At 40.5% G+C, this 221,921-nt stretch overlaps 1 protein-coding gene across 9 annotated transcripts; it reads right to left on the bottom strand.

The window, feature by feature from the left end:
* Positions 1 to 14,421: 14,421 nt before the first annotated feature.
* On the bottom strand, positions 14,422 to 221,497 carry AFF1 (AF4/FMR2 family member 1). 9 transcript variants are annotated; one of them, XM_036852590.1, is made up of 21 exons: positions 221,279 to 221,497; positions 208,977 to 209,050; positions 107,247 to 107,367; positions 105,553 to 106,473; positions 69,605 to 69,649; positions 64,571 to 64,657; positions 63,598 to 63,634; positions 60,125 to 60,176; positions 48,663 to 48,741; positions 48,499 to 48,536; positions 46,285 to 46,441; positions 40,074 to 41,000; positions 31,171 to 31,274; positions 30,269 to 30,515; positions 29,477 to 29,568; positions 29,242 to 29,302; positions 26,141 to 26,277; positions 25,464 to 25,535; positions 24,899 to 25,039; positions 22,777 to 23,000; positions 14,422 to 19,771 (listed from the first exon to the last, which is right to left on the bottom strand). In XM_036852590.1, the coding sequence occupies exons 2-21, from the start codon at positions 209,012 to 209,014 to the stop codon at positions 19,650 to 19,652; spliced, it is 3,702 nt and encodes a 1,233-aa protein (XP_036708485.1). In that variant the 5' UTR covers positions 209,015 to 209,050; positions 221,279 to 221,497; the 3' UTR covers positions 14,422 to 19,649. The 9 variants fall into 9 exon arrangements, with proteins under 9 accessions (XP_036708485.1, XP_036708487.1, XP_036708484.1 ...); XM_036852592.1 differs by having other exon boundaries at positions 48,663 to 48,717; positions 107,247 to 107,370; XM_036852589.1 differs by having other exon boundaries at positions 107,247 to 107,370.
* Between the last annotated feature and the right edge of the window lie 424 nt (positions 221,498 to 221,921).

The raw sequence follows: 221,921 nt of genomic DNA on the forward strand, positions 1-221,921 counted from the left end.
TGTGGGATCTTAGTTCCCTGACTAGGGTTTGAACCTGTGTCCCCTGCAGTGGAAGCGTGGAGTCCTGACCACTGGACCACCAGAGAGTTAAAGATTAGATTCAAATACAATAAATTGTCCAAGATCCACAACTAATCACTGGTTGACCAATATTCCTTGTGACTGAAAAATTCCACTGTTCCACCTAACCAGCTATGCCTCTGCTTTCTCAAATATCTGTAGATATATATTTAAAGAAAGATGATTTTCTTTTTCATAGTTTCTTCGTAGCAGTATGAAAGTATTTATGGTCACCATTTCTCTTTTTGGGTCACATTTCCATTTATTGAGATAATTGACATAAGTTTTAGGTGTGCAACAATGATTCAATAATATGTATGTATTGTGAAATGGTCATCATAAGAATCCGTCATCACACATAGTTACATTTTTTTTCTTGTGATGAGAAGTTTTAAGATCTACTCTCTTAGCACTTTCAGATATGCAATACAGTTCTATTAACTATAGTCACAATGGTGTATGTTACATCCCCAGGACTTATTTATTTTATAACTGGAAATTTGTACCTTTTGACCCCCTTTACCCATTTCTCCCACCTGCTACATTGCCTCTGGTAACCACTGATCACTATATTTCTGTATGTAATATTTGATACATATACAAAAATATATGTAACATTGAAGTTATTAACCATAGTAATAAAACACCTATGTATTCACTCCCTAATTAAGAACTAGAACATTTCTGGTAGTATTGACTCTGCTCTTGTGTTCCTTCTCTATTCCAATCCCCAGCCTCCCCTTCTCCCCAGAGGTGAGTACTGTCCTGAACCAATCATTCATTCCTTAGCTTTTTTTCTTTTGTTTTTATACAAATATACCAAAGCCACATATTGTTTACTTTTGTTGGTGAGCTTTATAAAAAATAGTATTCTGTATGTAGTCTTAGTAATTTGATCTTTTCATTCAACAGGTTCATTTTTATAATTTATGTTGGGTATAGTTTTCCATATTTTTGCTTTTACAGTGGTAAAATGAACACTTGTATACAGTTTCTTGGTACACATGTGCAAGTTTCTTTAGAGTATAAACCTAAAAGAGTTGGTTGTAAGACATGTTTGATCAGCTTCATAACAGTTTTATAAGGTAATGTGAAATTATTTACCAAAATGGTTGTGTGAGTTTACATTATGGTTTATTATTTACTTTCTATTGTAAGACCTGATTCTTGCCAATCTGTTAGGTGTTAAGATGATATTTTATTGTGGCTTTAATTTGCATTTTCTTGATTGTTGAGCTGAACATGTTTCCATGATTATTAGTCTTTCCAGTTTCTCCTGTGAAATGCTTCTTGATGTCCTTTTTCCATTTTTTCTATTTTTTTTCTCATTTACATGAGTTCTTCATAATAGGATACTAATATTTCCATTTATTTTTATTGCACGTATCTTCTAGTTTGTGGCTTTTCACTTTGTTTTTTGATAAAGAAAACTTCTTAACTTTAATGTACTCACATGTTCTTTTTTGTGTCTTAAGAAATTTATTGTCTCTTCTGTAAGTCAGAAAGTCTCTCATATATAGTCTTTAGTCCACCTGGAATTGGTTTGTGTATGTGTGAGAGAGAAAAAATTTATTTTTTTACTGTGTGGATAGCCAGTTTTCTTCACACTGTTTAGTGACTAATCCATGCTTACCTCTGAACTTTATCTACATGGCCAATTTCCATGTAAGTAAAACATCTGGGACTTTCTATTCTATTCCATTGGTCAGTCTGTCTAACCGAGAGCTGAGTGACACATAGGATGAATTACAAAGTATTCTCTCTTTTCTATTCTCTGAATTATTTAATATTGAAATAATCCATTTCTCAAACATTTAATAGAACTTACTTGTAAAACCACCTGAACCTACCACCTTTTGAGGAAAAATTAACTACCAATTCAATATCTTACTGGTTATATGACCTTTTAGGATTTTTGTTTTAAGTCCATTTTGGTAAGTTTACTTTTTAAAATATCATTTGCTGGATCCCACAAGTTTTATTTGTACTGTTTTCATTAATGTTCACTTCTAAACATTTTGTAAATGTTCATTCCATGTTTTCTTTTGATCTGTGAGTTTAGAAGTATATTTTAAAATTACCAAGTATGTTTTTTCTTTACTTTGGTCTGACCATGATCTATTTGACTCCACTTCATGGAAATGTATTGAGACTTGTTTTATTGCCTGTTATGTTAAAATTTGTTGTTATTTGTGTATTCTTGAAAAGCCTGACTAATGTTGTATGCAGTTTCTGTATTTGTACATCATATCAAACTAGCTAATTGTGTTCTCAGTCTTCTATATATTGCTGTTTTTTTCTTTTGGCTGTTTGACCTATCAATAGACGGAAGTGTGTTGCCATTCCATATTGTGATTAGTTTTCTGTGTGTGTGTGTGTATATGTTGAGGTTTTCTGATGTACATTTATGCTAATTTTAAAAAATTGAACGTTTTATTTTTAAGTAGTGTATTCTCAGATATGTATTTGATTGTGTCTGTTCGTAGGGGCTTTATCCTGGACTGGAACTTGTATAGATTAGTTTTGCAGAGTTCATGAGGCCCAGCCCTTTCAGACCTGCCTCAGACCCTTTGTTCTCTCTTGCTACTGGAGCAGGCAAAAACACCTTCCAGTTTCAGTGCTGTTCTGGAGTTGGTCCTCCAAATATCTCAGTGAGTGCCTTTGGCTCTCTTGTGATTCACATACTGCTTGCTTTCCCCCTGCTCAGTTATTAATATTGCGCAGGTCTTATGTCTGCTCAAATTGTGGGGTTCCTGAAACACCTAGTTTGATTAGGATATTGTTTTAAAATTTTTGTTATCCTACTTGTCCTGGCTGGTTTATGTTTTTGGAGGGGTGAGGATTAACTGTTCAGAAATTTTACCACTGTTGTCCAGGAACTTTTTTTTTTTTTAATTAATTAATTAATTTATTTATTTATGGCTGTGTTGGGTCTTCGTTTCTGTGCGAGGGCTTTCTCTAGTTGCAGCAAGCGGGGGCCACTCTTCATCGCGGTGCGCGGGCCTCTCACTATCGTGGCCTCTCTTGTTGCGGAGCACAGGCTCCAGACGCGCAGGCTCAGCAATTGTGGCTCGCAGGCCTAGTTGCTCCGCGGCATGTGGGATCTTCCCAGACCAGGGCTCGAACCCGTGTCCCCTGCATTGGCAGGCAGACTCTCAACCACTGCGCCACCAGGGAAGCCCCAGGAACTTTTTTTTAAATGAAGGTTTTTTGTGTTTCCCCTCCACCTCCTTCTTTTAGTGGTTAACCTTGGAATTTTTATGGCGTAGTTAACAATCTAAAGTTAATCAATGTGTTTAATGCCTTTCTGAACAATGAGGACCTTAGAACACTAAAATTCATCACCTTTCTTTCCAACCTTTGTTCAGTATTTCCGTTATTTCCCAACCCACATTTAAACATTATTAAATATTTATTTGGGTTTACTTTGATCGTATTTCTTTTGTGTATCTCAGACATTCCTTCTGAACTAAGTTTTTTCTAAAGGATGTATTTCTAGAAGTTATATGAGGGAAATTCTGTTCAAGTAATCTCAGTTTTGGTTCATCTGAAAAATGTCCTTACTTTACTGTCATTTTTAATTTTTTCAGCTTTATGGAAGTGTAATTGACAAAATTGTATATATTTTGATGATTTGACATATGCATATTGTTATGCAGGTTAATTAACACATGCATTACCTCACAGTTACCTACCTTTGTGTGTGTGGTGAGAACACTTAAGGTTTACACTCAGTAAATACATGTACTGTTATTCCTGATAGTTGTACTAGATACAATTCTAGTTGGTTTTCTCTTGGTGTTTTGAAGTTGTTATTCCACTGTCATCTGGTTTCCTTTGTACTTCAGTACAGCGGCAGTCTTTCCTTCCTACAGGATCTCCTTTTTCTCTTCTGCTTTTAAGATCTCATCTGTTCTGTAGTTTCACTATAATGTATCTAGATGTGTCTTTGTATTTGTCCTGCTAGTATACATTGTGACTCTTATATTTGTGATGTGTATCTTTCTGATCTGAAAATTTATTTCATGGACTCTTTGAATATTACTTCTGTCCTCTTTTTCTGGGATTTGAAACTCTCTTCCTATTTACTAATTTTCACTTCAGCTCTGTGTAATCTTTTGTAAAAACCATTGAGTTTTTAATTTTAATTACTATGTTTTTCATTTCCAAAAGTCCTACTTCGTTCTTTTTTAGATATGCTTGGTAATTTTGATGGATTCTTCTTCTTAATTCTTTTCCTTTTGTTTGTATCTTTTTCTTTGGGCAATTCATACATATTTAATTCTATATCCTATGGCTGATAAATCCAGTATCTGAAGTCTTTTGGGGGTCTAAATCTGTTTATCATCTCTGAATTTTTCCTTATGGTGCTATTCTTTCCTGTTTGGTGATTTTATTTTGTAAACGTACTCTTAACTGAACCTGTGGAAATCCAGAGGTTCCAAATTGGGCATGTTCTGAGAGGTTTTACATTTGCTCCTCTAGGCCAGGAACTAACTGCCCCGGGATTTTTTTTTTTTTTGTTAACATCTTTATTGGAGTATAATTGCTTTACAATGGTGTGTTAGTTTCTGCTTTATAACAAAGTGAATCAGTTATACATATACATATGTTCCCATATCTCTTCCCTCTTGCATCTCCCTCCCTCCCACCCTCCCTATCCCACCCCTCTAGGTGGTCACAAAGCACCGAGCTGATCTCCCTGTGCTATGCGGCTGCTTCCCACTAGCTATCTGTTTTACATTTGGTAGTATATATAAGTCCATGCCACTCTCTCACTTCGTCCCATCTTACCCTTCCCCCTCCCCGGGTCCTCAAGTCCACCCTGGGACATTTTTGCTCTCTTCTTGGCTCTTGGCCTAATGTGAGGTGCTCAGGTTCGGCTCCTCCCCTTACTGTGGGTTCCGTGGTCTCCCAATCCCAGTGCTGATACTGGCATTTGTCCTTGGGGCAACTGTGACTTTTCTGTTTACTTTACACTCCTGCTCAGGTTCCCACTTATATATTGGCCTCGGAGGTTTCCCTGCTTTCCTGAGAATCCAGTAAAGCATTTAAAATTATGTTTATGATTTAAGAACTAACAGTGATGGGAGAGCCCTTCAGACTATGTAGTCTTTCATAACCCCCACAGGCAGAAAGTTGCCACTACCATCTACAGAGCCCCCAAACGGGCATAGTTTTGTCTTAGTTGATATTTACTTACCTTTCTCTTATATACTACTAGACCTCTCTAGTAAAACTTATCTGTTGAATATCTTTGTAGACCTTAACAGAAGAAGCTTTTTGGTCCCATATATTTGTCATGCCTGAAGTTTTTTCTTAAATTTAAACTGGGAGTTCATAATTCATAAAATGTAAGGTTCCTTGGCATAGCTGTGTCTATCACTTGGTGCCTCTTTGCTCTGAATGTCTCAAGTATCAGTTATTATTTTATATATACCACTCCCTTAGCACATTGATGTTATAAATAAATTCCTTCATAAAGATGACTCTAAAGTACTGATGTAGATTCAGGAAATAGCATTCTGCCTGAAACTTTGCAACCTTTCTTTTGTTTAAAAAAAAATGTTTCTGTTTTGGCCTTTGGCCAAAAGTTATAAAGTTCTTACCTGACCATAATTTCCCTGATTTCCCCCTATTCGTCTGCAAACAAGTATCTTTTTTCCTGTCTGGAGATCAGCGTTCAGGACTGAATGACACAGTGGCTATTTGTACTACATTCTAACACAGTTCTCTGGTTTTCCTTCTTCTACTTGTTTCATTTCTCAATACCTGTTTTAATGCAGTACCAAATCAGTGTGTTTTCTTGGGAGTCAGCTTTATTGAATTATAATTCATATGATACAAAATTGAGCCACTGGGTTTATAATCCATGATTTAGTAAACTTTTAGAGTTGTGCCAACATCACCGTAATCCAGATTTAGTTCATTTTCATCATGTTCCCAAAATTTTCATGAGCCCTTCTTGGAGTTTATCTCCACTCTTCCCCTCCTTTCCTCCCTGCCTCTTGCTCAAGGTAATCATTGGTATGGTTTCTGCCCATAAATTTGCTTTTTCTGGGTATACCATGTAAGTGAAATCAAACTCTATATAGTGTTTTGCACCTGCCTGTTTCACTTAGCATAATGTTTTTGAGGTTCACTTCATCCATACTGTAACATTTTTAATACTGAATAGTAGTTCATTTTAGGCATATACCACGTTTTGTTTATCCATTTACCAGTTGATCATTTGAATTGCTTCCAGTTTAGGGCTATTATGCAAAATGCTGCCATGAATATCCATAAACATGTCTTAATGTGAACATGTTTTCATTTATCTTGGGTGAGTTCATACAAGTGGAATTGCTGTTTCTTTTAAGAAACTACCAAAATGTTATCCACAGGGGCTGTACTATGTTATATTCCTATCATCAGTACTGTATGAGGTTTCTGCTTTCTCATCATCTTCTCCAGCACTTCGTGTTGTCTTTCTCTTTGATTATAGCCATTCTCTGGGATGTGAAGTGGTATCTCATAGTATTTAAACCAATGTGTTTGGTTTTTTTTGGTGGTGTTTTGTTTTTTTTAAATAGCATTTTCTCCCTAAAGGAAATGGCTGCTCTCTAGTGGTGCATTCCTCACATTACACTTGGGAAAAGGGCATTTATAGCAAGGCTGAAGCGTGTTCAAATTTACATTCATTCATGTTGTGCCTACACTGTTTAGCACGCTGAGTGCAATTTGAGGACCAGGTTCAAAATGTTTTTCTAATTACCCCTATTAATAAGCCTCAGGACCTGGTTGGTTGGCTGTGGCTTTTACTTAATCCCTGGAGGTGCATTATAGTCACACCAAGTTTTTGTGCTTCAGATCTCATCCACTTTATATACTCACAACTTTTGGCGTAAAGGTTGACACCTGTGGAGTGGCTAATGCCTATGAAGATAGATAGGGAGAAAAAGGCCAGAAACAGTTTTGTTGACTCAAACTTACCACATCCTTTCAAACCAGAGCCAGAAGAGTAAATAATTCTTACTAGTGGAATGAATATAAATTCCTTTTAATGAATTGCACACAAATGGAATGTCTGGTGGCTCCTTGGTATTTTCAGGTAACACTTTGTAAATATGCCTGTAGAGAGTTGTAAAATTTTAGAAGAACGGGTCTCAGCTGCCCCTAGGCTCCTGGGGCTCTGCTGAAATGAGAGCACCATGCACATTAAAAGCAGTGAAGAAATTGAGCTTAAGGAAGGAAACTAGCCAGGGACTAACTTAAGGGATGGTAAGTAAATAAAGATGTGGCTTCAGGAAATTAGGGTAGTAGAACTAAACATTTAATGGTTTAAAGTAAGAACTTACAAGTTTTGCTTTAATGCAACAGGATATCATGTTTTTTTAAGTGGAGAGAATGTACGTATGTGAAATTTCCCTAACCTCTTATGCCTTAGCACAATGCATTTACCTAACAATGCATTTTGCTCTCCTGACAGGTCTGTAAAATGATCATATATATGTGTATACATACATAGCACACACACACACAGATGCCTGAATACAAAATAGTAGAAAGCATGATGGATGGGCCTGCTCATGGCTGATGTGCTGCTTCAGTCAAATGGAGGCAAGAGTAGAGGCCAGACTATGCATCCGTGAGTGACATTTTGGTACGCAGTAATTGTACTCTATAGTAAATGGAATTATGTTATCAATTGGGGTGGCTAAAGGGGTATAAGATATAGGATAGGAGAGACATAGTTTATTCAATTTCATGATAAGCACTGGATAGGAGGGAAATTGATATATTGGGGGGATTAAAATAATTTTAAACATGCATTAGAACTTTAAAAATGTTGCTATAACGAATATTGTTTTTCGAAGGATTAATATGTGGAGATTTTGATTAATCCAATGTCATCATTGCCAAAACAAAATGACTTACAGAGATACTGTTTGTTATTTAACAAATTTTTATCCTCAGTCTTTGTGTTTTGGAACCAAGTCTGGTGATTTATATGAACAGAATTGTTTAACTCTCCCCAGAAAAACTATCATCATAAAGTAAGTAGGGTGTGTGTATCCTTGCCCATCCAGTTCTGCAAAGCATGATAATGACTAATTTGAAAGGTGATTTTAAAAATACAAACTATGGAAAGTACACAGCACATGTAGCTTAACACACGTTCCTCTCCACTTCATATTTTCACTTTCTAGGTCTGTTGTGCTAAAGGGATGGGAATGTATCATGAAACATAAGAGGAGTGTTGTCCTCTAACGGATAAGCTGGCTTATGCCATGCTGTCAAGCTTGAAATAACTCAGTCTGAACAGTATAGCCACAATGGTGGCTTTAGAATAGCATCTAGGTTAGAGAGGGCCACTGAAGGCAGGGACAGTGGCTGTTTGAATGGGAAAATACCAGATCTGAAGTCACCTGTCACTTGCATGGAGAAGAGACATGCAGTTCAGAAGCTGGGCACCCTTACTTACGCTTTATGCCAACATACCTCCTGAAGCATGTCACTTTGCACAGAGCAGTCAAACTATTGAATGGATGGAGTGACTCTCACAGGGATGAAAAGTCAGTCTTCCCTTGCTTTTTTTAAAAAAATAATTTAATTAATTAATTAATTTATTTTTGGCTGCGTTGGGTCTTCGTTGCTGCGCGCGGGCTTTCTCTAGTTGCGGCGAGCGGGGGCTACTCTTCGTTGCAGTGCGGTGGCTTCTCTTGTTGCGGAGCACAGGCTCTAGGCGCGCAGGCTTCAGTAGTTGCGGCTTGTGGGCTCAGTAGTTGTGGCTCACGGGCTCTAGAGCGCAGGCTAAGTAGTTGTGGCGCACGGGCTTAGTTGCTCTGTGGTATGTGGGATCTTCCCGGACCAGGGCTCGAACCCGTGTCCCCTGCATTGGCAGGCGGATTAACCACTGTGCCACCAGGGAAGCCTTGTCTTCCCTTGCTTTTTACCTTCATTTAAAATAAGCAAATAGAAAATTAATAGGACTAGTCAAGTAAGGCTCAGGACTGTACAATCAAAGTTTAGATTAGATCCATGGGCCAGAGAGAAACCTATGGTGAAATTCATTCTGTACATCCAGTGGGTTTTCAAAACTTTCCAATATTTTACAGCTTCTAATTTATCCAGGATGTCATTTGCTTGGACCAAGAAGTAAGTTTTAAGGATTAATGGAGCTTCAAATCCTGAGGACCCATGTCAGTGATGTGAATGGAGTTTCACTCAGGGATTGAGCATGGCCTCCCTCCAACGTTGGAAAAAATGGGAAATGCTCTAAGCAGCTCGTGATGCTTGTTCTCAACGGAACGAACTTGGGAAGGGTCGTGCGATCATCAACCTAGTCCAAGTTTCTTAATTTACAAATTAGAAGCAAAAGATAATCTCACAGAAATGAGCTAAGTCTAGGAAAAGGCATTCTACAGAATCAAATGCCAAGTGGCCAAATAAATCTGTGGCAAAATGGTTAACTTCAGTTGTCAGAGAAATGCAAATTGAGGTAGTATAAGACTTTTTGCAGGAATTCCCTGGCGGTCCAGTGGTTAGGACTCCACACTTTCACTGCCGAGGGCAAGGGTTCAATCCCTGGTCAGGGAACTAAGATCCCGCAAGCTGCGAGGTGCGGGCAAAAAAAAAAAACAAAAAAACTTTTTCATTTTGCAAGCAAAGCTGGCAAGAATGTTAAGCTCATCCACAGTTGGTATAAGAGCTTTTTTGGGAGAAGTGGTTTGGTGACAAAAAAATTGTTTAAATTGGTTTATTGTTTGACCCAGAAATCCCCCTTCCAGAAATTTTTCCTGTAATAACACTTGTAGGAATGCAAGACAATGTGTGTACCAAGAATCCTCAGCACAGCATTGTTTGCAAGAGCAGAATAATTGGGCCAGGGGCAGCTTGCGTGCATAATGGGAGAATGTTTAAATAAATGGTGATATGTCTTTAGTTACACAATATTTTACAGCCAAAATGATTAACATAGAAGACATATAGGGACTTCCCTGGTGACGCAGTGGTTAAGAATCCGCCTGCCAATGCAGGGGACACAGGTTTGATCCCTGGTCCGGGAAGATCCCGCATGCCGCGGAGCAACTAAGCCTGTGCGCCACAGCTACTGAGCCTGCACTCTAGAGCCTGCGAGCCCCAACTACTGAGCCCAAGTGCTGTAACTACTGAAACCCACGCACCTAGAGCCCGTGCTCCGCCACAAGAGAAGCCACCACAATGAGAAGCCCACGCAACCCAACAAAGAGCAGCCCCAGCTCGCCGCAACTAGAGAAAGCCCACACGCAGCAATGAAGACCCAACGCAGCCAAAAATAAATTAAAAAAAAAAAGAAATATAAAGTGGGGAGAAAGTCAGAATATAATACATCCAAATTTATGTTTAAAAATAATGTGTAAGTGCACAAAAGTTCTGGAAAGATGCACCAAACTTAATGGTTGTTTACTCTGGGGAGGAAGGGATGAAGCAGACTTGCTCTTACACTTTTTGCTCTATATGTTTTTGTGTCATTTGATTTTTTTAAAACTAGACTATTTGTAAATCAGTTTGAAAAAAATTTTTTTTAATTCCAAAATGATACTTATGTAGATGTAGGCTTGGGGACCTCTGCGAAACCACTCTACCAGATCACTTACTCCCTTGAGATGCTTGTAAAGTCCTCGGTTACGATCTTGTATACCAAGTCCTACCTGCAGGAGGAGGAGTTTCTTCAAAGACTGCAGAACAAAGATGGGAAAGCAGGGAGTTGAATAGTTAACTGAAGACATTTTTCTAAAGCCCATGCAATTGAGTTCAATTGGTTTTCCAATAATAGTGTGTATATATGTAGAAATGTATGTGTGTGTTGTTTAGATGATAATTTAGCAGGGGAGAGATGCAAACCCATAATTGTTTCTGCCCTCCTACATGTGAAATAAGGTAAATGAGATGTTAGGACTGGGCCCCAGTAATAGAGAAGAATGATGTAAAGCACTTATCCAGAGCAGGCACATGGTCTTTTCAAGCTAAAATAGAATTGTCTGTTTAGAAAGTATTTCAAGGCCCGCCCTCCAGTCTGCTGGAAGGGCACAGGTCTTTATTACCAGAGCCTTGCTGTCTCACTACAGTCTTGGCTTTCAGCTGAGTGTGGTCTGTGGAGAAACCACAAACACTGAAAGAATCCTGCTCTAAGACAAAACAGGCTAGACGGGTACAGTTATCTAATCACAACCAAGTAACAGCAGATAAACCTCCGATTATATTCTGGTAAAGACCCACTGGACTTCAAAGCTGTTTGGAATGGATTGAAGGGTTTTGAACACCTCCTAGGTGTCCTAATTTAAAGCGGCCTGGATTGTGACAATTTATATTATTCCCAAGAACTATGGCAAATAGTAAACAAATATCCCTTTAAATAATTAAGGCGTCAAAAGTGCCTAAATACTTAGGGGACAGACGCACAGAGAAAAGTTTGTGTCTTACCTTAGAGGTGCTGCGGTAATCCAGCAGTAGTAAAATTGTCTCCCAGTGTCTGGGAGACAGCTCTTACATACCTTGAGATACCGGAATGCAATGACATTGGTAGAAGTCAGCCTACTTAAAAAACTAAACAAACTTTGTTAAAATGTGTCATAATAAAAACTGAAAAGCAAAAGATAATTTGGAGAGAAATATTTACAACATAATAAGAGGTTAATATCCTGAATATATAAATCAAAAGGGAAAGATGAATAGCCTGCAGGGATAATTTGTTATTTTTTTTCACTGCTCAGCATCCTCTTCCTTCATTAACAGAACTCTTCCTAGTGGAGAACTCATTCCATATGATTTAAGTGAAAACTTTCCCCACATCTACCCAGTTAGGCTCTTGAATTGGGTCTAGAGTATTGGTCCTGTAACCTATGCACTACAAATGGCAACTTCAGATGTAACAAAAAACATAGTACCATAAGAATGAAAATGTAAATGAAAACATCAGAAGACAGTCTCCCACCTATCAAATTGGGTGATTTTTTTTCCTTTTTGTGTTTTCCAGACATAATACCCATGATTGGTAAAGGACCGGATTATTAATGCATGCTAAAAATCACTAAGTGAAACGTGGTTGCCACAGGGCAAAGCCCATATTTGTAAGAGTTTTGGTGATCATATCCTCACCAAAGACTCAAAGTAAGCATCACTAGTGTCTCCTGATGTAATGCAACATGAAATACACAGCACCACCTGTGAAAGATTCTTGCCAAATACAATCAAGCTTCTACACCTAACCCAGGGACTTCCCTGGCGGTCCAGTGGTTAAGACTTCGCCTTCCAATGCAGGGGGTGCGGGTTCGATCCCTGGTTGGGGAGCTAAGATCCCACATGCCTCGCAGCCAAAAACCCAAAACATACAACAGAAGCAATATTGTAACAAATTCAATAAAGACTTTAAAAATGGTCCACATCAAAAAAATATTTAAAATAAAATAAACCTCACTCAGTTTATAGGAAATCTATATAGGAGATACAGATATGAATTAACGGACTCTTAGGGAAAAACAGTGCCAAGATGTAGGACCTTGTATTAAAAAGGTGTGTTTTTTTTTGTTCTGGATTAACAGAGAGACATGACAACCAAATGCAATGCCTGAAACTTGAGTCCTGGCTCAAAAAAAAAAAAAGGAAAAAAAAAAAAAAGCTGTAAGACCTCTGGGGGACAATTACAGAAATTTGAATATGAACTGAATATCAGATGTTGAGAAATTTTCTTAGCTGATATAATTGTATTGTGATCCTGCTGGAAAATGTCCTAGGAAATGCATGCTGAAGTCTTTAGGGGTGAAGCATAAATATACACACACATACATTTACATAAAGAAAATATGGTGAAATACTGTTGAATCTGCCGAACTAGTTTGCTTCAGGGATGGCCATGGGAGCATTCTTCATACTATCCCCAAATTAGAGACAGTCTCAATGTTTAACAAGGGGGTTGGTTAAGTAAACTGGTACAACCATGCAGTGGACAACTACTACTGAAAATGTATGAGACAAGATGTGACAATGGGAAGTTTTTGTGAAAAAAATGAAAACCCAGAAGAGGTTTTATGACCCATGTTTTAAGGCCTAGTTCAAGTGAGAGCTCTTCCCTCAGTCTTCCCTTTAGTCTGAAGCGGGACTAAAACTTTCCCTTTCCCGCACTTGCCATTGCATGCTCACCACAGTTATTGCTGGCTTGTCAACTCTACTGTGAGCTTGCCAAAGGTGGGTCCCTGTTTGTTCATTAGGACTGACATAAGTAGAGGTCAACCTAACGTAAGGAAGAAAAAAAGAATCAAAGAGGAAGAGGTGGGTAGCAAGATCTTTATCAGTGTTCAGTCAAAGACTGAAGGGTCACCTGTTGGGATATTGCGGTGCAGTGAGGGGAGGGAGGAAGTCTAAAAAGGCCACCAGTCTTGAGTGTTTATGGCAGAGGCACCATGCTAAGCACACTCTGTACACCATCTAATGTGATCCTCAGCCCCTTACTAGGTAGACACCAAAGCCGTAACTAAGTTTATGAGAAAAGAAACCCAGAGAGGTTAAGTAACTTGCCCATGGTCACACAGCAAACCAGAGAGCCAGGATTCAAATTTAGGAAGTCATCTTTCAGCACCTAGAGTATCATTTCTTTTGGAGTGGCAAAGGGAAGAGAAACCAGATGGACTTTAGATTTCTTCCCATACCAACCTTCTACAAATATGTCTCCCCATACCCAGCAAACAAATTGAAAATAGGCAAATTTGGTCACTGTTGCACCTGGCAGTTGATGTTAAGATAAGCAACACTGGTGGTATTAGGCTAATTTGTGATTGAGGTCTTTTCTTTTTTTTTAATTATTTATTTATGGCTGCATTGGGTCTTCGTTGCTGCGTGCCGGCTTTTAGTTGCAGAGAGCGGGGGCTACTCTCCATTGCAGTGCACGGGCTTCTCATTGCGGTGGCTTCTCTCACTGCGGAGCACAGGCTCCAGGCACGTGGGCTTCCATAGTCGTGGCTCACGGGCTCTAGAGCACAGGCTCAGCAGTTGTGCCGCACGGGCTTAGTTGCTCGGTGGCATGTGAGATCTCTCCGGACCAGGGCTCGAACCCGTGTCCCCTGCATTGGCAAGCGGATTCTTAACCACTGCACCACCAGTGCAGTGATTGAGATCTTGAAAATAAAGTGAACACAAAGATGAGCTACCCTCTGCCTGCCCCTTTCCCACTTCAACAATAAATACATACTGTGAATAAGGGCAAATTATTCCATGTGAGACTCTCCTTGGCTGTACGTGGTAACTACATATAGCAATTTTAGGAATTACTTTATTCAAGCAAAGTGAAAGCATGGATTCAACGCCAATGATTTCTCTAAATTTTTATTAATTTTTTTTTTTTTTTTACAGCTCCATCCTCTTGTGAAAAGTAAAGAATCTGAAGACGAACAAGTCAATTACATGGTTTTTTTAAACAGCAATTAATCCTTATTACAGAGAACAATAAACAAAAGATCTGTGGCACGGTATCTTTGGAAAGATCTTTTGCAAATTTTTCTTCTAAAAAAAGAAAACTATAATTCTCACAGATCACGTATGTCTCTTTCAAAGGACTGTACAAGGCAGCTAAATTTTATTCACAAAAGCCCCAAGTTTCAGTTCCATTGCTGAAGTAGATAAAACACATGGAGTCCCCCTTGTCTGTGCTGCACATCTTCCCACTGAGCGCATCACTGCTTCCCTATCCTACCTACAAAACCATTGTGTGGACTAGATAGCTGGCACGTTATTACACAGTAATTAAAGAAAAATTCATATTATTTTAGAGACAGACCAGTGATCTTCATTTATCAACTGGACGATTTATTCTTTTTTAAACAATTTTAATAATACCAAGATTTGACTTTCCTCTAAAGTTATAAGAAAGCAAAAAATATATAATATAATATAATATATAATGGTAATAAATAAAAAAAAGGCAACCCTGCTCAGGTATCATCCAAAACATGATCACATTCAGGAGAAGAAAAAAAAAAAAAAAAAACCAACACAAGATTTGGGACACACGTGTATAAACACACACACCAACATGAACAGTGTATACTTGGTATCTGAGGAGGGGATGTGCAGTAATTTTAACAATACATGTTGATGGCCTGAACAAAAGGCGAGTACTGCCTTTTGTTCTTAAACAAAAGTTAATTAACAAAAGTTAATACTGCCTGTATTCAGCATCACTTAAACATCTACTTGTAAGCAAAGCAAGTTATCTTCCTTAGGTCAGCCACTGCCTGGTCTGACCAGTGCAGCTCGGCCAGCCTCGCTGTCAGTGGTCTTATTTCTCTGTCCTTCCAGGTCGATACAGTAATATCTAGGCTCCCAGGGAGCTGTAAGTTTCCTTCCTGCTGTCTTGGATAGAGAAATACAGGCACTTCTCTACCCAGCACGGTACCTGTTGATATCCAACACACCGCGAACAGAATAGAGTGGCTTTCCCCAGGACAACAGGAAATTTACAGCTACCTTAAGAGAAGTGGTAGATGGGTGCTTGTCAACGCCTCGTAAATACGAACTAAAGAGCATGGCCAGTGGTCACAATTCGTTCTCGGATTTTCGGTGACTGACACAACTGGATTGGATATTTGAGGTGTATATGGTAGAAATACCACTTGCAATGTTTGAAGGAAAATCCCCAACACCATGTTTGTTATTCTGCCACTCCGCCTCCCACAAACAAAATGACAAAAGTATAGGAAAAAAATCTGCATCCACAAATTCTAAGTAGGACCAAAAACAAGAGGCAACCACTAGAGCAAGAGAGAAAGGGACCAAGTACCGCTATAATCCTGACACCCCACCACAACCACAATGAGGAAATCTCTACATCTGTGTTTCTAAAAGAAGGCCAAATATTCTCGCAAGATTTAAATACTGCTCATCAGTGGTAAAGAGTGTAGGAGATGAGGTGGCAAAGTTTTTCACAGATTTTGCGTAGTGTCTGGGCAAACAAATCCTTAAGAAAAAGTAGAATCTGTGTGGGAGGTAGGGAATCAAGCCTTATTTGATTCATTTACCTAAAGATGCACAAATACACCTCAAACTTCATGAAGCAGAAGAGAAAAAGGTGCAAGACCCACCTAACATCTCTGAAAGCCATGACAAAATGAATACAGCATTATTCCAAAATTAGGTGTGGTCAACAAAGGCACAATAAATATATCCAATTCAGCCAGCCTCTTTGTGTGTGTGTGTGTGTGTCTATGTACACACACATTTCCTTTCATATATCAGAGATAAGAGTTTTATTCATTTTGGAGGGCACAATGGTTTGTTTTTGCTTCTAAAAATTACTGAACAGGAATCATAAAAAAAAAATAGTAAGCTCCTGATCCTACTAACGTTAATATTTAAGGTACCAATTAAGGCAAGTTTTCAGCCAGAAAGGGGTAGTTTGTTAGCTTCTAAACATCCTGAAATCGGGAATTAAAGGATATAGAACAAGGGAGATAAGTGTGGTCCAATTTGTCTAGGGGAAATAGCTAAACATTTTGGTCAAAACAGATTATAAAATAAAGGTCCTTTTGTTCAAAAAAAAAAAAATCAGATGCTTTTCCCATTCAGTATTGTGATTAAATCATAGCATCAGCTAAGTCATTCTCCTGTTGTAGTTCTGGTCCTGATAATATGCCAGCTGGACCCTCCCGCTCTTCTACCACAGCTGGCATATGGCGGACGTTTTCACATTCTTAACCCAGTGTAATTTGGTAAATTTCAGTGAAGTGTTTTATCATTGTTTATCAGGGCCCTTAGTCTAGCTAAAATCTTAAATTCAGTGATTCACATTTTAATTACCTCCAGGAAGGACAGAAACATTCAATATTTTTTAAAGTAAAACAGTGTTCTTCCATTTCCTAGTAGAGATAGACACACACACACACATGAAACTGTAGTGCCAAAGGCAAGTTTTTTACACTCCATTTTTACTCAAGATGTTTTATATTTGTGAAGTGTGTACTATTACGGTTGTTGTAAGAACTTCACATATTCAAAGGCTTGATTTTATAATCTAGTCCTTTCAATTATCTACCTCAGTACAAATTTTGCCTTTGGGAATTTAAGCATGCAGTGGAAAAGTGCAAATGATTTTAAAATCCTTTAGATTTCTATATACAACTGTAACAGTGAAAAGACCTTATGAACATTAAGGATTCATCAGCCACTACCCTTTTACATACTCTACTTTAAAAGTAGCCATTAAGAATTCTTTTAGGTAAAATGCATTTTGCAGTAAGAATCACAAATATTCCATGATCAAAATAGTACAAACTGATCTCTGCAAACGCATTAGTTTTTTAAGGGACAAATAAAATCTTAATATAAAGGTCAGGGAAAAAACACACACACACACACAAAGAATAAGGCCACTGAAAAAGCAATTACCTCTTTTAGAAATGGCTGAGAAACTGACTTGGAAATGTCTTCAGTCAGGGGGACACTGTGGCTCCTGAGAAGACACACGCACTCAGCACGGTGTGCATGGATCAGAACCTGTCCTGAAGAACACACTCTGGTGTCCTGTCTCCTACACAGAAGAGATGGACACACAATGCCACAAGCAGACAACCTACCAGGCAATTACTGTTCATTTAACAACAGGCTGCTTTTTAAACAAGTAGTTTAAAAAGGACCATGGCTCTGCTTTAGAACATCAGTAAATGAAATCAGTCCATCAAGATCGCACATCAAGTTCTTATGCTCAGGTATTACACTACTGTTGTAATGCTCTCGCTTTAACCTAAACATGAAGTAACAGACCTCTGTCCTAGCTAGTGATAACCAAAGAACAGGCTAGATACTGTAAGACAGTGAGGAACAGCTTCACACAAACAATTCATACTGTGAAAAATAAGCATCACTCCCATCCGCTACACATCCCTTTTATATAGTTACCAATTACCAAGAAAGTTCTTACATTCATCATATGGACCTTAGACCTCTTCATCACAAATAAAGATGGTACTCCCTTCTTCACTAATAAACATGACAATGTCAAACATGCTTGGTAGGAAACAACACGTAGGGGGCGGAATGGGATGAAGGCAGAAAAATAAACCAGTTGTAGCGTTAACACTCACTCCTCAATTGTAAGAGATGTGCAAATTCTACTTCTAAAAGGGATAAAAAGAATTGGCTTCTAAAAACACTGCACTCAAAATAATGCTTCCAATAATAACCCTCAAAGTTTCAATGAAAAAAATCTGTGCTTATGGATATGTGGGAATTCTGTTTGTTTGGGTTTTTTCCCCCCCACTTTAAGTCATTCAAAATAAACTTGGTTTAATGTATAGAATCTGGCAATAACAACTTATGGGTAGGCCACAGTTCCTCTTCAATCTAATCACATCTAGTTGATTGAGAACACTCTGGACTGAAGGCATGTGGTGACTTTTTTTTTTTGAAAGTCTAATAAACCACCCCAAATCTCCACAGCCTCTCAGGGAGTTAATTTCCCCTAGACAATCAAGGGCTCTCAAAGTCTAGTTTTGCTATAAATATAAAGTAATTTGTAGCAGAAAAATATAGCCTCTCTAAGAAGTAGATTTCATTTTTCTTTGTTCGCTGACAAAACTCTGAGTTGGTAGACAACGTTACCACATAACTGTAGACCACAGATCAGCACCTCAAATTCCAGCTCTACTTAAACAAAAATTAAAAAGCACTTCAACCATCTGGTCATGGATAAATGTTGGTTTCCTTCTTCCCCAAAGTAGAAAATGCAGAGTACAGTCAATGTGACTGCCTTTCTCTGGAGCAGGGGGTGGGAACGGCAGCGCCCAGTCCTCCGTGGTACATGGAGATGGGGATGCGGATGGGGATGGAGACGGCTCCCCTGTGCGCTGTAGCTCCTCTCTCCCCCAGCCCGACGGGGCCGCCTTCCAGCACAGTAACGGAGAAATCAGAGCTGGGTTGAACGTGCAGTATCCAGGCAATGGGGGGGTCGGGGGGTGGGTTGCCTTCAATTTTATAAATTAGGACAATACCTGGTATTATCAAAGCCACTGTTCAATGGCAGAAAGTGGGGTACAGTGGAGTCCTTCACAACTTATGTTTTATAGATGACCATTAGAATTTATTAAACAAATATTTCCCCCAAAACTTAAAAGAAAAAAAAAAATCACCCACAAAACCCTACACCACAATTCACTGTTTAAAAAAAAAAAATTCCTTCTAGGAATGAACTAATGTGGCTACTGAGATGATGTGAATTTGCTTTCAGAGTTGAAATTGCTCCTCCTCATTTCATTTGCATCCTGCTGGTTAAAAAAAGACGGAAATGTTTCTAGACCATTCATACGCCCACTCAGGCTACATTGCACTTCTGTCCTTTAGGAAGGAAAGGCAAGATCATCTCTGAGGCCAGCCTCCTCATTTCTGCTTCTACAAAAACATCCTGTCCAACCAATGATTCCATAGTTCTTGAGTTTCAGTGAACAAATGTCCTGGCCATCTCATGGTGCTTCTCTTCTCAAGTTTGGTATCCTGATCAGACAAATGTCTGGACTGTTTTGAGGCTTCCAACGTGCAAAAAAGTTCCCAAGGCCTGGAAAAAGTTCAACCTGGGCCTCCATTTAAGGTGTTTTGGTTACTTGTTTCAGCCGCTGAAAGCCCTGTCTTGTATAGCGCACCAGGTCCATCAGACTGCTGTCAAGGGCCAGGGCGCACACACCTGTGCCAAGCTGAGCAAAGAATTCTGCAAACAAAGCAAGCCCAACATGTAAACACATGTGCACACACAAAATAAACGTGAAAACATAAAAAGGCAAGGCTCCAGAAACTACATCCCCACAGTATTCTGTACGTCATCTAGCAGAGCAAAAAAAGAAAAAAAACTTCACAATCTACTGTAATGGTTTGCTAACTCTCCACATCCCTCCACTAGTCTAAAAAGGGAGGAACTAAGTTTGTTTCAGAGTTGACTCCATAATGCCTGACACAGTGGCTGACAGTGGAAAATACTCAATTTATACTTTTGGATCAATGGACACATGAATGAAAATAAACAAATAAAAATACTCAACATGTTTAAAAAAAAAAAGCATCATTAGTTTGCTAAGAAAGAAAACAAGGTTTGAAGAGGCTGTGAGGAAAGTAAGTGGCCACAGCCAGCTGGCCGACTTCTTCCCTATAGCCAGGAAAGAGCATGTCAAGGCTTTAATCTGGTATTTACATATAAGCATTTGCTCAGTGGTCACTAGCACCGACACCAAGCAGTTCCTCTAATAGGTGCTTGACCATCTCCTAAACCTTGGATTTCTCCAAGGGTCTTCTTCACAAACAAGACCCAAGAATATTTACTAAGCCATATTTCCTATACTGTTGCTAACCATCTTTCTTAACATATACTGAAAACAAGCAATAAACGCAATATTTTTTTAAGGATTATGAAAGTTGTATTTATTCACGATGCTACACTTATTGCATTCCCTTAGAAAAATAGAGACTATTTATGTACCCAATTTGCACATATAAAACTTTATATAAATTATGTGTTGCACATAAAGGCCTCTGGTACAGCTAAAATCCTGACACTACAATTTGGGTAATCCTGCTTCAGGGTCTCCAGTTTATCAAGTCTGTCCACAGAAAATAAAAACTGAAACTACAGTCAGTCTTGCTGCTCACACTTAGAAATTATTTTAAATATAATAAAATAAAATTTTCAATTACTCTAAAACCCAAAAAAGTAAACTGGAAGGGGATACATTTTGTTACCAATTTCAATTTAACAGTATGACAAATTCACACCTTATTTTGGCTGGGTCTTTTTTTAAAAAAAAAAATCACCTTAGTTTTGACATTATCCTTCTAAGTTGTGGCTGCTTCAGAAGGTAATTTGTCAAAAATATTTACCAAACAATTTTAATAAGTAATAATAATATTCCTTTTACAACATGGTACAATAACATCTTAAGGCACCAGAAAATACTAAATGTCTTTGGCTATATAACTAAAAGGCCATTCTTCCAAACAGAACAGGGCATATTCACCTCAGAACCAACTACAGAAACAGAAAGCATAACAGAAATATACCCAGAATTTAATGAGAATTTGTGTTCCTTTTTTTCCCATTCTACCCATATAATAAGCAAGGAGAATGCAATTTACATAATCTTCCCAGATGAGACTCAACAGCACTTCAAAGATACCCAAACTAATGTTATTTGCAATTTTCTTTTTCTTTTAACTTGTTTGCTTCCTTTTAAGCCTTACAAGTGTAGAAATTATAGCTGATAAACAAAAGTCACAAGCCTCACAAATGGAACTATAATATAAAAATAAATCAAATGAAACATTTATTAATAAATGAAGCCTATTTTATTACTTCAAGTGTTAATGATAAAAAAACTTCTGCACAGATGTTGCATTTAAAAAAGTGAAACTACATACTATGTTTCTAGCTTGGTAAACAGATGAACCTGATGTCTTTGAATGACATAACAATTGAGCATTGAACAGTACATCTTATGAAGACCTGTAAATTAGAGAACTACTAGCTTAAAGTTAGTGATTATGAAACAAATGTGTGTTCGTAGTTTCAGCTGCTTTTTTCTTCCTCAGCCATCAGGTGCTCCATCCATTTTACATTTCTGGGTTGAAGAATAAATGCAGTATTTTAGGTTATGCTACTTCCCATCTCAAATGTGGTGTGCCTGGGGACAGCCAATGACTTTCCATCTGCATTTGCTTAGCCCTTTTGCTAGCACTTCAGTTCAGGGTGAAATAACGATACCAAAACTTCTGAAGGGGCAAGGTGCTAAAGCCACTTCTGATTTAATTTTGCTAAGATCTAGTCACAGAAATCTATCTCCATGCCACAGAGCTCAAGAAAGAACTGTGACAGCATGGAGAAAATGTGAGAAGAGTAAACAGCTGCACACTTCCTTTTCTTCAAAACACTGAACAGACGGTGGGAATGTGAGTTGGTGCAGCCACTATGGAAAACAGTATGGAGGTTCCTCAGAAAGCTAAAAATAGAACTACCATATGATCCAGCAATCCCACTCCTGGGGACATATCTGGAAAAAACTTTAACTCAAAAAGATACATGCACCCCTATGTTCACAGCAGCACTATTCACAATAGCCACGACATGGAAACAACCTAAATGTCCATTGACAGGTGAATGGATAAAGATGTGGTACATATATATAATGGAATACTATTCAGCCATGAAAAAGAATGAAATAATGCCATTTGCAGCAACATGGATGGACTTAGAAATTATCATACTAAGTGAAGTAAGGTCAGACAGAGAAAGACAAGCACTGTATGATATCACTTATACGTGGAATCTAAAATGTGGAACAAATGAACCTATCTACAAAACCAAAACAGACTTGTGGTTGCCAAGGGGTAGGGGAGGTGGGAGAGGGATGGACTGGGAGTTTGGGGTTAGTAGATGCAAACTATTACATATAGAATGGATACACAACAGGGTCCTACTGTACAGCACAGGGAACTATATTCAATATCCTGTGATAAACCATCATGGAAAAGAATATGAAAAAGAATGTATTTATGTGTGTAACTGAATCACTTTGCTGTACAGCAGAAATTAACACAACATTGTAAATCAACTATATTTTAATTTTAAAAAAGAAAAAAAAAAAAAGGCCAAAACACTGAACAGAAAATACAATGTTATTCCCCTCCCAATCCCCATGGCCCAGTAATAAACACGACAGAACCATTTACCTTTATTCTTCCTGGTAAGGACCTCAGCCTGTTCCCAAAGATCAAAGGCAGTAAGGACATGGGAAGTAATGGTGACATAGGAAGATGTCATGTTCTGGATGGTGACTGGGGTGCTGATGGTGGCGGGCACGCCCCCGCTCCCCACACCGCCAGCGCCTGACTGGGATCCTATGGAGCTGGCTGGAGACGGCATTGGAGAGAGGGGGGATGGTGTGCCTGTGCTTCTGGAAGGTGGAAGAAAAGAGAACTGGTTAATCACCTGAACTCCCAGATCACAGATCTCCTGTTTCTGGAACTGCAGTCCAAGTCACAAGGCTTCAGTGTGTACTTGCCAAAATGACAATCACTTCTAAAATCACTTCTACAAGGTCAGAGAGGCACCCTTCACCTTCAGTATCCTGGAAATTTATTTCATAAAACACAGTGGGATGGGGCCCTCCAAATGGAAAAAGTAACTGGAGAGACGTAAGGTGTTCTTCACTGGACATAGAATCAGGTAGGCAAATCTGTATTCCAAGTGTATCTCCCAGGCCCTTTACACATTTTACTCCCTTGCCTGGAATCCCTTCTCTCCCCAACCCCTATTCCAACTTCTCCTAGGAAGACAGTACTTCCCCTGAGAAGATGGTCCTCATCTCCGATATATTCATTCTCTCATCCACTCAATAAACATCACTGAGCTCCTACTCTGCAGGTAGCACTCCTCCAGACACTGGGGATACATCACAGCTTCCTTTCTGTCACCACTTGAACTTGTCTCTTTGCATTTATCATACCTCATTATACTTTTCTGTCTATTCCTTTTCCTGCCTCACAAGCACCTCGAAGGCAGGGACCATCTCTTCCTAATCTCTGCACTTCTAGCCCTTAGCACAGGAGGTGCTCTGGATAAACACCTGCTGAGCCCATCACTGACTGAACAGAGGGCAGCCCACGAGGAGACTGGGCGTCAGGGGGACTCACACCGTGCTCTGTGTTCTCCTAGTGACTGCCCACCTGCACCTGCACGCTCACAAGTGCCTTGATGCGGATCAAATGAGAAACACACGTGAAGTCACTCAGACGTTAAGAAGTGATGGATATGAAATGGAAAGATGGGCCAGCAGCAGTGGCCTCGTCACATAGTTACATCTGCCCTTGGGCTTCATGAACTCTAATGGATCCTAAGCGTCCCCAGCAAAAAGTTCACTTTGAAGAACTAGAGCAGAAGCTCCCCGAGGGCGGCAATTCCTGTCTGCTTTGTTTACTGCTGCTTCCCTGAGCCTAAAACAAGGTTTGGTACAAGGAAGGTGGCTAGCCAGATGGTGAAGGAGTGATCTAAAATCACGTGACTGACAACCTGTTAACTTAGAATAATATCTCAGAGGTAGGAGTCATGAAAATTTTCAGAGGTAAAGAAGTTGCTTCTCAATCAGGACTTTCTTTTTTTAAGAGAGGCCATATGGGAATCTCTTCTTTTGAATGTGCTGGAAATGGGGCAATCTTCTAGGTGATGTTCTTAAAATAGCAAAACTCGTCAGAACTGGGAGCTTTTCAAGGAATACGACCAAATTAAAAAAAAAAAAAAAATACTAGGCAAGTACCAAAGGGAAGAAAATTCTATCTTCATCTTAAAAACACCCGCACAAGGACTCTGTTTTTCGACAGCTTATGGAACAGATGAGCAATTTCAGTTCACAAAATGGGGGGGAAAATTTAGCTAGAGATAGCTGTTTTCATTCTTAATATCACTGTTACAGACCCTGGAGAAGGTAGGAGGGAATTGGTTTTGGAAAGTTCTTGTTTACTGAAACGCTAAGACAACGTGCTGCATAGAAGGAGAAAGGACCTTGGCTCTGGTTCTGCTGGCTCTGCCTGTTTTGCATCGTTGGGCATATCTAAATATCCTCAAAGCTCTAAAATCTGGACCCTAGATTCTATGTAGTTATCTTTTTATGTTGCCCAACCAGCAAACACCTTGATTTCTAACTATTCCTCAAAAAGGTATAAATGTGCTAATGATTTCAGTTGAACAAGCAAATAAGCACATGGATGTAAACAATTTTTGAAACAAAGTCACAGCAAGAGGTAAAGAAAGAACGAACTTAATTTTGGAAGTTACTTAAATTAGACTGATCATTACCTTGCGATGCATGGAGAAGGTGCCTGGGCAACTTTGGAAGAAGTCTTGAAGAAGTGTTCGTTAAGAGTACGGGAATACTTTATTGCTATATCTTTTTTACAACGAAACATAGCCATGTTCAAAATGGACTGGCAACGCATGCTGTGAACATAAACATAAGTTGAAGTGAAGCATTAGCTCCGATTCATGAGTATCACTACTACAGAGAGCAAGCCACCTAACCTTTTCCCTAATGTTCACCCTAATGAACATACTGGGTTTTCCTCATCGACGCGAGAAAGAATATCGAGAATCTCACTGCACTGTTCACACTAGCGTCAGAAGTAAATACTGGTGAAACAACACAAATATACAAGGATATAACTTAAGTCACAAGACCAAAGTCATCAGTAAAATGGCAGTAGATGCCATTTCAATAATAATTAACCATCAGTGGGATTAACCCCTTGACCACACATCCTACCCTTTCTGGTAGTGATTTGCTTTTCATGATCATTTTCACTTTAAGAAAACAGATATGCAAAAGCAAATGTAATACTATTTAGACAAAGAAAAAAATACACACCATAAAACAGCAAATATTTTCTCCTGTGTTGGTGTTGTGGCATCCGAGAAGGATTTTAATGACATTATGAATCTATAGGAAAATACAAGTGTACATCAGGTTAAAAAAAGGCAGTCAGAAAATCCCAGACACAAAGATATCTTATTATGTTTGTTTTGGTTTTATATTGATTTTTCCTGAAGATGTGAAGACATGACAGCAACGCAGAAGAAAAATGAGGCTTTAGAGCAACAATTCAGGCCATTCAGAAAATCAGGCGAGGACATGCCTTTTCTCTGACCTGTCCACCTGCTTGAAACCAAGTAGACTTGTATCCTTACTGAGTCCCCTCCTGAAATGCAGGTAATAAACAAAGACGAGAGCTTCAGCTGAGATGAGAGGGCATCTGATAAGAAAGTAAAACTGGAAAAACCAACCCTCCCCCTGAAGGGTTTGGCATTTCACCGTGCACTTGGCAAAATGATGCAGCCCAACCCAGTTGTTCTGCTCTAGCACTTCGTCTGGAATACATTTTTAGTTCATGACCAAAAAAAAAAAAAAAAAGTTTCTGGATCACTAACTTTTTTAAAGACTCCCCTTTGTTAAGCTGTCTTCAGACCAAAGTTCAAATGGATTAAGGCAATAAAGGTAAGGACAGAGAAGTACTTAAAAGGAAGGCAAAATGAGTCTGCACTTACTTGATGAGGTCTAGGGTTTCTGCATAGATGGAGCAAGCCGACTTGGACGCTGGGCTTTCCAATTCCATGGCAATGCCACACTCAATAAAGGACAAGGCAGCTTCCAGGTACTTAAAAGCCTTCCCAACCTTGTCCGTCTGTGGGCGAAGAACAGGGTCACTGTTAAGCCTAACACGAACTTTTACTTAGTTTCTCACACACATTCTTTACAGAAACTTCCCTCCACTGTCTTAATTTAACTATGGCTAGAGAGAAGTGTGAGAACAAACAAACTCAACATAATAACCAAAGCCCGTCAGCTCTGACCTACTGAGAATTTTCTTTTACTAAAAATTCAGTAGGAAAGAGACAACAATCTTGTAATAAGACTCTACTCTCAAAACCTTATTAAAGTACATATTCAAACTAAGGCACTCAGTACATGGTCCCCTTATTACTAGTGTGCAATTACCCATCATATGATTTTCCTGGCAAATAGGTTATTCCACACAACTAGAATAATGCAGACACAGTTTCTTTGTACGTGTTGAAGTTTATCTTATAATAAGTAAAAAATGTTATGGTTTACAAGCATCTTAGATTTCATGTTGAACAATAATCTTTTTATGTATTTTAGAGCCCAAAAGGTCATCTCCTCTGGGAGTCTGGGTTAAGGGCACAAGGCTATCCCCTGGGCCAACAGGGATAAAATTTCATAGTCCCTTAACAGGAATGTAGAAATATGAATGCAATCAGATATTGGTGGTCATCTAACCCCAAATACATATTTTGTCACTTACGCTCTTCTCACTTGGTGGAATTCAGCCAACTCGACTGAGACTGTGCCGAGTCTCACTACATATGAGACGTCATATGCAGCACACATTGTAAGAGCAACTGATCAACATGACATTTGCAAGGTTGTAGTTTCTGCTAATGTCTCTACTTTGATATGTTCAAAAAGAATGAATGAAAACCATAAAGGTGCAAGTGGAGTGTAAGGAGATGGTGACACATCAGCAAAGAAAGAAGGTTTGGCAAATAAAGATGGCTACTAATTTTAATTTTTAAAAATAACTCGAGGGACTTCCCTGGCAGTCCAGTGTTTAAGACTCCGTGCTCCCAATGCAGGGGGCATGGGTTTGATCCCTGGTCGGGGAACTAAGATCCCATACGCCATGCGGCATGGCCAAAACAAAAAAAAAAACTTGCTTTAAAAATATTTTTTCTAGAGAACCCAGGCTCAGAAAATTAGTGACAGAAAGAATAAAAATCAAATCAGCATGTCCCAAATAATCAACAGTATAGGGCCTTATTGGTTTGCTTCACTGGTGCAAATTTAACTCTTCAAGTTTACTTATTCAATACCATCTCCTTCATGGGATTTCCAAAATTTATATTGGCCTTAGGGTAGAAACAAAAGAAACTATATTAAAGCAATTTGCCAGTATCCACTTCCTTAAGTATTTTGTAAAGTTAATAATGAAAATATTCCTGTGATAACTCTATGTATCTCCTGAGACAGGGTTAAACTAGTAGAGTTCTAATTTCCTTAACAGTAAGTAAAGTAAGAAAAGAGGTGAAATACACTACTCTATATTCAGTTGTGCACTTCACTATCTGGAACGCAAGATGGTCATCTTTGAGACATTGTGCAAGTAAAGGAGAATATTGTGAAGAGGCTGGCCATTCAGGTTTCTGTCCAAACTGGCATATTTTGAGAGTGGAATGAGCTAACATTACTTATTAAAATGGGATGCAATAGCCATAGGAAGGTAGAAAGAAGATGTACATATGCATAGATTAAAAGCAACACAAAAACAAAGTTCCCTGGAGTATTAATCTTGTCTGAATAATGAAGGAATCTAGTGCCCAGTGTCAAGATAAGTTTTTGATAACTGGCTGACAAAGTACTGAATATTTACTCTTTCTCAAAAATCAAAAGATTCATACAGTTCTAGCAATAGCCTTGGAGAACTGAAAGGAAGAGGTTAGAAAGATACCGCTGTTTGGTGCTATCTGAGGCATCTTAATCTGACTCAGGTCATGCTGGTACGGGGTCACTTGAGAGACAGTGTCTAATTTGTCTTTGACTCTCCTACAGCATCCAGCATGGTAAGGACTCAATCAACATTTTACTCCAATGAATGGGGACCTGATAAAAGGGTCTCGGCCCAGCCCTTCCCAGCCTGACAACAGATGCCAGGCTACAGACTGGGGTTGAAGAACACTGGGCTAGGGTTTTGAGGCCACCATGGACTGATCTGATTCAATCCCCGTGAACCTCCAGAGTTTGTGGTTAGGTTTGCCTGTGGCAGAATCAAGGCAACCGATGCTGTTCTCTTGTGGTACAAAGTTCAACATACGGTATCTGCAGGGGTTTAGGTGTGGGGAATACACCAAGCAAATAAAGGCCCCAGAGTCTTAGATGCTTAAATATGACAAAGGGCAAGCATTATATAACTATACTGCAGCACAGAAATAAAAGCATTATTTATGTATGCAATTAACAAAACTACCACCTTCCAGAAAGTCCGACAGCCACCAGGCAAAGAGAGTTCGTTTCTTTAAGGCATGTTTACCAACAGTGCAATCATCACCTTCACCTTAAAATTTCACCTGATGGTATAGGTCCACTGTTCGCTGTCAGCCTCTAACAGTGAACAGGGCGTTAAGATAATTTTGGAACGCAAACAGGCTACCTCACTTTTTGAAATGTTTTGGGGTGACCACAAATTGACCAGCTTTCAATAAGCCAGAGTTGTTTTTCACATCCAAAGAACTGATTCAGTGGGACAAGGAAGCCCTCAGGTATATTAAATAAAACACTACCAGGTAGATCAACTTTCATTCATTTAGATATAAAACGTGCAACTAGTACTTTGTCTATCTGCCCATGATCAGATGGAATCAGCGAAGTCAAAACAGTGTCGCTTCCCTAGGAACCCCTCAGCCCTCGCTCATTCCGACCCTGCCGACCCTGCTGACACTGCAGCCAATGTCAGGCCCCCGCAGCCCTTCCCCCCCATCCCGCCCCCAAGCCACAGTCAGTGATTTGGAACGAGACGGCAAGTGTTTGATCAGAAAACATTCCACCAAAGGGAGAAAGAGCCAAGACTGACCACTAATTCTGCTTTGTCCTTCAACCTTTTGGCCTCCTTCATGTGAAAATCTGCTTGTTGTCTGAAAGAGAAGAAAAGACCAGGGGTGGGTCACAGGAACCTAAAAGTACTGGACTGGGGCAAGAAGACTTAAGACGACTGGGTGGGGGGACAAGGATGGGAGGAGAGGCAGGGCAAAGAGGAGGCAGGAGGAGGGGGAGGGAGAAGAGAGAAGCAGCAACATCCAGAGTCTTACTTGTCCAACTTCATGTGAGGCTTCCCTGGCTTGGAGTTACCATTTGGCAAAGAAGGCACTGGAAAACGATTTGCAGTATCTCCAGAAGATCCCTTAAAAAAGATCATCATACCGATCACCCTGTAACATTTAAGACCATTGGCCTAACTGCACCGTCTCTCTAAATTAGCCCAAAATAGTTCAAAAGCAAGGAACTCAAAACGCTGCACACTCTAGCTTGGTCAAGCACCTTCTCAGCTAGATTCAACTGAAACTATAGATTTGCATTGTATCGGGGACACAGAAAAGCCATAAGACAAGAATGCCCAAGAGAACAGATTATCAACAAAGCCAAATTTAACATTTTCTCTTAAGCAATACATACACACACACACTCACCTACCCCAGGTTAACAGGAAGGAAGGAATCTGTATTCGAGAAAGTGGATACTTTTTTCCCCATTATCACTAATAATGAAAGTATTTGAGATCAAACATCCAAACCAAGAAACAGGGTAATCATGTTTTACTGCAAAACACCTGATAGAAAATTAACACAAAAATCTATTCTTATTTTTCACCTCTGAACCACTTTAAGAAGAATAAACTACCACCTAAATTTTCAGGTAATATGAACTATCTTTTACTCTCCCTCTGAAAAGTAGAGCTTTAAGCACAAATAACTCATTACTGCTTTATTAAAAGTGATGAATAGCTCTGAAATATCATCATAGAAAACTTATCTTATTTGGGCATTTAAAGTAAAGACACACCAACATATTCCCTTTTATACATTACTGCCTCCCCTCCTTACTTTGTGTTCTGTAGAGCTTCCAGAGCCCTTCCCCTCTACTTTTCTGTGCTTGGAAACAGAAGACTCTCTGTGGTTGCCCTTGGTACTACTGGCACTTTTGGGAGGGTCCTGGCCACTGGGGTCTGCTTCCTGCCTTGACCTCTTTTGTGCAGGCTTGGCTGGCTTCTGGGAGGATGAGGACGAGGATGACACAAGTGAAGGGGGAAGCATTTCCTTCTTTGAGGGCTCAGAGGAGGGCCTGGGAGTTCTGGAATGAAACATCATGCAAAACTAAGTTAAGGCAAGACATGAACCGTATATCTTAGCTGTTGAGTTATAAGGACAAAATGGCTGTTGACACAAAAGATAAAGATATCACAGAGCCATGAAATCCATTTTTGTAGAAAGGCCAAATTTCAGAGCCCTTTTTTTGATGCCTTTGAAAACTATAGTCCTACCTGTGAGTAGTACACGAAGTTGTATAATTTGTCACTAAGCTTGCGGAGTCTGCCAATGGTCTTACCTTTACCCAAGCAAGTCACTCTGCAGTAGCTGCTGCCCAACCTGCACCCTGTCTCTGACAAGCAGGCAGGCCCAGCTGCCACCTCCTCTCTGCCCCCTTCACATCTGACCCTTTCTCTCTCTCTCTTTCAAATCTCTGTTGGTTCCTACGCAGTGACACGACTCACTTGTTTTTGCCAAGTCTTTTTGTGCTTTTGATAAATCTAAGTTTGCTGCCAAATGAACCGTTAATTCCTCTAAGGTCCTCGTGGAGGAAAACAAACAGAACTTAGCATATCGTCAAAATGAGCCCGACAAGTTCACTATTCTCTCGTTCTACTGCAGAAGAAAAACGTTTTGCCGTGTTGCCAACCAGGAAGATTCGATCACCTTCGCGGCCTGTTCCCAATCTCTATACTCACTTTGATTTAGAAGATTCTTTGTGGGAGGATGAGGGTGATGACTGAGATTTGACTTCTTTCTCCAGCCTGATTTTCTTGCTATCGTGGTCTCTTTCTGCTTCACCCTGTTATTGCAGTGTAACAGCAAATTATTACAAACATAACTGTACAGACAAAATAGAAAGAAATATGCAGCAAGGTCAATGAGAGCAATCAGACTTTTGGAAACTTCTAAACACACACAGAAACCTTATAAGTATCTACACTGTGTGTTTGGGGGGGTGGTGGTGGTGAGGGCAGCAGACCATCTAGATTTGATGTGATTTGTACTGAGACGGATTTGTACATGAGGAAGGACTAAGGAAGGAGCCAGGTTCTTCTCTACCCAGGAAGAAAACAGTTGGGTTTTCTCATGACAACATGTATATCAAGTTTACAGAAAGTCCAAAACGCAGGCTCCTTCCCCCTGGTCTGTGCTCACGTACTGGCCCTGTGGGAAGGAAGCTTTCCAGCAAGGACAGTGAAGCGATGGGTGGGAGTCCTTCCATCGACTCAGGTGCTTTAGAATTAAACTCCTCAACTGTCAGCTCACCGGGAGAGAAATCTGGGACACCACCAGCCAATCTAGGACAATTCCCTAAAAAACCCGAAATCCTCTCTGAGAGCCTTAAAGGGAAAAACAACATTCTTCAAATGATCTCACTGTGGGAGGCGCCGGTTTTCACCACAGTCTCTCCCTCGTTCTCTGAAGTTCTCCAAGAAAAATGAATAAACTAAGATGTGTAGGCTCAAGCTCTGCCCAGGCGCTGGTCAGCGGTCCGGCCCCGCTCAAAAGGAGGGAAATAGCAAAGACATGCCCCTCCCTCCCCCGGCATTCTGCAAGCAAGCGTGCCTGGCTGTGCGCCTCCATCCAGCCTTTCATAAATTCTGCGGAAAACATCTATCTCTTGTTTCAAAATGGACCATTCGAGATGGCTTATAAGGATACTTGGCTTTCATCTCTCGGTGTCTGCACAGGTGAGAACATTAAGAAGAAGGGAAAATATGGGTGGAGAAAAGAAATCCAAGGGAAGGCTGGTACTATGGTACCACTGGAAGCCGATTCCGCTCTGGCCCGCACACTCCATCCCAGAGCTGCACAGCACTTGGACACGGCTAGTCCACAGCGACAAGTGAAGTCAGGGACTTTGTCCAAAAAAGGAGAATGTAATCATTTTTCTACTGATGAAATGCTGAAGTGGTAATTTTAGACACATTGGATTAAATTATTTTTCACTGTTTTTTTTTCCTTTTTGTATTCTTAACGTGGCTACTAGAAAATTTTAAGTTATGTATGTGAGTCACATTATATTTCTACTGGACAGAACTGTTTTACACACTTTTCTAGAGGTGATCTGCAAAATGGACCTTGAACTTCCAATGAGCTGATGCAAAGAAAGAATTATTAAACGTACAGGTTAGGTAAGATAAAAACAAATCAGTTGCTCAGAAATATAACCATTCATTACAGAAGACCGGGGAAAAAGGGTCTTGAGGGACTTAATAAGGAGAGAACACGTGATGTGAATAAGCACATCCCACAGGCACGGCTGAAACAGTAAATTTCACATGGCTGTTTCTCACGTGGCAGGCAGTGCAGGCCAACAGCACAAGCCTGGAGCACAGTTCAGGACAGATGAAAGGTCCTGGCACAGGCCAGGAGAGGCCTGTTGCAGCTCTGCCCAGCATGTAACTCACCTTCCATTCAACAATTCATAATGAACTCAATGTTGGCAGAGAAGAAAGAATAAACCAGAAGTGACTGGTTAAAATAGAACCCTACTAGTAAGGGGTATCCCCTCATCACTACACCCACTGTGGCCAAGAGGCTCTGCTACCAATGGCCCCAGTGAATTCTCTTGAGTTTTAGATTAAAGGCCACACAGCTGGCCCAGCAAGCATTACAAGAGGGTGGGAAATTTATCTTTGGGAAAAGTCACAGAATTTGCTAAAATACCCAGGCAGATAATTAACTTGCACACGAAGTAGTTAGTAATACATATTTTTTTAAATGGAAGGCATTTCCAAGCAGTTAACAACATGTGGGATAAGTCCCCAAGACAAAGCTAAGCATAAACGGTCCACAAGGTTACTTTCTAAAGAAAACACCAAACTCCAGAGGTGGAATGAGGGTTAATTTTTGTTTGTATATCTTCATGCTGCTTAGGACATGCTAGTTATAACTAGAAACCAAAGTGTCAGGCCTTATAAACCACACATGAAAATAAGATTCATAGTGAGTCAATCCTCACAAACTGGTTTTAACTCTGGCTTGTGCCTATCGGTGACTCAAGAGAACAGCCCAAAAACAAGAATCACCAAAGACTAACTTCAATGTTAGCTTTAACAACTATGTTGGCACTTACTGGAATAATACACTTTATGTTGACATGTAGCAACTTAGAAGCTGGTAATATTCTGTCAGCTGGTAGAATGTAAGCCGTTAAGCCAATTAAGCAAAATCCCCTTCTGTCGACTGTGCTTGCTTTGACCCGAATTCTCGCCTGTGGGCCGGGGTCAGTATTTTTGTAGTTGGAACCCTCTTGTCTTCTGTAGGAAGAGTCCCGGGGGCATCCCCAGAGCAGGCACTCTGTGAGCATTTGCCAGCTGGCCCAGGAGCAGACCTGCCCTACAACCCTAAGTGGATGGATTTAGCAAGGCGCCATTAGAGAGGGAGTCATCGGATCCTGGGTGGCAGGAAACGCAGACTTGAATTCCAAGACTGGAAAACAGAAGGCAAGGAGTTCTTCAGCTGTTTCTGGGTCAAGAAGCCATTTGAAAGTGAGGTGAGAGTGACGTACTCTCTTCAGAAGGAAAAAGGAGTCTCCTTTGCTCAGTGGCTTATCCACAGATCAACTCCCACTTCAGGGACCCCTGCCTAAGGTCTGGGTCTTGGACACTCCCTTCTTCCAGAAGGACAATGTGTCCACGGTGCCCGCACCTCCAACAGGAGGAGCCTGCTGGCCGATGACTGTTCCCGACTGACTTGTTTACTCTTCCTAACCTGCTGGGTCAGGCAGCCTCAGATCACCTGCCAAACGCTGCCCCACCTACAGAGTGGAGCAAAAGGGCAAGAATGAACACCGTAAACGGAAGATGCGGGGCTGTGCTAGGCCGAGCCGGTTTCTGAAGACGAGCCTCCAGGGCAGCCTGCTGCCTGCCCCAGCACCTGACTCACCAGCTAGGTGCCGCGGATAACAGGGGGCAGTGAAGGCGGCTTTTTTAGAACTAACACTCATTTGGGGCCATAGTTTCTAACAGGCAGAAAGATAGCCTACTCAGAGCTTAGCCATGATGGGGAGAGATGACGGGCATCTGGAAGGGAAACCAAAGTGTGGCAGGCACTAGGGTGGCAGGAGTGGGGACAATGGAGGGGTTGAGCCAGGGATGATATTGTAACAGCCCGTCGGTACACTGATCTGGAAGTACGACCTCAGGCCTTGCTCCAAGAATGCCACCAACAGCCCCCAACCTGCACCCACCCCCTAACAGGCACTTGCACACACACCCCGCTCCTCCCGCCCCACCCCACTAAAAGCAAAAAAGGTGTGAAAGAGGGACTTCCCTGGTGGTCGAGTGGTAAAGAATCTGCCTTCCAATGCAGAGGATACGGGTTCAATCCCTGGTCAGGGAACAAAGATTCCACATGCTGCAGGGCAACTAAGCCCGCACGCCACAACTACTGAGCTCACGCGCCTCAACAAGAGAAACTTCGTGCTGCAAACAACAGAGCCCATGCGCCCTGGAGCTTGCGCACCACAACTAGAGAAGAGAAAACCCGCACGCCACAACTAGAGAGAAGCCCGCACACCACAACGACAGATCCTGCACTCCTCAATGAAGATCCCGTGTGCCACAACTAAGACCCAATGCAGCCAAAAATAAATAGAATAAATAAATACATAAATAATAAATATTTAAAAAAAAAAAAAGATGTGAAAGAGAGCAAAGGAGCCAAGATCCACTAGACTGGGAGGGGTCAGCATACTGAGCTCCAGACCTGCTTTTGCTAAGCAGCCAAGTGATGTGAAGACCTTTCTGGATCCCATCTATAAAAGGTAGCAGCTGAACAAGAGGCACATGCGGTCTCAGCACTCCAATTCTAAATTCTATCCTCCTCTCCCACAGGGAAGCAAATACGCTTGGTAGCACATGGAGCATAGCAAAAGTGGAGAAGCAGCCTTTGGGGAAGTTCAGGTACTTTTCTGGGATTTGCCTCTGCAGGAGGTTCAATAAGACAACGCCACAGCAGGTAAGTCCAAGCTGACCCCATGAATGAGGCAGGTTATATTCACTGGGGAAAGTACCACAGAAAAGCAAAGGGAATCCACTCTTTTCCTTCTTTTTGGTGAGGGAATACACAGGCATGAGACTGGCCCTAAAACAGTTCTTCCTATGATGCTTTTAGGGTAACTAACAGGCATGAAGAAATTAGATGTAAGTGGCTTTAGGAAATTATAGGGATGACTTTTCAAACCCTTTATTTTGAAGGATAATAACTGGGAATGTTGATCTGGAGAAACAACCCAAGAGAAGACAGTCAGATCTTGGGAAGGTCTGAACTAACCATCAAGCAATAAAAATGCACATTTTCCCACCAGATCCCATAACTTCCCTCCCCACTCCTCAAAACACACATAAACGATGGCACTGAAATGTTTTTCCAAAAGTGTCCAAGCTTCTTGGTCCATAAAGCAGTTATTTAGAAAAAGGGAAAGACCTGAATGAACGTAACCTCCCAGTTCTGTTATTTGTCTAAACGACTGTTGAGACAGTCTAGCATTTTATTTGAAAGACATCTATAAGGTGACTGAATGAAATGAGGTTATCTTATGAAAGCACTGAGAGCAATGCTTAGCTCTATGCATGTTTGGTGTGCTTTTAGAATCCTCTCATTTGCACTGCCCTGATTGTATATTATCTTGTGCTTCTCAACTTCAACTCTTCTTCCAAGTCTGGAAAACATAAAGCTTAAAAATTATATAAAAGAAAATATAAGTTCTATTTTAAATTCTAAACTGTAATCAGGTTGAAGAAATTCTGTAGTTCATGTAAGGAGCACCATGTGAGTTAATGTCTATTTACCCTCACAATTTTCTCTTTTTTCTCATGAACTGTCCCCAACCCACTCCTTTAAAGTAGAAGAAAAAAGAGAAAAAAGGAAAAAAAAACTATAGGTCCATTTCTATAGGTGCCACATTTGATGGCTTCATCACAGCTATTAACCACCATAAACTCTTTTTTTTTTTTCAGGCTTACAAAATATGTTTTTTAGTATATAAGGGGAGACTTGGGGGGGAATATTTAATCTTCATAATGGAATCCTTTTTTTTTTTTAACATCTTTATTGGAGTATAATTGCTTTACAATGGTGTGTTAGTTTCTGCTTTATAACAGAGTGAATCAGCTATACATATACACACATCCCCATATCTCCTCCCTCTTGCGTCTCCCTCCCACCCTCCCTATCCCGCCCCCCTAGGTGGTCACAAAGCACCGAGCTGAGAGCTGATCTCCCTGTGCGATGCAGCTGCTTCCCACTAGCTATCTATTTTACATTGGGTAGTGTATATATGTCCATGCCACTCTCTCACTTCGTCCCAGCTTACCCTTCCCCCTCCCCGTGTCCTCAAGTCCATTCTCTCTTTATGATCATTTTCTCACACTTTTGAGTCTAAAATGGCTTTAAGGGTTTGTTAACCCTCTGAAAATATTTGTTAAATTTTGTGCCAAGAGAGGGATGAACCTTTAAATAAATCCCACTAATGCAAAGGAGCAGGTACATTATTCAACAGCTCTCACTATATTCTCGTGGAGTTTTTTCTAGTGTTCACACTTAATATGAAGAAATGAACAAGTCTTCACTATCCAAATTTGGGGGAAAGCACCTAAGCTTAAAAAGAGACCTGGGCTGCCCACAGAGCTGCCCCGCTCGTCCAAGGGTGGTGGCCAAAGGTACCCTGAGCAAGTGGAGTCAGGGTCCTGACAGGAAAGGGGGAGCCTGCCCCTCGCAGAGAGAACCTGAGGTTATGATGTTCAGTATTAATACCACCACCTGGAGTCCAGCAGGAAGCAAAACCAATGACACACAGTTCTCTGATCATGAAATAGCTATATTGTTGGCTGATGTTTATATTTATCTGAAAGCTCCTAAGAAATGTTTCTAACTAGTGACATACTTCAGGCCAGGAATTCCTGGTTGTCTAGATCCATGATGTCTAAATGCACCACACTGGAGAGATTTCTTGGTCCAAAACACTAGCTTTATACAGTCCTGGCCTGGTAATAAGGTTCTGCTCCAGAGCCTTAGGCATTAGGATCACCTGAGGAGTTAGAAAATAACAGTGGGAGTGTGGGGCTGGGGGGTGGCACACATCCTGCCACCAGTACTGAGGGTTCCCCAGGGGACTGGAATGTGCAGCCAGGGTTTGGAACCACTGGTTCAGTCCCTGATCCTGTCAGTCCCACAGCAGGGAGGCAGGCCGTTCCCAGAGCCAGATCTCTCAGCTGCTCGCCAGAGCTTTAAGGCAAGCATGGACTTGCCTAAGATGAGGCAGTCATTATTTCTCCATCCTTTGAACAGAAAGATAAATGAGCTGCCCTAGGAGAGCTCAGCCAAGGGCTGGAAATGGCTCTCAGAGGGCACAGTTCATCTACTCAACAGGGACAGCTGAATTTCCCTTTCTGGAGCTGCAAGCAGAGCTTCTAGATTTGCACTGGAGGATGGACTGGTCTGACAACTGTCTGGGGAGCCTCCAATTTCCAACATTTACCCTTGGTTAGTAAGCGCTTTAGAAGCTAATACTTCTCCCCACTCCAGCTGATGCAGAAGGTCAGCAGTGGAGACTAGATAGTATTAGGGTAGCTGGGGGACAGGTGATAAAAGACTTCCCAGGAGGAGGTAAAAGAGTGTATTTTTGCTATTGATTCTATGTATAAAATAGGTAACTAATGAGAACCTACTGTATAGCTCAGGAGACTCTACTCAGTGCTCTGTGGTGACCTAAATGGGAAGGAAATCCAAAAAAGAGGGGATATTTGTATACATAGAGCTGATTCACTTTGCTGTACAGTAGAAATTAACACAACATTGTAAAGCAACTAAACTCCAATAAAAATTAATTTAAAAAAAGATGATGTGATATATACATATGTACAAAATAAAATAAAATAAAACATACATCATGAAAAAAAAGTGTATTTTTGAAGATTTCTCGGGTATAGTAGATGCAGGCACCTTTTCCTAGCCTGGCCCATCACAATTTTCTCCATAAAGTTTTACACCTCTTACAGGCACACATCGTTTTAAAAGTTACGGAGGACTTCCCTGGTGGCGCAGTGGTTAAGAATCCGCCTGCCAATGCAGGAGACACGGGTTCAATCCCTGGTCCGGGAAGATCCCACATGCCGCGGAGCAACTAAGCCCGTGCACCACAACTACTGAGCCTGCGAGCCACAACTACTGAAGCCTGCGTGCTTAGAGCCTGTGCTCCGCAACAAAGAGAAGCCACCGCAATGAGAAGCCCGCACACCGCAACGCAGAGTAGACCCCGCTCGCCGTAACTAGAGAAAACCCACGCGCAGCAATGAAGACCCAATGCAGCCAAAAATAAATTAAATTAAAAAAAAAAAAAAACTAAACTAAAAGTTATCAGGAACGAGAATACACCCTCTTCTAGCTGAAACATCACTGTCAATTGGCACTTGATCCCACCCCACTGGACTTGCCCGCTGCAATTATGGTGGCAATACACACCCTCACGTCTCATTCGACAAGGTGCTCGAGAAACTGTCGCCCTTTACTATTTGGTAAAGTCACAATATATTTTTAACCTAGTGGAGTAATCAGTCAAATCAGACATGACAGCAGTCTTCATGATCTTTTTGTCCTTGTTATCCTTAGCTCAACCTCCACAACTGAGTAAGAGATTTTTATGCATTTATAAGAGTGTTAAAGTTTAGATTCCTTCTCAGCAGGAAGGAGTTGCCCCTTCTTGTGCCTTTCACTCTGAATCCTGGGTAGGTTGGCTTGGGAATGCCACTGGGGGGAAAACTCATTAATCTTTCACCATCGAGAAGCAGCAAAAAAAATATATCAAGAGCTCAATAATTCAGAATAAAGATCGAAAGGAGATTGTTCAAAATAGTGTATATGTCCAAGTAACAAGGGTCTTAAATAATGCAGGGATTATTATTATTATTTTACTATGTTCATTCCTTAAGTGAAGCTTCCAAATACTATGATAAATGACAGATTTCAATACTTCACAATGCATCATAACAGCCTATATTACCCAAAATGATGCCCTAACCATCTCTATAATAGCTCTAAAACTTTTTTTTCATAATGCTCTGCTCATTAGTAAAAGTCATTAACGGGAGTCACAAATTCTAAATCTGGTGGTTTCAAATTAATGAGGTGCTAGGTGGCCATGAGTTAAAACATGGATATAATATCAGTATCAAAATGATCAAACTACAGGAGTAACATTTAGTATATAGCACTCCTGTCAGTAATTCAGAATTAACATTTCAGTTCATGTAAGGTTTTAATTTCCAGGGCAAAACCTAATGAGCCAGGTGGTAAATACCAATATTATCACAATAGATAAAAACATACCCTTAATGCTATATTATTCTAAAGCAAGATATCCTTTTCAATGACTGCCTCATCTTTTTTTCAAACTAGCAAGACTTAAAGCAATCTGGCATTTATCAACACTTATCTGCAGTGAAAGACTGACTCTGGTATAGTCGCAAAGGCAACATGGAATCCAAAGATTTCCAGCCTCTTCTAAGATGATTCAGGGTTAAAATCAAGGGCCAAAGACAGCCCCAAGTCCACAGCAGGGACTGCTGTAGGGGAAGGTCAGCCCCCCACTCACCTTTCTCTTTTTGGCCAACTTGCTTGAGTTTTCTGAGCTTCTCTTCTCAGAATCTGGCTTCTTCCCTGCCGATGGCTGTTTGTCTTCCGGTTTCTTGGGGCGGCTGCCCTTCCCAGGAGGCTGGGGTATCCGAGAGAGGAGGTCCAGGGTGATCTTCACCATCAAGCTTTGCGGGAGCGGAGTGTCCCTGAGCGGGGAGAGCAGCTTGGTGTCTCTCAAAGGCACCAGGGGTTTGTCCTTGCGGCGGTCCTCCTGGACGACCACTGCCAGTCGGCAGCCACTAGTCCTGGCGCCGCCGCTGCGGGCAGGGCCCTGGCTCTGGGTCAGGGGGACGAGGGCAAAGTGCTCGGGGCTCCTGTCCTCCGCCGCGTCCTTCGGAGGTGCCTTCGGGGGGGCCGGGGGGCCGCTCCTGTGCTTCTTCCGTTCGCTGGGGGTGGGCGCCACCGGCTTGGGCTCACGGCTCTCTGCGGCACGGGGCCGCCCTTTCGTCTTCACCTTGGGCTTGTCTTTGGAAGGCTGGTCTTTGGAGGCCTGGGGAGGAAGACCGGGCTCGCTCTCCACCAGCAGACTGGCGCGCGCATCCGCATGCCCCGGGGCGGAGGCCTTGACGGGCTTCTTGGGTTGTTTGGATCCCACGGTTTGCCTCTGTGGGGGCTCCTGTTGGGCAGGGGACTTCTGACAGCTTCTCTTGCCCGCATGGGGGCCTTCGGAAGGCACCCGGGGGGCTTTGCTGGAGCTTTTGGGGGGAGGCTCTTTGGACTCCGAGCGCTCGTGACCTCCGGTGGCGCCGTCGCCACCCTTGCCCTTACTGTCCGGGTGCCGGGCCGGGGGCTCAGCGCTGCCCGGGGCCTCGGCGGGCGGCGCGGGCTGGCTGACTTTGGTCAGCCAGTTGTCCAGCTGCCATTTGTTTGTTGTCGGAGGTTCTGGCTACAAACAAGGAAAAAGAAGATAGGGTTAACTGACCAATAACGATACTCTTCTGCGTTAGTCACCCAATCCTACAGGACTGGCCGGGAGATGCAATCACTACAAGCCTAAGAATTCAGGTTCTTTTGACCCCCTCTAATTATAGGTCAAATTCTATAACAATTAACTCTTAAAACAATCTTCCAATTTTTTCATGCTACAGGAATTTGCTGTGGCGGACACTAATAATAGACCATTACATACTGACCAATGTAGACCACTGGCGACTGCAGAGAAATCTGTGTAATAAATATTTTGTTCCACTGGTAATTACCATATCATTTAAGCAGAATTTTCACATTTTGGCTTGTGAACTATTCTGTCAGAAAATGATAGGGAAAAATGAAGGCTAAAAAGAATCTTTTTATCAAGGATTTTCAGAAGAAGGTCAATGAATAAGTCTTAGTGATTATGGATGGGTTTCACGCTTTATCCCTTTTTTTGATGTACTTGTCAATTGAAAATGACTTTCTTCAAGACAATTTCATTTCCCTTATTCACTTAAAAATATTAATACATGACACAGCTTTCAGTTTATCACAGATACACTGTCTTCTGATTTTCAGATTTTATAACTGGGTAAAAAGAACCAAGTGAGGTCACATTAGCCAGTCATTAGTCCCACTTGAATTCTTTAAAAATCAAACATGAAGTCTCCTGTTACAGGCAGTCTCTGAAATAGCACCTATTTTTCTAAGAAACACAGGGAGGCTCCAGAGCACACAATTAAGAGCAGTGAGATTATACTGATTATCTGTTCAACTCACTTGGCAAATAAACAGAAGTCCCTGACTTCTCCTGTTATCTTAACAGGAGATATCTTGTTAAAATCTTTGTTGCTAACTGACTATTGATGCATCGCACTCTCTCTCTCCAACTGGGATATTAGATCTTACTAAAACAATGATGAGGACATCTTTATCTCCAAATTCTACTATTATGTCTTGCACACAGTGGTGTACATGAGATATTTATTTGGGCTTTTTCATGGGTGTATTATTGTACCTATAAATTTTATGCAATTTGGGAAAATATTCATGTCTTAATAAAGTAAGTAATGATTACTTTTTTTTTTTTTAAAGGGCAGTATGTCACTGGCATGCTTCATGCTTTTAAGATCCATTCTGACAGGTGGTTTGTATAAATGACTAAATCATTTCCACAACACAACAGGAAGTTAATTCAAAGATATCTCACATGGGATTAACTGATTAGATTATGGAGTAAGGCGCTCGCTCCAGTAAGTGGATGATATTTTATAGGGAAGACTGTTAACAATTTTCCCAAGTGGAATATCCCAAACAATTCAATTCCATAAAAACACGCAAACGTAATACATTTAAGATATGTGGATATAACGTAAAGGCTTTGGGGCCAGGAAAAGGTTAGGTAATAAAATGATCGGGTAGCTAGACTGGGCTTTGTGTGATTGTAACAAAATAGAACTAAGAGGAACTCTAAGGAACTAGGTAGGATCATACTTCGGCCAGAAAGAGGGCTACAGAATTGTGGGTTTTTTGTTGTTGTTGTTGTTTTTCCCTTCTTAAGACAACATATCTTCTTTGTAGCTCCCTCCACTTATATCAACTCTATCTCCATGCTCTCATTTGAATTTCAGGGCAGGGAGAGAGGGAAGAAGGAAACTACTTTGACAAAGTCCCACATAATCTAAAACTGCATTCAATATTCTAACAAAATAGGATGGTTGTTTAGGGTAGAGAAAAAATTAGCACACCATACCTACTTGTCAGACATTATTTCTTGCAAAGACTTGAGGGCGTGGTAGTTCTAATGGTTAAATGATTGGGAACAAGGCATTAAGATATATCATTTATATATTGGGAGACTGGGAGATTGGGATTGACATATATACACTACTGATACTATGTATAAAATAGATAACTAATGAGAACCTACTGTATAGCACAGGGAACTCTACTCAATGCTCTGTGGTGACCTAAATGGGAAGGAAATCCAAAAAAAAAGGGATATATGTATACATATGGCTGATTCACTTTGCTGTACAGTAGAAACTAACACAACACTGTAAAGCAACTATACCCCAATAAAAATTAAAAAAAAAAGATGTATCACCTCAGGAACCAAATCCTTCAAACCCTTTCTCGGGAAAGGTAGAGAGATCTTTCACCAGGGCTACGCTGACAACTGCACTGCAATCAGCGACACTCTTGCTCTACAGAAGAGTACTTACACATTAACCAAAAGGGAAGGTCATTCCTGGTATAAATAACATCCGCTTCCCCCCGACACACCCCAAAACAGGGCAGTTTAAGATACATTTAGTAGTCCCTAAAGGAATGTCCTGGTTACAGAAATAAAACATATTTTCCTCTACTGCGGTACTGAAAATGTCCAGAAGGGAGGCCTATGGCCCAATTGCAGGGTAAAACTGAGTTGGTTTGCCCAGACAAGAGGAAAGGGTAGGGGTGATCCTTTTTGTGTACCTACTACAAAGATGTAAAATGGATAGAATTCCTTTAAGGTTACGTATTATTTGGGTGCTGGGATGGGGGAAAGTTTTACATAAGGGACTGATTAAAAACAGATTTTAAGATGAATTTTAAGAGTGTAAGTGCTGGATAGGATCAAGGTTTGGACTTTCATTTCTTCCTCAGCCTTTCCCCATGCCCCACCCCCAGCCTCCCAGTGCTGGATCAACCCAAACACTGCACAGAGGAGGTGCAACAATATATGAGCATTTTAATAAATGTCTGACTGTATGTCTCTTTACTTCTCCTAGATTCTCGAATTGGCAAAAGTTCGTGTATTTTAGAATGAATTATGATTTTGAAAAAAAAGTTTTGAGCTATGCACAACATATGTCTGGTTTTTGTTTTTGTTTTTGTTTTTTTGTAAAACATCATAGTTGTTGTGAGGGAGTACAACTCCAACACTTAAGAGAAAAGAAAAAAAAGAAAGAGAGAAGTAGCATGATGTAGTAGGGAAAAAAAATGGCTTCCGAGTCAAACGGCTATGGGTTTCAATCTTAGTGCTGCTACTTCCTTACAGGTGAAAAAAAAGCTCCTGACCTTCTAGGGTTGATGGTTACATTACGTAATTTATGAAGAAAGTGCCAAGAGCTTAGTAGATAATCGACCACAGTTGTTTACTACCAAAGAATTAGACAATGAATAGATTAGAAAACTAAGCAGATCCCTGAATAACTGAGAATAGAATCTTTTTTCCCTGAACTTTACTTAAGCAGTAAAAGGGCGATACGCCCCATATATTCTGAAAAGCTGAGATTTACATGTTGACTCACTATAAAGAAGAGACTGAAAGTCGTTTTTCCCCAAGTTCACCACCAGCCCATTGGCACACATATAACATTTCAGATCTCATAAGGTCACTGGACAACTTCGTCAAATGAATTTAAAATGGAGACTTAAGGAGCAAATTCCTCAGCATTAAAAATAGAATAAAGAAAAGGGTGAGAAAGTTAAAACTAGTAACTATGACCTATTATGGAATTCATGTAATGCTCAACTAACACAGATTTACAATAATGCAGGTATTTATTTTAAAAGGAAAGAAAGGTTGTTAAATAACTGGGAAAAATTAAAGGTTTAAAATCTAGACAAAGACAAAAATATGTCTGAGGAAGTCAAGCATTGGTACATAACCAACAAAACCATACTCAAGTCTAGATTTACACATTTACACAAATATGAGCCTATTTAGGAAAGTGGTTTTAAAAAGTAAAGTATGATGGGAACATCATTTTTCATCTAAGAGTCTCTAAATCTATTCTATTCAATAACCTCGTGAGCAACAAGATATAACTGCTTCATTAAAACAAACACCAGGTTAAATATTTCTTTCAAGTTTTAATTATTCAGCCAAATCTGTGCCATTTCCATTTTATTTGAATTGAATTTTGATTTAATTGGATTCTCTTGCTTATATCAGTAACCAAACAAGCATGCAGATTTTTCTTAGTGAATAAGGTGAGATATAAAGCAAAGATCTTAGGAACAGTAACATGAACAAGCACACAATTTCTCTGTAGAGCATATTCAGTACCGTTTTCCCTGGGGCATAGAAAAATTACTTCAACAGCAATTAGTATCTCAGGAGAAAACAGAGAGCCCCCAGAAATACACAGAGTAGCTTCTAAAATCTGAAAGGCACTTCAAGTGCAGCTAATGCTGATCTATGTTTATTCACTCAAAAAATATTTACTGAGCACTTACTCTGTGCCAGACATAAACTCATATCTAACAACAACAACCAAAAAATGATACTCAGTTATTTTCCTCATCCTCTCTTGCCCTCAGATATGGCTCCTCAGTCTCACTATATCATCTCCAGATGTATTTGGTTAATGCTCTAGTGCAGTGGCCTTGCTTTCTAAACAGCAGAGACAAATACTGAAAACTTTAACGCTTTCTTAATCAGAAAATCTCATTTCCTGGGATTCCTACCTAAATACAGAGAATAGTTTTCTCTATACAAGCTAGTCTAGTTCACTAAAAATGTCTTCCCCAGCAAACATTTTACCCTGCTACTCTAAGTTTTGAAGACATTTGGCAACCTTGTTAGTTGTTACTACGTTTCTTTTGCTCAACAATCCAGTAAATAGCATAAATTCTCCAGATAAATTTAGTGCTTGAGATTTTCAGTCTCAACTGTTTATCTTTACAATATCTCCCAAGGGTGGGTGACAGGCAAGCACTATTCCTATTTTACATGGGACAGTGGGATCAAGAAACACGGCCCTGGCGAAATTACATCGCCATCAATTTAATGCATGGCTTTTAGTGATTCAAAAATAGAACCTCTTATGGCTTATTTCTAGTTCACGTTCCTGCCCTTTGCTAAATCAGGCTGTCTCCTTTTGATTTAATTCATGCGTTCCTAAAATTTCAAAAAGCTTTCTCATTAATATTAAAATGGCAGCCTACTGAAAACGATTTTTGGGGTTTTTTTTTTTTTTTCTCGAAATAAGGGAAAAGAAAATGGGGTGTACATATTCTCAATGAGTTGCTCTTCAAAACAGCTCTGGCAGCAACAGGGAAGAACCTATCATTTTCAACAGGAGAGAGATGACATCTCTCCCAAAGTTCCACAGCCCAACGCCAAGAAACAAGTAAACACGAATAGCCAGCAGCGCGCACGGCGGCCGGAAAGCGCCGCCCCCAGGACGGAGGCCCTCAGGCAGCCCGGGCCACCGGGGTTCGACCGCGCTCCCGAGCTCCCGAGACGGCCGGGAGCGGCCCAGTACCTCGGGAGCCGCGGCTTCTCGAGGCTCGTTCTCCTCGCTGTCACTGGAGCTGCTCTCGCTCTCCGAGTCCGAGGAGCTGTCAGAGTCGCTGGTGCTCTCCGACTCAGCGCTGCTGGAATGTGCTGAGGCCGCGGCTGCGGGCAGCGCCTGCGGAGCGCTGCGGAGCAAGCGAGAGAGTCAAAGACCCACGAGAGGTGGATTCCTTCCCTTCTGACTCCCTTCCTTCTTTGCCCGTTTTTCTGCTTCTCGAAAGAAGGGGCCTCAAAGATCACCCAACAGTACTAAATGACCATGGCGGCCAGTTGGGCGCAAGCAAGGCCCATGGTGGCTCAAAGCTCAGTGAAAAGCCTTGCAACAGATCACCAGGTAACTGCATAAAAGAACCTGGGGAACTTTCCTGAAGAACACTGCGAACTATGTGAAATGTAAGTGAGATGCGGGGTGCTTCAAATCAGGCGCGGACAAACCACGGCCTGAGCTGGCTGCCTGCTTTTACAAATAAAGTTTTGTTGGAACACATTCGCACCCAGTATTTTATGTATTGTCTGTCTGCTTCTATACTACAAAAGCAGAGTTGAATAGCTGCAACACAGACTTTATGGCCCACAAAGCCTAAAACCTTGACTTTCGGACCCTTTAACTTTGCTGACACCTGCAATATAAAACCCAAAGGAGTTAATTTATAAAAGAACAGCCAATCCATTAAAGTCTTCCTCTATTCTCCATATGAGAACCAACTGTAGAGTAGTCAGAGACTGCTGAACACAAATGGGGTTCCTTTGGAAAGTGACCCCACAGACAATCCACTCACACTTCTTGGGCAGAATGATAAAATGGGCCGTTCTTTATGAGTGGCTTAGGATCACTCCCAAATATCAGCTGAAGTAGAGAATAACTACTTCAAGTTTTCAGGATAGGGCAATAACTCTAGGCCTGTGAGAAAACACACAAGTGATCACACTGCTGGACACACACAGAATTTCAAAGCATATCTTAAAACCTTGCCCTAGATGGAATTAGCCACAGCAGTAAATCAATAACTATAATCGTGAAAGCCTCCAAATCTACCCAAAACATTTTCAAGATAATAAATTTATTAAATAACTATATTAGAATAACAAAAATTTATTAGATAATAATAAGGTCACTAGTTGAGACCATTTTAAAACAAACACTATACAAAAACAGAATTTTCTCATGTCAAATTTGTGGTAGCTGAAGAGCTTAAGCCAAGTGATGGTCAAAAAGAGATATACTTTCAGTATTATTCCTGCCTCTATCCCCCCCACCTTGTTTTTTCCTGTTATTCCCTCCTCCACTTTTCAGTTAGGTTACTTTGACATATTTTGTAAGTCGTTACAAGCCACCAGAAATTACTGAACAAAATGGGATGTAAATAAGCAGAGCTTATGAATCCTTAAGACCTCACATAATTATGCATGATCTTCCTCCACATTAACTACAACCTCAGCTATATGAGAGCAAGGTTTTTAGTGCTGAGCTTGTCTCAAAATGGATGACCACATCTCAAGGGAGTGAAACAGCTACAGGGTAATTTAACTCTTTGTCCATGGAGGACAGGTATTGGCATATTAAATCATTAAATTCAGTGCCAGAGGAAATGGTAAATAAAGGTAGTTCAGATAGTCTCCATTTCTAAAAACGAAAGCATTACATTTTCTAAAATATGGCTAAGCTGTTTACAAAGTGAAAACAGTGCCATTTTCCATCATACCAAAATGTACTGCAGGTCATCTTTTAAAGCAACTGAAACAATTAGAAAATTCATATAACTATGAAGACAGGCACTATGGAAAACAATTTCTAGAAATAATTCAGCTTTAATTTTTGAAAACAGAGCAAATCTGTCACTTTCATAAAAACACTGAGCTCTTCAGTATAACTTTTCAAATACTGGTTACATAATACTGACGAAAGTGACTTAAGCTTATTTTAAACGCTCAAATTTTACACATACAAAACTGACTAAAGATTTAGGTGGACGCAGGGACTCTCTCTTTCATAGCGTTAACAACCTCTCTAGGGCTGATTTAAGCTTCCAAAATATGAAACAGGTACTTTCTTTTAACTGTGATCATCCATCTCCTTCTCCCATGAAGAAGCTATGAAAATACTAAATAAGGCTGTAATTTCCCCATTTGGTAGAAAAAAGCAAACATTTTGTACAGATGGGGAGAAACCCAAACACAGTACCTTGGAGGTGCAGATGCAGAAGGAGGCTTCTCTGGGGTCTAGGCATTCACAATAAGGGGAAGAAGGACCAGGAAAAAGAACAAAAAACAGGTTAGGACAAGCAGCTCAGAAATGTTAGATGGATTTAAATGAATTCCTGGTATTGTGGGGTGTACAGAACTTACCTGACCACTGTCACTGTCCTCACTGTCACTGAGCTGAAGGTCATCTTTGAGCATGCTAGAACAGGCAGGGATAGAGACACTGCAGAATTTAAAATAATGTCTAACAACTTCTTTTAGCATATAAACATAAAATATGCTTAATGAAACAAAAGGGGTGAGACAGGTATAACTTTATTTATTCATCAAATGCTTTATTTTCTTGGAAATGTTAAGTTTTACAATTTTAACACAGAAACTAGTTCAGTCCAAACTCCTTATCATTTCAAAACTGAGTCTTTCACACGTTCTGAGCATTAAAAGCAGAACTACAAGTTCTGCAAGTGATTTGTTGCCAGCCCTGAGACTAAGGCTCCCAGGTCCACACAAACAGAAGAAACAATAACAACAAAAATACATAAAATAGAAAAATATACAGTACCCTCAAATCATTTTCTTCTATGGTCTCTAACAACTAGAATAAATGATTAACCATTAAATGAGTTAATATTGGATGAATATCTGTAAAGTACTTAGAACAGTGCCAGGCACTTAAAAAGTGCTATACATGAATTAAATAAATACATAAAAATACAACTGTCACCAAACAGTGCAGTTATGTTACGTTTTTGTCCAAAGACATTATTAATATTGAACTTTTTCACACACACAAATATCTTCTTCTGGGTGCCTGAACACTAATCCGTGAAAAGAGTAGTAATACAAATAATACTGTTGTCTAAAAAATATGTTTAACCTTCCTGCTATCATTCAGGTAAAAATAAAAACTCAGTTCATGTCCTCAAAGTTATATTAATACTTATCTCTAGGCATTCAAGTTTATGATGAACCTAAATATTAAAAGCAAACATTTTCCAATCTGTACTTGTTTACTCAAATCTTAGCCCCTTCCCTACCCCATCCCCTTTACCTTTTTTTCATGGAGATACCCAACATCAAAGGAATGAATCAGTAATTGCTCCCCCCGACATCCCCCAAGATTTACAAGCATGACTCTTTGAGGAAATGTTATAAGTGAAATTGGAAAAAAAAAAAAAAAAATCTGCTTGAGTATTACTGATGTTCCAAAAAGCAAATTATATTAAGAAGTTACAATCCTTCATTATTTCTAAAAATACCTCTTCAATATTCTGACCAACGATTTTTATTGCAAACTCACTACCTGCCACTAAAGTAAGCAGGCATTATTATTTTGGGAATCCATGGTAAAAATCACTATATTTTCTAATGAAAATAAATGATAAAAACTTGGCTCTTTCAAAATGACCGCCTACATGCAATGTTGTAATTCTGCCAAGGACTTATTTTCACCAACAAATGCACTAAAAACATCTTGTGATAAGTTTCTTTTAAAAAATAAAAACTGTTAGCTACTTGTAAATGTAGATCTTGCTCAACATGTATCTAGTAGAAGCTAAACTCCTATTTTAGCAAGGCTAGAAGACACAGCCTTTGGATGTACAACTTGGCAGCAGCAATCTTAATGGTGTACAAGAAGAAGTCACTCAACAGGTTTACGGCTAAAAATGGCTTGGCTGGGATACACACGAGCAAAAGATATATCTTTGGAATAAATGTTAGGTATAATACAACCAGAAAAAACAAATCTGGCAAAGTATATTCAATGTTAACCACCAACAACAAAACCACAGTAAATGGACCTCTTTATTTCTTAGTCATTGGGTTTGTTTTGTATAAAGCTGATTTGCCTTCATTTCCTGAAACAGCAGTGATCGTATAATTCAACCACACTTCCTGTTGCAAGCAGCGGACTACTAAATACCTTGTAAGTTGTTTGCTTAGCTACTGAATGCCCAGTTTCCGTGCATATACTCTCCTCAAGTGAGAAAGTATATGAGATATGTTCAGTAAGTCAGAAAGTATATGTTCTGACTTTTAGCTCCACTTGCTCTTAGGGAATAGAAGGGACCATAAACATGCTGTCCCAGGGCTTCCCTGGTGGCACAGTGGTTAAGAATCTGCCTGTCAATGCAGGGGACATGGGTTCGAGCCCTGGTCCGGGAAGATCCCACATGCCGCGAGCACCTAAGCTCATGTGCCATAACTACTGAGCCTGCGCTCTAGAGCCCGTGAGCCACAACTACTGAACCCATGTGCTGCAACTACTGAAGCCCGCACACTCTAGGGCCCACGTGCCGCAACTACTGAGCCCACATGCTGCAACTACTGAAGCCCACGTGCCTAGAGCCCGTGCTTCGCAAGAAGAGAAGCCACTGCAATGAGAAGCCCATGCACTGCAACGAAGAGTAGCCCCTGCTTGCTGCAACTAGAGAAAGGCTGCGTGCAGCAATGAAGACCCAACACAGCCAAAAAATAAAGAAAAAATAAAGAAAAAGAAACCCCTTATTCTGAACATCAAAAAATGGGGCAATTCATTTAAAAAAAAACAACAACAAAAAAACCTTAACCAAGTTTTGTTAATACAGAAAATTAATCACAATTGCCATCATGATTTTTTTTTTTTAAAAGGATCTATATAGTTGGGAAATTTGTAACCTGATGACAGGTAAAGGTTTTATGTTTAAATGGATCAGTTGCTAAAAACCCCCCATACTGTGCCACAAATAATTATATTTGAAGCCAAGCATATCACTAAATTACTACACTATACTTCATATATTATATTCTATATATAATGGACCGGTCCTTCAATGTCAAGATGACAAATTACAGCACATCTGGGTGAGCACCTTTGCACCCACTAAAAGAGAAGCAAATCTCTTAGATCTAGTCTCATTTATACCAATAAAACCTAGGTCAAGAAACATAAGACCCAAGGGACATACTCAACTGTAAGCTTTTCTGAAGCAGGATCCAGTCATGTTTGTCTTCATATTTTCTTTATCTAGAACTTGGCAGGTACCCTAAGAAGGTGGCTGAATGAACAGCATCCCTTTTGCTGAATAAGTAACAGTACCACATAGCTGTGCCCTTTATGTAATCTGAACTTGACAGGCATTGCTTTTACTCATAACCCCACGGGCTGACTCTGATCAACCCCTCACATTCTAAGGATGAGGAAACAGCTCAGAACAGCCACCTAACTGGCCTAAGATCATGAAGCTGGTATATGCTACAGCCTGCATGCAAAAGCCATTCCATCGGATACCACCTCCTTGCTCTGGCCAATATAGGACCAGTGGTTAGAAAACCTAACTGAGGGAATGAAATCTAAGTTCCAGAACCCACTGAGAGAAAGACTCTGGTTTAAAAGAAAACAGGAACTATACTGCTGGAGTAAAATGAATACACTATTTTTCTCCTATGAAAGTAAATGAACTTTAAGCTTTATATACTGTTTAAACTGGTTAAATAACTAATTTCATTTCCAAACTCCAAGCAAACCAGTTATTTCGAAGCATATGGCACTATATGGCTTAGCTTGGCACTGTTCAAAAGAAGACAAATGCTCAGGTAAAGCAACTCTTTGAACTACCGTGTAGGTTTCACATTTTACATTATCAGCTAGGTAAACTTCTTACTTAAAGGTTACAAACAATCCTCAAACCCCTTTGTACAGATGCATTCTTCAGACAGCTGTTCTGCAAAGCTGAAAGAGCTGCACACAGGTTCCGGCAGGCACGCTTCAGCGACTCAGAGCCCAGTTGTTACTGTGTGAAGACACACCAGACAAGCCTTTATTGCTCTTCCATTCCTCCTTCGTACTGGGCTTACCCAAAGCTTCAACTGCCAATATTCTGTAACATCTCAATTCAGAACTCCAAAACTATTTCAATACACTGATTTCTTGGCTTAACATTTCCTATGATCGGGCCATACCTTTTATTTGGAAAAGAGCAAGTGAAGGCAAGCTCACAGTAGTTAACTTGCAATTAATAGTCACAACCCTGGTGTTAGATGTGCTCAAAATGGCAAATAAACTCATACCTACTTTTCAGAAACCACTAATGAGCATGTGAGAACATACTTTCCTTTTTTTAAAAATTTATTTATTTATTTATTTATTTATTTATTTATTTTTGGCTGTGTTGGGTCTTCGTTTCTGTGCACAGGCTTTCTCTAGTTGCGGCAAGCGGGGGCTACTCTTCATCGCGGTGTGCGGGCTTCTCATTGTCATGGCCTCTCTTGTTGTGGAGCACGGGCTCTAGAGTGCAGGCTCAGTAGTTGTGGCTCACGGGCTTAGTTGTTCCACGGCATGTGGGATCTTCCCAGACCAGGGCTCGAACCCATGTCCCCTGCTTTGGCATGCAGACTCTTAACCACTGCGCCACCAGGGAAGCCCTGTACTTTCCTTTTTTGATACAGGGCAGAAATAAGGACTGCAAATGCTTTTTGTAGGAGATGATGGGAGGTGACGAGTTAGGAAGAGGGCTCCGCATACAATAAATTTTTAAAAATGAAAAAGCAGACCTTAATCCCTGATGACACAACACACAAGGGGGACTCTCCAAATGGTGACAGCAGTTGGCAGAATTCAAATTCATGGAGAGACTGTCTACGGGAGATGGTAGACTAGCAGGGCAGAGGGAAAAGTGACTTGGTACATGATTCACTATAGTTAATGACCTAACGGTTGATAAGGCAAAAATTGCAGCCAAAGGTGTAAAAGATTATTTAAACTCCATGGATGAAGTGAAGATTAGAAAAATCACAAGAGTATAAATGAGGGAAAAGTTGAAGTTAATAAATAAGATTAAATCATTAAGTACGATAAATAAGGTACTAGTATAAGATGACACACTAGACAACTAGAAAGAAAATCTAGAAAAATTATTGCTGAAAATTATATTTCTATTAAACATTGCTTATAGGTATTTAATCAAGCTTATGTGTAATGTTTTTCCTTCTACATTTATCCTGAGTACTTACTATATGCCAGGCCCTGCTCTAGACTTTACTGATACAACTCTAAGCAGACAGAAACTCCTGCTCTTGTGCACTCAGAGTCTAGGGGAGGGAGATAAATAACCAAACTATATTCTTTCTCAATGGGTAAGAAGCCTAGGGAGGGGGAAGTAAGCATAAAAGAGAAAGGATGGGTGTGGGTGGTTCTTCTACGTTAGGGTAGTTAGGGAAGACTGTACTGATAAGGGGATGACATCCAAGGAAGGACCTGAAAGGAGGAGGCAACACAATGCAGGAAATGGGGAGGGTGATTAAGGCATAGAAAACAGCAAAGAGGCCAATGTGGCGCGTGTGTGTGTGTGTGTGTGTGTGTGTGTGTGTGTGTGTGTGTGTGTGTGTGTGTGTGTGTGTGTGTGTGGTGGGAGTATAGGAGAGGAGGTGGAGAGGTAGGTTATAGAGGGCCTTGGAGGCCTCTGCAGGGTGGATGAAAGGGGTGGGGATGGAAGGGGAGAATATGAATTCTTGTGCAAGTAGACCACACCTTGCTGCTTTAGAAACCCAGCAACCCAGAGTGGGCAGAATGTACCAACTGCTTTAGGGCTAATAAAAACCTATCTTACTAAATTTTTCAATCTATGCTTAAGTTAATCTAGGGTCACTTACTGTAGTAAATTAGCAGCATGATTAAAAATGAGACTTAAACAGACTCTTAAGGACACCCTTAAAACCATGTTTTCCAAATGCAAATGAATACTTCAAAGAAGTCACTTCCAATAAGAATTACTCCCTAGCCGTTTTCAAATGCCTTCAGAGCCTGTAGCCCATCAAGCCCCTTTAAAGGTGGCAAGTATTATCTGCCTCCCTCTCATCATTCAGGCTCCAGATCAAATGTCACCTTCTCTGAGGGACCTTTCCTGAGCCTCCCAGAAGTATCAACACCAGCCAAAAAAAAAAAAAAAAACTCTGCTTCCTCAAGCCTGTCTCTGTCACATCACCTAGTTTGTATTACATGCCACCGCATTGAGTTACAAGGCATGGAAGACAAGGACTTTGTCTCACTGGCTACTATTTCCCCAAGTACCTAAACCAGCACCGGGCATACAGCATGTATTTAATAATTATGTACTGAATGGATGAGTGGAAGCAATTTTTGGAAGTATCTCCAAATAGCCTGGCATCCAGCCCAGAGGCCAATATTTATATAACTGGGGTCAAAGCATGTTAAAGAACGATGAGAATGACTTTTCTTATGTAGAACATAAACAAACCCATTTACGTAACACTTACCTATTATATACCAGGCACTTGAAAAATTTATTCTTCTTGTCCATTTTATTTGACCTTTGGTCTAAGACCAAGTACGGAAGTATATGTTATCCTAAAGGGGTGCTCCCAGAGTAGTTCAAGCCATCATTTGAGAAATATATATAGCTCCAAGAGGAATACTTTGAAGAAGATGATCTTCCAGCACCTTAGCAGTATTTTTATAATTATTTAAAATATGCTTCATTTCATAGCCTCACCAAAATATCCCTTCAATATTATGCAAGTTTCCGGCATAAATTTGTATACAGTGTCAAGTTAAATATTGCCCTGCAAGGGATCCTAGAATATTGTCTACTAAAGCCAGAACCCCAAGAATTAAACTGACTATTCCAAAAGACTATAATTCTACCATGAAAGGAGGTGATTCTGCATTTGGGAGTTTCAGCATTTTCTAAATATTGATTTAATGTGTCCTAGTAACTGTAATTCTGAAATAAGCAGATTAAACATTGCACATAATGACCATTTGTTTGCTTTCACCTAAGCATGAAATTTTCTTCAATACCCAATATTACAAATTCTCATTTCTCCATAGCATGGCTAATAGTAACTCACTAAAAAAAAAAAAAAAAAAGTTATATTCCTTATTCTTTCATATTTTACACCTCTACTTTTTCTCTTGAAAACAAACAGAACATTTCCTTCTATATCTAGATTAATAAAATAATTATGAATACCAATAACTTTGGATTCACAATCACTTGTTAAGTTTGGAGTAAAAATAAAGTGCATCTTTTTCCAGCAATGCCAGATATTTGAGAACTGAGAATTATTATTAACAACAAGATCTCCATTTACATTCTGAGAAGCTGAAGGTTTAATGTAGACCTACAAATGTATTACTGACCAGCACAAATGTTTGTTACTTGTTTTCAGAAGAGCTGAAGAACTGTGAATAAAGGATAGGGGTATAATCTCAAGGACAAATAATTTATAAGTTTTGCCCATTAGGGTGAGCTCTGCTACTTCAACCATACATTTATCAGCAAACAGCTCTTTAAGTCAGAGCTGTCAACTGAAATAAAGATCCCAGGTAAGACACCTTCATATAGCACTTTTTTAAAAAAATTATAGTTGATTTATAATGTTGTGTTAATTTCTGCTGTAGAGCAAAATGATTCAGTTATACATACACATACATATACACACACACACACACACACATACAATACACATTCTTTTTTATACTCTTTTCCATTATGGTTTATCACAGGATATTGAATATAGTGCCCTGTGCTATACAGTAGGACCTTGTTATTTATCCTTTCTATATATACTAGTTTGCATCTAGCACAACTTTTAAAAATAAGACAAAAAGAACTACCTAGAAAAGTATAAAACTTTTTTCCTTAGGTCAAATATGATTTAAACGAACTGATACAAGTAAGGCATTTCTTCAGACTTAATTCTCGGACATTTCAGCTGACACATGTCCTGATGTGATGATTTTATATTGCAGTAAACTGATAGACTGGGTCTTCCTTAGTTCTTTAGCAAGATATTTAAAATAATGTTTTGAGTAAAAGTTGAAAACTCAGGCTCATTTAAAAAGGTATCAGACTCTTCCCAGACTTTATTAACTTTGCACCATTCCTTCTCGTCACACTTCCAGGACAATCCCAATCTTCACATCCAAATACTTCCCTCATCTCAAAAGAAACTTCCCAAGTAAGTAATAAAAATTCCAAATTGCTATAACTGCTAATTTCTGTCTCTTAGTCTAAATAGGTAGTGACGATTTCTGAAGCAAAAATAAGAAACATAAAGGAGGGCACCAGCTAGTAAGGACTTGGCAATTTGGGGGGAGGGTAGGGGATGGGAGGGAGAAGGAAGTTAGCTACAATAATGCCTATCAACTGCTCTATAGCTTCTAAAACATTAACACGTTATCCCTTTTGAGAGGTTGGCAAAAGCACTGACATTAACAAACTGTGTTTGACTGTACAGAAAGGGAACTATCCACAATCATGTGAAGGACGTAATAGCTGTACAGAAAAAGGAAATACTTTGGTACTTTGCCCTGAGAACTCAACAGACCCAAGTCGTGGAAAGGAAGAGGATTCCAAAGCTAGGAGCCGTTAAACCAACATTCCCCCCACCTCAAACTTAGGGGCAAATAGCACTGGATCCCTAGCTAATCACTTCCCTGAGGTACCTGGTAGAAAGAATTGATCATTTGATAATTAACTAGAGCTTCAACTACAGAGATTAAAAGTAACAGATTTAGCACATTTCTTTTACACCTACATCCTCTACCAGCTGGCTAACCGCCCCCTGCCCCCAAGTCTGGACAGATGTGAGAGTTAATACAGACTCTCCACAGTTTATTCTCTAGTGCCAGGCCCCTCTTTTTCCCTTTTATATGTACTACTCTGCTTCTGTAAGGAGGCCCAAGTACTAATAACTCTGAAAGAAAAAGCAGTAAGACCTATATGGGTTTTTAAAACCAAAGTACAAATGACCCTGTAATTAACATTTTCTTTCCTGACATTCAAAGTGCATTAGACCATCTCCCTGCCACTCTATGTGACATTCAAACAGTTTAACTGCTTGTCAAAGAACCCTAATGCTGACACTAGATCAAATTAACCTTCGAGCACTAAGAGATGTGCCATACTAACTCTGAAACGACTGTACTCTACAGATTAATTGGAACACTGTTTTCATCCAAGCTCCATAAAAGTGATTTCTTTTTCCCATAGGTACATTTCATTTCGGCACTTATCCATACCACCAGCCCCACCACACACAACCCTTCGTATCCACCCAGTCTCAGTATTACCTTCTTTTCTCTATCACTCTTGTCCTCTTCACCTGTACTAGGCCCTACTTTCATTCCTTCTCCAAGTTTATTAGGATCAAAACAAATATTCTTTCCTAGGTAATGTTTTTTTTAAATTTGGTCACACTGCACAGCCATGCAGGATCTTATTTTCCCAACCAGGGATCGAACCCTGGCCCCAGCAGTGACAGCGCAGAATCCTAACCACTGGACCACCAGGGAATTCCCTCTAGATAATTTTTTTGAGATAATTTTTTTTTTGATTAATTTATTTTATTTTTGGCTGCATTGGGTTTTCGTTGTTGCGCGCGGGCTTTCTCTAGTTGAGGCGAGCGGGGGCTACTCTTCATTGCGGTGCGTGGGCTTCTCATTGCGGTGGCTTCTCTTGTTGCGGAGCACGGGCTCTAGGCGCACGGGCTCTAGGCACACGGGTTTCAGTAGTTGTGGCACGTGGGCTCAGTAGTTGTGGCTCACTGGCTCTAGAACGCAGGCTCAGTAGTTGTGGTGCACGGGCTTAGTTGCTCCGCGGCATGTGGGATCTTCCCAGACCAGGGCTCGAACCCGTGTCCCCTGCATTGGCAGGCGGATTCTTAACCACTGCACCACCAGGGAAGTCCCCCCTCTAGTTAATTTTATATAGGGTAAACCAATTGTTTTTATCTAGAAAACACTACATATGTCACAATATATGAGCACATAAACTTGCAGGCACCTCTGACTTCAGTGGTTTAACTCAATCAGGAGAACAACCCATTTCTCTGAGTAGCAAAATTGTCACAGAATATGGTCCGAGTCCCTATCAACTACCTCGTCGGAAAGCTGATGAAAGTTGGTGTGGGAGGCTGCAGCTTTGGCCTGCCCGGGCCCAGATCAGACCCAGCTGCCTTTCTTCCTCTACACACACTTCCCAGGGACACAGCCACTTCCTCCCTTTGGTGCCACTGCTTCCACCAGCTCATTCCTCAGGGAGCTCCTCCTTTCTGTTCTTATTGCCAAGTGGGATGCTCTCAGCTCCCCTTTCCTTGCTGCCCCCACCAAAGACCATCAGCCGGGGCCTCTTATGGTCTAAACAGCTTTACTATCAACCATCACAAACAGCACAAGGTGTAAACCCTTGGGGAAGTCACAGAGAGTCCACACAATTATTGTAAGTGTGGTCCTTGGCACCGTCCTGTCTATTCTCCACCAGCCATCAGATAGATTCTATTTAGAGGAGGAGGTAGTTGGTTAAGCTAAGTCGGTGATTCTAGACTTTCAGAACTCAAGAGTAAAATAATTTTTTTAAACAAAAATAAAGAGGAAAAAAGAAACGGTCAAAAAAGAAACAGGCAAAGAATAACTAACATAGGGTTAATTTTTTTTTTCTAGTAAAGGACAATAAAAATAAGCAAAACCTCACCATCAGCCAGAACCACAAATGAAACAGATTTTTATTACACATACAAAATAATCCATCCATCCTATAATAAACTTATCTTTTTAAAAATTTTTTATTTTTCTGTTTTTGGCCGTGCCACACAGCTTGCGGGATCTTAGTTCCCCGACCAGCGATCAAACCCGCACCCTCCACAGTGAAAGCGCACTGTCCTAACTACTGGACCGCCAGGGAACTCCCAATAAATTTATCTTTTTAACAACAACAAAAAAAAATCGTTATTCTTTTTTTCTTACTTTGCTGTAGAGATGTGAAAACAATTGCATCAAGGACCTGGCACTTAGGAATAGTGATTTTAACCCTGTTCCATATTCAGTCACGGTGAGGAGATAAAAGAAGCTCTTTGCCTCAACTATACAGTTTTTAAAATATTCAGTCCACAGCAACACCCCCTCCCAAAATACACAGAACAAATACTATGCCTCGAAAATAGAAGAAAGCTGGAGCTTGAACCTGAAGTCCTCAGAGACTAGCAACTCCGTGTTAGGAACTGATCAAATACTGAGGAGAGAAAGGCCTCCTCACTCAGTCCCTGAACCACTGCTAGTCATGAAAAGAAAGAAATACTAGTTCAATACCACCAAGAAATGACAAATTGGGTCAAAATGCTGGTTTAAAAATCTTTACTATGTAGTTTCAACTGTTCCCAAAACCCAAAATATATCTGGACTTACTTGGCCTTAATAAAGCACAGCTGGGCAGTAAGACTCATTCTTTATTAGTTAAAACTAGGCCAAAAAAGTGGCAGAAAGTCTGAAATTGTGCACATCCCCCAAAATTTGTTTCCACAGGCTAAAACTATTTAAGACTGAAATTTATAAAGCTAAAACCTTCTATTTTCCACAGTTAATATGTAAATAATGGCTCAAATGGCTTTCTTTTAAAACCCCTTAGCAAACTCTTAAGGTACCTAAACCTTCAACAGGAGAATTTAATCCAAATAGAAATGTTGGTCATTTCTTCCCTTTACACTGCAGCAGTATTTTATGAGTCATTACTTGAAAGCAAGGAGGAAAAAAAACTAAGCAACAGATTTACATGGGAAATTACAATGTTATATTATAAACTTTTAATAAACAAAAGCATTTTACTTACGACGTTCCCTGCTGAGAATTACTGTGGGTTTTTGAAGATGTATCATATTGTTCTGTGGGCAAGGGAAAAATGATCAGAGGAACACAATGACAAATTCATGAGACCGTTAGTTATAAATTCCCTCTTTTTTTGCTGTCCCCCCACTTTAATCTAAACACTTAGTATACTTAAATTATGCCAACCAGAGTGTTATACACTGCTTATAAAATAACATTTATGTTACCTCTAGAGAGAGGGCTTGCTCAGAATTGGAAAGCCCTAAACAGAGCGAACACACTTTGAAAGCGCCACCCGGCATGCCAACCACACTGCCATGGGCAGGAGACTCTCCTTGCTGTCAGCTGGCGGGGCTCCCTTGTGGAAGCACTAGGATGGGGCTGCAGTCACCCTCACCTGGTTTGACGTCACATATCTATCCGTGATTTGCTAGCACTCTCTTTTATAGACTCTGTCCTTGGCCCACTGTGCTCCCACCCATCCCCCCACTATTCAACAGCCCCCATTCATTCATTCAACTGCTATTTACAAACTGCCTATTAGACACCAAGATGTTCAAGGCATTTGACCCCGTCCTCAATGAGCGTACAGCTGACTGAGGGACATCAAACAGGCACGTGTTATCTACAACCCTAGGCAATGCAAAATCAGCGCGAAAACCAATCATCTAAATGAACTGTCCCGGGAATCTACAGATTGGTCACTCTGCTGGTCATGACGAAAGAAGGCAAATTAGAAAAGAAACAAAATTAATTGTGTCACAAAGGATGGGTGAGATTTTGACAGAATGACTGCTGGCAAGAGGGAGATGAGGGTGGGGAAGGCCTTCAGGTAGAAGAGACAGTGAGCGAAGGCTCGAACATGGGAGGAGTTGAAATGGTGCAGATTACGACAGGGGAAGGCTGGGGTGCAGAGTGTGTGGTGGGCAGCATGGGGGGACCAGGGAAGTCAGATTTTAGAGGGCTCTGAGTGCCACAACAGGATGTTAAAACTTCAGTTGTCAGGCAATGAGACATCTCCAAAGCACGATGCAGCTATTCCTCAGAAAGATTAACCTGCTGGTGCTACCTGATGTAACCTAGAAAGGAATGGGAAATGTTAAGTGTGGAGGCTGCAGACCAGCTGAGAGGCTGTGCTTGTCTAGGCCTGAGGTAATACGGACCTGAAGCAGAAGGGGAATGGAAATACGGTTGCCTTTCAGACAGGGGTGAGAAGAGTGAGCACAAATGTCATGTGGAGGCCCTTGAACATTTGCAATTAAACGCTTTATCCTCATGGTGGCAGCAGCTCTTATATGATATTTTTAAATTGCTTGCCCTTCTGGCTAGCAAGCTAGGGCTGGCACTACAAATTAGAGGGGCTAAAGTACAGGCACATGTACTCCTACACAGTCACCTTGACCCGGTCCTAAGCTCAACGAGGCTCTGGTAATCCTTAGGCAGCCGCGTTTTTTTGCACATGTGAACATAAATACTGGGACATACAAGTAAAATCCCTATACTTCATTCTCTACAGACTCCAAAACCACAATTTTTCAAGAAATTTGAATTATCTTGCTGGGCATACTTTGAGAAATATATGTCACACTCCACTTTTCTGAAAGCTATATCTGCACACACTCCATTCCTTCTTCATCCAACATAAAACCAGACCCCTCCAGGGTCCAACTAGGCCCCCCAAAGGCCACATTCTCACAGAGGTAAAAAGGGTTTCCAGCAGCAGCATAAAAGACCCCAAGGTAAGCATTTGCTGAGCCAAGACCTACAGGAGACCTGCCAGTGTCTGAAAACTTCTCATCAGGGCAACGAGGAATCAGCCTACACTATTCCACAGGCCTGGAGGGCCACCACCCCTGGCGAAGAAAGTGCTTACCAGTTCATGTTCAACTATATTTTGCTAAAAGGAGAAATCAGACAGTTTAAAGGATTACAGGGTCTTTCTAAACCAGGAGGTAGCAATCATGCAGGCTGTAAGTAATTCAGTGGAAGGCATATAATCTGCATGACTGGCAGCCCTAGCAAATTTGGGGGTGGGGTGAGGAGCAAGAGGTAAAGGAACGCACAGCAATCCCGCCCACAGCTGAGCTGGTGACACACCTGCAGACTTATGCCACTTCACCCGTTATCTATCTTTGGATAGGCTGCCAAGATGTTGAGAAAAAAAGATTTCCCAGTCTCCCCAATACTGTGCAAGATGATCAGGTTTCTCTCTCTGCATTTGGGGGAAATTTATTTATTTTTATTATTATTATTTATTTTTGGCCACACCACACAGCATACGGGATCTTCATTCCCCGACCAGGGATCGAACCCATGCCCCCTGCAGTGGAAGCACCGAGTGTTAACCATTGGACCGCCAGGGAAGTCTCTGGGGGGAAATTTAGTTAGGAGTTATTTGCAAAGTCTTATTCAGTACTTCTAGAGCAGGGGGCAGCAAACTTTTTCTGTAAAGGTCTGATAGTAAATATTTTAGACTTTGCATGCCATACCTTGTGGCATAATAATAAATGAATGAGCACGGCTGTGTCCTAATAAAACCTTCTTTACAAAAACTAGCTGTACAACAGATCGACTCTCAGGCTACAGTGTGCCTATCCCTGTTCTAGAGGAAGATTATTTCATTTCTTGTTTTTCTCATCTTTTTTACTCTCCTCATATCCTTGCAATTTAAACAACAGGACAATCAAGGGAAAAACACAAGCGAGGAAAAAGAATAAGGTGGAGATATTTCAAGAAGAGTCACCTCTATGGAATATCTATGAGCAATCTTCTCCCAACACATACATGCACACCACGCACCCTACTTTCGTCTCCCTATCCTCTGAAGACTAACACTTCATAACTTGGGCACTCACCATATGTTGATGAACTACATGACTGCAAATACACCAGTCATTTTTGTAAGGCTTGAAATGCCTTGCATGTAGTTGGGACACAAAGAATTTAGTGAACCGAGAGGTTACTGATATAGAGAAAGGCTGGATCCAGTTAGCTTTCTTCTGTTTCCCCCTGAATTCTCAAGTATTTACAATCCATTAAAAGAAACCAAAAAAAGAATTACATGACAAATACATATAGAAGGTCTAGAGAAGCTATGTGCTCTCTTCCTTATAAAAATTTCTTGGTTTTGTTTAAAATAAATACAAGAAACACACAAAATACCCCAATCTATTCTTATACACAATTCCTGGGTAACAATGCATTTAGAGTCACTCTCAAGATATTTATCATATGTGAGGTAATACCAAATTATATTTTATTTGTTAGGTACTTTACTAAGACATCTTCATTAACTCTTTGCAATAATCTGAAACTCCACCTAAAGAACAGCTTTATGTTTGCCCTTCCTTCCTATTCTTTAACCGTAGGAAGCCTTCATCTCTACTGGAGCATTTTTCATTAATGTTTTCTACATTAAAACAGTAAAAACCATGCTTTGTTCTCCAATGCAATAATCAGTTCCACATATTTACTTACTTTGGTTTAGGGTTGCAGAACTGATATGCTGAGAATCCTAGAAAGAAAAATAAAAATCTCTAGTTAATAAAATATTAAGGTTTATAAATCCAAGGTTGTGTCACTGTTAAATCTGATAAATATTGATAAATCTAATTTTTACACAAAATAGGTTGTATTGCTTCTGTTGTTTCCTAAAGTTTATTCTTCCTTTGGTGTCAAGGATTTTCAACACAAAGTATAATGTTTTACCTTAAAGTCAATAATAAATTACATTTTTTGAAGAAAAAAAAACTATCATTAGAAAATATGTAAAGTATCTAACATGGTAAATTCTGGTTTGGGTAGATAAAACCTCAATGACATCATGGAAAGAAAGACTGATAATATATTAACAATGTTCATGTATACCAGGCTGGACTGAACACAGATCTGAAGGTGATATTTCTATATTCTGAATGTTATCCAAAAGTAGAAAAGGCGAGGGGACAGTGTTGTTAATATACTGTTCACAAATACTTTAACAGAAATGTGCAAGTAGGCAGTTCACCTTGCTATTAAAACCATCACGAATGCAGCTGATTGCACTAAACTTTAAGAAAATGTAGGAGGTATGACAAGTGTAAATGTATATCTGTAACGTACCTAAGTCCTGAACTAGGAAGCAGACACCCTACCTCACTTAATTCTCCTGTACCTCCGTGTCCCTCTTCTAAGGTAAAGAACCTCAAAAATGAAAGAATTGTAAATGTAAAGTCCTGAATACTTTCATAAGCTACAAAACCCTATACAAATGTAAGATGTTCTTACTGACATAATTGGAGAGTGAAGTATTTGAAAGCATTAGGAAGCACTTTAGTAGCTAAATTAATTGCAATATTAACCTAATCTCCAAAGAGTTCAACAAATAATACTTGATTAATCTGGCACACAGCAATACTTCAGACTTGTCACTGGTGTGGACGCAGTGCCTGCTAGACTTGTGAGGAATTACCTTTGCGGGAAAAGGAAATTTGGAGGGCTCAGCTGTACTAGGCGTGTGTATTGCTGTCAAAGGAGGAGGCCATGAATGGGTCATTTCCTGGAAAGAGATTTGGAACGGGAAGAAAAAGTAAATTATAAATAGAACATTTACTGCTATTTAAGTTAACTTTTTAAACTGAATGTAGAGTGGAGTGATGGTAAATGAAAAGTGAAATCTTAAAAGTTATTTCATTTACTTTTTAAAAAAGCTCCTACTTGGTGGGCTATGTTCAAAAGCTGAAGCTCTCCAACAAACAAAACTGAAAAGAAATCAGTTCGAAGAAGAAAAACAAGAGCATAGAACAGGAATGGTCTTAACACTCTGAACAGCATGAAGCATAAAAACGGTAGTAGGTATTACCAGAGCTTGTGTAACTATGAAAACTCAGGCCTGTCTCAATGCTTTCTTTCTCTCTCAGCTTCTTTATTGCATTTCCTGGAATTATTTAAGTTCAAAGGAAGAAGAACTTTCCTGTTTGACTTAAGCAAACAAGTAATTCAGGTCACTTGTTCCACTTGGGAGAGTTTTAATGGATTTGACCCTTCCCTGATACACATTATTAGTACGTAAGAACTTTTGCAGAGAAGGCCTTAAAAAGTGACCGTCCCTTTTCATTAACAGAAGTTTCATTTCTATTCACTGTTTTCATGGAAGCAAGATTTCTATATCTTCCAAATTAATATATCTATCTTGACATGAGTTCTTTTTTCTAAGCACATTCACTTGCTGGAAAACAAAATGTCATATTAAAGGTGTCTAATCGCAAATATGCACACACACTTTGTTGAAGAGCTAAAATGGCACTGGAGATTAACGCCAGCCCCTTCTTTTTACAGCTGAGAAAAATGAGGTCTAAAATGACAGGATCAGGTCCCCCAGGAAGCCAATGGCTGAGAGCACAGGGAATGGCCCCTTTGCGTTGGAGTCTGAGAGAAAGAAGTCCATCCCCACGTGTGTCAGACCTGCCAGGCAAACTGGCTTAAGATTGACAAGCAACCCTCCACCAGCACACTGGGGACCCCAGATCACGCTATGTTACCTCACCTGTACAACACACTGTTGTTTTTTTTAACATCTTTATTGGAGTATAATTGCTTTACAATGGTGTGTTAGTTTCTGCGTTGTAACAAAGTCAATCAGCTATACATATACATATATCCCCATATCTCTTCCCTCTTGCGTCTCCCTCCCACCCTCCCTATCCCACCCCTCTAGGTGGTCACAAAGCACCGAGCTGATCTCCCTGTGCTATGCGGCTGCTTCCCACTAGCTATCTATTTTACATTACACACTGTGCTTTTTTCCAAGTGCTCACCAACCTCTCCATCACCACAGAAATGCCATCTGATCCTTGCAACAACTGGAGGTGGAGCTGGGTAAGCATCCGCATTCCCCACCTCTGCACACATCTTCCCCGCCCTTCCCCACAGCCGCCCTCCGGGTTGCTAGAACCTCAGAACAGACAGAAATGACCCGGCACAGTGACAAGCAAAGTAACCGACGCTGGCTGGAGTAATTTTTGTTAAAGGTGATATCACGCCCTTGCTCACTTGACTAACCATCTTTTGTTCAGTACAAAAGAGGAATTCTATACTGAAGTAAAATGGAAAGAGTAGCAGCTCTGGAGCCAGAGACCCAGATTGGATCTTAACTCTGACCCTGCTGGTCAGGTCAGCCTGAGGAGTTTGAGCTCTCTGAGCCTTAGTTCTCAGGAAGAGGTGGACGAAGACCACTTATTTTTCAGAGCATAAAGTGCTGGAATACGTGGTAAGAGAAAGCACTTAATAAATTAAAAGCCTAGTTTTAAAAGAATTTTAATACTGCACCAAAGAGTTTCCTGTTGTTTTATTTATTTGACTATACTCTAAGGTATGGGACCATGAGAACGTTACAATGTAAAAACTTGTAATAATTGCAAAGGTGTCTGAAAGTATCATCCTTCTGTCTTCCAAGAATTTCTTTAGAATCCCAATGGTGTCTATGACTTTTAGTCACCAATGATTCCCAGGAAATATCTATTGTACTCTCAATGCCTAAGGCTGCCCCGGCTATTAAATTAGGCAGTTGGAAAGTGCATAAACTCTTTCAGGCCTTAAGTGGTTTGCTGATAGTGTGAAAGAATTTATACACTTCCCTAAATGCTTAGTTTACTAGGGGAAGTTAGGCCTTAGGAGAATTGGGGCCATAAGGAGAGGAGGCTGCCCAGAATTGCAGGGCCCTGAATTCACTCCCTACTTTAACAATGACTTATCACATGAATGGGGGTAAATCACTTAGCACCTGATTCACTCCTGGCCTTCCAGGTGCCACAGCTGCTATCTCCTCCCCACTCTCCACCTTGCTCATTTTGCTCTAGACACTCTGTCTAGTTATCGCCGTTTTTCTAATACACCAACCTGTTCCCACCTCGAGGCTTCTGCGCTCTTTCCTCTGCCTTTTCCTCCAATCACCTGCCTGCTATATGACTCATAGCGCTTATCAACAACTGACATTTTATTATATATTTATCTTCCCCACTATGGTCTCCACAAGAGCAAGGACTCTTATTCACACGGCATCCCAGTGCCTAGAAAAGTATGTGCATCTTCAGGGATATTTGCTGAATAAATGAACATTCCAGTGACACTGGTACAACGAGTGGTACAAAGCTACCACTCGTTGTACCAGTGTCACTGGAATGTTGCACTGAGATAATGTCTACAAGCACTGCATTAACTGCCCCAAAAGGCTGTCCAGGCTGTAGAAAACCTGAGCCGTTTCCATACACCCAATGAGGACACCATCCCCGTCTGGACCCTTGTGCATGACCAATTCCTGGTTGCTGGTAGTGTCTGCCTGCTACCTTCTTACCCTGCCGGTCTGCACAAGTCACAGGCCACCAATGCCCCTTCAGTAAAACATTGCGACTCCTAACATTTCCACCAGAGAACCAAACACTATCGTCTATAACTGATTTTCTCCTTTAGGGAACTATTTACTGCTTCTATTGCCCATCAGAAAGATCTGTGTTAGGATTCCTGGCAATCTTCATAAATTACTGGTAGGAGATAAGAACAGGAACCACGAGGCAGAGGGAAGTATCTGGATCGACATCAGAGAGTGAGAGCTGGATTTGACCCTAGAGTCATCTACTATCTACCAGCCCAGGGCCTTCATTTTACCCGTGAGGAAACTGAAGTCCAGGGAGTACACGTGACTTAACTGAGGCCCCAAAAGAGGAGAAGAGAAGGGGACAGATTCTAAGTCTGCACAAAGCAGAGACCCAAGCCCCTCTTCAGTCCGGGACATCCTGCGATTTACTCTCTCTCTTTAAGACTTCCAAATGAAAACACTCACCTGTGGCTCGCATTAACCATCTACTTTCAAGCATATCCAGGTAAGCAAGAACTCATTAAAGTGATGTTGGCTGAGAGGGGAGGGAGGATGGATGAGTTTATTAAATTAAAAATGCTTGCCTGATGTTCTAATACTACCACCTTACATAAAGGACTCAACAAGTCGTATATTAACATACATCAAAACGTTAACAGAAGCATTTGACACATGCAGGAGACAACTAATCTATATTGTTGCATTTACTTTTGAAATAACCAGGGAACAAATCACACACAATTTCAGGGAAAATGCTAAGGCTATTATTTCATAACTAAGTCGTTTGTTACTTTTATGACTCATCTTACCAAAGAATTTCAGAAATACCAGAGGGAGAGGATAAAACAAAAGCTTGATCAAGATATCTTATTATTAATCTTACTTGCTGGTTGGCAAAAATTTCTCATTTTCAGCAATCCAAAGTATGTTTCCTTAGAGGTATTTCTTTCTTAGAAAACTCTAACTACAAAAGTAGGATACCGAAGATAGTAAAACAAAAATAATGGAACTGTTTTCCAAACATCTGGCTAGACACCACCTTTGTCAAAAATTGCACAAATGAGAAGGTAACCAATATACTTAATTACTGGTTTCAGCACCACCTCACTTAATACTTTGCAATGAAAACTTAAAGGAAAAAATTGGGTAAGCATATTTTGAGGAAAAAAGTGTGCAGTTGGGATAAAAATTAATAGGTACATGTGTCATACCTCTCCTACTTCCAAAAAAACCAGAAAACAAAAATCAGAAACCTTATAGCAAAAGATAAAGTAAGAGTATCATTAAAAGTGACATGGAAGAAAATTAAGAGCCACAGAGGAGGAATGAGAAATAAACAAACAAAACTCTCAGCCATTACAATTACTGTATTTGAGCATTAAATTTAGCTCTAGATTCCTGGAAGTTAAAGCCAAAATGGGACACATAACAGTTTATATAATTCTTCTCTGATAAAAAGAAAGCATGCCGGTTCATCAGGAGAATTTATTTATTTTCCTGGAACTGAATTCTAAAAGGAATTTGTCATCCTCGTGCAAGGAAAACTGAACAAATGGATAATGGATTCAATGATGTATTTGTAGAAGCAGCACAAATGTTCCTGGCATGGTCTCAAACAAGAGCAAAAAATAACCCTTTCAAGGTAGGTGTAAAGATGTCCATTTACTTTCTACTATTTTTCTTTTTATCCCTTTAAAAATTCATGGTCTCACTGACGATAAGGCCAAACATATAAAGTGTCACCTATAAAACACCGAGAGGTGAAAACCAAGCACTACTTAACCCCTGGTGCCCCCTGCTGCAGCAACACAGGGCATCTCCTCTCTGGGAGGTGAGCAATTCTCCAGGGTCTCTACAGACAACCAGAAAAGCTTAAGGGAGATGTCTTAAGACTCTGGTCCAAATGCCTCGCAGTTTGTAGACTTCATTTCAATTAAAATCTGTCAGATAGTTCAATAATGTCCTAAGACTCCCTTTGTTATTATTCTGGTTTATTTTGCTTTGGGAGGTATGAGGGGAGAAACTGTTTAAAGGAGTTTAGAACGGCAACTGTTTATTGAAGTCAAAGAAAATGAATATATGTCTGCCTACTTAAGTATTTCTTCAAGCAAGAAATAATAACAATAAGCTCACCTTCAGAATCTCTTCAACACAATGGACTTCACTGGAGTAGGTCTGCTGAACGGGAAAAGCAAGAAAAAGATTAGCACACAAACAAAAAACAACTAGAGTGCTGGTACTAATTAATACAGCAACACTCTTGTAAGTAGAATCACCTCAGGGCCCACCTCTTACGAGCTAAATAGGAGAAACTTCACATTCTGGATGAAATAAAACCAAAGAGATTAACCTGACCTAATCGTGCAGGAAAGGTTTCTGCTGGACACAATGATAGACGAATTACGACCCTTAGGTCAAAAGCTTCTGATGGAAAATATGTATATTAAAGAAAATTAGTACATTAGTAAATCTAGGGGAATAACAGATATAACAAAAGTGGAGGTGGTGTTAGTTTGCTGCTTTATAGCAACATCTGTCCAGTGAGCCAAGTTACGTGAACATGAAGATGGCATTCATTCTGAACATCTTACTGAGCCCACAGGAAGGAGGCCAGCATCCAATCAAGGATAGATTTTATGGTAATATCATGGTAATATTCTAAAATATTAGAAACTTTACCTGCCAAAAATTCATTTTAAATTCTAGCCCTACTTGAAGTCAGCATTTCCATCTTATACACACACACACACGTGCACACATACATGTACACATACACACACACACACACACAAACAAGTACACACAAAATAGTTCTCCAGAGACAGACCCTAGGGAGAGAGGAGATTACCTAGGGTCTTAAAGGAAAGATCACCTTGCTTATCCCCAGCTAAACAAATGACAGCTGCTGTTGCTAGTATCACAACCATAGTTTCTAGAAAATGTCATTTTACAGTCTTTACATTTTTAAGTACAAAGAAAATGGAAAAGTAAAATCTTTTTTATATGGAGGTTCCTTAAAAAACTAAAAATAGAATTACCATATGACCCAGCAATCCCACTACTGGGCATATACCCAGAGAAAACCGTAATTCAAAAAGACACATGCACCCGAATGTTCATTGCAGCACTATTTACAATAGCCAGGTCATGGAAGCAACCTAAATGCCCATCAACAGACGAATGGATAAAGAAGTTGTGGTACATATATACAATGGAATATTACTCAGCCATAAAAAGGAACGAAATTGAGTCATTTGTTGAGACATGGATGGATCTAGAGACTGTCATACAGAGTGAAGTAAGTCAGAAAGAGAAAAACAAATATCGTATATTAATGCATGTATGCGGAACCTAGAAAAATGGTACAGATGAGCCAGTTTGCAGGGCAGAAGTTGAGACACAAATGTAGAGAATGGTCACATGGACACCAAGGGGGGAAAACTGCGGTGAGGTGGGGATGGTGGTGTGCTGAATTGGGCAATTGGGATTGACATGTATACACTGATGTGTATAAAACTGATGCCTAATAAGAACCTGCAGTATAAAAAAACAAACAAAACAACTAATACTAAACTTTCATTGGGTTATTTGTATGGAAATATGTTAATATAAATGTTTCAGACATTACATGAAATTTCTAAAAATCTTATATTTGTATTTGTATGGAAATATGTATGGAAATATGTTAATATAAATGTTTCAGACATTACATGAAATTTCTAAAAATCTTATATTTGTATTTGTATGGAAATATGTATGGAAATATGTTAATATAAATGTTTCAGACATTACATGAAATTTCTAAAAATCTTATATTTGTATTTGTATGGAAATATGTATGGAAATACGTTAATATAAATGTTTCAGACATTACATGAAATTTCTAAAAATCTTATATTTGTATTTGTATGGAAATATGTATGGAAATACGTTAATATAAATGTTTCAGACATTACATGAAATTTCTAAAAATCTTATATGTTCTGGTATAATGTTATAAGTAATAATACTAGTTATTACTTTAACATGTATATCTCAGAAATAACTAATTTTCTTGTCAACTGCATTATTATGAACTTTCATCAAATCTTTAACCGTGGTCATTTTTAAGTCTTTTGTCATTTACAGACAGTTCTGGGTGTACTCTGATGATTTTGCAAATATGTTCCTATAAAAGGGTTTCATCTTCAAGAAATTCATGGAAAAGACTCTGACAAGTACAGGTTTCTGGTAACTGACTGTACTGCTGAACTGAATGAATAAGCATTTTCAGAACTCTAATGAAAAACTGATGAACTCATAAAAGTGCTAACAAAAGATCAAGATGAAAAAAAAAATTAATTACATGGGACTGAGTGAACTGATGAGGATGAGTATAATTTTTGTGACTTTCTGTCTGAATTTAAAAAAAAAAAAAAAAATCCCACAAGGACTCAGAGGCAAAGAATATACAAATCAATTTTCACTGCAAAGTAAAGGAGCTGTTACAGTGGAGGATTACTGGACTGAATGTCAATATTATGACATAGTATGAGTGTGTTTCATGTTTGGTAATTGCAATCATTGTTGCTTTTGTTGTGGTCATCCATGTACAATGCTTGGTGTCAGTCTATTTATCTCTTATAAAAATAAAATACAGTGTGTGTGTGTGAAAAAAAAAAAAAAATCACTTTTCCTTAACTAGAGATATGGAACAAATCCCCTGACTTCACAGTTTTTAATAGAATATCAGCTTTTGCTGTGTGTCAGTTCATGAGCCAAGTGCCCTGGGCAACTCCTGTACAACACACACCCCTCCCATTACTGCCCCTGCTGTGAAGAAAGCACTGCTCTTCCCAGTCAGTTGGTCCAATGCTTGCCTCACAGCCAGAGTGTAGATGGAAAAGGGTTCTTTTCAGGGCTCTCGTCTCTAATTTGAGTGTAATTTAATACAGCATTGGTTGTTAATTCCTGATCTAGGGTTTATTAATCCACCATTTCCCTCATTCCAGTTTCTTTAAGGAAAAAGGAAAAGAGCATACAGCATTCACACTCTCCTGGAATTGAATCTAATGGACACGTCAAAATTCAGATGCAGTTTGACCTGCCTAGGTCTGGTTTTAAAACATGTAAATTTCATGGAGATGATTTTATTGAAATGTTTGCAGTTTGCTATTTTTGAGGTAGGGTCTGGAAGTTAGGAGGTATAACCAAAGAATCAAGGGTATCCCCTTTCTCTGCTGGCCCTACTGGACCTGCCTTTATGCATTATGCATGTCAACAACAGGACCTGCTTACCCAATTTTTGTTTTTCAAGACTATTAAGGAATGCCTAAAAACTGGACCAAATATTATAGCACAAATGTCAGAAACAATGAATGCTGTTTTGACCTGCGGGTAAAATGTAATTATATCCTACAGTTTTAATCTTTCACATGCGTCATTAGGAACAACAATTAGGAGTTGAAAGTTAATCAACAGAACAGAGCATATGACTCCCGACTCTGGTTAAATAGTCCCCTCATCCTATCTGCTGCTGGAATGAGAATGAGAATCCAATTAAAATATCTGGCAGTCATGGGGGACGGGGTTAGGGGAGGGATGGAGTGGGATGCTGGGGTTGGAAGATGTAATAAGCTTTTATATACAGAATGGATAAACAACAAGGTCCTACTGTATAGCACAGAGACCTATATTCAATATCCTATAATAAACCATAAGGGAAAAGAATATTAAAAAAGAATGTATATGTATGTACAACTGAATCACTTTGCTGTACAGCAGAATTAACACAACACTGTAAAACAGCTATGCTTCAATTAAAAAAACTTTTGAGGGGCTTCCCTGGTGGCGCAGTGGTTAAGAATCCGCCCGCCAATGCAGGGGACATAGGTACAATCCCTGGTCCAGGAGGATCCCACATGCTGCGGAGCAACTGAGCCTGCGAGCCACAACTACTGAGGCTGCGTGCCACAACTACTGAAGCCCGCACGCCTAGAGCCTGTACTCCGCAATGGGAGAGGCCACCGCAATGAGAAGCCTGTGCACCGCAAAGAAGAGTAGCCCCCGCTCGCTGCAACTAGAGAAAGCCTGCGCACAGCAACAAAGACCCAACACAGCAAAAAAAAAATTTTTTTTTTTTTTGATTAAAAAAAATACAGCAATCAACGTAACAGTGAAGCACAGTTGGAATGAGGGCAAAAAAGATTTGCCCACTGCTTCCAACAGAATGGGGTCAGGAAGCTACAACTTCAGGACATTCAAAGACTTTTTGATCTTCATTACTACTCAAGCCGTCAACCCTTAGCCAAGACGTTTCATGTCACTAAAAGATTCATTTTTTTCCCTAAAATTTTATTACATGAGATGAACCAGGACTGAAGAAATTTTTTCCACAGATTATTGTTTATTGGTATCAGGGTAAGATAAATATTGCTCAACAGTCACCATTTAACCCATTTAAAATTCTAACTAAAGTCTAAGGCTCAAGCATTAATTGGTTAATTGTGAATTTTCTTATCAGGTCCATTATGAAAATGGGGGTATTTCAAAGGGGTGCCAGAATTCCATCCCAAATACATGAGGATACATCATATGTAAAGATCTCCATGCAGCACTGTTTACAATGGCAAATAACTGGAAATGATCATAAAATAATGTAAATACATGTACTTGCATGGAAAGACGCTCAAGGTATTTTCAACTTTTCCTCTGGAAAGAATTTCATACTTACGGAAAAATAACAAAAACAGTAAAAGAAATTCCTACAAACCCTTCACTCAGATTCCCCAAATGCTGGCATTCTACCACAGTTTGCTTTCTATTTTTCTCTCCCTGCCCTCCACCCACACATCTACACTGAGCCATTCAAGAGTAAGTTAGACAGAGTTAATGCCCTTTTACCTCTAGATACTTCTGTGTGTACCAAGGTATGCTTTACAGCTTTATTTAAAAGGGGGGGGGGGTGGTGGTTACCAGATCATCTGTATAGTATGAGCCCATTTTATGTTCCATCTACCCAAGATTCATATCCCCACTCTTCCCTAACCCAAATTAGAGACTCACACTAGAGTACAGTAGGTATCTCAGCAGAGGAAGATCCATAAGGACCGGCTGCCTCGTTTTAAAAAGTACAACTTGGCACCTCCAAGTCTGCCACTGGAAGGAGACTTTCCAAAAAGGGAGGGGCAGTTCAACAAACCATTATGGCTTAATCCCCTTCCTTAAAATCCACTTTCCCCACAGGGTCCCCAGCTGAGTAATGCCACCCCTACTCAGAGAAGCCAGGCTCTCCCTTCAACACTGTGGCCAAGGAGTAAATAATCAGCCTCTCTGAAGCTCAGCCAAGTTAAGGCTGAAGATCTTTAGGTAAGACTTCTTCAAAGAACAAGGGATGATTAAAAAGCAGCAACAACAACAATCTGTGCTAACTGCGTGAATGCAGAAGCTCTATCTAGTTTGCAGGTCCTTCCCTGTCTAGCGCACCTTCAGGGGCAGAGGCACTGACTTTAGACACTCACAACCACAAATCACACTGTTGTCTCCCACCTTCAACATCTAGGTTCCTAGAGGAGACCAGCTCGGCTACCTCACACATACGGTGTCCTGTATATACACGGACCTCCCAGCGGAGCCCTCACTTCCCCATGGGGTATGGCCTTAACACAGGAACCATAATCCTATTCAAAAAAAAAAAAAAAAAAGTAGCTACTTATTGAACACATATTGTACTTGATACTGCATTAAATTCTCACACATTTCCTCCATTTGATACCATCTATTGTAAAATGCACCATCATTAACTTGGCAGGGGAAAACCTACGGCACTAAACGTACGCATCAACTGTAGATACATCCCTTATTACAGACACTGAAAAATGAAATAAAAATTTGAGGGAATCCTGCGTAATGCTCCATTTCATTCTCACATCAATCTTTGCGGTATAACCCCCAGTTTTTAAAATGAAGACTGAATTCTAAAGAAATTAAGTTACATGTCCAAGGTCACACAACGCTCTCAAGTGACTGAGCCTGACTTCCGAATGTTGCTACACTACTTTTTCAAAAACCTCAACTTCAGGCAAGAGACAAATAGATTAGTATTTAAGGAGGGGATATGATCCCAGTTGTCGTATGCATGACCACAACGATTTTCAAGGAGTACTGTTTTCCCTGTGTTTGTGCAAAGAAGTTGGTATTGAGACTTAACTGCCTCTTACTACTGCGGGTACTTCAGACCAGAAAAGGCAGCGATGCTGGCCTCGGTCTGATTTCTCACTCCTCTTGGAATGACACTGTGTGATCCTAAGGAAATGCACTGATACCAAAATAAAATATGTCAGTAAATGTCTTTTAAGCATGACACAGTTTGTTTTAATAAGCTAAAAAGAGCTGGACGGAAGAAATAGACCTCACCGTTAAGACCAGGAGGCTCTGGCAATACTGTGTTTTAAGCCTCTCAAGTTTCAACAGAGCAGCACTTTTTTAACAATGCTGTTCTCAAAAAGGCTTAGTTATCACTAACCAGAACTGCAGGGAGCACACAGGCAGAGTGCTGACGAAGGAGGTCAAAAGATCTTGGATTCTAGTTCTGGCTCTGCTGAGGACTGGTTCTTGCAATGCTGGCTCAGATTCAACTTCCCTGGGACTATCTCCTCATGGCAATAAAGGGATAATATTACCAATCCTAACTGCTTCACAGGGTTGGTATGAAGGTCAAATGTGAACCTTTAAAAACTAACAGGAGGGACTTCTCTTGTGGCGCAGTTGTTAAGAATCTGCCTGCCAATTCAGGGGACACAGGTTTGAGCCCTGGTCTGGGAACATTCTCACTGCCAAGTAGCAACTAAGGCCATGCGCCACAACTACTGAGCCCACATGCCACAACTACTGAAGCCCGTGCGCCTAGAGCCCGTGCTCCTCCTCAACGAGAAGCTACTGCAGTGAGAGGCCCATGCACCACAATGAAGAGTAGCCCCCACTCACCACAACTAGAGAAACCCCGCGCACAGCAGTGAAGACCCAACGCAGCCATAAATAAATAAATAAACTTATAAAAACTATCAGGAGGCACTGATATGTGAAATAAATACATGGGGCCAACATTACCAAGGCAGTCTTCACTGGTGTGACAGCTTTTAAAGAAACCCCAATAGGTTCTCTCTCATTTTATGTTTTAAAAGATTAAACAAATTCTCGTGCTATTTTTCTTCAGATATATGTCAACTTTTGGACTATGGTTCAGTCTATAGTATCTACTTGCTGCTCACCTATCCCAAACTAACTAGATAAGCCACACTCTTCTTGCCCCTGCCTGGAACCCGTTTCCCTCTCCCACCTGTGTCGGGAAAACTCCTACTCAGACTCTGAGTGGCAGATTAAAGACCATCTTCTGGAAAATATTCCTTGATTCCCTCACTCCCAAAACTGTGCATGTGCTCCCATGGCTGTCAAACCGCCTCATGTCCCACCATCTCTGCTTCTCCTAGATTACTAGTTCCATGACTGCAGGGGCCAGCTCTGCCTTGCTAAATCACCAATTACACGCTGCCTGCCACAGAGAGGCAACCAATCAACATTTGCTGGTACAGTTTTCAGCCTCCGAACTCAGAATACGAAAACAAATTCCCAATTTTTAGAGCATTAGAGACTTTCTAAATACTGTAGTTTCTTTGAATTATAAGCCAACATCTTAATTAGCAAACTACACAGAAATAAACGTACGAGGGACAAAAAGGAAATTGTTTTGCATTGTTTTCTCCTTCAAAACATTAAGATTACTCTTAGAAACTATTTTTCACATATCAGATTGGCAAAACAAAAGAAGAAAGACGGACAATTCTGTGTCTATGAGATAGATGTGGGGAAATAGGCGCTCAAATACCGTGGTTGGTGGGAGGGTAAAACAGCACAATCTCTGAAGATAGCAATTTGGCAAGAGCCACCAAATTCTATTTTCTCATGCTCTGACCCAGCAATTTTAGCTCTAGCACCAGCTCCTACGTGTACAAAAAGATGTATGCACAAAGTTATTCACTTCAGCCTAGTCTCCAAATAGTAAGGTACTGGAAAAAATCTAAACTCCCATCTAGAGGTAATTGGCTAAGAAAACCGTGTTACATGCCCCTTAGGCAGAAATATTACGCAGCCATGACAAAGAATGAGGGCACTCTTCGTGCACTGATTTGGGTAATCTCCAAGCTATACTGTTAAGGGGGAGGGAAAAAACCAGGTGCAATACATGCCAGGATTTGAAATGAAAAGGTGACGTCAGAAGAGAATATATATGTTGAGTTACTTATTATGCATAAAATACCATTGGGAATAACACAAGAAATCTATAACATTAATTACTTCTAGAAACGAAAACTAAGTGGCTGGAGGGCTAGAGTAATGGGAAGAGTTTCACTGTATATCTTTTAAAATTCTGCATTATGAAGTATATTATGTATTTATAAAGGAAAACACAAACATTAGATTGAGATTTTAAAAGTTAAGGATAAAAATTTTTACTCAAAAGTACAGCCAAAGGTCTCTGCCACATTTGTGTTTACTCTCTATTAGCATTCTTCTACGTAACTTTCCTTCTCCCAAACACATGTCTATATGAATCTGTCCACAGCTTCCTCCTCGGAGCTCTGGGCTTGCCTCATGTAACACTCAGCACACTGAACTGTTCCTAGATTTACAGTCAGTCTTCCTGTGAGGTGCTCCTGGGAAAACCTAGGACTTGGTGTCTGGCCCAGTATGTGCTGGCTAGTTCACTCTTGTATCCCAAACTAGAATGCTACAAAGCCCTTGAAAGAGATGTATTTGGGGTGGGGGTGGGCTCTCTCTCTTTTTTTTTTAATCAGTCATGCTTAAATACTGGGCAGATATATTTGAAATAGACAGAGCCTCATAGGATTGTTGTGAGGAAGAAATAAGACAACTCACGTTAAAGCTAATGCCGCACAAATAAACTTAAGCACTTATCATGAAGATGCAATAATCAGCACTTCCCAGAGACAGATTAGAGGAGGAAACCAAAAGGCCTGCCTGAGCAAGGTTCTGGCATAAAATCAATTTTATTCTGTGAATACAAAGTAAATTACCTAAATAGCTAGGCCTATTCCAAGAACTCGCTCATACTGCTTGGGTATGCCTACTCGGGCTGAAAAAAGGCACAAGGTTCTAACAGTATTACTTCTTCAGAAGTGTCATGCCCTTTGGGCAACTATCTAAACGTCTACTTCCACACCCAGTATTTTAGATAAGAATTTTTTAAATCCCTGGGCAGATTTATGGACACACTTATAGTACAAAAAGAAAAAAAGGAAAGCTATAGATTGTTAATATGGAAGGAAGGATAATGGGTCAGAAAACAGAGACTAAGATACCCTTAACAGTTTTCCTAAAGATGAATAGTATTATAATGCAAACCAATTTTAACTGTCAAACTCTCCCTTCAAAAAATTAAACACCCTGAATCTCTACTCAAATATTTTCAAATAATGGCAGGGTTTGGGGTAGTTTTTTTTTGTTTTTTTTTTGTTTTTTTTTAGGTGATAAGCTTCAATATGTAGCAAAGAGTTACGTGTTCCCTGGAAGCCTCTTTTTAATGTCAAACTGGTCTGCCAGGCATGGAGGCTACCACAATTAATGTTATGCTAACTGCAGAAATCTCTATAGTTCTCCAAGTAAATGTTTCAAGGAGAAGAGGAAAGAGATTGATGAAGGACAAAATTATTTTAAATGATGAGGAATCTACAGGTCACCTACAGCTATCGTCCAACAAAAATTTACTGTGGAAAGACCAAGCAATTCTACTCATGTTGGAGGAACTAGAAAAGGGGCAGCAGTCTGGAAACATGGGTGTCACAAACACTGGCTGTCCTTTCCTGGAAGTCTTCCTTCACCTTGACTCTGTACCCACCACCTTCAACTCTGAATGGTAACTCATGGTGCTCTAATCTGTCTCCCCCGGAACGGTTTCCTACAGGCAGGGATTGGCTTTATTCATCCCAGTATCTCCCAGGGCCTTAGCATAATTCTGGACTAACACAGATATGCAAGTAATATCTGTCAAATGAATGAACCTGATCTTGCCATCTCATGGCATCTCCGACAGAATTCACAAACATGAGCTAGCCAAAAAGTAATTATGGAATATTTTATAGTGAATTCTCCATTTTTTCCTGTATACTGGAAGCAATGTGTGTTTGCTCAAATCCGCAAAACTCTAGGCAACTTCACAGAACAAGGCTGTTTTGTTTTTTAAGATACAGAAATCCTCAACTGAAAAAAAAAAAAATAATGAAATTCTATCACCACCATCAACTCAGTGAGATGCTTTTCACCCAAGGAGTAAGTTGCCTAAGTGCAATTTGAGGATGGGAGTTTCTCAGAGAGCAGTTTCTGATGTGACAGTAACATCAGATCATGATTGTTGGGGGAGAGGTACATTGGGCATGCTTGGGTGAGGTAAAGGAAGGGTGTATCTCCTTGAGACTGGAGATCAAGAAATATTCCAGGATAAATGCAGAAACAGAATGCTGGAAGCTTGGAAGATGTGCTAGCACCCCAATTCACTTATTAAATGAGAGCTAACACACACAAATGCTTATAAAGTTCACCTTTAGGTAAACTCCTCTATAAGCGAACTCTGTTATCTCCCTGCCTTTCACCAGCTAGAGCAAAAAGAGGCTAAAAAATGAAAAGAAAAAAAAGACCCTAAATATCATTACTGAAACTTATAAACCCTTACAGGAAGAAGTATTTTGAACTATATGTACTTTAAAGATTAATGTAACTAGAGAGTTTATTGTTCCTTTCCAGTTACTTTGATTTTACCAGTGAAGCAATTTGCTTTAGTGTCATAAAGAATTTATTTTTCTAAAGTATATAAAATTTACAAAAGCTCATAACTTGTATTAACTGAACTACTTAAAATATTCTGGAAATTCTGTTTTGATCTCTATTAAAAGAGGGCATCTTTTAATCACGAAACCTAGGATCTGGTTCTTAAGATCTGGTTTAAATAAATAAAAATAGGAGCCATGAGTAGCTGTTCCCCACATATATAATTATAACACTTACTTTATATAAATATACAAATGAATATTAGGGGAGTAATGAAAGTGCTGGTTTCATTTATTGTATTACTATACTTCCTGAGATCACATGAGTATATAAATTTTAATATATCTGTAAGGCTTCTACAGAGTCACGTGAAATAGTTTTTATTTTAAAATATACTATTTAGGGACTTCCCTGGTGGCACAGTGGTTAAGAATCCGCCTGCCAATGCAGTGGACACGGGTTCGAGTCCTGGTCCAGGAAGATCCCACATGCAGCGGAGCAACTGAGCCCGTGCGCCACAACTACTGAGCCTGTGCTAAAGAGCCGCGAGCCACAACTACTGAAGCCCGTGTGCCACAACTACTGAAGCCCACGCGCCTAGAGCCCGTGCTCCGCAACAAGAGAAGCCACCCCAGTGAGAAGACCGTGCACTGCAATGAAGAGTAGCCCCCGCTCGCCGCAACTAGAGAAAGCCCGCGCGCAGCAACGAAGACCCAACACAGACAATAAATAAATAAATAAATAAATTTACAGGTGGGGAGAAAGCAGAAACACTAAAAAAAAAAAAAAAAATACTATTTATGTTGCTGCATTATACGCAGAAATGTTTTCAGTAAATATCCTTTATGACAATATGTCAAATAACTTCTTGGTGTAAAAGTGAAAAGGGAAAAAAAAAAAAGTGAAAAGGGGTGGGGTGTAACTGAGATAGGTTTAAACAGACTTAAAAACAAAGTACCTGGATGAAAAACAAATGCAGAAAACTTACCACTGTTTGAGAGTAAATATATCTAATCTCAGTTATTCACCAACTTTCTAACTTTTGACTGTGAACTATTACCATTCACAGTGTAATAAGGAATCAGAAATCCCCAGTGTTTTAAGACTTGAAAACACTGTGCCTTTGACGGAAGATCACATGAGACCCCACGAAGCCCATTGTGGGCATAGCAACCATGAATGATTTAGTAAGACTGGCTAAAAAGCACTGCTTTAAAAAAAGAAAAAGACATCACAAAGAACAAGTCTAGACAGTGGTTCCATTCCAGTGATAATAAACTGACAAGTTCTTTCAAATGGTCCAAACTACATGACCTAACCCCCCTTCCCTAACCAATTCTACTCACTAAAACAACTTTTAAGGTTTTTTTTTTTTTTTAAGAGGAACTAAATTTGGATTTTTGAGTGGGTACATTGATTTGCAAAGCACAAGCAGTCTTTCAATTAAAATATACCACTGCAGGGAGGGTGTTAAACTGAAGTGTGATGGTGTTTTGTGACCATGCTTACTCCGTTCCCATCCTACTCTGTTCTCTCCCCACCTCACACACACCAGACGCACACAAACACACACAACACGCACACACAAGTACTCTCTCACAAATCATATTAAGGGATGGTTCTGAGTCTAAAACAACACCACTAAATTACTTTGTCAACCATGACAGGATTTATAGGTGCATAAACCTGTATTACTGCTCCTTTTTGAGTGTATGTGTCTATCAAATTTAAGTGGCAAACAATGTTCGGGAACCATGTCTAATTCTGTGTTTCATAGGGTGCCTGGACATTTTTTTTTTTAATAGCTAGGCATAAGTGAAGACTACAGAGACACCAGGGGGAAGAAAAAAAAAACTTTCCATCGGTTTCTGGATGAGGTTGAAAGAAACTGAAGTCATATGAATAAGATAAGCCATTTAATCCACGCTTTGTCTGAAAGGACATAAAGATTTTTATCCTGGACTTATTCCAGTGGTAATCTCAACAGTTCCTCTGGGCTAGGTGTTGGTTGTCTGTCTCCTGGCATCATGATTTTTAAAAACAAAAAACAGAACCCAGAGGGAAAAAAAGTAAAGAAAATTACTGAAGCAGTAGGCAAGAGGCAATATATACTCTGAGGAAACAATCTGAGCTTCAAACTGCCCTGGGGATTACTGATACTATAATAAACACAGAGGAGAGAAGGCAAATAAAGATGGCCTTGCCCTTTATATCTTAATTCTGAATAAGTAAATTCCTTTTTTGTTTTTTTTTGGTCTTTAATATTGGGTAACAAACAGATTACTTGCCAGGATCTAGAAAAAGGGCCAAAGATCATTCGAGAAAGTGTAATTATTTAATATAACATTATGGTGGTTATAAATCACTTATTTAATATCAAAGAGCACCTAAATTTAAGAGACTATTTTGCTTTTCTATAATTTATTAAAAACCAGATTCTTTACAATGAAAAAGAAACCTTACTAATGCCACCGAACCGCAAGTAGATTTAATAATCTTTTCTTTTTCCTGCATTATCTTTGTATGTAAGTTTGGTCTGAAAGTATAAACAAATTGCCTGAGACTTCTAGGAAAGCTCATCTCATAAAGTGATTTACTGAACTGGCAAAAGTGAAAATATGTTTAATAACAACGTTTTAAATAAACAGTCACTCAACAAGTGCCAGTATTTTTTAAAAATAAATACAAGGGACAGGCCAGATAAGTACATAAAAGAATTATTCTTGTATTTATTTTAAATAGGTATTTAATCTGTGCCAAGGAGAAAATTTCCTTTGCTTCCAAAATAAATGTGCTCTAATACCTGCTGAATTTAAAAGCATTAAGCATTCGTAGTACATCTACCATAATTCTATCACATCTTACACAGACCACCATTCTAAAAGTTACAGTAGGAAACAATACGTTTATACTCATTTTGAAAACATGTAGCAGTCAGTGACTCTCCGCCCATCTTTCTCCATCTCAATATACTTCTCTCGAAGTCCTTCTGACTCTCTCTCATCCCCTCACACACACACATGCAATGAAGTTTTAAAAGTACTCTTTTGACTTTAATCCGGAGCCCTTAAACCAAGACTCCAACTTTTTGAGTGTTTTAAGGCACAGTATAACTCAACCACATTTGTCCTAACTCCCAATATTCTTGCATTTACTGTCATTCCTATGTTCTCCTTTTCCTTCTACACTTTCTAGAATGCAGAATCTAGGTGCCAGAGAAGAGAGAATACGAAAAATAGGCCATCATTCTGATAGGAACAACAAAAGCAACTCCTCTTGAAAATTGCCTTTAAGGGACAGGAGGACCAATCCAGCAGAGGTAAATTATATCTCAGTTATACATCAATTCAACTGTGGCCCTCCTGACTATTCCACACACCTGGCCCATGCCCCACCAGGGAAAAGGCTCCCGGAACCTACTTAACTTTTTCCCTGACATTATCATAATCACATTGCTAGTTTGGGGAAAGGGGAGGGGCACGGGCCAATTACAAAAATCCTTTGAACAAGTTCTTTAATTGGTATACAGCCAGCCAAATACTCTGTTAAAATAAGTAGTATTATTAATATCGTCACGATAATGCTGTCTACCAAGTAGCATTAAATGAACCTGAAAAGTTTTAGATTGGCCTCTGAGCAGGTAAGTCTTAATCTGTTTTTCTCTCTCTTTTAGGTAAAACTTCTAAGAAGCATCTCAATGTCAGAAAATCATCTCCTTAGTAAGATTCTCTCAAAAGCTTTTTGTAGGACAAATAAAACAGTTTCTTCTAACTAGAACACGGTCTTTAAAAACAAAAACAAGAACTTGTGAGGAACATAAATCACTGGAAAACTCTCTTGCTTCCTAAGTCTGAGTGTAACAGATCTCCAACTCGTTTTATGACATAGTTCCTACTTTGAAAAGCCAAAAGGCATAACCTAAATTTAAATCAATCAATGAAGAGTTTGCGCTATAACAACCTGAGGGTTCTCCCTGCTTTCTCATTACTTCTGCCCAATTTCTGAGCTCTCTTGCCGATGGAAGATACACTACTGCTTAACCTTAAACAAATTCTATTTTTTGAGGGGGGAAAAATATGTAAACACTGTCATGTTCTCTAATTAGCCTTTCATCACATAAATTTACACCCCAGATAGATACGGACTATGTGACCACAAACTATGCTGAATAAATTAATGAGACCCATAAAGCTACAAGAACATTAAACATTAAAATTTATCTACTACACCTGCTTGCACTGAAATAAGAACACTTCTAAATATTCCTATACTAGTAGAAATCAATACATGGGTTAAAACTTGGGTAGGTGCTCCACAATCTTTTATATTTGAGGTAAATTCTATTTGTCTGCCAAAAAACAAAAACAAAGCAATAAAAGCCAAAAGGGATTGGGGGGGCGGGGGGGGGGGGAGAGAGAGGGAGAGAGAGAGAGAGAAGGGGAGGGGGGAATGCACACCTGTATACAAACATATTTAAGCTTTTATGCTGCCAATATCTTCGACCTGTACCTTTACTTTGGGAAGACAAAAGAAACCATCAATGTTTGCCAAGTGATCCAGAAGTTCAAGACCAGAGTTTGAAAGAGGGACAAAATATCTGACTGGTAAGGAATTGCTTATTTTAAAATGTTTTTAATTTCTTTAAAATGCACTGCCAAAAATGTGCTGTGATTTGCGATAGATAGAAAACTAGATTATACTTTCTCTGCTCTTACTCCATTATTTCATTATAAAGAGACAGAGAGGGAGAGAAAGGAAAATCCATAATCCAAACCAACAACCAGTGCAAATCTCAAGAGATATTCCAAGTCTCTAGGGGCAGCCAAAAGGAAAAAAAAGCCTCTCCACACCACCTGTCTGTTACCTATCAAGTGTACATGAAGGGAGGGGACATGGGACGGCTGAATGCCTGTGGCTAGAAAGCTTATTTACCTTGTTTGTAAGGTCAGGCACACAGCAGCACTCAACTAGAGTTTATTCAGATCCTTCCCTTCTTTGATGTTAGCCCCTAACAGAGGAGGCAAAAGAGAAAACAAGGAGGGAAGGAGGGAGAGAGGAAAGAAGGGAAGTGGGGAAGGGAGGAAACAGAAGGGTCGGGGGGGGGGGGGGGGGCAGAGAGAAGGAGGGGGAGAAAGAGAGGTTTTCCTTTGAGGCCTCAGTCTTCCCCACCTGAACCTCAGGCTTGCACTCGCTGGTACTTACTGTGGGGCAGCTGTGCACTGGGGCACTTACCTCCGTGAACATGTCTTACTGCCTTCCTACATGGCAAAAAGGCTTTCCTGTTTCCATACATCCCCTTGCCAGCCCTAACCGGTGCCACTAGGTCACTGTATTTTGTGCTGGCAGCTGCAATGGCGGCCCTGACAGGAAAGAACTTTTCATCTCTTCCCTTGTACTGAGCCATAAGCAGCAGCGAGTGCTCCCAGACACAACTCCCCTGGCTCTGCTCCTAAAAATGCTCTCTCAAGTACACCGTTGCTTAGCAATATTTGCCTTCCCCCTGTACATTTGAAATTGGCAACATCTGTCCCTTTGGCAGTTTTGATTTGTGCAAAGCACCATGCTCATAGTTTAAAAACACACACGGCTTTATGAAATGGGCAATCCTCCACTCTTCCCATCTCCCCGAAAAACCAAGGATGTGGAAACCCCCCCAAATGGCTTAACCTTCACTTAGCTTTAAAGGTCGATATAACCATCTACAGGATTCAGAATACTGAAGCCAATAGGAGTTCCTATTAAACCCCACCTGGTAAGTAATGTTGTCTGTACGATTACACGTGAGGATGTGTCTGAACTAAAAATCCCATTTAGTTTAAAATTTTCTATGTAACATTTTCTATCACAAAGTATTATGTGTAAATATTTATTAGTAAAATAAGATATAAAGGCAATTTATTCACAGAGTAGGTAGGGTAACTTTCATGCTCACATTATAGCCCAACCTCATAAACAAAAATACAGACACACACACACAGACATGGATCAATGGCAAAGGAACCTAAGAAGTCTAGAGAACAAAAATTCGTTTAAGTAATTCCAACATCATGAATTTCAAAACAAATGATCTTAAGTTTCCTAAGTTTTTTATGCATCCCTCAACATAGCCATCTCGGTAATTTACTGAGGTTACTCATTAACACTAAAAGTAGTTCATAATACAGTAATTTTATACATAGGAAAAAAACCTAATAAAAATAAAACTTTTATAGGTAGTATATATGTTCTGCATGTAATTTTACTTTATATCTAGTGCACTGACAGGAAATAAAAGTCAAAATATTAAAAGGCATAAAAGTCAACTAAGAACTGAACCATGTTCTGTGCATTCAAACTTGGGCATGTAGATATTTTTGTTCCTTTAAACAAATCAGGCTACAATTTTCTTTTTGGCCAAACCAATCTTGACATATTAGAAACACATGTTTTAAAAAACCTTTTATAGGAACCGAGTTCCAGCTACAAAGGGCAAGCTGACCTACTGCTCTCATCAAGTCTCTACCCGGAGCTGACAGAAGCAGAAAAGCCTGGGTGATACCAATGGCCACTAGAAATACATCCAAAAGGTCCTTGACTAGAGTTAACAATAGCCCTAAAATTCCACAACATGTGTGGATTCATAATCCTGCTTTAGCCGCAAACATGAACTCAACACCCTGGAACACACTTCTCACCATAGCTCATCACTAGCTACTTGCCCAGTTACGTACAATAATTCCTGTGAAGTCAAGCTTTTTATTGCAGCTTATTGGAGAACTCCGTGCAGTCTTTGCAAATTGGGGAATTCTCAAAAACCTCAGCTATTCCTCCAAGTCATCCTCAGTGGTTCTGGCCTTGCAGGGTAGTACTTATGAGCAAGGTTCTGAGCTGGACACACCAGCTTCCAGACTTGGCTCTGCCAGGGACCAACTATGAAGCTCACTGCATGGAAACAGCTTAAGCACAGTGCCTGATATACAGTACATTCTCAATAAAATACAGACATCATTTTTATTCAAATATTAATCTTACCATGACACAAACGCCTCAGTCTTTTTTTCCTTTCTTTCATTCTACTAAACTTCCCCACTTCTCCAACCCATCACACAAACACAACTATTATTTAATGAACATCTAAGAAAACTTCCACTGGAAAGAGGAAGAGAATGCTAAAGGAATGAATGACAACAAATTTTATATCTTTTGGTAACTATATAGTACAATCCTTGCTTGCACCTCTCTCTGATTTATCTTTTTTGTTTGTCTGTTTTTTGTTGTTTTTTTGATTTACCTTTAAACAGCGAAAGAAGCCATCACCTACTGGACACCTGTGTCTGCAATACGTATTTAATAAATTCTGAGTTAATGTGGGGAAAACATGATGATTTGTAGAGACTGGACCCTGGGCCCGGGGACTAGGGGATGGTGGGAGCCAGGGCAGGGGCTGTGGTGCTGTCCAACAGACAAGTGCTGATAAGCCTTGAGGGCTTGCTTGAGACTGCCCTCACGTCGAGCCACCTGTGGAACAAGGAGAAAGTGCAAAAAAGCTTCCCATGAGACGAGTTCCAGGCCCAAGAGGAGAAAGCAAGAACTGGCCATTTAGCACTGCCCTTCTACATGACTGTCCCTTTATGGGGCAATGATGGGCCATTAGAAAGCCAAACCCTGGGGTTTGTTTAACCAACTACTAGAGCATTATTGAGAATGTCTCCATTCTGAGGCTTCTGGCATGAGACCTGCTCTTAAGGATGAATGCCACGATCTATCCCACAGTGCCAATCAATAAATAATTATTAGGTCTGAAAGCAAGGGAAGTAAAACACAGGCTGTAATGCTCTTATAAAAATCAGCTATATCTTCATTACCATGCAGTGATGGTTCTACCCTATTCTGATATTCTGAAGAAAATCTATGGCCCCTGTACTATTTTTACTCCTGAAAATGTTCAAACAGAGTTGAGCCCATTCTCCTTCAAATCCTACATACCTAAGAACTTGCAGGACAACCTGCTGGCATAGTCAGCAATACATGTCACACAGTATTATCATAAAAGCCTTCTAAAGGATACTCCTCACTCAAAAATGTCTACAGTATGGCATTTGCAGCAGGAGTAGCAGTAACAGCTGTCGGTAGTAGAAACATTTATTAAGCACCAGTTGGATGGAGGGGGTGGAGGAAGGGGGCAAGAAAATAATGAACAAAACTCAGTTCTGAACGGAGGAAAGTTTTTCAAGCATGAAAAGCCCCTTCATTGGCGAAGGCAAAGAAATGTTTTAAGTCACGTCGAGGCATCAAGCTTATTTTTCTTCTGTGACATTGCCCCATCTCTAACTGAACTTCCTAATTCTCTCCTCCATGACTCAAAGTCTAGTCTAAAACAGTTTTACCCAAACTTCAGTCAATTCCACACTATCCTGACAGTGATACCATATTGCAATACTACCTGTACTGTTTTCTTTAAATCAACTTACTATCAACTCACTTTTTTACTTGGCCTGATCCTAAGTAACAATATTTATGAAATCCTGGGTTTGATATGCTGGTGTATATATGTTTTCTAACTCGCATTAAGATACATAAAGATTGGTGCCCATATACTCTTTTGGAAGTTCATGTACTAATCAATGCTATTTAAGCCAAACGCTGAATGGAGCGTCTTGGGACATCTTGTTGATGTTTTTTAGTAAAGCTGTAGTGATTCCCCTACCTTGTAAAATCATCCTACTTTATTCGCTTACACAAGTGTTGTCCATCCTTCACAAATTACATGAGAATACGCCTACTCATGCCTTTCCTTACTGGATCTGTCACCCAGAACACAAAATTAAGATGTGCAATTCAGTACAATAATCTTTTTTCCATATGTTTCCTGATGCCCAAATACAACTGAAAGCCCCCTATAGTTCTCACAACAACTAGTACAATTCTGTAATCCTGAAAATGCAGCAGGTACTCAATACTTTATTAGTGGCACAAAATATTTATTCAAGTCTCTTATTTTAAAAAGTGTTATATTTTTAAACATGAATAAAATTAAACCCATGATATAGAATTTCATTACTTCACCAAAACAGCTGAGAGAAACACCATCAAACCAACCCAAACCATTAGGATACTTCTTAAGACCCTGGTGACTTCTAAACATAGTTGTAAAGTCAATAAAGATAACCTGAAGATGGGTAATATACACTTTTCCCACAGTGTGAAATTTGCTTTTACTGTCAAGGGAAGGTGGGATATCTCAGTCTACTATATGCTAGGCAAATATATCCCATTTCATTTTCACAACAGCCCGGTGGTTCAGGCAGAAATGTCCCGCTTAATGGTGGAAGAAAATGAGCCCAAGTATTCTGACTCCAGTTATTCATTAGAAACATTACCTCCCACTTAATATTTCCTTAAAGCCTTAATATTCAAAACTTTTCAGCTACCTAAACTTCAGATCCTAAGCCAAGGCAAAGAAATAAATCCACTACATTTACTCAGACATTTAGTGTTAAAATAACTATAATGATGTGATACAGAATCTGTTTATTAAATATTTACTATATGCCAATCACTGATCTAAGGGTTTCACAAACATTTTCTTATTTAAGCCTGACAACTACTTTAAGAAAAGGTTCTATTATTGTTTCTATTTTAAAGATAAGAAACTGAGGCTCAAGCAGTAATTTTTAATAGTTAAATAATTTGCCTGTGGTCTAACAGCTAATTCAAGGTAAAGACAAGATTCAAACCCAAATCTTCCTTAATCCAAAATCCACGCTCTTGGGACCTCCCTGGTGGTCCAGTGGCTAACACTCTGCGCTCCCAATGCAGGGGGCCCGCGCTCGATCTCTGGTCAGGAAACTAAATCCCACAAGCCACAGCTAAAAGATCCCACCAGCCTCAACTAAAAGATCCCGCGTGCCGCAATGAAGATCCAATGCAGCCAGATAAATATCAAAACAACAACAACAACAAAATCCGTGCTCTTAACTACTACCTATAATGCCTAAAAGTCCCATCTAATCAGTGCTCCACCCCACCTCCCCAAAATCTTCAAGTATATCTTCCTACCCTCCAACAACATCCAGAGCTTTTAGCATTCTGTGGATTACATGTTCTATTATATACTTATTATTCATCCCTAGTTATAAAATTATTAAGACATCAAAATTCTCAGCAATGGTATTGCTAGGAGTAAAAATGACATCCAACAAAAAAGAATAGTTTGGAAATTCTCCAAAAACAGTCACACCCCAGTTCTTAACAGTACCTTACACTAATTAAGTATACTTGTACAAGTATAGAAAATTACACCCTATAGAACCTGTACACTATAGAAACTTAAACATGAGTTGTCTATGTAACTACAGGATCCCTATTGCTAAGACCAGCTCCTTGGCGGCGAGGGGGGCGGGGGGTGGTGGTGAGGGGGTCTCTGGAGTCCCCACAGGAGCCAGAGCTGTTGTGTCCACCCTCCCTGTTGCAACCAATAAAAGCCGTTCACAGTATAAAAACAAAAAGCATATATATGTTGCTAAGATCAAAGGAAGGAAAGCAGCTCTTGTTTGCTGAATGGGTGTTGAAAACCAACTTCCTATTAGTCACTATAAAAACAAGAAAAGTCATTTAGAATAAAAGGTACTAAAGGATATGCTAATAGACTTGGTATAGGAAACAGCATCACAGTTCAATTGCTAGAATTCAAACTCTTTTTTAAAAAAGAACCATAATATTTTAGAGTAGAAAAGAGCATAATGACTATCCACTCCCTTGTCACACACAGAAAAAAAAACTAACCGAGCGCATTTCTACTTGGTGACAAGGACGATAAGATCCATGTTCCACTGTTTCTGGTAGCGGCAAAAACCTTTAAAAAAAAAAAAATGTTAAAAAGGTGGGGGGAGTTGTCAAGTAGGCCAACGTTGTGGGGTTTTTTCTTTAACTAAAATATGAACAAGTGTCTAAATCACACATTTAAAGGTTTATAGGAAAACGTCTTCACATTTGGAAACAAGAGCAAAAAAGATAAAGAAACCAAGTAGGACCTACTTTATATAATTTCATTCAAAGTTTGAAAATCAACCCCTTTTTAGTTTAACTAGATACCATTAAACATGCTGCAGTATAAACCTTTCTGAAAAGATATGTCTTTTGCACGTCTGGGTTCTCATCTCTTGGATTTGCCCAGAGCGAGGCATAATCACAAGGACAGAGAGATTCTGTACTTCTCAGGGAGAGAGCACCAACACTCACAGGGCTCAGGCAGGTGACAGGAGGGGCGCAGGAGGGCTGGGGCAAGCCAGCTGCTGTTCTTCGGGAATACAAGTCCTATGTTGCCAATGCTTCCGGCATTTTAAGAAAAAAAAGAATCAAAATCCAGATTTCAGTGTGAAATCTACTAATTTTCAGATGTTGCAACTAAACGCACCGTACAAGACACCTCCGCGTGAGCGCCCTCCAGCACTGACTTTAAAGCTTCCTTCTCTGCCAAAGGAGGGAACAAGAGATTGGAAAACACACCCATTTTGAAGAGAAGGGTCTCTTTTTATGCTGAACATAGCCCCACATACAGAATGAACATCTTCAGTTCCTTCCAAGAGATGGTGAAAAGTATGCCTGCCTGAGGGAACAAAGCATGAGGCAGCCTCACTGCCGACCTGGGATGGTCTCCTCTTTGCTGCACGGGCTCCTGCCAAAGCCTGGGATTGGCAGCAGCGGCCTGACAGATCGCGAGAAACATGAACCAAAGAAGCAAAACAAACCACAGTGTAGTTATTTTATATGACTTGCACGGAATAAATCTGTGAACTATAGGTGAGTCATAACATAATAAAGGACTCAATTAGGTTCAGAACAACACCACCAGTGTTTTCCCTCGTCTTAGCAACTAATTCACTGGAATCTTGAGAGAACATAAGGGCCATAAAGGACCCTGGTGTCTCTGTTTTACACTTTACTGCAAGATAATTAATCTTACCAGAAAATTAAACCCAGGCTGCCAGTTGGGCATTTTCAGGGTCAATAATTCTTAAGTTACTAGGATACCAATTAATGATACCCAAGTGGTCTAGAGGAGTTAATGCCTCTACCCAAAATGGCTGGCTCATTCCCAAAAATGTGAATCACTCAATGGCAAAATATTTAAAATTGAGAATCCTTTGAGACTAACAGCAATTTTAATGTAAGTACCACTTTCATATTTCTTTTATTTTTTTTTTCACATCTTTATTGGAGTATAAATGCTTTACAATGTTGTGTTAGTTTCTGCCGTGCAACAAAGTGAATCAGCTATATGTATACATATATCCCCATATCCCCTCTCTCTTGAGCCTCCCTCCCACCCTCCCTATCCCACCCCTCTAGGTGGTCACAAAGCGTCGAACTGATCTCCCTGTGCTATGCAGCAGCTTCCCACTAGCCATCCGTTTTACATTTGGTAGTGTATATATGTCAATGCTACTCTCTCACTTCATCCCATATACTAAAGGAAATCTGGTGTTTTATTTAGTACAGAGGAAAGCACCTATATACACGACAGATACATAAAAAATCATTACTTTCCAACTCTTATAGTACATAAAACCACCTGATTAATCTCTAAACTCAGTACTGAAAAGCACAGCAATTTAAGGCTGGAACTCTACTAAGAACACCTCGTAATCAGATTATGTTGCTTATTTTCAAATCCACACATAACAATACCTAAAATTACCTGGCAAATAAATAGGCTGAAAATGGTAAGTCAAACAATTCCTCTAAAAAATTATTGAACTTAGTGGCTTCTTCCCATCTAAGTGTCCTAAAATAGAAAATTCAGTCTCACATCAAATAGTTTTTCCCCTCTGCTCCAACATTTATTAGAGGTTATCTTTCAGACTCCAGATCAAAGTGAACAGGGTAAGAACTCTCAAGCTGAGCACAGTGCAGGAAATAGCCCTGTTTTCCCCAGTCCTCACCTGTGCTAAACACAAAGGACAAACAAGCGTGTGAGACAAATGACCCCAACCTCAAAGTGTTTCCCACCTGGAGAAACACACAGAGGACGACGCCAAGGAGAAGTGCTGATACTGGAGGTGTGGGCACCAGGAGCACAGGGGAAAATCCTCGCTAAAGGGCCTGGGTGACAGCAGGGGGGCTGGGAGGCACAGGCAGGATGGTCACAACCCAAGCCTGCAGAGACAAGTAAGAAAGCAACTGGAGATTCCTATCCTGAAGGCAAAGAAGAGGTACTGAAGGATCTTCAGCTAGGATAACTTGATCCGGTTTTCATATAATAACTCTTGTGGAACCGTGTGGCAGACAGTTTGAAGAAAAAAAGGCAGGAAGACAGGTTAGAAGGAAGTTGTAAGAGTTCAAGAAAGTGACAAAAAGCTCAACCATAAAGGGGCAGTGAGGAATGGAGAAAAGGAGACACTTTCAATATTTACAAAGTAATCCCCACCCACAGGACTGGGTTGCCAAATGGATAAAGCAGAGAGCAGAGAGGAATTGAGACTCATGACCAGGAAGGAGGAGAATGTCTTGTGTGTGCGAAGAGGTCCAGGGGAGGCAGATATCATGAAATCCACTGCACACACGTTCAATCTGAGATGCCTCTGCAACATCAACAAGAAAAGCCCAGTGGACAACTGGATAAAAGGATGTAGAGCTCAGAAAACTTTCTGGAATTTCAGGCTAGAAAAATCAATTTGGCGGTCATCAGTATTTCAACAGTTGAAGCCTTAAGTGCAGATGAGATCACCAGGGATAGGCTGTAGAAGGAGAAAAGATGGTTGAGGGCAGACCCTGGGGAAGGGCGGGAGAGGCAGCCTCTGGAGGAGATTAAAGCATGTCCAAAGACATAGAAGAAAGAGCAGAGGACAGAGAAGGGCAGTGTTTGCGGGGCTGGTGGTCAACGGTGTCAGATGCCATGAAGAGGTCAAGCAGGCTACGCTCAAGAGCACTCCTTGACCTGGGCATCAGGAGGAGTCCACCGGGGGTTGCGTGGTGCAGGGTGGAGGTGCAGGCTGGCCTGCAGCGGTTCAGAGTGGATGGGAGGAGAGGAAGCAGGCACAGAATGTTTACCTCTTAGGTCTCCAGACTTTTGGCTGTAAAGGGAACAAGAAAGAAGCAATTAGAGTAAGACACAGGAGTGAGGAAAGCTTTGTTTTGCCCTTTCAGCTAGGAAAGGCCTGGATGTAACTACAGATTGTTAGGAAAGAGCCAAGTGATGGGGGAAAGGTTTAAGGCAACCAAAAAGGGTGTGCAGGTGGATGGGAGAGAGGAAGAACACCTCCCTCTCAGAGATCAAAGGAAAGAGAGAACTGGTGGGCGCGGATATGGAATTTTCCTTTTTGAATCATCGTAGGTGGAAAGAACTGAGATTTCATACCTGGTGGCCACCGCCACTAAACGGTAGAAGCAAAGTTAAAGGCCTCAGAGCAAGCCACATGGCTGTCACCACCAAAAATGAGTTGGAATCATCTTCTCATTTGAATCATCTGTGCCACCCAACATTTGTATGATTTATCAGGTGCCGACACGAAGGCAAGGCCAGGAAGAAAAACGGCGCTCTTAACGCTTTAAATAAAAGTGTTACTCAAAGGGTCATGACTCCACAGAAAACACGCTGTGTGGCAGAAAGACTACTGGAACTAGAAGTTAAGGGTCCTGGTTTCGTGCCCCCAGCTCTGCCACTTATGAGTTTAAATCATTAAACTTCTTAGAGACTCAGTTCCATGGCATGTAAAGTGGTGATTCGTGCCAACTGCCCTGCCTAACTCACGAGGTTGCTGTGACAATCAAAAGGAAACAAATAAGCAAGTGCTTTGGGAATTAAAAGGGGGGGTGGGGGGGGGGGGGGGGCAGTAAAGTATTTCCGAGAGCATAAGCTTTTGTAAAATGAAATATTTACACCAGGGGTTGCCAAACTATGGGAAGGCTGCTCTTCAGGGGTGAGCTGGAAGCCCCTGTGGCATCAGGCAGGGATGGGAAGCGCGGTCAGTGGTCCCTCACCTTGGCAAACCAGTTTTTAAAAGCTCAACAACCCCCAAGCAAATGCTTTCTTTCCCTAGGCTCTTCATCTGTCTAACACTTGAAAATCAAATGTTTAGGGCTTTATTCACCTAGAACATCTTAACTGGGCATTCGTGATCCCTTTGATCTGATCCCACCCACATGCTCAAGGATACTCCAATACACAGGAGCCTGTTCCGGGTCTTCCTGTCTCCTCAGCAACTCTACCTGCTCATTTTGATAGCCCTACCTTGTTCCTTAAAGCCCAGCTCAAATTTTAACTCTAATCACTCCTACCACCACCTACTGAGCTCTTCCTATGTACCCAGTACTGTTTTAAGCACTTCCTATGGATGACCCTGCATCCAGTAGCCCCACTGTACAGAAGGATAAACTGACAACACAGTGAGGTCAAGTTCCTTTGCCTCTACCAGATCTCCTTGAACCAAAGGCCCAGCTACCCCTACTAAATTTTGCACCGTTTCTTGCCTCTATGTCTTTTCTCTCAATCCTTTAGCCTGGAATGCACTTTTGTCAATACCCAAGGTGCTTCAAAAGTCAACTCTAAAAAAAATGAAAGGCAATATAATGTAGGTGTCATAGTTAAGGGCATGGACTGGAGCCAAACTACTTGGATATGGATTCCAGATCCAGCACTTAAGGCCTGGGTAAACTTGAACAAATGAATCTTTCTGCACCTCTGTAAATCTCTCAGTAAAACAGCCACAGTAACAGTGCTTACCACATGGGATGGCTATGAGGATTAAGTTGATTCACATAAAGCATTTGGAACAGTTCCTATCACAAAGTGCACTAGAGAACAGTGTGAGCATTGTATGACTATAATTAGTAGTTCCATATTACCTCTTCATACTGATTATACTTTGTATTTTTTACGCTATGTAATAAATGTACTGTCAAGTGTCTTTCTCTCCTATCAGCTCCCCTTTGTATCTAGTGGGTGTTCAAATATTGTTGACCAAAATGGCAGAAACCTAGAATGTAAAAAGTGAATCCTTCTATGACTAAATTTTTCCTGACAGGAAAGATTTTTTTTAACATTTTGTAAGAATGTCCAGATTATTTGGTAAAAGGAAAAAAAAAATTTTTTTCCCCAAATTAACATGTTCTCAGACATGAAGAGAAAAAAATGTTGGCAGTAACATAAACTCTAATTATAGCATGAAATTCTATTAAAAATTTCTTCTCTAAAATGCAATAGCAAACATTTGCTTTGGGGTAGAATATTTAAAAAATTGAGCTGCAAGGAAAAGAATCCATAAAGCCTGAGCTGGTAAGAATGAGTGCGGGGACTCTGAATAGCACAGAATACTTCCTTCCTTTCTTAATTCATGCAGTGCAGTTCAAAGCTTCGCTCTTGCCCAATATGAATTTTTGGAGTTCTATTTTTTTGTAAATTGGAACAAAAAAACCCTAAGGTAATTTATCTAAGGGACAGAGCTAGAAATAGGACCTCTAATTACTTAAATACTAAGGCCCCTAGATTAAAACATTAAATCTCAAAACCTTTCAGCCAAAGGGATTAAGGAGATTAGAATGGGCTTGACAAATTACCACAGGGCTAGGAGGATGGAAAAAAGCAGAGAAAAAGTAGGCCAAGCTTAAATAGGGAATAAAATGAAGTTCAAGAGAAATCTAATGGTGTGTGTGGACCCTGAACATCTGGCGGGGGGGGGAAATGGTCGACCTAGGGATTTCAACAATTAAAAAAGGAACAATATCAATGTAAAACTAACTGCTTAGGAAGTTCTTAGAAAATGTGAACATGCCGCAGAGTTAACCTTGGAAAATGATTTTCAAATAGACCTTGGCAAATGGAGAGGAGAAATCCATGGCCAAAAAAAAAAAAACAAAACAAACTTGTTATGATAACATGAACCAGAATCCTCTCTTAAAAAGAATTCAGCTGAAATATCTCATGCATATTGGCCACCCCCACCAAAACAGCCCAAATCAAAACCACTAACTCAGTCGTCAGCAGGACTCCCCTCGGAATATCTGGTTTTCTGTCCCTGAAGATTATCAGTTGGCTGAGAATAAAACACAATTAATCTAGAGAGGAGCTAAAATGACTCGGGTGGCACATGAGAGCCTGGGAGAGCACACAGCCTGGAAAGATTCTGAAGCGGTGAATGTCTCCATTCTGGCAGAGGCACAGCATGAGGGACCCAGGGGGGATCCAATAACCCTCCACAAACATCTCAAGTGTGAAAACAACAAGGAGGAACAGGAATTTCTTATCCTGGTACCAAATGTACTTCTGGCGTTTTGAGAAGGAATGGAAAGTAAAACGTACAAGGAAAACAACTCCAATTAATACCACCCAAAAAGATGTTCCAGGTTCGATCGCAGGCTTTCTTTCTTCTTGCTTCTATAAACAATTCTGTTCTCTGCAGTAACTCATTTCCAGCAATTTTTGGAGCTTTTCCAAAAATATTTTGCCTATATTACTTAAAATGTTTCCTTCAGAGTTTAAAGTGTTTCTTCAAACTCAAAATAAATCGCCAGGATCAGGAAATTAAAGGTGGCAGCATCTACTCAGCTCTAGCTGGTGAAACTGAAAATCTGATTTTTCACCAGAATTCTCCAGTTTGTAAATATTGGCTCAGAGGGAGGAAAAAAGAAAGAAAGAAAGAAAAAGAAAAAGGAAAAACACATTATACAGGCAAAACAAAATAGTCTGCAGGTCCAGTCTAGCCCTCAGGCTGCCTGCAACTTCTGCTCTAAAACTTCTGTCAGCAATTTGCCACTATTTTTAAGCTTCTATATTTAGATATTTTGGGGTCTAAAATTTAGCCATCCTCCAAGCAGATACAGGTTATTACTATTCATTATTTCTTGTAGATATGACGTATTCTGCTCCAGACACTCAACATCATCAGGGAACTGTGCACACAGAAAACCTTGCTATCATCTTCCTAACAAACATTTAAGTCACGTAGATCTGCCCAAGTTACCTGAGCTCTAGCTCATGGAATCTAACTTAAATTTCCAATAAAGAACTACTGTAATAAAAACATTTTTAGAAAACTGAGTGAAGCTAGATAAGGTTGTATCAGAATCTTACTTTCCCCATGAGCTTGAAAATGTTGGGGACCCAAAGAAAAAAACAAAACAAAACATGAGCTGTAGAGGAAGAGTGTATGTAGTTCTGGGGGCCCTACTCCCTTATTTCTTCCCTGAGGCTTCTCTCATGTCCTGCTCAGGACAAGCAGTCCCATCAATTCAGGTGCTCATTTTGTCTGAGGGCCCACAAGGGAGACTCCAGAACCAGCAGGAAGGGAGCCCTTCTCTAACTCCTTGTGGCCTGTTATCAGCTCTTCTGGAACAGTTTCATTTCCAGGCTCTGGAAGAAACCTCATGAGAATCAGCTACAGGTGCTTGAGCCCACCTGTATACTTGCTGAATCAATCTCCTACGATGGGACCTGGGAAGTTTTATTTTTAATCATTTGTATTTTTAACAGGCTTCCCCCAGGTGATTCAGACTTGCCACCAAGTTTCAGAATGAATGCACAAATTCCATTTGATCTACAGTACTGGGTTTAGAACCCAAGAAAACTTATAATGGTCTCTGTATATCATGTGGCATAAACCATTGGCATACACTTTCCCTCTGCTTGGAATACTGATGCTGTTTAACTTCTAACACACCTACTGTAGTCTGAATATTTATGTCCCCAAAATTCAGGCCGAAAACCTAACCCAAAGGTGATGATAGTAAGAGGTGGGGGCCTTTGGGAGATGCTTAAGTCATGAGGGTAGAGCACTCATGAATGGGATTAATGCTTTATAAAAGAAGTTCCAGAGAGAAAGTCCTAGCCCCTCCCACCATGTAAGGACACAGCAGGAAGGCACCGGCTGGGAACCCGGAAGAGAGCCCTCACAAGAACATGACCATACTGGTGCCTTGATCTTGGACGCCCAGCCTCCAGAACTGTGAGAAATAAATTTCTGTTTACAAGCTACGCAGTCTGTGATACTTTGTTATAGCAGCCCGAATGGACTCAGACAACCCCTCACATTTTTCACTTCTACTCACCATTCAGGTCTCACTCAATACTTCCCCAGAGAATTCTTCCCTAAGCTCCTACATTCTAAGCCACAACACCCCTTTATCAATCTTATAATAGTTTATAGATTCCTTTACAGAACTTGCCAAAGTTCTTACACATTGATCTGAGTGGTTATTTAAATAGAGTCAGTTTCTAACTAGATAGTTAAGGTCCAAGAGAACTGGAATCATCTGGGATTTCCCCGCCATTGTAACCGCATCCCCAGCATTAGGCCTGCCATACGGTAGGTACTCTAAAAATTTTAGTTAAAAGTTACTGAACTGATGATATACACGGGAGACAGGGAGCTTAACTATATTTTGAGTGACTCATCAGCAGGATATACACCATCGACACACCGAAAGTGCACCTCTTGAAGGGTTAGATTATTTCATAATGGGGAAGTTCCTCGTTTCAGGATTTAAGATAAGAAAGCTAAATAAGAAAGTAGGAAAGATTGTTTGCATACATGAATGCAAAGTGAATCACTATCACAGTTTTCCACTGTGGATTACTTCACTCTATTAGGCTGGCAGTTTATTGAAAATGGAAGGCATAATTTAAGAGTTGTCATGAGTCAAAGTAGTCCAACAATGAATTCACAGCTGCAGGTGACACTTGAGTCTTGGAAATTAGGTGGAAGGATTTGGTATCAGAAAATGTTCCCAAATGATGTCATGAGAGGCCACAAGGAAAAGAGCAATTGCTCTGCAGAAATCAGAAACCATCAGGACTCAAAGCCAGATTTCTCTGGAGGGGAATGAAGTAGGGCCATATAAGGAGGTAGAAGCAGTAGCAAATTTAAATTGATGGTAAATTCTGCTACGTTCCAGTGACTTATTTGCTTATATTAAGTTAATTGTATTATTTACACGTACACTTCAAACCCTAAGTGAAAAAACAGAAACCTATAATTTCCCCTAATCTATAAGCAGATTCTCAAGTTTTCAAGATGATCTTCAATTCCTGCTTCTGAAGACCCAGCAGGACCCCATTTCTTCCCGCTCCTGCCCTTGCCACAGGTAAAGCTAAGCCAGGGAGGGCCTGGTTTAGGGCCTTCTCAGCTACACCTGTCTGGTCCCAAAGCTTTAAATACCCACCATAGGCAAACACAGCCCAAATTTATTATTCCCAGTATTAAGATGAGATTTCTTTTGTGTTATGATTTCTACTCATCTTGTGTGAAACTTACAGGATTTAAGCTATGTTAAGTAGTTCAAAATGGAGTCCCAGTGGCCAATGTGAACTTCTGTATTAGTTGTTTTGAAAAGTCTACCATAGGACTGTGAATGTCTTAGAGTAAGACCATTACACCCACTGATAAACTCCTTAAAATGAGCCCACTGAGCCGAGCAACTGAAGGCTCTTCCCTGGAGGACCCAATTTCCCCCTGCTGAGAGCTGTTCCACGTGGGCACTGCTGGAGGCTCTGTCCAAGCAGACCGCTACTTCCCACTCATGCTTGTCCCGAGACCGCTGCTAGACCGAGACCATTGCTAGACCGAGACTGCTGCTTGTGCTGAGACACCCCCTTCCCGGACTTCTCCTTGGAGTGGTTTGTTACTCTCTTGACTATTTTCCTGACTTGACTAACCTATGCTGTGTGCTAACTGAATGCTGGCTCCATTTCGTATCTCCACTCCTGTGATTCTCACCCTGCCACAAACATCCAAACTTATCATTTTCCCTGGGCTGATCTACTACCGATGACTGCCAACTTGTCATGTCTATCTGGATATATAACGGCATCTCAAACTTAATATGTGATCCATCCAGAGCATCCTGGTTTTCCCTCCAAACCTGTTCCACCCAGGTCAACTCCATCTCAAGAGCAGGTATCATCCCACCATCCACACCTTTCCAGTAGGACCTTCCTTAATGCCTCACTTTCCCTCACGCCTCAGGCCCACTCCCATCGCCAGTCAATCACAAAGCCCTATTACTCCCCTGCCCAATATATTTGGAATCTATCCACTTCTCACCATGTCCACTGCTATTATCCTACGCCAAGCCATCGTCATTTCCCACCCCCTAGCTGGTCTCCCTACTTCTGCCACCCTTGCCCCTCCAAGCCATTCTCCACCCAGGAACCAGAATGATCTTTTTCAAAATGAGAAAGTAGATATATCGCTCCCCTGCTCAAGATCCTCCTATGGTCTCCATGCATACTTAACAAGCAGAGGTAGAAAGATCATAGAACTGAGAATTCTAACTCTGGCTCTGCTACTAACTAAACTGTAGCAAAATTAAGTGACCTCACCTTCTTAGGCTTTATTTGCAAAATGAAAGGGCTGTAGGTTTAGCCTTAAAATTCTAATATTCTAAATCCAGTATACAATTTAATATGCCCACCTCAACTTAATTCATTTCTCCCTTTCAGTAAAATGCCTATCTGCCTCTAAGCACATCCACTCCAGTCCAGGGTCCACACTCAGGAACGCTCACACAGAGATGCCTTGGTTTTCCTCTCACTCTCATTTGTTAACTTCCGGTAGAAAGAGCTAGAAAGGAATCTCAGCCTTCCATTTGGGCAGTTCGGTCTCTGATGTGGCAACTCTACAGCTGGAAGGCATCCATGTGAGATCGTGGAGTCCTGGCTATATCCTCAGATGGGTCATTTCAAGATGCTATACATCTTCCAGTTGACACAAAACTAAAACCAACATGCCCAGAGAAAAATCCAGTGCACACTGTGTGCTCTAGCCTCTATTTAGTCAGAATGTTGACCTTTTGATAATTTTTTTCCTGTAGGATTTTAGGAAAGACTAAGTGTTAACAGTGAGCATGACTTATCACAGAAAGGAATACCATTATTTAGGAGAACCAACTAAAATACACAAACCAAGTGTTTCCCATGAAGTGAAAGGACAGAAAATAGCAAGGAACTCATACGTATGTGGCTTGAGAATAAAGGAGTGCCAGACAGACAAGATGACTTTCCTATCTTGGTCCATTTTTTAAAAATACTGTTTGATGGAAGCAGTGGGGGAGGGGAGCAATGAAACAAACCACAGAACCCACACACTCAGAAAGCCAGGAAAGAAAACCTCCTCCGACTTGCCTTAGGACAAATTCGGCAAATAAAGGAAAACCACTTAGCTATCCCCAAGTCCCTTCCCATGGCTCTACCAACAGCCAACTTCCCCTTGCACCCTGGCATTCTCTATCCTTCTGCCCCAATGCCACAAGCAGCCCAAGATATTGCTACTATTCCGGTTCAATATTCAGAATTTACCTGCTCTGGGGTTAATTCCCCGCTTTTGCTGTCCCCCACCTCTACGCTGTCCTTTGATTCACCAGAATATTAAAATCTGACAACTAAAAAAGAGCCCGCATGCCACAACTAAAGATCCCGCGTGCTGCAACTAAGACCCGACACAGCCAAAAAAATAATTTTTTTTAAATTTGAGATTTTTAAAATCCAATCTACATGGTTTTTTTAAAATGCTTTTTTAAAAAAATTTATTTATTTTATTTATTTTTGGCTGCATTGGGTCTTCGTTGCTGTGCGCAGGCTTCTCGTTGCGGTGGCTTCTCTTGTTGCGGAGCACGGGCTCTAGAGCGCAGGCTCAGTAGTTGTGGCACATGGGCTCAGTAGTTGTGGCTCACGGGCTCTAGAGCGCAGGCTCAGTAGTTGTGGCACATGGGCTTAGTTGCTCCGTGGCAATGTGGGATCTTCCCGGACGAGGGCTCGAACCCATGTCCCCTGCCATTGGCAGGCAGATTCTTAACCACTGAGCCACCAGGTAAGCCCCTACGTGTTTTTAAAACCTTAAAAAAATAACCATTTTATTGGGTCTACAAACAGAAATTAATGGTAAGTCTGTGAAACGTGAGATCTTACTAAACCAAATCTAAACGCTCACCAGAGAGCACCAATATCCCTGTTTCCCAGACTTACTCCCCCTTCATTACAAGTTCTTTGCCCAGAGCCCTCCAACTGCCTGACCCCTCAGCTCCATCCTCCCATGACACTAACACCACCCAGGGTCTCCAAGGCAGTTAGCACCACAGCTGCCACTGGCCTGAGAACCCTGATTAGAGAGGCCAGAGGGAGACATCATGTTAAAATGAAGGCTGACTGCAAACACAGGCTGAAGAGGAAACATTTACATCTACTCAATTGTTGACAGCAGATCAAGAAAAGCCAAGAAAACCCCATTCTCTTACCACATCTATGGATGATTTTGTTCAACTGTCCACTCAGAAAATATGCAAGGACCGTCTAATGCGGTCCTATGTTTGAAGTATGTATTAAATCTGAGGAGCTGTAAGACCCTGGAGAAATCTCAACTCACCTTATCTTTTTTTCACCAGGAAAGCAAAAGGTTAACCGGGATCCTCTAACCTAAAAGGTCTACCAGAAAACCTGTTGGCTGAATTTACATGGGTTCACTGTCTTAAGGCTGATGTTTGAAACTTTCTCTATGCACCTGGTAGCAAACAGTTCTCTAACTGTTTCACATGTGTAGGCTGATCTCCAGGCTAGACTGTCACCTCTCTGAGGCAGGGACCAGTACTTCTTTGGCATCCCACCCTGTGCTTATACATATGGTTGGGTATTTGGTAGACAATGCAAATATTTGTCAATTGGTCTTAGAATTGTTTTAAAGCAATTTTTAGTTGCTTAGTTTTCTTTTTAAAGAAAACATGTTAAATTGTCCCTTTACCTTTTTTTTTTTTTAAACTAGGAAAATAGAACAGACCTTATTTGATAAATAAAGAAAATTCCATTAAGTTCTTTCTGAATTATAAGGTAGGCTGACTGACCATAGGAGGTGGGAAGACCTCACTTTATTCTTCTCCACCTTCATTCTGTTCCCTACCCCTACCGCCCATCAGAGCACAAAATGTTCAGTAAATGGCTCATTGCAGTGAATCTGCATAGCTTATGGGATTGTTCTGCCATCTTGGTCATTTCTACCACGTGCTTTACTCCCCTTTCTAATTTTTCCTCAGCCCCCTTTCTAATTTTTCCTCAGCCTCCAAACCAGTCACATTCTGAAGACATCCGGAGACACTCCAGCTCAACAGCTGGCTATGGACAGAACCCTAACCTCTTCTAAACCAAAAGCTGACACCACAAAGGAACAGATTTTCCTCCTTCAAGATAAGGGTTATCTTTCCAGCTATGGATCCTGGAATTTTTTTTTTTTCTTTTTTTAAACCTTAAGGAATTTTGCCTTCTAGCACTATGTAAAACTGATGTAAAGCTGGTATCTGGGTGCACATACAAGTCTTTGAGGACGGGATATGCAAATTAGAATGTTTATACAATGGATGTAACTCAACCACAGACTTTACCTTAACAGATAAGCGCTAAAATAAATTCACTTCAAACATTTCACTTTGCACTACAAATCTAAATTTGAGTAACCGGTGTTAATTTAGAATTTCAGTGATAGAATGTGTGCTCTGATTCTCCTCATTCAAACACCACGTTGCCATTTGTCAAAGGAGCAGAAAAAGGAATTTTTCCTTTGTTTAAAAAGATAAAGTATTTTGTTTACTTGAAAAAGCCATAGTTGAATAACGTTCTATATTATATTTGTGACTCACTCTCAAATGACATGTCACACCTCCACTCTTTTTTTGTAGGTGGTAAATAAAATATATTAGAACAGAAATTTAGTTTCACAGTTTCTTATAATTTATAGGGAACAAATCTTCAAAAATTAATACTTCGCCTCCAACATTTTGACCTCTTGTTTTCACTTTTTTATGGTTTGGATCTCAGGAAAAACTAACTGGGGCAGAGGAAGTATTAACCAAAAATATTTTTTTTCTTTCCAATGTCTTTAAAGAAGCCAGTGTTCCCCAAAGCCCCCAAAAATCAAAGACAGCTCAAAACCTTCCTGAAACTCTCATGATAGAAATGTCCTCTGCCTCAATTGGGTTGTGGGTTGTATAGGTGTATCCATTTTTCAGGTGTATACATTTTTCAAAACAGAGCAAACTACCCTCTTCCCATTTCTATATTTTACTGTATGTAAATCATGGCTCAATAAAAAGATTTTTTTTTTTAACTTTCTACGAATCACATTTCAGTATCTGTCGTCAGTAATCCACCTCAGACCTGAGTTTCTTGTGGGTCAGTGAGATCCTAAAGCCAGAAAGGAATCTCCCTGAACAAAGGCCACTGACACCCCTGTTCCTAAACCTCTAGAAACTTCCACCTCAAATCTTTCTTCACACTGGAATTGCCTCAGATGTGAACTTCCACTCACCTCGACTGACTGAGAAGGCATTTTCAGCTTAGTGAGCTTGGCTTTGGCAGGCACTTTTAAGTCTGTTTTTTCAAAACTCTGTTGCCGGTAGTCCTCCGGCAGTGGTTTCAGTTCAGGAGACTCACTAGGAGCCTGATCTTGACCATCCATGGGCCGGACATAAGCCGTGGGCTTCTGCTGCATTGCAAGGCTTTTTGAGGGGAGGGGGGGTGGGGGGAAAGTCTGAGAAGGTGGCTGGGGAGGGGCTACCCCAAGGCTGGCAACTGCTACTGAACTGTCTTGAAGGGTCTCTTTATCATGGACCTTTATCGGTAGGTCCTTGGGAGACTTGGCCAGACAGTAGCCTTTATTGTTACTGTTACTGCTGTGAACCTTGTTGTTTCCTTGCGTCCTGGGAAGAGTCTGCTGGTTGGAATGTACAGGTGACAAAGGGGGGACTGGGGAAGGCAAAGAGAACAAAGGAGAAAGCTCCCTCTCTGGAGCTGAGTCTGTCATTGAAGCACAGTGGTCTCCATCAGCCCTGCGGTCACCCTTTTTGTGATGACTAGAGCTGTACCCCTCCTGACCAAGGCGATCTTGGGTCATGTGCTGGCTGTCCGGTGGGCCATAGCTTTTGACATGGAGACTTGGCATTGGTTCCATTCTTGGCTGCGCCATCTTTGGGTTGTGGCTAATGGTACCAATAGGAAGTGGTCCAGAGGCAGGAGTATTAATAGGCTGGTGGTGGACACTAGTGTGGAAGGAGTGAGATGGAATGCTGCTCCCCTTCTCAGGAAATGAGGGGTATCTCGGCTTTCCCAACCTATTTTCAGAAGCATCCAAGCGTTGAGGGTGGGACTTGGTACTAAGGAACTCCTTCACCTCTTCATAGTTTCCCAGCATGTTCTGTATTCGACTGGAGAGCTCATCACCTTTTTCTGTCTAAAAAAAGAAAAGACAGCAGAGTTAGATACTGAGGGGGAAAAAGAGGGGGAGGAAAACCATTGTTTACTAAACCATGTTACATAATGCCATTAGAAAAGAAACACCTCAATTTAATGTGTAACACAGAATTTAACATGCAATGTCGACTCAATTCCCCTGCTGAGAAGCCTGCCATGGACAAATATTACTAAATACAGGAGACGAACATTACAAAAGAAAACCACAAACTTTAGTAATTTTGACTACCGAGGTTCAGAAGATTTTCATATTTTGTTTTCAAAAACGATCTCTAGGATAAGTTGTCTTATTTTCACAAGTGTGACCCTTGTTCAAACTCACTTTCATCATGAAGTCAAATATGGTGATAAATCAGACTTTCTCATATTCAAGAAATTACCTTGTAGGACTTCCCTGGTGGTGCTGTGGTTAAGAATCCACCTCCCAATGCAGGGGACATGGGTTCCAGCCATGGTCCGGGAAGATCCCACATGCTGCGGAAGCAACTAAGCCCGTGCGCTACAACTACTGAGCCTGCGCTCTAGAGCCCGCATGCCACAACTACTGAGCCCGCGTGCCGCAACTACTGAAGTCTGCGTGCCTAGAGCCCATGCTCCGCAACAAGACAAGCCACCGCAATGAGAAGCCCGCGCACCGCAATGAAGAGTAGCCCCCGCTCGCAGCAACTAGAGAAAGCCCGCGCAGCAACGAAGACCCAATGTAGCCAAAAATAAATAAAATAAATAAATTTTTTAAAAAAAGAAAAAAATTACCTTGTAGGGCTCTCCAAAAAGGGGAATCTTTTCAGAAAATGCCTCTTTCTCTTGGTGAGCTTCCTGGTTGCGTCTTTCCTTCTCTCTAATTCGAAGCAGGTTTCTGTCTTCATTGTACAAGCTGCTTCAGATGCCACAAAAGAACAAAAACAAAGTTTATCAGTATCCAAGCTTTGCTGTGCATACGTACATGTGTGAGGGAGGCAAGGACAGCTCAAGAAGCCTCGACAACAAGGGAGCTGGTTTAAAGAAAGCCCAAGTCCCTCATCCCACTCCTAGAATAAGGCCTCAGTCAGCTGGCCGTGACCCTCCAGCTTCGGGTCCTGGTTCTGGAAAACTAAGAGTTCACTCTGGGCTACTGGCTTCATGGCTCAGGACTGACTCCAAATGGAAGATCTTTTATAGTCAGTGGTGGGACTGAGACAAGATTAATGATATTTTTACTTTCGCCTTGCAAAATACAGGGTAGAGGTGGACGCTTTTCATCTGAAGGAGTCAGCAGGATGTGAACTTTAAAAAGGCTGTTTTCCTGGATCAGTATTTTATATTTTGGAAGATTAAAATCCAAAGGCTTATTTCATAATTAAAAGATTACCAGGCACCCAAAACAGCATTTACTTTATTCTCAGCCTACTCTACTGGAAGAGTCTTGGCATGTAAACCTGAAAAGATAACTTTTATTTCTCATTTCAAATGTCAAGGATGGGAAAATCCAATTTTAGGTGTCAGCTCTACCTACTGAAAAACTATAATCTGATTGCACTGTTTAAACCACATAAAAATGTATCCTAAATCATCAGCCCCGGCACCAAAGGGGTTAAAAATGCATCTACTGGCAAACAAATCACGAAGCTGGAAACCCAAAAGAGTGCAGTTTTAGAATGCAAACCAAAAGTGGGCTTACCTTAGGTCAGCAACTCGGGCCACGCCCTCCCAACCCCGACATGTGATATGTAAGAACAATGAAAATAAGAACTATTAAGACTTTTGTCCTCATAGACTTGCTTTAGAGTATCTACTGAATCTTTCCCCCCAACATTATTTGAATAAATCGGAAAATATTCAACTGTTTCTCCAAGGCTCTATGTACCTTAGAAATTCTAGCCCTGATGTCAGACACCCTCCCCCACCCCTTTCCCGGCACCTAGGCCCTCTCAGGACTTCTCTGACTTCCTCTGACAAGAGCCTACTTACTGGTCTCCCTGCCTCCACATCTTGTCCCTCTAATTTAGCCTTCTCAAGGAGAGAAATCCGATCTAAGGCTCTGGTTCTCATGTCACCATCCATATTTTAAAATAACCAGCGTTCGATGGCTCTTTGCTACTGCAGAATAAACTCTGAACCCTTGCTTTGGCATTAAAATTCCCCCATAATCTAGCACAGACCTACCCTAGAAATTACCTTGCTGTCTCCCCTGCAGGCCTACCATATGCATTCTACCTAACAGTCATGTCCATTCCCCAAACACACCCGGTAAAGGGCAGCCTCTTGCTCTAATCCACCCCCACCCCAGAACCCCCTTTTACTGAAAGATAACCGTTCTTCCAGGACCAGTTTACCTACAAAATTCCCTCAAACCACCTCTGTATTTCAGTCACTCCAGACCACTCCCTGCTCCTCAGTGATATCCTGGACTTCGATGCTTTCACTCTAATGACACGAATTTCCTCTCCGTCTCTCTCAACCACATACTCCTATACCCAATTTTCAGCTACCAGCGAAAATCGGGAGTGATTCCAATTTCACCCACTCTAAAGGCTTTCTCAAATCCACCTGACTTAATATACTGATTGGTTCTCTCCCCTTCTCTCCTTTCATCTTGAATGTCAAGCCCATCATAATAGAACCTCTCATATTTTTCTGCCTCCTGGTGCTCAAGCATGGTACTTTGCATAGAAGCTAAACATTAAATGTTTTTTAATTTAAAAATAGCCACTATGCTTACAGTATATTACTTGTAATTTTTAAATTTAACTGAAAGACACGGCGTGCAAAAACAGCTTTTAAAAAATTATAATCATCTAAAAAATGAGTGTCTGCTATTTCCATAGCCCTTCAATCTACAGGTTGGGGGAAGCGGGAGGGCACAGGCAGGGGTGGGGGGGGGTGTGCAGGAGGCTAAGCTACCCTGTTGAATTCACCGGGATGTAGTAAAGAATTATCTGCTTAGATCACCGTAGCAAAAACTTTTCCTAGATGATGGGTATCTTGATATCAGATTTTAAGAGAACAGCAAAGTGAACATTTATGTTAGCCAACATACTAAAAACACTGAGGAAAAACTAAAACAGAAACTGGCTTATGGAGTCTTCTTTAAGAAGTCTGAATCTCACACATTTCAGACAGACTTATTTCTGGTTGACAGTAGCACAATGGACCTGTTGATCTCTCAAGAATTCCTTTCAATTGTTTTATGATTTTGGTAATTTTTTTAAAAAATTTATTTATTTTTGGCTGCCTTGGGTCTTCGTTCTGCGCGCGGGCTTTCTCTAGTTGCGGGGAGCGGGGGCTACTCTTTGTTGCTGTGTGCGGGCTTCTCATCGCGGTGGCTTCTCTTGTTGTGGAGTACGGGCTCTAGGTGCACGGGCTTCAGTAGTTGTCGCTCACAGGCTCTAGAGCGCAGGCTCAGTAGTTGTGGCGCACGGGCTTAGTTGCTCCGCGGCATGTCTGATCTTCGTGGACCAGGGCTCGAACACGCGTCCCCTGCATTGGCAGGTGGACTCTTAACCACTGCGCCACCAGGGAAGCCCCAATTTTGGTAATTCTTGTTGGCTCAAAACACACACACACACAATGTGTACCATTAACATCCGACCATGGGAGCCAAAAAAGAGGGTTGACCAGGAAATAATTTTTTTCCTTCAAACTTGCTTCACAGCCACTTTGTTTGCAGGGCGGGGTAGGGCATGCAACTGTCCTCTAAGCAACTTGAACTCCCAAGCTTCTCTTTTCCAAAGCTACCTGGTACAGACAGCCCACACAGGGTGCACACAGAAGGGGAAGCTGCTTTGCAAGGGTGTCTGCTCTGCTAGTCTCACCACAAAGGGAGTTCTCCCTTGTCTGTTTCTGCTGGTTATGTCAGTGGACTTTCTATAGCTTGACTGCTTGTTGAATGTTCCTGGCCTATGGCTCTGCTTTTAAGAGACAGAGCTCTGCCCACTTCTAAGTAATCGCTACCTTTGCCTCAGAAAGGGCACCCCAAATGGCAAAATTCTCAGTCCCAGACTGAAAAGCGAGCGTGTGTAACAGAGCACCTCAACTATCAGGCTGCTCGGGGTCCTTGCTTAATTTTCCTGTCAACTGCACATACATTTAAGAAAAGCTACAGTGGTTTTAAAATTACTAAAGTATTTCTAAATCGATCAGCTCAGCCTTATCTCAGCATCAGTTAGGCTTTAGCACACTTCTAGATTTTTATTCCAAAATAATCAAAGCTGCTACAAAAATAATGAGAAGAACCCAATTTTACAAAACTCCAAACACTGGCTTACTGCTTTGGGATTCAAAAATTGAGGCACAGGCCTCCTACCGGGAGGGAATTCTACTAAAGTAAGGATTCTGCTTAATTAAAGGTCTGACTTCATTAGTTTAAAAAAAAAAAAAAAGTTTAAAAGCCACAGCCAGATTTCACTGGCAGACATATGTAATATTATACCAATTCTGAGATGAGCTTTGAGTGTATTTTTTTTCTTATTCACCATCACCCTTCAACTGAGAAACCCAAAAATAGTGAGGTGAGGAAAAGATATCACAAGTGTCACTGGTAGGATGAGTTTTATGAGGCCTAAACTTGGTGAGAGAAACTCACTCTCACCCACACTGTCTGCTGGGCAACTCCCTCCTGGGTCTCACTCACCAAGGCCCCTGGGCAGGGCAGAAGGCGGCAGAAGAAACAGGAAGTGACCAGTCCAAGCCCCAGGATGATGACATAGGGTAAGCTGTGAGCCCTCATTCTTCTAGGCTGTCTACCTTCTCCTTGCAACTAACAGGGTTTTGCCAGTCATACTGGGCAGCTTTCTGGTTTATTTGGCTTTTACTTATTACTAAGTTTACAATGGCTTAAGGAATGGTTTGTTAAAGTATCAGGCAAATTTTTTCATGAGCATTTTCTTTTTCTTGGTTCCATTTTGAAATCAGGGGAAGTTTACATTTTAAAAACATTAACACAATTAGTAGCATGAGTAAACCATTGTTCAGCCTCTTACACACCACTGTTGTTTTTAAACCAAGGTGCAAGCAAGGAGGGGGCGGATGGAAGAATTTTAAATGAGGGGACTTTAGGAAGCAGTAAGTGTCCTACGTGATTTGTAAACTCTGTAATTACCTTTGAATAATTACAAGTTGACAACCACTTCTCTTAATTAAAGGTGGCAGTTTTTCCTCTGGTATGAAGGAAAAAAAGCATTCCTGCTCTCGCAGGATAACCTCACCCCAACATCAGGCTTGTCAGACTTTGTCACTGTTCACAGAGAGTGAGTTACAGTTGACCCTCCATGTCTGGAGATGTGGAACTCACAGACTTGGAAAGACCATACTAGGCCATTTCATATGAGGGACTTGAACATCCATGGATTTTGATGTCAGCAGCAGTCCTGGAACCAGTCCCCTGCAGGTACCAAGGGACTACTGTACAAGTTCTCCTTCACTGATTTCTACATGGCTCTTTGCATTAGATAAGAGGTTCTCAAACTTCAGTGAGCATCGAAGCACCTGGAGGACTTGTTCAAACACAGATCATAGAGACCTGCCCCCAGGGTTTCTGATTCAATCTGATGTGGCACCTGATATTTGCATGTCAAACAAGTTTCTAGGTGGTTCTGAAGAGTAGAGAGAGCACAGTCTTTGGGGGCTGTATGGATTGCTTTAGGCTTACCAAGAAACAATAGCAATTATGAGAGCACCAGAGCCAAGGACGGCTCCCACTTAGCACCTGCGAATCAGTGAGGACAGCTTTAGGCAAATCACATCAGTCTCCTATTTAATATTCACAACTACCCTGTGAGAAGGAGATGATTAATCCCGTTTCCCAGGTGAAAAAAAATAAGGCTCAGTGATTAACTTGCTATTAAATGGTAGACCTGAAAATTCAAGTGCAAGCCGCCTGACACCAAAGCTTCCGTTCTGAGTCACAGTTCGGTGGCTAGTAAAGCTTTCAGGCTATATTAAATAGAGCAAACAAAGAAAGCATGCTAAAATGTGGTAATTTACAGTCACTCATAACTGCTCATAATCCCTTAGTCTCAAAGAGGTACACATCGACAATTCAGGTATTATCCCTGCCAGTGGAGCATCTCAGAGCCATAAAACACATGTTCCCTTAAATGTATCCATACAGGTCTGTCCCTGCCCATGGACCCAACAGAGGGCCCTCTTAACTTGGGGGGGGGGGGGCCATGATGGGGGGGAGGGGCATGACAGCATGAAGTTGCTCTTCAAATTATAAAAACTGTGCTACAATTCTTATGTTAGAGCCTTTTTTAAGTTTACAGATTTAAGGTCACTGACCCCAAAATAACCTCTGGATTCACAAGTCATCTCTAATGTGCTAAGGGGCTTCTTCACGTTAATTTCTTTCAAGAACAGGCTATAAATAAACTTGCACTAAAGTAGCCATTATATGCCCGATACTGGGCTCCACTCCCATTAACTTCTGGCTGGCTGACCTAGGCCATGTTCCTAGGGCCTCAGTGCCAGCTTTCTGGTCAGCCCAGGAGTCCCCACCTGGGGGGGGGGAGGGGTAAACAAGTCACATGGTGATGTGAAGCAGCTGGCTGCATTCAAAAACAAGTCCACGCGCTGACGTGCCCCCGCCCCGGGGTGGGGGGGGGCAGGTGCAAAGTCGGACCACCCAGCAGACATCCACGAGTTCCACCAAAAGTGTGCAAAAATATTTTTAGATAGGGAATAACTTTACTTTGCAGTAGGCAGGTTCTTGCTTTTGGATCATATACTACTGTCCACCATCTGCAAGTTTCAACACCGATGCCTCAGAAAGATTTCTGCAAAATACATCAAACCACCTCCTCTACCACATTTTTTTTTTTTTTTTAATTAAGTGAACTAGAAAGACCGATGGGGGAAACCACAGGCTTCAATTTCCAGTGCCTGGTGAGAGAGAGCGGTGACATGTGAGACTCACGAGCCATTACTAAGGTGGGCTGTGCCACAGATGTTTTCACTGACAGAATTCCACCACTCTCCATCAGCAGCACGGGAGCCTGAACAAAGCTTGGAAAGCTAAAACCTGCCAGGGTGTGCTCGCTTTCAGAGAGGTGGTGAAACTCCTGAGGAATTCAGAGCTGCCCAGTCAGCCCCTGAATGCAGTCGTCTGGTCAACCCCATGCTGGGGCCTGTCAGGGCACATTTACTCCCACTTTTCAAATGCTTCTCCTTGGCGGTATGGGTCCATGCATTAGAACATTGAGATAAAATGAAGAAATCACAGCTCTGTAAGGATTAGTGAGAGTGATCCCCCCTTTTCTCTTTCCCCTGCACCAAAAAAGGAAAGAGCCTATGTGGAAGGACGGGAAGGAAGGCCCAAGTTGGGCTTGGGATGCGGGGGGCGTGCTGGCTCTGCTATCATCTGGCTATAAGCACCTTCCCCAGGCTGAGCCCAAGGGCCCTGCTGCTAATCTAGGTTAGTCATGCAGGATCCCCGAATGCCACCAGGCGCTTCCATGGCAACTCGGCCCACAGGGCAGGCTGTGCACAGCTGACTACCCATTTATCACCCTTGACCGGTCACTTCGCACAGACCTTCCTCTGATGGATGTGACCGACTCAAGTTTAAAAGTTAAATTCTCTCTCGGAGGATAGAGTGCAATTTCTCCTGTGTATTTATTTTCATGGGCATGGAAGAGACATTTGGCGGGAAGGACAGGGTAAATCCTGAAATCGACAGGGTGCATTAATTCTCGAAAAGAACGAGTCTTTTCACTGTTTTAGCAGCACTATGCCATTCTGGTTTGAACGTACAAAGGATAGAGCAAAACATAAAACTCACAAGTCTGTTCACAAAAGATAGGCAACTCTGGATTAGAGAGTAGAGATACACGTCACAAAGTGACAGAGGCAAAAGGAGAGCAGGCTTGGGTGATTACTCGTCGTGCAAGTGACTTTTTTAGTTTGGAAGCCACCCCTGTTGACTTTTTAAGTCCATCTTCTGGCCTTTGTTTCTATGTCCCCTACTCCTACAATCCGGGGATCAGAGAACATTTTGCACATTGGCTTTATGAAAAAATGTCCAACTTTTTTTTGTCATTAAACCGTATCACTTGTAAATGCATTTTAAAATGAGAAATCAAAGTGGCTCCATGTTTGAAGGCAGAAGAAATGCTGCTTCAAAGAATGGAAAATGTTTTCGTCTCCCACCCTGTGCACATGAAAGAATTCACAACCGGCTTTCTCATGATAAAAATCACTCAGCTAAATCTTTCAAGGATATCACCTTCATTACCTGCCCCACCACTTAACACACACAATAAATATAAAGAAAACATCAGAGACTTAATCCTAAAACAAAATCTGATAGGATATAAAAAATAAATACCAGCCAAAGCGAAATGACAAAACAGCAGTATGTCACAGTTGTTTTCCTGGAGGAGCTCCTAAAGGATCATCTCTAACAGCTCTCTCTGCTACTCACTTCTGCTTGCCACAAAATGCTCAGCCTCATTAAAATACCAGAAGAGTTGTGACTCCATTTTGCAAAATTCAATCAACCTTTAAGATACTTCATATACCTTAAAGGCATGCTATGAGTTTTAAATTGAAACAGCCTCTACCTGGGCAAGGTTGGGGGGAAAAAAGTGAGTCACTTCACTTTTAACGAGAGACATGCTAATTTACTTTTCAAAATGAATCTGCCAGGTCCTCTGCAGGCATGTTAATGTGGAGCAAAGGTCTGAAAGGATATACTTTACAAAAATCTATCAAGAAGGAGCACCAGATCAGGGTGGAGGGAGTAGGTGGTAGTTTGGTGGTTTAGGGAGTTTCTTGCTTTAAAATTCTGTTTTAATGTGCTTTTCACAAGGAAGTATTCATTCATTTGTGTAGTTAAATGTTCTAATTAAAACCAAAAGAAATAGCCTCATATCCATATAACAGTATCAAGATCAGGGGTAAAGAAATATTGGGGTGTTGCTCATTTTGGCAATAACTCTCATCAGAACCTCTGAAAATTGATTTCGGACCCTGAACTCAGTCTTAGATCGTTGCTAAATAATAACTATAGACGCACCTTCATAAAACTGCATTGAAGACTATGTTCCAAAGTTCAAACACTAGCAGCTGCTGTTTTTTAATTGGAGTAGTCTCACTATAACCCATTTTGTTCTTCTTAATAAATCACATAGGGAATTCCCTGGCAGTCCAGTGGTTAGGACTCCCCGCTCTCACTGCTGAGAGCCTGAGTTCAATCCCTGGTCGGGGAACTAAGATCCATCCCTCAAGCCTTGTGGCGAGGCCAAAAAATAAAAAAACAAAAATAATTTTTCTAATCATATAAATACATTTTGAGGGGCATTTTTTGCCCTATAGATGGAAAAGCACAAGAACTTGTCTTCTCACTACTTGGTCTTAGAGGGGGGACGGGGGAAATGGTGTGGGTGGGGATACACAGCCCCAACAAAAGTGGGATGAGGGGGAAGGAGACGAATGAGCTAATGCATTCCCATGTGCAGTACCCCAAGTCCCGTACCTTCCAAACACATTTTAAAAAACAGAAAACTAGTACTGACGGAGGAAGGCCATCATGCCAATGACACAATTACACAAACCACACCAGGGAGAAGAAATCACTCCCACTCCCAAAGATTTTGACAATGCATATAGCTGGCAGTTAATAAAATATGTGTTTTTAATGTTACTTGAAATGAAAACATCTTATTGTTACTGACAAATTCCAGAAAACTTAGTCTCTGAGAAGCGTTCCCTAAAATGCTGACAGTACTCACCTGCAGTTAATTGAAAGGACAAAGAAGTTACTCACCACAGTGGGAAACAGGATCACTAGAGATAAATCTGCCCCCTGACTAGTTATTTACATCTCCCCCTTTAGTTATAAAGACCCCTGATGATCAGAGCCACCTCGCCTCTGACGGCCTGCTGGTTGGCAGTGCCCATTTGGCACCCATCAGAAACACGGGTAGGAGCTGTTGGCTCTTCCTGCAAGTCTGGTCTGTACTAGGATCAACCAGAGCTCTGGCCTCATTCCCAGGCCATTCTTCTTGCACACTCAACTGACCATGAAGGACCACATCACATACCTATAAAATAATGAGGCTGGTGAAAGTCTGTATCATTACAGCCACAAATTAAAAGAATGCTGTGGTCACAAACTAGGAAAGAATGTAGACAAGCAAGCTTGAAGTTTTGTTTGCTTGTTTTAATGTTTGCCTCATTTAATTCATACTCAACTTTAAAAAAATGTTTGGGGCATTAAATCAATTAAGCATCCAAAATTCAAATGAAGTGTTGTGTGGGCTTCCTCACTTCTCCTCCTCCTGGGCTATTTGCTCCACAAAGCTGCCTCTTTCTAAAAATCATGAATCTGATCTTGTTATTCACCCATTTGATAAGCCTTCCGAGTGTCCTGCTGCCTACAGGATTAAAGCTGAGGGGTAGGTGTGCCAAGCAACCCTTCACCACCTGGCTTCCACTTACCCTTCAACCCTCATGGACACAAACCCTTTTCCGCCCACTCCCTCACCTCTCAACCCTCTGAACACAAGGAACTGGGAGAAAGCACTACCCTCCTCTCTCTGCTAGTTCCCTGATGAACTCCTAAATTGACTTTCAAAGCCGTCCAAAACATCACTGCCTCTATTCTCGACCTCCACTCTCACCTCCCATCTCCTGTTGTGAATGATTTCTTTCTCTGGGATACCTCTGTTCTTGCGAATCTGCCCATGTTTACATTTACAAAAACAAGATGAACTGTATACGTGCCTACAGATTTCCCTGGTTAGACTGTGAGCTCCTTAAGGGCAAGGTCTATTCCTGAGAGCTTAGCAAATAGTGATGTTTACTTAATACACGTCTTTGACTAAAACGATTATATTCTGGCATTACTCAATTGCAAACAATCCAGAATTCTGCAGAATTCTGCCAGTCTTATTTATTATTTGATGACAAAATATGATTCACTGTCTGATACCTAAAACCGATTTTACCAGACTGTTGTACCCATCAAATGACTCAAACCTAGAAGGAAGCTGACATCATTCTTTCCTAGGTCAGCCATGAAAGCTGCCTCAGCTAACTCCGCATGTTTATCAGTTAATGTTACAGATTTTATTCTTCAATTAGTCATAAAAGCATACTACACCAAAGGAAAAAAAAAAAAGTTTGGGTAACATTTATAGCAAATACACATTTAATTTTAAACCAACAAGATTCAGAACAATATTAATAAGCTGTCTCTAGGAGTAAAACTTCAGCAACAAAACTCCCACAATGAAAAATCTCTCTGTGCTGCTATAAATGCATCGTGGGAAAAACAAAGAAAATACAAGATCTAGAGAAATAATTTTAAAATGCAAATCAGATTATGTGGCTCCTTCCACTGCTGAAAGCCCCCTCTATAGGTTGCCCTTAGCATTCAAGACTAAAATCCAGAAGCCTGGCCTGGCAGGCTCCAGCCCCACTTCCTTTCAACTGCTACCTCCCAAATCTATTCCCCTCCCCATGCCCTTCCTCAACTACTAGCCACACTGGCCTTTCCATGCCTGGAATAGATCGAGCTGTGCGTTGCTGATCCCTGTCTGGACACTCGGTCCTAGAGCTGAGGACAACATTGTCACTAATATCTCCGGTAATTATCAGCTCCTCATCCAGGTCCCACACCTAAATGGCCACTCTCCCCGCCCAGCAGGACCTCTCTAGCACTTCACCCTGCTTTGTCTCTTTTTATCAGTAAAATTGTCTTGTCTGTTCATTTATCTGTTTAACTATGTCTGGCGCCCCCCCCCCACCTCCATGAAGAATGTGTAGAAGGTCAGTCACCTTTTCTCGCCCGTGCCTCACTATGTACCCAGCTCTATCCCATTAAGCTAAATGAATATTGGCTGAATGGATGGAATTCTGCATACAGATGCAAAGACAGTAGTGGTTTCTTTCCTTTTTTTTTTAAAGAAAATCATACAACTTGAAGTTAACAGAAGCATTTTCAAAAGACAGTCATTTTTTTAAAACTAGGCAGTTATGGACAGAATCCTCTAAATGACTAATACATCAAAATTTCAAGTACCATATAGAAAGCAAGAGAAAAACAAATCAGTTCCAAATTCATCTTGTGTCTCATGAGACTGCTAAAATGTCCCTAAAGGGATTAAAAAAAACAACTCTTCTCTCAAATTATTCAGGAGCAAGTTTTTTGTTGTTTTTGTTTGTTTTTTGTTCTTTTAAAGAAGAGACTAATTCTACAGTCATAAGAGATCAAACATACTAAGTGGATATTTTTTGTCACTTAGCAGCTTAAGCACCAGATAATTCCCAACACACACCAAATTAAACAAAGTACATTCTATAGAACAGCTTGGAAAACTGTACAGGATTTACCATTCCAAAGGAAGAGTCCCTCCCAATGACTGAACTTCTAACACACATTCCAGAAAACCAATTGCACCACATACGATAAGAAGAACCGTTTGAAACTGGGCCAAAGTACCAAATACAGCTTCAGCCAGAACAAATGCTCAGCCTTTAGACTTGCTAACCAACAGCAAAAAGCAACAGGAAAAGGCTTACACTTGGAAAATGAAAGGAAAAGCAATGTCTGTGTATTGATAAGAACAGTGGGGAACAATGGGATAATAAGGAAACTGGCAAGATGCAATTTATTGCTCTAAAGAAGAAAATATTCAGAAACACTTATTCTTTAAATGGGTACACAGAGATCCAATACATTTTTCGGTTACTGAACAAACCCCCCAAAATTGTAGGGCTCTTCCTCCATCCATTTAAGGAAGCTCATTCCATAAAAGGAGAGGATATCTGAAAACTAAATTTAACGATTCTCCATTCCCCAATCAACACACGACTGTAAGTAGTAGAAATCACTGCCAATTATATTTTAAACCTAGTTAAACAGACTGCTGTGGACACACATATGAAGAGAGAAACTTTCTAAGACTGAAAAAGTTTCCAGGCTCTAACAATCACATGGAATAAAGCCACATGGATAGTTAATCTTACTTGCATATTACACAAAACAGACGATGAAAATGTAATGTAAGAAAATGTCCTATACGTGTTTTTACAGAACCATCGGCACTTTTTTTTTCCCTTTACCTCTTGACTTACAGTTCTCTCTTCTTTTGGTTAACTGCACATGCCACACTTGTTTTCACAGAAAGAAAGCTTAATGTCATAAAAACTAGAGGCAGTCTCATTATCTATTCCATTTCATTCCACAGACATTTCAAGTAGGAAGAACAGGGAGATTATTATAGGAGAAGAAAGCTGGAAACATGTATTGGTATTTTATATGGCAACAAGCAACAATGACATGTTTCTAAATATTCTCATTTTCATCCTAACCCCAGCTCACCTCCTACCACCCACTATAATTGGCATCGCCTTAAAGCTAAACAGTAAGTCATTGTTTTTCTGGAGAAGTCTCCCTTCATTTCGACCTCTGCTAAGCAGTGTTATGAGCCTTCCAAAGCTTGTCAGGATTCTCTCGGCTGGATTTTGGCCCAGCCAGGAACATTTATACGCAGACTAGATCATCTTTTCCCCATCAGTGCCAACAGGCAGCTCACTTGCATAAAACAAAGGGTACTTACCAAACTTAATAAAGCATCCCTCCACCTTCTTCAATGCTAGTAAATGAGAATCTGAGGGCTCAATTATTTAAAAAAGAAAAGAAGTACACTTCAGGATTTTGAGAGATTATGTCCTTTATAATGCTTTAACATTTTCATTTTTAACTCTCTCTTTGAAAAGCTGAGGCTAATATATCCATTGTAAGGAAATGATAAGCAAACATTCAAAATTACCAATACACTGATAACATATTAAACAAGGCCTCTGATTATAAAATATTTCCTTCAAACAAAATTGCATTTAAAATATTATTTATGCCACTTAAAGTTATTTAAGAGCACTAATGCACTTATCTATCTATGGTTTTCGGTAGCCCGACTCAAGATCTTAATCCTCACAGAACGGTAACAGAAGACCTATTTGTTTCCAGTAAATATTGATTTTTATGTGCTAGACCTAGGGACAAAAGAATTAAGGAGGCCACAATCTAGCGGGAGAAATACAAAAGCGGGGAACCACTAAGAGTGATTGTAGAGGTTGGTTACAAGCGCTAAAGAATAGGGGAGAAAAACACCAAGTCTAAATGGAGGGGCCTTAGATGATTTAATTAAGAGCAGTGACATCTGAGCTTGAAGGATGAGCAGAAGTCTGGAAGAGGAGATGGGACCCCCATACCCCCGCTGAGAAAGGGATCACTGGCCATGGGGTGTTTGCACACATCTCACCTCGTTCCCCAACGCCAAATTTCTCATAGGAAGGGTCCAAAGAACTCTGGGTTATTTGTGGGGATGACAGCTTTTTGCAGTCATCCTCTCCACTGGGCTGGCCTAGGCCTCAATGATCTTTCTTCTGGCAACAATCCCCTCATACGGCCTGTGGGCTTTCCTCGGCCTGAAACAATGATCTCAAATAGGGTGCACCCCAAAAACTGTCAATTTTAGGCAATGAACAGAGCAGGGATGTCAAAGTTTAGAATGCAAATGGACTCAACTGTGGCCACAGATGATCACAAAAGCAAAACTGATCACTCCTCCCACACCCTCTTTCCTCCTCACCGCCCCAAAGAGCGCTGTCCCAGCACCCACAAGGTACCAGCCCCCATTACAAAGCCTTGCTGCGCAGAATCTGGCCTGACTTCTTAATTCAAATGATTTGACACTCTTTTCAAGACCTCCAATGTATCATTCTGTTTACTGAGCCAGCAGTCACAACCCCAGGACTGAAAAAGTTCAGTAGTAAATTTAAAAGAAACATTTAATTGAACATCCCCACCCCAAACTGTTCCTTAGTTTCCTGACATGATTAGCCCAGAAATTTCAGAGTGGCGAGTAAAATTAAAGGAAAACAAGGCTACCAATGGCAAAGGGGGGGAGGGATTTTTTTTTTAACATTCCTATTTGACATAACATTAACCAATGCTTTAATCCCAACTTATAAACATACACTGAATAAAGTTAGCCGAAACCAAAAGAATGGACTAGACTAGGGGTCGGCAAACTATGGCCTGTGGGCCAAATCTGGCCCAGCTGCCTGTTTTTGTAAACATTTATTGGAACGCTGCCCATTTGTGTACATATTGTCTATAGCTGCTGCAGTCCTGGAACAGCAGAGGTGAGGAGCTGCAAAGTTGAGTAGCGGCAGCAAAAAATGCATGAGCAGTAAAGCCTAAAATGTTTGCCATCTGCCCCTTCACAGACAAGGTTTGTCAACCCCTGAATTATTAAACAAGAAAAACAAAGGATGAATTTTAAGTTCATTTTGGAGTGTTTCATTTAAAGGATTACTTCTGAAATAATTTCTTCTGGAATATACAAGTCTTTCAGTAACACCAAATTTCTCTCTCACCAGCTTACTTGCCTAGAGGGGAAAGATGGAAAATCTCCACTTTTATCTCTTAACTATCTAATTTTAATGCCTTACTCCCTTATTCCAAAAGATTAGCATAATGTAGTGTGTGGTGAGAAGCGTCCCAAGGGGGCAGCCTGCAGATTCCAGTGCCACTCACTCTACGATGTTACCCACTATCTCCAGGGCTCAGCTTCCCCATCTCCAATACCTTGCCTGTACTAACAGTCAACAGCCTCAAAAGGGTGGCAAAACTGAATGTGTTGGTGGAAGTTCGGGAGCTGTACGAGGCATAAAAACCATGCCAGTCACTGATTCCAGCTGCATCTTCAATGGAATAATGGCCTTCACACTACAATTCTTTAATTTTAGGATGAAATAAATGGAAAAGGACAGGATGTGAGAGAGATGGCAGAGCAGAAGAAAACATTAGGAGAAGCTCTGGGATTAAAAACTCCCAAGGCACAGTGAGTCCAGCCAACTTCCCTGAGCTATCTACTCCAGCAGGCGGGTGTGGTTTTTGGAAAATATGAAGAATTAAGCCAGTGGCTGCTATTAAAGGTCAGAACTTACTGTTCCTCAAATGTCCTGGTTCTTTAGAAGTCTGGTGGGAGACTGCATGACTAGATTTGAGTACCTTTATTTAAATAAAAGCACATCTGTTAGGTTGACAGCCTTGATGAAATTAAACTGAGATCTTCAAATGAAGGTAGAGTGAACATCTTGTTTGATGTCTTATTCCTTTGAATTTAAAACCTCTTAGGGGATCTCCCACTAATTAAGGCTGCTACACCCACTCTGCCCTCAGGCGGATGTTGCTTCCCGTACAACTCCGGGCCAATCATAGATTGAACTATTCCCTTACAATGAAATAGCTGAAAAATGACGGGAACATTCACATTAGACTTTACCAAAAGCTGGAGGATAACAGAACAGAAATAAGCAGGTAACATGCAACCAGATCATTTGATTGACAAATTACAACTTGTCTCACTTCAGCTTGGGGTCCCTGGTTATCTGTAGATCCGCTGCCAGGGAAGATATGCCATCACCCCCAGACTTCTCTCATCCTGCCCAAGAGGGAGGCTCTGAGAGCCTGGGGTCCACCCATGAAGGATGAGGGACACATCAACTAAGTCCACCTCTTTCAGGAGAGCCCCTGCCTCGCTACCGGTGACTTCCACAGCATAACCCTGGAAGAACACAACCCAATCATCCTAGCATTCCTCTAACAAGTGCATGTTTTGTGTTTTTTTTTTCGTTTTTTTTTTGGCCGTACTGCACAGCTTACAGGATCTTAGTTCCCTGACCAAGGACTGAACCTGGGCCCTTGGCAGGGAAAGCACGGACCACTGGACCACCAGGAAATTCCCAAACACACTCTTAAAGTAGCAGGGGGTAGTTTAGTTACACTCTTTCACAGGCATTTTACTGTTACCCAAAACTAGGGACGTCTAAAGGAATGGACAGGGTCTTTACTCCTCACAAAGTGTCTTCACTTGCGGGGAGGGCTAATGCCACAAAAAAAAGTATTTTTAATAATTTTGGAGTCAGACTAAATGTTCAAAGCACTCTGTAAAGAAAGATTTGCTTATTTTTAGGAAAGCAGTCACCATATGCCTAGTCACAAACACAGAAGAAATTTTAGTTTGTAACAATCATGGGAAAAGTCATTTTTAAAACAATACTCAATATATCTTAGAAGGGTCGAAAATCCCAGAAACTCAATAAAGCAATCCAAGAGAATTCTTAGTAAGAGAAACCTAGGTAAAAAAAAAACGTACCTTATCCAAAGGTTTTGGTCTGAGACCTCAAGAAACTACCTAAATAATCTACAAAATGAGATATTATCAAGGACATACAACTCATGTTATAATTAAAAAAACAAAACAAAACAGGAATGACACCCTGAAAGAAGGAAAAATAAAACAAAAATGTGTCTATTTACTCATCTTCTAATCATCTTCCCACATTCACACCAAAAAATAACCCTAAGACTAGTTCTGTAACTTAATAGGGGTTTGGGTTACACAGATGTATGCATTGTCAAAACACAGAAGTCCACTTAAGATTTGTACATTTTGTGGCATGTAAATTTTATGGCAGAAGGGAAAAAAGAAAACCCTGTATATAAATACTTAACTTTAGTTAATGACATACAAGCTGAAGTATTTAGGAGAAAGTACACTGATATCTGCAACTGACATGAAAAGCACAAAAGACAAGATTACTGGATGGATACAGCCAGGAAGAGATGAACAGACATATGGTAACGCAAGTATAGTAAAGTGTTAATAATATAATCTGGGGATGAGGCTTTTTCCTGTGGAATTCTTTCAACTTTTCTATTTGAAAATGTTCCTATTACAATATTAAGGAAAACCACCACAAGAATAAATTAGTAAATATGGTAGGATCTGAAAGGCTGCCACATGCTGGGAGCTCCCACATCTTTCATCAGACACATTCAGAGAATTCTGGTGCAATCTGAAGTTTTATCAGAAAGGAATACCTGGGAAGCATATGGTCATCTATCAAATAGCACGGTGGACTTTGCAAGGAAAGGAACTAAAGAGTGATCTGAACTTGTGAGACACAGATTGCATTTGCTGGGAGCGGAATTGAAACAGCTTGAGTGTCTGCATGCATGCTGCATGAGTGCTATCTGTGCAAGCACGCTGAGCAAAACCTTACCTCAATGCTTGAAAATCGTTCTCTGGCTTCTGCTTTTTGCTCTACTGAGAAACTACAAGTGATCCAGCAGAGATAAACACACACATTTGTAGGAGTGAGTTTCGGGCTCCCATCTGCAAAGTTTTCAGGTCAATCTCCCTAGCAACCACCGAGAAGACAATTCACCTTTCCCGCCTCCCTCCTCCAATCTTCAACTTTTAAAAAAATTGTTGCTGTTCCCTATCTGCGAACTAGGTTGTTTGTGAGGTTTTGGAAAATTAATCTTCTTTGATTCCTGTCCTATTTCTTCATGTACTGATTTAGTGCCTATAAAGGAAAGACCAGAATCACATTTCCTTCTTTATATTTCAGAGTGTTTTTCTTGCAAGTCCTTCCCTACAAAATTACCAGGCCAGAAAGCTTTGGGCTTTAAGGAGGGCCTGACTCTATGGTTTTATTTTCCCTAGTTTGAGTTACATCTGATATATAAACTACAAAAGGCCCAGATTTTAGAAAGCATTTGACACAAGTAAATCTGTAATATAATAGGTGGTTACCTTATACCTACCAATCTCCCTTTCTGTATATTTTTTCCCTCGAACTAGTTCAAAATGCTACTGCAATCAACCTCGTCCTTGCCAGATATATTGAGGCTCAAGTCACTCAGAATTCTTTCCTTGCTCCTTTAAAAGGCACACCTTAGTTCTCTGTTAACTCACCCTCGGCACCTCTGACCCCTCTACCACCTTCCGCTACAGCAACCAGACTCAAGGTCTCCAAATGGAGACTGCTGTTTGTCAGTCTCCTACCATGGCTTCGCTGAATTTGGGGGAAGGCAGAGAGGACGCTGAGCAATACAGGACAGGACAGAACTCTCTGGTTACTGGCATACTAAGCTGGTTAAGAGCATGGTCTCTAGAGTTAGTGAAGGTTCAAACTGGGCTCTGCCACTTCCTAGCTGTGATCGTTTGGGCAAGTCATTTAATCTCTCTGAGTCTCAGTTACATCAGCCATTAAAAGGGGTGGTGCTAATGATAGTACCAATTCCCTAAGATTAACATGAGGATTAAGTGAGCTAATGACTGCTGAAGTGCACAGTAAACAGAGAGCACTCAACTGGGTAAGAAAGAAGCCTGAAAATGTCCCCCAGATGTACCTCCAGCCCTAAAAAGAATACTGTGCTCTTTACCCATCCACTCGGGATCGATACTTCCCTAATTCGCAACTTGTATCCATCCAAGCCCTTGCCTGTGCCATGGCCCCTCTGCTTCAACAAATCCTTTCCTCACCACACTCAGAAGTGCTTCTTCCATTTTCTGAATTTCTACGAGAAGTCTGACCACTTCTCCCTTTTCTACAGGGCAGTGTAATCCACACGGTACCTAGCAGTGTCTTGCGTACTATGTCCCAAACATGGCCGAATAACTCACATTTGGGGCCAGCACCGACTGAGCTGGAGTCTGATGACAATGCACAGGTGCTCGCTGAAGCACAAATATCCCCAGGCCTAGAACCAGGGGGGCCCTGCAGAGAAGGGGTCCTCAACCATGGCACTACGGACACTCTAAGCCAAATCATTCTTCATTGTGGGGACTGTCCTGTGCCCTGTAGGAAGTGTAACGGAACCATCTGCCTCTATCTTAGACGATGGTAGCACACCTTCCTCCCTGCTGTGACCATCAAATATAACAGAAATACCAAATATCCCTGGGGGCGGGGGTGGGAAAATACCCTCGATACCCTCCTCCTCCTTTCCCTTCCTCCCCCACATTGAGAGCCACTACAGTGGAGAATGAGAAATAGTCCCAAGTCACTGTTATTTTCTACTGAGAAAGCAGACTGAAAACAAACATGGAGATCTTTCTTAATAGCTACATTTGTGAAAGGGACCTTTGGGACTCTGTTGTGACTAGCTATGGTCAACCGCCTAAGTCACAAACTCTAAGCTCTAGTTTCCTCTTCTTTAAGATGGAAATAATTGTACCAAAGGTTTAGGGCTGTTGTAAGAATTCAATTACCTAATGCATACAATTACCTTAGCCCAGTGCCTGGCACATAGTTAAGTATTCAATAACTGCGAGCTATTATTAATAAATACATACAGCTGGAGTCCAAGAACTGGGCAAAGCAACACAGGCATTGGTCTCCCTACCCCCATGCTTTCTATGCTCCTCCCACTCTTCTCTTACCCAAGGAGAAAGCAAAATAATTCAATATTAAACACAATACGGGGCTTCCCTGGTGGCGCAGTGGTTGAGAATCTGCCTGCCAATGCAGGGGACACGGGTTCGAGCCCTGGTCTGGGAAGATCCCACATGCCGCGGAGCGGCTGGGCCCGTGAGCCACAATTACTGAGCCTGTGCGTCTGCAGCCTGTGTTCCGCAACAGGAGAGCCTGCGATAGTGAGAGGCCCGCGCACTGCGATGAAGAGTGGCCCCCACTTGCCACAACTAGAGGAAGCCCTCGCACAGAAACGAAGACCCAACACAGCCATAAATAAATAAATAAATAAATAAATAAAAATTAAAAAAAAAAAAGACAATGTAAAAAAAAAAAAAAAAACCACAATACGATGGTTTCTAGAGCTGGCAGCATATAGAGCAGGTAAGAGAACAGCAGAAAAAAAGGAGAATCCAAGGATGGTATGAGAAGTGTGGTGTCCTGCAGCAGAGGCAAAGGGGTGCATGCATTTCATACTAAAAAGAGGCAGAAGGATGTCTGCTTTGTCCCACAATGAGTTTCTTATATGGAAGCAGCATCCTGGAGGAGGATACGGGGTAAAAAGGATTTCACATCTTTTATCCACAAAGGTTCCATCCATACGTATCTCCCCTTCCAAACACTACAGGAGTTCCCTGAATTACAAATACCGCACAACTTCAAATAGTTGCATTCTCTCCCTCATTCTCCATGTGGCGACCAAGTTGTGGCGAAAAGGTACTTCCCAGTGCTGGGCATTAGTAAAGACTGACCTCACATTTCTTCTGCACATTTCTTCACCCTGAGAGGAATTTTACACATACCGTGTTTCCCTGTTCTCCCTCCCTTTTTCTGTTTCACAGTCACAGTTGAGTTAAAAGACAGACGGACATACACATACAATCATATTCCACTTTCTCCATCCTTCCTTTGTTTATTAGTAAACCAAGGAACATTCGCCATATGGATAAGTGTATGAGGATAAGACAATTAAATGAAAAGTCTAGAGTAGATTAGTAGAGGCTGTGTGTCAAGCTGTCACTTGCTGTGTAACCTAGGTCAGTCAGTTAATCTCCACAAGCCTCAGTTTCTTCATCCGTGCAATAGGAGTGATAATCTCTGTCATACAGATTCAGGGATATCAAATATGCAAAGTTCCTGGCTCAGGGCTCAGAATATAATGGAATGCTCAATAAATGACTGTTATTATCATACACTGAAACTATACATAAAGCCTCTGTCCTTCAAAGTGTCCAAGTTTACCAACAGAAATACTCCCAAAATAATTCATTTTTTTCCACATTCTCCTCCTATTAAACCTAAAGATGCCCTACACCACTCCTCCCTCCTGCCAAAACAAAAAACTAACTTGAGTATAGGATAAACCATCTTATTCAAGCATGGTTTGTATGCTTTGTTTCATCAATTGCACTGTTTTCCATTATTGCTCCAAATTTTTGACATTTTGGTACCATAAGTGAAGAAACATTCTGGGTGCAGCCTGGGGGCTTAACCTTCATCACATGATTTTCATTGCTGCTTCTGCTGCTTTCTGTGTTCCAAACCCATTTTGGGGAGAAAAGCGGTAATTAGGAAACTATCTACGCTTTTTAAAATTCCCAACACCTACTGAAATAACCACCCACTCTTACCAGCTCAACTATGAAAACACAATGGGAAAAAAAATCATTTTTGAATTAAATCAGAAATGTTTTCCTCAAGTAAATAAGTAATTTCAGTGACTCTTGCTGTCCTACAGTTTGGGCACAATTTTTAAAGGAATTCTATAAAAATATAAGTATCTGAATTTTCTATCCCTGATAATTTAAACAAATTTGATTGAGATTTACAAAGTTGAGGCAATTGTCAAAAATCTCTTTACTTTCTTGTTGATTTTATTTTTTTTTTATTTTTGGGGGGAGAGGCCACGCCACATGGCATGCAGGATCTTAGTTTCCCCGACCAGAGATCGAACCCATGCCCCCTGCAGTGGAAGTGCAGACTCCTAACCACTGAACTGCCAGAGAACTCCTAATTTTCTTGTTGATCTTAAAATGATACTAATAGGAAAAAAACAAAACAGCAATTTTTTAAACTAATATTTAAAAGCATGACTAGAAATAATGATTTCAGTCTGCATATATGATTCCAACTTCTCCTACTGAGACAATGTTTGGGTTCTGTATGAACATGCATGAACACTATCTGCAAGTGTGAATAGAAAAGAAAAAATCCTACAAGGGGTCTTCAATTATTATGAGTTTGTGAGCTACACTAGCTCTTCAACTATGACAGTCTTATAAGTAAATATGAACGAGTGAAGTTCATAACTATGGTATTCAGTGTGGTTTCCATAACCAGAACCATGAACAGGCTGCAATATCTATTAAACCCAAGTGGCAGTGTGTTAATATCTCCATGACTACCCTGGCTTCTATAGCACAACGTATAAAATAACACCTTGCTTTAGTCAATATGAACTGGGCTATTTTCAGCTTTTAAAAAATGTATTCTTAGCATAGCGTTTCTAAGCATAAAAGATCTGAAAGTCTTATCTGTTCCTTTTCAAATTTAAGAGATAATGAGAATCTCAAAAAATCACAACAGCCTAAAGTAATCCCAAACTCATCTTCTTTTCCCCCGTACATTGACTAAATCACTTATCAAATGTATACAAAGAATAGTTCAACTATGTGAAAACATTTAATGTATAAAGAAAAAAGCTGAAAAGGAACAAAAAGAACATCTTTAGTCAAGTTGTTGAGATTTAAGGAAGATATTTCTCTTTCGTCTTAATTACAATTAACTTTAATAAATTGCTGCTTTTATTTTACTGAACTACAAAAAGATTTTTAAAGAGCCTAAATTATATCTTTTATGGTCAAGGAAAAGCAAACGACCAAAAAGTCTGCTAGAAAGTGAGATACTATGCACAGCAATACAGAGACTGCAAAATGCTGTTTCTGCCCAAAGCCAGATGTGAATCACCTATAAAAATACAATTCCAGTTAGAGTTATATTAATAATACATTCATTCATGACAAGAGCAAATGTACACTTTCACTTCTTTCTGGAGAAACCGAGGCAAACAGGATTTCCCAAATGTCCCCAACATAAATGAGTGGTGTCTGTCTGGTGATTCAGGAGTCCCTGGCACTGGGACTTACCCTTTTCCATTCCATGAAAATCTAAAAAAAACAGAGATCCTGTTTAAAACTTTAATACTTCTGAAAAACAGGATGAGGTTTTTATAAGTTTGTTAGGAAGTCATCCTATTAAAAGCCACCAGTTTTTGACAAAATACTCAGGCTGATCTTGAAAAATATACATGAGAAAATATCCATGAAAATTCTGAAAGCACGAAGGGTAAAAAAGGGAGATTAGCTCTTTCACATATTAAGACATATTATAAAGTTACAATCATTGAGTTTGATGGTGGTTCTTGAACAGAGAACAAAATGTTTAGTTTGGGGGCAGGCTGGGAGGGAGGCTGGACCACCCCTCCCACTCCTTAAACCAAAATAATATCCATGTGGATGAAAGATGTATCTTTTATTTTTTAAAAAAATGTCACCAATACTCAAAGAAAACTGGAAGTATACATAAGAAACTAATGCCTTCAAGGGGAGCGATCTAAAACGAAGATGTAACAATTCTGAATATCTACACACCAAAAGCATTGCAACCACATTTGTAAAGCAAAAACTTCAGAAGATACTAGGAGATGTAGAAATTCTCTAATTGTATGAGATCTTTATTCATCTCCCAATCCATGGCAGAATAAATGGACAAAGAATATAGAAATAATGTAAAATAGGTCTAATGTACAAACCCACGTTTAACCCTGGACCCTGAAAATAAAGAATACACCTTCTTTTCACATGTTCACAGTACAGTCATAAAATTACCATATATCATGCCACAAAAGGTATAGAACTAAATACATCTATTTGAAAATAACTATAAAACAGAGGTACAAAAGAGATAAGGTGATAAAGAGCACAGGATCCTTGAAGCAACTCTCTATAATCATATAAAGCCGTGATGCATGCAGAGGATGAGAACTTTCAGTTCCTCTAGTAGTTTGTTGTGATCACATTTTTTTTTTTTAAGAAGCCACAGAATCCCTTGAGAAAAAGGTACTTAAAACCATCTGCTACTTCCTAAAATATCCAAAGTAGAACATTATTTTCTATTTCTATATATACTAAAAGAACACCACCTTCTACTATATTTTCATGTTTACTTATCTTCAATGAGAAGTTCATTCCCGGGCTTTCCTCTTAACATATATAAGTTATTTCTTGAAGATCTGTTTTTGGCAGAGATGGAGGCCATCTTTCACCTCACTCCCCACAACAGCCTTTCACATGTATAAAAAGATGCTTTGTAGATTAACCTTTTAAAATAGCCAGGCTTAAAAACCCTCCGCAACAGTCTAAATCTTCATTCCCTTATGACTGTCCTCACTGAGCTAGGACTTCTCTAATTCTATCACATCCTTTATTTGATGGTTTCCAAACTAAGGAAAATGTCCTCTCAAATTTCTTTCCCACATGTTTAACTTGTTTATATTTATGCACCAATTAAAGCAAACTTTTAGAAAACATAGTCTCTATTTTTAAAGTTCAAGTTACGTTGTTATGGAACTCACTTTGTCTCCATGAAAATTAAAAAAAATTTTTTTTAAATAGGGCTGAGTTTTGGTATAATTCACAAAAACAATTAAAATTTTATTTTAAGAAACTGCCACATAATGGCTATTTCCTAAAACCATATTGACCCTGTTTAAAAATGCCATCCTTCCCACCAATATCACTTATTACATTCTGAAAGGACAATTAAATCTAACTTGTCATGATCTGCGTTTTCTCCATTTCAGGTTAACTTCCTCGAAGGTCCTCATGGCGCACGTGAAAACAAGTTCCCCACAATCCCTTATTCTCCGCCCCGGCCCGGTTGGGTTTTTGTCATAGTACCTAACACAGTCTGCCGTTGTTTTGCTGCCAGCTTGTTTGCTGGTTTTCTGTCTCCCTGCAGGGAGGGAGACCCCGGATCTGTCTGAAGCAGCTCAGAGCCCCGCACACGCTGCGGCTGGCTCTGAGCGAGCAGGGAGGCTCCGTCGATACAGGATACAGAGAATCAATATTAAAAGCACTGTCCAGGCATGTGAATTGGTCACAGGCATAAAGCTATTCATACTGATATATAATCTTTAAGTAGGTAAAAATTAATACTCAGAAGCAGTGAATTCTGATAACATGTCCTCCAAAGCAGAAGACACACTGGGCAGACTCATTCAAGGCAGCTGTGCAGTGGACAATGAACCAGGGCCTCACAGCCTTTTTTTAAAAAACAGAATAGCAGTGGAGTGCTGAAAAGATGATCCGCTATCACTACCATCACACATGCACATACAGATAACTTCACCGCATTTCATGAAATATTTCTGTTTGTAAAATAGATGTATCTTTTCCTGAAGGTTGGAGCACACCACCAACTGAGGGCACGTGGTCACCACCTTCCCCTGGCAGGACCCAAGTTTCAATGATAATTTCCAGAAGCTTCATTTAGATAACGTATCTTTGCATGTGAGGCTGTAGTGAATGAAAACAGCTAATTTCTGCCTGAATGTTTTTATTATAAAGTGTATTGAAGTTAACAACTTCTAGGACCATTCTGCAGTTATGAAATAAAGGAGTTATATTTAATAATATATTTGTGACATTTGAGTTGTGGGTTGGAAGTTTCTTTTGCGATTTTGACAACAGCATGCTGGTACTTTAAATTTGGTATTCTTTAAACATTCCTTGATAAGTTTCTTCATCAAAAAGCCCAATCAAATTTAAAAATACCAAAAGGGATTTTCTTTATAGGAAAAAAGAGTTGTGTTTTTAAGACATATATAAATTTAAAACATTTTCTAAATCACATCTCAGAACCACTACTTTCACAGCCCAACTGACTATGAGAATAGTACATAAGTCACAAGAAATTGAATGAATTAGATCGGTTTAAACATGGGCTATGGGTGAGCATATATTTTGGAAAACAGTTTGGTGGTTTCTCAAAGGGTTAAGTACAAAACTGTCATAAGACCCAGCAATTCCACTCGTACTGTACCTAACCAAGAAAAAGAAAAACATAGTCTACACAAAGACCTGCATGCAAATGTTCAGAGCAGCATTATTCAAATACCCCCCCAAAAGGCAAAACACTGGAAAAAACCGGTCTATCTATCCAGACAACAGAATTAATTACTCAGCAATTAAAAGGACAGAGCTACTGACACATGCTATGCCACAGATGAACTTCAAAAAATTATGTGAGTGAAAAAAGCCAGATGCAAGAAACTACAAGATTCCGTGTACATGAAACACCCACAAAAGGCAAATTTACACCCAAAAAGTAGATTAATGGTTGGATGGGGCAATGAGGGATCTTACTGGGAGGATAAAATGTTCTAAAATTGATTAATGGTGATGGTTGCATCAGTAAAGTAACTAAAAATCACTGAACTGTATACTTGAAATGGTCAACTTTTAAGATATGTAAAATATACCTCAAAGTTGTAAAGAAAAGAAAAAACGAAAAAAGAAAACAAAGCAAACAAAAAAAGCTGGGCTGGGAAGAAGCGTAAAATGACAAGTACCATGGGAGATAAAAGATCTGGTGAACATGCCCCCTCTCCCTTTGCAAAAAGAAAAAAAAAAGTAATTTACCAAGCTACCAAAAGACCAAAAGTGGTGAAGCTTCTACTCTGCTCTTTAAAATAATGGATGGGGCTTCCCTGGTGGCGCAGTGGTTGAGAATCTGCCTGCCAATGCAGGGGACACGGGTTCGAGCCCTGGTCTGGGAAGATCCCACATGCCACGGAGCAACTGGGCCCGTGAGCCACAATTACTGAGCCTGCGCGTCTGGAGCCTGTGCTCCGCAACAAGAGAGGCCACGATGGTGAGAGGCCCGCGCACCGCGATGAAGAGTGGGTCCCCACTTGCCGCAACTAGAGAAAGCCCTCGCACAGAAACGAAGACTCAACACAGTCATAAATAAATAAATAAATAAATAAAAGAACGTGAATTTCTTTAAAAAAAAAATAATAATAATAATGGATAATACCAATACCTTAGGGGTTTCACCACAGAATTACGGGTGAACTCAGATAGAAACCAAGTTTTATTCTAGGCTTATCATGAGAACTGTCAAGATTTTAAAAGCCTACAAATTAAACTCAAATGAAGTAAATCTAATGATTTTCACTTTATCCTTAGAAAAATATGACTGTTAAAATGAGAAAAATACGAAGGTGTTTGTAAGAAAATGCCCCTGTCATGAGGGTTAAAACAAAACCCCTACACAATCAGCAATATGATAGAAATGATCATATTCAATCTTTTATAACTTCCCATCTAGGGCTTTTTGTCTTCTGGGCATAGTTCCGATTTAAAAACAAAAACTAATTGGTTTACTCTGAATTTTACTAAAACCAAGTGACACAGACCACTGTTTATTCTTCCCAACATCTTCAGGTAGCAGAACTCCATTTTGAAACAAATGTAACACACTGGGTTTCATTCTACCCTTTTACTATCCTAATGTTAGTAAATGTTGCTGCCTGATTTTTTCCATCTGGTACAAAGTTTATATTTACACAGATTTTCTTTTTTTCTTAATGGAGAGCTAGCATAAGTATGGTTGAACTCTAAGAGGGAACTGAGGGTGAAAGGGAGACACACAGCTTATAAAAGAATAACAGAAAAACATAATTCCTAGACGTGTAAATGCTAGGTCAAAGTTACTTGAAAAAAACATAAAACAAGAGCTTTAGCTATTGTTTTACTGTCTAGAACTTTGAACCAATAAATATCTGTTTTTAACCCCCCCCCAAAAAAACCTTACTTAAAACGTCCTATTAACTCAGTGAGAAGTTACTTTCCTTTAAAGAAAAAAAATTAAAATCCTAAAATCATGGACTCAAATTTTTATCAGCATTTTGGCAGCTTAAGTTACCAACTTACTAGGTAGACCATCTTACTTAGAAATGTAAATGTCTAAGGTAAAATATTAATTTGTCAATCATGAGACAAAAATATGTAATTTCTGTAAAGCTGGAAAAGAAACAAGTTTCATACTTTTATACAAAACAATGGGAACTGGTTAATTTTATAAATACCACTTTCCATAAATTCACATCCAGAGCAAATCAGGTACACCTGTATTTTTAAAGCAAAGAGAATGGGGAGAGGGAGAGAAGCCATTTAACAAGTTATCCAGATGCACGTTATCCACGATGAAAGTCACATGACAGTCTCAGCTCTATCACCACCACAAAAACATATGCCCCAAATCAAAATTTAATTACACTGCATAACAGAGTTTGTGAATTGTGCTTCATATTTTATCGACTGCTCTGCTTTTGACAGGACAGTTTCCTGAAGGAAAGTTCCAAGAATTGAAAAGTTACAACACCCACATACCAGAAAGTGTTTCCTGAATTTTGTTACAGGAACTGACTTCTGCTATAATTTTAACATTTACTTCCCATAGGAGCCCCATTTTAAAATTTTTGTTGCGTATTATTTGTTCAATGACAGTACACCTAGACAATGCTCTTGTTTAAAAGAAAGGAAAAAAACCCTAAACTTTTATTTCAGTTTCAAAAGTTTGGATATAATTGACCAATTCACAGTTATAACTTTTCCCTAGGAACAAAAACAACTGCCGCCTGGGACTTCCCTGGTGGCGCAGTGGTTGGCAGTCCTCCTGCCAATGCAGGGGACACGGGTTCAAGCCCTAGTCTGGGAAGATCCCACATGCCACGGAGCAACTGAGCCCGCGTGCTGCAACTGCTAGGCCTGCGTGCCACAGCTACTGAGGCCCAGGAGCCTAAGAGCCCGTGCTCCGAAACAAGAGAAGCCACCACAATGAGAAGCCCAGTGGCCCCCGCTTGCAGCAACTTAGAGAAGGCCTGTGCGCAGCAACGAAGACCCAATGCAGCCAAAAATAAGTAAAATAAGTAAAAATTAAAAAAAAAAAAAACAACTGCCACCTGATGAATGGGGGATGGTGGGCGGGGGGGTGTTGAAGAGTGAGTTAGTAGTTTTGGGAGGGAGACCAGAGCGGATAGGAAAGGGTAAATTAAGTATCCAGGTCCTTAAGAAACAATTTTTGGGAAAGTGCTGCTGGATCAAACATTGCACATTACTTCTTGGTACCTTCCTTTTCCTTTTATTTTTTAAATATAGGTGCATTTGGACATTTCAACTAATAGAGTTTATAATCGGTACATAAATTTATAGAGGTAGATATCTACCTTCTGTACCAACCTCTTGTCTATTTCAATGGGGGGGATGTGTATATATGAATATATATTAAATCAAAATGTAACTGCATTACACACATAGTTTATATGATACTGTATCTCCCTCACACACACCCCATTTCACAAAGTGTGGTGGGTGGGCCTCTGGCCTCAGACCCAGCAGGGCTCCACCCAAGCTCCACCCTGGATCTGCCTAATAGGAATCTCTGGGGGGAGGGGAGAGCAGAATCTGCATGTTAAGAAGCACTCACGTTGTTTCTTGTGCCTAATTCAGTTTGAGAACTTTGAGCTTAATATAACCACACTGCCCCTAAAATATTCCTTCACTTTTATTTGTTTAATTGCCAATCGAGCTGTAAGCAATACTGAAAAGAAAGGCAAGATCCTTTTGGGTAAAATAAAGGCGAGCCAGTGACTCAGGAGTCACATCCTTAACTCTCCCCAGCCCACCCAAACAAAGGATCATGTGGCCCGCAGGTCTCCAAGCATTCATCATCACATGAGCCACTGTGGAGGAAGAACAATCTTTGGTACTTTTAGAATGTGGTCGAACTATGGGTGCCCTCTGGAAATACAATACCTAATACCAAAATAAAGACAATTTAGCTGTCAATAGAAATACAATATATTTCTCCCTTCTGTTTGCTTCAGTTCCTTTTGACAAGATGTCACTATTGGGATTTCCTCTTAATATATTAAATCTGACATCAAATTACTGCTTTAAGAACCTGATAGGAGTCCAATCTGGTTAAATTAAAAACGAAGCCAATAAACCAATGCAAGAAAACAACAGACGTTCACCATTGAAAAAGGCTTTCAGGATATTAAGTCTGCTGGCTTTGTGGCCATCAGGTTAAGCTTTAACTCACTGTGGATAGATAGGAAAAGGGAAAAGTTTGCACAGGAGCAGGATTCTCAACACTGATCACTGCCAAGACACAAAAAGTCAGCACTGGGATGTTTATTAAAGTTAATTTTTACTTTTGGGTCTCCAAGGGCATTAACACCAAAAGTTATAAATCTTATTCTCCCCCCCTCCACCAGAGGCCTAAAGCTAAACTTCATCTGGTACATATATACTTGAGCAAGACATTACTTTGCATTCTAGTTGCTGTATTATTTTGAGCAAATGAATACAGGTTATGTTCATACTAAAATGCATGAAGAACAATCGGAAGCAGAGCTAAAATACTACAACTTTAGCTTTCAATTTTTTTTTAACTTAAGTAAAAAGGATAGGTAATCATTTAAGCTGTAAAAGTTATGCACCCACCCCATATCAATAAAATGTAACTGAACCACAACAAAGAGATTATGATACCCAAGCTTGCTATGTTTGCACTTCTGAGCCAAGAAACATTGTCCTAAAGGTGCAGGCTGCATTTCCAAGTAGAATGGAAGCAAAGTCAGAATACACTGTTGCATGTACTCCTTCTCACCACATCTCACATACAGGACTTGCCCTTTCAGAAGACAGATTTTGGAAATAAGTTTATTTTCCTATCTTGGAAAGCAAACAAAATAGAGAAATTTGCTAACAGAAAACTAAGTTTATATATTAGAAGCAATCAAGTTGTATGTTATACCTCAAAGCAGTAATGAAGCGAACCAGCTTTATAATTCCTCCATTTTACAGCTATTAAGTAATACATAGCTTTGGATGCTCAAAACAAATAAGTGACAGCACCCAGATGAGAGAGATTTCTCTCTTATCCATGATTAAGATAATGAGTACATTTGACATTTAAGTTGCTTAGTGCAGCATTCACTAAATTCCATTTTCAAAACAGTATAGAACCAGCTATTGAATACCTTTTCATGGTATAGTATAGAATCCCCTAACTCTCTTGAGAGACCACTTGTGTTATTTTATTTTATTTATTTTTTTGCCAAAGAAGATCCCCATAAACCAGCTGAATGAAAAAAATGACTCAATCCTCCTTCCATCCTCATCATGGAAGAACCTCTAGTCTGAGTCAGGAAGCTCAGCGGGGTTCTCAGGATGAACTAGAAGGAAATCATTTAAGAAACCTCTTCTGTCAAGGACACAGTTTACAATGGCGTCATAAGGGAAAAAATGAAGACATTCACTGGGTCAAAATACTGCATAAATTATTTCCCTCTTGAAATCACTTCCTTGAACTGCACTTTCCAAAACATCAAGCATTCTTCTTTGATATTTGCTCATATTAAATCAGAACTTTTTTGCTTTCATGAATTTTCTTCCAAGGTAATCTTTACAAAGCTCATAAACTGGGGGTGGGGACAGAGGATGGAGCAAAACTGGTTCCATACCAGTTTAAGAGCATTGCTTTTTGCCGTGGAAAACTTCCCCCACCAGAGTCAGAGATCCACCAAAAACCGGCTTCATAATAATCTTGGGAACAATCTAACTTTCCTCTATTATTTTTTTTTTAACATCATTAACTTTAGTCAAATTCAAACAAACAAACAAAAAACCTGTGGGAGAGTTACCTAAACCTAATTTCCTTCTGCAGTTTGCGTGAAAGCGCTTTTGAGACGTGCTCAGCCACCAGAAGCTACTCTTCTAAAGAAGCAAGTTCAACTCCCCCAACTCTCATTCATGCACCCTCCCCCCGCCACACACACACACCCTGGGGGGAGGTGGGCCAGGGCTTCTCCAGTAGCACAAGGTGCATTTAAAACCGGTTAATCGCTGAAGGTAGTTGAAGAGATGTATGTATTCCTTTCTAAAATTCAGGGATTGCTTAAATGAAGGGGTGAGCAGAGATGGAGAACCAAAGCCCTCCTTTCTCTTTTATCCATCAACACACTCCTCAAGATAAAGCAAGCTAATCCTCATAGAAAAGGATAGATCTACAAACTGATGGGATTCCATGCCCACCCCTACCCATCATAGGTTTACCAGTCCTCAAAAGAGGGTGTGCCAGGCTGTATACGCCTATAAAAGCAGTCTCCAAGTGCTTTAGATCAGAATTTGGAAACTAAAGCCATGATCTGTAACTCTTTCACCTTAAAGCAAGGAAGCATAGTCAATATATCTGTTGTCCTTATATAGACTCCAAAGGAAGCACACACTGATCACACAGGGGAGGCATAGAATATGCCCTGCTTTAACTGATGTTGCACTTCTAAGTGACTGCCTTTCTCCACAATTCTGAAAAGGCAAAGCAGATATTTAATGTTCTCAAAATACTGACTCAAAATCTAAGTTTTAAAACTTAGGCAATTGACCTTTCATTCAATAAATGTCTTCCATATCTAGCAGAAGAAATCAACCACAAAGCAAAACAAAATAATCAATTTCCTACTTTTAGGTTTTAAAATGGAGAGGAACATGTAACCTCAATTTATGGAAATTCACAAGCCAAGAGATTTAAGCAGTCCCTCCCTCATTCAAAGTACTTCTAGCCTGTGCAAGGAATACTAAAAATGTGAGACAATGTCTTAAGGAGCTGACTAGAGAGAGGAAATACACATGAAAAATTAGTCATACACCATCCATCAACATCAAATGAAGACTATTACCTTATAACAATAACAAATAATAAGAGAATAGTGCCATGGTCAGATCATGTATTCACTATCAGTGCTACAAAATTCAGTTTCATCTAAGTTTCCATCTATCCTACTCAAAAACAAAAAAAAAATCCCACCACCTAATTATTTAAACAGTGCACAATGGTTAGAACTGAGCTATGAACGCTATGAATATTCAGATCCAATGAGTCCAAGAATCTAAATTGTTTCAAAAGCAAACAGATGCTGCAAGTGACACACGGGCAAGATTTTACTACCCCAGATTATACATCACAGATGATGGCTGCATTTCTCTTAGCACTACTCAGGCAGAGTGGCCCAGCTTTGGGGTTTCCTGAAATCCAAAAATACCTGCAATTTTCTCCATATATTCTCTCTCGGGATCTCAAAGATTACCTATTCTCCCACAAATACAATGTCTAAGTGAGCTTGGACCACATTCCAGCTACAAGTGAAGAAAATGCACATTTACCACTTGAGAGATACACTCCCATGATGCAGACTAAGAAAACAGCAAGACAGCATGGCCTTGGGGACTTCCCTGGCAGTCCACTCGTTAAGACTCTGCACTTCCAATACAGGGGGCACGGGTTCAATCCCTGGTCGGGGAACTAAGTTCCCACCTGCCGTGCAGTGAGGCCAAAAAATTAAAAAAAAAAAAAAAAAGACATTGTAGCTTTGTTTCTAGTTCAAGGGCACATCTGAAGGCCAGGCAGAAAAGCAGAATATGTACAGTCCTCCTATTTCAATTACTAGCAAATTGAACTACCATACTGATAACTCGGATTTTTACATCTTGTAGCAAAGTACTTTTAGCAGAAATTGCTTTTTGTGCATTTAGACTGAGGCTTTGCAGTTCCCTTTCAACACCTATCTCAGCATTCAAGAGGCAGCCTGAAAGTAAGGAAATGCTGCAGGGCAGCTCAGAAGTCAGGCAGGCACTGCTCTACCTGCGTGACCTCAAGCAAGAAACAGACTGGCTGGGCCTCAGTTTCCTGAACAAATGTGAAAAATACAAGTACTTACCTATTTAAGTGACTGAGAAGAGTCAGAGGTAATCCAGTTACAGTTGCTGTGCCTGGCACACAGCAGTGTCCAATTTAGCTATTACCTCATTTTGTTCTTAATTAATTTAAGGGTTCAGACACTGAAATCACTCACATCTGAGTTCAAATCCCAGCTTTCTATTATTGAGCTCTGTTAGATACTATTTAACTTCTTAGCTCACAGTGTCTTAATCTACGGTTTTGATGCCATGGACCCTTTTGGCAGTTAAATTTCAGTCAACGTTAGCATAAATAAAGATGCAACTTTTGTTTCTCATCCAAGTTTTCCTACTACATGGCCTCAAGTTAAGAACCTCTTTCTTAGAACAACCAATAAAATGGGGGCAGGGGATAAACCACAGAGTCTAGAGGATTAAATATACAAAGCACATAGAGGCGCTCTATATAGTGAAGTTCTTTTTCTTCCTAGAAAGTTCTATCTCTTAGGAAAAAATTTCAAAGTCTCATCAAGCCCAAACTTTAAGCTTAAAGCATCTATTTCTTTGAGTGACCTATCTGGGTCTTCAGACCTGAAATGTGTTTAGCCTTGTAAGATTTCCCCCAAATCACTTTATTACATCAAAAAGCAACTTGAGGAGCTCTCATTAATTTAAATGTGACACCAAAGTACTTTCCAGTAAAACTGAAAGTTTAAAAAGAATATATCTAAATTGTAGGCTTCCTTTAGCACCAGCTGCTGTCACAACTAAAATGAAATCATACACAACAGTTTGAATTTCATAAAAATCACTAATGCCTTGTCATCACTCTTAAAGCCTCATTACAAAAAAAGTAACAAACCATGGAAAGTCAGGGCTGGAGGTTCTTACAATAGCGTTCCTCTGACAGCAACTGCAGTTCATTATTCTCTCCCCTTCACCAACCCCGATACATTCCTGGTCTTTGCCTACTCAGCAGATTCACGCAAGCTGTGCCGTTTTATGTGCAATCGTACATTCTGGCAGTAAAATTTCCAGTCACTTACCAGGCAAATTCTCAACCACCTCCCCCAAGGCGAACTGTTTCACATTAATCGATTTCTAAAATTCTGCTCAAGGCATTAGCGGAGAGGGGGGAGAAAAAAATCAGGAGAACCAAAAGGAGGTGCACAAAGAAGCTAAAGGACAATTTGGGCAAAGGCAGACAAGTTAAATCAACTTGATTTTTCTGAAAATAATTATTTTTGGAAGAGAAGAGAAATTTAACTTTAATCTTAACTTTAACTCAACCCCCTCCTCTCTGCAGAAATTGTCTAGTATGTTCTCCAAACTGTTTTTTATCTGACATAAATAAAGAACCACAGCATCAGGAATGATGAGAAAGCAATGACAAAGCTGCTTCCTGCTCGTCCTCTTCGCAGCACCCCAACCCTTCCCTTGCAACCTTCAATTCTCCTAGCCACTAACATATTTTAAAAGTTTCTCTCGGTGCCTCCCTTACCTTGACTGGGCTGCCATAATTCAGTTTATAGAGCTCAAGGTCTCCTGTCCATCAGAGCCTTCAACCCGCGGCCCTTCTGCCAGCGCCGCGCTCACCATTTGCCGGGGCCGGGCGGGGACGATTCCCCAGCGCGACTCCCCGATGTTACGGGACTACCTGCTCCCGAGCCCGGGCGTCCTCAGCGCAGCCTCGGGCTCCCAGCGTATTGGCTCCCGCTAATCCTGATGGACATCCGGGCACTGGGGCCTCTGCAGGCAAACTACACTCTGGACCGGCCCGGGGAGCTTCGCGTCCGGATTCAGACCGAGTGAGATCCCTCCGGGCGATTCCGGAGAAGGGAAACCGAAGGGCTCCCTTCGCGCAAAGCCCACCAGCACACAGCTCCCGCCAAGCAGCACGAGAACTCCGGCCCGCGTCAGAAGGTAAAGGAAATCGTCCTTCGGCTCTGTTAAAGTTGTCCGAGTTCGCCGGGACACCCCCTTCAACAAAGTTCTGGTGGTACGGTCCACCTCCTTAAAAGGGCACGGCGCTCCACCGGCCCAGCCCGAGGCTGCGCCGGGCGGGGGCGCAGAGCCCGAGCGCCGACGCAGCCCAGCTGGCTCGACCGCGGCGGAGCCCCGCCTGCAGGCTCCTGGTTACCACTCTCTTGCCAGGTTTTAACAATGTACAAACACACACTGCCGGAACACGCAGTACCCGGGCGCTCAGAACTCCAGCCCCAATTTGAATATTTGTTGAATATTGGGTCCCAAGAGGCTGAAGTGAACAAGGAATAAAACCACAACAGTAAAACACGTTCGCTACGTTTGATCGTGCCAATGCTTGCAGTCAGGAAATGTGCAACTAACGCACACTTGTTTGATTTTGTTAGCTTTCAGTTTTGATTTCGTTACATTGAAACAAATATGTACAAAGCGCCGTCTCTTTCTTTTTTTTTAAAACGCCCTCTCTTTTATTGGACAATATTCAGATTAAAAGGAAACAGCAACTCAGATGGTACTTAAAGAAGTAATTAAGGAACTGACAAATTTTTAGAAAATGACTGAGGATGCAAGCCAACAATATATTAAACACTGTAAGTACAAACGAAACCGTGTCCTACTAAGGGGACCAGGGAAGGCATTTAAATTTAAACTGTGCCTAAAGCTAATAAGCAGGGAAAAACGTCGTTGGGCAGGGGAGAGGTTGGGCTTCAGCGTCTCATGCGGACCAGCAGCACACTGTAGGAGCTGCAAACTCCAAATGAATGCTGAGTGAATGCCGGCCCCGTGGACTCCCCATTCTACCTAGAATCATGACAGTGACACCATCTCACAAAGACATACTCCACACTGTACTGCTAAGGAGCCATGGATACAGACATATTGACATCTGCACAAAAACTGCAAAGCTGGGGGGTGGGGGCTGGCAGGTGGGAGGAAGGCCCAAAGCATCTCTATGGTGGGTCTCAAAGTGTGATTCGTGGTCTACTGGGAGTCCCCAGGACCTTCTCAGAGGTCAAGCTATTTTTAGAATAACACAAAGACATTATTTGTCTTTTTCACTGTGCTGACATTTGCACTGATGGTGCAAAAGCAATTGTGGGGAAACTGCTGGCACCTTAGCACTAATCAAGGCAGTGGCTCTTCACTCATTAGCAGTTTAAAAAAGAAAAAAAGGTCAGTTTTCTTTACACATGTCCTTAATGAAGGGAGCAGTAGGAATTACTACTTTTCTTAAATCTTGACCCTTGAGTACAGGTCATTTTAATGTTCTTTGTGACAAAATGGGAAGTCCACATGAAGCACTCTGCTGCTGCAGAGTGAAGTACAGTGGTTGTCTAGAAGAAAAGCACTTGTATAATTGAGCTGCAAGCTGAACTAGCTGTTTTTTTCATGGACTACCATTTCTACTTGAAAGAACAATTGACAAACTGTGGTTATTCTGACTTGGGTATTTGGCAATCATTTTCTCAAAAATGAACAAAGTGAGTCTGTTTTTTCAAGGAAAACAACTGACAGTATTTATTGCCAATGATAAAATTTGAGTTTTCAAGCATTTTGGAAAACTTGACATCTGCCAGTGCGAGCCTGTCAGCTTCCCAATACTTAAAGACTTTCCCGATGAGGTAAGGACAGTAATGAATGTGGTTTTGGAAGACCTGTGTACGGACTTCCCTGGTGGCACAGTGGTTAAGAATCTGCCTGCCAAGGCAGGGGACACGGGTTTGAGTCCTGGTCCACAAAGATCAGACATGCCACGGAGCAACTAAGCCCGTGCACCGCAACTACTGAGCCTGCACTCTAGAGCCTGCGAGCAACAACTACTGAGCCCGCGCTCTAGAGCCTGTGAGCCATAACTACTGATGACCACACGCCTAGAGCCTGTGCTCCGCAACAAGAGATGCCACTGCAGTGAGAAGCCAGCACACCACAACAGAGTAGCCCCTGCTCGCCACAACTAGAAAAAGCCCGTGCACAGCAACGAAGACCCAACGCAGCCATAACTAAATTAATTAATTAATTAATTAAATTGTAAAAAAAGAAGACCTGCGTAACTCAGTGACCAAAATTTTCTAAACAGTACAAAATCGTGGGGCTTCCCTGGTGGCACAGTGGTTAAGAATCCGCCTGCCAGTGCAGGGGACACGGGTTTGAGCTGTGGTCCGGGAAGATCCCACATGCCGCGGAGCAACTAAGCCCGTGCGCCACAACTACCGAGCCTGCGCTCTAGAGCCCGTGAGCCACAACTACTGAGCCCACGTGCCACAACTACTGAAGCCCGCACACCTAGAATCTGTGCTCCGCAACAAGAGAAGCCACCACAATGAGAAGCCTGCACGCCACAATGAAAGAGTAGCCCCTGCGCACCACAACTAGAGAAAGCCCACGCACAGCAACGAAGACCCAACACAGCCATAAATAAATAAATAAATAAATAAAATTTTTTAAAAATCGTGCATGGGTAAAAGATCCATTGAAAGTGCAGGACAAAAAAAAAAAAAAAGAATGTGCAGGACAGACCAATGGATTTTAATATATCAAAAAAAAAGTTCAATGATATGATTTCAAATTCCACATTGCAACTAACCTTTAAGAAACTATGACTTGTAGAGTTTTGATATAATATCAAAAAAGGTATTAAAATACTCCTCCATTTTCTGTGTGAGGCTGCATCTTCTTCATATATTTCAACCAAAATAACATTGAACACAGAAGCAGATGAGAATCCAGCTGTCTTCTATTAAGTTTAGACAGTAAAGAGATTTGCATAAATGTAAAATAATGCCAATCCTCTTACTAAATTTTTTATTTTGGAAATAGTTTTTTTTTCCAAATAAAAATATTATTTAAGTTAACAGGTAATGGGTTTATTATTTTAAAGAATTTAATATTTTAAACATCTCAATTTTAATTTTTAATACAGCAAGTGTCAATAGATAAAACACACACATACAAAAACTCTTTGGGGTCCTTAATAATTTGAGGGTGCAAACTTATTCCATGTCATTTGTTGATACTTGTTGATACTTCCATGTCTCCTCCAGCTCTCCACAATCATCATGGCTTCTCTTATATTAAAAGTAATACTATTATATTATAGCTATTCCTGTGTAGAATCTTAGCACCGAGATCAGCTTTGGTAAAATATCAGATCACCTGTGTCATGTGTTAAAACCACAGACTCCAGAACTAGTGAATCAAAATCTTTGTAGGGGGAGGTCTCCGGTATATGCATTTCAACAAATTCTCCAGCTAATACTTGTCTGCTTACATGTGAGAACGACTTGCTTAGATCACGCATACTTAAAAGATAAAGGTGAGCTCTTTGATTCAGTATTGGTTTATAATCCCTCAGTCATTTTAAGTATCATGGTTGGACAGCATTTATTTTCATTCATAAGAAATCTCTATCAGACAATAAAATACCACTGCACACATGCATTCTTTTGCAATAGGAGAATGATAAACCTTGAAGGAAACAAAGCATAAATTTAGGCAAAAGTCTACTCCCAAAAATTTTTTGCTTGCCATTTTCCCCCATCTTTCTCTTGTTCTAAATACCAACTATGATCATTTATCCTTTAAATTGATATCAGACATATAAGTAAGCAGAAACAATATTGCATAATAGCATTTACTCACAAAATTTCCATTTATCACTGGCTAGAAATATAACATCACTTATATTAAAATTACATTTTTCCCCTGTGAAGATGAGGAAATAAAAGAATACAGCAAATATTTACACACACGGAAATATGAAATCAACAGCAGATCGGGATTACACCTGAAATTCCCAGGGCTCTCAAGATCATTTGTAACGTAAATTAGTGACAGTAATTTGAAACAGATGTGGGATTACACTCGATTTGTAATAGATCTAACAATACTAGAGGAAAGTGCAGGAGAAATTATTCTGGAATTGGATACTGCATGTGGCTGAAGAAGTATGGCAATACACACGTGGGTGTTATTATCTCCAAGTGTTTTGAAAACATCATTGTATCCAACCCACAGTCTTGTTCAGCAGTGAAACTGAACAAAAGACATTCTTAACCTTTTGGGGGTACAGAATTCTTTGGCTTTCTGATGAGATCTGAGGATACAGACCTATGCACATGACATTTGCTATACTTTGATGTTCATGATCCCCCTGCAGCTCACTTAAGGAGGACCTGAGGCTCTGTAGACTTTAGGTGATAAATCCCTGGGCCCTAAGGTGCACTCAAAATGGACCAGCTAATGGACCCAATTTACCTTACAAATAATGGGTACGATCACCTGTCAATCTTCACTGCCCCTTTAAAATGTTAGGACTGTCTTAGTAATTGCCCAGTACAGTGAAGTTTTGTGGGGTTTTTTTTTTGGCCCTGCCGCTCAGCTTGTGGGATCTTAAGACCAAGGACTGAACCTAGCGAAAGCGCGGAGTCCTAACCCCTGGACCGCCAGGGAATTCCCTACAGTGAAGAATTTCTAATGAAAATAATGGAAAGAGGGAATACCCTTCTAGTTGCTAGATGGGATTCTGCCCTATTCATGAATTGCCTAATAAAGCCAATTCAAAACAAGTCTTAAAAAAAAAAAAAAAAAAGGAAAGATGTTACATGACAGCAAAATATCGTCTATATATCAAAATAACAAGTTTCTCAGTATGGTGAGAATATGCTAATCAGTTCTACATTTCCAGAATTCACCAAGCCTACAGTGACCAAGTATGCTAACAACAAAAAAGTAAGGTATACAATTTAATAAACAGGGCAGAATTTATAAGGTGAGTGGGACAGACTGTTTTACTACCTGAAATGGGTTCTTGAATCACAAGAGTGCCTTTTTATTAGCTCTTTAAATTAATGAGCTTTATAAATGACACTTGCACACATGTAGTGGCAACAACAGATGGCATATATAACAATATCTTAAGTACAATCACAAATGTGCCCTACATATTGTTATCCAAGAGTGAAAACAGAATCATCTTTCAAGTGTTCCATCATTTATTTGGCAAAATATAAACAGGCATATGTTTTAAAATGTATGTTTATATTATTTTTTTTAATTTAGGAGATAGAAAGCAAAATCTAACGTACTTTAAATTTAAAAAAAAATTTTTTTTAAAACAAGTTGCCTTAATCAGGACTGTTAAATATTCATTCAATGCATGCATTTGGTCCACAATAGTCATTCAATGATACTACTCTTTAATGGCATTTTTGGTCTAACAGTTACATCGGTCAAGTCTAAGAATTTTTACTTCATTTCAATGGGATGTTGTTTAATGAGGACACTGCAAAAATCACTTCACCAAAAGAAGAGTGCTCAAGGTGCCACTGGACAGTCACAAATAAATCAGACACAGGAAAGGGGAGGAGAGACAAAGGAGGAGAAAAAAGATGAGCCATCTTGGGTGGGCAGAGATAGCAGGGAAAACTGGATAAGCATCGCTGGAAATTAACTAGCTCCCCCTTCAGCTAGGACCTCAACACAAAACAGTCCTCCCCTTGCTGGTCCTGAGAAAGACCTCTTCTTCCCCAGCTTTACTCCACACTTTTCAGGTCCTCTACCATGATCTTCAAATCAGGGGTACGTGGAAGTCCTCAAGAGGGATGAGGGCAGAGGTTTGAAGCGAATCTATTTCCTGGTTCTTCATTCCCAAATGCCCTCTTTCCTGAAACGAGGGTTCAGGCTTTCCTCCCACTTCCACTTGCCTTTCCCTACTTGATCAAGAAAAGTAGGCCTCTCACCCATTCCAAATCACTCTTCTAAGTGTACATTGCTCCAGGGTGCAAATACGTCTGAAGCCCCAGAGGAACAGTTCTATGTAGGAGGGCAGTCCCTGAGCTCAAATCAGGAGAAACTCATTGGTGGCTCCTCATTTGACATATCCAGGTAACCAACCTGGAGCAAGGCCCTGCCTCACCAATCCAGCTATATATCAGAATTATGAAATGAGATGGAAGTTTTCTCTGATACGATTCAGCTGATAGGTTTGAGATTGAAGACTTCCAGTTTTTCAACACTCATTTGGCGCGGACACAAGCAAAAAGGTTTAAAGACCACTGCCCAGTGTCACCTCTTCCTTCACTGAAATGTCTTTTTCTCTACTCCTGGTCTACACTTTTCCTATCTTCTTCTGTTTGTGCATAGATAAAACATTCTTCCTTCACCTCCCCAATACCCCTGCCCATCCATACCAGCTGACTTATTTATTCTCAGCCTACAAACAAGCTCAAGTTTCCCCAACCCCCAACCCCACCCCAACATGTAACTGAGCAGGACCCTATGGGGTCTTCCTGGGACAGACCCCTCCCCCATATCTTCTGCTTTAGCTCCTCTCTGAATTACCTAAATAATAGTATCTGATGCACATTTCCTGAGTTGTTTTTCAGATGCTAAAACCACCACCAAACAAAGAAATTAACTACTTGATGATCCCCAGCACATACCCCCCAGACCTACTGGTGCCTAAGGATTGATAATGTTAACTCCTGTGACACCACCTTGTCACCCCACCATAAACCAATCAGAGAACAGTGCACGAGCTGATCACTTACCCTGGGACGCCCCACCCTCACCTGGCCTTTAAAAATGCTTTGCCGAAACCCTTTGGGGAGTATGGGTTTTGTTTCTTTGTTTGTTTGTTTGAGCATGAGCCACCTATTCTCCTTGCTTGGCCCTGCAATAAACCTTTCTCTGCCCCAAACTCCTACATTTTGGTTTGTTTGGCCTCACTGTGAATTGGGCATATGAACTTTCGTTTGGTAAAAAAAAATAAAAAAAAAAAAAAAAAAGTCTTTTTATTTTGGAATAATTTTAGATTTACAGAAAAGTTGCAAAGAATTCTCATATACCTCCCCGGCCAGTTTCCCCATTTTCATGTCTTATAGTACCATCTGTCATTTGTCAAAACTGAGAAATCCACATTGGTATACTACTATGAACTAAACTCTAGACTTATTTTGATTTCCATTAATATCCTCTTTCTGCTCCAAGAGCCAATCCAGGATATCACACATTGTACTGTGTGACAGTTTCTCAGTCTTATGACTTTGACAGTTTTGAGGAGTTCAGGCCAGGTGTCCCCATCTGACTTTGTCTAACGGTTTTTCCCTTCAAGGGAGGGAGGGACTTATGCTCCACTCCTATGGGGTGGTAGTATCCACACATTACTTGGAATTCTTTTGTAAGAAAGATTTACTTCTCCATTTATTAATTTATTCAATCATTTATTTATAGCAGTATGGCATATACTCACAGATACTTACTTTATCCTTTGGGCTATAATCCAATACTCTACGATTTACTTTATTGCTCAAATTGTTCTGGCTCTGGCCACTGGGAGCTCTTCCAGTTAGCCCCTCATCCCTTTGACTTGCTCCCATCCTTTTGTCTTTTAAGCACTTCCTTACTTTCTGGTACAAGGGACTCCAGGCTCATCTTCTATTTTCTCTACCACAGCTTTCTCTAGAATCAGCCATTTCTCCCACATATCAGTCTTCTCCCCCTAAAAGCTAGTGCCCAATCTCCTGCCATTGCAGCCAAACTTCCTAAACGAAGAGTGGTCTGCTTCCTTTGTGACCCCAGTGGCCACCTTCCTCAAAACTCTCCTCTGTGGACTTTCATGATACCTCTCTATTTGGAGGGACCTCATTGTGTTTCATAATTCTTTCTGCTCACACATCCGGGATCCAATATGAGATGCTAGAAAACGTCCCTTATCTCTCAGTCTACATGCTGTCTTGGACAAAATCATCAGTGACCCTCCAGAAGTATGACTCTAGCCCAAGCCTCTCCCCACAACTCCAAGTCCCTTCTTTCCAGCTGCCCAAAACCACTTTCCTGGGTATAAAAAGGCACTTGGGATTCTGCCCCAAATGGATCATTCACTTAGTGAAAAGTGTCACCTTAGAGATGCCAAGAGCCACCTATCATTCAACCTGAGCTGCTTCTTGGGTCTGCAAAGGGTGGTTTCTCTACAGAGGGAGGGGACAATGTCTCCTTCACCAAAGAAGGGACTGGTGCGGGGCTGTGGGGGGGTGGTGTTGCTGGTTCCATTCTTAGGAATAAAAGCAGAGGGCAGGATTCAAAGAGGACTTCCAATTAGCAGATCAGGAGGGATGTGGGTCACATAAAACTAAAAAATTCCATTATCTTTATAATGTATTTAACTGTAATGATCAGTAATTAACTTCTTAAAATAAGATCTGCCTCCTTAAGTTTTTTTACTAGTAAAAACCAGGGAGTACGCACAATAACGAGTATGCAGGGAGTGTGCAGGGTAGAGCGGTGATGCCTTTAAAAAGGAAAGGCAAACAGGTTAAAGGAAAGAGACAAAATTAGCCTGAGAAATGGTCCCAGGCCAGGCAGTGACCCCCGGGCAACTCAAACTCAACAGGGCCAGAATTAACATGACTCTAACCCATTCCTCTCCCCTGGTCCTAGTCACCAATCACCCAAACTAAAGATCAGTCACTCTCTCCTTTTCCTGGCTCTTCCTGCACATGTAATCACCACCCAAATCCCAAAGGTCTCTTGAGATACTAAAAGTGCAGTGGTGTCATTGCAGGGAGATCTTACTTGAAATACTTCTCTGTTTTCTTGAATTTATACAACTAGTCTCGAAATGCTTTTTCTCCCCCTGGGTTGAATATGCTTTCACTCTCCTGTTTTACAAAAATATTTTATGACATAGAAAGATATAGTATAAAGTTAAAAAAAAAAAAAAAAAAAACAGCAGTTGCTATACAGTGCATCTGTTATGAACCCACTTCACCAAAACTGAAATAGATTGACTGAGCCTCTGTACTAAATGCTAGCCATAGATATTCCTGGCTGGAAGGATCAAATGACTTGTCTTATTCTGGGCATTTAAAAATATTCTAAGTATTATAAAATGAACACTTACCCGTAATTTATGTTTTTTACAATTGTAATAATTTACAATTATTGTAGAAAATAAACTATGATGAAATCTTAGCTCCAGAAAGGAGACCAAAGGAGATCATCTAATCCACTTCTCCATGCAAGAATGCTCTTTCTCTTCCTAGACTGGCCTGTTTGCATATCTCCAGGGACATGTGTTGTAATTACAAGGCAACCCCTTCCACTGCTGGCCAGCGATAGCAGTGGAAACTTCTGTGCTCCACAGAGCTAAAACTGGCTTCCCTGCAGCCATCATCCATTGCTTCTACTTCTGCCCTCTTGATTCTAATATAGCCGTCCAGCTTTCCTATGCTTACTGTTGGATGGTGTATGTTGCTCTATCCTTTGCCTTTATACCTATGCATGTTCTTATTTTTAAATACATCTATTGGAAGTAGATGACTGTGTTTGGTAAAACCCAGTCTGCTGGATCTCTGCCTTGTAACTGATATGTTTAGTCATTATTTTAATTATTGATATGGTTGGGTTTAAGTTCTATCAACTTGCTACTTGTCTTCCATTTGTTTCTTTGGGTTCCTCTGTTGCTCCATTCTTTCATTCTTTTGCAAACTTTCAGGCCCCACCCAAACCTACAGAAGCAGAAACTCTGTTGGTGTGGTCCAACAATTAGAGTTTCCACAAGCCCTCCAGGTGATTCTGTTTCACACTAAAGTTTAGTAACCACTAGAGTCGATATTGTACCAATTCGCTAACTTTTCCATCATCTAATTCCTACTGGAAATTAAAAATAATCATAAGGTCTTCCATTTTTTCTAGAACACCTAACATTCTCTAAGTTCAGGTTCTTCTTCATACATCATCATACTTTTTCAATAGCTTAATGAGGATTATTTCCCTTGCCAAATCTCTCCCCCACCCCCGGCACTTAGCCTTCAACCTCACTGCCAGAATATGGAATATATTGTTCCTAAAATATACATCAGATGTTACTCTTAAGAAACAAAGAGAGAAAGAAAGAGAGAGAGAAAGAAAGAAAGGGAGAAAGAGAGAGAGAGAAAGAAAGAAAGGAGAGAGAGAGAAAGAAACAAAGAAAGGAGAAAGAAAAAGAGAGAAGAAAGAAAGAAAGAAAGAAAGAAAGAAAGAAAGAAAGAAAGAAAAAAGAAAGGGAGAAAGAGAGCAAAGAAAGAAAGAGAGAGAGAAAGGAAGGAAGGAAGAAAGAAAGAGAAAGAGAGAGAAAGAAAGAAAGAAAGGAAGGAAGGAAGGAAGGAAGGACTTCCCTGCCTCCAGGCTGAAGATTACAGGGGCATCCAATACCCTTTGCAATTTGGCACATCAGTAGCTTTCTTTCTCTCTCTCTCATTTTTTTCTTTCTAGATCTGAAAATGATGAATGTATTTATTTAAAGCAGAATTTTATATTATATGTAGCATTTGGCAAACATATAAAAGAAATTGTCATCTTCTTAGAAAAATGGAAGGTAACATTGATAAAGATAAGATCCCATATTTCATGCTATTTCTCCAAAGCAGCATTTTTGACCCAAAGTTATCTCAAGTGAAATCAGAGACATAGATGCCACAGACAGGAGATTCTTTCTCCAGGTTCATAAAAAGCTCAAAGCAGTGGGATTTACTACACAATACTATGATGTTAGTTGTCACTTTGAGTTGCAAACAATATTTAAACTGAAGCAGATGAAAATATTACATCCTCTATGCTATTTCTTTTTTTTAATTTAATTTAATTTTTTATACAGCAGGTTCTTATTAGTTATCTATTTTATACATATTGATGTATATATGTCAATCCCTATCTCCCAATTCATCCACCACCACCACCTCCCACCAACCTCCCTCCATCCCCTCCCCACCCCATCACCACAAAAGCCCTCCAGCCAGACAGTTCTCTTGTACCAGCAGTCTTTGCAGAGTATTTTCTCTTTGTTGGAATGGTGCTTCCCCTCTTCTCCAGCTGGAGACTTTCTACCATTATTCAAGACCCAACCAAGGCAGCTCTTCTCAGAAGCTTTCTCTGAGATCTTAACCTTCACACTTTTTACCTATCACAAACTCTTACCTCTCATGTCTATCAAGTCGTGAGGCTGGATGGGATTAAGGGGAATGTTTGCTTGTTCAAGGGAACGGCAGCCAACAGATACTGCAGTTAACGGATAATTACTGAAACAGAGAACTGTGAAGAACTCTGCTGGAGGGGCAATTGGCAAGATTTACTCCTACACATGAATGCCCCCAAACCAGCACAATCTGAGGAGTTCTCCAATCATGTAATCATTGGACTCTGACCTGGGCCCACAAATGAAGCAACTGGAGACCAGTGAATTATTTTCAACATTTGAAAAAGTCCACAGGAAATCACATAACTGCCCATGGAAAGCGTGTGAGGGACGCTGCTTTGGGCCTTTCTGGAGCTTATGCCAACTGAGTGTGGCAACACCAGTTAGCTCATGCTGATCAGGAAGTCCAACTGACAGCTGTAGGTGGTTTGATTTGATTTAAAAATAGAAAAACAAACAAAATTGTTTAAACATAGTTTGTTTGGTAGAGGGACTCTTTCAAAACATGAGATACAAAGAAAAAGAGAAAACAGTAATAATTAATAACACACACAGAGGACATCACTTTGAAGACAGGTACTTCCCTCTTGGATGTGAACTAATGAAAACAATTCAGATCCTTCAGACTGAGCAGTGGTTCACAACCTTGGCTACACCTGAGAATCACGTGGGGAGATTTATAAATTCCTGACACCCAGGCCATACCCCAGATCAATTAATCTCTGGAGGTGGGACCCATGCATCCGTATTTTTAAAATGTCCTCAGGTGATTTAATGTGCAGCCAAGTTTGAGAATCTCTGCTTTTGAGCCTTGCTCCTCCAAGCATGGGCCACAGAGCCAGAGCAGCAGCGTCCTGCACAGGATGCTTGTTAGAAATGCAAAATCTTAGGTTCCATTCCAGATCTACCAAATCAGAATATGCATTTTAACAAAATTCCTAGGTGATTCGTATGTCCATTAAAGTCTGAGAAACAGGGAGAGGAACCAAGATGGCGGAATAGAAGGACGTGCTCTCACTCCCTCTTGCGAGAACACCAGAATCACAACTAGCTGCTGGACAATCATCGACAGGAAGACATTGGAACTCACCAAAAAAGATACCCCACATCCAAAGACAAAGGAGAAGCCACAATGAGACAGTAGGAGGAGCACAATCACAGTAAAATCAAATCCCATAACTGCTGGGTGGGTGACTCACAGACAGCAGAACACTTATACCACAGAAGTCCACCCACTGGAGTGAAGGTTCTGAGCCCCACGTCAGGCTTCCCAACCTGTGGGTCCGGCAATGGGAGGAGGAATTCCTAGAGAATCAGACTTTGAAGCCTAGTGGGAATTAATTGCAGGACTTCGACAGGACTGGGGGAAACAGAGACTCCACTCTTGGAGGGCACACACAAAGTAGTGTGCGCATTGGGACCCAGGGGAAGGAGCAGTGACCCCAGGGGAGACTGAACCAGACCTACCTGCTAGTGTTGGAGGGTCTCCTGCAGAGGCGGGGGGGGGGGTGGCTTTGGCTCACAGTGGGGACAAGGACACTGACAGCAGAAGTTCTGGGAAGTACTCCTTGGCGTGAGCCCTCCCAGAATCTGTCATTAGCCCCACCAAAGAGCCCAGGTAGGCTCCAGGGTTGGGTTGCCTCAGGCCAAACAACCAAAAGGGAGGGAACCCAGCCCCACCCATCAACAGTCAAGGGGATTAAAGTTTTACTGAGCTCTGCCCACCAGAGCAACAGTCAGCTCTACCCACCACCAGTCCCTCCCATCAAGCCTCTTAGATAGCATCATCCACCAGAGGGCAGAGCGCAGAAGCAAGAAGAACTACAATCCTGCAGCGTGTGGAACAAAAACCACATTCACAGAAAGACAGACAAGATGAAAAGGCAGAGGGCTATGTACCAGATGAAGGAACAAGATAAAACCCCAGAGAAACAACTAAATGAAGTACAGATAGGCAACCTTCCAGAAAAAGAATTCAGAATAACAATAGTGAAGATGATCCAGGACCTCGGAAAAAGAATGGAAGCAAAGATCGAGAAGAGGCAAGAAATGTTCAACAAACACGGAGAAGAATTAAAGAACAAACACACAGAGGTTAACAATACAATAACGGAAATGAAAATCACATTAGAAGGAATCAAGAGCAGAATAACTGAGGCAGAAGAACAGATAAGTGACCTGGAAGACAGAATGGTGGAATTCACTGCTGCAGAACAGAATAAAGAAAAAAGAATGAAAAGAAATGAAGACAGCCTAAGAGACCTCTGGGACAACATTAAACGCAACAACATTCGCATTATAGGGGTCCCAGAAGGAGAAGAGAGAGAGAAAGGACCAGAGAAAAAATTTGAAGAAATTATAGTCGAAAACTTCCCTAACATGGGAAAGGAAATAGCCACCCAAGTACAAGAAGCGCAGCGAGTCCCATACAGGATAAACCCAAGGAGAAACACGCCGAGACACATAGTAATCAAACTGGCAAAAATTAAAGACAAAGAAAAATTATTGAAAGCAGCAAGGGAAAAACGAAAAATAACATACAAGGGAACTCCCATAAGGTTAACAGCTGATTTCTCAACAGAAACTCTACAAGCCAGAAGGAGTGGCATGATATACTTAAAGTGATGAAAGGGAAGAACCTACAACCAGGATTACTCTACCCAGCAAGGATCTCATTCAGATTTGATGGAGAAATCAAAAGCTTTACAGACAAGCAAAAGCTAAGAGGATTCAGCACCACCAAACCAGCTCTACAACAAATGCTAAAGGAACTTCTCTAAGTGGGAAACACAAGAGAAGAAAAGGATCTACAAAAACAAACCCAAAAGAATTAAGAAAATGGTCATAGGAACATACATATCGTTAATTACCTTAAACGTGAATGGATTAAATGCTCCAACCAAAAGACACAGGCTTGCTGAACGGATACAAAAACAAGACCCATATATATGCTGTCTAAAAGAGACCCACTTCAGACCTAGGGACACATACAGACTGAAAGTGAGGGGATGGAAAAAGATATTCCATGCAAATGGAAAACAAAAGAAAGCTGGAGTAGCTATACTCATATCAGATAAAACAGACTTTAAAATAAAGAATGTTACAAGAGACAAGGAAGGACACTACATAATGATCAAGGGATAAATCCAAGAAGAAGATAAAACAATTATAAATTATATGCACCCAACATAGGAGCACCTCAATACATAAGGCAACTGCTAACAGCTCTAAAAGAGGAAATCGACAGTAACACAATAATAGGGGGGACTTTAACACCTCACTTACACCAATGGACAGATCATCCAAAATGAAACTAAATAAGGAAACAGAAGCTTTAAATGACACAACAGACCAGATAGATTTAATTCATATTTACAGGACAGTCCATCCAAAAACAGCAGATTACACTTTCTTCTCAAGTGTGCACGGAACATTCTCCAGGACAGATCACATCTTGGGTCACAAATCAAGCCTCAGGAAATTTAATAAAATTGAAATCCTATCAAGCATCTTTTCTGACCACAACACTATGAGATTAGAAATGAATTACAAGGAATACGATGTAAAAAACACAAACACATGGAGGCTAAACAATACGTTACTAAATAACCAAGAGGTCACTAAAGAAATCAAAGAGGAAATCAAAAAATACCTAGAGACAAATGACAATGAAAACACAATGATCCAAAACCTATGGGATGCAGCAAAAGCAGTTCTAAGAGGGAAGTTTATAGCTATACAAGCCTACCTAAAGAAACAAGAAGTCTCAACTAAACAATCTAACCTTACACCTAAAGGAACTAGAGAAAGAAGAACAAACAAAACGCAAAGTTAGCAGAAGGAAAGAAATCATAAAGATCAGAGCAGAAATAAATGAAATAGAAACAAAGAAAACAATAGCAAAGATCAATAAAACTAAAAGCTGGTTCTTTGAGAACATAAAAAAAATTGATAAACCGTTAGCCAGACTCATCAAGAAAAAGAGGGAGAGCACTCAAAACACTAAAATTAGAAATGAAAAAGGAGAAGTTACAACAGACACCGCAGAAATACAAAGCATCCTAAGAGACTACTACAAGCAACTCTATGCCAATAAATTAGACAACCTGGAAGAAAGGGACAAATTCTTAGAAAGGTATAACCTTCCAAGACTGAACCAGAAAGAAATAGAAAATATGAAAAGACCAATCACAAGTAATGAAATTGAAACTGTGATTTTAAATCTTCCAACAAACAGAGGTCCAGGACCAGATGGCTTCACAGGTGAATTCTACCAAACATTTAGAGAAGAGCTAACACCCATTCTTCTCAAACTCTTCCAAAAAATTGCAGAGGAAGGAACACTCCCAAACTCATTCTATGAGGCCACCATCACCCTGATACCAAAACCAGACAAAGATACTACAAAAAAAGAAAATTACAGACCAATATCACTGATGAATATAGATGCAAAAATCCTCAACCAAACACTAGCAAACAGAATCCAACAACACATTAAAAGGATCATACACCACAATCAAGTGGGATTTATCCCAGGGATGCAAGGATTCTTCAATATATGCAAATCAATCAATGTGATACACCATATTAACAAACTGAAGAATAAAAACCATATGATCATCTCAATAGATACAGAGAAAGCTTTTGACAAAATTCAAGACCCATTTATGATAAAAACTCTCCAGAAAGTGGGCATAGAGGGAACCTACCTCAACATAATAAAGGCCATATATAGACAAACCCACAGCAAACATCATTCTCAATGGTGAAAAACTGAAAGCATTTCCTCTTAGATCAGGAACAAGACAAGGATGGCCACTCTCACCACTATTATTCAACATAGTTTTGGAAGTCCTAGCCACAGCAATCAGAGAAGAAAAAGAAATAAAAGGAATACAAATTGGAAAAGAAGAAGTAAAACTGTCACTGTTTGCAGATGACATGATACTATACATAGAGAATCCTAAAACTGCCACCAGAAAACTACTAGAGCTAATCAGTGAATTTGGTACAGTTGCAGGATACAAAATTAATGCACAGAAATCTCTTGCATTCGTATACACTAATGATGAAAAATCTGAAAGAGAAATTATGGAAACACTCCCATTTACCACTGTAACAAAAAGAATAAAATACCTAGGAATAAACCTACCTAGGGAAACAAAAGACCTGTATGCAGAAAACTATAAGACAATGATGAAAGAAATTAAAGATGATACCAACAGATGGAGAGATATACCATGTTCTTGGATTGGAAGAATCAATACTGTGAAAATGACTATACTACCCAAAGCAATCTACAGATTCAATGCAATCCCTATCAAATTACCAATGGCATTTTTTATGGAACTAGAACAAATCATCTCAAAATCTGTATGGAGACACAAAAGACACCAAATAGCCAAAGCAGTCTTGAGGAAAAAAACGGAGCTGGAGGAATCAGACTACCTGACTTCAGACTATACTACAAAGCTACAGTAATCAAGACAATATGGTACTGGCACAAAAACAGAAACATAGATCAATGGAACAAGATAGAAAGCCCAGAGATAAACCCACGCACATATGGTCACCTTATCTTTGATAAAGGAGGCAAGAATATACAGTGTAGAAAAGACAGTCTCTTCAATAAGTGGTGCTGGGAAAACTGGACAGCTACATGTAAAAGAATGAAATTAGAACACTCCCTAACACCATACACAAAAATAAACTCAAAATGGATTCGAGACCTAAATGTAAGACTGGACACTATAAAACTCTTAGAGGAAAACATAGGAAGAACCCTCTTTGACATAAATCACAGCAAGATCTTTTTTGATCCACCTCCTAGAGTAATGGAAATAAAAACAAAAATAAACAAATGGGACCTAATGAAACTTCAAAGCTTTTACACAGCAAAGGAAACCATAAACAAGATGAAAAGACAACCCTCAGAATGGGAGAAAATATTCACAAACAAATCAACGGACAAAGGATTAATCTCCAAAATATATAAACAGCTCAATATTAAAGAAACAAACAACCCAATCCAAAAATGGGCTGAAGACCTAAATAGACATTTCTCCATAGAAGACATACAGATGGCCTAGAAGCACATGAAAAGCTGCTCAACATCACTAATTATTAGAGAAATGCAAATCAAAAGTACAATGAGGTATCACCCCACACCGGATAGAATGGGCATCATCAGAAAATCTACAAACAACAAATGCTGGAGAGGGTGTGGAGAAAAGGGAACCCTTTTGCACTGTTGGTGGGAATGTAAACTGATACAGCCACTATGGAGAACAGTATGGAGGTTCCTTAAAAAACTAAAAATAGAATTACCATATGACCCAGCAATCCCACTACTGGGCATATACCCAGAGAAAACCATAATTCAAAAAGACACATGCACCCCAATGTTCACTGCAGCACTATTTACAATAGCCAGGTCATGGAAGCAACCTAAATGCCCATCGACAGACGAATGGATAAAGAAGATGTGGTACATATATACAATGGAATATTACTCAGCCATAAAAAGGAACGAAATTGAGTCATTTGTTGAGACGTGGATGGATCTAGAGACTGTCATACAGAGTGAAGTAAGTCAGAAAGAGAAAAACAAATACCGTATATTAACACATGTATGTGGAACCTAGAAATATGGTACAGATGAACCGGTTTGCAGGGCAGAAGTTGAGACACAGATGTAGAGAACACCAAGGGGGGACAAACGCGGTGGGGTGGGGATGGTGGTGTGCCGAATTGGGCGATTGGGATTGACATGCATACACTGATGTGTATAAAATTGATGACTAATAAGAACCTGCAGTATAAAAAAACAAACAAACAAACAAGAAAAACAAATAATACTTAACTTTCTTTGGGTTATTTGCATGGAAATATGTTAATATAAATGTTTCAGACATTACATGAAATTTCCAAAAATCTTTTATGTTCTGGTATAATGTTATAAGTCATAATTCTAGTTATTACTTTAAAATGTATATTTCAGAAATAACTAAATTTCCCTGTCAATTGCATTATTATGAACTTTCATCAAATCTTTAACCGTGGTCATTTTTAAGTCTTTTGTCATTTACAGACAGTTCTGGGTGTACTCTGATGCTTTTGCAAAAATGTTCCTATAAAAGGGTTTCATCTTCAAGGAATTCATGAAAAAGACTCTGACAAGTACAGGTTTCTGGTAACTGACTATACTGCTGAACTGAATGAATAAGCATTTTCAGAACTCTTATGGAAAACTGATGAATTCATAAAAGTGCTAACAAAAGATCAAGATAAAAAAAAATTAATTACATGGGAATGAGTGAACTGATGAGGATGATTATAATTTTTGTGACTTTCTGTTTGAAAAAAAAAAAAATCCCACAAGGACTCAGAGGCAAAAAACATACAAATCAATTTTCACTGCAAAGTAAAGGAGCGGTTACAGTGGAGGATTACTGGACTGAATGTCAATATTATGACATAGTATGAGTGTGTTTCGTGTTTGGTAATTGCAATCATTGCTACTTTTGTTGTGGTCATCCATTTACAATGCTTGGTGTCAGTTTATTTATCTCTTGTAAAAATAAAATACAGCGTGTGTGTGTGGAAAAAAAAAAAGTCTGAGAAACATTGCCTTATAAAATACAGAACATTTAAGAATTGCTTAACCCAGCATTATTTACAATTGCCAAGATATGGCAGCAACCTAAGTGTCCATCAATGGATGAATGGATGAAGAAGATGTAATATATATATACACAATGGAATACTACTCAGCCATTTTAAAAAAATGAAATTTTGCCATCTGCAGCAACATGGGTGGACTTGGAGGGCATTATGCTAAGTGAAGTTAAGTCAGACAGAGAAAGACAAATACTGTATGATATCACTTATATACAGAATCTAAAAAATACAACAAACTAGTGAATAGAACAAAAAAGAAACAGACTCACAGATGTAGAGAACAAACTAGTGGTTACCAATGGGGAGAAGGAAGAGGGGAGGGGCAATTTAAGAGTAGGGGATCAAGAAGTACAGACTATTATGTATAAAATAAGGATATATTGTAAAACACAGCGAGTATAGCCAATGTTTTATAACTATAAACTCAAAGGTTGAGTATAACCCTTAAAAATTGTGACTCATTTTATTGTACACCCATAACTTATATAATATTGTACATCAACTACACTTAAATATTATTAAATTAGTATTTATTTAAACTATTATTTTAAGGTATTTATTAAGATATTATCAAATTATAAAATCTTCCTTAAAGTAACTGTTACAATTAATTAGATTTACAAATAAGATAATACATGGAAAACTCAACAACAACCAAAAGAATTGCTTAACCTCTCAGAGACAAGTGACTGATATTCCCTCAATATTCAGTCTAAAACATTAATCCCTAAACAATGTTTTGGGACAGGCTTCTCCATTGTAGGAGCCTTTTCCATCCCTTCAAGCTACTCTCAAATTTTCCTGATTACACATAAGAAAAGGGAAAGATTTAAGAACTGGAAGAAAGAGGATATTTCCCAGTCTTTCTCTGCAGGGTTGTTTTTTTCTTTTTGTGAGGGGGGAAAAGAAATTACATACACAGACAAGCCACAATGATCAGTAAATTGCAGCTTATAAATTACACTAAGATCTGATCTCCCCATACATAAAAGACGTTATGTCAACTACTGACATTTTTTTGTGATACCCAGGCCTGTCCTAAATGTGTTGTTTTTATTCCCAGCAAATGTATAAATCCCACCAACTCAAAATCTAATTAGGGGTACCAATTTTACTTTCCACTTGAGGACTGAGGATTTCCTCCCAAAAGTCAGGGAAGCTTTATTTGAGGTTTATCTGTCATGAGCTCTGTCTCCTACTAGGTTGCATGCAAAACAGGCAAATTAAGATGAAATCAAATCATTTATTAAGCACATATATTGTCCAAAGCCCTGTGGAACTCTATAGAAGAGGTTTTTGGGGGGTTTTTTGTTTGTTTGTTTGTTTAATCCTTATCTTCTAAGCACTTACTGTAACTAAGGGAAAGGGCTGTTCTATTTTCTAAGTCCTAAATATCTTGAAAAATACAGTTGACTCTTGAGCAGCTCGGGGGTTAGAGGCAGCCCCCCTCTTTGCAGAAATACCATGTACCACTTATGGTCCCCCCTCCCTACCTGAGGTTCCTCCGTATTTGGGGTTCTGCATCTGCAGATTCAACCAACTTGGGATTTTGCAGTGCTATAGTACATATTTATCATAAAAGTGGACCGGTAAAAAAAAAAAAAAAAAAAAAAAAAAAAGTGGACCGGTAAAAGTGGACCTCAGCAATCCAAACCCATGTTGTTCAAGGGTCAACTGTAAAGCAAATCTAAAGAACAAAAAGTTGATTAATAATCAATTAAACCTTTTCCTAATCAAGGATCTATAAGTTATTGAGCTAATTAAATAGTTTTAAGCATTACATTTAAGGATTCATTTAGGAAAATTACAGCAGTTTTAGTTTACAGTATTGCCTATGTCTCAGAAAGGAGGGGTCGAGGTGCGAATTCTCAGCTGGGAAGTTGTGAGTGCCCTGAACACCTCAAAGCCACTGGCTTCATGCCTTAAAATGCTTAACAACTTAACAGGCCCTACATTTCCATTTGGAAATTCACAGAAAGATAACTTGCCCCCAAATATGATGGTATTTCCTTGGTACGTGTTATTTGAGACACTTAGTAATGGGGTCTTAGATACTAAAGCCTGGGCACAATGGAAAGCAAGGTAATAGGAATAATTCTGTTCGTGATATGAATTGCCAGTGTTTGCTGATTGCCCACAGTATGTCTGGCCCTGTTCTAAGTGCTTTGATGGCATTAAATTTATTTATTTATTTATTAAATTAATTCCCACCACAAGCTGTTAAGACAAGTACAGTATTACCATTCTGCCTTAGGACAAGGAAAATGAGACCCAAGAAGTTGGGTAATTTCCTTGAAGTCATGCAGCTGTAAGTGGTGGGACTGAGCTGTGACCCTAACACCCTGGCTCCAGGGTCCCTACTCTTAATCACTATGCCATGCAGCCTCTCTGGAGAACCTACTGTTACACTCCCGAGGAAACAGTCATAGGATTACTTTTACAGTCTTCAAATTTGACATGACTTTTGAGCCTAGCTAGATGGCTTCTGCAAAAGGCAAATGGTGATTTATTATCATAGTTGGTTGGTTTCGTTTTTTTTAGGTATATCTGGGTTTGAAATTCAATATCTGCGACCAGAGCATCTACCATTTTTCAATGACTAAAGACAAAGATATTTTTTTAAAAAAGCAATTTGAAGTAAACATGGAACTCCAGTCCTGTTTTTTTACCTGATATTTCAGATACCATGAACACTAAAGTCTCCCACCGTGACTCACAAGTCACGGTGAATATGTCGTTTTCATCTTTCAGAAAAGACAATGGTAGAAAGTCTGCAGAGCTGCAAGTTAATAATGTTACTGAGTCTGAGGGGTAAGAGTAACAGTTACTGATGTCATCTAGGACAATCATTTTATGAATAGAAAGAATTTTAGAATAAGAACTAAATTGGCTGAAACAATTTCAACTAACAGCATTTCTCTCCCTCCCTTTAACAAATGTATAGTTGCAAGGGGCCATATATGTAGGCTGTAGATTTCCAACAACCTCAAATAAGTAGATCACAGCTGAGAGACCAAGATAAAATAATAAACAAAAAATATTTTCTACCCAAACAATTTTCCTAACACTCATACATTTATTCTCAGAGTTGAATCAAGTTCCTGGGATACAACATTTTTGGACAGCCTCCTAATGCCTACATGCAATATTTAAGCCTGAGTTTTTCAACAAACTTTGATGACGTCTATAGCATGTTACCCAAGACATCTTTGGCAAGCACCTCCCTGAACACTCCCTAGTCACCGTTGGTGGCTAGTTGTTCCTGGAGGGCACCCTCTCTGTGGGCAGTCTGAAACTGCTCTTGGGGAGCCTGGGGTTTCGAGAACTTGTGTTGTACAAAAGCTCTGGTGTAGAGCTCTCTGGAGGTGGATCCCATGGCCTACTGTTCTCATCATACCTCTTTGATGTCAACAGCTAATCAAGGCTCTTTGGATATTGCCAAAGCAGGGGTACCAGTGTCTCCCCACCCTGAAGGGGTCCTGCTGTCTTCCACAACTTATGCAGTCTTGAAGAAGTGCTAAATCATTACTACTCTACCATGGTTATTGCCTCTGGTTCCCACATGAGCATTAGTTAGTTATCACCTCTTAAGGAATGAGGACTTTCACGTGCAGGGCTGGCTCTCAGCCAGATCTGACTCAGCCCAGCCTATAAATTGTTGTCAAGCCCCTAGCAGACCCCTGACTCAAGACGCAGAACTGTTGTGTTCAGACCCTACTAGGGAGGAGGGAAATGACCAGGAGGAAAGCATAGAGCAGCTTCCTAGGGTCCATTAGATAATTCGGCCCAAGCCCTGGAGTTCCTGCCTCCCAGAGGTGCATTGATTAAGTAAAGCCTTGTCCACAAGCAACACCAATGCTTGCACATAACAGTATAAGATTCCGAGAAGGAAAGCAAGTGGGAGTGGCTATTACATAAGGAGCAGAGAGAAAACAGAAAAGACATCTAATCCTCTTGCTAAATTTCACAGGTAAGAAATTCAAGCAGCAGCATTTTCCAGGTTTAAATAGACTTTATGATGAAGATTTTAAAAAAACAAACAAAAAACATAACCACAATTACCCCACCTAAATGTTTCCTTTAATATTAATATTTATAAAATTGTCCTTTAATAACCTCAAATATCCAGATAGTCTTCAAATTTAATTGGTGTGCCCAGACCCAAAGAGGATCCTTTCATTACAGGGTTGATATGTCTCTTAGGTCTTTTAATAATCTATGTTTTTTTTTCCTTGAGCTTTATTTGTTGGAAGAAAAAAAGATTATTCTCCGTAGCGTTCTCACATTATGGATTTTGCAGATAGCATGCAGGAAGTGTCCTGTAACATGTTCCTCTGTCCAGCATATTTCCTATAACCTGGCTTGTTTAGATTCCTGTCCAAACTTCTAGAAAGACTGTTTCATGGGTGCTTTGTCTACATCCCATTGAATCTCATCAGGATGCACAACAATTAACTCTTCAAAAAATAAAAAAATCTTAACATTAAATAGTAATGGATTCAGGTATTAACAGCCACCCCAAACCATCTCATTAAAAAGTTTCTCGGGACTTCCCTGGTGGCACAGTGGTTAAGAATCCGCCTGCCAGTGCAGGGGACACAGGTTCAATCCCTGGTCCGGGAAGATCCCACATGTCGCGGAACAACTAAGCCTATGCACCACAACTACTGAGCCCACACGCCTAAAGCGTGTGCTCCGCAACAAGAGAAGTCACTGCAATGAGAAGCCCAAGCACTGCAACGAAGAGTAGCCCCTGCTCGCCGCAACTAGAGAAAGCCCGCATGCAGCAACAAAGACCCAACACAGCCAAAAATAAAAATAAATAAATAAATTTATTTTTTAAAAGTTTCTCACCACCTCTTAAACTAATGATATTACCAGCTATTGGTAACTAGTGCCTATCCAGTTTGAAAATGCAAATATTGGAATGATAATATCCCAATGCTATCAGTCTTTATTTGCCATTTTTTTCCTGTAAATAACTTTTCCTCATTAATTATTTGGTTACCCAATCTGTTCAGGGAACTAGGATTAACACTTGATTCTTTCTTTCATATTCATTTTTTAAAGTATAAGTTGGTTCCCTGCCCTTTTCCAAAGGTGACTAATGAATTTTGTTGTTTCAGTATTATTTTAAATCCATGGGTTTAAACATGTTTGATGTGTTTTAATCCACTGTAGTTTTTATTCTTTTATATTCCCATTGACTGACCTTTGGCCGCTGGGAAACCCTTCAAGTTGTTTCTGGAGTCTTTCTGCTATCACACCAATACTCTTTGGTAGTGCTTTGTTTTCTGGTAATGATGAGAAATTCTAGGCTCATCTTTACATTTCCAGACCCAGACCTAGAATCAGTCTTTACTCCAAAGAGCCCCGGTTCCTTTTAGTGGGAAATGGTGTATAAAATCCACACTGTGCTGTCTGGGAGAGTGCCCTGCTTCTGGCTTGGCCATTTTTAGGCTTTTTTTCCAAGGGCCAGAAGAAGAAAAGGCAATTTTTTAAAACATAATGGGCATCATTAGTTTCATCATTATATTTAGGATTACAGTGTTTTTACTTAACCTCTTTGGTTTTGTTTGTATCATCTCTTTTCTCTTACAATGAAAATTTTGTTTCCTAACAAATACAATAATGATAGCTATGTCATTACTAAACATGTTTGCTGAGAACAGTTTAAGGTTTCTTTGCCATTAAAGTCACTTGAAATACAGATAATCCTCATTTGCAGAGTAGTGCAGGACCATAAAAAGGATTATGCAGGCTGAAACTTTGCAAAAACAATCTTAATAATGAATGGGGGCAATTACAATTGTTCCATGTCCTTTACAGATTTTTGTCAAAACACTAAAAAGTCTATACATTTATAGGGAAAAAACTTACATTACATATATAATATATATGTAACATAAGTTACATGTAAATAACATATACAAATAACATATATAAGTAACTTACATGGTTATCAGTTTATAGGGAAATGAACAAAACAGTAAAACTAATATTTACTTAGTATGCTGTGATTTAAAACAGACACATTTGAGAATCGAATGATTTTATTTGTTTAAAAAAAAACTTTCTAAGAGTTCTTTGAAGGGTGCTTGCCTTCCTCTTGCCACATAACTTATGACACAAAGCGAACATCTTTTCTATGCCTTGGCAAACTGTCATACTCCTTTCTAAGTATGGATCAACTTCCAACATTGCATCCTTTGCTCTTTCAGTGTAGTGAAATATCTCCAGAACTTCTTTTAATGTGAGTGCTTTTGAGGCACCAATTCCCCGGGACATCTTCATCCTTTCCATCTCAACCACTTTCCTTATTTATGTCAATAAGTTACTTTCACTCCACTCTTCTGGCTGCACATGCCCACAGTCAGATATTTCTTCTATAACCTCATTATAGTCTATTAGAATTTCACTTCCAGCATTGTCACTTTTTGTTTCTTTCCTGCACTTTCATCTTTGTTGCCCAATTCTCTCTTTCAATTATCCATTTATGTGAAATGTCACATGGGTTTGTCACTGGGAGACAAGAAGGCAACACAGTGACATGCTTTGCTATCTCTGCGTGAACTAAATGAGCAACTCAGTGACCAATCACCAAAACGCTTTAAAAGAAGTAATATGATTGGTCACTGATCATGAGGCCATCTGTTATTTATATAGTGATTTGTGGAGTAACGAGCTAGCAGCAAAGTTTGCACTTTATGAAATTGCTGTGCTAACTGAAATTTGAACCATTGTGTTGGGGGACTGGTGTTATTTAAACCATGTAACTGAAGTTTGTACGTATTGGAACTGTGCAAAGTGAGGACTGACTGATTCCTCTCGGAAAATATAAACCACCAATTTGAGAAACTATTAAATTCATTTGTTCATTGTTGCTTTCCTTTTTTTTTTTTTTTTTTGCAGAGCAAATGTCTTTAATCAACATAAATGCCAAAACAAAACATCGACAAATTAAGTCCAGCAATGTATAAAAAAAGATAATACATGGTGTCCAACTGGGGTCTACTGCAGGAATGCAAAGTTGTTTTAACATTTGGAATCAGTCAGTGAAACTCACTACACTAACAGAATAAAGAAGAAAAACTATATAATCATCTCAATGGGAAAAAAAGCATTTGGCAAAATTTAATATCCACTGATTATTTTTTTTAAAGTCTCAGCAAATTAGGATTACGTCTGCAATATAATAAAGGGTATCTGTGAAAAGCATATTGCTAATGTAATATGTAATGGAAAAATATTGATTATTTTCCTTCTACAATAGAGAATGGAGCATGGATATCTGATCTCACTTCTTTCATTCAATATTAGGTTGATGGCCTTATCTATGCAACTAGGTAACAAAAAATAAAATGAAAAAGATTAGAAAGAAAGAAATAAAACTACCTGTGATCTATAATTTTATGTATCAATTTGGCTGGGCCATGGTGCCCAGATATTTAGTCAAATATTATTTGGGATATTTCTGTGAAGGTGTTTGTTTGTTTTTGTTTTGTTTTGTTTTTGGATGAGAATAACATTAAATTGGGGGACTCTGATAAAGCATATTGTCCTTTATAATGTGAGTGGGCCTCACTCAATCAGTTGAAGGCCTTAATAGAACAAAGACTAACCTCTCCTGAGCAGGAAGGAATTCTACCAGCAAACTGATTTTGAATTTGAACTGCAACTCCTCCCTAAGTCTCTGGCCTCCTGGCCTACCTCATCAGATTTTGAGTGTGCCATGTTACTTTCGATTTTTAAGAGATCATTTTCCCCCTCTCCAATTTTGATTTAATTTTGTTTTATAATTATGTGTAACATTTAATAGTTCTAAAGTGAGCCACAAAGCAAGGTACCTTCAGGAGAGTCTAGCTTCTATTTTTGTCCCCCCATCAGTTTTTGGTTTATCCTTCCATTATTCTTTAATATAAGCAAATACATATACATTTTCATATTCTTCCTCCCTTACTTTTACCTTACTAGGTAAAAGATAGCATAATTATACATGGTATTCTGTATCTTACTTTTTAAAATAATATATCTTAGAGACCACACAACAGTAAAAAAAACAGTCCTCATTTCTTTTTATACTTGTATAATACCGGTGATACCTTTTCTTATTTTTGCCAGTGTATCTTGGGGATAAATTCCTAGAAGTGAGCTGGCTGGATCAGAGGGTAAATGTAAACATAATTTTGCTACCTACTGCCAAATCCTCCTTATAGGGTTATTCTGTTTTGCATTCCCACCAGCTATGAGTGAGAGCACAGTACTTCCCCCCCCACAGTCTTTTCCAGGGCATGGCATGCGGGATCTTAGTTCCCCGACCAGGGATCGAACCTGAGCCCCCTGCAGTGGAAGTGCAGAGTCTTAACCACTGGACCTCCAGGGAAGTCCCCCCCACACACCCACAGTCTTATCAACAAAACATGCTGTCAAAAATTTTGCTTTTTACCACCCTGACAGACAAGATATGATGCAGCAGTGTAGCTTTCATTTGCATCTCCCTTATCATGCATGAGTGAGCATCTTTTCATACTAAAGGGACATTTTTAAAATGTAAGTGCTTTGACAGGTTTGATATTTTGTTTTATTTTTTTAATTTATTAATTTATTTATTTATTTTTGGCTGCATTGGGTCTTCGTTGCTGCACACAGGCTTTCTCTTGCTGCGGGGAGCAGGGGCTACTCTTCGTTGTGGTGTGCGGGCGTCTCATTGCTGTGGCTTCTCTTGTTAAGCACGGGCTCTAGGTGCGCAGGCTCTAGAGTGCAGGCTCAGTAGTTGCTGCACACGGGCTTAGTTGCTCCACAGCATGTGGGATCTGCCCGGACCAGGGATCGAACCTGTGTCCCCTTCATTGGCAGGCGGATTCTTAACCATCGCATCACCAGGGAAGTCCCAGGTTTAATATTGTAGAATAAAGTTTTCAAATTAACTTTTCACAAAGATAAAGGAAAACTGTTAAACACCCTCCTTAATTCTGAGTAATTTAAATACTCAGAATACCCCACATACACATAGGCTTTTATTCATACCAGTTCATCTAATCAACACACATTCGAGGGGTTTGGTGCACCAGGACCTGCTCCTGGTGTGCTAACACAGGCAGGGCAGAGGGTATGGGAAGGCCAATGATGAAGTGTCAGCAGGCATCCCAGTGGTGTGCACATCACTAGAGTTGAGAGTATCTGAGGCAAATTTCAATAAGGAGTAGTTCATTGGGTCAAAAGAGAAAGGGTTTTCTAGGCTTTAGAGGTGGTCTAAGCAAAGAATAATAAATGGTCACAGCAGAAGAAGCCTGCCTTTTCTATTTAAAAAAAAAAAAAAGGTGGTGGAACAGGCTACAGGTGCCAGAGAATTATGGTGAGAAAAGCAGAGACAGATAGAAGCAAAAGCCTAAAACTACTGTAATAAAAACCTGTAGCTAGGTACCTCTATAATCTAACGTAACACCCAACTCTGATTAAGGAGTCTAAGAAAAAGTCGTTCAAGAACAAAGAGTCCAGTAAGGTATTTTGTCCAAGGACAAGGATGTATCCCCTGTCCCACATAGGTGGGAATCCTTTCTATTTAGAATTAAAATCTGAGAAACTGAGCAGGCTTACTATGAAACTTTACACTATGCAATTTACTAGACAGAGTCTGTCATGATATAAACATGAAATGTAACAATGAGAAACCGTACCACCACCAATGAGACAGCATTAAAAAATAATTCGGAGATTCTTTTTTTTTAACTTTGGGTTTATTTATTTATTTATTTATGGCTGTGTTGAGCCTTCGTTTCTGTGCTAGGGCTTTCTCCAGTTGTGGCAAGCGGGGGCCACTCTTCATCGCGGTGCGTGGGCCTCTCAATATCGCGGCCTCTCTTGTGCGGAGCACAGGCTCCAGACGCGCAGGCTCAGTAATTGTGGCTCACGGGCCTAGTTGCTCCGCGGCATGTGGGATCTTCCCAGATAAGGGCTCGAACCCATGTCCCCTGCATTGGCAGGCAGATTCTCAACCACTGCGCCACCAGGGAAGCCCCTGGAGATTCTTTGATCAAAGTAATTACACATCTAAACAAAAACCCAAATACAACTAAACCACTTCATAGCTTTTCTTATTAAACCTATCAGCAACCACTTACCTTTTCCCTCAACCCCACAATTAAGACTGTAAGAGTCAACAGAGCCCAGGGCAGAGCACACAGCTGATTCATCTGTGTATCACCCATAGTACCATGTGCAGCAGGCACTCAATAAATATTTGGTGTATGAAAGAATGAAAACACCCTCCCATAACAACATGCTCAGACTTTTCCATGGGAGGACCTTCATCCTGAATTATAAGTTGGGGCAACTCCCTAATAAACCTTTCAAATAAATGCAACAAACACCTATGGAGCACCCAGTATGCTCAGTGTTAGGCACTATTCTTGGCACTGGCATGTAAAGATGAGTAACCCATAGTCCTTAACACCCCGAGGGAACTCAGTCTACTGTGAGAAACTCGAACTATAAATAAAACACAAAGGAAAATGCCACCACGGAGAGAGAATGATGTGGGAACACACGTGAAGGAGCAAGTAATTATGCTGGGAATGAGCATAAAGAATGAGCATAAAGAAAGGTAAGCTCGGGGCTTCCCTGGTGGCGCAGTGGTTAAGAATCTACCTGTCAATGCAGGGGACACGGGTTCGAGCCCTGGTCTGGGAGGATCCCACATGCCGCGGAGCGGCTGGGCCCGTGAGCCACAACTACTGAGCCTGCGCGTCTGGAGTCTGTGCTCTGCAACGGGAGAGGCTGCGACAGTGAGAGGCCCGCGCACCGCAATGAAGAGTGGCCCCCGCTCGCCGCAGCTGGAGAAAGCCCTTGCACAGAAACGAGGACCCAACACAGCCAAAAATTAATTAATTAATTAATTAATTTAAAAAAAAAAAAGAAAGGTGAGCTCAAAGAATCTACAAAAATTCAATTCCAGCCCCCTCCTCCCCAACACACATGCTCACACATGCTCACACTCGCTCTCAAATGGTACTTGAAAAACAGACACATGACCAAGTCATTGAACTGCAAATAACCTTTCAAGGGTCTACAATAGGTCAAAATTTATCTCCACGCAATACAAAGTCTACCACCACCCAGGTCGGAGCATTTTATAAGTATTTAATCCTTACAATGACCTGACGAGGTTGCTTCTACCATCATCTCAGTTTTACAGACGAGGAAACTGAGCCACAAAATGATTTAAAAAAACAAAAAAACCTTGTCCTAGCTATCGGGCATGGGACCATCAGATGCTGAGCTATGAGCCCAGTTCTGGCACCAGGGCCCTTTTCATAACCACCCACTTCTCTGCCTCATGTCCTGCCTCTGGGCTCCTTGCACTATAAAACTTCGGTGATATCAAACTACTTTTAATTCTGTGAACACAACTCAAATTGTTTCAAACCTCTGCGCTTCTGCATAGAAAGCCCTCACCAAACCCTTCCACTGCATGGCAGTAAAAACTCTGTGTGCCCCTCCCATGATCAAAGTATCTTTTGTTATATCCCTCCATCACTGAGTTTATCACAATGTATCATAACTATTCATCTGCATTTACATTCCTACACATAAGTCTCCTATACTTACCCTACGATAATTAACTTTTACTACGCTTTACTGTAATTACTTGCTTAAATGTCTTTTTAAAAATGTCACCTCCTTAGAGAGGCCAATCCTGACTCTTTATTTTGTCTAAAATTGATTTTCCTACACACCCAAGTTACTTGCTTTTTCAGATCAAAGATTTCCCCCTGCTTATAGTGTTTCTCACAGATCAATTTTTAAAATTTGATTTGTCTCCCCCACTAGAACATATGCTTCATGGGGGCAGGAAGTATAACTGTTTCTGTCAGTATATTTTCAACACCTAACCCTAGGACATAGGAATAAATATTTGTATATCTGCCTCCTTACACTATTAAATCCTTAAAAAAAAAAAGACTGTCTTAATGAGTTTTGTATCCCGAGCACACAGAACATAGGAAGCCCTCAATAAATGTTTGTTGAACTGAAACCAAATAAAGGTTAAGGCAGGAAAAACAGAATTTCCCCAGAAAAAAAAGGAGTGCTGGAAGACCATTTCAGGCCTGGGAACAATATGGTTAGAAACACAGGGGCGGGGTTGGAGGGGGGAGGGGACTCCCCAGCGGTCCAGTGGTTAGGACTCGGCGCGTTCACTGCAGAAGGCCCGGGTTCAATCCCTGGTTGGGGAACTAAGATCCCACAAGTTGCACAGTGCAGCCAAATAAATAAATAAAAATAAAGTCAGATTGACTAGAAAGATGATGCTACAGTTAACGTAGTTTAAAAAAAGAAAGAAAGAAACACAGGGGGCACAGGAAGATGTGGCTTTTGGAGGAAAACAGTGAAAACTAGAAGGAGCCCGAGAGATGTAGGGAAAGCACTAAAGAGGTGAGTGCCCAGCAGGCTGCAGACGCCTGCAATATTTTTCTTTAGGCAGCAGTGATCTAGCAGAGTTTTTAAAGCAGTCGTGGTTTTAGAAAGATTCTTCCAGTAGACACAGGGAATGGCAAAGGCAGTAGTTACCGGGAGGTGCAGGAACTGCAGCCGATTGGGAAAATCCAGGCAGCACAGTCAAAAGCATTCACAAGACGACAGGCAAAGAAAGAGGGCCTGGAATCTGAGACCAGAAAGGACGGCAGAATCTCCCACACCACAACCTGATAGCTTATTCTTTGTGTCATGACCCCCATCTTTAGCTAGTGAACAAAGTTATTTTCTGAATGTAACCCATGTGACCAAAACATTACATCCAGCTTTTTCTTTTAAGTGTATACGAAATGCTTTCCTGTGGTTTCACATTGTTAGCTTTCAAGATACTTGATATGAATACTGTTAATTAGAAGAAATACCACCCTTTCAGGAAATCACAAGTTAGCAATTCTTGATGGCATTTCCTGTCTAATCCCTTCATCTGTACTTCAAATCTTAGAAGAAAAGCAACTTCATAGTAACCAAAATGACAATGGTGGAACAGCCAGAAGAAGGAGACTGTATTTAATATAAATCCCTGCATTTATAAAAACTCTAAAGTTTAAGTAGGACTAAGTTGAATTTTGCCACTGCAGTGCTTCAAGCAAAACGGTATGACTCCAATGCCCCCAGAAGAAAGTAAAAATGAGTCAGGATAATTGTGGTTCTCAGCAGAAAGACCTTACACAGGACATGTCACCTCCTTCTATGATCCTGTAACACTTTATTGCCACTTCCATCAGAGCATTTATCACACAGTTTCATAATTTATCTGTGTGCCTATCTCCCTGGCTAAAGAGACAGGGACCTCTTATATCTTGATCATCTTTGAGACACCAGATTTTAACGTACCATCTGACATAGGAAATGTTCAATAAATACTTGCTCAATGAATGAATGAATGAATTAAAAAAACTAAAAAGGGACTTCCCTGGCAGTGCAGTGGTTAAGACTCCGCACTTCTACTGCAGGGGGTGCGGATTCGATCCCTGGTCTGGGAACTAAGATCCCACATGCCTCATGGTGCGGCCAAAATATAAAAAAAAAAGGGGGGGGGCAAAGCTTTCATATGAAAAACTTTCTTAGTCATCATTCTGATTCTAGGAAATAAAGCTAAGCAAACCTGTTATTTGGATACTTCCTATCTCTTTACCAAATCAATCTCCTTCCAGAAATAATAAGGGAAAAGGTAAGCTGCTATACTAGGCTAAATATCTGCCTTAAAATTTGGGGGCCGGGCTTCCCTGGTGGCGCAGTGGTTGGGAGTCTGCCTGCCGGTGCAGGGGACACGGGTTCGAGCCTTGGTCTAGGAGGATCCCACATGCCGCGGAGCAGCTGGGCCCGTGAGCCACAATTGCTGAGCCTGCGCGTCTGGAGCCTGTGCTCCGCAACAGGGGAGGCCATGATAGTGAGAGGCCCGCGCACCGTGATGAAGAGTGGCCCCCGCTTGCCGCAACTGGAGAAGGCCCTTGCACAGAGGCGGGGACCCAGCACAGCCAAAGATAAATAAATAAATTAATTAATTAAAAAAAAAATTGGGGGGCCACACAATAATTTGCACATTTCTTTCTTTTCCCTGCTATAAAGGATGTGGTAATTTAAGAAAAAAAAAATAGAGATTTTTGGAGGCAGAATTGGCAAGCCCTATGTAAAATTCAGCGTAATCTACTAAGGAACTGTGCAGATTATTTCTACAGTGCATCACGCTCTCACCCTGCCCCGCTCCAAGCAGCTGCAGCAGCCGGGTGTGATGGGCATGGGACCCAACCTAACTGGTCTCCCGGCCTCCAGCCTATGCCAGCTCCACATTTTGCTGCCAAACGAACCTCCCTACAGGGCAGCCCGGGATTAACAGAACCAGAATGAGATGTGTCCCCCGCCCTCCAGCACTTCCATGCAGCAGCGCACTCCTTCAAGTCGATTGCAGCATCAAGGCCAGAAGCCTCAGGGGTGTTTCTGACCTCCCAAACCAACTGGTATAAATCCTAGAGCTTCACCGTTTCCAGTTTTCGTCTATCCCTTCCCTTCTTTCCATTCACCCTGCTTTCACTACTCCCTCTTCTAGGGCTACCAGTCCTAGCCTAGATCAGCTACAACCAAGAGAAATATAACAGGGGCTACAAATAGTAATTTAAAATTTGCCAGTAGCCACATTAAAACGTAAAAGAAACCAGTGCGGTAAATTTTAACGTTTTATTTAAAACCAATATATCCAAAAAGTGTTTTCATTGTTTAACTTGTAATCAATATAAAGTTATTGGTGAGATCTTTTACATTTTTCTCCAGAGCAAGTCTTTGAAATCTGTGTGTACTGTATGTTTCCCAGGACATGAGGACTGGTCTCAACTCAGACCAGTCACATTTCAGGGGCTCAACAGCTACATGTGGCCAGTGGCTGTGGTACTGAACTGTAACAGTGCAGGCTTAGATGGAATGACCCCACTGCACCACCGCCTCCGGCTTTTCACCTCTCAAAAATACTTTAATCCAGCTGTAACAGACCATTCCCCCTAAACCTCTTTCCTTCCATGTCACTCCTTTGGCTGTCCCTTAAGCATGTCTTCTCTGCTTCTCTCCAAACTTTAATACCGGGTTCAAGTGCTACCTCCTTCATGAAGCTTATCCCATACCCTCCCCTCATAATCCATCTCTATCTCCTTTGCACTTCCATGTCATCCTTGCAAGTCTATAACAACATCGGTGCTTTTGCCTGTGCTACCCAACAGATCGTAAACTCCTTAAAGACACAGTATTGCTATTTATATTACAGCTCTCAAAGAACACAGCACAGTGCTTTGCACACCGAAGACCCCTGATAAACTTCTAATGAAGTGAATTCTTTAAGTTACTAGCCTTATACAAGAGAAGTGTACCCTTAACATGAATGCATGCCCGAGGTACAGCTAGTTTCAAGGTAAACTAAACTACTGCTCAATACCCGTTGGCAACACAAAAGCTGAATGTTGGGTGCATCCCAACTTAAGCTCAGAAAAAGTGACACTAACTCACACTCTGATCCAGAATTTTAGCCAATGTCAGAGATCAGAAGCATCATCTTCATGGAAGAAGAGGACTGAGGCCAGAACCCCTGGACATTCTACACAGCATCATGGGCCATGTTCACAATAATTAATTACAGATCTAACTATTAAAAATAACATGCTCTAAAAACATGCTAGAAAATGGAAACTCCCAGATTGGATACCTTATCTGTGTAACAGAGTGCTGAAGTAACAACTAGGAACAGTCAGGACCTGGTCCCTACTCTGTAGTGTTTTATGTTCCTGTACCAAACCTCTGACTTTCTCTATGTGTGAAATGAGAGGGAAGGATACTCCCCATCCAAGGCAGGGATAGTTTCCCCTAAACTGCTTTTGCTCACACCTACCATGTCGTAGACGTTTAGTGCTTCTCCTCTGGTCAAAACCCTCAAGCAAGGGCTTCCCTGGTGACGCAGTGGTTAAGAATCCACCTGCCAATGCAGGGGACACGGGTTCGAGCCCTGGTCCGGGAAGATCCCACATGCTGCGGAGCAACTAAGCCCATGCACCATAACTACTGAGCCTGCGCTCTAGAGCCCGCGAGCCACAACTACTGAGCCCGCATGTAACAACTACCGAAGCCCGCGCGCCTAGAGCCCGTGCTCCACAACAAGAGAAGCCACCGCAATGAGAAGCCCGCGCACCGAAATGAAGAGTAGCTCCCACTTGCCACAACTAGAGAAAGCCTACACGCAGCAACGAAAACCCAACGCAGCCAAACATAAAAATAAATAAATTAAAAAAAAAAAAACCCTCAAGCGGCTTTTCATCTCACTCCAACAACTTTCCAACAGCGACAGGGCTCTCTACAGTCTGGCCTCCTGTTAGCTCTTTCAGACCTCATCCAACTACTCTCCCCCCTCACTGGCTGCCTTGCTGAGTACACACTGCCTGAGGGCCTTTGCACATGCTCCCTCTGCCTGAAAAGTTTCCCCCACTCCCAGATCTAGTCATCTGTCTGGCTTATACTCCTTCAGGTTTTTGCTCAAATATTACCTTATCAGAGAGGACTTTCCTGATGACTTGACAGAAAATAGCACAACTTTTCCTCATACACCTGACACTACTTATACCCACCAATCCTGCTTTATAACCCTAACCTGTTACATGTTTACTCTTTGTCTACATTGGACATAAGCTCCAGAAAAGTAGAATCACATTGGTTTTATTTGCAGCTATAGCCTCATTGCCTGCAGTGACCAGTGCCTGGAATGCAACAGGGACACAAATATTTATTGGCTGAACAAGTGAATGTGCAATATTCTAATTTTCTTAAGGAAGTGGCAGAACGAGGAACCATTTCCTTTTCAAATAATATTTCAGAAACCATTCATTTTAATATCTTAACCCTAACTACAAAATTAAGACATGCACATCATGAAAAAAATTACCCTTAAATGTATAAATTTTTTTTTTTTAAATTATTCCACTCATCAACCTGAATAATTCTATTCCCAAGAAAATTAGCACTGCAAGGGTTGGGGCATGTCCTTTCAGAACCATTTTAATGCATGTATGTCTAGATAGATAGAACTCTATATTCCTATCCATAAAAATAGACCATATCTTTGATTCTATTCCATAATTTTTATATATTACATCATGCTATGTTGATACACACAGAATTATCTTATCCTTTTTAGTAGCTACTTAATTTTCTATTTTGTAGGTGTATCTAATGTAGAATCTAATCTCCTATTAATGAACTGATTCGAGCGTCTTTCATTTGAAAAGGACCCTCCTCCCTCTCAACAAAAAAAAAAAATCTCAAACCAAATAATTCACGCTCTGGCCAAGACATTAGGATCTCACCTACACATCCAGAGCCAGAGCAGAAACTGATGCACATTAATGAAGGAACAGGGAGGCACTCCATGCAGAGGGTACCGCATGAGACCTGAGACCAATGAACACAATCTTCTGCTCTCTACCAAATGGCCCCTTCACTCTCTGTTTTTCTTCACAATTCAACAAGCACTTATAAAACACAGATGATTCTGGGCCCACTGTGCCATCTCTCTGTCTTCTGCTTCTTTTTTCCCCTTCTGAAAGATGGATTATCTCAACCCAGACCAACCCCCACATAGATTTACACCTATTGATTCTCCATCACCCATGTGTTATGCAAAAGGGATCCGTAGAGGGTCCCCCGAGACGCTCCAGGGCAGACTTTATTTCCTAAGCTGCCTTCGTGATTTATACAGCAGTTTCTCCCCCTCTTCTGTCCCCAGCAGTGATCGCAGAACAGGATGTTGCTCATAAATCTTTTCCCTCAGCTAACCTACCACCCACTGACTAGCTTATTTTTACAAGAGTTGCCATTTCCCATACTCCCCTAGTGTAAGCCCCCTATGTAAGGTCTCAAAAGTGTGGTTCCTAAGACAAATACTCTATGTTATCGCTTATATGTGGAATCTAAAAAATAAACAAATGTATATAACAAAACAGTAACAGACTCACAGATATAGAAAACTAGTGGTCACCCTGGGGAGAGAGAAGGTGGGGGGCAAGATAGGGGTAAGGGATTAAGAGATACAAACTACTATATATAAAATAGATGAGGGACTTCCCTGGTGGCACAATGGTTGGGAATCTGCGTGCCAATGCAGGGGACACGGGTTCGAGCCCTGGTCCAGCAAGATCATACATGCTGCGGAGCAACTAAGCCCGTGTGCCATAACTACTGAGCCTGCACTCTAGAGCCCGCGAGCCACAACTACTGAAGCCCGCGCACCTAGAGCCTGTGCTCCGCAACAAGAGAAGCCACCACGATGAGAAGCCCGTGCACCACAACGAAGAGTAGCCCCCACTCACTGCAACTAGAGAAAGCCCATGTGCGGCGACGAAGACCCAATTCAGCCAAAATAAATAAATAAATAAAAATTAAAAAAAAATGAATGTTGGCATGGCAACATTAATTATAAAAAAAAAATGAGCAACAAGGATATAGTGTACATCATAGGGAAATATAGCTATTGCTTTGTAATAACTTTAAATGGAGTATAATCTATAAAAATATTGAATCACTATCTTGTACACCTGAAACTAATATTGTAAATCAACTAAACTTCAATTTAAAAAAAAAAAAAAGTATGGTTCTTGGGATGGGCAAAGACCTCAGGGAAATGTCATACTTCTGCCACTGTGAGTGCAGAAAATTCTACAAGGGGCTATGAAGGAATGTTGATATATTTAAAAGCACATCCTAAATCCAGGGAGACAAAAATAAGGCAAATCACTAAGAGGGCATTACAGGCTTCCCTGGTGGCACAGTGGTTAAGAATCTGCCTGCAAATGCAGGGGACACGGGTTTGAGCCCTGGTCCAGGAAGACCCCACATGCTGTGGAGCATCTAAGCCCATACGCCACAACTCCTGAGCCCACGTGCCACAACTACTGAAGCCCGCGTGCCTAGAGCCCATGCTCTGCAACAAGAGAAGCCACCACAATGAGAAGCCCATGCACCGCAACGAAGAGTAGCCCCCAATCGCCACAACTAGAGAAAGCCCGCACACAGCAACGAAGACCCAACGTGGCCAAAAATACATAAATAAAATAAATAAATTTATATTTTTAAAAAAGAGGGCATTACCATTTCTTGATGGGTAGAGGCCAATTCTTACTCATCTTTAAATTATTTAATTACTTTATTGAATATCTTCTGAGTCTAGATACAATGCCAGCCCTTGGAGACACAAAGATGACAGCTCTTAATCAGCTGTTCAAAGACAGAAATTTGTAAGGAAGATAAACATAAAAGCAATTTAAGAAATAAATGCCATAATAAAAGATTTTATCTTTCAGAGGCAGTGGTCCTTTACTGCTGGAAAGTGAGAGGAAAAGGTAACTGAACCAGCAGTTGAACAGCATCAGATGCTCTGAACCACTACAGTCTATTCTCTTGGCCCCCGAGATAACACTCTCCTGGTTTTCCTCCCACTTCTCTGGCAGTGTCTTCTCAGTCTCCTTGAGCCTTCTTGCTACTCAGTTTCCTGTTCCTAGGCATTTTCATCCTCTTTCTCTCCTTAGAAATCTCATGTACAACTCTGATTCAATTTCTACAGAATAAATGTGTATCTTGAGCCCAGACCTTCCCCAATGAGCTCCATTCTAGGATGACCAATTGCCCACTTGACACCTCCACATGCAAGGATTTTCACAGGCATCTCAAAATAAACTCTCCCCCAAAGAACATGTACCACCTTCAGTGTTCCTCATCTTAATCACAGCATCTCCCAGTAACAAAGCCAAGTGGTTGGGAATTGTTCTTGATCCTTCTCTTTTACTCATCCTTTACATCCAACCTACCTGCATATCCTTTTGTTGTTATTCTTGTTGTTGTTGTCATTGTTGTTATTTCTCCTCAATTATCCAGAATCTATTCTGTTCTCTCCAGCTCTCCTGTGGACTACTTAATAGGCCCCCAATTGGTTTCTGTGCTTCCACTTCTGCCCCACTTGACAAGTGACCATTTAAAAGCAAACCTACCGATTGGTTCAAGATGGCAGAGTAGAAGGACTTGCTCTCACTCCCTCTTGTGAGAGCACCAGAATCACGACTAACTGCTGAACAATCATCGACAGGAAGAAACTGGAACTCACCAAACAAGATACCCCACATCCAAAGACAAAGGAGAAGCCACAATGAGATGGTAGGAGGGGCGCAATCACAATAAAAATCAAATCCCATAACTGCTGGGTGGGTGACTCACAAACTGGAGAACACTTATACCACAGAAGTGCACCCACTGGAGTGAAGGTTCTGAGCCCCCCCATCAGACTTCCCAACCTGGGAGTCCGGCAACGGGAGGAGGAATTCCTAGAGAATCAGATTTTGAAGCCTAGTGGGAACTGACTGCAGGACTTTGACAGGACTGGGGGAAACAGAGACTCCACTCTTGGAGGGCACACACAAACTAGTGTGCACACTGGGACCCAGGGGAAGGAGCAGTGTCCCCAGGGGAGGCGGAACCAGACCTACCTGCTAGTGTTGGAGGGTCTCCTGCAGAGGCAGGGGGTGGCTGTGTCTCACCGTGAGGAAGAGGACCCTAGCAGCAGAAGTTCTGAGAAATACTCCTTGGCGTGAGCCCTCCCAGAGTCTGTCATTAGCCCCAACAAAGAGCCTGGGTAGGCTCCAGTGTTGGGTTGCCTCAGGCCAAACAACCAACAGGGAGGGAACCCAGGCCCACCATCAGCAGACAAGCTGATCATTCAAACAGAAGGTCCAGCTGCAACAGGCAGCTCTACCCACCACCAGTCCCTCCCATCAGGAAACTTGCACAAGCCTCTTAGATAGCCTCATCCGACAGAGGGAAGAGAGCAGAAGCAAAAAGAACCACAATCCTGCAGCCTGTGGAACAAAAACCACATTCACAGAAAAACAGACAAGAAGAAAAGGCAGAGGGCTATGCACCAGATGAAGGAACAAGATAAAACCCCAGAAAAACAACAAAATGAAGTGGAGATAGGCAACCTTCCAGAAAAAGAATAATGATGGTCAAGATGATCCAAGACCTTGGAAAAAGAATGGAGGCAAAGATTGAGATGGTGCAAGAAATGTTTAACAAAGACCTAGAAGAATTAAAGAACAAACAGAGACGAACAATACACTAACTGAAATGAAAAATACACTAGAAGGAATCAAGAGCAGAATAACTGAGGCAGAAGAACAGATAAGTGACCTGGAAGACAAAATGGTGGAATTCACTGCTGCAGAACAGAATAAAGAAAAAAGAATGAAAAGAAATGAAGACAGCCTAAGAGACCTCTGGGACAACATTAAATGCAACAACATTCACGTTATAGGGGTCCCAGAAGGAGAAGAGAGAGAGAAAGAGCCCAAGAAAATATTTGAAGAGATTATAGTTGAAAACTTCCCTAACATGGGAAAGGAAATAGCCACCCAAGTACAAGAAGCGCAGCGAGTCCCATACAGGATAAACCCAAGGAGAAACACGCCGAGACACAGAGTAATCAAATTGGAAAAAATTAAAAACAAAGAAACACTATTGAAAGCAGCAAGGGAAAAACGAAAAATAACATACAAGGGAACTCCCATAAGGTTAACAGCTGATTTCTCAGCAGAAACTCTTCAAGCCAGAAGGGAGTGGCACGATATATTTAAAGTGATGAAAGGGAAGAAACTACAACCAAGATTACTCTACCAAGCAAGGATCTCATTCAGATTTGATGGAGAAATCAGCAAAAGCTAAGAGAATTCAGCACCACCAAAGCAGCTCTACAACAAATGCTAAAGGAACTTCTCTAAGTGGGAAACACAAGAGAAGAAAAGGACCTACAAAAACAAACCCATAACAATTAAGAAAATGGGAATAGGAACATACATATCGATAATTACCTTAAACGTGAATGGATTAAATGCTCCAACCAAAAGACACAGGCTCACTAAATGGATACAAAAACAAGACCCGTATATATGCTGTCTATAAGAGACCCACTTCAGACCTAGGGACACATACACACTGAAAGTGAGGGGATGGAAAAAGATATTCCATGCTAATGGAAATCAAAAGAAAGCTGGAGTAGCAATACTCAAATCAGATAAAACAGACTTTAAATTAAAGATTGCTACAAGAGACAAGGAAGGATACTACATAATGATCAAGGGATAAATCCAAGAGAATATAACAATAATAAATATATATGCACCCAACATAGGAGCACCTCAATACATAAGGCAACTGCTAACAGCTCTAAAAGAGGAAATCGACAGTAACACAATAATAGTGGGGGGCTTTAACACCTCACTTATACCAATGGACAGATCATTCAAACAGAAAATTAATAACGAAACACAAGCTTTAAATGACACAATAGACCAGATAGATTTATTCGGTATTTATAGGACATTCCATCCAAAAACAGCAGATTACACTTTCTTCTCAAGTGCACATGGAACATTCTCCAGGATACATCACATCTTGGGCCACAAATCAGGCCTCAGTAAATTTAAGAAAACTGAAATCATATCAAGCATCTTTTCTGACCATAATGCTATGAGATTAGAAATCAATTACAGGGAAAAAAAAGTAAAAAACACAAACACATGGAGGCTAAACAATACGTTACTAAATGACCAAGAGATCACTGAAGAAATCAAAGAGGAAATCAAAAAATACCTAGAGACAAATGGCAATGAAAACACGATGATCTGAAACCTATGGGATGCAGCAAAAGCAGTTCTAAGAGAGAAGTTTATAGCAATACAACCCTACTTCAAGAAACAACAAACATCTCAAATAAACAATCTAAACTTACACCTAAAGAAACTAGAGAAAGAACAACAAACAAAACCCAAAGTTAGTAGAAGGAAAGAAATCATACAGATCAGAGCAGAAATAAATGAAATAGAACCAAAGAAAACAATAGCAAAGATCAATAAAACTAAAAGCTGGTTCTCTGACAAGATAAACAAAATTGAGAAACCATTAGCCAGACCCATCAAGAAAAACAGGAAGAGGACTCAAATCAATAAATTAGAAATGAAAAAGGAGAAGTTGCAACAGACACTGCAGAAACACAAAGCATTCTAAGAGACTACGACAAGCAACTCTATGCCAATAAAATGGACAACCTGGAAGAAATGGACAAATTCTTAGAAAGGTATAACCTTCCAAGACTGAACCAGGAAGAAATAGAAAATATGAACAGACCAATCACAAGTAATGAAATTGAAACTGTGATTTTAAATCTTCCAACAAACAGAGGTCCAGGACCAGATGGCTTCACAGGTGAATTCTATCAAACATTTAGAGAAGAGCTAACACTCATCCTTCTCAAACTCTTCCAAAAAAACTACAGAGGAAGGAACACTCCCAAACTCATTCTATGAGGCCACTGTCACCCGATACCAAAACCAGACAAAGATACTACATAAAAAGAAAATTACAGACCAATATCACTGATGAATATAGATGCAAGAATCCTCAACAAAATACCAGCAAACACAATCCAACAACACATCAAAAGGATCATGCACCATGATCAAGTGGGATTTCTCCCAGGGATGCAAGGATTCTTCAATATATGCAAATCAATCAATGTGATACACCATATTAACAAACTGAAGAATAAAAACCATATGATCATCTCAATAGATGCAGAAAAAGCTTTTGACAAAATTCAAGACCCATTTATGATAAGAACTCTCCAGAAAGTGGGCATAGAGGGAACCTACCTCAACATAATAAAGGCCATATATGACAAACCCACAGCAAACACCATTCTCAATGGTGAGAAACTGAAAGCATTTCCTCTAAGATCAGGAACAAGACAAGGATGGCCACTCTCACCACTATTATTCAACATAGTTTTGGAAGTCCTAGCCATGGCAATCAGAGAAGAAAAAGAAATAAAAGGAATACAAACTGGAAAAGAAGAAGTAAAACTGTCACTGTTTGCAGATGACATGATATGATACATAGAGAATCCTAAAGATGCCACCAGAAAACTACTAGAGCTAATCAATGAATTTGGTAAAGGTGCAGGATACAAAATTAATGCACAGAAATCTCTTGCATTCCTATACACTAATGATGAAACATCTGAAAGAGAAATTAAGGAAACACTCCCATTTACCATTGCAACAAAAAGAATAAAATACCTAGGAATAAACCTACCTAGGGAGACAAAAGACCTGTATGCAGAAAACTATAAGATACTGTTGAAAGAAATTAAAGATGATACCAACAGATGGAGAGATATACCATGTTCTTGGATTGGAAGAATCAATACTGTGAAAATGACTCTACTACCCAAAGCAATCTACAGATTCAATGCAATCCTTATCAAATTACCAATGGCATTTTTTACGGAACTAGAACAAAAAATCTTAAAATTTGTATGGAGACACAAAAGACCCCAAATAGCCAAAGCAGTTTTGAGGGAAAAAATCGGAGCTGGAGGAATCAGACTCCCTGACTTCAGACTATACTACAAAGCTACAGTAATCAAGACAATATGGTACTGGCACAAGAACAGAAATATAGATCAATGGAACAGGATAGAAAGCCCAGAGATAAACCCATGCACCTATGGTCAACTAATCTATGACAAAGGAGGCAAGGATATACAATGGAGAAAAGACAGTCTCTTCAATAAGTGGTGCTGGGAAAACTGGACAGCTACCTGTAAAAGAATGAAATTAGAACACTCCCTAACACCATACACAAAAATAAACTCAAAATGGATTAGAGACCTAAATGTAAGACTGGACACTATAAAACTCTTAGAGGAAAACATAGGAAGAACCCTCTTTGACATAAATCACAGCAAGATCTTTTTTGATCCACCTCCTAGAGTAATGGAAATAAAAACAAAAATAAATAAATGGGACCTAATGAAACTTAAAAGCTTTTGCACAGCAAAGGAAACCATAAACAAGACGAAAAGACAACCCTCAGAATGGGAGAAAATATTTGCAAACGAATCAATGGACAGAGGTTTAATCTCCAAAATATATAAACAGCTCATGTAGCTCAATATTACAAAAACAAACAACCCAATCCAAAAATGGGCAGAAGACCTAAATAGCCACTTCCCCAAAGAAGACATACAGATGGGCAAGAAGCATACGAAAAGCTGCTCAACATAACTAATTATTAGAGAAATGCAAATCAAACTACAATGAGGTATCACCTCACACCAGTTAGAATGGGCATCATCAGAAAATCTACAAACAACAAATGCTCGAGAGGGTGTGGAGAAAAGGGAACCCTCTTGCACTGTTGGTGGGAATGTAAATTGATACAGCCACTATGGAGAACAGTATAGAGGTTCCCTAAAAAAACTAAAAATAGAATTACCATATGACCCAGCAATCCCACTACTGGGTATATACCCAGAGAAAACCATAATTCAAAAAGACCCATGCACCCCAATGTTCATTACAGCACTAGTTACAATAGCCAGGACATGGAAGCAACCTAAATGCCCATCGACAGACGAATGGATAAAGAAGATGTGGTACATATATACAATGGAATATTACTCAGCCATAAAAAGGAACGAAATTGAATCATTTGTAGAGACGTGGATGGATCTAGAGACTGTCATACAGAGTGAAATAAGTCAGAAGGAGAAAAATAAATATCGTATATTAACACATATATGTGGAACCTAGAAAAATGGTACAGATGAACCAGTGTGTAGGGCAGAAATTCAGACACAGATGTAGAGAACAAATGTATAGACACCAAGAGGGGAAAGCGGTGGGGTGGTGGGGGTGGTGGTGTGATGAATTGGGAGATTGGGATTGACATATATACACTAATATGTATAAAATGGATAACTAATAAGAACCTGCTGTAGAAAAAAAATAAAATAAAATTCAAATAAAAAAAGAGAAATAAAAAAAAAATAAAAGCAAACCTACCATTAACCTACTTAAAATTCTTTGATGGCTTTCCATTCCCCTAAATATAAAGTCTAATTTTTTAGCATGGTCCCCAGATCATTTCCTGGCCTGGTGCTCTATGCTCCAGCTATACTGAAATTCACTAAGTTCCTCAAAAGGACCCTATTTTTTTTACCCAAATCTTCTTAAGTATATTTTCTTTTACCCAGAATACATTTCTCTTCTCATTCCACCACCGAACTTTTTCAATTGATTAACTCTTCAACATACATTAATTTTCTGCCTAACCACCACTTCCTCCAAGAAGTCTTCCCTGATTATTCCCTAAATCTACATTTAGGTGCCCTTCCTGTATGTTGCTGTAAAGGTCATACTTTCCTGATGGCACTTATGGATGAATGCATGAATGAATGAATGAATGGAGCAGGGACAGGAGGAAGGCATAGCATATGCCAAGGCATGGTATTTGAAACACAAAGGCCTACATATGGAATTGTGAGAACTTCTGTACAGCTAGGCAGCAAGGCTGGGGGAAGGACAGGAGTGATGGGAGATGAGACTTGTAGACAAGGTTGAGGCCCACGGGACACAGGGTTTGAATGCCACATTAAAGGAATCAATCTCTAAATTGTAGGTGATAGGGAGCTGTGGAGGTTTCTCAAGTAGAGGAGCAATGAACTTAGGGGAAACCCCCTAACATAATAAACTTTCTCCCACTGAGGAGCAATCAAGTTAGGCTAGGAGATAATGACTAGCACTTAGAGGCATAAAGGAATATGCTCAGGGAAGTGAGGGCACTCTGGAAGCAGTTCTGGCTCAGAAAATCAGTTGGGGGAGTCACCTGGGCTGGGGGTGAGGTGGTGGTGAAGCCATGATGAGGACTGTGTGGGAGAAAATTTGTGGTGTAAGAAGGAAGCAAGGCAGAGATAGAGGTCTAAGAAGTGACTTGCTTTTATCAGGTGGGAAAAAAGGAAGTTTCATGTGAAAGTGAAAGGGGCTAATCAGAATGGTAAGGAGCTTATAAGCCAGGATGAATGTCCCAGAGAGGGGATCAGGGAGGGAGGTAGGAATGTCCACATCGTGTGTCCAATTTACTGTGCTGCGCTCTGCATACAGTAGGTGCTGAGCATTTGCTGAAGTGTAAAATAATACACTGCAGCACCTCTGTTCAAGCTACATATATTCTAAATTTTTTTTTTTTAGTATTTATTTATTTATGGCTGTGTTGGGTCTTCGTTGCTGTGCGAGGGCTTTCTCTAGTTGTGGCAAATGGGGGCCACTCTTCATCGCGGTGCGCGGGCCTCTCTTGTTGTGGAGCACAGGCTCCAGACGCGCAGGCTCAGTAATTGTGGCTCACGGGCCTAGTTGCTCCGCGGCATGTGGGATCTTCCCAGACCAGGGCTCGAACCCGTGTCCCCCGCATTGGTAGGCAGATTCTCAACCACTGCGCCACCAGGGAAGCCCTAAGCTACATATATTCTAAAGAAGCTGCATATATTTCCCAGATTATCAAGTCACTCTCTTATTACAGAAATTGTCACCTCAGGGAGTTGGGGAAGATAAAAAGCACACCCACCCAAAATATAGTTTTTTGACTACATTTCAAAAAACGCCACACCCACTCCCTGATTCGAAGGATGCCAGGTGTGAAACCTTTTGAAAAGAAACAAGATCCTCTTCATACAAATTATTACTCTCTACTTTTTCAAATTGGGGATTTTAATGTATCCTCTGTCTTCATAAAGGAGAGAAATGTTGCTTTAGTGTGAAAAGGTCATCTGCGTGGGTGTGAGTGGGGTGGGGGGGAGGGGTGCAAAGAATAGGGCAATGACAGACAAATGCTGATGGAGAAGATTGGGCCTGGGCAAGGGAAGGCAGACGCAAATACCCAGGAGCTGAAGTCGGCACATCTCAGAGGTTCAGCTAGCAGACTGAGCCAAATAAATCTTTAGGGATCCACAAATGCCCATTAGCCTCATACTGATTCCACATATCAATATTTCCTTTCTATGAGCCATCACGGAGCACCTATCTTCAAAATGCAGGCAATATTCCTGGTCTTCTGGCTACGCTGCTTTCCTGGATGTAGGCTTACGATGCCAAAGGAAGAGAGAAAACATTCCCCCTATGGGCTGCCGGCTTCACTCCTCCTCCCTCGCTTGTGGGTTGGAGACAACAGGCTCAGCAAGTGCCTGCGTAGAGCCTGAACGTTAACTCGAGTCTCATAACCCACCCCCGAAACAGACGAAAATGCCATTGCAGGATGACTTTGACAGATTAGCCTGAAAAGTGAAATGCAGGTGACTTTTAAGCACCATTGGTTATAAGGCTTGCTGTGCTTTGAAGCAATTTGTTTTTAAAAGGTCAATGAAGACAAATAGGGAGCAGTAAATTATTATTTACACAATTCTGAAGACTTTATACACGGGCCTTAACATGTAGTTTTCAACAGTTGGGTCAACAAGCAATTGCCTCAACAGCTACAGGATTTCACAGAAACACCAAGTTAACCCATTAGTAACAGAGCAAGAACTTTGGGCTGTTTTTCCAAGAAAAGGCAAATAAATACCCATCATAACCATCATCCATCCTCCATCGCTATGACAGCAACAACTACAATAGCCGCAAACTCAATCATTCATTAATGGCTGGTTATTTGCAAAGCACAGAGATAATGCTCAAAGATTAAACAGACCTCCAGTGTGAAAGAAATATACAATTTACACAGATGTGTGATGTAACACTGAGACTGAGGGAAATGAGCACTAGAGGTCATATTAGCCTAGGTCTAATCAGGAGAGAGAAACCGCACGATAATGTGAACAGAAGTGTAAGATAAAAAATGTTAAACTATGATGGGGAAAAACTATCAAGAAATAAGGAGAGACTCTAAGAGGTACCCTGGGCTGAGAGACGGTACCCAAGGACAGACAAACTTTGAGTGGGGAGGGTCACTCCCCGAAACTGAAGTTGAGCTCTCGTCGTTGGCGAAGGTATGGTTGCAGCCCACTGGATGGCAGAGTTGTTCACTGGAACTGGTTCATACTAGCTGAGCAGCAGGAAACAATTCTCTGGGGTACAGGCAAGCTGAGGCTGATGGGCATACAGAGAGAGCGGGGTGCCTCTGTGGGCGTGAGGTCTGGAGTGTGCCAGTGACTGCACTGAGAGGACCCAGGTAGCCAAGAGACTGCAAGCTCTAGGGCGCTGGGCTGGGACGGAGCATCACTGGGTGTCTGCACACGCGGCACAGTGTGCATGCTCTCAATGACAGTGTACAGCAAGAGTAAGAAAGAGCAGCCACCACAACCCTGAAGAGAATCTCTCTAACTGCAGCAATGTCCTTCCAGCACCCTCCACTGACCAAGTGTAACACCGTGCTGGCTGTAAAGGAGAAAGGCCTAGAGTCCATTCTAGCAGAGCAGGTACTAAAGGGTGAATTTGGAGACGAGAGGCGTTAATTGAAATGTGGCACGGAGGTAAAGGAAAGGATAGGAGTGCACAAAAAGAGTAATGAATTTCTTGGGTGATTAGAGTTTAAAAGAGATGACATTTCAGCTGAACATTAAAGGATGGGTAAGATTTGGGTGGGGGAGGAATGAGTAAGAGAAAACTCATTCTCTTGAGAGGAGTTTTACTATTGAAAGGAGTTTTACTATTAACTCTGGGATCTTCAGCAAACCACTTAACCTCTTCAAGCCCACCTACCTTATAAGATCTGTGTGAGATTAAAATGCAACAGTGAATTGTGAATAAACTTTGAATAAAGTTTAAAGCATTAGATGAAAACCACTTGATGGTAATACTTTCACACAGTAACTAGAATGCAAGTGCTAGTGTGAGTTCCTATCAGGTTAATCTATCCCCACCCCAGTTCCCTCCCTCCCCATCCTTTCCCCCTGGTTCCTAGCAGACACTTGTGACATAAAGGTTTCACAAGTCTTTGCTGACTGGATGAGTGAGTCTTGAATTATCTTAACAGAGAAGACCTTCCATTTAAAGCCAAACAAACTGGACTTCCCTGGTGGCGCAGTGGTTAATAATCTGCCTGCCAATGCAGGGGACATGGGTTCGAGCCCAGGTCCGGGAAGATCCCACATGCCGCGGAGCAACTAAGCCCGTGTGCCACAACTACTGAGCCTGCGCTCTAGAGCCTGTGAGCCACAACTACTGAGCCCGAGTGCCACAACTACTGAAGCCTGCACACCTAGAGCCCCTGCTCCGCAACAAGAGAAGCCACCACAATGAGAAGCCCGCGCACTGCAACAAAGAGCAGCTCCCACTCCCCGAATCTAGAGAAAGCCAGTGCGCAGCAACAGAGACCCAACGCAGCCAAAAATAAGTAAATAAATAAGTTTAAAAAAATAAATAAATAAAATTATCCCACATGCCGCGGAGCAACTAAGCCCGTGTGCCACAACAACTGAGCCTGCGCTCTAGAGCCTGTGAGCCACAACTACTGAGCCCGAGTGCCACAACTACTGAAGCCTGCACGCCTAGAGCCCCTGCTCCACAACAAGAGAAGCCACCACAATGAGAAGCCCGCGCACTGCAACAAAGAGCAGCCCCCACTCCCCGAATCTAGAGAAAGCCAGTGCGCAGCAACAGAGACCCAACGCAGCCAAAAATAAGTAAATAAATAAGTTTAAAAAAATAAATAAATAAAATTGCAAAAAAAATTTTTAGAAAAGTCCAACTAAGGGAAATGCATGATTTCTTATTTACTTAAAACAAAAGGGTAGAAAGTATTACTAATTAAATATCTACTTTCTCTACACAGTTAGGCACACTTATCTTGATGTATATCCTAAACTATATCTTAATGTAATATTGTAATAGGAAACATGAAATGAGGGTTTTACTGAGAAATAATTCAGAGTGTCATCAACCATTTTAAATTGCCCAAACTCTTAATTATATAAATTCCAAAATAACAACAACAACAAAAAAACAGTCTCATAATCACCTGAGCCCACAGTCAGGAACATTTGATTAAGCAGTCCACACACTGCCAGACCTTGGTCACAGACCAGGATCTCTGAGCTGGGTCTCAGAACAGGGGTAGGGAATTGGGGAGGCAGGCTGCTTCCCAATACTGCCCAATGGAGCCCAAACTTTTAAACCTCCTAGGGACTTTAAGAACATCATTGAGGTCAAATTCTCTGCACCCTGAACACTAAAATGATCAAAGGCAGGTCAACAGAAAGGGGAGAAAATTAGTATTTATTAAATACTGACTCAGTGCAGGCACTGGGTTTTAAAAAATGCATTATCTCATGCAGTTCTCATTATTACTCTTATTTTACAGGTGAAGGAAGTACAGTTTGGAGAGGCTAGGAAAATTGCCCAGCATTACACATCTAGTTGGGACTAGAATTCAAGCCCAAGTCTCACCGATTTCAAAGCAAAATCACTTTCCCTTGAACTCAGACTGCCCCTCCAAGTGGAAATTTAACAGCAGAGTCTCAGTGAGCCTGTAAAAATTGTTCTCCTTACCTCAGTCACTACTGTAGGTTGGAAACATGAGGACAGAAAGGAAAAGTAACAATGATATTAAGAACTATTCCAGGGACTTCCCTGGTGGCGCAGTGCTTAATAATCCGCCTGCCAATGCAGGGGACACGGGTTACAGCCCTGGTCCGTGAGGATCCCACATGCCGCAGAGCAACTAAGCCCGTGCACCACAACTACTGAGCCTGTGCTCTAGAGCCCAGGAGCCACAACTACTGAAGCCCACACGCCTAGAGCCCATGCTCCGCAGCAAGAGAAGCCACCGCAGTGAGAAGCACGTGCACCACAACAAAGAGTAGCCCCCACTCACCACAACTAGAGAAAGCCCGTTCACAGCAATGAAGGCCCAACGTAGCCAAATATAAATAAATAAATAAATAAAAAGAACTGTTCCAAATATCTTCCCTTCTCACTCCAATCATTGACTGTGCTCTCAACGCTTTGTCCTTTACAAGGAACACATATTTTAAGATATATTTTCTAGACAAGTAAGGTATATTCCCTGTTCTCATTTATTAAATACACTGTCTCTTTGAAAATCAACACCTCCACCCTTAAATTAAGGATGATTTCATATCTCAGTTATCAAGTGCTCACTGAGGGAAAGTAAATTTCTGCCAGATGTTGAAAGATAATCTAAAATGAAACCTCCTACAACTTCTAACCGTTGAAAGCTTGAGTTATTCACAGGGTCACCACCTGACATCTGTGCAATGCTCTACAGACTGCAAGTTGCTCTCAGGGAGAGAGCACACATCACCTCACCGCAAGCATGAAAACAGCTCTAACTTATCTTAGGATGGGCACCACCTCCATCCCTCAATTTTAAACATTTATTTATTTGGCTGTGCCAGGTCTTAGCTGTGGCATGTGGGATCTTCATTGCGGCGTATGGTATTTTTAGTTGTGGCATGCAAACTCTTAGCTGCAGCACATAGGATGTAGTTCAGGGATCAAACCCAGGCCCCCTGCATTGGGAGCACAGACTCTTAGCCACTGGACCACCAAGGAAGTCCCCATCCCTCAATTTTAAAACTAATTCATCCTTTTCCAGCCAGCAGCTCATTAGTCACCCCTATCCCCTCCCATCCTTTTTTTTCCCCACCCCACCTTCCACACCCCAATGTAAAGCTTTGTTCCTGCATTACAAAAAGATGAATCAGACTTTGAAGGCTAGCGGAATTTCATTGCAGGACTCCAACAGGACTGGGGGAAACAGACTCCACTCTTGGAGGGCACACACAAAGTAGTGTGCGCATCGGGACCCAGGGTAAGGAGCAGTGACCCCACAGGAGACTGAACCAGACCTACCTGCTAGTGTTGGAGGGTCTCTGGCAGAGGCGAGGGGTGGCTATGTCTCACTGTGAGGACAAGGACACTGGCAGCAGAAGTTCTGGGAAGTACTCCATGGCACGAGCCCTCCCAGAGTCTGCCATTAGCCCCACCAAAGAGGCCGGGTAGGCTCCAGTGTTGGGTCGCCTCAGGCCAAACAACCAAGGGGGAGGGAACACAGCCTCACCCATCAGCAGACAAGCGGATTAAAGTTTTACTGAGCTCTGCCCACCAGAGCAACAGCCAGCTCGACTCACAACCAGTCCCTCCCATCAGGAAACTTGCGCAACCCTCTTAGATAGACTCATCCACCAGAGGGCAGACAGCAGAAGCAAGAAGAACTACGATCCTGCAGCCTGTGGAACAAAAACCCCATTCACAGAAAGATAGACAAGATGAAAAGGCAGAGGGCTATGCACCAGATGAAGGAACAAGATAAAACCCCAGAAAAACAACTAAATGAAGTAGAGATAGGCAACCTTCCAGAAAAAGAATTCAGAATAATGATAGTCAAGATGATCCAGGGCCTCGGAAAAACAATGGAGGCAAAGATCGAGAAGATGCAAGAAATGATTAACAAAGACCTAGAAGAATTAAAGAACAAACAAACAGAGATGAACAATACAATAACTGAAATGAAAAATACACTGGAAGGAATCAATAACACAGTAACAGACACAGAAGAACGGAGAAGTGACCTGAAGAGAGATTGGTGGAATTTACTGCTGCAGAACAGAATAAAGAAAAAAGAATGAAAAGAAATGAAGACAGCCTAAGAGACCTCTGAGACAACATTAAACGCAACAACATTCGCATTATAGGGGTCCCAGAAGGAGAAGAGAGAGAGAAAGCACCAGAGAAAAAATTTGAAGAGATTATAGTCGAAAACTTCCTTAACATGGGAAAGGAAATAGCCACCCAAGTACAAGAAGCGCAGCGAGTCCCATACAGGATAAACCCAAGGAGAAACATGCCGAGACACATAGTAATCAAACTGGCAAAAATTAAAGACAAAGAAAAATTATTGAAAGCAGCAAGGGAAAAACGAAAAATAACATATAAGGGAACTCCCATAAGGTTAACAGCTGGTTTCTCAACAGAAACTCTACAAGCCAGAAGGGAGTGGCATGATATACTTAAAGTGATGAAAGGGAAGAACCTACAACCAGGATTACTCTACCCAGCAAGGATCTCATTCAGATTCGATGGAGAAATCAAAAGCTTTACAGAGAAGCAAAAGCTAAGGGAATTCAGCACCACCAAACCAGCTCTACAACAAATGCTAAAGGAACTTCTCTAAGTGGGAAACACAAGAGAAGAAAAGGACCTACAAAAACAAACCCATAACAATTAAGAAAATGGGAATAGGAACATACATATCGATAATTACCTTAAACGTGAATGGATTAAATGCTCCAACCAAAAGACACAGGCTCGCTGAATGGATACAAAAACAAGACCCATATACATGCTGTCTACAAGAGACCCACTTCAGCCCTAGGGACACATACACACTGAAAGTGAGGGGATGAAAAAAGATATTCCATGCAAATGGAAATCAAAAGAAAGCTGGAGTAGCAATACTCAAATCAGATAAAATAGACTTTAAAATAAAGATTGTTACAAGAGACAAGGAAGGACACTACATAATGATCAAGGGATAAATCCAAGAGAATATAACAATAATAAATATATATGCACCCAACATAGGAGCACCTCAATACATAAGGCAACTGCTAACAGCTCTAAAAGAGGAAATCGACAGTAACACAATAATAGTGGGGGACTTTAACACCTCACTTATACCAATAGACAGATCATTCAAACAGAAAATAACGAAACACAAGCTTTAAATGACACAATAGACCAGATAGATTTATTCGATATTTATAGGACATTCCATCCAAAAACAGCAGATTACACTTTCTTCTCAAGTGCACATGGAACATTCTCCAGGATACATCACATCTTGGGCCACAAATCAGGCCTCAGTAAATTTAAGAAAACTGAAATCATATCAAGCATCTTTTCTGACCATAATGCTATGAGATTAGAAATCAATTACAGGGAAAAAAAAGTAAAAAACACAAACACATGGAGGCTAAACAATACGTTACTAAATGACCAAGAGATCACTGAAGAAATCAAAGAGGAAATCAAAAAATACCTAGAGACAAATGACAATGAAAACACGACGATCTGAAACCTATGGGATGCAGCAAAAGCAGTTCTAAGAGAGAAGTTTATAGCAATACAACCCTACTTCAAGAAACAACAAACATCTCAAATAAACAATCTAAACCTACACCTAAAGAAACTAGAGAAAGAACAACAAACAAAACCCAAAGTTAGTAGAAGGAAAGAAATCATACAGATCAGAGCAGAAATAAATGAAATAGAACCAAAGAAAACAATAGCAAAGATCAATAAAACTAAAAGCTGGTTCTCTGACAAGATAAACAAAATTGAGAAACCATTAGCCAGACCCATCAAGAAAAACAGGGAGAGGACTCAAATCAATAAATTAGAAATGAAAAAGGAGAAGTTGCAACAGACACTGCAGAAACACAAAGCATTCTAAGAGACTACGACAAGCAACTCTATGCCAATAAAATGGACACCCTGGAAGAAATGGACAAATTCTTAGAAAGGTATAACCTTCCAAGACTGAACCAGAAAGAAATAGAAAATATGAACAGACCAATCACAAGTAATGAAATTGAAACTGTGATTTAAAATCTTCCAACAAACAGAGGTCCAGGACCAGATGGCTTCACAGGCGAATTCTATCAAACAGTTAGATAAGAGCTAACACTCATCCTCAAACTCTTCCAAAAAAACTACAGAGGAAGGAACACTCCCAAACTCATTCTATGAGGCCACCATCACCCTGATACCAAAACCAGACAAAGATACTACAAAAAAAAAGAAAATTACAGACCAATATCACTGATGAATATAGATGCAAAAATCCTCAACAAAATACAAGCAAACAGAATCCAACAGCACATTAAAAGGATCATACACCACGATCAAGGGGGATTTATCCCAGGGATGCAAGGATTCTTCAATATACACAAATCAATCAACGTGATACACCATATTAACAAACTGAAGAATAAAAACCATATGATCATCTCAATAGGTGCAGAAAAAGCTTTTGACAAAATTCAAGACCCATTTATGATAAAAACTCTCCAGAAAGTGGGCATAGAGGGAACCTACCTCAACATAATAAAGGCCATATACAACAAACCCACAGCAAACATCATTCTCAATGGTGAGAAACTGAAAGCATTTCCTCTAAGATCAGGAACAAGACAAGGATGGCCACTCTCACCACTATTATTCAACATAGTTTTGGAAGTCCTAGCCACGGCAATCAGAGAAGAAAAAGAAATAAAAGGAATACAAATTGGAAAAGAAGAAGTAAAACTGTCACTGTTTGCAGATGACATGATACTATACATAGAGAATCCTAAAAATGCCACCAGAAAACTACTAGAGCTAATCAGTGAATTTGGTAAAGGTGCAGGATACAAAATTAATGCACAGAAATCTCTTGCATTCCTATACACTAATGATGAAACATCTGAAAGAGAAATTAAGGAAACACTCCCATTTACCATTGCAACAAAAAGAATAAAATACCTAGGAATAAACCTGCCTAGGGAGACAAAAGACCTGTATGCAGAAAACTATAAGATACTGTTGAAAGAAATTAAAGATGATACCAACAGATGGAGAGATATACCATGTTCTTGGATTGGAAGAATCAATACTGTGAAAATGACTCTACTACCCAAAGCAATCTACAGATTCAATGCAATCCCTATCAAATTACCAATGGCATTTTTTATAGAACTAGAACAAATCATCTTAAAATTTGTATGGAGACACAAAAGACACCAAACAGCCAAAGCAGTCTTGAGGGAAAAAAGCAGAGCTGGAGGAATCAGACACCCTGACTTCAGACTATACTACAAAGCTACAGTAATCAAGACAGTATGGTACTGACACAAAAACAAATATAGATCAATGGAACAGGATAGAAAGCCCAGAGATAAACCCATGCACCTATGGTCAACTAATCTATGACAAAGGAGGCAAGGATATACAATGGAGAAAAGACAGTCTCTTCAATAAGTGGTGCTGGGAAAACTGGACAGCTACATGTAAAAGAATCAAATTAGGACACTCCCTAACACCATACACAAAAATAAGCTCAAAATGGATTCAAGACCTAAATGTGTAAGACCAGACACTATAAAACTCTTAGAGGAAAACATAGGAAGAACCCTCTTTGACATAAATCACAGCAAGATCTTTTTTGATCCACCTCCTAGAGTAATGGAAATAAAAACAAAAATAAACAAATGGGACTTAATGAAACTTCAAAGCTTTTGCACAGCAAAGGAAACTACAAACAAGGCGAAAAGACAACCCTCAGAATAGGAGAAAATATTTGCAAACATATCAACGGACAAAGAATTAATCTCCAAAATATATAAACAGCTCATGCAGCTCAATATTAGAAAAACAAACAACACAATCCAAAAATCGGCAGAAGACCTAAATAGACATTTCTCCAAAGAAGACATACAGATGGCCTAGAAGCACATGAAAAGCTGCTCAACATCGTTAATTATCAGAGAAATGAAAATCAAAACTACAATGAGGTATCACCTCACACCAGATAGAATGGGCATCATCAGAAAATCTACAAACAACAAATGCTCGAGAGGGTGTGGAGAAAAGGGAACCCTCTTGCACTGTTGGTGGAAATGTAAATTGATACAGCCACTATGGAGAACAGTATAGAAGTTCCTTAAAAAACTAAAAATAGAATTACCACATGACCCAGCAATCCCACTACTCGGCATATACCCAGAGAAAACCATAATTCAAAAGGACACATGTACCCCAGTGTTCATTGCAGCACTATTTACAACAGCCAGGTCATGGAAGCAACCTAAATGCCCATCGACAGATGAATGGATAAAGAAGATGTGGTACATATATACAATGGAATATTACTCAGCCATAAAAAGGAATGAAATTGGGTCATTTGTAGAGATGTGGATGAATCTAGAGACTGTCATACACAGTGAAGTAAGTCAGAAGAGAAAAACAAATATCGTATATTAACGCATATATGTGGAACCTAGAAAAATGGTACAGATGAACCGGTTTGCACGGCAGAAGTTGAGACACAGATGTAGAGAAAAAATGTATGGACACCAAGGGGGGAAAGTGGTGGGGGGGGCGGGGGGGGTTGGGTGTGGTGGTGTGATGAATTGGGAGATTGTGATTGACATGTATACACTGATGTGTATAAAATGGATGACTAATAAGAACCTGCTGTATAAAAAAATAAATAAAATAAAATTCAAAAATTCAAAGATAAAATACTAATTCATGTGAAAATTTAAAAAAAAAGATGCACATTTCTCTAACTACTGGTGCCACAATGAAGCCATTTCCCAGGAACAGCGTTTTATCTAGTACTCCTTTACAGTATCAGAAAAGAAAGTCAACTAAGAGGATTTCTGGCCCAAGCCTCAGTTTCAAACCAGAGCTCAGAAAGTATTTCCCTGCCACCGGCTTCTGCCAAGACAGTGTGGAACGGACTTGGGGCCCAGTGACAGAAGGAAGGTAGCTTGAGTATCTGCCACTGATGAATCAGTTAACCTTTCCTTCCCCTTTTTCATCTGTAAAATATAGCCCCATAGAGAGCTGTGAGACTGAAATGAAATCACAGCTATCAAATACTTATTAGCACAAAATCCGGTCACTGTGTTCATTAAATATTAGCTGCTGTTGGCCTCTGAACTCATAAAAGCCGTGTCAGCCAGGAGCGCCCCCACATTCGCACCATTCCAGTATCTCGGGGAATGGAGGCCTTGAACACTCTCTTATCTCTCGTTGAAAACGCATTGGCTGGAGGACAGCCCCTCTCTACCCTCCATCCAGGGATGTGCTGCTCTCCAGCTGTGACCTCTGCTCCTTTCTCAAATCTTATAACTTGTTTGGAAGATACACTCAGAAGGTGATTACCAAACACTTGGGAAGTCAGTAAACACATGAGAATTCTTGGATGCCCAGCGCCTTACTGGTTTCACTCGGGTTATAAAGGGCAGTCTCTGACCCCCTCAGCTGTTTAAAATCTGGCTAAGGCTTGGACCGACTGCAACAAAGGAGCCAAGTGAAAAAACAGCAAAAGAGAGATAAGCTTGATGGGGAGTTGGGGACACTAGGAAGAGAGTTTACTTGAAGGTGGACCTTCAGCTGCAGGGTTGCATTTAAAGAGCAGTTTCCAAGTCTTGGTTCCATAAAATGCCAGGTTATTAGTGCTAATAACCGTATTTTAATAGTGTTGCTTTCAACATAAATATTGATCATAAAATGTTCAAATACTATAATTTTGGTTAAGGGTTTTGATCCAATGCAAAGCCTTGTACTACATAAATAAAAGGAATACTAACTTTAAATGTAAGCCTGAAAACAATAACCTTTGGACTTCTGTGCAAAGTTCTAAGAATTTACTTAAAAACTGACCTCTTTCTGCATTGCATGGGAGTAAGGGAGTTTTTCTCTTGATGCTGGGTGGGAAAAGGAACAGAGGAGGGGTCTAAGCCCTCAGTTTCCCCAGAGAAACAGGGCTCAAAAATTCTGCCCTGTTCCCCCCTCTTGCAACAAAAATGCAGCTGAAGCCAGGGCACTTCAATTCTCAACCTAGCAGGAGTACCTGCGGGGCCACCCCAGGAGGAGCCATTTCTCCAGGATTTGCGAGTCAGGGCAAACCCAAGGTAACAGAGGCTGCCTCCCTGTAACCTTAACAAAGATCTTCTCCAGTGGGAGCAGTCAAAATTCAAATGAAGAGTAGCCCCACGCTCTCCACTAGGAAACCCTGTTTTCTTTTAATTAAAAAAAATGTAGAGGTCATCCCTCAGCTTTGCTTACAAGTAATGAGTCCAACAGCCCCCATTTATCACCCCTGGAGATTCTTTTACACTTTGATGTGAAAAGAGTCAGGGCCCATTGTGATGTCAACTACTCCAACAGCAGTCCTTTCACTTGCAAACGAAGCTTGGGCCCCCAGTAAGAACTGATTGTCAGAAAAAATTCATTGCCTTTCCTTCCAGTGATTTATCAGAGATGGGGGAAGAATCTGGCTTTAAGACAACTTTGCAGAAAGGGTTCCCAGCACACCCCTACTGCATTCCCAGCCTCCACTGGTTCTTTCTGCCCCAAATGCCCTTTCTCAGTGCTCGAGAAAGGCAACCTTCTCTCTTGAAGCCATCCCATCTGGGAGGACTTTCCTTCTCTCTCCTTCAAGCTTTCTTGGGGCCTAACATTACTTACTGTTCCGGTGTTCCCTCCCTTAGGGTAACTCTCCAGAGCAAGGACGATACCAGTACCCTGGCTTGGCCATTAACAGACCCATAACCATCCCAATAATTAGGTCACAAGGCACCCATTTCCCCATCTTTACCAGTCTCTTACATTAAAAGGAATCAAGAATTAAGGAAGTTTAAAAGGAAAGAGGATTTAAAGATTTCTTGACTCATCCAAGAATCTGAGGTGGTAGTCAAAAAGAGGAAGGTTCACAGCAGGACTAGGAAGATTTTTTTCAAGTAAACTTTAAAAATTAGAATATAACATGCACTCACACATGCATTTTCACAGAGTGACATACCCCTGTAAGCAGCACCCAGATCAAATCACAGAACAATACCGGCACTCTTGGACTATTAACTATTCTTAGCAAAAAGACTTATCTCAAATGTAACTGAGCTTTAGAGCTAACGTCCATTCTACAGGAAATACCTGAGACAGAACCACATGATTCTCAAGCTCAGCACTAGTGACATTTGGAGCCAGAAAAGTATTTGTGGTGGGGGCCATCCTGAGCACTGTAGGATGTTTAGCAGCGTCCCTGGCCTCTACCCATGAGATTATGACAACTAAAAGTCTCTCCAGACATTGTCAAATGTACCCCCCCCCAGGGGGTAAAAGTATTCCAGGTTGAGAACCACTGGTATATAAGAACAAAAACACATTAAGAGGAGCAGTCAGACAAATCCACAAAGTAGGACATACATTCAAACTCAGCTTCCTCAACCAGTCAATCCCTGCCCGCCCCCCATCCCTGCCAAATAAGCAAGGTAAATGCTCTAGGTTAAGACTTAATTGACAAAACCTAACGCAGTGTACGCACTTTGATTTGGCTGAATTAGGATGTAAACAACTTGAATAGACATTTTAAAACAATCTGGATAGTTTGGAGATGGGTTAATTAATAAATGACTCTAAAATGTTAATATTATTAGGTATGAGACTGGTATGCAATTATGTAGGGAAATGTCTCTTTTTTTAAGGAGATGCACATAAAGTATGCCAGAGTGAAAAAACAGATGTCTGGGATTTGCTTTAAAGCACTTCAGCAAAGAACAAAAGAAAAAGGATAGATTTTTTTTTAAAGTGTGGCAAAATATTGAGAAATGTTCAATCTGGGGAATTCTCTCTACTTCTACTAATGTCTGAATATTTCTGTGATAAAATTTTTTCTTTTAAAGTGAAGAAAAAAGAGAGTGAGCAAGAAGTATGATAAAGTCTATGCTAAATTCGGTTAACATGCCCAGTCAGGGCCAATGTTAATTCTTTATTGCTGCTACAATGCACAAGATTTCTTTCTTTCTGTCTGTCTTTCCCTTGTGTCCCACCTTCCACCCCTGCCTTTCCTCCTTCCCAACCTCCCTCTCTCTCTCCCTTTAGACTGTCTTCCCCTTAACAAGAAGTCTTGGACCACCTCATGCTTTCAGTAGCTTTAATAAGACCTGTTCACTTAACAATATCTATTAACATCTTACCTATGTAAACACATACAATCCAACGTCTAATATTTTAAACTCATTTTAAAGCAACAAAAATGGTGGCACTCTGCATTACAGGTTAAGAAGAAGGCATCATCTGATGAAACGATCAGAACTTGCTGGTCAAAGGCAGAAATGAAATTGCACAGTGCCTTACATGTTAAATGTTATTTAGTAATTTAACAATTTCTCTCCAAAACAAACTAGTTGCCCCAGCATTCCCTTTAGTCTGATTCACACATTCAACTATTAATTTCTCCAGCCTTTTTCTTTCTCCAGTACAATGAGGCAGATTACTATCTAATCTGACCACATTACAGGGTTATCATGAGGTACAGAAAACAAGATTCAGATTCTGAAATAATGTCCTCCAGGCTTCTGAAAAAGAGGAAACTGGAACTGAAATGCTCTCTTTTCTAAACCTGTTCCACAGATTCCAAAGGAGGCTGACTGCTACAGCTTCAGAAAAAAAGGATTGTTATAACCAAAGCCCTCCAAAAAGAAAAAAGATTCTTCCCCAAATCAGGATAGTATAAAATCAGTATTGCTATAAAGACGGTATTATCGTAAACAATTCAACACAATGTCCATCTTATCCACCACCATGGACCAAAGTGTCACCTAAAATGATATAATGCCAACTGCTTGGACTAGTAGCCACTCTACTGAAGGTGCTGAATAAATATTAATTCATTCTCCTCCAACTCACAGCATTAGTAGAATTCAGGGCTAAAGACAAAGAGAAAAAAACGTACACAAATGAACTTGAAACTGACCTTGGGCACACTGACTTATGAACTTAGAATAAACTTTTTTTTTTTTAATTTATTTTATTTATTTATTTTTGGCTGCGCTGGGTCTTTGTTACTGTGAGTGGGCTTTCTCTAGCTGCGGTGAGTGGGGGCTACTCTTCGTTGCGGTGCGCGGGCTTCTCATTGCGGTGGCCTCTCTTGTTGCAGAGCATGGGCTCCAGGCGCCTGGGCTTCAGGAGTTGTGGCTCACGGGCTCCGGAGTGCAGGCTCAGTAGTTGTGGTGCATGGGCTTAGTTGCTCCGCGGCACATGGGATCTTCCTGGACCAGGGCTCGAACCTGTGTCCCGGGCACTGGCAGGCAGATTCTTAACCACTGCGCCACCAGGGAAGCCCATGAACTTAGCACAATCTTAAGATGACTCTAAACGTAAATCTACCTTACAAGAAAGCAATTCCACCCCTAAATAGCTACCCAAAAGAATGAAAACATAGGGGCTTGATGACCTCTACAATCCCTGTGTGTGATTTAGGACAATCCCATAGCCAATATTAAATGTAAAATAGACCAGAGAAAAACTTGTAAGTGTATCCACATGCCCTGCAAATAAACACACTCTTGTTTTTTTTAAAGGTCTATTTCCTCTATCACTCTCCTTCCTATGTATATTATTCCTGGAGTAGCTCACAAAGGAATCCCTTCCATCCAGAGAGTTGCCTCTAAACAAAGCCTTTCTCCTTTAAGGTAGAATTGAGGAAGGTACTGACTCTCCTGAAACCCAGCACTCTACCATCCTCACCAGAGCGATAGAATTAATAATTTATCAAGGACTTCTGATTTACCAGGAACTGTGATAAGCACTTTACATACATTATTCTCTGTATCCCCATTTTAATGAGGCCTTAAAAGTTGAGCAATTTGTCCAAGTAACCAACATGTCAGAGATCTAAACACAGGCTGTGGCCCTGGAGTCCCACACTCAAGCCCACTATATCACCCATGCAGTAACAGGTCAATTGGATTTTACTGGTAAATTTACTCAATACTTCTACAGTTGAGTCTAGCCCCTCCAACCCCAAAATTTAACTATCCATTTGGGAAATAACTAATTCTGAAAAAGATTTCCTCAGGTCTGGGATGAGTCTGAAACCAAACTCTTCTAAAGTCATCAAACTGAATGACTCATCTTAAAACTACATATGACAATGACACATACTTCACACTTAGGAACCATTTTCTAAAATAAAGGGAAACAATGCATTCTATATAAGAAACATCATTGCACTTGTAAATCAGGCCTAAAATGACTTGCTTGGGAAATACAGGAAATTTCACAATTCCAGGTGTGGATTATTTACAATGCCCAGGCCAATCACTGTTTCAGGCAAACACGGCCTACAGCCATTAATCTCTCTCCTGAGCATCTGGAAGTCAGGCCCCTGATTTACTTACACAAAGAAAATCTGTCTATATAATAGGTGTTAATCAGCTTAACACCTTGTAGCCTCCTCACTAATTGAGGACTCTCCTCAATTAGGAGAGTTAAACATTATTTCAGACTCTCCTGGGGAAGTAGAGCATCCACGACTACAGCATTATGATTCAGGGTTCACAGAATGCAATCCTTCAAATCTTCACCCAAACTGAAAAGCATATCAGCAAAATCTCCTAACGCATACAGAAGGGTAAGAAGGGGAACACGGTAGTGACATAACAAAAAGGCATGTTCTCTCTTTCAACAAGGAAAAAGAAAAGTAATTACAAACGCCAGGAAAAATAAAAATACCATCCAAAGATGAAGGAATTTTAAATGCGGCATGAATTTGAACAATTTACTCAGCTAAAGAGTTCATCTGTCCAGATCAATATGAAATTTCTCAAGTGGTACTTGGGTTGACTTGGAACCCATAGAGGAGAAATGAAACCCTAAACACTATTTTGCTTCCCAATCAAAATAATGTAAATAATGCTTATTGGTTTTTCAGCTTTTATTATCAATTAAAAGACAAAGCTTGCAAGGGCACAGATGATTATAAAATAAAATGTACTATCAATCTGGACAATTTAAAACTAAAAGCAGAGCTAACAGTTGGAGGGTAGAGGAGAGAGAAGTGGAAAAACAGTAAGGATAATTATACTATCGTATTAGACTATGAAAAGTTGATGGAAATTTTTTAAAATTTAATATTGATTATATAATATAATTAATATGGTACATTAATTTAAAATACCTCATTATAAAGATATATAAATGTTAAAGATATTCAAGTTTATAAAATAAAAGAAAATAACATAAACATCAAAACTAAATAGACAACGTAAAAGAATATGATTATTTTTAAATAAAAATCAAAAGCAGGCAAAACAAATCCATGGTGTTAGAAGTCAGAATAGTGGCAGGCTTTGAGGGAGACAGCAGCTGAAAGGGGACAGGAGGGGCTTCTGGAGAGCTGGTATTGCTGTTGCTTGATCGGTTACACAAGTGTGTTTACTTTGTGAAAATGCATTGAACTGTACTAATAATGTCTGCCCTTTTCAATTTGTTATACTCCAATGACAATTTTTAGAAAGAACAAAACGGGGAGGGGAAGAAAGGTGAGGGGAAATATAAGTAAATCAGATTCAATAGTGTCTAATGCTGATAAATTTGGAAGCCAGGGAATAAGCCTATTATTTACAAGAACTAAAACAAATATTGTCTTTACACATGACATTAATATTCTGTCCACGCTTATGACTTCTGATAGCCCTGAGCAAACTAAGGATTCACACTCAGACTTCTATTTAGTTTGAGCAATTAGAGCTGCCTGCTCAATACACATCTGTTTCCTTTAAAATATGTGCTAGTCCTGGACCAGTTCCACATGAATTTGATTTTTTTGAGGGGGGGGTACTACTAAAAGATTAAACTGCCATGACTAAACATTTAAACAAGTGAGCTATTTGGTATATATTAAAAATAGAGCTCCATTTAGGATTTCCCCTAGCTTATCACTTGTACTGGGTGTTAAAATTAAAAGGACCACATCAGGGAGGTAAGGAGCTGAAAAGGTAAATGTAACAAATAATAGAAACAGCTCTGTAATTGCTAGAATGTTACTACAAAGGGCAGTTACCTATCCTAACTTAATAATTAGCAACAATAGAAAACATGTGTAAACAATAGACTACAAAACATCTTTTTAAATTGTCACTGATGATGTTGTTAACTATTATAATTGATTCTCCTACCAGAAATTACCCTGGATGCAGTGTCAATAACCAGAAATAGTTGAAAAATCATACCTCCAAAAAATTTTAGAATTGAAATTTAAAATTTCTTCACCCCGTAAATTTTCATTAATCTGATATTTAGATTCCTTTGTAAAAAGACCCAGTTTTAATGTTTTATCAAATTCAAATCTAATTGATTAATGCAAAGGGACCCCAATCAAAATGCCAACAATTTTTCTAGAAAATGACTAATGACTCCAGAGTACATGTGGAAATGTAATCAGATGTGAATAGCTATAAAAATTCTAAAAATGAAAAGTAATGACAAAGAATCTGCCTGAATATTAAGACCTATAAAAATACACTGAAATAGTATAGCACCATTGTCAGAAGAGGCAATCAATGGAACAAAAGAGTCTAACAATAGACTCAACAATCTGATGGAATTTGGACACAGCACTCAAATCAGTAAAGATATATGATTTAATAAATTATGTTGTAACAACTGGTTAGCCTTTTGCTTTAAAAAGAAAAGGCTCCCTAACATCCCCAGACTTTTTTCATTTCTTATTAATATGGAAATTTACAACACACACTTTACACTAACTTTAATTACAGATGGATCAAAATGCTAAAAAGTCAACGATCTAAAATGGGTTGCAAGTTAAGAGGGTGAAGCAGCTAACTCAGTGTGTGAATCCAGCTGTGTGGGAATTGTAGTGAACTAGAAAGCATCGTGCTTCCCCAACTTTTTTTTTTTTTTTTTTTAACGTCAAGTCTCTCTGGGGCAAGCTGACAAAGCAGATATCTGCAGGAGGAAATCAGGTGGGAGTTCAGGAGTTCTGGAGTTCTGGTTGGGGAGAGCAACATCTTGGCACACCTGAAAAGTACTAATGGCACACCACTTGGGAAGTTTTGAATTAGAAAGCTCATGACTTCTCAAAAAGAGAAGTAGCTATTCAATTCCATCTGAACGTTGCTATATTGCAATGCAAACCCAATGTTGTTAAGTTTTTTAAGAGAAGATGGAAGTCTAGATCATTATGTAAAAATCATTGGTAGATATATTTTTTTAGAACACTGTGAGAGGCCAAACAAAACCCATCTGTTGACCAGATCTGCCCCATAGGCCACCAGCTTACAAGTTCTGATTAAATGCAAAAAATGAAACCTTTCAAGTGCCAGCAGAGAACACATGACATTATTTTCTCAATCTTGGAGTAGGAAAGACCTTTCTAAGCACAATCAAAACCAGAATCCATAAAAAAGACATTTAACTACATAAAAATTTAAAAGTTATGTGTAACCAAACATTATGAATAAGCCTAAAAAAACGGATGATAACAGCTTCCCCTCTGGCTCTAGCAGAATGTGGACTGTTGCAGCCTGGGTCACATGCTTTCCTCTGTGGGGGAGGAGAGTGCACCAAGTTTAACAACAGGACCACCAGGACCACCTGGAGTACAGGAAGAATTTCCTAAATGAACCAGAAAGGAGGAGGAAGTAGGAAAGCATCAGAATGGTCCAGAATTACAGTCACGATCATCTATTACTCAAGAAATATTAATTAAGTTTGAGTCTACATGTCTCATACTTGCATATATGTGTATCTGAGCATCTAATAGTATAAATAAAAACTGATCAGTGATATTAAGAATTCCTTCTGGATAGCAAATGGGTTATTCTTAATAACTGCTTCAGAATATAAATATGCTCCCCTCAACCAACCCTGGTCATGTACTATATGCAGGCAAGATGGCAGTTAACTATATGTACAGAGTTGGAGGGAGAGATGTGAAAGTCATAAAACATAACTGACAGAATTCCCTCTTTCAAAGCTCTCATGATAAGGCAGATTTCATCATGATATCTGTTTCAGCACAAGCTGAATAGGTGTACATTTTCCCAAATCAGTGTAATCTGGACCAGTACCTTGAACAGAAAATTAAGATGCTGATCTAACATCACAACCACATGTTAAAGAAATGAGTTAAGAGAGTACTAGATTTAAAGAAAATATGTAGCCAGTCTAATAGGTTTGACTTCATGTAGAGAAAACAGAAATTTTCACACATTTTCCTGCACCAGAGAGTCATAAGTCACGAAAATAAAAAGGACCAAACTTATTCTTTGAACACTAGATTATAAAATTAAATATTATCATATCCTTGCATCGTGGATTTCACGGTTACCTGTTGCCACTGCTGTTGACTCTTTCCGTAAATGCCATTGCTGCCAGTCAGTGGAAAGCGACGAGTCTATTCATCTGAAAGAGAAACAGTAGCCTGTGAACATTAGCCCGTAAGTAAACTCATAGGTACACCCGACCTGTAAGAAATCTTATTGGACACAGAATTCAAAGTTCCCATTCGAATAAGAGAATGGTTCTTCACCAACTCTCAAGTTGCGTGAACAAACCAGCCAGCATATATCAAAGGCCAAATGTACTTTTGGCCAAATGCACTTCTAATTTTAAGGCTGCTACTCAAAGCAATTTCAGCCAGGAAAAAATGTGCACAAGTTTATCATGAGGAGGAAGAAAGGAAATAACATTTCCCCAGTGTCTACTTTGTGCCAAGCATTGTGTTAAGCCCTTTAAAAATGACATTTCATGTAAACATTACAATACACTTGCAAGGTACATACTAATACACCATATACCAAATACCCCATTTTATATATAAGAGAACTGAAACTCAGTTTTAAGTAAGTTGCCTAAGGTAATAGGTTGTGTCAACAACCTCACTAGAGTCAAAAGGGAAAACGGTGAAAGAGTATGGACAAGAAAGAAAATTAATAGTTGATCTTCACATAAGAATTCAACACTAAGTAAAAAAGTGGGCCCAGTTTAAGAGCCAATCTTGAGATTTTACTTCCACTCATAAAAGGTACTTAACCACCAAAGCAATTCTGGAGCATTCTCTCAAAACAGTACTGGTTTTAAAAAGTTGTTATCCAACCTGGGCAGATGGCCTTGGTACTATCTTTCGTATCTCTAGAAACAACCTCTCTCTCTATGGTTAACACTATCAACAGCTGTTTCCTTTTCCCTTTCTTGTATGTATTTGTAAATTTACTGCTCTTATCCTAACTTGCTTTAAATAGTTTCTATTTTTTCAGACATCCTTAAGGCAAAGGGTATGTTACCAAATTATCTTAGTACCAATTTAACAAACTATTTGATACAAATGGAAACATGATGTTAAATTTGTAACAATTTTAGCTTGTCTCCTATTTTAAGAAGCTGTTATACTTTTTGCCTAAGCCTGAAGAAACGCTGAATAGAGGAGTCCTTGAGCTCTACTCTGCCTCTTGATAAGGTCTTTTATCTCCCCCTCCATGAAATTAAAATTGCTGACTTGCTGACTACAGTGTTTCATATTAGTAGATACCACTTGTCACTCTATCTCCTCCCCCAAAAGAATGCAACACGGATGCTACAAATATTCTAATTAAACTCACACTAGCAGAGCTCTAAAATTTTCAGGGTCAAACATGCTTTGGAGTAGGCCACTCCTTCAACTGGCTACAGTGGCCCTATGCAAGTTTCCTAAATTCTCCAACTCAAATCCCAATCACCTCCCTCACTTTCCCCCCTTACTCTCTCACTTTCCCTCTCTCAAACACACGCTTCTTAAAATTATTATTAATTTATTTTATTTTTGGCTGCATTGGGTCTTCGTTGCTGCTGGCGGGCTTTTCTCTAGTTGTGGCGAGCGGGGGCTGCTCTTCATTGTGGTCCGCAGGCTTCTCATTGCAGTGGCTTCTCTTGTTGAGGAGCACAGGCTCTAGGGGCTCGGGTTTCAGCAGTTGTGGCTCGTGGGCTCTAGATCGCAGGCTCAGTAGCTGTGGCGCACGGGCTTAGTTGCTCCGCAGCATGTGGTATCTCCCTGGACCAGGGCTCGAACCCGTGTCCCCTGCATTGGCAGGCGGATTCTTAACCACTGTGCCACGAGGGAATCCCATCAAACACACACTTTTTTTGGGGGGGGGGGCACACCATGCAGCTTGCAGGATCCTAGTTCCCCGGCCAGGGACTGAACCTGCACCCTCGGCAGTGAAAGTGCACAGTCCTAACCATTGGACCACCGGGGAAGTCCCTCAAACACATACTTCTGTTTCTCCTTCTTCCTCTGTCTTTCTCTACCCTCCTTTCCCTCCCCCTTCCCCCACCTCCCCTCTCTCTCTCTTTCTCTCTCAACATGGAGGGCTGGCCCACAGCAAATTATCAATAAAATAGTAGGCATTTGCTTTGGCATTAATCTTCTTAACACTGTAAAGCCTTCTCAAGAGTCCATGATGGCAGTCCCCAACACAGCCCTCCCAGTGAGGACGGCCCACCTGCTTGCGGCCCAACAGCACCCATCCCAGGGCGGATTGGTGGAGAAAGGAGGGCAGCAAGGGAGGGGGCGGGGGGGCTGTTGAGGGATATCAACCCGACAGCGTGGTCCTGAGTTCCCTTGTTTGTTCATTTACTCACTGAGCCAACAAATATTTCCTGGGTATCTACTGTAAAAATAAGAGAGTGAAGGAAATAGGCCCTTGCCATGCTGAGTTTACAAACTACAGGAGGTAAGCAAAGATGAAACATAATATATAGATGTTAGACTTTAAAAGGAGAAAAACAAAGTGAACAGTGTAGAGTGCCAGAGAGGAAAGGAGGTAAGGTGTTACAATTTTATATAGAGTGGTCAGAGAAGGAAACATTTGAGCAAAGGCTTAAAGGAAGTGTGGAGCAAACCAGGCAGAGCTGTAGTAAAAGACAGTCTAGCACTCTGGGTGATAATGATGTGTCAATGCTCATGTTCCTCAATTGTAACAAATGCACCACCCTAGTAGGAGACAGTTGATTATGGGGGAAGCTAGGGGTGGGGATGGGGACAGGGAGGTCTACGGGAAATCTCTATACCTTCCACTCAATTTTGCTGTGAACTTAACTGCTACAAATAAATAAATAGGGCAAGCCTGTTTTTTTTAAAAATGGTCCTAGGAACTGACAAGTCCAAGACTGAAGGAGTCAGCTGAATCCCTGGCTCTCACTACTGGTTTCCTGGGTGGGTGAGTGAAGTACAAAGTGAAAGAGACATATTCTCTGAGGGATCTGGCCCCTGGGCACCGCCAGGGACTTGTGTGTACAATTCAAATTCATAACCTTGTATGGTGGCTCCATCCTTTCCACAGAGGCAAGGGCAAGGAGGCTACATCACCAGATTATTGACTCTTATGTCTCACAGGAAAGACCAAATTCAGCCTGTGAAAGTCTGCTTAGATGCTGATGTATGTATGATTTGCACAGCTGTACGGAGTAGCCACACAACTCAGATATGAGGTTAGTTAGGTTAGAATGGAGGCCTACTGTGGTCAGGAGGTTATAACCCTAAACTACTGCTAAGAAAGGCAGTTAGTATATGCTTCAGTTAATGTCTCCTTCGAAAATCTTTCTTAAAAAGTCACATTCATACAAGGAGGTTTGTGCAATAAAATGTTGTTTATAATAGCAAAAAAAAAAAAAAAGTGGTAACAACCTAATACATACAAACACAGAAATGGTAAATAAATTATGGCACATGAGACACAATGAAACATCAGAAAGAATAGGTTTATCCAAACAAGATGCTGAACAAAATGTACAATGTGAGCCAATTTGTTTGAAAAGACATGCTTTCCTTTTATATTTATGCATAACACACACACAAACACACACACACAGAACCAAACTGTTAATAGTGGCTTCTCTGGAAAGGGGCACTTTCATCTTTTATTCTATATGCTATGAATCCTTTATTACCTGTGTAAACATTTTTTTTTCCCTAAATATAAGGGTTGGGGGGGGATGTACTGGCCCATAAATATTGAAATCAGAAGGTCTTCCTGAAGTTTTCATACATTTCTATATTATTCTCACCAGATTATAAAGACAAAGCAGAATAAAAAATGGGGGAGAGGGGCAGTTTAAAATCCTCCCGTTAAAAAAAAGCAGTTAAAATTCCAACTTGGCTCTATATTAAAAACAGAGTAGGGACTTCCCTGGTGGTCCAGTGGTTAAGACTCCGCACTCCCAATGCAGGGGGCCTGGGTTCAATCCCTGGTCAGGGAACTAGATCCCGCATGCCACAATGAAGATCTCATGTGCTGCAACTAAAACCCGGCGCAGCCAAATAAATAAATAACATAACATAACATAGTGCTATACAGCAAAAAGAGAATAAGTTCAAGTGAGACAGGTGATCACTTTGGGCAAATTAAGCCCTACCAGCCTCAGTGCTCCCATCTGTAAAATGGAAAACAGTCTATTTTACAGAGTTACTGAGAAAAGTGCTTTATAAATCTAGCTAAAATGCCCAGCACACTGACACATTATGGGCATTCAATACGTAGCAGTTCTTATTTAAGTCAGCACTGTCCATCTTACTTTTTATGTAAGTGAAACAGACTATGCTTCATGTAGGACTGTACCTTGCCAGATCTGTTTAAGTGACCCTTCATAGTCCTTCCAGCCTCTTGCAATGCAAATTTATTCAGAAATAAAAATGTCATGTACATCAAACTACTTTTCTCCCCAAAATAGCAGGTAAAACATTTCAAGTAAAAAAAAAAAAACAATTTTTTTTAAAGTTTTATAGACATTTACGCCATATACATATATAATTACAAGGAAAGAAAGAGAGGAGGAATACAGAAAAATGATTCAGGATATTTTCAAATATTCTGTTCTAGGTCATTAAGCGCTCCCAAACCTAGCACATTCTGGGGAACCTACTCCCAGGAGTCTTTGTGACATGCTTGTTTAAAGGCCTGCTTTGCAACCTACTAGGTATATAACCTCAAGAAAATCACTGTTCTCCCCCAAGGTCTCAGCCTTCTCATCAGTAATGTGGGGCTTCCTGGGGTTGCTGTAGGGTTAAATAAAATGGGTGTAATGTTTTTAGCACAATGCCAAGCTCATGGTGAGCACTCAATAAATGGTTGTAGTAGTTGTTCCGGTTATCTTTCTGCCAACCAAAGCACATGCCAGGGACAATCCATACATTAGAGAAGCTTTTCAACTGGACAAACAGCACTAAGCAGGTCTCAAAGCCCCATGACCATGACCCAGTTTCCAAAGGAGAATATTAGGAAAATAACTGTCCAGAGACCAGAGGATGTCTGGACTGGTCAGTAGTCCCTGGTCAGATCTCCTTCCCCTTTTCCATACATACCCTCCAGGAATAACAGTCTCTTGGTAATTGGCAACGCGTCATGGGTGAGTCATGGGTCATACACTGTTTTCATCTGAATTCTCCAGAACTCTATCCCAAGCACCCCACAATCTCCCAGGGCCCCAAACTGACCTGAGCACCTACAATTCCTTTAGCTCTCCAGTGCCACATGAAGCCCACATGCCTAGAAATTCATAATGGAACATGATTTCCCCAACTATCTCTTCTCCACTTCAAATCCTTGTTCTAGGGGGCTCTGGTGCTGCCCCCAGACTCAAGTACACATCCCACACCTTGTCAGCTCCCTCCCGTCATTCAGGTCTCAGCTCAAATGATAAATTCTCAAAGAGGCCTCCCCTGAATACAGTAGCTAATGTAGCACTGCTGTGCCCTCCTGCCAACCCATGCTCTATTCCATTATACTCTATACGGATTCAGAATGTGCCTAGCTGCAAGTAACAACTGCTTAATTAATAGAGGTTTCTACTTCTCCTATAGCAAGTCTAGAGGAGGGTGGCTACTGGTATAATTTTAGCTGTTCAATGAGGCCATCAGGAATTCTGGCTCCTTCCGCTCTGCCATATTTAGCACGCTGTCTTTATGCTTGTCATTTCATGGTACAAAAAGGTTGCTGCCATAACCAGACAGCTTTTCAACATGCAAGGCAGGTAGAAGATGAGAGGAGGAAGGCGTGGCTATGTCAGCCACATCTCTCTCCTTTTGTCAGGAAAGGAATCCTTCCCCAAACCTATCTAAAAACCAGAACTAGGTCACGTGGCCTCCTCCAGCTGCAGGTAAATCAGGATACAAATTGTTGTCACTGGCTGAGAACAAACATGATCTATCACCTTAGGCTGGGCACAATGTAATCCCACACACAATCAAGGTTCTCTTAGCAACAAAAAAATGGGAATGAGCACTGGGGAAGAAAAGAACAGTGTTGGCCGCACTTATCTTTTCATAGTACTTACCACTATCTGAAATTAACTTATGCTAAGTAAATAAATATGTTAGTGTTTATATCTCCTCAACAGAATGCAAGCTCTGTGTCCAGCTTTACTTATATATACTCAGAGCCTATATTTTAAAATAATTGACTGTCAACTTTCTCAAGTAGGCAGGTATTATAGATACTGGAATAGAGTAAGGGTAGTCTAGGTTATGCTATAGTGGCAAATTAACCCCCAAATTTCAGTGGCTTGATAGCACAAAAACTTATTTCCTGATTATTCTTTATGTCCATTGCATATTGCTGGGGGAAGGGGAGGGTTGTAAGAAGGAGGCAGGGAGTTTTCTCCACACTGAGAAACCTAAACTGGAAAAAAGCCAAGCTGGAAGCTCCACTATCTCAAAATGTGGCTGCAGGGTTTACTCTAGTAAAAAATAGAGGTGGAGGGTCTCATAAGAGCCACTTAAATGCTTCAGTCCAGGAATATATGTTACTCCCATAGACAGCCCACTGCACAGAATTAGTCACATGATTCTGTATAACCTAAGGAGGTGGAGACACATGGGAGAGCACATGAATGTTGGTAGTAAATATTTAAGCCTCATTCCCCATGGAATGGTAAGATTATCATACAACGATACATTGTATCATACATCATCACCATTTTAGAACTTAGACCCATTAAAGAAGTTTCTTGGAATGAACTCAAAGTCAGGGATACTCAGTAAAGCAATTATTTCATCTTATAAGGCAATACTTACCATTAAAAAAAAAACAAATTTTTTTCCTTCAGGAGTAATAATAGGAAATATTTATGTAGCACTTATTATGTTCTGCTTCAAGCACTTGCCAAGCCTTCTTACCTTTAATCTACCCAACTACCCAGTAAGGGAGATACTACAGTATTGTTAACTCCATTGCATAAGGGAATGGAAAAGTATTGGGAGCCAACTCTCCATGGGTCATTTCTGCATATTGTACAAGCAGAGGCACCAACTGCCTTTGTTCCATACAATCTTTAAAGATACTTGTATAGAGAACAGCTTTGAAAAATATAATGTCTCCTTCTAGAGCAAAGGGCAGCAGGTTTACTAGCCAGTATAATCAAGATAATGTCTCCCTCTGGAACAAAGGGTAGTCATGCTTACTGCCCATTATAAAAGATTAGGATTCCCTAAGATCAGGATTTCTCTCCTTAATATAATCCACTGTGTTTGCAGGTAACGTCTGACTCTCTCCACATCTCCCCTCTTTGGAAACTGGGGCTTAGGGAACCGGTGTAAGAAAATGGTGATACTCTGGCCACAGCTATTATTATGAATAATAAACCCATTCCCAAGGGTCCATGAAACTGTGGCAGGTTAGCTTGTTACCTTGAAAGCAGGGTAAAATCTCAGAGCCTTAACAGTTCTTGACAAGAAGTTAAGTAATTTGCCTAAGGTCTGACAGCTAGTAGGTGGCATATCCAAGATTCAAGCCCAAGCTGTCTAGCTTAGAAACCATGCTTTTAAATTCTCTGCTATACTGCAGTAGTCCTCAAAGTGTAATTCCAGAACTGGAAGCATCAATATCACCTGCAAACATGTTACAAGTGCAAATTCTTGGGCATTACCCCAGACCTACTGAATCAGAAACTTGGGGAGTGGGGGAGGAAGAGACACATCTGTGTCTTAAAAGCCTTCCAGGAGATTCTGATGCTTATTATAAGCTTGAAAAAACACTGTCATATGCATATATTCTGCATATATTCACGGTATCTATAAGATAGAACAAAATGGTATGAGTATATCCTGATTTACATAGGGATGTGAACTGACCTTTCATAACTTGAATAATAGATTTGAAGCACTAAGGGAGATGGCTCCTAAGCCCTTGCATTTAATTTTTAGGAAGGTAGGGATCTTTATTTGGTGCAAATGAATACCACATGTCTGTTTAATACGTCTGCATATTCTCCTTTGGAGTCACAAATATATGTCCATAATGCTAAATGAAAATACCTGCTTTTTTATTCCCACAATGATTAGAAAGAATTACTTAGCCAAGGAGAAACACTATTTATATTTGAGAGTCAAGCTGTAATTCTTGAAAAACAGGAAACCACATATCAACACAGCCAACACAGTGTACCACAGTAGAAAGGGCAGCAGGCTTTGAGTCACAGAGTCAAGTCACTTAACTTCTTCAACTCAATTTCCTGATTTTAAAATGGAAAATGAACTCCAACTTCAGAGTTGCAATTAGGCCTAAATGATATGTCATGTGAAAGCCGTTGGTAAACAGCTTTTGTGCTACATGGTTGTAAACTCCACCTGCATGGGCTCTTTCTCTGTCTTGATCTGGCGTTATCAGTTTCTCCAAAGCTTAGAGTACTGTCTGGCACATAGAAGATGCTCGATACTTATGAGGTATTGGGAATGAACATGAGGTATTATATTAATGATGTAATTGATTCCTCTGGGCTCCACTTGTCACAATAATCTCAGTCTTTTAATAGGAAAAAGTCACTTGAACAAGAAATCCTTAGTCATGTTTTAAATGGGGCAGATAATTTAAGAAAATCAGCTGATTTTCGTCCCCTGGAGAACACTACTGAAGGAGTTCTGTCCTAAGGCATAAGACAGAAACTCCTATTAGCAACCCTCACGGCCTTAGAGCCTCATCGTTTCACATCTACGACAATCTCTTGTGTTCTTGTAAACAGTCAAGAATAAAGGATGTGCACCTACAAAGAACTAAATATTCCACATTTACTTCTTCACTGTGGTAGAATTTTAATAAATAGATTACAGGGTTTATGTAATCTCTTTTAATGAAATCTAATATTAAATCAGCAAATATTAAATAAGCTACTATTGTGTATAAAAAGAGACTGCTAGAAAACCATTGTCAAATATCATTTGAGAACAGAAATCACTGTTGAATTTATAATTTAATGAAAAAATATAATTTATTTACAAAACTTTATGTATGGTAAATGCAGTTCCTTAATTTGTACTCTCTCCAACATACTTTCTCGATCTCCTGAAAAATTAGTTAACGGTCTAGTCTTGAAATAGGGGAACTTTGGGCTTTTAGCTTCAACAGACAAATCTAAGATAGCAAATGAATTCAAGTTGAAGGACAGCTTTCAGTGGAGAGCTGCAATAGTAAGGAGAATATCCCAGCTATGTTGCTATACCTTAAGGGACATCTGCAGAGTGTATTGTCCCCTGTGTATGTCTTATAATAATTCAGATATTTATAAATAAATTAGTTCTACCTTTTAACAAGTAGCACAGTCTATCTCAAGATTTGGAATTTTAACAGTCAACTAACTTCATAAAGGATTATGCAAATTTGTTTGATGAAAGAGCACAAATTACAGAGTTGAACGTGAAACTCCTTTCGTTTGCTTCTTTAAAAATATGGGGCTTCCCTGGTGGTGCAGTGATTAAGAATCCACCTGCCAATGCAGGGGACAAAGGTTCAATCCCTGGTCCAGGAAGATCCCACATGCTGCAGAGCAACTAAGCCCGTGTGCCACAACTACTGAGCCTGCACTCTAGAGCCCACGAGCCACAACTACTGAGACTGCATGCCACAACTACTGAAGTCTGCGCGCCTAGAGCCCGTGCTCTGCAACAAGGGAAGCCACTGCAATGAGAAGCCCGTGCACCCCAATAAAGAGTAGCCCCCATTCGCCGCAACTAGAGAAAGCCCGCATGCAGCAACAAAGACCCAATGCAGCCAAAAATAAATAAATATTTTTTAAATATGGAAAACAGGTTTGCCTTTCCTAATCTTTTTTTTTTTTTACCCATCTTTTCAACTCCCAAGGCACTATAACTTCAACTAAACAATCACATGGCTACAGTGATTTATAGAGGTACCTAATAAAGATGCAACTCATATATATACATATATATACCTTAATCGAACAATACTCTTCCAGTGTAATCCAAAACCAAATTAAGCAAGTATCTTAGTCAATAAAAAAGTTACTTTTAGCTCCACCAAGTCCTTGCAAAATTCAGTGAAACCAAAAGGAAACAGAAGAGAAAGCCAGTTTTGACATAGTCTAACTACTTACCGTCTCATAACCCCACAATGAAACAGTGACTTCTGGTAGCAAAAAATGCATGCATATTCTGCATCTTGTAGGAGAAAGCAATGTTGAAAATCACCTGGGCTTTACTCTTGCCATAAATTCTCAGCCTCTTGATGATTTTTGTATTCTAAATTAATACACTTGAGTCTTAACACATTTTGAGTCTTCAAAATCGTATCTTTATTAAATTGAAGAGTTAAGCAAATGCCAAAGACACTACAGAAATTCAATTGCTACAGTGAATGAATAAGACATATTAACTCTGATATGTAACAGTTCATTTTCTTCCTGCAAGTGGGAAGCAAAGAGTCCATAGTAACACACCTTTAAGTTCCACATCCCTAGCCTCATCATCGCTGTCAGTTTCTATTTAGAAAAAGAAAAGAAGGGGGGGCGGGGGGAGGAAGTCCCCAATATCTAAATTCATTTTTTTTTTCCAAAGCCTTGTATCCCACTCTTCAATACCTCTTTGTCTTAAAGTGACCAAATCTGTCCCAAATCATTTCCTTGGTTCCCTCTCCTAAATTAGTTGAATTCAAATTAGTTTTTTAAGTACTAGTTATCTATTCTACTTTCTCTCCTGGTCTCCTTTCATTCTCGTGGGTCGTTATCCTTTAGTTCTCTCCATTCCTCTTCTACATAAAATACTCTTCAAATAAAATACTTTCGGACACTGGCAAGAGACACCACCTTTAAATGAAAGCAGGCAAACCATCCAGAATTTTCAACTCTCCTGTGAATTTATTTCCAGAATATCCACTCAAGGAACCCTCGCCGCTAAAGATGAAAGGCAAGCTAAGGAAATACATTAGACAGAGGAAGTAAACATCGAAACAGGGCATGCCTAGGTATTCTTAAGCCTCTAAGCAGAACTAGACTCCCGAGTCCAAAGGTCTTTCTTTTTCGTGACTTCTATGCCCACGCGGAGTCTGACAACACGTAGGTCCGGGAGGGGTGTCCCACTACCGCCCGTTCCTTCTACCACCTCTGCATGACCTTGCTCTGAAGTAATCTTGCACAAGCAAAATCCCCCAAATTCTCAGGCCGGTCCCTTGCCTGAGGTTTCTGTGCCTCAATTACTGAGCTCTTCTCACCTTCCAACCCCCTCAGGGAACACTGGGTCTTCGCCTTAATGTACGGTTTCGCCTTTAAAGTTTTAAATCTGTCTGGTTTCTTGATGGTATGTCATCCCTCATCCCCCATCCCCATCCCCGCCTCCAACATGCACCAAGAGGGTTAAGATTACCCCATCCCACCGTTAAAAAAAAACAAAACTTCGTCGGTAAGGCCTTCCCCACCCCCACTTCACCTCCCAACAGAGATGAGCTCCCGAAAGATTCGGACACACCTCCACCTCCAAAGCCAAGGGTCTTCCTGGGACAATTTGCACAACAATACGGGGTCTGTGTGTGTAAACTCCTATAAGACTAACCTAGGAGGAAAATATCAAGACCCTTGAAGGTCCGTCGCAGCTTCATTAACGATACTCCCAACACATTATAGGAAAGTATGATTCCTATAACCCTCCAATTCCTCTCCTTCCAAATTCGTCGACCCCGGCGCTCGCAAAGTCGGAGGGCTAGCGTGCCGCAGTCGGAGGATCAAACACCAAGAAAAAATTATCGTCAAGGCAAATTAACCAGTTCCATGTTCTGCAGTCGCCGTCTCCCTCTGTGCCAGGAGCAAGCCTCAGAAGGTGCCTCCAACTTTTCTCCTCCCTCTCCAGAGTCTGCGGACCACCGACGCACGCTTCCACCTCAATCACAATTTGATGAGATTGGAACCACCAATCTGTCTCTACTAGACGTAGGGGGGAGGGGTGACTATGACGAGAGGGAAGGGAACTCGTAATGGAGGAGAGAAAAGCCCCGCTTTTACCCCCCGGAGAAACTTCTGGGACTCTTCTATTACGCAACCTCGGGACCAGGTTCCAAAATCCGAACATCTTTCCGCAAGACGCGGGGCGCTCGGGCCAACGTCTGATTTGGGGGAGAAGAATGGGTCCCTTCCTGTGTTCCCCTCCCCAGTTTTTCTAGACGCTACCTGCTGGGATTTGTAAGGGAGGTGCGAGCTCTGCGTCTCCTTCGCCCGTTCTCCCCTAAGGTTCCCACTGGAAAAGCGGGAACGCCAGCGACTTGAGCCAGCGTGCTGGGAAGCCGGCAGCGAGGTGGCCGAGCCTGGGCTTCCCAGAAGTCAGCGACCGCGGCGTTCTGGCCAGGATGACCCCCAGCCCGGGGGGCGCAGGGTTCCGCTTACCTTCCAGACCTTTAGTCCTCCAGTCTCGGGTCGTGCGCCCTCGCCGCCTCCGCCCGCCCCTGACCTGTTGCCGTGGGGAAGGCGCGCAGGTGTGGGGAGCGCAGGGCGCTCAGCGGCGTCTAGCGCTGGACCCGGCTCCCAGCCGCGGAGGCGAGAACGCAGCTGTGCCAGCGACGCGCGCAGGCGGCGGCCGAGTGCGCAGGAGCCGCGCGCTCGCCCGCTCGCTGGCTGGCAACCTCTGCGCGCCGGCGGCCTAGGAACGCCCAGGAGGCGAGGCCACGCCCCCCAGGAGGTCACGCCCCCCCCCCGCGCTCCCCGGCCCTGCCCGGCCCACGCCCTCTAGCTGGCGCCACCCAGATGGAGAGGAACTGCTCGGCCCTCCCCCCGGGACCAGTGGGAGGATCTAGGGCGAGCAGCCTCTCAGGATGGAATACTGCAGTGACCGCACCGGCAGCATGGGTGACCCTGCCCCCGGCTGGTGTGGGACACAAGAACCCTTTCGCTTTACAGCGGGATTAAGCTTAGGGTCAAGTTCTGACTAAAGTGTCAAGGAGTCTTTTTGCAGTCTCTTACACAATTGAAACAGATTCTGTATCCTTTAAAGGAGATAATAACTAACATCTGGAGAGCGTTTTACAGTTTA

This window comes from Balaenoptera musculus, chromosome 5, assembly GCF_009873245.2.
Source record: "Balaenoptera musculus isolate JJ_BM4_2016_0621 chromosome 5, mBalMus1.pri.v3, whole genome shotgun sequence".
Lineage (NCBI taxonomy): Eukaryota > Metazoa > Chordata > Mammalia > Artiodactyla > Balaenopteridae > Balaenoptera > Balaenoptera musculus.

Excerpts from the sequence above, each read along its gene's own strand:
- AFF1 (XM_036852589.1), bottom strand. The coding sequence starts at position 209,014 with ATGGCATTTACGGAAAGAGTCAACAGCAGTGGCAACAG. Across the intron at positions 106,474-107,246 it reads TTTTTGGAGAGCCCTACAAG|ACAGAAAAAGGTGATGAGCT; the intron begins GTAATTTTTTTC and ends TTCTTTTTTTAG. Across the intron at positions 63,635-64,570 it reads AATTTCCTTTTCCCGCAAAG|GATTCTCAGCATATCAGTTC; the intron begins GTAATTCCTCAC and ends TTTTCTTTCTAG.